Below are 260,538 nucleotides of genomic sequence, written 5' to 3' on the forward strand. Positions count from 1 at the left end.
AAAAGTGCCTTTCGTAAGATTTCTTTCCCATAACCCTCACCCCTTAAACAAATCACCTTCTTTTGCTTACTGTCTGCATTCAGTTTTGTTGACTCATTTGTAAAATTATTCCACTTCCCCTTAATTTAAAAGAAAACCCGTGTCTTCCAACCTGACTTATCAGAAATCAAGTTCTGTTTCCCTTCCAGTCATCCCACTGACTTTGTCTACTTTTTTATCTACATTTTTGTAACATATTTTATCTTTGTTTGACATCTTTAGTTGCCCCAGGAGCCCAGGGCTGGACGGGTACAGCAGGGAGAGTGCATGTCTGTCACATGACCGGGCTGGGATCAGTCCCCAGCAGAGCAGATCTACAAACTGTCCCCTGAGCCCACCAGCAGTGATCCCTGAGCAAGGGAGAAAGAAAGAGAGAGAGAGAGAGAGAAAGGAAAGAAGAAAGAAAGAAAGAAAGAGAGGGAGGGAGGGACGGAGGGAGGGAGGGAGGGAGGGAGGAAGGAAGGAAGAAAGTAGGAAGGAATGAAAAAGAAAGAAAGAAAGAAAGAAAGAAAGAAAGAAAGAAAGAAAGAAAGAAAGAAAGGAGGAAGGAGGAAGGAGGAAGGAAGAAATTAAAGAAAGAAGGGAGGGAGGAAGGAATTAAAGAAAGAAAAAAGAAGGAAAGAAAAAAGAGGGAAGGGAAGAAGGAAGGAAAGATGGAAGAAAGGAAAGAGAAGGAAGAGAGGGAAAGAAAGGAAGGATGGGTCTGGAGCGATAGCACAGCAGGTAGGGCATTTGCCTTGCACGTGGCTGACCCAGGTTCTATTCCCAGCATCCCATAGGGTCCCCTGAGCACCGCCAGGGTTAATTCCTGAGTGCAGAGCCAGGAGTGACCCCTGTGCATCGCCGGGTGTGACCCAAAAGGCAAAAAAAAAAAACCCCAAAAAACCAGAGTCCCAGTTTTTTCCCAAGAACTATGGAGTATATTTTTCTTTCCTCAGAAATATATCGTATCATGTGTATGTGTGTGAGTGAGTCTGTGTAAGTTTGTGTGAGTCTGTATGTGTGTGTGTGTGTGTGTGTGTGTGGTGTCATAGGTGGGTCTCAGACCTCTCCCATTCTCTGCCATGGAGCCCTCCCAGTCCGTGTTATATTAAAACCAAAATTTTACCCCTCCCAGTCCCATGGGCTTTGTCCCGGTAACTTAGCAGTAGAGGGACTGTCCTCCTGTGCTCAATAATTTGTTCGAGTCTGGCCCTCAAAGTCATCCCACAGTTGCCTTAGCTGGAACACTGGCCTGGGGCTGGACCCATACCACAGTGGCCAGCCGCTGTGCCTCACCTGCTTCTAAGCTACTCAGAGAAGCCTGGGGTGGGGGGCTTTGTCTGAGGCAGCTGCACGAAGGTGACCCCAACACCCAACAGGCTGGAGGGCAGAAGGCCCAGCCACTTACCCAGCGGGGTGGAAAGCTGTTTCCTTGACTCAGGGAGTCCATGGGGCGGGCTCTGGACAGCGATGACCAGTGGCTTTTCTGGTAAATGTGTCCACAATGAAGGAAGCTTCCCCCGGACTCCCAAATGGACCCTCCCTGAGACGCTGGCCGTGGGGAGAGGGAAGGGTGGGAAGGGTGGGTTTCTGGAAGCCAGGACCTCTTTTATTTATTTATTTATTTATTTTTTGTTACCTGGCAGGCTACGGAATGTAACCTGCCCACACTGCAGAGTCTGGCAAACTCCCTGTGGCGTATCCAATATGCCAAATACCAGTAGCAATGATGGGTCTCATTCTCCTAACCCTGAAAGAGCCTTGAATATGGCACTTTTTAAAATCTCAGGGCTAGGACGAAGGAGACGTTACTGGGGGCCTGCTCGAGGCAATCGATGAACAACAGGATGATCATGATCGTGATCGTTATGTTTATTTATTGAATCACTGTGGGAAAAGTTACAAAGCTTTCAGGTTTAAGTCTCGGTCATACAATGATCAACCACCTTTCCCTTCACCAGTACTCATTTTTCATCTCCAAGAACCCCAATATACCCCCCTCCCACCCTGCCCAATGCCTGTGAGGCAGATGATTGCTACTTAACTCTCTCTCTACTTTGATTGCATTCATTATTTCGACAAAAGAGGCACCATTCTTGTTGAGAGTTTCCGCTCAACAATCAGAACTGCTGAAAAGGCATTGTGAAGTAATTTGTTTTCTATAGCTGGTTATGAGAACTAAATGATGTCGCGCGATTTTGGAGTTCTGATATTTTACTAATTAAGTCTGGAGGGATTTCTGCCAAGAGCCAGATAATTACGAGATTGGTTTCTTTGCCTCTGGAGCCATGGCCGTGCCAGAGAGCTGCTCATGGGGGGTGGGGGGCAACTTGTGACCTCGGTAGGGCGTGAAGGACGAGCCGGTACCGCCCCCCCTTCCCATGTGGAAGCCAGGACCTCTTATCCATCTTGTCCCATAGAACATTGTGCATTTACTAATTTGTTTTGACTTTTGGGGTCACACCTGGCGATGCCAGGGGCGACTCCCGCATCTGCACTCAGAGTTACTCCTGGTGGGGCTTGTGGGACCCTATGGGATGGTGGGGACTAAACCCGGCCTGACCATGTGCAAGGCAAACGCCCTTCCTGGTGTACCACTGCTCTGGCCCCAGACACTGGGCTTCTAAGAGCAAATCCAAATCTGACACAGGAATAGTTCCTCTAAGCCTGGGGTTTGGTTGGGAAGAGCCACAGGTCAAGGAGAGCATGTGGGGGTCACCTACAGCATGTTGTTGGGGGCACAGGAGAGAGTCTGGGCTTGCAGGCACCCCTTAAAGCAGACTAGGGGGGGTCTCCTGAGGCTGTGGCTTTGCACCTGGCATCTGAGGCTGCCCGCCAGGGTTGTCCAGTATGAACTGAGGCAGCTGGCCGTGTAGAAAGAAACAAACCCGATGATGCAATCTGCCCAGAATACTCGAGTTTCCAGTGAAGGCAGGAAGGACCAGAGTCTTTCCTCCTCCCAACTCTGACCTGAGGTCTGAGGAGGGGTCCCAGAGATGTGCTCCCAAACTCAAAAACGATCAAACCACTGAGTGTGATGTCGGTGCGCACCCCACCCCTACCCCTGCCTGGGCTCATTTGTCAAAGTAACTCAAGCAGCCAGAACTGTAAACGGATGCAATTTATTCTCTCGGGCTTATGCCTGATGTTGGCGGTTCTCTGTGGCAGGAATGCGCCTCAGGGCAGACACAGGGCCCGGCCGGGCACGGTCAGCGGTAGAAGAGTAGCACAGCTGCCTCAGTGATGGCGAGGCTGTTGCTCCAGTCTCTGTGAGTCCCGTGCCCATTCCAGTCGAAGCTGGAGAAGTCTCCGCACTGCCTGGGGTTGGCCTCTGGGAAGAAGCCCCCTCCTCCGATGCAGTGCTGGAAGCAGAGAGGGAACTGAGGGCTTCATGGCCAACCCACAGAGTATGACAGCCCCAGATCTAGCTCCCCTCTCTGGGCTGGGACCCCCAACCCCCAAATCCTTCTCCCCCAAAGACTCTGAAAGCAGCTGCTGCTTCCTGCATCCTTGAAGCCCTCTGCCCCTCGCAGCCCCCGTCAGGACCAGCCTGGAGGCTCCTCCCCAGGGCTCAGCCCCCCTCAACCTCCTGTTTGGGTTCTGACTCAGCTGCTCTCAGCCTCCCCCCGCATGTCTGCACCCAGCTCGGACCCTGACCAGTGCCTGTCCCCCACGAAGGCTCACAACTACCTGAGCACAGTGAGGGACCCTACCCTCACCTGCCCAGGGCCTCCTGTCACTGACACAGGACAGAAGCCGAGTCCCAAAACCATGTGGTCCTTTAGTCTTGGTCACCACCAGTGCCCTGTGTCACACAGTGCTCAGAAGTGCTGATTCGGCAGTTAGTAGCCGCCTCCCCGCCCCCGATGTGGGGTCCCATCCTGTACCTGACACCAACATTCCCTGACCCCTCACGTGACCTGATCTATCACGATATTCCCCACAGCATGGCACACAGGCCCCTGATTCGTCACCAAGGCGACCCCGATCCGGCTGTGCCCACTGGCCTCTGGACATGCCCCGTGGATTGCTCAAAGGTTGTTTCAACGAAGCCCTGCAGCCCGCAGCGATACCCCAAATCTAGCAGAGCGCGCGGTTCCCAGACTCCAAGCCCTCTTCTCCCTGGGCTCTGTTGGTCTCTGATGCATCTCAATGCCAACACAGTCCACCCATGTGGACATCAGGGTGTGCCCTGGCCAGAGTCGGCAGCTCCGTGATTGAGCCCGTGTCTATGCGGGTGAACCATCTGTTTGTGCTCAGACAGGGGACACTAGTGCTTGTGGATTCAGTGACAAACTGACAAATTTGTCCTTGAGGTACTGGATGACCGTCATGGAGTTTTCCTGTTCCTGGAGGTATCACTGCATAAGGGTGTGATGGGCACTGGGGAACTGAGGGAGATCCCAGAGCCAGAGAGGAAGTGGCTGTGAGAACACACACACACATAAACACACTCACACACTCACACACACAGACATACACATACACATAGACATACTCACACACTCACACAACACACACACACTCACAGACATAAAACAGGCATGCATTCATGCACACGCATTCACATTATTTACATACATATTACATATCACAGATATACATGCACATGTGTGCATATGCTGATCACCCAGACTCACGTGTTCCGTGTTGCAGCCGGTAACTCTTATCCCTGCACACAGGGCGTTGGCTGCTCTCTCATTATTAAACACCCGGAATTGGATAAATCCAGCATCAAATTCCCCTGGGAAGGAAGAGCAGAGAAGGGTCTCGCGTCAGTGCAGGGAGCCAAGGAGCCCCTTGACCGAGCAGGGGAACGGGAGCAGCCACGCGGTAGCACCAGCCCGTGGCCCAGCCCTGCCACCCCCACCCACTCCCTGGGAGCCCCCAACATGCCCTGAAATCTCTTTTCCCATTAAAGACTTTGTAGACTATTGTCCTGAAATAGAATGAGAGCTGCTGCCCATTCCTGAAGATGGAAAGTCCACATTAAATTTCCAAGCTGGGAGCAACCCGCACTTCCCAACCCGCGTAGATAGTTCCAGTGGGGCTATTCCCGGTGTGACAGCCTGTCACAGGGGGTGAGTCCATCTGCTCGCAGAGATTTCTCATCACGGTGAGGGTCAGGGGCGCGTTTGCCGAGGCTGCTCTGCTCGGTTCCACGAACCACCGGACAAGGAGGCTTTATCCTCAGCACAAACAGCAAACACTCACGTCGACCGTTGGGCGAGTAGAAGGAGGCGGTTTTCTGGGGATCTCCATAGTCATACTCCACAAGAACGGCGGGGCCGTTGTCGTTCCAGCATCTGCCGATGTTGTACTGGACGGGGTATTTCTGCAGGGGCCACCAGGGTGAGTCAGAGCCGTCGGCCACATGCACGGTGGCTGAGTCTCCCCACACCAGCCCCTGTCCCGGTCTCGCCATCCCCGCTGTCTCCTGAGACACTTCCCTGCCTGGCATAGTCCTTAGGGGAGCAGGAGATAGAAATTATAACAGACAGAGCCGGAGCGATAGCACAGCTAGTAGGGCATTTGCCTTGCATGCGACCGACCCAGGTTCGATCCCCGGCATCCCATATGGTCCCCCAAGCACCGCCAGGAGTAATTCCTGAGTGCAGAGCTAGGAGGAACCCCTGAGCATTGCTGGGTGTGACCCAAAGAAACAAAACAAAAAAAGAAATTATGACAGACAAGGGGGACAGACCCCAGTGACTCCAAGTGACCAGACCCAGAGTTCAAGAATTCCTACCCCAATTATTGGTTCTTGCATCCTGCCAGGAGTACCACGTACCTGGTAGAGGCCAAACAGGTTGTCTCCGAGTCTCCGGAAGAACTGTGAGAAGGTGAAGTACCTCAGCAGGGAGCTGTTCCTCCAGGAGTACAGCGGGGTGTCGTTGGGGACATGCCAGATGCCCAGGTCCTGAGCCTGGATGTCGTAGTAGCCAGGGTTCTGCAAGACCCAAAGAGCCAGTGGTCAGGTGCCCATGGCCACAGCCCGTGCAGACTTGCAGAACACCAGCAGGACAGCTGGTCACAGCATAGCCCCCCCAATCAGCAGACCAGGACCCTGCACACCCCAAATCCCTGAGTCACAGAAGGAGCGGTCACTCTCTGTCCACATGCCTCTGCCCATGCCCAGCCCATCTGCTAAAGCTGGGCCAGCCCGATGCTCCCAGTGCTGGCCCGGCCGGGGCCCACCTTATAGTCGTCGCTGGTGGCTGCCTCTGCAGACCCAAAGGTGTTGTAGTTGGCCCAGTTGTTGTCACCCTTGGGGTAGTCTGCCCGACTGCCCTGCTGGCTGGACCAGCGGTCCCCCGCGGTGCACTTCCCAGCCATGTGGTTCTCATGCACGCTGGCCACCAGCGTCCAGCCGCCTCCATCCATGGTCATGTCACAGAAGGTCTGGTAGACGAGCCCCTGCTTGGTGCGGAGAAGGTACAGGCCATCTGCGGGGACAGTGCAGAGTTCTGGTGTCTGGTCCCAGAATAGGGAGGGAGGAGGTCCAGAACATGGACCGTGCAGAGAAGACAGCCCAAGAAACCCTTCACTGGAAGTGTCCGCAAGGACAGTCCAATGTCCCTCAGTGTCCCCCCCCCCCAGCACTCCAAGTGTCACAGGACAAAGATCCATGTGAAATTCTGCCACATGGGGAACCCCCAGAGCCTCGTGCCCTCAGAATCTCCAGGTTCTAAGCTGATGGGTTCGGATCCTCTGTGTCCACTGTGGCTGGGCGCCTGGGTCAGCTGTGTGCCCTGTGGCTGCCGCATGGCTGAGGGTCAGCTCACCCTCGGCTTCGGGACATTTTTTCTGAATTTCCTTGCAGCTCCGTGGCAGGGACGGGAGGGAGGAGATGCAGTGTTTGCTGGTCTGGGTCATCTGAAGAGTCGGGGTTGATCCTCCTGAAATGGGACATTCTCTGTCTTCGGGGGACCCCAACCCGTCCCCTCCCACCTGCCCAGCTCACTCGTCTCCCTGATCCCATCTGAACAGTAGCCCTGGGTCCACCCCCCTGTTCATTAACTCCCCGACCTGAGGTGCCCTTGAGGAGGCAAAAAGGGGTGTCCAGCGCCCCCCTGACCACAACCTGCTGTCCTGAGCTGATTCCAGAGCAGCTGTGTTCGACAGGACACCCCCATTCTGAATCCTCTGTGCCCTTGTGTACAAGTGGGTAGAACCCCAATGCCTGACCTCACTGTCCATTCTTTTTTTTTTCTTGAGAACTTCACTTTATTTTTTTTATTTTTATTAGTGAAAAATGAGGCACAGTAATAGACTTACAAATTTTTGTGCTTGGGTTTCAATTATACAAAGATCAAATACCCTTCCCTCCACCAGTGCCCATTTCCCACCACCACGGGTCCCAGTATCCCTCCCAACCCCCATCCCCCATCCGACTCTGACTCTGTGGCAGGGCATTCCCTTTTGTTCTCTCTCCCTTTGGGTCATGTGGTTTGCAAGCGAGGCATTGAGTGGCAATCATGTTTGGTCTATAATCTACTTTCAGCATGCTTCTCCCATCCTGGGAGGATCCTCCCAACACCCTTTATTTGGTGCTCCCTTCTCTATCTGAGCTCCCTTTCCTCCTAGAATGTGTGGCTGGCCTCCAAGCCATGGAGCAAAACCCCTGGTACTAATCTCGTCACTGCCCATTCTTGACCATACATCCGCCTTTCCTGAACTCACAAGGTCCACCCAGACTCACCAGCGCCCCCAGCAAAGGTGGCCACAGAGAGGAACAGCAGGCAGAAGTGCAGGGACATGGGCCTCTGAGGGGACAGGACACGGGTCAGTGGCCACCGCGCCCCATAGCTGAGCCAGCAGCCCCCAGGAACCCTCTGGAATCGGGTCCCCAGCCCCACACCCCAAGGGGCAGCTCCTGCTTTGACCCTCACACACCTGAGCTGCCATCTCTGTCCCCCGCAGGCGTGTCCGGTCTGAGCTCCTGGTCACTATGCAGAGGCGCGTCCTTCCTCCCGCACAGCCAAGCGCAGAGTCCTGAGACAGCGCGGGACTGGCCGCCTTTATGGGTGCAGCCCCCCGAGCCTTGCCTCCCGCCCAAGCCCCAGCTCCTCTGATGTCCTTTGAAGTCCCTGGCGGCCGCGAGGGACAAGCTCGGTCACCAGATGCCATCAAAGGGTGTGCAGATAGGTTCCTGCCTGCCGGCACCACCCCTGACACCTGCTCAGTGCTGACCCCTCCTGTCAGGGTAAATATTGCTGCGTGCGACTCTCTTAATTCCTGCAGGGGTGAGGATGTGAGGGTGCCCATGTCCCAGGGGCACTCAGCTTATTCTTGGGGCATTCATCTGCTATCTGGGGATCCCTGAAACCAGGACCCTGTGTGCAAGCCCCCTCCCACCCACGATCTCCCCTGCGGCCCCCATGTCCTGTCGTTCTCTGTGACCTCAGAGCGGGCAGCGGGCGGCAGCCTCTGTTCCCAACGGTCTCTGGACCTTTTCCCACCGTATCAGCCCTGGCAGCCTCCAGGTCTCCATCTGTGTTTGCCCATTTCTCTGCGGTACTCACCATGTTAACTCATTTTTTTTATAATGTAGGAATACTGCTATTTAATCAGCCATTGATTAATCTGATTGAAATGGCCATGAACTCTACATTACTTTTTTTTAAAATTCTATTCTCAATGTTAATTTTATTTTATTATATTGTTATTTCTCCCCTTTTTTTGATTCACCATGAGATGCAGTTACAACGCCTTCATGTTTGTGCTCCGGTCATACAATCATCAAACACCCATCCCTTTACCAGTGCACATTTTTCACCACCAAAATCCCCAGTATTCCCCCCACCCCGACCCCCATTTTAACCCTTCCCCTGCCTGTGTGGCAGACAATTTCCCCCATACTCTCTCTACTTTAGTAACATTCAATATTTCGACACTAGTCTCACCACCGCTCAAACCTACTGAAAAGGCGATTTGTTTTGTATTGATGATTTGTTTTGTATTGCTTGTTATGGGTAGAATATAATGTCCAGGAGATTCTGTGTCGTTCTCTTCCGGGAGCTTTAGTTTATAGTCTCTGGGTCTTGGCCATTGATGAGATTATATGGCACAGGGGGCAGTTTGTGGGTGTGACTGCCAAGCTGCCAGAAAACTGGGGACCTGGGCAGAGGAGTGCCCAGTCCTGATCCAAGCCGGCCTGGAGCTCTCAGTCACGGGTTCCTGCCTACCTCCCTGCTACAGGCCCTAAATGTGTCTTTTGATCTCTTTTGAGATTTATGGGTCTCTTAAATAAGGCCAATAAGTGAGCTTATCTAGCTGAGTTGGAGGTGGTTTGTGGGTGTTTCTCCCACATACCTAACTTTGGCTGTTTAATTTCTTGGTAAACTTGGCCCCGGCGAATGCCCTGCCACAGAGGCAGGGTGGGATGGGGGTTGGGAGAGGAAGGATACTGGGATCATTGGTGGTGGAGAATGGGCACTGGTGAAGGGATGGGTACTCGATCATTGTACAACTGAAACCCAAGCACAAAAGTTTGTAAGTCTACAACTGTACCTCATAGTGTTTCACTAATAAAAATTTTTAAAAAAACTTCACCCCGGATTGTTGGGGTCTAGCCAAAGGCACAGCAGCAATTTTGGGGCGTCTGGAAGTCTGAGGGCACCATCAGTCTGCTGATGCACTCACCCCACAGGTACAGGTTGGCAGCTGGTGGCACCATATCCCCTCTCTTTTCTTTTGAGGGGGGTCACACCTGGAGATATTCAGGGCTTGTTCCTGGTTCTGCACTCAGGAATTATGCCTGGGGGGCCCAGGGTACCCGTTTGGGATGCCGAGAATTGAACTCAGGTGGGCTACGTGCTCCCTCCAACAACACTCCTCTCTCCAGTCCCCACACATTCTTAACTTCTGTATTTTAATTAAGCGCTTGGAATCCAGAAATGGCCCATCCCATTTTCAAACACACAAACATTATTCTCTTAAAAATGGTTGGTTTCTAAAATAGGAGACTAACACCCAAGAATGGCCGAGATTAGTACCAGGAATTTTACTCCATGGCTTGGAGGCCAACCACACATGCTAGGGGAAAAGGCAGCTCAGATAGAGAAGGGAGCACCAAATAAAGGGTGTTGGGAGGATCCTCCCAGGATGGGAGATGCATGCTGAAAGTAGACTATAGACCAAACATGATTGCCACTCAATGCCTCTCTTGCGAAACACAGTACCCAAAAGAAGAGAGAGAGAACAAGGGGGAATGCCCTACCACAGAGGCAGGGTGGGATGGAGGGATGGGGGGTGGGAGGGATACTGGGATCCGTGGTGGTGGGAAATGGGCACTGGTGGAGGGATGGGTATTTGATCATTGTGTAATTGAAACCCAAGCACAAAAATTTGTAAGTCTACAACTGTATCTCATGATGTCTCACTAATAAAAATTTTTTTAAAAAATGGTTGCTTTCTTCCTCAAACATTTGCTGTATACTAGGTGCAATTGGCTAAATTTTACTTTAGCTCATCATTCAAGACTTAATCACTTAATCACTTAACTTCTCGTTAGTCGTCGATTTGCTCGAGCGGGCGCCAGTAACGTCTCCATTTGTCCCTGTCGCGTGCTAGTGTAGCCCAATGGCATCTGTTCGCTCCGGGAACATGAAGGGCCTCAAACTGATCGTTCATGATCTTGACGAAGAAGTCTGACCATCTGGTAGGTGGGCGGCCACGCGGTCTTTTGACATCCCGTGGAATCCAGTCGGTAACAGCTCTAGTCCAGCGCTCGTCTTTAAATCTCATTACGTGGCCAGCCCATCTGATTTTTGACACTTTGGCAAACGAGACAGCGTCCGTGATTCTTGATCATTCAAGACAACTGCAAGTAATGGTCCGATCATATGTATATTACTTTATTTTTACTAAGCATTTTTGCTTCGGGGACTCACACCCATAATGTTCAGGGGTTATTCCTGGCTCCGAATTTAGGAATTACTCCTGGTGAGGCTCAGGGAACCATATGGGATGCAGGGGATCAAACCTGAGTGGACTTCATGCAAGACAAGCTTCGCCCCAACAATTCTTAGTTTAACAGATACCAAGAAAGTGCTTCTGTACTTTATATTCAATAGTACCCATTAAACATACTACTATTGTTACATTTACATGAAATGTTCCAAGAATCTCCTCTCATTTACGAAACTTTTTGGGGGGGTATATAAAAAGAGAAACAAAGTAACGTTAAGCAATTTAGTAACAACGTAAGTTGGTAAGAAATTAGTAACAATTTAGCAATCACTTTCCAACCCTCTAATTGTTTCACAACAACAGCAAACCACACTGACGTTTCAGATACTTCTCTCTCTATTTTATGGCCGTGTTTATTCTGGGGAAGGTTGACTGAGAGCAAAGGCGGGTCGGGCCATACAGTGGGTGACCGTGTCTGTGATGTCCCTTGGACCTTGAGATGACAGGATTCCTTATCATGAACACCCGCCTGCTCCCCAGATCGCGTGATTCAAAGGAGGCTGGACGCACCTCCGGGGTGGACCACGTTGCTGATGGTGGAGGCTGGGGTGAGAGGCAGGTCCGAGGGCAGAGGCTGGGGACCCCCAGGGAATCCTGACTCTCAGTTTCAGCCCGTCTTCCTGGGGTGCGGATGGCGCAGTTGGTAGCTGCCAACGGCCCACTTCTTTGCTTTTGATCTGATTTTTTTTAAGTCAAATATGTTATTTCAGGGGCTGGAGCAATAGCACAGCAGGTAGGGCGTTTGCCTTGCACGCGGCCGACCTGAGTTCGATTCCCAGCATCCCATATGGTCCCCTGAGCACTGCCAGGAGTAATTTCCTGAGTGCAGAGCCAGGAATGACCCCTGTGCATTGCCGGGTATGACCCCCCCCCGCAAAAAAAAGCAAATATGTTATTTCAGAAGTATTCTCCCCCCAGGAGAGTGCTGGGGGGGAGGGAGACAGGTCTGGGGCTGACAACGCAGCAGCCTCTGCGCTTAGTCCTGTGACTGAGGAGGGATTTGAGCAGTGCCATCAGTGGAACAGGATTCTCACGCGTGGGTCATGGCTCCCGGCTTCTTTTTTTAAAAAAAATTTTTTATTTTATAAAGTCATTCACAATATTTCATTACATTTAATATTCAAACATCAATCCCATCACCATTACACCTTCCCACTACCGTATTTCTTTTTTTTTTTTAATTAGTGAAACAGGGCTGGAGGGATAGCATAGTGGTAGGGCATTTGCCTTGTGCGTAGCCAGCCCAGCCAAGCCGGGTTCAATTCCTCCGCCCCTCTCAGAGAGCCTGGCAAGCTACCGAGAGTATCTCGCCCATACGGCAAAGCCTGGCAAGCTACCCGTGATGTATTCAATATGCCAAGCACAGTAACAAGTCTCACGATGGAGATGTTACTGGGCGCACTCGAGCAAATTGATGAACAACAGGAGGACTGTGACCATGATTAGTGAAATACCATAGGTACAGTTGTAGACTTACACACTTTCGTGCTTGGGTTTCAGTTATACAACGATCAAGTATCCATCCCTCCACCAGTGCCCATCACCACCAATGATCCTAGTAGACTCCCACCCCCACACTCCATCCCCCCCCTCCTCTGTGCAGGGCATTCCCTTTTGCTCACTTTTCTTTAGGGTGTTGTAGTTTGTAATGGAGGTTTTGATGAGTGTCCATCACCCACCACCATCTTTCGGGTGCTTCCTTTCCGAACCCAAATCCCTGCCCCAAAGCAGAACTGAAATAATAGTTTTCCCTCTAAAGTTGGTTGCCTCCTACTTTGAATCCCATCAAATGTGTTGCTGTACACTTGGAGTATGGGTTGGCTGTGTCCCAGGAAGTATCATGTGGCCGCATTTGCAGTCGCGTGGTCCAGGAAAAGGTTCACTGGGGAGTGAATCTCAGTTCGAGCATGTGGAAAGTGACCGTGAACATGGCAGTGCATGAGTTCTGGAGGTTTTGGGCTGCTGGGGCTGGGTCCTTCTGGGGCACCCTGGTGAAACAGCCTGGCAAGTGTTCCGGCGGCATGGTTATGGCATGTGCCATGTTACTTCCAGGAGAGAAGGACATGCGATCTGGATGGTGGCTGATGACGAGATTATCTGGAGCCAGCCAGGGGTGTCTTATGGGCTGGGCTGCTGAATTGCTGGAGACAGGGGAATACGGGCAAGGGATCTCCATTCCAGGTCCTGTTGAACGCAGAATTCTCAGTCACAAAGACCCGCAAGTCTCCCAGCTCCTAGGAGCACAGGAGGGTTCTGCAGGTTCCCTGGATGGTGGGACAGGGCTTGGAGAGGAGGGGCCTGTTACCATGGGGACGGGACTCTGAAACCTTAGACTGTGAGCACCATGGAGTGTCCACAGCAACATCCCACAGTGACCAGGTGACAGATGACACAGAATACGGGAGGGAGAAAATTTTGGTTTTAATAGAACGTGACTTAGAGGAGTCCATGGCAGAGAATGTGTGAGGTCTGAGTTCCATCCCAGAAAAACACACAAACACAAACACACACACACAATCCATACAAATAATCACAATCCATGACACTCCTGCTTTTGGTTGGGTTTGGTTTTGTTGCCTTTGAGTCACATTGTCTGCACTCAGGAATCACTCGTGGCAATGCTCAGACCTTAACAGGCTACCAGGGATCAAACCCAAGTCGGTCATTTGCAAGGCAAGAGTCCTACCCTTTGTATCATCTCTCCGGCCCAGAATTAAAATTAAAACCCCCTACACTTCACTTAATGTACAAGATCACAAGACACCAGAGCCAGGATGGATGCAGTTTATTGTCTGGTGCATCTGTTAACAAGCAGAAGCTGGTTCTCTGTGGTCCGGATGCAGCTCAGCAGGGCACGAGGGGGGAGGGGGGCTGGCCCAGTGCGGTCAGCGGTAGAAGAGCAGCACGGCTGCCTCAGTGATGGCGCGGCTGTTGCTCCATTCTCTGTGAGCCGCGTACCCATTCCAGTCGAAGCTGGAGAAGTCCCCGCATTGCTTGGGGGCGGCCTCTGGGAAGAATCCTCCTCCTCCGATGCAGTGCTGGAAGCAGAGAGGGAACTGAGGGTTTCGCAGCCAACCCCAGAGTGTGGAAGCCCACGATCTAGCTCCCCTCTTTGGGCTGGGAGCCCCAACCCCCGAATCCTTCTCCCCACAAGACTCTGGAGGCAGCTGCTACTTCCTGTGTCCTTGAAGCCCTCTGCCCCTCGCAGCCCCCGTCAGGACCAGCCTGGATGCTCCTCCCCAGGGCTCAGCCCCCCTCAACCTCAGCTGCTCTCGGCCTCCCCCTACATGTCTGCACCCATTTTGGGCCAGGCCCAGTGCCCTCCCCCCCACGAAGGCTCACAGTTACCTGAGCACAGTGAGGGACCCTGCCCTTAATTGTGTCGGCTTCTGTCACTGACACAGGACAGCGGCTGAGTCCCAAACACACCCAGTCATTTTAGTCTTGGTCACCACCAGTGCCCCATGTCACACAGTGCCCAGAAGTGCTGATTTAGCAGTTCGCAGGCCCTGGTGTAGGGCCCTATCCCTTACCTGCCACCAACGTTCTCTGACTCCTAAGGCATCCTGGTCTATCACAGTATTCCCCGAGCAAGGCACACAGGCCCCTGCTTCGTCACCAAGGTGGCCCTGATCCGGCTGTGACCACTGGTCTTCTAGACATGCTTAGAGGTTGTTTCAACCAAGCCCTGCAGCCCACAGTGATACCCCAAATCTAGCAGAGCTCGGGCACCTCCACAAACCACCTCCACTCAGACCCTGGGTGGAGCGTGTGGTTCCCTGGCTCCAAGTCCTCTTGCTCCACGGCCCTGTTGCTCTCTGATGCATCTCAGTCCTCCCCTCGGGACATCAGGCTGTGCCCTGACCAGAGCCAACAGCTCTGTGATTGAGCTCGTGTCTAAGAAGGTGAACCATCTGTTTGTGCTCAGACAGGGAACACTAGTGCCTGTAGATTCAGTGACGTGCTGACACATTTGTTCCTAACTGAGGTCCCGGATGGTCACCATAGAGCTTCTCTGTTCCTGGAGGAGTCACTGCATGAAGGTGTGTGATGGGCACTGGGGAACTGAGGGAGATCACGGAGCAAGGGAGGAAGTGGCTGTGAGAACACACACACGAACACACACACACACAAACACACACACACAGGTATAAAACACATGAGCATGCATTCATGAATACACATTCACAGTATTTACATATACACAATATACACAGACAAGCACACATGTACACGTGTACCATTGCAGATCATACAGACTCACGTGTTCTGTGTTGCATCCGGTAACTCTCATCCCCGCACACAGCGCATTGGCTGCTCTCTCATTATTAAACACCCGGAATTGGATAAATCCAGCATCAAATTCTCCTGGGAAGAAAGAGCAGAGAAAGGTCTCGCATCAGTGCAGGGAGCCAAGGAGCCCCTTGACCGAGCAGGGAGATGGGAGCAGCCACGTGGCAGCACCAGCCCGTGGCCCAGCCCTGCCATGCCCACCCGCTCACTGGGAGCCCCCAACACGCCCTGAAATCTCTTTTCCCATTCGAGACTCCATAGATTATTGTCCTGAAAGATCTTTCCTTGTAATAGGACTGAGAGCTGCTGTCCATTCCCTAAGATGGAAAGTCTACATTAAGTTTCTAGGCTCGGAGCAACCCGCACTTCCTAACCCGCGTAGATAGCACCAGTGGGGTTATTCCTCATTTGACAGCCTGTCAAGGGGAGTGAGTCCATCTGCTCGCAGAGATTTCTCATCCCAGTGAGGGTCAGGGGCGCGTTTGTCAAGGCTGCTCTGCTCGGTTCCACGAACCACAGAACATCTAGGCTTTATCCTCAGCATCAACAGCAAACACTCACGTTGACCTTTCGGGGAATAGTAGGAGGCGGTTTTCTGGCGACTCCCATGGTCATAGTTCACAGGAATGGCGGGGCCGTTGTCGGTCCAGCACTTTCCGATGCCATACTGGACGGGGTATCTCTGCAGGAGCCACCAGGGTGAGTCAGAGCCGTCGGCCACATGCACGAGGGGCTAAGTGTCCCCACACCAGTCCCTGTCCCGGTCTCCCCTTTCTGGCTGTCTTTGGAGAGACTTCCCTGCCTGGCTCAGGTCTTAGGGGAGCAGCAGAGATAGAGACAGAGAGACACAGAGAGAGACAGAGATGATTGGAGACAGATACCCTAGACACTCCCGAGGCAAACCCTAGTGACCAGGGACAGAGATGAGTCATTCCTTACCCCAATTAGCGCTCACCCCCCTAAACCCACAAATGCCTCCAGTCGCACCCACATACCTGGTAGAGGCCAAACAGATTGTCTCCGAATCTCTTTAAGAAGCCCGAATAGGTGTAGTACCTCAGTAGAGACCTGCTCCTCCAGGACCTCAGTGGGGTCTTGTTGGGGACATGCCAGATGGCCAGGTCCCCCGCCTGGATGTCGTAGTAGCCGGGGTTCTGCAAACCCCACAGAGCGGTGGTCAGAGGCCCATGCCACACCCCACACAGCCTCATGGAGCCCAGAGCACCAGCAGGAGACCCTGACACAGCACACACCCCCATTAGCAGACCAGGACCCCGCTCGCCCCAGGTCCCTGAGTCACGGAAGGAGTGGTCACTCAGGACACAGAGGTCTCTCTGTCCACGTGCCTCTGCCCGTGCCCAGCCCATCTGCTAAAGCTGAGCCAGCCCGATGCTCCCAGTGCTGGCCCAGCCAGGGCCCACCTTGTAGTCGTCGTTGGTGGCTGCCTCTGGAGACCCAAAGGTAATGTAGTTGGCCCAGCTGTCTTCCCCCTTGGGGTAGTCTCTCCAGTTGCCCAGCTGGCTGGACCAGCGGTCCCCTGTCGTGCACCTCCCAGCCAGGTGGTTCTCATGCACACTGGCCACCAGAGTCCAGCCGCCACCATTTGTTTTCATGTCACAGAAGGTCTGGTAGATGAGCCCATTCTCAGTGTGGAGTATGTACAGGCCATCTGTAGGGGACAGCAGCACGGAGTCCTGGTCACCAACCCAAAATAGGGAGCCCCGGAGGTCCAGCACAGTTGGGCATCCCTTGAGGGGACGTGTGTCCTGGCCCCCATCTCTCTGTTGAGACAGTGCAGAACAGACACTCAAGACAGCCCTCCTGTCCAGCTTTGTCCAGCTTCCCTGACCCCTCAGTTTCCCTCCTTCAGCGTCCTCATGTCCCCAGGTTCCCCGACACTGGACACAACGTCCCCATGGACAGGGACCAGTCTGCTGCAGGGGATCCCCAAAGCCTCCCGGATTTCTGAGCTGCTGGGTTCTGAGGGGATCCCCTCAGAACCTCCCGGATTTCTGAGCTGCTGGGTGCTGGGTCCTCCATGTCCACTGCGGGCTCCCGGGTCAGCCGTGTCCACTGTGGCTGCCGCAGGGCGGAGGGTCAGTCACCTTTGGCTCGGGGATTTTTTTTCAGAATTTCCTTGCAGCTCCGTGGAAAACGCCCGTGCCTGGCCTCGGTCATGTTTGAAGTCAGGGCTGCTCCTGAAAGGGACATTCCCTGTCCATGGGCCCCACCTGCCCCCCGCCTGCCTGCCCAGACCCCCTCCCTGACCTGGAAGCTGACCAGGTCCCCCTTCTCCCTGAATGTCCCTAACCCCGCCTGACACCGCCCGCTACCGCCCAGCTGAGGACTCCAGCCCCGGGGCCCTATGTAGGGGGCATAGAGGTGTCCCGGGCCCCCACTGGTGCAGGTGGGGACGTCTGGACACCCACCCTAGCTGCTCTCTCTGAGCAGATCCTCACCCCCTTAACCACAGTCCGCTCTGGACAACAGGGTCACCCGGACCTGGGTCACCTCTGTGTCCCTCTCCCTCCTGGCACTGTGATTCCTCCCTGCCCTGTCCACCCACTCCTGGGGGCCACCCAGACTCACCTGCACCCCTGGCCAAGGTGGCCACAGCGAGGAACAGCAGGCAGCAGTGCAGGGACATGGGCCTCTGAGGGGACAGGACACGTGTCAGTGGCCCCCGCACCCCACAGCTCAGCCAGCAACTCCCAGGGACCCTCTGGAATAGGGCCCCCCAGTCCCACACCCCAAGGGACAGCTTCTGCTCTGACCCTCACACACCTGAGCTGCCATCTCTGTCCCCTGCAGTCGCGTCCGGTCTAGTTCCTGGTCACCACGCAGAGGTGCGTCCTTCCTCCCGCACGGCCGAGCTGAGAGTCCTGGGACAGCGCGGGCCCGGTCACCTTTATGAGTGCAGCCCCCCAAGCCCTGCCTCCTGGCCAAGCCCTCTGATGTCCTTTGAAGATCCCGGATGAACAAGGGATGAGCTCGGCCACCAGATGCCATCAAAAGGCGCGCGGGAGGGTCCCTGCCTACTGGCACAGCCCTGGCACCTGTTCAGCACTGACCCCTCCTGTCAGGGCAAATATTGCTGCATGCGATTCACTTGATTCTGACAGGGGGGAGGGGAAGGGTGCCCGTGTCCTTGGGGCACTCAGCTTGTTCTTGGGGGCATCTCTCTGAAGACTGGGGGTCCTTGAAACCAGGACCCTCTGTGCAAAGCCTCAACCGACCCACGACCTCCCCTGACACCCCACACCCTTGTTGTTCCCTGTGACTGCAGAGCGGGAAGTGGACGGGAGCCTCTGTTTCCAAGGGTTCCTGGACCTTTTCTCACCATATCAGCCCTGCCAGGCTCCAGGTCTCCATCTGCGTTTCCCGTTTCTCCGCAGTGCTCATCACATTAACTCTTTTTTTTTATAATGTAGGAGTACTTCTATTTATTCAGCCATTGATCAATCTGATTGAAATGTCCATGAACTCCACATTATTTTTTTATTCTATTCTCAATGTTAATTTTATTTATTTATTTATTTATTTGCTTTTTGGGTCACACCTGGCGATGCACAGGGGTTACTCCTGGCTCTGCTCTCAGGAGTTACTCCTGGCGGTGTTCAGGGGACCATACGGGTTGCTGGGAATCGAACCCGGGTCGGCCGCGTGCAAGGCAAATGCCCTCCCCGCTGTGCTTTCTCTCCAGTCCCCAATTTTATTTTATTATATTATTCCCCCCTTTTTTGATTCACTATGAGATGCAGTTACAACGCTTTCCCATTTGTGCTTCAGTTATACAATCATCAAACACCCATCCCTCCAGCAGTGCACACATTTCACCACGAAAATCCCCAGTATTTTCCCCTCCCTATCCCTGTTCCAGGGCTGGAGCGGTAGCACAGCGGGTAGGGCGTCTGCCTTGCACGCAGCCAACATGGCCGACCCGAGTTCGATTCCTCCGCCCCTCTCGGAGAGCCCGGCAAGCTACCGAGAGTATTCGATATGCCAGACACAGTAACAACAAAGTCTCCAATGGAGACGTTACTGGGCCCGCTCGAGCAAATCGATGATCAACAGGGGAGCCTTTACCTTACCTTACAATCCCTGTTCCAACCCTTTCCCTGCTTGTGAGGCAGACAATTTCCCTCATTCTCTCTCTCTCTCTCTCTTTGGTTACATTCAATATTTTGACATCAGTCTTACAACCTCTCAAACCCTCTATAAAGACGATGCTAGATGATTTGTTTTGTATTGCCTGTTATGGATAGAACATAATGTCCAGGAAATTCTGTGTCGTTCTCTTCCGGGTGCTTTAGTTTATAGTCTCTGAGTCTTGGACATTGATGAGATTATATGGCGCAGGGGGCAGTTTGTGGGTGTGACTGCCAAGCTGCCAGAAAACTGGGGACCTGGGCAGAGGAGGCCCAGTCCTGATCCAAGCAGGCTTGGAGATCTCAGTCATGGGTTCCTGCATACCTGAGTTTTCCTGCTGGTTGGCTCTCTATTGAGGTTTATCCCCTCTTGGGTTAGTGTGGAAAGTGGCCATGCACATGGCGGCTGTTGGGTTCTGGAGGTTTTTGGCTGCCAGGGTTCTGTTTAGGGTGGGGAGGGAGACTCAACCCGCCCCCCTCCAAGATGCCCTGGTGCGGGGTCAGGGCACTCTGCAGCACTCTTTTCCAGAAGCTTTAGTTTATGGTCTCTGGGTCTTGGCCGTTGATGAGATTACATGGTGCCAGGGCCAGTTTGTGGGTGTGACTGCCAAGCTGCCAGAAAACTGGAAACCTGGTGGGAGGAGGTCCAGTCCTGGTCCAAGCGGTCCTGGAGCCTCAGTCAAGGGTTCCCACTTACCTCTGAGATACAGGCCCTAAATGCATCTTTTGATCTCTTTTGAGATTTATGGATCTCTTGAAATAAGGCCAATAAAGGAGCTTATATAGCTAAGTTGGAGATGGTTTGTGGGTGTGTCTCCCATGTACCTAACTTCTGGACGTTTGATTTCTTGGTAAACTTGGCCCCGAGCTGTTGGGGTCTAGCCAAAGGCACAGCAGCAATTTTGGGGTGTCTGGAAGTCTGAGGGCGCCATCAGTCTGCTGATGCACTCACCCCACAGGTACAGGTTGGCAGCTGGTGGCACCATATTCCCTCTCTTTTTCTTTTGAGGGGGAGTCACAGCTGGAGATCCTCAGGGCTTGTTCCTGGTTTTGCACTCAGGAATTATGCCTGGAGGGACCCAGGGTACCCGTTTGGGATGCGGAGGATTGAACTCAGGTGGGCTACGTGCTCCCTCCAACAACACTCCTCTCTCCAGTCCCCACACTTTGTTAACTCTGTATTTTAATTAAGCGCTTGGAATCCAGGAAAGGCCCATCCCATTTTCAAACACACAGATTTAATTTTCTTTTAAAAATGGTTGCTTTCCGAGCGGGATAGACACAGAAAGATTGCATTCATCTGGGGAACATAAAGCAACAAAAGGTGAGACTAACACCCAGGAATGGCTGAGATTTGTACCAGGAATTTTGTTCCATGACTTGAAGGCCAGTCACACGTGCTAGGTGAAAAGGAAGCTCAGATAGAGAAGAGAGCACCAAATGAAGGGTGTTGTGAGGATCCTCCCAAGGTGGGAGAAGCATGCTAAAAGTAGTCTATAGACCAAACATGATTGCCACTCAATGCCTCTCTTGCAAAACACAGTACCCAAAAGAAGAGAGAGAGAGAACAAGGGGGAGGGTGGGATGGGGGGATGGGGGGTGGGAGGGATGCTGGGACCCATGGTGGTGGAGGGTGGTCACTGGTGGAGGGATGGGTACTTAATCACTGTATAACTGAAACCCAAGCACAAAAAGTAATAAGTCTATAACTGTACCTCATGGTGTTTCACTAATAAAAAAAATAAAATAAAATAAATATTTTATTTTAAAAAATGGTTGCTTTCCGCCATCTTACAGTATACAGCAACAAAGAAGAAAACCGGCTGGAGGGCCCCACAGCTCCTGGATAAAGCTCCAGGTCCCAAACAGAGCCGATATCACCGGGAGGTCCCAGATGGGGTAGGTGCTGCAACCTGCCTTCTCCAGATGGAATCCTGGTGACCATGAGCTTCTACAAGCATAGCTCTGGCATGCGGGTACCAGGACATTTTTTCTAAACCATGTGGCCTCTTATGCGGCCGTGTGACATCTGCTTATATACAAAGTGATCAATGGAAAGTAAATTATCCAACGTTTCTCCCTGAAAATCAGACTTAACTCTTTTGCAAACCACAACACCCAAAAGGAGAGAGAGAACAGAGGGGAATGCCCTGCCACAGAGGCAGGGTGGGATGGGGGGGATCGGGGGTGGGAGGGATACTGGGATCCGTGGTGGTGGGAAATGGGCACTGGTGGAGGGAGGGGTATTCGAAATTAATTAATTTAAAAACTGTAAAAAAATAAAAAAATAAATGGTTGCTTTCTTCCCCAAACATTTGCTGTATTTCATTTCATTTCATTTCATCATCCTGCTATTCATCGATTGCCTCGGGCAGGCCCCAGTAACGTCTCTTTCATCCTAGCCCTGAGATTATATTCAAGGCTATTTAGGAGAATGAGACCCATCATTGTTACTGGTATTTGGCATATTTGGTACGCCACGGGGAGTTTGCCAGACTCTGCCCTGTGGGCAGGCTACATTCGATAGCCTGCAAGTTTGTCCAAGTATAAAATCCAGATCCCAGAATCGCGCGGCCGCATTCGTGGCCGCGCGACATCTTATCAGAACTTTTTTTAATGACATCTTATTTGCTGTATACTAGGTGCAATTTGCTACATTTTACTTTAGCTCATCATTCAAGACAGCTGCAAATCTGTGTATATGACTTTATTTTTAATAAGCATTTTTGCTTTGGGGGCTCACACCCACAATGTTCAGGGGTTATTTCTGGCTCTGAATTTAGGAATTACTCCTGGTGAGGCTCAGGGAACCATATGGGATGTGGGGATGGAGCCTGAGTGGGGACCTCATGCAAGACAAGCTTGGCCCCAACAATTTCTAATTTAACACATACACATGAAAGTGTTTCTGTACTGGAAATTATTTACTCTCTTGAATCCATTGAACAGACTACTATTGTTACATTCACATGAAATGTTCCAATAATGTCCTCATTCACAAAAATGTAGGTGTTACGTAGGAATAAATGGAAAAAAAGTAACCATTCAGTAATTTTGTAACAATGTAGGTTGGTAAGAATTTAGTAACAATGTAGCCATCTCTTTTTTGCTCTCTAATTGTTTCACCACAGGCAGCAAACCACATTGACCTTTCAGATACTTCTCTCTGTATTTCATGCCCGTGTTTATTCTGGGGAAGATTTGACTAAGAGCAAAGGCGGGGCCGGCCATACGGTGGGTGACCGGTGACCGTGTCTGTGATGTCCCCGGGACTTGAGATGACAGGATTCCTTATCACAGTCACACGCCTGCTTCCCAGACCGCGCGCTTCAAAGAAAGCCAGACACGCTTCTGGGAGGATCACGGTGCTGATGGTGGAGGCTGGGGTGAGAGGCGGGTCCGAGGGCAGAGGCTGGGGACTCCCGGAGGATCCTGACTCTCAGTCTCAGCCTGTCTTCCTGGGCTGCAGATGGCGCAGTTGGTAGCTGCCGACGGCCCAATTCTTTGCTTTTTTATCTGATTTTTATTTAAGTCAATTATTTTATGTCAGAGTTTCCACCAGGAGAGTACAGGGTGGGGGGGTGGGGGGGAGACAGGTCAGGGTCTCATAATGCAACCACCCCTGCACTCAGACCTGCGACCGAGGAGGGATTTGGGGCAGTGCCGTCAGTGGAACAGGATTCTCACACGTGGGTCATGGCTCCTGGCTAATAGGAGCACAGATGGGTGCTGCAGGGTCCCAGGGTGGTGAAGCAGGGCTTGGAGAGGAGGGACATGTTACCATGGGGATGGGACTCTGCAATGTAAGACTGTGAGGAAGTGTCCACAGCGACACCCTGGAGTGACCATTTGACAGGTGACATAGCCCATGGGAGGTAAAATCTTGGTCTTAATAGAACGTGACTGGGAAGAGAATGTGTGAGGTCTGAGTTCTACCCCAGTGAAACACACAAATACAAACACACAAGCACACACATACACAATCTATAAAATAATCACGATCTATGACACGCCAGGTTTTGGGTTTGTGTTGTTTTATTGCCTTTGGGACACATTGTCTGCACTCAGGATTTCAGGAATCACTCCTGGCGGTGCTCAGACATTCACAGGCTTCCAGGGATCAAACCCAAGTGGGCCATTTGCAAGGCAAGTGTCCTATACTTTGTACCATCTCTCTGGCCCAAGATCTAACTTAATACCCCTTACATTTTACTTACTTTGTACAAAATCACAGGACACCTGAGTCAGGGCAGATGCAGTTTATTGTCTTATGCATCTGTTGAGAACATGCAGCAGCTGGTTCTCGGTAGCAGGGATGCAGCTCAGCGTGGACACCAGGAGTGGCCGGTGTGGTCAGCGGTAGAAGAGCAGCACGGCCGCCTCGGTGATGGCGCGGCTACTGCTGCCTCCGGTGTGAGTCCCGTACCCATCCCAGTCGAAGCCAGAGAAGTCCCCGCACTGCCTGGGGTCACCCTGCGGGAAGTAGCCTCCTCCTCCGATGCAGTGCTGGAAGCAGAGAGGGAACTGAGGGTTTTGCAGCCAACCCCAGAGTGTGGCAGCCCCAGATCTAGCTCCCCTCTCTGGGCTGGGACCCCAACTCCCGAATCCTTCTCCCCACAAGACTCTGGAAGCAGCTGCCGCTTCCTGCATCCTTGAAGCCCTCTGCCCCTCGCAGCCCCCGTCAGGACCAGCCTGGAGGCTCCTCCCCAGGGCTCAGCCCCCCTCAACCTCCTGTTGGGGTTCCAGCTCACCTGCTCTCAGCCTCCCCCCGCATGTCTGCACCCAGCTCAGGCCCTGCCCAGTGCCTGCCCCCCACGAAGGCTCACAGCTACCTGAGCACAGTGAGGGACCCTGCCCTCACCTGCCTCATGTCTTCCGTCACTGACACAGGACATTGGTCGAATCCCAAACCCACCCGGTCATTTTAGTCTCTGTTACCTACCGCCAGGGCCCCGTGTCACACAGTGCCCAGAAGTGCTGATTCAGCAGTTCACAGGCCTTGGTGTGGGTCCCTATCCCTTACCTGCCACCAATGTTCCCTGACCACTCAGGCATCCTGATCTATCACGATATTCCCTGAAGCATGGCAAACGGGTTTCTGCTCCATCACCAAGGTGGGCCTGATCCGACTGTGCCCTCTGTCCTCTGGACATGCCTCGTGTATTGCTCAGAGGTTTGTTCAACCGAGCCCTGCAGTCCGCAGCGATACCCCAAATCTAGCAGAGCTCGGACCCCTCTGCCAACCACCTCCCCTCAGACACAGGGCGGCGGGCACAGTTTCCTGGTTCCAAGCCCTCTTTTCCCCTCCGGCCCTGTTGGTCTCTGATGCATCTCGATGCAAGCACAGTCCTCCCATCTGGACATCAGGGTGTGCCCTGGCCAGAGCCGGCAGCTCCGGGATTGAGCTCCTGTCTGTGCAGGTAAAACATCTGTGCTGAGACAGAGGACACTAGTGCCTGTGGTTTCAGTGGCGAGCAGACACATTTGTCCCTAACTGAGGTCCCAGATGACTGTCATGGAGCTTCCCAGTCTCGGAGGAATCACTGAATGAGGGTGTGTGATGGGCACTGGGGAACTAAGGAAGATCCTGGAGCCAGGAAGGAAGTGGCTGTGAGAACACACTCACACACAAACACACTCACACCCAGATAAATACACACACTCACACAGTCACAGACACAAACATACACACACACTCACAGACACAAACACATATACAGAGACACAAACACACAAACACACACTCACACACACTCACACACAGGTCTGAAACACATGAGCATGCATTCATATACATACATTCACAGTATTTGCATATACACACGAATGCACACATACATGCATGTACTTGTGTGCACGTGCTGATCACCCAGACTCACGTGTTCTGTGTTGCATCCAGTAACTCTCATTCCTGCACACAGTGCATTGGCTGCTCTCTCGTTATTAAACACCCGGAATTGGATAAATCCAGCATCAAATTCCTCTGGGGAGAAAGAGCAGAGGAGGGTCTCGCGTCAGTGCAGGGGACCCAGGAGCCCCTTGACCGAGCAGGGAGACGGGAGCAGCCACGTGGCAGCACCAGCCCGTCGCCCAGCCCTGCCACCCCCACCCACTCCCTGGGAGCCCCCAACGTGTCCTGAAATCTCTTTTCCCTTTCAAGACTTTGTAGACTATTGTCCTGAAAGATCTGTCCTTGTGATCATTATTACAAAGAGCTGCTGCCCACTCCTGAAGATGGAAAGTCTACCTTAAGTTTCTAGGCTGGGAGCAACCCGCACTTCCTAACCCGCGTAGATAGTACCAGTGGGGTTATTCCCCGTGTGACAGCCTGTCAAGGGGAGTGAGTCCATCTGCTCGCAGAGATTTCTCATCCCAGTGAGGATCAGGGCCCATTTGGCAAGGTGGCTCTGCTCAATTCCACAGACCACAGGACAAGGAGGCTTTATCCTCAGCACAAACAGCAAATACTCACGTTGACCCAGCGGGGAGTAGTAGGAGGCGGCTTTCTCGGGATCTCCAAAGTCATAGTCCACGAGAACGGCCGGGCCATTGTCAATCCAGCACTTGCCCAGGCCATACTGGACCGGGTATTTCTGCACGAGCCGCCAGGGTGAGTCAGAGCCGTCGGCCACATGCACGAGGGGCTGAGTCTCCCCACACCAGCCCCACTGTCCCAGTCTCCCCTTCCTGCTGTCTCCTGAGACACTTCCCTGCCTGACACAGTCCTTAGGGGAGCAGGAGATAGAAATTATGACAGACAGGGCCAGAGCGATAGCACAGCGGGTAGGGCATTTGCCTTGCACACGACTGACCCGGGTTCAATCCCCAGCATCCCATATGGTCCCCCGAGCACCACCAGGAGTGATTTCTGAGTGCAGAGCCAGGAGTCAGCCCTGAGCATTGCTGGGTGTGACCCAAAAAGCAAAAAAAAAAAAAAAGAAAAGAAATTATGACAGACAAGGGGGACATACCCTAGTGACCCCAAGTGACCAGACCCAGAGCTAAAGAATTCCTACCCCGATTATTGGTTCTTGCATCCTGCCAGGAGTACCACGTACCTGGTAGAGGCCAAACAGGTTGTCTCCGAGTCTCCGGAAGAATTGTGAGAAGGTGAAGTACCTCAGCAGGGAGCTGTTCCTCCAGGAGTACAGCGGGGTGTCGTTGGGGACATGCCAGATGCCCAGGTCCTGAGCCTGGATGTCGTAGTAGCCGGGGTTCTGCAAGACCCAAAGAGCCAGTGGTCAGGTGCCCATGGCCACAGCCCGTGCAGACTTGCAGAACACCAGCAGGACAGCTGGTCACAGCATAGCCCCCCCAATCAGCAGACCAGGACCCTGCACACCCCAAATCCCTGAGTCACAGAAGGAGCGGTCACTCTCTGTCCACATGCCTCTGCCCATGCCCAGCCCATCTGCTAAAGCTGAGCCAGCCCGATGCTCCCAGTGCTGGCCCGGCCGGGGCCCACCTTATAGTCGTCGCTGGTGGCTGCCTCTGCAGACCCAAAGGTGTTGTAGTTGGCCCAGTTGTTGTCACCCTTGGGGTAGCCTGCCCGACTGCCCTGCTGGCTGGACCAGCGGTCCCCCGTGGTGCACTTCCCAGCCATGTGGTTCTCATGCACGCTGGCCACCAGTGTCCAGCCGCCTCCATCCATGGTCATGTCACAGAAGGTCTGGTAGACAAGCCCTTGCTTGGTGCGGAGAAGGTACAGGCCATCTACAGGGACAGTGCAGAGTTTCTGGCACCGGGACCCAGAATAGGGAGGGAGGAGGTCCAGCAAGGTGGGACACATGTCCATGAAAGACCTTCCAGGGTCACGTATGAATGGACATGAGCCCGGGTTCCTGCTCCTTCTGCTGTGGCTGTGCAAAGCAGATAGCAGGAGAGACCCTTCCCTGGAAGTGTCCACGGGGCAGTCTAATGTCCCTCAGTGTCCCCCGGGCTTCCCCAAGGACAGAGACACATTTGCTGCAAGTCTGCCACATGGAGGAATCACCCAAATCCTCATCCCTTCAGAATCTCCTGGATTTTAGAACTGATTGGTCCTTCGTGTCCACAGTGGCTGGGCCCCTGGGTCAGCTGTGTCCACTGTGGCTACCGCATGGCTGAGGGTCAGCTCACCCTCAGCTTCGGGAAACTTCTCCTGAACTTCCTTGCAGCTCTGTGGCAGGGACGAGAGGGAGGAGATACAGTCTTTGCTGGTCTGGGTCATCTGAAGAGTCGGAAGAGTCGGGGTTGATCCTCCTGAAATGGGACATTCTCTGTCTTCAGGGGACCCCAACCTGTCCTTTCCCACCTACCCATCTCACTTGTCTCCATGATCCCATTCAAGCAGGTGAGTTCATCCCCCTATTCATTAACTCCCTGAAATAAGGTGCCCTTGAGGAGGCAAAAAGGGGTGTCCAGGACCCCCTGACCACAACCTGCTGCTCTGAGCTGATTCCAGAGCAGCTGTTTTGGACAGGACACCCCCATTCTGAACTCTCTGTGCCCTTGTGTACAAGTGGGTGGGACCCCAATGTCTGACCTCACTGGCCACTCTTCACCTTTCCTGAACTCCCAGGGTCCACCCAGACTCACCTGCACCCCCGGCCAAGGTGGCCACAGCGAGGAGCAGCAGGCAGCAGTGCAGGGACATGGGCCTCTGAGGGGACAGGACACGAGTCAGTGGGCCCTGTGCTCCACAGCTGAGCCAGCAGCCCCCAGGGACCCTCTGGAATAGGCTCCCCAGCCCCACACTCCGAGGGGCAGCTCCCGCTCTGACCCTCACACACCTGAGCTGCCATCTCTGTCCCCCACAGTCGTGTCCGGTCTGAGCTCCTGGTCACCATGCAGAGGCGCGTCCTTCCTCCCGCACGGCCGAGCTCAGAGTTCTGGGACAGCGCGGGCCTGGCCGCCTTTATGGGTGCAGCCCCCCGAGCTCCGCCTCCCACCCAAGCCCCAGCTCCTCTGATGTCCTTTGAAGGCCCTGGCGGCCGCCAGGGACAAGCTCAGCCACCAGATGCCATCAAAGGGCGCTTGGGAGGGTCCCTGCTTGCTGGCACCGCCCCTGGCACGAGGTCAGCGCTGACCCTCCTGTCAGGGCAAATATTGCTGCGTGCGACTCACTGATTCCTCAGGGCTGAATGTGTGAGGGTGCCTGTGTCCCGGGGGCACTCAGCTTGTTCTTGGGGACGTCTCTGCAGTGCTGGGGGTCCTTGAAACCAGGCCCCTGTGTGCAAAGCGTCATCCCACCACAACCTCCCCATGTCCTGTTGTTTCCTGTGACTTCAGAGCGGGCAGCAGGCGGCAGCCTCTGTTCCCATCAGTTCCTGGACCGTTTCCCTCCGTATCAGCCCTGCCAGGCTCCAGGTCTCCATCTGTGTTTGCCCATTTCTCCACGGTGCTCATTACGTTAACTCTTTATCTTTTTAGGAGTTCACACCCGGAGATCCTCATGGGTTACTCCTAGGTCTGCACTCAGGAATGACCCCTGGCGGGGCCCAGGGTACCGTTTGGGATGCAGAGGATTGAACTCAGGTGACCTTGTGCACCTCCATGTTCTTCTGTCTCCAGCCCACATCATTTTGTTAACTTCTATATCTTAATTAGGTGTTTGGAATCCAGGAAAGGCCCATCCAGTTTTCAAACACAGACATTATTTTCTCTTAAAAATGATCACCAGGGGCTGAAGCAATAGCACAGCACGTAGGGCATTTGCCTTGCATGCAACTGACCTGGGTCCCCCAACACTGCCAGGAGTAATAGGGTCACTGGGTGTGACCCAAAAAGCAAAAATAAAAAAAATGAAATAAAATAAAATCTGGAAAAAAATGTTTTAAATGGTATCCATTTCTCCCCAAACATTTGCTCTACACTAGGTGGAATTTGCCAAATTTTAGTTTCACTTAGCATTCAAAACGTAAAGGCCCTCCCGTTGATCGTCGATTTGCTCGAGCGGGCCCAGTAACGTCTCCATTGAAGACTTTGTTGTTACTGTGTTTGGCATATCGAATACTCTCAAGACAACTGTAAATAATGGTTGAATTGTGTGTATTATTTTATTCTTAAACTTTTTGTCTTCTAGATTAATACCCAAGAATAGCTGAGATCAACACCAGGAGGATTACTCCATAGCTTAGAGGCCAGCCGGGTATTCTAGGGGAAAGGACAGTTCAGATAGAGAAGGGAGCACCAAATGGAGGGTGTTTGGAGGATCATCCCAGGAGGGGAGATGCAGGTTGAAAGTAGACTGGACTGAACATGTTCGCCACTCAATGCCTCTTTTGCTGATCACAACACCCAAAAGGAGAGAGAAAACAAAAGGGAATGCCCTGCCACAGTGGCAGGGGGGATGGGGAGGATGGGGGGGAGGGATATTATCCTGGTGGTGGAAAATGGGCACTGGTGGAGGGATGGGTATTTGATCACGGTATGACCGAGATCCAAGCACAAAAATTTGTAAATCTACAACTGTACCTCATGGTGTTTCACTAATAAAAAATAAATTAAAAAAAAAACTTTTTGTCTTCTTTGGGTCACTCCCCATGATGCTCAGGGGTTGTTCCTGGCTCTGAACTCAGGAATTATGCCTGGTTAGGCTCAGGGGGACTAGGTGGGATGCTGGGGGTTGAACCTGAGTGACCCAGTACAAGGCAAGCTTCACCCCAATGGTTTGTATTTTGTAGATACACAGGAAAGTGCTTCTGTACTGGAAATTATTTACTTCTTCAATTTACTGACCATCCTACAATTGTTAAATTTACATGAAAAGTTCCAATAATTGGGGCTGGAGCGATAGCACAGTGGGTAGGGCGTTTGCCTTGCACACGGCCAACCCAAGTTTGATTCCCAGCATCCCATATGGTCCCCTGAGCACCACCAGCGGTAATTCCTGAGTGCAGAGCCAGGAGAAACCACTGAGCATCTCCAGGTGTGACCCAAAAAGCAAAAAAACAGAAAAAGAAAAGTTCCAATAATCTCCTACTCATTCACAAAATTGTAGGTGTTTGGCAGGTATAAAAGGAGATACAATTGGGGCTGGAGCGATAGCACAGTGGGTAGGGCGTTTGCCTTGCACGTGGCCGACCCAGGTTCAATTCCCAGCATTCCATATGGTCCCCTGAGCACCACCAGGAATAATTCCTGAGTGCATGAGCCAGGAGTAACCCTGTGCAATGCCGGGTGTGACCCAAAAAGCAAAAAAAAAAAGAGAGAGAGAGAGAGAGAAACAATTAAGTAACAATTCAATAATTTAGTAACAATGTGAGTTTGTAGCAATTTAGTAACAATATCTTGGATCCCTTTCCCACTCTCTAATTATTTCACCACAGTCAGCAAACCACACTGACTTTTCAGATACTTCTCTCTCTATTTTATGCCGGTATTTATCCTTCCTAGGGAAGGTTAACTGAGAGCAAGGTGGGTCGGGCCATACGGCAGGTGACCGTGTCTATGATGTCCCCGGGACCCTGAGGTGACAGGATTCCTTATCACGGACACCCGCCTGCTCCCCAGACCGCGTGATTCAAAGGAGGCTGGACACACCTCCGGTGGGGACCACGGTGCTGATGGTGAAGGCTGGGATGAGAGGCAGGTCTGAGGGCAGAGGCTGGGGACCACCGGGGCATCCTGACTCTCAGTCTCAGTCTGTTCTTTGCTTTTGATCTGACTTTTATTTAAGTCAATTATATCATTTCAGAGGTACCACCAGGAGAGTACTGGGGGGACAGGTCTGGGGCTGACAACGCAGCCATCCCTGCACTCAGCCGTGCGACTGAGGAGGGATTTGGGGCAGCTTTGTCAGTGGAACAGAATTCCCAAGCGTGGGTGATGGCTCCCAGCTTCTTCTTTTTTATTTTCATTTTTTATTTTATAAAGTCATTCACAATATTTCATTACATTTAGTATTCAATCCCATCACCATTACACCTTCTCACCACCGTATTTCTTTTCTTTTCTTTTATTAGTGAAACACCGGGGCTGGAGTGATAGCACAGCAGTAGGGCATTTGCCTTGCACGCAGCCAGCCCGGCCGAGCCGGGTTCGATTCCTCCGCCCCTCTCGGAGAGCCTGGCAAGCTACCTGTGATGTATGCGAAACGTCAAACACAGTAGCAACAAGTCTCACGATGGAGACGGTACTGGGCCCGCTTAATCAAATTGATGAAGAATGGGAGGACAGTGACAGTGACAGTGAAACACCATGAGGTACAGATGTAGACTTACACACTTTTGAGCTTGGGTTTCAGTTATACAATGATCGAGTACCCATCCCTCCACCAGTGCCCATTCTTCACCACCAATGATCCTAGTAGACCTCCCACTCCCAAATTCCATCCCCCCAACCCCACCCCGCCTCTGTGCAGGGCATTCCTTTTTTTAAAAAAAATTTTATTAGTGAGACATCATGAGGTACAGTTGTAGACTTACAAATTTTTGTGCTTGGGTTTCAATTACACAGTGATCAAATACCCATCCCTCCACCAGTGCCCATTTCCCACCACCACGGATCCCAGTATCCCTCCCACCCCCCATTCCCCCCATCCCACCCTGCCTCTGTGGCAGGGCATTCCCTTTTGTTCTCTCTCTCCTTTGGGGTGTTGTGGTTTGCAAAAGAGGCAATGAGTGGCAATCATGTTTGGTCTATATTCTACTTTCAGCAAGGGCATTCCCTTTTGCTCACTCCTTTCTTTACGGTATTGTAGTTTGTAATAGAGGTTTTGATGAATGTCCATCACTCACCACCATATTTCGGGTGTTTCCTTTCCGAACCCAAATCCCTGCCCCAAAGCAGAACTGAAATAATAGTTTTCCCTCTAAAGTTGGTTGCCTCCTACTTTGAATCCCATCAAATGTGCTGCTGTACACTTGGAGTATGGGTCGGCTGTGTAACAGGAAGTATCGCGTGGCTGCATTTGCAGCCGTGTGGTCCATGAAAAGGTTCACTGGGGAGTGAGGCTCAGCTTCAGCATGTGGAGAACGGCTGTGAACGTGGCGGTGCATGAGTTCTTTTTTGTTTGTTTTTTTTTGCTTTTGGGGTCACACCCAGCAATACTTAGGTGTTACTCCTGGCTCTGCATTCAGGAATTACTCTTGGCGGTGCTTGGGGGACCACATGGGATGCCGAGTACAAGGCAAATGCCCTACCCTCTGAGCTATCGCTCTGGCCCCGGTGGCCCATGCATTCTGGAGGTTTTGGGCTGCCAGGGCTGGGTCCCTCTGGGGAACCCTGGTGAAACAGCCTGGCATGGGTTCCAGCAGCCTGGTTAAGGCATGTGTTATGTTGCTTCCTTCCTGGAGAGAAGGACATGTAATCTGGATGGTGGCTGATAACAAGATTATCTGGAGCCAGCCAGGGGTGTCTTATGGGCTGGGCTGCTGAATTGCTGGAGACAGGGGGATACGGGCAAAGGATCTCCGTTCCGGGTCCCGCTGAACCCAGAGTTCTCAGTCACAAAGACCCGCAAGTCTCCCGGCTCCTAGGACCACTGGAGGGTGCTGCAGGATCCCTGGGTGGTGATACAGGACTTGGAGAGAAGGGGCCTGTTACCATGGGGACAAGACTCTGCAACCTTAGGCTGTGAGCACCATGGAGTGTCCACAGCGACACCCCAAAGTGACCAGGTGACAGGTGACACAGCACACGGGAGGGAGAAAATTTTGGGTTTAATAGAACGTAGCTTGGAGGGGTCCATGGGAGGGAATGTGTGAGGTCTGAGTTCCATCCCAAGCAAAACACACAAACACAAACACACACACACAATCCATACAAATAATCACAATCCATGACACTCCTGCTTTTGGTTGGGTTTGGTTTTGTTGCCTTTGGGTCACATTGTCTGCACTCAGGAATCACTCGTGGCAATGCTCAGACCTTAACAGGCTACCAGGGATCAAACCCAAGTTGGCCATTTGCAAGGCAAGTTGTCCTACCCTTTGTATCATCTCTCCGGCCCAGAATTAAAATTAAAACCCCCTACACTTCACTTCATGTACAAGATCACAAGACACCAGAGCCAGGATGGATGCAGTTTATTGTCTGGTGCATCTGTTAACAAGCAGAAGCTGGTTCTCTGTGGTCCGGATGCAGCTCAGCAGGGCACGAGGGGGGAGGGGGGCTGGCCCAGTGCGGTCAGCGGTAGAAGAGCAGCACGGTCGCCTCGGTGATGGCGCGGCTGTTGCTGGATCCCTTGTGAGTCCCATACCCGTTCCAGTCGAAGGCGGAGAAGTCCCCGCACTGCTTGGGTTTGGACTCTGGGAAGTAGCCTCCTCCTCCGATGCAGTGCTGGAAGCAGAGAGGGAACTGAGGGTTTTGCAGCCAACCCCAGAGTGTGGCAGCCCCAGATCTAGCTCCCCTCTCTGGGCTGGGACCCCTCAATCCCCGAGTCCTTCTCCCCACAAGACTCTGGAGGCAGCTGCTGCTTCCTGCATCCTTGAAGCCCTCTGCCCCTCGCAGCCCCCATCAGGACCAGCCTGGATGCTCCTCCCCAGGGCTCAGCCCCCCTCAACCTCAGCTGCTCTCAGCCTCCCCCTGCATATCTGCACCCATTTTGGGCCAGGCCCAGTGCCTTCCCCCCACGAAGGCTCACAGCTACCTGAGGACAGTGAGGGACCCTATTCTCACCTGACTTGGGCCTCTGTCACTGACACAGGACAGCAGCTGAGTCCCAAACACACCCAGTCATTTTAGTCTTGGTCACCACCAGTGCCCCATGTCACACAGTGCCCAGAAGTGCTGATTTAGCAGTTCGCAGGCCCTGGTGTGGGGCCCTATCCCTTACCTGCCACCAACGTTCCCTGACTCCTAAGGCATCCTGGTCTATCACAGTATTCCCCGAGCAAGGCACACAGGCCCCTGCTTCGTCATCAAGGCACCCGGATCCAGCTGTGGCCACTGGCCTTCTGGCCATGCCTTGGTATATTGCTCAGAGATTGTGTCAATCAAGCCCTACAGCCCACAGCGATACCCCAAATCTAGCTCGGGCACCTCCGCAAACCACCTCTGCTCAGACCCAGGGTGGAGCGCACGGTTCCCTGGCTCCAAGACCTCTTCCCCCTACCCCCACCCCCGACCCTGTTGCTCTCTGATGCATCTCGGTGTTAGCACAGTCCTCCCATTGGGACATCAGGGTGTGCTGTGGCCAGAGCCAACAGCTCTGTGATTGCAGGTGAACCATCTGTTTGTGCTCAGACAGGGAACACTGGTGCCTGTGGATTCAGTGACATGCTGACACATTTGTTCCTAACTGAGATCCCAGATGGTCACCATAGAGCTTCCCTGTTCCTGGAGGAGTCACTGCATGAAGGTGTGTGATGGGCACTGGAGAACTGAGGAAGATCAAGAAGCAAGGGAGGAAGTGGCTGTGAGAACACACACACACACACACACACACACACACACACACACACTCTCTCACACACAGGTATAAAACACATGAGCATGCATTCATGAATACACATTCACAGTATTTACATATACACAGTATGCACAGACAAGCACACATGGACCATTGTGGATCATACAGACTCACGTGTTCTGTGTTGCATCCAGTAACTCTCATCCCTGCACATAGCGCGTTGGCTGCTCTCTCATTATTAAACACCCGGAATTGGATAAATCCAGCATCAAATTCCCCTGGGAAGGAAGAGCAGAGAAGGGTCTCGCATCAGTGCAGGGAGCCAAGGAGCCCCTTGACTGAAAGGGAGACGGGAGCAGCCACGTGGCAGCACCAGCCCGTGGCCCAACCCCACCACCCCCACCCGCTCCCTGGAAGCCCCCAACGTGCCCTGAAACCTCTATTCCCATTCGAGACTCCATAGATTATTGTCCTGAAAGATCTTTCCTTGTAATAGGACTGAGAGCTGCCGTCCATTCCCTAAGATGGAAAGTCTACCTTAAGTTTCTAGGCTGGGAGCAACCCGCACTTCCTAACCCGTGTAGATAATACCAGCGGGGTTATTCCCCGTGTGACAGCCTGTCAAGGGGAGTGAGTCCATCTGCTCACAGAGATTTCTCATCACGCTGCAGGGAGGAGCGAGAGCAGTTTCCAGACTAGAGACGGGATCAGTGGCGCGTTTGTCACGGCTGCTCTGCTCGGTTCCACGAACCACAGGACAAGGAGGCTTTATCCTCAGCATAAACAGCAAACACTCACTTTGGCCAATAGGGGAGTAGTAGGAGGCGGTTTTCCGGGGACTCCCATAGTCATAGTCCACGGGGATGGCGGGGCCGTTGTCGGTCCAGCACTTTCCGATGCCGTACTGGACGGGGTATCTCTGCAGGAGCCACCAGGGTGAGTCAGAGCCGTCGGCCACATGCACGAGGGGCTGAGTGTCCCCACACCAGTCCCTGTCCCGGTCTCCCCTTTCTGGCTGTCTTTGGAGAGACTTCCCTGCCTGGCTCAGGTCTTAGGGGAGCAGCAGAGAGCGAGAGAAAGAGATAGAGAGAGACCGAGAGAACAGAGAGAGACAGAGAGATGATTGTGGACAAACCCCCTGAACAATCCCGAGGAAAAACTAGTGACCAGGTACAGAGATGACTCATTTCTCACCCTAACCATTGGCACTTGCCCCACTCAACCCACAGAAGCCTCCAGAATTACCCACGTACCTGGTAGAGGCCAAACAGATTGTCACCGAATTTCTTGAAGAAGCCTGACGAGGTGTAGTACCTCAGTAGAGACCTGCTCCTCCAGGAACTCAGAGGGGTCTTGTTGGGGACATGCCAGATGGCCAGGTCCCCCGCCCGAATATCGTAGTAGCCGGGATTCTGCAAACCCCACAGAGCGGTGGTCAGAGGCCCATGGCCACACCCCACACAGCCTCATGGAGCCCAGAGCACCAGCAGGACAGCAGGACACAGCACAGACCCCCCAATCAGCAGACCAGGACCTTGAACACACCAGGTCCCTGAGTCACGGAAGGAGTGGTCACTCAGGACACAGAGGTCTCTCTGTCCACGCGCCTCTGCCTGTGCCCAGCCCATCTGCTAAAACTGAGCCAGCCCAATGCTCCCAGTGCTGGCCCAGCTGGGGCCCACCTTGTAGTCGTCGCTGGTGGCTGCCTCTGCAGACCCAAAGGTATTGTAGTTGGCCCAGTTGTCCTCCCCCTTGGGAGTGTCTTTTCGGTTGCCCTGCTGGCTGGTCCAGCGGTCCCCTGGCGTGCACTTCCCATACATGTTGTTCTCATGCACGCTGGCCACCAGCGTCCAGCCACCGCCATTTGTTTTCATGTCACAGAAGGTCTGGTAGGCTTTCCCTTGCTCAGTGCGGAGTAAGTACAGGCCATCTGCGGGGGACAGTGGCACAGAGTCCTGGTCACTAACCCAAAATAGGGAGCCCTGGAGGTCCAGCATGGTCGGGCGTCACCAGGAGGGGACATGTGCCCCAGCCCCCATACCTCTGCCGAGACAGTTTGGAGCAGACACTCAAGACAGCCCTCCTGGCCAGCTTCCCTGAACACTCAGTATCCCTCCTTCAGGGTCCCTGTGTTCCCCAGGTTCCCTGACACTGAACACAATCAAATTGGGGGACAAATCTGCCCCACGGGGGTCCCCGAGCCTCGTCCCCTCAGAATCTTGCAGATTTCTGAGCTGACTAGTGCTGAGTACTCTGTGTCTACTGTGGCTGCCACAGGGCGAGAGTCAGTTACCTTTGGCTCTAGGATTCTTCTTCAGAATTTCCTTGCAGCTCCGGGGCAATCGTGCGTACATCATCTCGGTCATGCTTGGAGTCGGAGTTGCTCCTGAAAGGGACATTCCCTGTCCATGGGGGCCCCAACTGCCACCCGCTTGCCTGCCCAGCCCCCCTCCCTGCCTTGGCAGCAGCCCTGTCCACCCACTCCTGGGGGCCAGCCAGACTCACCTGCACCCCCGGCTAAGGTGGCCACAGAGAGGAACAGTAGGCAGCAGTGCAGGGACATGGGCCTCTGAGGGGACAGGACACGGGTCAGTGGCCACCGTGCCCCACAGCTGAGCCAGAAGCCCCCAGGGACCCTCTGGAACCGGGTCCCCCAGTCCCACACCCCGAGGGGCAGCTCCCGCTCTGACCCTCACACACCTGAGCTGCCATCTCTGTCCCCCACAGGCGTGTCCGGTCTGAGCTCCTGGTCACCACACAGAGGCGCGTCCTTCCTCCCGCACGGCCGAGCTCAGAGTCCTGGGACAGCACGGGTCCGGCCGCCTTTATGGGTGCAGCCCCCCGAGCCCTGTATCCCGGCCAAGCCCCAGCCCTTCTGATGTCCTTTGAAGGCCCTGGCGGCCGCGAGGACAGAACTCGGCCACCAGATGCCATCTAAAGGGCACGGAGGTGGGTCCCTGCCTGCTGGCACAGTCACTGGCACGAGGTCAACGCTGACTCCTCCTGTCAGGGCAAATATTGCTTCTGTGACTCTTGATTCCTGCAGGGTGGAGGGGGTGAGGGTGTCCATGTCCCAGGGGCACTCAGCTTGTTCTTGGGGGCGACTCTGCAGTGCTGGGGGTCCTTGAAACCAGAATCTTGTGTGTAAGCCTCATCCCACCCACGATCTCTCCTGGGACCCCCATAACCTGTTGTTCCCTGTGACCTCAGAGTGGGCAGCGGGCGGCAGCCTCTGTTCCCAACGGTCCCTGGAACTTTTCCCATCGTTATCAGCCAGGCTCCAGGTCTCCATCTGTGTTTGCCCAATTCTCTGCGGTGCTCATCACATTGACTCTTTGTCTTTTTTGGGGGGTCACCCCAGAACATCTTCAGGGGTTCCTCCAGGTTCTTCACTCAGGAATGACCCCTGGCGGGGCCCAAGGTACCAATTGGGATGCTGAGGATTGAATTCAGGTGGGCCACTTGCACCCGTCACGCTGTTTTATCTCTCCAGCCCACTTCATATTGTTACCTTGTGTATCTTAATTAGGTGTTCAGTATCCAGGAAATTTCCATCCCATTTTCAAACACACAGACATTATTTTCTCTTACAAATGTTCACTAGGGGCTGGAGCGATAGCACAGCGGGGAGGGCGTTTGCCTTGCACGCGGCCGACCCGAGTTCGTTTCCCAGCATCCCATATGGTCTCCTGAGCACCGCCAGGAGTAATTCCTGAGTGCATGAGCCAGGAGTCACCCCTGTGCATTGCCAGGTCTGACCCAAAAAGAAAAACAAATGTTCACAATTTCTCCCAAACATTTGCTCTATACTTGGTAGAGTTTGCTAAATTTCACTTAGCTCATCATTCAAGACAGCTGAGATTAGGGGTCCAATGATGTCTCTATTACCTTATATTTCATAAACTTTTTGGCTGCTTGTAGTCACACCTATGATGCTTAGGGGCTATTCCTGGCTCTGAACTAGGGAATTACACCTGGTGGGGCTCAGGGGACCAGATGGGATGCTGAGTATCAAACCTGAGTGGACCCAGTGCAAGGAAGCTTCCCCTCAGTGGTTTGTATTGTAACAGATACCCAGAAAGTGCTTCTGTACTGGAAATTATTTACTTTTTTAAATTCATTAACGATCCTACAATTGTTACATTTGCATGACATGTTCCCATAATATCCTCATTCACAAAAATGGAGGTGTTAGTTAGGAATAAATGGAAAAAGTAACCATTTAGTAATTTAGTAACAATGTAGGTTGGTAAGAATTTAGTGACAATTTAACGATCTCTTTCAACCTCTCTAATTGTTTCATCACAGTAGGTAGACTATGCCAATGTTTCAGATACTTCTCTCTGTATTTTATGCCCGTGTTTATTCTGGGGAAGTTTGACTGAGAGCCAAGGCGGGTCGGGCCATATGGCGGGTGACCATGTCTGTGATGTCCCCAGGGCCCTGAGGTGACAGGATTCCTTATCATGGACACCCGCCTGCTCCCCAGACCGCGCACTTCAAAGAGGCCAGATGAGCCTCTGGGAGGACCGTGGTGCTGATGGTGGAGGCTGGGGTAAGAGGCAGGTTGAGGGCAGAGGCTGGGGACCACAGGGGACCCTGACTCTCAGTCTCAGCCTGTCTTCTTAGGGTAGCTGCGATGTCCCAACTCTTTGCTGTTGATCTGATTTTTATTTCTGCCAATATTTTATTTCAGAGGTACCACCAGGAGAGTGCTGGGAGACAGATCTGGGGCTGACAACGCAGCCGCCCCTGCACTCACCCCTGCGACTGAGGAGAGATTTGAGCAGCGCCGTCAATGGAACAAGATTCCCAACCATGGGCCATGGCTCCCGGCTTTTTAAAAAATTTTTATATTTTATAAAGTCATTCACAATATTTCATTTACATATAATATTCAAGCGTCAATCCCACCATTTTCACACCTTCCCACCACCATATTTTGGGTGTTTCCTTTCCGAACCCAAATCCCTGCCCCAAAGCAGACTTGAAATAATATTTTTCCCTCTAAAGTTGGTTGCCTCCTACTTTGAATCCCATCAAATGTGCTGCTGTACACTTGGAGTATGGGTTGGCTGTGTCCAGGAAGTATCATGTGGCCGCATTTGCAGCCGTGTAGTCTAGAAAAAAGTTTACTGGGGAGTGAGGCTCAGTTCGAGCATGTGGAGAGCGGCAGTGAGCATGGCAGAGGTTAAGTTCTGGAGCTTTTTTGCTTCCAGGGCTGGGTCCCTCGGGGTGTTGAGGGGTCTCACCAGTTCCCCTCTGGGATACCCTGGTGGAACAGCCTGGCTTGGGTTCCAGCAGCATGGTTATGGCATGTGTCATGTTGTTTCCTTCAGGGAGAGAAGGACATGCGATCTGGATGGTGGCTGATGACGAGATTATCTGGTGCCATCCAGGGGTGCCTTATGGACATGGCTGCTGAATTGCTTGAGACAGGGGGATATGGACAAAGGATCTCCATTCTGGGTCCCATTCAACCCAGAGTTCTCAGTCACAAAGACCCGCAAGACTCCCAGCTTCTAGGAGTACAGGTGGGCACTGCAGGGTGCCTGGGCAGTAGGGCAGGGCTTGGAGAGGAGGGGCCTGTTACCATAGGGACCAGGACTCAGCAACCTTAGGCTGTGAGCACCGTGAAGTGTCCACAATGACACCCCAAAGTGACCAGGTAACAGGTGGCACAGCTCATGGGACGGGGAATAGTTTGGTTTTAATAGAAACGGGGAGGGTCCACAGCAGAGAATGTGTGAGGTCTGAGTTCCATCCCAAGCAAAACACACAAATACAAACACACACACACACACACACACACACGCATACACAATCCACCCAAATAATCATAATCCATGATGCTCCTGCTTTTGGTTTGGTTTGGTTTGGTTTGGTTGCCTTTGGCTCACATTATCTGCATTCAGGATTTCAGGAATCACTCATGGCTGGGGCCAGAGCAATAGCGCAGCAGGGAGGGTGTTTGCCTTGCACGCAGCTGACCTGGGTTCAATCCCCAGCATCCCATAAGGTCCCCCAAGCACCACCAGGGGAAAGTCCCGAGTACAGAGCTAGGAATCACTTGTGGCGATACTCAGCCCTTAACTGGCTGCCAGGGATCAAACCCAAGTTGGCCATTTGTCACGCCAGAAAGATGGCCCAGGATTTAAATTAATACCCCTTAATACTTCATTTAATTTGTACACGATCATAAGACACCAGAGTCAGGCTGAATGCAGTTTATTGTCTGGTGCATCTGTTAACTAGCAGCAGCTGGTTCTCTGTGGCCGGGATGCAGCTTAGCTAGGACACGGGAGGGCTGGCTGGACACCGTCAGCGGTAGAAGAGCAGCACCGTCGCCTCGGTGATGGCCTTGCTGTTGCTGAAATATTCCTGTGTTCCGTAACCATCTGCATCATACGCTGAGAAGTCCCCACACTGATTGGGGTTGGACTCCGGGAAGAAGCCCCCTCCTCCGATGCAGTGCTAGAAGCAGAGAGGGAATTGAGGGCTTCACGGCCACGGCCACGGCCACCAGAGTGAGGCAGCCCCAGGTACTCCCCGTGGCATGGCACACAGGACCCTGAGCAGTCACCAAGGTGGCCCTGGTCTGGCTGTGCCCACTGGCCTCTGGATATGCCTCGTTCTATTGCTCAGAGGTTGTTTTAACCAAGCCCTGGACCTCGAAGTGATACCCCAAATCTAGCAGAGCTTGAAAACCTCCACAAACCATCTCTCCTCAGACCCAGAGTGGAGCACGTGGTTCCCTGGCTCCAAGCCTTCTTCCCCCCCGAACCTGTTGGTCACTGATGCATCTCGGCACCAACACAGTCCTCCCATCTGGACATCAGCTCCCAGATTGAGCTCATGTGTGTACAGGTAAATCATCTATTTGTTCTGAGACAGGGGACACTGGTGCCTGTGGATTCAGTGACACACTGATACATTTGTCCCTAAATGAAGTTATGGATGACTTTCATGGAACTTCCATGTTCCTGGAGAAATCACTGCATGAGGGTGTGTGATGGGCACTGGAGAACTGAGGGAGATCACAGAGCCAGAGAGGTTGTGAGAAACACACGCACACAAACTCATACACACACACATACACACACAACTACACTCAGCACAGGTAGGAAAAACATGAGCCTGCATTCATGAACACACAGTATTAACATACATGCACGTACGCACACACATACATGCATGCACATGTGTGCACGTGCTGATCACCCAGACTCACATGTTCCGTGTTGCATCCGGTAACTCTCATCCCCGGACACAGTGCGTTGGCTGCTCTCTCGTTATTAAACACCCGGAATTGGATAAATCCAGCATCAAATTCATCTGGGGAGGAAGAGCAGAGGAGGGTCTCGCGTCAGTGCAGGGACAAAGAAGCCCCGTTTCCGAGCAGGGAGATGGGAGCAGCCACGCGGCAGCATCAGCTCTTGGCCCAGCCCTGCCACCCCCACCCGCCCCCCGGAGCCCCCAACACGCCCTGAAATCTCTTTTCCCTTTCAAGACTTTGTAGACTATTGTCCTGAAAGATCTGTCCTTGTGATCATTATTACAAAGAGCTGCTGTCCGTTCCTGAAGGTGGAAAGTCCACATTAAGCTTCTAGGCTGGGAGCAACCCGCACTTCCTAACCCGCGTAGATAGTTCCAGTGGGGTTACCCCCCGAGTGACAGCCTGTCACGGGGAGTGAGTCCATCTGCTCGCAGAGATTTCTCATCCCGGTGAGGGTCAGGGGCGCGTTTGTCAAGGCTGCTCTGCTCCGTTCCAAGAACCACAGGACAAGGAGACTTTATCCTCAGCAAACACTCACTTTGACCGGCAGGGGAGTAGTAGGAGGCGGTTTTCTGGGGACTCCCATAGTCATAGTCCACGGGAATGGCGGGGCCGTTGTCGTGCCAACACCTGCCGATGTTGTACTGGACGGGATATTTCTGCAAAAGCCATCAGGGTGAGTCAGAGTCATAAGCCGTGTGCACGAGGGGCTGGGTCTCCACACACCAGCCCCTGTCCCTGTCCCATTCAATCCCCAACATCTCCTGAGACACTGTGCCTGGCTCAGGTCTTAGAATTGCAGCAGAGACAGAGACAGAGGCAGAGACACAGAGAGTGACAGAGAGATGATTGTGGACAAACCCCCTGAACAATCCCGAGGAAAAACTAGTGACCAGGTACAGAGATGACTCATTTCTCACCCTAACCATTGGCACTTGCCCCACTCAACCCACAAAAGCCTCCAGAATTACCCACGTACCTGGTAGAGGCCAAACAGATTGTCACCGAATTTCTTGAAGAAGCCTGACGAGGTGTAGTACCTCAGTAGAGACCTGCTCCTCCAGGAACTCAGAGGGGTCTTGTTGGGGACATGCCAGATGGCCAGGTCCCCCGCCTGGATGTCATAGTAGCCGGGATTCTGCAAGCCCCACAGAGCGGTGGTCAGAGGCTCATGGCCACACCCCGCATAGCCTCATGGAGCCCAGAGCACCAGCAGGACAGCTGGACACTCACAGACCCCCCAATCAGCAGACCAGGACCCCGCACACCCCAGGTCCCTGAGTCATGGAAGGAACGGTCACTCAGCACACAGAGGTCTCTCTGTCCACGTGCCTCTGCCCATGCCCAGCCCATCTGCTAAAGCTGAGCCAGCCCAGTGCTCCCAGTGCTGGCCGGGCCGGGGCCCACCTTGTAGTCGTCGCTGGTGGCCGCCTCTGCAGACCCAAAAGTGTTGTAGTTGGCCCAGGTGTCATCCCCCTTGGGGGTGTCTTCTCGGTTGCCCTGCTGGCTGGACCAGCGGTCCCCTGCCGTGCACCTCCCAGCCATGTTGTTCTCGTGCACACTGGCCACCAGCGTCCAGCCACCGCCGTCCACAGTCATGTCACAGAAGGTCTGGTAGACGAGCCCTTGCTCAGTGCGGAGTAAGTACAGGCCATCTGCAGGGGACAGCAGCATGGAATCCTGGTCACTAATCCAAAACAGGGAGCTCGGGAGGTCTAGCATGGTCAGGCGTCACCTGGAGGGGACATGTGCCCCAGCCCCCAGCCCCCAGCTGGGACAGTGCAGAGCAGACATTCGAGACAGCCCTCCTGGCCAGCTTCCCTGAACCCTCAGTATCCCTCCTTCAGGGTCCCCGTGTCCCCCAGGGTGCCCGACACTGGACACAATGTCCCCGTGTACAGAGACAAATCAGCCCCAGGGGGTCCCCAAAGCCCCCTCAGAATCTCCCGGATTTCTGAGCTGACGGGTGCTGGTCCTTCGTGACCACTGTAACTGGGCTCCTGGGTCAGCCATGTCCACTGTGGCTGCCGCAGGGTGAGGGTCAGTCACCTTCGGCTCCAGGATTCTTCTTCAGAACTTCCTTGCAGCTCCGTGGCAAATGAGTGTGCTTGGTCTCGGTCATGGTTGGAGTCAGGGCTGCTCCTGAAAGGGACATTCAGTGTCTCCAGGGAGCCCCACCTGCCCCCTGCCTGCCTGCCCAATCCTCCTCCCTGCCTTGGTGGCTGCCCTGTCCACCCACTACTGGGTGCAGCCAGACTCACCTGCACCCCCGGCCAAGGTGGCCACAGAGAGGAACAGCAGGCAGCAGTGCAGGGACATGGGCCTCTGAGGGGACAGGACACAGGTCAATGGCCCCTGCGCCCCATAGCTGAGCCAGCAGCCCCCAGGGACCCTCTGGATCCGGGTCCCCCAGTCCCACACCCCGAGGGGCAGCTCCCGCTCTGACCCTCACACACCTGAGCTGCCATCTCTGTCCCCCGCAGGCGTGTCCGGTCTGAGCTCCTGGTCACCACGCAGAGGCGCGTCCTTCCTCCTTCACGGCCGAGCTCAGAGTCCTGGGACAGCGCGGGCCCAGCTGCCTTTACGGGTGCAGTTCCCCAAGCCCCGCCTTCCCGCCAAGCCCCAGCCCCTCTGATATCCTTTGAAGGCATTGGCAGCTGCGAAAATAGAACTCTGATGCCACCAGATGCCATCAAAGGGCACACGGGAGGGTCCCACCTGCCAGCACAGCCCTGGCACCTGGTCAGTGCTGACTCCTCCTGTCAGGGCAAATATTGCCTCTTGTGACTCTCTTGATTCCTTGGCGTGAGGGGGGTGAGGTTGCCCTTGTCCCAGGGCCACTCAGCTTGATCTTGGGTGCGTCTCTCTGCAGTCTGGGGGTCCTTGAAACCAGAACCCTGTGTGCAAAGTCTCACCCCACCCACGACCTCCCCTGGCACCCCCACACCCTGTTGTTCCCTGTGACCTCAGAGCGGGCAGCGGGCGGCAGCCTCTGTTCCCAACGCTCCCTGGAACTTTTCCCACCGTATCAGCCCTGCCAGCCTCTAGGTCTCCATCTGTGTTTGCGTTTTTCTCACATTGACTCTTTTTCTTTTGGGGGGAGCATACCAGGACAGTCTCAGGGGTTCCTCCTGGTTCTGCACACAGGAATGACCCCTGGCGGGCTCCAGGGTACCATTTGAGATGCCGAGGATTGAATTCAGGTGGGTCCTGTGCACCCTCCACACTGTTCTATCTCTCCTACCCACACCATATTGTTACCTTTTGTATCATAATTAGGTGTTCGGTATCCAGGAAAGGCCCATCCCAATTTCAAACACAGAGACATAATTTTCTCTTAAAATGTTCACTTTGCATAGTCCATTCACTTTTCTGCTCCAAGCTGCTGGGTTCTGCATTAAGTCCTTGTGCTTCTGGGGCTGTGGCCGTGCTGGAGAGCCGCTCATGGGGGGCAACTGGTGACCTCGGTAGGGAGTGAAGGACGGACCGGAACGCCCCCCTTCCCATGAGGTTTTAGTCGCCCCCACACCCCCGGCTCATACCTGCTGTCCACAAGGCTCCCATGCGGCCGCCATCCTTCTTTCCAGAGAAGAGAGGGCGAATGGGGCAACACCCTTTCCCCTCCGGCAGACTTGATGGCCTGGATTAACGCATAGTTCGTTCACTTTTCTGCTCCAAGCTGCTGGGTTCTGCATTAAGTCCTTGTTAATCCAGGCCATCATGTCTGTCCGGAGGGGAAAGGGTGTTGCCCCATTCGCCCTCTCCTCTCTGGAAAGAAAGATGGCGGCCGCATGGGAGCCTTGTGGACAGCGGGCATGAGCCGGGGGTGTGGGGGCGACTAAAACCTCATGGGAAGGGGGGCGTTTCGGTCCGCCCTTCGCGCCCTACCAAGGCCACCAGTTGCCCCCATGAGCGGCTCTCTGGCACGGCCGCGACTCCAGAGCACAGAAACCAATTTCTTAACTATCTGACTTTCAGTAGAAATACTTCCAGGGTCAATAAGTAAAATAGCAGAAATCCAAAACCAACATTTAATTCTTGAACCCAGATGTAGAAAGCAAATCACTTCACAATGCTTTTTCAGCATGTCTGATTTGTGGGGGGGGGGGGTAAACTCTAAATAATAGTGGTGAATCTTTTATTGAAACAATGAATCTAATCAAAGCAGATAGAGTGTTAACTAGAATTCATCTGCCCCACAGGGACTGGGAGGGCTGGGGGGTAGGGTTTTATTGGGGTTCTTCATGGTAAAAAATAAGTATTGGTAAAGGGAAATGTGTTTGATATTTGAATGACTGAGACCTAAACCTGAAAGCTTTGTAACCTTTCCCACAGTGATTCAATAAATAAATAAATTTTTTAAAAAAATGTTCACTTTGGGGCTGGAGCAATAGCACAGCGGCTAGGGCATTTGCCTTGCACGCGGTCAACCCGGGTTTGATTCCCAGCATCCCATATGCTCCCCTGAGCACTGCCAGGGGTAATTCCTGAGTGCAGAGCCAGGAGGAACCCCTGTGCATTGCCAGGTGTGACCCAAAAAGCCACAAAAAAATGTTGACTCTTCCTTCCAAAAATTTGCTCTACACTTGGTAGAGTTTGCTAAATTTCACTTTAGTTCATTATTCAAGACAGCTGTGATTAGTGGTTCAATGATGTGTATATTACCTTATATTTCATAAACATTTTGGCTGCTTGTAGTCACACCTATGATGCTTAGGGGCTATTCCTGGCTCTGAACTAGGGAATTACACCTGGTGGGGCTCAGGGGACCAGATGGGATGCTGAGTATCAAACCTGAGTGGACCCAGTGCAAGGAAGCTTCCCCTCAGTGGTTTGTATTGTAACAGATACCCAGAAAGTGCTTCTGTACTGGAAATTATTTACTTTCTTAAATTCATTGACCATCCTACCATTGTTACCTTTACATGAAATTTTCCAATTATGTCCTCATTCACAAAAATTTAGGTGTTAGGCAGGGAATACATAGAAAAAAGTAATCATTTAGTAATTTAGTAACATAACAATGTGGACTGGAGCGATAGCACAGCTGGTAGGGCGTTTGCCTTGCACGCAGCTGATCTGGCCGACCCGGGTTCAATTCCTCCATCTCTCTTGGAGAGCCCAGCAAGCTACCGAGAGTACCCCGCCCGCACGGCAAGCCTGGCAAGCTCCCCGTGACATATTTGATATGCCAAACACAGTAACAAGAAGTCTCACAATGGAGATGTTACTGGGTCCTCTAGAGCAAATCGATGAACAACAGGAGGACAGGACAGGACAGTGCAGTGAAGTAACAATGTAGTTTGGTAAGAATTTAGTAATAATTTAGCGATCTCTTTATGATTCACTAATTGTTTTATCACAATCACCAAAGCACACTGACTGTTTCAGATACTTTTCCCTGTATTTTATGCCCATGTTTATTCTGGGGATGTTTGACTGAGAGCAAAGGCGGGTCAGGCCATACAGCAGGTGAGGCAGGTGAGCGTGTCTGTGATGTCCCCGGGACCCTGAGGTGACAGGATTCCTTATCACGGACACCCGCCTGCTCCCCAGACCGTGGTGTGAGATGATATCTCGTTGTTTTGATCTACATCTCCCTGATGATTAATGATGTAGAACATTTTCTCATGTGCCTTTTTGCCATTCGGATTTCTTCTTTGAGAAAGTTTCTTTTAATTTCGTCGCCCCATTTTTTGATGGGGTTGGATGTTTTCTTCTTGTGGAGTTCAACCAGTACTTTGTATATCCTTGATATCAACCACTTGTCGGATGTGTATTCGGCAAATATCCTTTCCCATTCTGTAGACTGTTCTCTTCCAGGATCTGGATTTTATAGTCTCTGAGTCTTGGCCGCTGACGGGATTACACGGCGCCAGGGGGCCAGTTGGTGGGTGTGACCCCCGCCTACTGGAATTTGGAGGATCTGGGTGGAGGATGCTCAGCCCCGACCCGAGCAGGCTTCGAGGTCTCGGCCCCGGAACCCGCGTGGCTTTGTCCCTCTGCCAGTACCTTCATGTGTGCGGAGAGTGGTCTCAGCATGGTGATGGCTGGTCCTGGAGGTCTTTGGCTGCCGGAGCCCCGGTCGGGGCGGGGAGGAAAGCTCAACCCGCTCCCCTCCAAGGGGGCTCCTGCAAGGAACAGCCAGGCGCGGGGGCAGAAGACTGCACTGTTCTCGTCCGGGAGCTGGATTTTATAGTCTCTGAGTCTTGGCCGTTGATGGGATTACACGGCGCCAGGGGGCCAGGTGGTGGGCGTGACCCCCGCCTACTGGAATTTGGAGGATCTGGGTGGAGGATGCTCGACTCCAATCCTAGTAGACTTGGAGATCTCGGCCCCAGAACCCACGTGGATTTGTCCCTCTGCCAGTACCTTCATGTGTGCGGAGAGTGGTCTCAGCATGGTGATGGCTGGTCCTGGAGGTCTTTGGCTGCCGGAGCCCCGGTCGGGGCGGGGAGGAAAGCTCAACCCGCTCCCCTCCAAGGGCTGTCCTCGCATGGTGTGCTTCTGCGTTGCTTTACCATTGTGACCAGTGTGGTTTAGACCTTCACGCTCACTGTTACTATTCTGCTTGAGATGCAGAATGAATTGAGATGGGCTTAATGAATCATTGGCTAATGTGTTTCTCGTGGTTAAGCTAACCTAGTGAAAGTTCCATGTAAGAGGGTAACCTATGATTCCCATGAGATATGAAGTGGGGGAGTACCTTGCGTTCACATTAGCGGCCGCAGCTCCAGGAAGGGGTCCTGCCACCGGGCGGGTACCTGGATGAATGAGGAGAGGGTGCTCGGAACTTTTCAGCTTTGTTTTCGCAGGTGTGCCTCAATTCCAATCCCCTGCAGACCAAGGGTGAAAACCAGCCCTTCTCAGGGGATCTAGTTAGCCGCACAGGCCCAGGAAGGGGCCCTGCCACCAGGCGGGTTCCTGGATGAATCGACACTCCTGCTTTTGGTTGGGCTTGGTTTTGTTGCCTTTGGATCACATTGTCTGCACTCAGGAATCACTCTAGGCAGTGGTCAGACCTTAATAGGTTACCAGGGATCAAAGCCAAGTTGGCCATTTGCAAGGCAAGTTCTCCTACCCTTTGTATCATCTCTCCAGCCTGGGATAAAAATTAAAACCCCCTACACTTCACTTATTTGTACAAGATCACAAGACACCAGAGCTAGGATGGATGCAATTTATTGTCTGGTTCATCTGTCAAGAAACAGAGTCTGATTTTCTGTGGTCCAGATGCAGTTCAGCAGGGCACGAGGTGATGGTGGGGGATGGTGTGCGGGGAGGGGACTTGTCCAGCACGGTCAACGATAGAAGAGCAGCACGGCCGCCTCGGTGATGGCGCGGCTGTTGCTGGCTATCGTGTGAGTCCCGTACCCACTGCTGTCGAAGCCTGAGAAGTCCCCGCACTGTCTGGGACTGTCTTCCGCGAAGAAGCCTCCTCCTCCGATGCAGTGCTGGAAGCAGAAAAGAAATTGAGGGCTTCACAGCCACTAGAGTGAGGCAGCCCCCGATACTCCCCGTGGCATGGCACACAGGTCCCTGAGCCGTCACCAAGGCGGCCCTGATCTGGCTGTGCCCGCTGGCCCCTGGACATGCCTCGTGTATTGCTCAGAGATTGTTTCAACCAAGCCATGCAGCCCGCAGGGATACCCTAAATCTAGCAGAGCTTGGGCACCTCTGCAAACCACCTCCCCTCAGACCCAGGGTGACGCGTGTGGTTCCCTGGCTCCAAGCCCTCCTCTTCTCCCACCTTGTTGGTCTCTGATGCATCTCAACATCAGCATAGTGTGCCCATCTGGACATCAGGGTGTGCCCTGGCCAGAGCCGGCAGCCCCGTGACTGAGCTCATGTCTGTGCTGGTGAACCGTCTCTTTGTGTTCAGACAGGGGACACTAGTGCCTGTGGATTCAGTAACGCACTGACACATTTTTCCCTAACTGAGGTCCCAGGAGAGTGTCATGGAGCTACCACATTCCTGGAGGAATCACTGCATGAGGGTGTGATGGGCACTGGGGAACTGAGGGAGATCCCGGAGCCAGGGAGGAGGTAGCTGTGAGAATAAACACACATACACACACTCATATAACACACACACACACACACAGGTACGAAACACATAAGCATGCATTCATGAACACACAGTATTAACACATACATGCATGTACACGTGTGCACGTGCTGATCACTCAGACTCACATGTTCCGTGTTGCACCCGGTAACTCTCATCCCCGGACACAGTGCGTTGGCTGCTCTCTCATTATTAAACACCCGGAATTGGATAAATCCAGCATCAAATTCCTCTGGGGAGAAAGAGCAGAGAAGGGTCTCGCGTCAGTGCAGGGGGCCAAGGAGCCCCTTGACCGAGCAGGGAGACGGGAGCAGCCACGTGGCAGCACCAGCCCGTGGCCCACCCTCGCCATGCCCACTCTCTCCCTGGGAGCCCCCAACGTGCCCTGAAATCTCTTTTCCCTTTCAAGACTCCACAGACTATTGCCCTGAAGTAGAACTAAGAGCTGCTGCCCATTCCTGAAGATGGGAAGTCTACATTAAGTTTCTAGGCTCGGAGCAACCGCGTAGATAGTACCAGCGGGGTTATTCCCCGTGTGACAGCCTGTCAAGGGGAGTGAGTCCATCTGCTCTCATAGATTTCTCATCCCGGTGAGGGTCAGGGGCGCGTTTGTCAAGGCTGCTCTGCTCGGTTCCACGAACCACAGGACAAGGAGGCTTTATCCTCAGCACAAACAGCAGACACTCACTCTGACCAAAGGGAGAATAGTAGGAAGCAGTTTTCTCGGGACTCCCATAGTCATATTCCACAGGAACGGCGGGGCCGTTGTCGCGCCAGCATCTGCCGATGTTGTACTCGACGGGATATCTCTGCAGGAGCCACCAGGGTGAGTCAGAGCCGTTGGCGTGCATTTATGAACACACAGTTCCATGAGTGTTCCCCACACCACCCCCTGTCCCTGTCTCCTGAGACACTTCGTGCCTGGCTCAGGTGTTAGGGGAGTTGCAAAGAGAGAGAGAGAGACAGAGACAGAGACAGAGACAGACAGAGACAGACAGAGACAGAGACAGAGAGACAGAGAGATGATGCGGACAGACCCCATAGACACTCTCAAAGCAAACGCTAGTGACAGAGGAAGAGATGTCTCATTCCTCACCCCATTGGCGCTTGCCAACCTCAACCCACAAATGCCTCCAGCCGCACCCACGTACCTGGTAGAGGCCAAAAAGGTTGTGTCCGAATTTCTTGAAGAAGTCTGAGTAGGTGAAGTACCTCAGCAGAGAGCTGTTCCTCCAGGACGTCAGTGGGGTCTTGTTAGGGACATGCCAGATGGCCAGGTCCCCCGCCTGGATGTCATAGTAGCCGGGGTTCTGCAAACCCCACAGAGCGGTGGTCAGGGCCCATGGCCACACACCACATAGCCTCATGGAGCCCAGAGCACCAGCAGGACAGCTGGACACAGCACAGACCCCCAATCAGAGGACCAGGACCCTGATCGCCCCAGGTTCCTGAATGATGGAAGGAGAGGTCACTCAACACACAGAGGTCTCTCTGTCCACATGCCTCTGCCCATGCCCAGCCCATCTGCTAAAGCTGGGCCAGCCCGATGCTCCCAGTGCTGGCCCAGCTGGGGCTCACCTTGTAGTCATCGCTGGTGGCTGCCTCTGGAGACCCAAAGGTGTTGTAGTTGGCCCAGTTGTCATCTCCCCTGGGGGTGTCTGCTCGGTTGCCCTGCTGGCTGGACCAGCGATCCCCTGCCGTGCATTTCCCATACATGTTGTTTTCGTGCACGCTGGCCACCAGAGTCCAGCCGCCACCATTTGTTTCCATGTCACAGAAGGTCTGGTAGACTTTCCCTTGCTCAGTGCGGAGAAAGTACAGGCCATCTGCAGGGGACAACAGATGGGGTGGGTAGGGGCTCAGGACACCTCTATGCCCCCTCACATAGGGTCCTGGTCACCAGCTCAAAATTGGGAGCCCGGGAGATCCAGCCCGGCCAAGCATCCCCTTGAAGGGACATGTGCCCGGGCCCCCATCCCTCTTGGGACAGGGCTGAGCAGACACTTGAGACAGCCCTCCTGGCCAGCTCAGTATTCCTCCTTCAAGGCCCCCGTGTCCCCCAGGTTCCCCGACATTGGACAAAATGTCCCTGAGTACTGGGACACATCTGCCCCAAGGGAGCCTCAAAGCCTTGTCCCCTCAGAATCAGATTTCTGGGCTGACGGGCGCTGGGTCCTCCGTGTCTACTGTGGCTGGGCTCCCGGGTCAGCCGTGTCCACTGTGGCTGCCGCAGGGTGAGGGTCAGTCACCTTCGGCTCCAGGATTCTTCTTCAAAATTTCCTTGCAGCTCCGTGGGCAATGCGTGTGCGTGGTCTCAGTCATGTTTGGAGTCGGGGCTGCTCCTGAAAGGGACATTCCAAATCCATGGGGACCCTCCTGCCCCCTGCCTGCCTGCCCAGCCCCCCTCCTGCCTTGGTGGCTAATCAGGTCCCTGTTCTAGCTTTGTGTCCCTAACTCCTGTCTGCCACCGCCTAGCTGAGGACTCCTAGCCCAGGGACCCTATGTGAGGGGCATAGAGGTGTCCTGGGCCCCTACTGGTGCAGGCGGGGACGTCTGGACACCCACCCCAGATGCTCTCTCTGAGCACTCAGGGCCCAGAGGGGCGGATGCCCCCACCCCTTAATCACAGTCCACTCTGGACAACAGGGTCACCAGGTCCGGGTCACCTCTGCATTCCTCTCCCTCCTAGCACTCTGATCCCTCCATGCCCTGTCCACCCACTCCTGGAGACCACCCAGACTCACCTGCACCCCCGGCCAAGGTGGCCACAGCGAGGAACAGCAGGCAGCAGTGCAGGGACATGGGCCTCTGAGGGGACAGGACACGGGTCAGTGGCCACCGTGACCCACAGCTGAGCCAGAAGCCCCCAGGGACCCTCTGGAACCGGGTCCCCCAGTCCCACACCCCAAGGGGCAGCTCCCGTTCTGACCCTCACACACCTGAGCTGCCATCTCTGTCCCCCACAGGCGTGTCCGGTCTGAGCTCCTGGTCACCACGCAGAGGCGCGTCCTTCCTCCCACACGGCCGAGCTCAGAGTCCTGGGACAGCACGGGTCCGGCCGCCTTTATGGGTGCAGCCCCCCGAGCCCTGTATCCCGGCCAAGCCCCAGCCCTTCTGATGTCCTTTGAAGGCCCTGGCGGCCGCGAGGACAGAACTCGGCCACCAGATGCCATCTAAAGGGCACGGAGGTGGGTCCCTGCCTGCTGGCACAGTCACTGGCACGAGGTCAACGCTGACTCCTCCTGTCAGGGCAAATATTGCTTCTGTGACTCTTGATTCCTGCAGGGTGGAGGGGGTGAGGGTGTCCATGTCCCAGGGACACTCAGCTTGTTCTTGGGGGCGACTCTGCAGTGCTGGGGGTCCTTGAAACCAGAATCCTGTGTGCAAGCCTTATCCCACCCACCACCTCTCCTGGGACCCCCACGCCCTGTTGTTCCCTGTGACCTCAAAGTGGGCTCAGGAGGCAGCCTCTGTTCCCAACGGTCCCTGGACCTTTTCCCACCATATCAGCCCTGCCAATCTCCAGGTCTCCATCTGTGTTTGCTTGTTTCTCCGCGGTGCTCATCATGTTGACTCTTTTTATTTTGTGAGGGATCACACCCAGAATCCTCAAAGGTTCCTCCTGGCTCTGCACTCAGGAATCACTCCTGATGCTGTTCAGAGGACCATCTGGGATGTGGGGAGCAAGCCTGGGTCACCCACAAGCCAGGCAGGCGCCTCTGTCTGTACTGTCTCTCCAACCCCCATCACTTTGTTAACTTCTGTATCGTAATTAGGTGGTTGGAATCCAGAGAAACCCCATCCCATGCTCACACACAGACACAATTTTCCTCTTAAGTAATAGTCGCTGTTCCCAAACATTTGCTGTATACTGGGTGGAATTCGCTGAATTTCCCTTTAGCTCATCATTCAAGAGAGCTGTGATTAATGGCCAATAGCACTGTAGTACTGTCTTCTCATTGTTCATCGATTTGCTCGAGCGGGGACCAGTAACGTCTCACAACAAATTGTGAGACTTGTTGTTACTGTGTTTGGTATATCAAATATGTCATGGGGAGCTTGCCAGGCTTTGCCGTGCAGGCAAGATATTCTTGGTAGCTTGCCGGGCTCTCCGAAAAGGGGCAGAGAAATCAAATTGTGTGTGTGTTTTATTTTATTTTTAATATATTATTGCCTTTTTAGGGTCATAACCCACGATGCTCATGGCTTTTTCCTGGCTTTGCACTCAGGACTTACTCCTCCTGCAGTTCTGGGGACCCGATGGGATGCTGGGGATCGAACCCGGGGTCGACTACTTGCTAGGCAAACACCCTCCCTGCTGGGCTATCGCCCGGGCTACAGGAGTGTGTATTTTAACAGATAAACAGGAAAGTGCTTCTATACTGGAAATTATTTTCTTTCTTAAATTCTTTGAACATCCAACAATTGTTATAATTATATAAAATGTTCCAATAATCTCCTGCTCATTCACAAAAATGGAGGTGTTTGGCAGGGAATAAAAGGAAAAACAATTGTTACAATTAAATAACATTAAGTAACCATTCAGTAATGTAGTAACAATGTAGGTTGGTAAGAATTTAGTAACAATGTAGCGATCTCTTTTTTTCTCTCTAATTGTTTCACCAAGTCAGCAAACCACACTGCCGTTTCAGATACTTCTCTCTGTATTTCATGCCAATGTTTATTCTGGGGAAGATTTTTTTTTTTAATTTATTTATTGAATCACTGTGGGAAAGGTTACAAAGCTTTCAGGTTTATGTCTCAGTCATGCAAATATCAAACACATTTCCCTTTACCAATACTTATTTTTTCCCATGAAGAACCCCAATAAAACCCCACCCCCCACCCCTCCCCGTCCCTGTGAGGCAGATGAATTCTAGTTAACACTCTATCCGCTTTGATTAGATTGTTTCAATAAAAGATTCACCACTATTATTTAGAGTTTACCCCCCCCCCCAAATCAGACATGCTGAAAAAGCATTGTGAAGTGATTTGCTTTCTACAGCTGGGTTCAAGAATTAAATGTTGGTTTTGGATTTCTGCTATTTTACCTATTGACCCTGGAAGTATTTCTACTGAAAGTCAGATAGTTAAGAAATTGGTTTCTGTGTTCTGGAGTCATGGCCGTGCTGGAGAGCCGCTCGTGGGGGGCAACTGGCGGCCTCGGTAGGGCGTGAAGGGCGGAGCGAAACGCCCCCCTTCCCATGTCTGGGGAAGATTTGACTGGGAGCCAAGGCGGGTCAGACCATATGGCGGGTGACCGTGTCTGTGATGTCCCAAGGACCCTGAGGTGACAGGATTCCTTATCACGGAGACCCGCCTGCTCCCCAGACCACACGCTTCAAAGGAGGCCGGACGTGCCTCTGGGAGAATCACAGTGCTGATGGTGGAGTCTGGGGTGAGAAGCAGGTCAGAGGGCAGAGGCTGGGGTCCCTGAGGGATCTTGACTCTCTGTCTCAGCCTGTCTTCCTGGGCTGTGGATGGCACAGTTGGTAGCTGCCGACGGCCCAGTTCTTTGCTTTTTATCTGATAAGCTGGAGTGATAGCACAGTGGTAGGGCGTTTGCCTTGCGCACAGCCAGCCTGGCCGAGCCAGGTTCGATTCCTCCGCCCCTCTCAGAGAGCCTGGCAAGCTACCAAGAGTATTCAATATGCCAAACACAGTAACAACAAGTCTCACAATGGAGATGTTACTGGGCCCGCTAGAGCAAATCAATGAACAACGGGAGGACAGTGTTTGTTTGTTTTGTATTAAGTCAATTATTTTATGTCAGAGTCTTACACCAGGAGAGTACTTGGGGGACAGGTCTGGGGGTGAGAACGAAGCCACCCTGCACTCAGCCCTGTGATTGAGGAGAGATTTGGGGCAATGCCATTAGTGGACCAGGATTCCCACGAGTGGGTCGCGGTCTCCCGGCTTCTAGGAGCACAGGTGGGTGCTGCAGGGTCCCTGGGCGGTGGGGCAGGGCTTGGAGAGGAGGGGACTGTAACCATAGGGATGGGACTCTGCAACATGAGGCAGTGAGGAAGTGTCCACAGTGACACCACACAGAGCCCATGGTGACAGGTGACACAGGGGGTGGAAATCCTGATTTTAATAGAATGGGAAATTTGTAAAAGTATTAGTTAAAACTCTAGTGAGGAATCTTGGCCTATGAATAACTTACTAGTAATATCATTGTGAATGAGGATTGCCATCTAGATTTCTTCAGTGTTAAAGGGAAGAAATCAACCAGACAAAATTAGGCTGTATTTAGGCCCCTGTTTTCACGTTTTTGCGCAAAAACTAAGTTGAAGGTAGTGTGGTTTTCATTCGTTCATGGTGGCGTGTTTCTTGAATATCTTCTTATGTGCTACCACCCAAGATAATTAGCGACCATATAGCTTAATTTCTAGTGGTGAATTTGTGTATTAACTGAAGTTCATATTTCTCACTTGTAAAGTGAGAATAAAAGTATTTTATAGAGATTTTAAAAGTTTGTGTAGGAATGTCTTTAAACTGCACCATAGCATGTGTGTTAAATGCTCGCTGCTATTCTGTAAGATAGTAGCATGATTTTTCTGGCAAGCTGGCTCTATTTTACGCTGTTATCATGCTGGAGTGATAGCACAGCAGTAGGACATTTGCCTTACAAGCGGCCAACATGGCCAACCCGAGTTCGATTCCTCCGCCCCTCTCGGAGAGCCCGGCCAGCTACCGAGAGTATCTCACCCGCACGGCAGAGCCTGGCAAGCTCCCTGTGATGTATTCGATATGCCAAAACACAGTAACAACAAGTCTCATGATGGAGACGTTACTGGGCCCGCTCGAGCAAACCGATGAACAATGGGAGGACTGTGGGTTTTCTGATGCACTGTAAGTAGTTGTAGTAATATCCCAAAGGACTGATCAAAGAAGTAGGTGTGTTTTGAGAACTACTTTGTAGAACATTTTTTAGAAAGTAAAATGAAAAAGCAGATCATTATTTTTTCTGTGCTCTAGATATTTCTTAGCAAGAGGGAAAACTCAGGATAGTCTACATGTAAAAGTTTATTAGGGCAGATGGAATAGATATTACAGCAAAGCAGAGTGATTGCCATGAATGCAGCTGACCCAGGTTTAATAGACAGGAAAGTCCTTAAGCACTGCCATGAGTAATCCCTGAGCAGAGCTTGTGTGTGGCCCAAAAACCTAAATAAATAAAAGTTTACTAGGGTGCCAGGAAATGAGTTTGCAAGTGTGATGTCTTGTGAATTTGTTTCCCTGTGCTACTGCTTAGTGGGATCCTGTCAGCTCTGCAGTTTGAGGCTGGCAATTCAGTTTATGATTCCTGGCACCACAGACGATTTTCAGTCACTCTAAATAGTGTTTGAGCACCACAGTTTTTATGAAAAGCGTGTGCAGGCATTATGGTATGGGGCTGTGACACAAAATCCCTCCCCTCTGGCAAGCAGTGCAACCAGAATGCGTGAAGCACCACAACCGAATGAATGTGACCTCAACAAGCACAGCTGAAAATACCTGTGAGAATCACAGGACTACATCCAAGTGTATACACAACCACTAGTCATGACATTGACAGGAAGGGAGAGGTAGGGGGAAGGGAGTGGAGTTTATTATAGTCAGGTATACTTTTATTTATTTATTTATTTTGCTTTTTTGGGTCACACCTGGCAATGCACAGGGGTTACTCCTGGCTCATGCACTCAAGAATTCCTCCTGGCGGTGCTCGGGGGACCATATGGGGTGCTGGGAATCGAACCCAGGTATGCATTCGATATGCCAAACACAGTAACAACAAAGTCTCATAATGGAGATGTTACTGGGCCTGCTTGAGAAAATCGATGAACAACAGGAAGACAGTGGCTGGGAGGGTCCATGGCAGAGAATGTGTGAGGTCTGAGTTCCATCCAAAGCAAAACACACAAATACACACACACACTCATACACACATACACATCCGCAAACCACACAAATCATCAAGATCTACAACAATCCTGTTTTGTTTTGTTTTTAGTGAAACACCATGAGGTACATTTGTAGACTTACAAATTTTGTGCTTGGGTCTCAATTAGACAATGATCAAACACCCATCCCTCCACCAGTGCCCATTTCCCACCACCACGGATCCCAGTATCCCTCCCAACCCCCATCCCCCCCCCCCCCATCCCACCCTGCCTCTGTGGCAGGGCATTCCCTTTTGTTCTCTCTCTCCTTTTGGGTGCTGTGGTTTGCAAGAGAGGCATTGAGTGGCAATCATATTCGATCTATAGTCTACTTTCAGCTTGCATCTCTCATCCTGGGAGGATCCTCCCAACACCCTTTATTTGGTGCTCCCTTCTCTATCTGAGCTGCCTTTTCCCCTAGCCTGTGCGGCTGGCCTCCAAGACATGGAGTAAACACACTCCTGCTTTTGGCTTTGTTTTGTTTTGTTGCTTTTGGGTCACATTGTCTATAATCAGGAATCACTTCTGGTGGTGCTTAGACCTTAACAGGCCACCAGGGATCACACCCAGTGTTGGCCATTTGCAAGGCAAGTGCCCTGCCCTTTGCACCCAGATATAAATTAATACCCCTTACACGTCACTTAATATGTACAAGATCACAAAGACACAAGAGCCAGGGTGAATGCAATTTATTGTCTTGTGCATCTGTAAACACACAGAAGCTGGTCCTCTTTGGATGGGATGCAGCTGGGCGTGGACACCAGGAGTGGCCAGGCACGGTCAGCGGTAGAAGAGCAGCACGGCCGCCTCGGTGATGGCGCGACTGTTGCTCCAATCTTTGTTAGTTCCGTATCCATTCCAGTCGAAGCTGGAGAAGTCCCCGCACTGCGTGGGGTCGCCCTGCGGGAAGTAGCCCCCTCCTCCGATGCAGTACTAGAAGCAAAGAGAGTATTGATAGCTCCCCTCTCTGGGCTGGGACCCCCCCCACCCCCGAATCCTTCTCCCCACAAGACTCAGGAGGCAGCTGCTGCTTCCTGCGTCCTTGAAGCCCTCTGCCCCTCACAGCTCCCGAAAGGGCCAGCCTGGGTGCTCCTCCCCAGGGCTCAGCCCCCCTCAACCTCAGCTGCTCTCAGCCTCCCCCTGCATGTCTGCACCCAGCTCGGACCCTGCCCATTGCCTGCCCCGCCACGAAGGCTCGCAGCTACCTAGCACAGTGAGGGACCCTTCCCTCACCTGCCCCTGCACTGAGCACCTGTCACTAACACAGGACATTGGTTGAATCCCAAACCTACCCAGTCATTTTAGTCTCTGCCACAGTGCCCTATGTCACACAGTGCCCAGAAGTGCTGATTCAGCATTTCGCAAGCCTCCTGATGTGGGGCCCTATCCCTTACCTGCCAGAAATGTTCCCTTACCCCGCACTCCTCCTGATCGATCATGATATACCCCGCAACATGGCAAACAGGTCCCTGATTTGTCACCAAGGTGGCCCTGATCCAGCTGTGCAAACAGGTCTCTGGACATGCCTTGTTCTGGTGCTCAGAGGTTGTTTCAACCAAGCCCTGCAGCCCCCAGCGATACCCCAAATCGAGAAGAGCTTGGGCACCTCCGCAAACCACCTCCCTTCAGACCCAGCGTGAAGAACGCGGTTCCCTGGCTCCAAGCCCTCTTCTTCCCCGACCCTGTTGGTCTCTGATACATCTCGACACCAACACAGTCCTCCCATCTGGACATCAGTGTGTGCCCTGGCCAGAGCCGGCAGCTCGGGGATTGAGCCAGTGTCTGTGCAGGTGAACCATCTGTTTGTGCTGAGACAGGGGACACGAGTGCCTGTGCATTCAGCGAAGCACTGACACTTTTGTCCCTAACTGAGGTCCCGGATGACTGACATGGAGCTTCCCTGTTCCTGGAGGAATCACTGCATGAGGGTGTGTGATGGGGGGCTGGAGCAATTACACAGCTGGTAGGGCATTTGCCTTGCATGCGGCCGGCCCAGGTTCGATTGCAAGCATCCCATATAGTCCCCTGAGCACCGTCGGGAGTAATTCCTGAGTGCATGAGCCAGGAGGAACCCCTGTACATTGCTGGGTGTGACCCAAAAAGAAGAAAAAAAAGGATGTGTGATGGGCACTGGGGAACTGAGGGAGATCCTGGAGCCAGGAAGGAAGCGGCTGTGAGAGCACACACACACACACACACACACACATTCACTCACACAAACAAACACATAAACACACTCACACACACTCTCACACACACACTACACACACACACATACTCACACACAAACACATACACACACTCACACGCAGATATCAAACACACAAGCATGAATTCATGGACACACATTCACAGTATTTACATACATGTACCCTTAGCATAGACATATATGCATGTACACGTGTGCACATGCTGATCACCCAAACTCACGTGTTCCGTGTTGCATCCGGTAACTCTCATCCCTGCACACAGGGCGTTGGTTGCTTTCTCATTGTTAAACACCCGGAATTGGATATATCCAGCATCAAATTCCTCTGGGAAAAAAGAGCAGAGGAGGGTCTCGCGTCAGTGCAGGGGGCCAAGGAGCCCCTTGACCGAGCAGGGAGATGGGAGCAGCCTCGTAGCAGCACCAGCCCGTGGCCCAGTCCTGCCACCGCCACCCGCTCCCTGGGGACCCTCAACGCGCCCTGAAATCTCTTTTCCCATTCAAGACTCTGTAGATTATTGTCCTGAAAGATCTGTCCTTGTGATAATTATTACAAAGAGCTGCTGTCCGTTCCTGAAGATGGAAAGTCTACATTAAATTGGCTGGGAGCAACCCACACTTCCTAACCCGCGTAGATGGTACCAGCGGGTTTATTCCCCGTGTGACAGCCTGTCAAGGGGGGTGAGTCCATCTGCTCACAGAGATTTCTCATCACGCTGCAGGGAGGAGTGAGAGCAGTTTCCAGACTAGAGACGGGATCAGGGGCGCGTTTGTCACGGCTGCTCTGCTCGGTTCCACGAACCACAGGACAAGGAGGCTTTATCCTCAGCATAAAATGCAAACACTCACTTTGGTTATTGCTGGAGTAGTAGGAGGCAGTTTTCTGGGGACTCCCAACGTCATACTCCACGGGAAAAGCAGGGCCGTTGTCGGTCCAGCACTTTCCGATGCCGTACTGGACGGGGTATTTCTGCAGGAACCACCAGGGTAAGTCAGAGCCGTCGGCCACATGTATGAGGGGCTGAGTCTCCCCACACCAGCCCCATGTCCCTACCCACCCCATCCCCGACGTCTCCTGAGACAATTTTCTGCCTGGCTCAGGTCGTAGGGGAGCAGCAGAGAAAGAGAAAAAGAGACACAGAGACACAGAGACACAGAGAGAGAGAGGGACAGAGATGAGTGTGGACAAACCCCCTGGACAATCCCGAGGAAAACCTTAATGACCGGACACAGAGCCAACTAATTCCTCACCCCAACCATTGGCGCTGCTGCATCCCCTGCAAAATAACGCCTCCAGCTGCACCCACATACCTGGTAGAGGCCAAACAGATTGTCACCGAATTTCCTGAAGAAGCCCGAGTAGGTGAAGTACCTCAGCAGGGAGCTGTTTCTCCAGGAAGTCAGAGGGGAATCGTTGGGGACATGCCAGATGGCCAGGTCCCCTGCTTGGATGTCGTAGTAGCCGGGGTTCTGCAAACCCCACAGAGCGGTGGTCAGAGACCCATGGCTATACCACAGCCTCATGGAGCCCAGAGCACCAGCAAGACAACTGGACACAGCACAGACCCACCAACCAGAGGACCAGGACCCCGCTCGCCCCAGGTCCCTGAGTCATGGAAGGAGAGGTCACTCAACACACAGAGGTCTCTCTGTCCACATGCCTCTGCCCATGCCCAGCCCATCTGCTAAAGCTGGGCCAGCCCGATGCTCCCAGTGCTGGCCGGCCGGGGCTCACCTTGTAGTCGTCGCTGGTGGCTGCCTCTGCAGACCCAAAGGTGTTGAAGTTGGCCCAGTTGTTTTCCCCTTTGGGGGTGTCTTTTCGGTTGCCCTGCTGGCTGGTCCAGCGGTCCCCTGGCGTGCACTTCCCATACATGTTGTTCTCATGCACGCTGGCCACCAGCGTCCAGCCGCCGCCATTTGTTTTCATGTCGCAGAAGGTCTGGTAGGTGAGCCCTTGCTCAGTGCGGAGTAAGTACAGGCCATCTGCAGGGGACAGCAGCACGGAGTCCTGGTCACCAACCCAAAACAGGGAGCCCGGGAGGTCCAGCACGGTTGGGCGTCCCTCGAGGGGATGTGTGCCCCGGGCCCCATCCCACTGCTGAGACAGTGCAGAGCCGATGCTCGAGACCGCCCTCCTGGCCAGCTTCCATGAACCCTCAGTATCTCTCTTTCAGGGTCCCCGTGTCCCCCAGGTTCCCCGACACTGGACACAACATCCCAGTGTACAGGGACAAATCTGCCAAACGGGGGTCCCAAAGCCTCGTCCCCTCAGAATCTCCTATATATCTGAATTGACGGGTGCTGGGTCCTCTGTGTCCACTGTGGCTGGGCTCCCGGGTCAGCCACATCCACTGTGGCTGCCGCAGGGCTGAGAATCAGTCACCTTCGGCTTCTGGATTCTTCTTCTGAATTTCCTTGCAACTCCGCGGCAAATGCTCGTGCCCATTCTCGGGCATGCTTGGAGTCGTGGCTGCTCCTGAAAGGGACATTCTCTGTCCATGGGGGCCCCACCTGCCCCCACCTGCCTGTCCAGCCCCCCTCCCTGCCTTGGCTTCTGCCCTGTCCACCCACTCCTCAGAGCCACCGAGACTCACCTGCACCCAAGGCCAAGGTGGCCACAGAGAGGAACAGCAGGCAGCAGTGCAGGGACATGGGCCTCTGAGGGGACAGGACACGGGTCAGTGGCCACCGCGCCCCACAGCTGAGCCAGCAGCCCCCTGGGACCCTCTGGAATCGGGCCCCCCAGCCCCACACCCCAAGGGGCATCTCCTGCTTTGACCCTCACACACCTGAGCTGCCATCTCTGTCCCCCGCAGGCGTGTCTGGTCTGAGCTCCTGGTCACCACGCAGAGGCGCGCCCTTCCTCCCGCACAGCCGAGCTCAGAGTCCTGGGACAGCGCGGACCTGGCCACCTTTATGGGTGCATCCCCCGAACCCCACCTCCTGGCCAAGCCCTCTGATGTCCTTTGAAGTCCCCGGGGGCCGCGAGGGACAAGCTCGGCCACCAGATGCCATCAAAGGGTGCTCGAGTGGGTCCCTGCCTGCTGGCACAGCCCCTAACACCTGGTCAGCGCTGACCCCTCCTGTCAGGGCAAATACTGCTGTGTTTGACTCACTTGATTCCTGCAGGGGTGAGGGGTGAGGGAGCCCACGTTCTGGGGGCACTCGACTTGTTCTATAGGGCATCTCTCTGCAACCTGGTGACCCCAGAAACCAGGTCCCTGTGTGCAAAACTCGTCCCACCCACGACCTCCCTTGATACCCCCACCCCCTGTCGTACCCTGCGACCTCAGAGCGGGCAGCGGGCGGCAGCCTCTGTTCCCAATGGTCCCTGGACCTTTCCCACCATATCAGCCCTGCCAGGCTCCAGGTCTCCATCTGTGTTTGCCCGTTTCTTTGTGGTGCTCATCGCATTGACTCTTTTTATTTTGAGGTGGATCACACCCAGAGATCCTCAGGGCTTCCTCCTGGCTCTGCACTCAGGAATCATTCCTGGCGCTGTTCAGAGGATCATCTGGGATGTGGGGAGCAAACCTGGGTCCGCCACAAGCCAGGAAGCGCCTCTGTCTATACTGTCTCTCCAACCCCCTCACTTTGTTAACTTCTGTATCGTAATTAGGTGGTTGGAATCCAGAGAAACCCCATCCCATGCTCACACACAGACACAATTTTCCTCTTAAGTAATGGTCCTATTCCTCCCCACACATGTGCTCAAAACTAGGTGGAATTCACCAAATTTTCCTTTAGCTCATTATTCAAGACAGTTGTGATTAACGGCCAAATTGTGTGAGTTTTATTTTACTTTTTAATATATTTTTGCCTTTTTAGGGTCATAACCCACGATGCTCATGGCTTATTCCTGGCTCTGCACACAGGACTTACTCCTCGCGGGGCTCAGGGGACCTTATGGGATGCTGGGGATCGAACCCGGGGTCGACTACATGCTAGGCAAATGCCCTCCCCGCTGTGCTATCGCTTGGACTACCAGAGTGTGTGTTTTAACAGATACACAAGATAGTGCTTCTGTACTGGAAATCATTTTCTTTCTTAAACTCATTGAACACCCAACATTGTTACATTTACATGAAATGTTCCAATAATCTCCTACTATTCACAAAAGATTTAGGTGTTTGGCAGGAAATGGAGCACTGTCTGTAAGCAGAGTCCTCCCTTGTTCATCGATTTGCTTGAGCGGGCCCAGTAAAGTCTCCATTGTGAGACTTGTTGTTACTGTGTTTGGCTTATCGATCGAATGTCACGGGGAACTTGCCAGGCTTTGCCGTGGAGGCGAGATACTCTCCGTAGCTTGCTGGTTCTCTGAGAGGGAGGGAGGAACCGAACTCGGGGCAGCAGTGTCAGCCACACGGTAGCAACGGTAGCACGGTCCTCCCGTTGTTCATCGATTTGCTCGAGCGGGCCCAGTAACATTGTGAGACTTGTTACTGTGTTTGGCATATTGAATACGTCACGGGTAGCTTGCCAGGCTTTGCTGTGGGGGCAAGATACTCTCGGTAGCTTGCTGGGCTCTTCAAGAGGGATGGAGGAATTGAACCCGGCTCGGCCAGGCCGGCTGCGCTCAAGGCAAATGCCCTACCACTGTGCTATCGCTCCAGCCCGCATGCAAGGCAAATGCCCTACCCACTGTGCTAGAGCAGGGAATAAAAGGAAAAGCAATTGTTACAAGTAAATAACAATTAAGTAACCATTCAGTAATTTAGTAACAATGTAGGTTGGTAAGAATTTAGTAACAATGTAGCAATGTCTTTCAGACTATTTGTTTTACCAAAGTCAGCAAACCACACTGCCGTTTCAGATACTTCTCTCTGTATTTTATGTCCGTGTTTATTCTGGGGAAAATTTGACTGAGAGCAAAGGCGGGTCAGGCCATACAGTGGGTGATCGTGTCTGTGATGTCCCCGGGGCCCTTGAGATGACAGGATTCCTTACCACAAACACCCGCCTGCTCCCCCGACTGCGCCCTTCAAAGGAGGCCAGATGCGCCTCTGGGAGGACCACGGTGCTGATGGTGGAGGCTGGGGTGAGAGGCGGGTCCGAGCGCAGAGGCTGGGGACCCCCAGGAAATCCTGACTCTCAGTCTCAGCCTGTCTTCCTGGGTGCAGATGGCACAGGGGGTAGCTGCCGACAGCCCAGTTCTTTGCTTTTTATCTGATTTTTTATTAAGTCAATTATTTTATGTCAGTTACCTCCAGGACAGAACTGGGGGGACAGGTCTGGGGGTGACAATGAAGCCACCCCTGCACTCAGCCCTGCAACTGGGGAGGGTATGGAGCAGTGCCATCCGTGGAACAGGATTCCCATGCGTGGGTCACTGTCTCCCGGCTTCTAGGAGCGCAGGTGGGTGCAGCATGGTCCCTGGCGGTGGGGCAGGGCTATGAGAGGAAGGGCCTGTAACCATGGGAATAGGACTCTGCAACATGAAGCAGTGAGGAAGTGTCCACAGTGACACCGCACAGTGCTCAAGTGATGGGTAACACAGTCTATGGGAGGGGGAAAAATCCTGGTTTTAATAGAACGTGGCTGGGAGGGTCCATGGCAGAGAATGTGTGAGGTCTGAGTTCCATCCAAAGAAAAACACACAAATACAAACACACGCACACACACACACACACACACACACACACACACACACACACAAACCACATAAATAATCACGATCCACAACACTCCTGTTTTTGACTTTGTTTTGTTTTGTTGCTTTGGGTCACATTGTCTATAATCAGAATCGCTCCTAGCGGTGCTCAGATCTTAAAAGGCTACCAGGGATCACACCCAGGTTGGCCATTTGCAAGGCAAGTGCCCTGCCCTTTGTACCCGGATATAAATTAATACCCCTTACACTTCCCTTAATTTGTACAAGATCACAAGACACAAGAGCCAAGGCGAATGCAATTTATTGTCTGGTGCATCTGTTTAACACACAGAAGCTGGTCCTCTTTGGATGGGATGCAGATCAGCGTGGACACCAGGAGTGGTCAGGCACGGTCAGCGGTAGAAGAGCAGCACGGCCGCCTCGGTGATGGCGCGACTGTTGCTGCGTCCAGTGTGAGCCCCGTACCCATCCCAGTCGAAGCTGGAGAAGTCCCCGCACTGCCTGGGGTTGCCCTGGGGGAAGTAGCCCCCTCCGATGCAGTACTAGAAGCAAAGAGAGTATTGAGGACTTCACGGCCCAGATCTGGCTCCCCTCTCTGGGCTGGGATCCCCCAGCCCCGAATCCTTCTCCCCACAAGGCTCAGGAGGGAGCTCCTGCTTCCTACGTCCTTGAAGCCCTCTGCCCCTCGCAGCGCCCAAAAGGGCCAGCCTGGATGCTCCTCCCCAGGGATCAGCCCCCCTCAACCTCCTGTTGGGGTTTGGCTCACCTGCTCCCGGCCTCCCCCTGAATGTCTGCACCCAGCTTAAGCCCTGCCCAGTGCCTGGTCCCCACGAGTGCTCAGAGCTACCTGAGGACAGTGAGGGACCCTATTCTCACCTGACTTGGGCCTCCTGTCACTGACACAGGACAGCGGCCAAGTCCCAAACACAGCCAGTCATTTTAGTCTTGGTCACAACCAGTGCCCCACGTCACACAGTGCCCAGAAGTGCTGATTCAGCAGTCTGCAGGCCCCCGGTGTGTGGCCCTATCCCTTACCTGCCACCAACGTTCCCTGACCCCTCATACATCCTGATCTATCATGATATTCCTCGCAATATGGCAAATGGGTCACTGATCCGTCACCAAGGCAGCCCTGATTCGGGGGTGCCAACTGGCCTTCTGGACAATGTCGTGTATTGCTCAGAGGTTGTTTCAACCAAGCCCTGCAGCCCGCAGCGATACCCCAAATCTAGCAGAGCTCAGGCATCTCTGCAAACTGCCTCCCCTCAGACCCAGGGTGGAGCGCTTGGTTCCTTGTCTCCAAGCCCTCTTCCCCCTGGCCCGGTTAGTCTCTGATGCATCTGGTGCCAACACAGTCCTCCCATCTCGACATCAGGGTGTGCCCTGGCCAGAGCCAGCAGCTCCGGGATTGAGCTCGAGTCTCTGCAGGTAACCCATGTTTGTGCTGAGACAGAAACACTAGTGACCGTGGATTCAGTGATGTGCTGACACTTTTGTCCCTAAATGAGGTCCCAGATAACCGTCATGGAGTTTCCCTGTTCCTGGAGGAATCACTGCAAGAGGATGTGTGATGGGGGGGACTGGAGCAATAGCACAGTGGGGAGGGCGTTTGCCTTGCACGCAGCCGACCCAGGTGTGATTCCCAGAATCCCATATGGTCCCTGAGCATTGCCAAGAGTAATTCCTGAGAACATGAGCCAAGAGCATTGTTGGCTGTGCCCCCCAAAAAAAGAAAAAAAAGGTGTGTGATGGGCACTGGGGAACGAGGGAGATCCCGGAACCAGGAAGGAAGTGGCTGTGAGAGCACACACACACACACACACACACACACACACATTCACTCACACAAACAAACACATAAACACACACTCACACACACTCACACACACACTACCCACACACATACTCACACACAAACACATACACACACTCACACAGAGATATCAAACGCACAAGCATGAATTCATGGACACACATTCACAGTATTTACATACATGTACCCTTAGCATAGACATATATGCATGTACACGTGTGCACGTGCTGATCACCCAAACTCACGTGTTCCGTGTTGCATCCGGTAACTCTCATCCCTGCACACAGGGCGTTGGTTGCTCTCTCATCATTAAACACCCGGAATTGGATAAATCCAGCATCAAATTCCCCTGTGGAGCAGAAAAGGGTCTCACGTCAGTGGAAGGAGCCAAGGAACCCCTTGACTGAGCAGGGAGACGGGAGCAGCCACGCAGTAGCACCAGCCTGTGGCCCAATCCTGCCACCCCCACCCGCCCCCGGGAGCCCCCAATGCACCCTGAAATCTCTTTTCCCATTCAAGACTCCGCAGATTATTGTCCTGCAAGATCTGTCCTTGTAATAGGACTGAGAGCTGCTGTCCGTTCCTGAAGATGAAAAATCTACACTAAGTTTCTAGGCTGGGAGCAACCCGCACTTCCTAACCCGCGTAGATAGCACCAGTGGGGTTATTCCTCGTTTGACAGCCTGTCAAGGGGAGTGAGTCCATCTGCTCGCAGAGATTTCTCATCCCGGTGAGGGTCAGGGGCGCGTTTGTCAAGGCTGCTCTGCTCCGTTCCACGAACTACAGAACATCTAGGCTTTATCCTCAGTATAAACAGCAAACACTCACGTTGGTTATCTCTGGAGTAGTAGGAGGCGGTTTTCTGGGGACTCCCATAGTCATAGTCCACGGGGATGGCGGGGCCATTGTCGGTCCAGCACTTTCCGATGCCATACTGGACGGGGTATCTCTGCAGGAGCCACCAGGGTGAGTCAGAGCCGTCGGCCACATGCACGAGGGGCTGAGTCTCCCCACACCAGCCCCATGTCCCTGTCCCACCCCATCCCTGACATCTCCTGAGACACTTCGTGCCTGGCTCAGATCTTAGGGGAGCAGCAGAGAGAGAGAAAGAGATAGAGAGAGACAGAGAGACACAGAGAGAGACAGAGAGATGATTGTGAACAGACCCCTGGACACTCCTGAGGAAAACCCTAGTGACCGGACACAGAGCTGACTCATTCCTCACCCCAAACATTGGCGTTTGACTCCCCAAAAAAATACCTCCAGCTGCACTCACATACCCGGTAGAGGCCAAACAGATTATGTCCGAATCTCTTCAAGAAGCCCGTGTAGGTGTAGTACCTCAGTAGAGACCTGCTCCTCCAGGAACTCAGAGGGGTATCGTTGGGGACATGCCAGATGGCCAGGTCCGCCGCCTGGATGTTGTAGTAGCCGGGGTTCTGCAAACCCCACAGAGCGGTGGTCAGAGGCTCATGGCCACACCCCACACAGCCTCATGGAGCCCAGAGCACCAGCAGGAGATCCTGACACAGCACAGACCCCTCAATCAGCAGACCAGGACCTCGCACACCCCAGGTCCCTGAGTCTCACTCAGGTCACAGAGGTCTCTCTGTCCACATGCCTCTGCCCATGCCCAGCCCATCTGCTAAAGCGGAGTCAGCCCGATGCTCCCATTGCCGGCCCAGCCGGGGCCCACCTTGTAGTCATCGCTGGTGGCTGCATGTGCAGAGCCAAAGGTGTTGTAGTTGGCCCAGTTGTTGTCCCCTTTGGGGGTGTCTCTTCGGTTGCCCTGCTGGCTGGACCAGCGGTCCCCCACCGTGCACCTCCCATTCATGTTGTTCTCATGAATGCTGGCCACCAGAGTCCAGCCACCGCCATTTGTTTTCATGTCACAGAAGGTCCGGTAGACGACCCCATCCTCAGTGCGGAGTAAGTACAGACCATCTGCAGGGGACAGCAGCACGGAGTCCTGGTCACCAACCCAAAACAGGGAGCCCGGGAGGTCCAGCACGGTTGGGCGTCCCTTGAGGGGATGTGTGCCCCGGGTTCCATCCCACTGCTGAGACAGTGCAGAGCAGATGCTCGAGACAGCCCTCCTGGCCAGCTTCCATGAACCCTCAGTATCTCTCCTTCAGGGTCCCCGTGTCCCCCAGGTTCCCCGAAACTGGACACAACATCCCAGTGTACAGGGACAAATCTGCCACACGGGGGTCCTGAAGCCTCGACCCCTCAGAATCTCCTGTATTTCTGAATTGACGGGTGCTGGGTCCTCTGTGTCCACTGTGACTGGGCTCCCGGGTCAGCCATGTCCACTGTGACTGCTGCAGGGCTGAGAATCAGTCACCTTTGGCTCTGGGATTCTTCTTCTGAATTTCCTTGCAACTCCGCTGCAAATGCTCGTGCCTGGTCTCGGGCATGCTTGGAGTCGTGGCTGCTCCTGAAAGGGACATTCTCTGTCCATGGGGGCCCCACCTGCCCCCACCTGCCTGTCCAGCCCCCCTCCCTGCCTTGGCTTCTGCCCTGTCCACCCACTCCTCAGAGCCACCGAGACTCACCTGCACCCAAGGCCAAGGTGGCCACAGAGAGGAACAGCAGGCAGCAGTGCAGGGACATGGGCCTCTGAGGGGACAGGACACGGGTCAGTGGCCACCGCGCCCCACAGCTGAGCCAGCAGCCCCCTGGGACCCTCTGGAATCGGGCCCCCCAGCCCCAAACCCTGAGGGGCAGCCCCTGCTCTGACCCTCACACACCTGAGCTGCCATCTCTGTCCCCCACAGGCGTGTCCGGTCTGAGCTCCTGGTCACCACGCAGAGGCGCGTCCTTCCTCCCGCACAGCCGAGCTCAGAGTCCTGGGACAGCGCGAATCTGGCCACCTTTATGGGTGCATCCCCCGAACCCCACCTCCTGGCCAAGCCCTCTGATGTCCTTTGAAGTCCCCAGGGGCCGCGAGGGACAAGCTCGGCCACCAGATGCCATCAAAGGGTGCTCGACTGGGTCCCTGCCTGCTGGCACAGCCCCTAACACCTGGTCAGCGCTGACCCCTCCTGTCAGGGCAAATACTGCTGTGTTTGACTCACTTGATTCCTGCAGGGGTGAGGGGTGAGGGAGCCCACGTTCTGGGGGCACTCGACTTGTTCTATAGGGCATCTCTCTGCAACCTGGTGACCCCAGAAACCAGGTCCCTGTGTGCAAAACTCGTCCCACCCACGACCTCCCTTGATACCCCCACCCCCTGTCGTACCCTGCGACCTCAGAGCGGGCAGCGGGCGGCAGCCTCTGTTCCCAATGGTCCCTGGACCTTTCCCACCATATCAGCCCTGCCAGGCTCCAGGTCTCCATCTGTGTTTGCCCGTTTCTTTGTGGTGCTCATCACATTGACTCTTTTTATTTAGAGATGGATCACACCCAGAATCCTCAAAGGTTCCTCCTGGCTCTGCACTCAGGAATCATTCCTGGCGCTGTTCAGAGGATCATCTGGGATGTGGGGAGCAAACCTGGGTCCGCCACAAGCCAGGAAGCGCCTCTGTCTATACTGTCTCTCCAACCCCCTCACTTTGTTAACTTCTGTATCGTAATTAGGTGGTTGGAATCCAGAGAAACCCCATCCCGTGCTCACACACAGACACAATTTTCCTCTTAAGTAATGGTCCTATTCCTCCCCACACCTGTGCTCTATACTAGGTGGAATTCGCTGAATTCCCCTTTGGCTCATCATACAAGACAGCTGTGATTAATGGCCAAATTGTGTGTGTTTTATTTTATTTTTAATATATTTTTGCCTCGGGGCTGGAGAGATGGCATAGAGGGTGGGGCGTTTGCCTTGCGCGCGGCCAACCCAGGTTCGATTCCCAGCATCCCATATGGTCCCCTGAGCACCGCCAGGAGTAACTCCTGAGTGCAGAGCCAGGAGTCACCCCTGTGTATCGCCAGGGGTGACCCAAAAAGCAAATATATATATATATATAATTGCCTTTTCGCAAAAATGTAGGCGTTTGGCAGGGAATAAAAGGAAAAACAGTTGTTACAATTAAGTAACATTAAGTAACCATTCAGTAATTTAGTAACAATGTAGGTTGGTAAGAACTTAGTAACAATGTAGCGATGTCTTAGGACTCTGTTTTACCATAGTCAGCAAACCACACTGACGTTTCATATACTTCTCTGTGTATTTTATGCCCGTGTTTATTCCGGGGAAGTTTAACTGAGAGCAAAGGCGGGTCAGGCCATATGGCAGGTGACTGTGTCTGTGATGTCCCCAGGGCCCTGAGGTGACAAGGTTCCTTATCACGGACACCCACCTGCTCCCCAGACCGCGCGCTTCAAAGGATGCTGGACGCACCTCTGGGAGGACCACGATGCTGATGGTGGAGGCTGGGGTGAGAGGCAGGTTGAGCGCAGAGCTGAGGACCCCCAGGGGACCCTGACTCTCAGTCAGCCTATCTTCCTGGGGTGCGGATGGCGCAGTTGATATCTGCTGATCACCCAATTCTTTGCTTTTGATCTGATTTTAAGTCAATTATTTTATTTCGGAGGTTCTGCCAGGTTAGTACTGGGGGGACAGGTCTGGGGGTGATAACGCCGCTGTCCCTGCACTCAGCCCTGCGACTTAGAAGGGATTTGGGGCAGCACCATCAGTGGAACAGGGTCACAATCTCCCAGCCTCTAGGAGCACAGGTGGGTGCTGCAGGGTCCCTGGGCGGTGGGAGAACCTTGCAGAGTATGGGGCGTGTTACCATGGGAACCAGAACACCCTCCCCCTCAATCCTAGGCTGTGAGCACCAGGAAGTCTTGCCTGGATGTGAGTTCAAAAACTATGGGTGTGCGTGCTTTTGGTGGTCCAAAACCAACTCCCCAGCTGGCCAACGGTGACAGAGGAAGGTTGGAAGGGCCACAGGCTGGTTGCTAATCAGTGACCCTTTATTCTTATCCTCTAAGTGTTAGTTATTAGTGAAGTGTGGAGGTACACATAGGCGGGGTTGAATATTATCACAACAATAAAGAGATGTGGGGGCTGGAGCAGTAACACAGCAGGTGGGGCATTTGCCTTGCATGCGGCCGACCTGGGTTCAATTCCTGGCATCCCATATGGTCACCTGAGCACCGCCAGGAGTAATTCCTGGGTGCGGAGCCAGGAGTAACACCTGTGCATCGCTAGGTGTGACCCAAAAGGCAAAAAATAAATAAATAAATAAATTGGGGCCGGAGTGATAGCACAGCGGGTAGGGCGTTTGCCTTGCACGTGGCTGACCCGGGTTCGATTCCCAGCATCCCATATGGTCCCCCGAGCACCGCCAGGATCAATTCCTGAGTGCATGAGCCAGGAGTAACCCCTGAGCATCGCCGGGTGTGACCCAAAAAGCAATAAATAAATAAATAAATAAATAAATGTGGGGCTGAAGGGATAGTACAGTGGGTAGGGCATTTGCCTTGCATGTGGCCAACCCGGGTTCGATCCCCGGCATCCCATATGGTCTCCCAGCACCACCAGGAGTAATTCCTGAGTGCAGAGCCAGGAGTAACCCCTGAGCATCACTTGGTGTGACCCCAAAAGAAAAAAAATAAACAGATATAAAATACTTCCTTCAGGGGAAGTTCTTCTAGGATTTTCGCTCAGGGACAAGATCTCATTTGGAGGTTCAGTACTCTAGATTAAAAGGAGGTTCGCTCAAGGGTGGGATTCATCTAAAGGTGTATTGCTTTCTGCTGAAAGTAGTCTATGGACCGAACATGATTGCCACCCAATGTCTCTTCTGCAGACCACAGCACCCAAAAGGAGAGAGAGAACAAAAGGGAGTGCCCTGCCACAGAGGCAGGGTGGGATGGGGGTTGGGGGGTGGGAGGGATACTGGGATTGGTGGGGGTGGAGAATGGGCACTGGTGGTGGGATGGGTACTCGATCATTGTATAACTGAAACCCAAGCACAACAACTTGTAAGTCTACAACTGTAAAAAAAAATAAAAGGGGTGGAAATACTTTAAAAGTAAGTCTAATGTGACCTGTGTTAAAAGCATAAATAAATATTCACAAGAAAGATATGAGGACTCCATTCTAAAGAGAAAGAATAAAACATGAGCTTAAGAAAAAAAATAACAGGGGCCGGAGTGATAGCACAGCGGGTAGGGCGTTTGCCTTGCACGCAGCCAACATGGCCGACACAGGTTCGATCCCCAGCATCCCATAGGGTCCCCCGAGCACCGCCAGGAGTGATTCCTGAGTGCAGAGCCAGGAGTAACCCCTGAGCATCGCCGGGTGTGACCCAAAATGCAAAAATAAATGAATAAAAGAACTTGAGGGGTTCAGGCTGATAGCATAGCAGTGACAGTGCTGGCCTTGCACGTGGCCGACCCGGGTTCGATTCCCAGCATCCCATAGGGTCCCCCGAGCACCGCCAGGAGTGATTCCTGAGTGCATGAGCCAGGAGTAACCTCTGAGCATCGCCGGGTGTGACCCAATAAAAGAAAATAATAATAATAATAATAAAGGTGCATTGCTTTCTCCTTCCTTAGCAAGTAATCCATTTATTTCTAGTCATTTTGTATGAACACAGTAAGACGTATGTTAAGCTTAAAGGGTGGCTCTCCTGGGGACATCTCGCTGGGGACATGTCCCAGAGCACAGTCTTCAGACCAGATCAGTCTTTTCTAACCCCAGCAGGGTCCTTCTTCAGTTACTTCTTTTTGGGTCATGACAGAGTTTGTTCCTTGACTGTGCTCTTAATTTATTATACTTCCTGTGACACTCAGCTTGTCCCTTTTCGATGCCAGGGTAGCTTACAACTTGACCTGGGTCCATTCAGGTCCTCACCAGGACCCTCTTTCTGGGGATGTTAGGAAGTAACTGCAACTGAGGCTTAAGTCAATTAAATATGACGAATGCCCAGGAGTAAATATTATTCAGATTCAATTAACTGCCAAGTTACAAAAGCATAGCATCTACTGTCTTCCTGTGTCTATGCAAAAAGGACATTGCTAAACCCTGCAGAGAACATAAAAGAAGGGAAAAGCCATATAGGGTTAATTAGTGCCTGACGGAATTGGGTGTGTGTGTGCCTTCGGAGCACTGTGGTGGGAGTAGTTCAATAAACCTAAGATCCCTGCGGAAGGAGCAAGGACAAACCAATGTTATCCAACACCTAGAGACACCCCACATTGCCTTGGTTATAGGTGACACAGTCCAGAGGAGAGGTAAAATCTTGATTTTAATAGAACATGGCTGGGAGGGGTCCATGGCAGAGAATGTGTGAGGTCTAAGTTCAATCCTTGGTAACACACACACACACAAATACACACACACACACAAAGTCCACACAAATAATCACAATCCACGACACTCCTGCTTTTGTTTTTTTGTTTGTTTTGTGTGTGTGTGTGTGTGTTTGCTTTTTCGGTCACACCCGGCGATACACAGGGGTTCCTCCTGGCTCTGCACTCAGGAATTAGTCCTGGCGGTGCTCAGGGCACCATATGGGATGCTGGGAATCGAACCAGGGTCGGCTACGTGCAAGGCAAATGCCCTTCCCGCTGTGCTATTGCTCCAGCCCCCTTGTTTTGGTTTTGTTTTCTTACTTCCAGTCACGTCGTCTGCACTCAGGATTCACTCCTGGTGGTGTTCAGACCATATGGGGTACCAGGGATCAAACCCAAGTTGGCCATATACAAGGCAAGTGTCCTACCCTTTGTATCATCTCTCCAGCCCAGGATTTAAATTAATACCCCCATGATGCCCCCAGCAGGTCAATCTGTACCTGTGAGGCGAGTGTATCAGCAGCCTGATGGCACCGTCAGGCTTTCAGGTACCCCCAAATTGTTGCTGTGCCTTTGGACAGACCCCAAAAACTTGGGGCAAAGTTTACCAAGAAAGTAAACACCCAAAAGTTAGGTATGTGGGAGACACACCCACAAACCACCTCCGGCTCAGCTATATAATTGGAGGCCTGGCCTCTCTGGTTCCTGATCGAACTGCTTAACGGCCATGATCCCAGAGACTCAGAAACGAATCTCGGAACCCAAAAGCTTTTGGCAGAAGTGCGTCCTGTTCCTGCAGTAGGTTACTGGGGCTGGGCCACTCCAGGTGGGAATAGGTTTCGTGCCTTGGCCTGTTCCCCTTGGTGGCCTGGTGACTGTCATTCTCCAGAGGCCACTGGACAGTCAGGTTTGGGCCTGCAGTGATGAGACACGCGGGGCCTCACCAGATGGGGGTGGAACCGGCCCTTTCCTCCCCATCCCAGCCAGACCTTGAGTCGCCACCTACGAACGGCCTCTCTGGCTCCTGATCAAGCTGATTAATGGCCCTAATCCCAGAGACTCAGAAACAAATCTCGAATCCCAGTGGCTTTTGGCAGAAATGCATCTGGACCGCATACACGGTCATGGCTCCAGAGGCAAAAGGACTTAATCCAGAGCCCGGCAGCTTGCGGCAGAAAAGCGAATGGACCATGCATTAAACTACAGCACCATGCCTCCCCGGGAGGGAAAGGGTGTTGCTCCCTTCCGCCTTTTCTCCCCTCTGGCAGCAAGGTGGCCACTGCCTCAGAGATTATAGGAAAGCCAGGTATGAGCTGGCGGTGACGGGGCAACTCTAGTCTCATGGGAAGGGGGGCAGTACCGGCTCATCCTTCACGCCCTACTGAGGTCCTGAGTTGCCCCCCACGAGTGGTTCTTCGGCACAGCCATAACACCAGATGCACAGAAACCAATCTCGTAATGATCTGGCTCTTTGCAGAAATCCAAAATCATTATATGATTCTCATAACCAGCTATAGAAAACAAAGTATTTCACAATGCCTTTTCAGCAATTCTGATTGTCGAGAGGGAAATTCTAAACAATAATGGTGCATCTTTTGTCGAAATAATGAATGTAATCAATGTAGAGAAAAGTTAAGTAGAAATCATCTGCCTCACAGGCATTGGGAGGGGTGGGAGGGGGGTATTTTGGGGTTCTTGGTGGGGAAAAATGAGAACTGGTGAAGGGAGAGGTGTTTTTTGATCATTGTATGACCGAGACTTAAACCTGAAAGCTTAGGAACTTTTCCCACGGTGATTCAATAAATAAATGTAAGATGAAAAATAAATAAATAAATAAAACTATGAAAAAAAAAAGAGTAAGGTGGAGTTCATGCCCAATTCAATCAGCTAACCAGTGGCTGAATAAATAGCAGTACTCCTACATAAAAAATAATAAAAATAATAAATTAATTAATAGCCCTACACTTCATTTAATTTGTACAAGATCACAAGACACCAGAGCCAGGGTGGATGCGATTTATTGTCTGATGCACCTGTTAACACACAGCAGCTGGTTCTCTGTGGCCGGGACGCAGCTCAGCGAGGACACGGGGGACTGGCCAGGCGCGGTCAGCGGTAGAAGAGCAGCACGGCGGCCTCGGTGATGGCTCGGCTGTTGCTGAAGCCTCGGTGCTTCCCGTATCTGTTCCAGTCGAAGCCGGAGAAGTCCCCGCACTGCCAGGGAGACCACTGGGGGAAGTAGCCCCCTCCTCCGATGCAGTGCTGGGGGCAGGAAGAGTTCCGTGAGGACTTGGCGATGCCCAGCGTGTGCCCCTGAAGCGCAGAGCGCTGGACCCCAGGTGGCAGTGGCCACCTGCTCACTGCCGCCCCCTCTCATCACGACTCTGTCACTGCATGCTGTCCATCACCTTGCCATCACCCTGCCCATCACCTCTGCTGGGTTGGAGGCTTCCTGTTCTTGTGGTAACGGACCCCTGCACCTCTGGCCTGGACATGCCACACACACACACACACACACTCACGCACACACAGCTCTCACATGTGCTCCTAGAAGCTGAGACCGTGATCCACAGGTGTGAACCTCTTTCGCTGGTATCACTGCCTGAAATCCACACACAGCAGGGGCAGGTGTAGGGGTCACTATGTCTCAGGACCCCCGTCTGCCGTCACCCCCAATCCCCATCCATTTCCCTCTCACTCTATGGGGTTCTTTTTTTGGGGGGTGTCACACCCGACATCTCATTATCTAGTTCTTACTCTAGAAAACCTGGCAGGCTACCCAAAATATCCTGCCCACACAGCAGAGTCTGGAAAACTCCCCGTGGCCTATTCAATATTCCATATGCCAATATTCAATATGCCAATATTCAATATTCAATATTCAATATGCCAAAAGCCAGTAAAAATATGCCAAAAGCCAGTAACAATGATGGGTCTCATTCTCCTGACCCTGAAAGAGCCTCGAATGTGGCACTTTTTAAAATCTCAGGGCTGGGACGAAGGAGACGTTACTGGAGCCTGCTCGAGGCAATTGATGAACAACAGGATGACAGTAATACAGTGATACCCGGTGATGCACAGGGGTTACTCCTGGCTCACGCACTCAGGAATTACTCCTGGCGGTGCTCAGGGGACCGTATGGGATGCTGGGAATTGAACCCGGGTTGGCCGCGTGCAAGGCAAATGCCCTACCCGCTGTGCTATCGCTCCAGGCCCTCTATGGGGTTCTCTTGATCCACCCCCACATCCCACCTCTTTGTGGTACTTCTGAAATAAAGGAATTTACTTAGATATACAACAAGTCTCAAAATGGAGATGTTACTGGGCCCGCTGGAGCAAATTGATGAACAACGGGAGGACCGTGACAATGACAGTGACTTAGATACGAACCCAGAGCTTGCAGAGGAAAGAACCTGGCACGCCAACAGTGACAGAAGCTGCGACATTTGCATGCACCAGGCAGGAACTACACATATACACGTGCACGCACGTATGCACACAGAGTCACCACCACGCATGCGCCCAGATACACGCACACACATGTGCTCAGGCTGACTTCCCCACGACTCACGTGTTCCGTGTTGCATCCGGTAACTCTCATCCCCGCACACAGAGCGTTGGTGGCTCTCTCGTTATTAAACACCCGGAATTGGACAAAGCCCGCCTTAAATTCCCCTGGGGAGGAAGAGCAGAGAGAGATCCCAGGAAAATGCAGGAAGTCAAAGAGTTTATTTCACTAGCAGGGAGATAGAAGCAACCATGGAGCCAACGCCGCCCTCCCCTGCTCCCTGGGGACCCCTAACATTCTCCTGCAAGCTCTCTTTCCCCAGCAAAGATTTCTCCTCCGTGGATTATTGTAGCACTGTAGCACTGTCCTCCCATTATTCATCAATTTGCTCGAGCGGGCACCAGTAACGTCTCCATAGTGAGACTTGTTGTTATTGTGTTTGGCATATCGAATACATCACGGGTAGCTTGCCAGGCTCTGCCATGCGGGCGGGATTCTCTTGGTAGCTTGCCGGGCTCTCCGACAAGGGCGGAGGAATCGAACCCGGGTCGGCTGCGTGCAAGGCAAAAACGCCCTACCCACTGTGCTATCGCTCTCCTTCATGGATTACTATAAAGACCCAAACAATCCACTTCCACTTTAAGAAAATAAAAGGACACACAGTACATTGCTATCAGCTGCTTCTGGTTCTAGCTAGTTCCATCCGAACTGAGCCGAGATTCAAAGCTTGGAGTTTGGAGCCAGAGATGGGATGACCTGCCCGGCAGGCAGCTCCCAAAAACCAGCGGAAAACGAAGCTTCAGAGAAGTGGGGGAGACTCAAGTGATGTCCGGGGACCCAGCGGAGCTCCTGAACCCAGGACTGAGCCTGGTTACAGGTGAGACCTCCATGTTCTAGAATGTTGGCGGGTAGGGACGGTGCGTTTGCAGCCAGCTGGTGCGAGAACACAGGAGCTGAAATTTTTGAGTATGAGCTCTTGCAGGGCTGGAGCGATAGCACAGCGGGTAGGGTGTTTGCCTTGCACGTGGCTGACCCGGGTTCGATTCCTCCACCCCTCTCGGAGACCCAGCAAGCTACCGAGAGTATCACGCCCGCACGGCAAAGCCTGGCAAGCTACCCGTGACATATTCAATATCCCAAACACAATAACAACAAGTCTCACGATGGAGACGTTACTGGACCAGCTCCAGCAAATCAATGAACAATGGGAGGACAGTGCTACAGAGCTTCACTGATATCTTCAAAGCGGGGTTTGGACCACTTCGAGGACATGAGCACGTTTGGAGGATGTGCCCAGGTTTCCAAGGTGACCAGTGGGACTAGGACCATCTCCAGGATATCCCGGATACCATCCATGGTTAAATCACATCACCCAGGGGCTGGAGCAACAGCACAGCAGGGAGGGCGTTCACCTTGCGCGTGGCCAACCCAGGTTCGATTCCCAGCATCCCATAGGGTCCCCTGAGCACCGCCAGGAGTAATTACTGAGCACAGAGTCAGGAGGAACCCCTGAGCATTGCTGGGTGTGGCCCAAAAAGAAAAAAAATCATGTCACCCAGACTCAACTGCCCCTGGGCAGCTCCCGTTCTTTGGAGTTAGAACAAAGTGTTTGAAACGTGGGCTGCAGAGGGTCACGGGGCTCCCCCAACAGTGCTCCCTGGCCAATAAACACCAGGAAAGCCTGGTTTAGCACGGCAAGGAGGAGGAAGATAAGTGAACTTCATGGGATCCTCACGACAATCAGATGCACACACTAGAGACAGGCACATGGCACATTGGTAAATGCTAATGGCTGTCGCTCTGCTCAGTTCCACGTCCCCCTGGTTTATTCTCACGTGCACGGGCAGCAAATACTCACGTCGACCACGGGGGGAGTAGTAGGAGGCGGTTTTCTGGGCGTCTCCATAGTCATAGACCACAGGAATGGCGGGGCCGTTGTCATGCCAGCACCTGCCGATGCCATACTTGACGGGGTGTCTCTGCAGAAGCCACCAAGGTGAGTCAGAGTCATCGGTCACATGTACCAGGGACTGAGTCTCCCTACACCAGCCCCTGTCCTGGTCTCCCCTTCCCGCTGTCCCTTGGATACTTCCCCGCCTGGCTCAGTTCTTAGGGGAGCAGCAGAGAGAAATTACGACAGACCAGGGGGACAGACCCCAGTGACCCCGAGTGACCAGGTTCGGAGCTGAACGCTTCCTACTCCAAGTATTGGCTCTTGCATACTGCCAGCAGTACCACGTACCTGGTAGAGGCCAAACAGGTTGTGTCCGAGAGTCTGGAAGAATCCATTGGTGGTGCCGGTACCTCAGTAGAGCGCTGTCTCGCCACCTGTGTTCAGGCGTCCTGTTAGGAACGTGCCAAATGGCCAGGTCCCGTGCATGGATGTCGTAGTAGCCGGGGTTCTGCAAATCACACAGGGTTGTGTTGAGATGCCCCTGACCACAGCCCACACAGCCTCCTTGAGCCCAGAGCACCAGCAGGGCAGCTGGACACAGCACCGACCCCCCAAAAAAAACATCAGGACAGCTCCCCACACACCCCAGGTCTCTGAGTCAAGGCATGAACGGTCACTCAGATATGAAGGTTCTTGTCCACGTGCCTCGTGCCATGCCCAGCCCGGCCGAGGGCCCACCTTGTAGTCGTCGCTGGTGGCTGCCTCTGCAGACCCAAAGGTGTTGTAATTGGACCAGTTTTCGTCCCCTGCGGGGCGCCTTCTTTTGTTGCCTGCTGGCTAGACCAGCGGTCCCCCGCGGTGCACTTCCCAGCCATGTGGTTCTCATGCACGCTGGCCACCAGCGTCCAGCCACCACCATTGGTCCTCATGTCGCAGAAGGTCTCATAGATGACTCTCTTCTTGGTTTGGAGGAAATACAGGCCAGGACCCTCCTAGGGCCACTGTCTGCCCAGGACCCTCCTAGGGCCACTTTTGAGTGGACATGAGGCCCTGGTGCCTGCTCCCTCTGCAGAGGCAGTGTAGAGTAGATGGTCCAAGCAGAGACCCCTCCCTGGAAGTGTCCCCAAAGTGACCACCACGACCTTCCAGACAACGGTTGGCAAAGCCTCATTTCCCGAGAACACCCAAGGTTCCTGAGTCACCCTAATGTCCATGGGATCTGCCTGGCCATAGTGGCTGTATAGTGGGGTTCTGACCTTGGGGTTCCCACTCACTCTTTCTTTTTTCTTTTGTTTGTTTGGTTTGGTTTTTGGGTCACACCCAGCAATGCACAGGGGTTCCTCCTGGCTCTGCACTCAGGAATCACTCCTGGCAGTGCTCGGAGGACCCTATGGGATGCTGGGACTCGAACCCAGATCGGCTTTGTGCAAGGCCTACGCCCTCCCCGCTGTGCTATCGCTCCAGCCCCCACCGCTCACCCTTTGCATTGGGGCAGTTGTCCTTGATTTCCTTGCAGGTCTGAGGCAGCAACGGACTGTGAGAGGAGCAGTTGGTCTCAGGGGGCCACTTCGCGCGGGCAGCTGGGGACGGGAAGAACCTCAGAGCCCTGAGCAGCAAATGCCCTGACCCCTGACCCCCGACCCCACCCAGATCTCCTTCTCCCTGTGTCTCCCTGACCGCATCTGAACAGGCAGCCCCAAGTAGGCCTGGACCTGTCCAACCTGAGGCCCCCATGAGGAAGAACAAAAGGATGTCCCTGGACCCCCGCTGACCCCACCCAGGTGTCCTGAGCTAATCCCGGGGGCCCGGTCACCTCCGTAGTAGCCTCCTTCTGGAATTTCTGACTCCTCTGCCAGGGGCCCTTGCCCTGTCCCCCCACACACAGACTCACCGGTGGCCCCGGTCAAGGAGGCCACCGAGAGGAACAGCAGGCAACAGTGCAGGGACATGAACCTCTGTGGGAACAGGACACCGGTCAGTGGCCCCCAAGCCCCACATCTGAGCCAGCAACCCCCAGGGACCCTCTGGAATCGAGTCCCCCAGCCCCACACCCCAAGGGACAGCTCCCGCTCTGACCCTCAGACACCTGAGCTGCCATCTCTGTCCCCCGCAGGCGTGTCCGGTCTGAGCTCCGGTCACCACACAGAGGCGCGTCCTTCCTCCCGCACGGCCAAGCTCAGAGTCCTGGGACAGCACAGGGCCCGGCCGCCTTTATGGGTGCAGCCCGGCCAAGCCCCAGCTCCTCTGATGTCCTTTGAAGGCCTGGCGGCCGCAAAGAACAAACTTGCCCACCAGATGCCATCAAAGGGCTTAGGGGGGAGGCTGGAGCCATAGCACAGCGGGGAGGGCGTTTGCCTTGCACGCGGCCGACCCGGGTTCGATTCCCAGCATCCCATATGGTCCCCTGAGCACTGCCAGGAATAACTCCTGAGTGCAGAGCCAGGTGTAACTCCTGTGCATAGCTGGGTGTGACCCAAAAAGAAAAAAAAAGGGGGGGGCTTAGGGGGAGTTCCAGCCTGCCGGCACAGCCCCTGGCAGGAACCCCACGTTGCAGCCTTCACAGCTACAACTGCTGTCCAGGGTTCGGGGAAAGCCCAGCGTCGGGCAGCCTCTGTGAGCCCAGGTCACTTCCTTCTCATGGTCAATTTGTTTTTCCCTTTGGTCGTTGCAGTGCTGGTGGCTGAACTCAGTCTCAGACACTGGATGGTCTCCCCTCGGCCACATCAGTGCTCGATTTTCCATGTTTGTGATAGTTTTGGTCATTTCTTGTCTTCTTGTTGAGTTGTTTTGCTTTCTTTGTTTTGGGGGCCCCAATTTGCGGTGCTCAGGGCTGACTCCTCACTCTGTGCTCAGGGGTCACTCCTGGTGGGCTCGGAGGACCCTATGTGGTGCCAGGGGTCAAACTCGGGCCAGACATGAGCAAAGCAAGTGCCCTATACCCACTAAACTATCTTGAAATAAAATACTTGTTTTTTTATTATTGTTATTGTAGCACTGTCCTCCCGTTGTTCATCGATTTGCTCCAGGGGTCCAGTAACGTCTCCATCATGAGACTTGTTGTTACTGTGTTTGGCATATCGAATACATCACGGGGAGCTTGCCAGGCTTTGCTGTGCGGGTGAGATCCTCTCGGTAGCTTGCTGGGCTCTCCGAGAGGGGCGGAGGAATCAAACCCGGCTCGACCAGGCTGGCTGCGCGCAAGGCAAACGCCCTACCGCTGTGCTATCGCTCCAGCCCATTATTGCTGTTGAAAATAAAATTTTAGTGGGAACACATTCTACAGGTATTCCCCAATGTGAAATATTTCTCAAACTACCGTGGTCACATCGGCATAGGGGAAAAAAAGCACCGAGTGACGCTGAAGCAATAGCACAGGAGGGAGGGCGTTTGATTTGCACGCGGCCGACCCGGGTTCGATTCCCAGCATCCCATATGGTCCCCTGAGCACCATCAGGAGTGATTCCTGAGTGCATGAGCCAGGAGTCAGCCCTGAGCATCGCCGGGTGGGACCTAAAAAGAAAAAAAAAACTAAAAAATGAAAATATATAAAAAAAAAATTCCCCCACCCGGGTCTAAGCTATAGGACAGCGGGTAGGGCATTTGCCTTGCACGCGGCCGACCCGGGTTCGATCCCCGGCATCTCATAGGATCCCCCCCAGCATCACCAGGAGTGATTCCTGAGTGCAGAGCCTGGAGGCAGCCCTGAGCATCGCCGGGTGTGACCTAAAAAGGAAAAAAAAGGTACCAAGTATGGGGTTGGAGAGGATTCAGCAGGAAAGACACAGCTGCGTGTGCTCTGAGCACTTTGGGAGGAGCAACCTGGGCTGAGCCCGCCTCTGGCAGCTGCTGACGGGGGGCGGGTCATCTGTGGATCCTGGATGACCATTTGCCAAGGGTCACCGATATCAGCCGACCAGGAAGAAGCGCCCGATCAATTCCCTTGGTTTTCACTTTGTCCTTTGCGACCGAGTCATCCCAGGAGGCTCAGCAGATGATATTTATACACTTTATTTGCAAAGTTTCTGTTCCACTTCAAGGAAATATCTTCCTCTATGAAGCCAGGGGGAAGAAACGGGGGTGGGAGCATTGAGTCTGAGCCCCCCCCCCCAACCCCCCGGCAACACAGACTCAGAGAAAGCATGAACGCTAGTGGCGTGGTTTGGGTGGACCCGCTGGTCTGTGTACTCTGGGGACCCATCCAAGTCCTGCTTCTGGGCAAGCGTGAGGTGCGGATGCCCCAGGAAGTGGAATACACAGCATCTGTCCTGTCTGCAAAAATCAGAGCCACATTTCCAAGCCCGAAGTGTCCCTGCATTGATGACACTTAACTGCTCGCTCTTGGCCAAGCAAAAGGCCCGTGATCTTTCCCGGCCCCTGCGCAGAAGACCAAGACCCCGAACCCACCCCCGGGGGACAGAGGCAGGTAAGAGAGTCAGCGAGGCGGGGGGCTGCCCTCCAGGAATACACTCCCCAAATCTCACCTGTCACCTTCAAGCTTCCTGCCTCTCCTGGGCACAGAGGATAGCACCTTGTTACCCCTTCCTGGTAGGACTGGAAGCCTCTCATTTTGGAGACCCCCAGCCCACCCCACCCTGCCTGCTCTGGAGAAAGGCAGAAGCCCCTTAGGGCTGGGGAATCTGGCTGTGCCCCCCATAGAAGCTTGCTCTGCACAACCTTGCCAATAGCATGTATGCATTCCCAACCTTTTTTTAATTTAATTTTGGCTTTTGGGTCCCACCCGGCGATGCTCAGGGGTTCCTTCTGCTTCTGCACTCAAGAATCACTCCTGGCGGTGCTCGGGGGACCATATGGGATGCCAGGGATCGAACCCGGGTCGACCGCATCCAAGGCCAATGCCTCCCTGCTGAACTGTCTAGTTCTGTGACTCTATTATTGTTATTATTATTATTATTATTATTATTATTTTGGCTTTTGGGGTTCCACCCGGTGATGCTCAGGGGTTCCTCCTGCTTCTACACTCAGGAATCACTCCTGGCAGTGCTTGGGGGACCCTATGGAATGTCGGGGATCGAACCTGAGTCGGCCGTGTGCAAACCAAACAATCACCCTCCCCACTGTGCTATCTATCACTTTGGCCTCCAACTTGTTATTTTTAATTGGGGGAAAAAGGGTTTGCGGCCACACCGAGGTAAAGGCTGGCTCCAAACTCAGGCATTACTACTCATTGCTGTGCTCAGGGGACCATAGGGGATGCTGGGAATCGAACCCATATCAGCCACATGTAAGCGCTATTTTATTTTTCTGTTTTAGAGCTTGTTCTTTTTTTTAATTTTTATTAGTGAAACGCCATGAAGTACAGTTGTAGACTTACAAATTTTTGTGCTTGGGTTTCACTTGTACAATGATCGAGCACTGCCGTATAAGTACCGCGCGCTAACCCATTGCAACCGAGAGTATCTCGCCCGCACGGCAGAACCTGGCAAGCTCCCCGTGACGTACTCGATATGCCAAACACAGTAACAACAAAGTCTCCAGTGGAGACGTTACTGGGCCCGCTCGAGCAAATCGATGATCAACTTTACTTACTTAATGATCGAGTACCCATCCCTCCACCAGTGCCCATTCTCCACCACCACTGATCCCAGTATCCCTCCCACCCCCCCCGCCCCCCCCCCCATCTCACCCTGCCTCTGTGGCAGGGCATTCCCTTTTGTTCTCTCTCTCCTTTTGGGTGTTGTGGTTTGCATAAAAGGCATTGAGTGGCAATCATGTTAGGTCCATAGTCTACTTTCAGCATGCATCACCCATCCTGGGAGGATCCTCCCAACACCCTTTATTTGGTGCTCCCTTCTTTATCTGAGCTGCCTTTTCCCCTAGCGTGTGTGACTGGCCTCCAAGCCATGGAGTGAACCTCCTGGTACTTATCTCGGCTATTCTTGGGTGTTAGTCTCCGATTTTGTTACTTTATGTTCCCCAGATGAATGCACTCTTTCTATGTCTGTCCCTCTCTTTCTGACTCATTTCGCTTAGCATGATACTTTTCACGTAGTACCACTTGTATGTAAATTTCATGACTTCATCTTTTCTACCTACTGCCCTTTTAAACTTGGCGAGTCTGATGGGGAAGGTCCATCTGCCTGACCCTCCCAGTGCCAGTCTCCAAATCCTGTGCATCTAGCGCCACCTGGCGGTCACAGGGGGACCACGGGGGGAACACCTTGGTGAAGGGACTCCACTTGACAATGTTCAGGGAATCGTGGAACTGAACCTGGGTTAGCTGTGTGCCAGGCTAATGCTCTCTGGCTTTCTCCTTTGTTGATAGTTTGAGTTTGCAAGCAGACGAGCCCTCCATCCCCTTGGGCCAGACCAATCCAGACTCACCTTTGAGGTGCTACCCCCAGTCCAAGCCAACCCACAGGCTGTGCGGACAGAAGCACCAGCCCTTTTTTTTTTTTTTTTTAATTTTTATTAGTGAGACACCATGAGGTACAGTTGTAGACTTACAAATTTTGTGCTTGGGTCTCAATTAGACAATGACCAAATACCCATCCGTCCACCAGAGCCCATTTCCCACCACCACGGATCCCAGTATCCCACCCTGCCTCTGTGGCAGGGCATTCCCTTTTGTTCTCTCTCATTCTGGGTGTTGTGGTTTGCAAAAGAGGCACTGAGTGGCAATCATGTTAGGTCTATAGTCTACTCTCAGCATGCTTCTCCCATCCTGGGAGGATCCTCCCAACACCCTTTATTTGGTGCTCCCTTCTCTATCTGAGCTGCCTTTTCCCCTAGCGTGTGTGGCTGGCCTCCAAGCCATGGTCTTTATCTTCCTAAGTAGCATTTCCCGTTTCAGTAGCAGGGGACCCTGAGTTGGTAGCTTGCAGTCTGCTTTACTTAGGAACCCCTTGTGGAAGGGGTGCCCCAATTCTGTTAGGAAATCAGTGCCCTGGGGGGAGAAGCCAGCAAGGATGCTTGCTCCTAGGCTGTTTATTAAATGGAATTTATTATTCTATCCATCTGATGAAATCAAACTGAGGGTATCAATACCAAGGAGGCAGCAAGACAGGCAGTGACAATCTGTCCCTATCATGTCCAGAGGGCAGGGATGAAGTTCTCTGCACTTTGCAAGTGTGTCCCTGGGTTCCATCACACATGGCAAAAAAAAAAAAAAAACTGTAGGTTCTCTCTGGGTTGGAGAGATGCTAAGTGGGCCAATTAGGTGTCCTAATTGCACACAGGACACCTCCGTCTGGTCCTGACATTGCAAGGCACCCACCCAGCCCCCACCAGGAGCCAAAAAAGAAAAAAAGAAAAAAAAAGCTTTCTACCGTCCAGCAGTTTGGAAATGGTCTATGGCATGGGCATGCCTTGGCTGGCTCTGGGAAGAGCTGCACATTTTTTTAATAATTTATTTATTTATTGAATCACTGTGGGAAAAGTTACAAAGCTTTCAGGTTTAGGTCTCGGTCATGCAAACATCAAACACCTTTCCCTTTACCAATGCTTATTTTTTACCACGAAGAACCCCAATAAAACCCCACCCCCCACCCCTCCCAATGCCAGCGAGGCAGATGAATTCTAGTTAACACTCTATCTGCTTTGATTAGATTCATTGTTTCAATAAAAGATGCACCACTATTATTTAGTTTACCACCCCCCCAAATCAGACATGCTGAAAAAGCATTGTGAAGTGATTTGCTTTCTACAGCTGGGTTCAAGAATTAAATGTTGGTTTTAGATTTCCGCTACTTTACTTATTAACCCTGGAAGTATTTCTCCTGAAAGTCAGATAATTAAGAGATTGGTTTCTGTGCTCTGGAGTCATGGCCGTGCCGGAGAGCAGCTCGTGGGGGGCAACTGGTGACCTCGGTAGGGCGTGAAGGATGGACCGGAACGCCCCCCTTCCCATGAGGTTTTAGTCGCCCCCACACCCCCGGCTCATACCTGCCGTCCACAAGGCTCCCATGCGGCCGCCATCTTTCTTTCCAGAGAGGAGAGGGCGAATGGGGCAACACCCTTTCCCCTCCGGACAGACATGATGGCCTGGATTAACGCATAGTCCGTTCACTTTTCTGCTCCAAGCTGCCGGGTTCTGCATTAAGTCCTTGTGCTTCTGGGGCCGTGGCCGTGCTGGAGAGCCGCTCGTGGGGGGCAACTGGTGACCTCGGTAGGGCGTGAAGGACGGACCAGAACGCCCCCCTTCCCATGAGGCTTTAGTCGCCCCCACACCCCCGAGAGCTGCACATTTTTGCCTGGTGGGAACAGGAGCTCTCTCTAATCGAAGAGTCAGGTGGCAGGGGCGGGTCTGGGATGCAGAGTTTGAGGGGGGCTCACTGTCTGCAAAAATAAATAGCCCGTCACCCCATTCCAACAACACACAACAACACACAAGAAAGTTTGACAAACCAAGATTTTTATTTTCAATAAACAGTCACCTAAAGGCACACGCAACCGTACCTGCACACACACTCATGCATGCACACACAGTCACACACACGCACGCAAACACACACACACACACGCTCAGAAAGAATCAGGGCACACGTCCCCAGCATCTGAAGACACATCTTCACTGGGTCTGTCCATGAGCTGCAGCCGAGACCAACGCTGGCCAGAGGTTGAGCTGTGGCTGGTCCCTTTGCCGCCTTCCGCGGGGGGCGTTCCAGAAGGCTGAGAAGCCCAGAGCAGCCCCCGTTTCCCTCCAGACCAGGGCGCGGCCTCCCTGAGACAGGGGGGTCCCGGGTGCCCCTGCTGTATGGGGGGAAGCAGCCGAAGCCCCCAAGGCAGACGTTTGCTAAGCACCCATTACCCCCGCCAGCATTGTGGAGGGCGGGGGTCCACGGGCAGCTCGGTCCCCCATTCCCACGGGGGACAAGTCCACAGTGATGTCAGAAGAGGAAGCGGTATGGGGGGAGGAGGGAGGTGTGACATCCTAGCTAAGGCAGGAAGTGAGACGTCATTGTGCGAAACCAGGCTGCGGGCCAAAGCCCAGTAGCACCTGAGCAGGTGGACAGAGGACGGAGGGCGGAGGCCGCCTCACACCAGGAAGGAAGAAGTTTGCCTGAACTCCCCCTGGGGAGACAAGACAACAAACGCACAGTGGGGACAAGTCCCGCCAGCCCCACCCATCCGCACGCTCCACCCACCTTCACAAGGTTCCACCCATCTGCTCCACCCATCCCCACAAGGCTCCACCCACCTGCATGCCCCGCCCATCCCCACAAGGCCCCGCCCACCTGCAGGCCCCACCCACCTCCACAAGGCTCCACCCATCTGCATGCCCCGCCCATCCCCACAAGGCTCCGCCCACCTGCAGGCCCCACCCACCTCCACAAGGCTCGGCTCACCTCAAGGCTCCACCCACCTGCATGCCCCGCCCATCCCCACAAGGCTCCGCCCACCTGCATGCCACATCCACCTCCACAAGGCTTAGCTCACCTCAAGGCTCCGCCCACCTGCATGCCCCGCCCATCCCCACAAGGCTCCGCCCACCTGCATGCCACATCCACCTCCACAAGGCTTAGCTCACCTCAAGGCTCCACCCACCTGTATGCCCCGCCCATCCCCACAAAGCTCCGCCCACCTCCACATTCCTCTCAACATACTGGCCCCCCAGCTCACCTGGCTGCGGGCCGAGGGCTGGCTGTAGATCACTTTCTTGCCAGGGGTCCTGAGGAAAAGGTCAGAGAGGCGAGACCCTCAGCAAAGCCCCCATACAACTCCCCACCCCCTGCCAGCCCTCAGAGGCCGTTGCTGAGAATGTTCTAGAAGCAGCTCGCAAAGGGATGGATGAAGGAGACGGCTCTGATCCTCCACCTCACTCACCCTTTCTTGGCTCCTGCAAGAGAAGAAAGTGGATGGTGAGGAGTCAGGTATTCCTCCCCCCCCCCCCCCGCCACACCCCCAGGGAGCACAGCCCAGGGAGCACCCCCAAAGCAGGGCGATCAGGAAGTGGAGGCGCTTACGGTCAAAGTAGCCACGGCTGTAGGCGAACCAGACGCCGAAGACCAGCAGCCCCAGGAGGATGAGTGTCACCAGCACGGCGGCCACGATGCCCCCAACGTTCAGCTCCGCTGGGGGACAGACACGGGTCAGGTGCTCTTGAGCCCCACCAAGTCCCCAGAGCCCAGGCCCGGGTGGGAAGCGCGCCTGCGCCCGGCCACTCACCGGCTTCCATGTGCACCACTTCCGACACCATGGGGGACCCCACCCCATTCCGAGCCTCGCAGGAATAGTCCCCCGAGTCGAAGGCCGTCAAGGGGTCGAAGACCTGGAGGCAGAGGCAGGTTGGCTGCTGGCTGGGCCACCAGCTCTGTCCAGGAAGCAGTTCAGCCCGAGCGTGGGACTCGGGACTCCAGGACTCCAACCCCCAGCCAACCAAAAACAACTCGACTTTGAAAACTGGCTCAACTCTCAGCACTACATACTGAGTACTGGCCGGAGTGATCCCTGAGCACCACCAGGAGTGGCTCAACCCCCCTGAAATAAATGCCAATACAGGGGGCTGGAGAGATAGCACAGCGGGGAGGGCGTTTGCCTTGCATGCAGCCGACCCGGGTTCGATTCCCAGCATCCCATAGGGTCCCCTGAGCACGCCAGGAGTAACTCCTGAGTGCAGAGCCAGGAGGAACCCCTGTGCATCACCGGGTGTGACCCAAAAAGCAAGTAAATAAATAAAGAAATTCCAACGCATGGCTGGAGCCATAGTGGGTAGGGTGTTTGCCCTGCACACAGCTGACCCAGGTTATATTCTCATCACCCCATATGGTTCCCCGAGCACCACCAGGAAAAATTCCTGAGAGCAGACCCAAGAGTAGCCCCCGAGCACTGCCAGGGGTGACCCCCTCTATCCCCCCAAATTTTCCCAACACAACAAAGAAAGGTATTCAAAGGAGTTCCGGGGGGTCCGAGAGAACACCCCCTCACGTACCAGCTCCCCCGTCTTCTGATTGAGGGTGTAGGAGGAGTTGCTGAAGGCACGGTTGTGCTTGGGGTCGCTGGGCATGAGGATCCCATCCTTGAACCAGGAGAACTCGGGCGGGGGGGACCCCTCCTTCTCCGAGCAGGTGAACACAGCACGGTTCCCGATGGTGGCGGAGGAGGGCACATGTGCCACGGGCTTGGACGGGGGCACTGGAGGCAGAGACAGTGCTGGGGTGGCGGGCAGGGGGTCCCCACACTCCCTCTGGCAAGCCCCCTGCTCTGGCAGCGGGCCCTGAGTTGGGGCTGGGGGGAGTGGAGGGGGGTGGGGGTACGCACCGAGCACAATCAGCTGGATATTGGCCTCCCCGTACGTGTTGCCGTCCCCGTCGGACACCATGCAGGTGTACATCCCCGAATCTTTCCGGGTGACCTCCGTGAAGGCAATCCCGGAGGTCGTGATGCGGACTCTGTCTTTATAAGAAGCTGTGGGGGCAGAGGGGGAGCGTGCAGTGAGAAGCCAGCAAGGGGTACCCAGAAAACCTCCTGGATCCCAGCGTCCCCCATCCCCCCCAGGGCTGCCGGGGGGCCCATCTCACCTGTGATCTTGTTATTATAGCAGACAAGGCTGGTGACGTCCCCATGGGTGAACTTCCATTCCACGCGTGGAGACGAGTAGCCGGAGTAGGAACAGGTCAGGGTGGCAGCTGTGGATGTTGGGAGGACGTGCAGGGAGGAGAGGACGGGATGGACACAGCCCCCACCACACTCCCAACTCCAGCAGGGGTGAGTCCGCCCAGTCCCTGCCCGACCTCCCAAGACCCCAACTCACTACTATTCTCAGGAACACGGACTTCCGGCTGTGACGTATACACAGAGCCCCGGCACGTGGCCACACAGCCTGGAGGGCACATCAGAGGCAGATGCTGGGGAGACGCCACTCCGTCCCTTCCGGGGAAAGGGGCAGGGGTCCCCCGCTTTCCTCTGTCTTCTCTCTCTGCCTCCCCAACCCCGAATAGGACCTAGATCCCATGTCCCGCCCAAAGCCCAGTTCGTCAATAGGTCCTGCTTTGGAGAAAGTGTCCCCACGAGCCACGGAGTCCCATGTCCAGAGAAAAAAGGGGGAGGCATGAGAACCAGCCCATGGCCCAGAGCCCCACCTTGACCTATGCTGTGGGTACCGCTGCCAGAGATTCCCACACTTAGGCCCCGCCCCCAGATTCCCACACTATGGGCTCCGCCCCCAGATTCCCACACTTAGGACCCGCCCCCAGAGATTCCCACACTTAGGCCCCGCCCCCAGATAATGTCACACTTAGGCCCCGCCCCCAGATTCCCACACTATGGGCTCCGCCCCCAGATTCCTACACCATAGACCCCGCCCCCAGAGATTCCCACACTTAGGCCCCGCCCCCAGATCCCCACACTATAGGCTCCGCCCCCAGATTCCCACACTTAGGACCCGCCCCCAGAGATTCCCACACTTAGGCCCCGCCCCCAGATAATGTCACACTTAGGCCCCGCCCCCAGATTCCCACACTATGGGCTCCGCCCCCAGATTCCTACACCATAGACCCCGCCCCCAGAGATTCCCACACTTAGGCCCCGCCCCCAGATCCCCACACTATAGGCTCCGCCCCCAGATTCCCATACTTAGGCCCCGCCCCCGGAGATTCCCACACTTAGGCCCCGCCCCCAGATAATGTCACACTTAGGCCCCGCCCCCAGATTCCCACACTATAGGCTCCGCCCCCAGATTCCTACACCATAGACCCCGCCCCCAGAGATTCCCACGCTGTAGGCCCCGCCCCAAAATAATCCCAGTTAGGCCCCGCCCCCAGATTCCCACACTATAGGCTCCGCCCCCAGATTCCTACACCATAGACCCCGCCCTCAGAGATTCCCACACTTAGGCCCCGCCCCCATATTCCCACACTATAGGCTCCGCCCCCAGATTCCTACACCATAGACCCCGCCCCCAGAGATTCCCACACTTTTAAGCCCCGCCCCCCAGGTTCCCACACTGCAGGCTCCGCCCCCAGAGTCCCACACTTAGGCCCCGCCCCCAGGTTCCCACACTGTAGGCCCCGCCCCCCGAGTCCCACACTGCAGGCCCCGCCCCCAGAGATTCCCCGCTGCAGGCCACGCCCCTCCAGCTCTCCCACAGTCCCCTCCCAGCCCCAGGTCCCAGGTCCCAGGGGAGCCAGCACCCCAACAAGCATCGTGGCACAGTAATCGGCAACTGACCTGCGACGCGGGCTTGCAGAGCAGCTTCTAATTAAACAAAACCAGTCTGTGACTGGTCAGCTCTTCCTCACACTGACTCCAACTGAGGCCACTGACCCCCGGGGCCAGCCCTACCCTGGCGTGACCCATGATCCCAAAGCCCCAAGCTCGCCTGTGCACGTCCATCCCACAGGGGTCCAGGCCCCCCCCAACCCTCACGGGGTGGACCAGCCCACTGAGACTTTCAGGGCCCAGGGAGTCCGTGTGTGAAATGAGATTTGAACAGGTCCAAACTGAGCAAACGGGAAACCCCACGGGGCAAAAGCCCTGCCTGGCACGGGGCTGACCCGGGTTCGGTCCCGTGCCAGGCATCCCATACGGTCCCCCAGCACCAACAGGAGTGATTCCTGAGTGATTCCAGGAGTCATCATGATTCAAAAGCATCGCCATGCAGGGACACAAGAAGAAGGAAAAAAAAAAAGTCTGAACTCAAGGAGGGAGCAGAAGGGGCTGGAGCGACAGCACAGTGGGGAGGGCGTTTGCCTTGCACGCGGCTGACCCGGGTTCGATTCCCAGCATCTCATATGGTGCCCTGAGCACCGCCAGGAGTGATTCCTGAGTGCAGAGCCAGGAGGAACCCCTGTGCATCGCCGGGTGTGACCCAAAAAGGAAAAAAAAAAAGGGAGCAGAAGAGCTGGGAGGGAATGGGCTGGAGAGACAGTGTCGCCGGCAGGTGCTTGCCTGGCCCCAGGCTCACCAGGGCTCGGTCCCCGAGCCCACCTGAGTCCCTCAGCCTCAGCCCCACGCACTGCATCACGCAGGAGAACAGGCGCTCACACAGAAACAAACTCTCGGCCACTCCCCCAAGCGCCAACCTCCGTGCCCCTCCCTCCGTGGCCCCACCCCAGGGCGACACTCCCTGACTCTCCACAGACAGGAACCGGGCACCCCAGGAGACAGGGCTGGTTTGTTATTCCAGTTCTGGGCAATCAGCTGGGCGGTGTTAGGGACGTTGCACAACAGGGAAGGCGCCTCCCACCGCCGCCTCCCCCCTCCTTCCCGCTGGCCCAGGTCTGTCTGCACAGGGCAGGGCCTGCAGAGGAGAGAGAGGCGCTTCCAGACAAGGAAGCAGGGGCACCCACCAGAGCGCCCCTCTTTCTGCTAAGGGACCCCACCTGCCCGGTCTTCAGGCGTGAGCCCAGCACCAGACCCCAACTCTGGAGGGGTGGCAAAGGGAACACGGGACCCCGAGGTCAAGCCCACCAGCCTCCGACACAGTAGACGACATTTCTAGAACCTTCCCGGGGGGAGCCCAGAAAAAAAGTCATTGTCTCCAGGTGACGGAGCTAACGGGGGCAGAGTGAGGACCCTACCCGGGCCACCAGCTCCTGCCCGCAGCGGGCATGTCTCACATGAGACTTACGTCACGCCCTAACACAGAGGCTGGCACCGTGCCCGACTCCCCAAGGGTGTGAGAGGCAGAGCACAGGCTTCAGAGTTCAAGATTTGCACCACACCTGCCAGCTCATCGCTGGTGTGGCCCACGGCCCTGAACGCTGACCCCGCTGGGCCCTGCCCGACAGGGTGCGGCCCCTGGAAAAATAAACAGGCTAAAATCAACACGAACCCACACAAGCCTCTACGATGCCCTCCAGAGCTGGAGGCAAGTTTGCTTATCACCTCACGCCGTCCGTGCCCCTGCCACAAGAGGGAAGCCCGAGCGCAAAGTTCAGCGGGGAGGGCATTCGCCTGGCACGTGGCTGACTTGGGTTCCGATCCTGGCATCCCACATGGTCCCCCGAGCACCGCCAGGAGATTCCCGAGTGCACAGCATCGCTTTGGGTGGCCCCAAGAGAAAATTAAAATGAGTTTCAACTCAAGGAGGCAGCAGAAGAGGGGCTGGAGCGACAGCACAGCGGGGAGGGCGTTGGTCTTGCACGCGGCCAACCTGGGTTCGATCCCCGGCATGCCATCTGGTCTCCCAAGCTCTGCCAGGAGTAACCCCTGAGCATCGCTGGGGGTGACCCAAAAAGCCAAAAAAAGGAGCTGAAGTGATAGTACAGCAGGGAGGGCATTTGCCTTGCACGCGGCCGACCCGGGTTCGATTCCCAGCATCCCATAGGGTTCCCCGAGCACCGTCAAGGTGGTTCCTGAGTGCATGAGCCAGGAGGAACCCCTGTGCATCGCCAGGTGTGACCCAAAAAGCAAAAAAAAAAAAAAAGAAAGAAAGAAAGAAAGAAAGAAAAAGAACGGAGCAGAAGAGCAGAGTACTGGTAGGCTGATAGGATGCTTGCCTGGCTCCCAGCTCTGCAGGGCTTGGTCCCTGCAACACCCCAGACCAAAAAGAGAGAGTAAAAGCCAGGGAAACCAGGGTGCGGACTGCAGGAGGAAAAACCAAAATAGGACAGAATCGGCATGGAGAAGCAAAAACAAAAGGCGAAGATACAGAGGAAGGAAAGAAAATAAATAACAGGAAACTTCCACAGAGCATCCGGCGGGGAGGGACCAAAGGAGCCATCCATCCCCTGGGCGGGTGATGGAAGGTGAGAGGTGACCGTTGGCCATAGGGGGTCCTGAAGGGGGGGTGGGCGCATTCCCCAGGGAGGCCCCTGAGAGAGAACCCCATTTCCTGGAGCACAGGAGAGGCAGGAAACTCGCACTATGTGATTTATAAAGGACAGGGCTCAGGCGGCGCTGGGGGACACCCCGAGTTGAATCCCTGGCACTGACAGCCCCCAAACCTCCCCGCACACACACCCAAGTGCCACCAGGAACAACTAGAAGTCCCAGAACAGCGCCCGAAAGCAAGCCACGTGAGTGCAGCTGCTGGCCACCGGCTTCCCCGCACGCTGCCATCGGCGAGTTTCTCATTAAATTTTCAGATCGTTGTACAATTGAAAGCCAAGCACAACAATTTGTAAATCTTTAACTGCACCTCATGGTGTTTCTCTAACAAAAATTAAAAAATATATATATATAAATGATGGAGAATGGGCACTGGTGGAGGGATGGGTACTGGATCATTGTATAACTGAAACCCAAGCAGAAAAATTTGTAAGTCTACAACTGAACCTCATGGTGTTTCACTAATAAAAACTTTTAAAAAATCAAATAAATAGGGGCTGGAGCAATAGTACAGCTGGTAGGGCATTTGCCTTGCAAACAACTGACCAGGGTTCGATTCCCAGCATCCCATAGGATCCCCTGAGAACCGCCAGGAGTAACTCCTGAGTGCAGAGCCAGGAGTAACCCCTGTGCATTGCCGGGTGTGACCCAAAAAGAAAAAAAAATCAAATAAATAAAATTTAAAAAGATAAAAAAATTAAAAATAAATAAAAAGTGGGGCTGGAGTGATAGCACAGTGGGGAGGACGTTTGCCTTGCACGAAGCCAACCCGGGTTTGATTCCCAGCAACCCATGGGGTCCCCCGAGCACCGCCAGGAGTGATTCCTGAGTGCAGAGCCAGAAGTAACCCTTGTGCATTGCCGGGTGTGACCCAAAAAGCAAAAAGATAAAAAAATTTTAAAAAGAAATTTTTTTTCAGACACCAGCCGGCAGCAGATGAGACTGGCACGACGCTCCGGAGAGCAGCTCCAAGCTGGATGCAGTTCTGCAAGTCCGAGCGCCGGCCACGCCGCTGGACCACACCACCTGGAGACAAGTACGGAAACTCCATCCGTCCTGGTCCTGCGAGAGCCTCTTCAAATGTCCCTCGCTCCTTGGGGCCCCTCCCCAGACAAACCGCACTTTCACCGACTTCTAGGAACGCGTTCTAGAAGCCTGTGATTTTTTTAAGAAAACAAAACCAAGGGTCAGCCGGGGAACTGTGAGGCAAGGAGAGCACAGTGTGACTTAATAGCACTGTGGTAGTTCTGTCCTCCCGTTGTTCATCGATTTGCTCGAGCGGGCACCAGTAACGACTCCACTGTGAGACTTGTTGTTGCTGTTTTTGGCACATCGAATACGTCACAGGGAGCTTGCTAGGCTCTGCCATGCGAGTGGGATACTCTCAGTAGCTTGCCGGGATCTCCGAGAGGGAGGGAGGAATCGAACCCGGGTCAGCCGCAGGCAAAGAAAACGCCCTACCCGCTGTGCTATCGCTCTAGCCCTGTGACTTAACAGAGGAAGAAAACAGAAATGCACACATGCCCATCTGCACAGGTGATGCAGGGCCCTGGCTTAGGTGCAGGATATTAGAGAAAGGGGGTCGTTTGGAGCCAATGGGGAAGGGGGTAACACAGAGAGAGGGCTAGGGGGTCTGCTCTGCCCCAGATTCTAACCAGCACAGAGTCAGGAGCCCCTGGGCATCTCCAGGTGTGGCCCAGGCACCAAACAAGAAATCGCTTTAAGGGGGCTGGAGCGATAACACAGAGGGTAAGGCGTTGGCTTTGCACGTGGCCGACCCGGGTTCGATCCCCAGCATCCCATAGGGTCCTCCAAGCACCGCCAGGAGTAACTCCTGAGTGCAGAGCCAGGAGTAGCCCCCTGAGCATTGCTGGGTGGGACCCAAAAAGAAAAAAAAAAATCTCTTTAAACTGTTTTGCTGGGGCTGGAGCGATAGCACAGCAGGGAGGGCGTGGGCCTTGCACGCGGCTGCCCCGGGTTCGATTCCCAGCATCCCATAGGGTCCCCTGAGCACCGCCAGGGGTAATTCCTGAGCGCAGAGCCAGGCGTGACCCCTGTGCATTGCCGGGTGTGACCCAAAAAGCAAAATAAATAAATAAATAAACTGTTTTGCTGAGCGCACATGTGCACCGTCCCTCAGGGACGCCCCTCCATGGCCACACAACACAGTTCTCCGAGATCCCGGCCACAAACATTTATTTCCGGAACCCCCTGAGCATCTTCCCACCATCCGACACAGAACATGCAGCATTTCTCAGCGCAGACGTGTTTTCCCAGCTCTATCGCCGCACAAACATGGTCCTTGGAGGATGCGGCATGGCGGCCCTGGACCCCTGGGGACCGGAGAGAGGCCCGGAGAAGCCAGACGGAGCCAAGGGGGCCAGAGAGGGGAAGCGAGGCTGAGCTGATCCGAGAGAGGGCGAAGGCTCCAGGTGACCAGCCAGCCCAGAACACATTCCCACACAGCTGCTCACTGCTTTACTGAGAAACCTTTGTTGAGATTCACAGGGGTAAGGCGGGGTCTGGGGGGGGAGGGGCGGGGGTCTGGCAGTGGCCAAAGCCCGGTCCCATCCCCCAAACCCTGCCAGGAGTGATCCCTGAGCTCATGGCCAGGAGTAAAGCTGTGAGCACTCCCCAAACACAAAAACAAACCGAGTCTTTTTCTCTCTCTCTCTCTCTCTCTCTCTCTCTCTCTCTCTCTCTCTCTCTCTCTCTCTCATTTCCTGTTAATTATTAGAATTGTTTTCGCCAGGACTCGGAATTCTTTTCTAAGGTGGGGAGAGAGAGGCTGCCTCGACTTCCCAGCTCATCCCACTTTCCTCTGCACTGGGGTCTCCCAGGAACCCAAGAACAGGTGGAAGGCACCAGGGGGTCCCTCCACCTCTGCCTTCCCACACCCCACCCCATGGCTGGTTTCACCCTCAGGTGCAGAGCTCAGCACCCAGAAGTCCAGAATTTGGCGGGCTTGGGGATGGGCAGCGGGTCTGGCCAGGCAGTTAACCCTGCCCCCACCTCTCCCGAGGGCTTTACTGCCCCCTGCAGTGGGAGGCGGGGCAGGATGGCACAGGCAGGAAGGAGGGGGGTTTTGCGGGCCCCTCGGTGGGGGTGGGGGTGGCCAGTCCTCCCGGGAGCACTTTCAGAGACTTGGATCTGCTGCCAGAAGGGACAGAAGTTCTATGCAAAGGCTGCGGGATTCCTGCCTCCAGCTCCTGGCTCCGGGGCTGCGGGCTCCCAACTCTGGCTCCCTCTGGTAGCGGAATTTCCAGTCGGACCGGCTGAATTCCTCCCCCTCCCCCGCAGGGAAAGCGGCCAGCCCCGGGCTCTCCAGGCCTGGCACCCAACTTCCGCCAGCTGCTTCCTCCTCCCCCACACAGGAAAACTCACTGACACCAGCCCGGACTTTGGATGCAGCCTGGCTTATGGGGGAGTCCTAGACAATATGACCTGAAGCTCAAGGCTGGAAACCCACCCACCCACCCACACCCCCCCCACCACACACACACACACACACACACACACACACACACACAATCCCAGGGTCTCCCTCTGGAAGGGAAGCTAGTAAGACCAACAGCAGCAGGTGTAAAAAAAAAAAAATTCCAGAGACAAGGACAGGTGAATGTCTGCAGAAAAAATGGGGCAGGGGGTTCAGCAAGCAAAGAGACCCCATGATTGGCGTCCACACCCCCCCATAGAAAGTGGAATTAAGTGGACGTAGCCCCCCCACCCCCCCCAGCGCCATCTGCCGGCAGGGACCTCCCCACACAGAGAAGCCCAGGGAGTTTCGGTGGAAGCGAAAGTGACCAGGACTGGAATTCCAGGGCCCAGTTCCTGGTTCCATCAGTGCCCCGTCACGGGCTTCAGGTTTCCAGGGAAGTTATTTCCTGGGAGTCAATTCACTGGAGAGCAGGGGCGCCGAGGAGAGGGCTCAGAGAGGGAGTGACTCATGGTTACAGCAATTCTAAGTCTAACCCGGAGCCAGGAAGCTAGAAAGAACGTGCCCAGGAAACCAGGCTGCCGCAGACGTGGGGGACGGGGCAGACCCCAGAAACTCCAGTGGTTGAGAGGTCCAGACAGGCTTCAGCCTTTGTTCCCCTTTCTCCAGAGTGGTTAAAAAGCAGTTTCCCCGACGCTGAACGTCTGCGTCACCCACTGACCACTCACCCGCCCCTCCCCACCACCACAAAGACTCGGGGGCGAGGCGGGTGACCCGCATGGCATTCCCACCCAGCTCGGGTGGTCCCTGGGCCTGGTTTCCCGGGTTGGGCCTGGGTCTCCTGACTAGGCCACTCAAGTGGGGGAGGGGGAAATCTCACGCAGGGCAGCCCCTCCTTTCAGGGTCCCTCCTTCCTCATCCGCTGACCCCCCTACCAGGACAGGCTGCACTGCCCCACCCTGGCTGACCCAAAGGCTAATAGCTGGGGTGGTGGCTGCCCGCTAATGACCCCTTCCTGCATGCCTGCAACCATTACCCCGGCTGGCCGGCTCCCCTGGGCAGGGGAGGTCGGGGGTGCATGCGAATCACACCTCCCCACCCGCAGGAATGGCATTTCCAGAGACTTTCCAAATTTTCTAGGGCTCCCATCTCAGACCCTCCCCCCAAATCCAGCCCCCAGCACAGAATATCCGTTATTCAGTTCTTATTGCTGCAAAAGGGTTACTGTGTCTCAAAAGATGGGGGCGGAAGGTGGTTGTGTGGTGGAATTCCCACCTTGCATGCATGAAGGGCCAGGGGATCACTGCCAGAAAAACAAATCCCTATCCCCCCTCAAAATTATATATATATATATATATATATATATATATATATATATATAGTTTCAAAGAGAACTGGTATGAACTTAGCAGTAGATGCCCGGTTCCACCAGGTTACCCTGAGGACAGGTAACCCATCCCCAGCAACAACAACAACAGAAAGAAAGAGGCTGAGAGAGAGGGAAGAAGCAGGGAGAGGAGGAGGAGGAGGGACGGGAAAGAGGAGGAGGGAAGGGGAGGGGGTGGAGGGGCCTTGTGGCCTCGGGTCACTCTGGGCGGCCGGGGGTGCTGAGGGCAGAGCGGGAAAGGGATGAACCAGCGGGTCCGCGTCCATCCCAGGCCCGGGTCCGTCTGCAAAAACCATTTCCCGTCTCCGGGACGTTTCCTTCTCGGGACAATAGTTGGGGGGGGGTGGGGGGGTGGGGGGACAGGACTTGCCCTGGGCTCCGGCCGGCCGAGCTTTGATAAGGGACAAAGGAGAGGTGAGCGCGCCAGGCCAGGCGACTCCACCCTCAGCAGCCGCCAAACAAAGCCCGCGGGAGCCGGAGATTTCCTGCGCCTCCCTGGGGGGGTAGGGGGGTCCCCCGGCCCCCACGCGCGCACGCGGACAGGTGCGCGCCGGCCGGCCGCCAGGAAAAGTTGCTCTCACCAAGGCACGGGCTGCCCTGCAGGGCAGGGGAGGGCGAGGCGGCTTCTGGAAGGATCAGGCCAAGCCAAGGGCAGAGACTCCCCGGGGAGGGGCCCCGGGTCAACGCACTCCGTGCGGGCGGCCGAGTGCGCGCCGAGGCGCTGCGGGTTCCAACCCGATCGCCGGGGACTTTGCTCCCGCCCCCCTAACCCGGGACGCCGGGGACACCCCCGGGAGGGCCAGCGGCCACCTCCGGGAGCCTTCTCCGGGTCCGGCGACGGCGGGGAGAGGCAGAGGGCCGACCCCCGGCGAAGGAGCTGGCCCGGAGGCCGCGCGCGAGGCCCTGCGCCCAGCAGCACGGAAACGTGGGGAGGGGGTCTGGGGGCGCGGGCCAAGCCCTCCCCGTTATTCTCGGGGGTCGCAGGAGGGCCCTGCGCGGGAGGACAGCTAGGGGGGTCCCAGCTCCGCGACTGGGGGGCAGCAGCGCGGAACGGGGTGCGGAAGGGAAGGGGCGAGCCCGGGAACACCCAGACGCGCGCGGGGGTCGCCAAGTCCCGGGGCGCCCCTTCCTCGATCCCGCGGGTCCAGGGCGCGATCGGCCGACTCCTCCCGACCCCCAGAACTCACACAGAACCACCGACGTGAAGAACAGCCACCGCCGCCTCCCGGCTGGCGACCCCGACCCCATGGCGACGAGGACCCCGAGGGAGAGACGCGCCCGCCGCCGCCGCGCCCCGACTGTGCGGTCGCCAGGTGGGGCGCGCGAGGCCACGCCCGTGAGGCCACGCCCCCTGGGTCCGATTGGCTCGGCGCGGTTGGCGGTGGGAACGCCCCCGTCTCCCATTGGCGGAGAGCACGGCCGCCGGGCCCGCCCCCGCGTCCGATTGGCGAAGAGCGCGGCAGCCGGACCGAATGACTCACGCGGCCAGGTGCAACCCCGCCCAGGACCCCCTTGCAGCCGGGCGCCTCCGATTGGCCGCGGGGACTGTCGATCTGCAGGGCTGCTCACCTTCTGCAGGTGAGGCTGTGCGCGGGTCCCGGGGTCCTGGGGACTGCGCGGGGCTGGGGGTCGGGGACCCCGGCCGGGATGAGGCAAGTCCAAGAGCCGCCTTCTTCGCCGTGGGTATGGGACGCGCGAGGGGAACGCAGGTGAGAAGGCAGGGTTTCACCCCCAAACAGCACAGAGGGACCCGGACAGGGGCTTTCGGTGACAGATACAAATGCATTCTTTCTATTTTATTTTATTTTATTTTTTGATGCATTCTTTTATGTTATGCATTCTTTTATTTATGCATTCTTTTATGTTATTGTGCATTTTTTAATTTATGCATGCATTCTTTTATTTTGCCGAGGCGTCACCAAGGAACTCGGGGGTCACTCACGAGTCTCTCACCTGAGTGAGAAATTTAACATCTTAAAGAAAATTAACATCTAGAAAGAGCTGGGCAGAGCAGGAAATCCGGGAGAGCAAAGGGGTGAGGGAACAGGGCATTTCGGGGAGAAGCTCAAATTGGCTTGAAGAACTCTGAGACTCAGGCCCAGAGCACCGCAGGGCCGTTGTGTTTGTTCGTTTTCTCTTCTGAAAAACCTGCTTTTGGGGCTGGAGCAATAGCACAGCGGGTAGGGCGTTTGCCTTGCACTCGGCCAACCCGGGTTCGATTCCCAGCATCCCATATGGTCCCCTGAGCGCCGACAGGAGTGATTCCTGAGTGCAGAGCCAGGAGGAACCCCTGTGCATCGCCAGGTGTGACCCAAAAAGCAAAAATAAAAACCTGCTTCCTGCTTTTGGCATAAGTCTCAGAGGTTCTAAGAGGTTGGGATCTCTCTGTGAAGCGACTCTGCGAGGGTCCCCAAGGTCTTACCCCAGTTGCCCTAGAGTTTTGTGATCAGCATCTCGAGGTAATCTATGAGATAAGACCTGGAAGGTCTCGCCTAGACGTCCTTCCGGCCTCCTTTCGACCTTGTCCCACTGTCTTGCTGATAACCAAATCCCTCCCTTTGGTACCAGCCTTCCTGCAATCTTTCCATCTGCCCAGTCACTAATGCAAATAGAAAATAGGGGTGGTTTTGTTTTTGTTTCGGCTTTGGACCACACCTGGGAGTGCTTGGGAACTTCTGCTCTGAGATCAGGGATGACCCCCAGCGGTGCTTGGGGGGGAGCTTATGGTACTCTAGAATGATCCCAGCCACCCACATGCAAAGTTCTGAGTCCCACTGACTTATCTCCAGAACTTGCAGACTCAGTCTGGTCTCTCGGAGCTGAGGGTGCAGAGAAGGAAAACAGAGTAGGAGAAATCAAGCAGAATTTCACACCAGGAGGATTCGAGACAGAATATCAAGAGATTAGTCTGGGGGAGGGAGGTGATCCAAAAATCACATGCTTTATGTGGGAGTCCTGAGTGCTCTCTCCTGCCATGTCATCCCCTGAACATCACCACGAATGGACAGGAACAAGAAGAAAAAAAAAAAAAAACCTAGTTTCTGGGGCAGTCTGACTTTGGGCAAATGGTTGGGTTCAGCCTGCCTGCATGGTGGCAATTTTCTGGGATTTCCCTGAACAGGAGGATGGGTTGGAGGGCAGGGGACGTAGAGGAGGACGCCTACCTTACAAGCAGCTGACCCAGATTCCATCTCTAGCACCACAGTCGCTTGAGTCCTGCCAGGAGTGATCCCTGAGCACAGAGCCAGGAGTCAGCCCTGCGCAGTGCCAAGTATGGCCCCCAAACCAAAAAAAATAAACTTTAAACAATTGGGAGATGGGGGGGAGGCTGGGCGCTGGAGGTGGAACTCAGGGCCTCCCACACACCAGGTAAATGCCGCGGGGTCTCCCAACCCTGTCCCCGTCCCCACCAATTTAAATACGACCCATCCGCATGTTGGTTTGGTGCTTTATCAGATGCTAGAATTCGGCTAATCTGATCAACGCAGATCAAGCGCTGGCTTATTCAGATGTCCTGTTTCGGGCCTCAGAGGACCCTGGTCAGAGTCACTCATGTCTACTTCCAGGCTTCCCCCCCACACACACCCGCTGCCCATGAGGGCTCAGAACCTGCATGGTGTGAAATTCTGCTTGACTTCTTGTACTTTGCTGTTTCTCTCTTGGTTTCTTGTGCTGTGTTTGTCTGTTGGGTTTTTGCCCTGCGCGAGACTTGCGCTGACTTGTCTTTCTGCCCTTCTTTGATGCCCTCCAAATTCCAACGCTGAGTTAGAGTCTGACGTCTTCCCCACTTGAGGTTCACGAAAGAATTCCTTAAGCACCACCGAAAGAACCTCAGTGGGGGGTTGGAGCCATAACACAGCGGGGAGGGCGTTTGCCTTGCACGCGGCCGACCCGGGTTCGATTCCCAGCATCCCATAGGGTCCCCCGAGCACCGCCAGGAGTAATTCCTGAGTGCAGAGCCAGGAGGAACCCCTGTGCATCACCAGGTGTGACCCAAAAAGAAAAAAGAGAGAAAGAACCTCACTGTGGACTCAGGAGAGCATACGTGGTGCTGGGGGTCAAACCAGGGTTGACCACCTGACTAGGATTTCATTTTTATATTTTTTTAATTTTGGGGATGCCCCAGAAGTGCTTGAGTCTCCTACAGGCTTGAGGTCCATGGGGTGCTGGAGATAGAACATGGGGGGGGGGGGGTCTTCCTCCCCTCCCCCACCCCCAGAGCCTTGGCTCAGCCCTTTGACCGTTGGATATTCGCTCATTAATATGATAAACTGCCCCCTCTTTTTTTTGCTTTTTGAGTCACACCCGGAGATGCACAGGGGTTACTCCTGGCTCCTACACTCAGGAATTAACTCCTGGCAGTGCTCAGGGGACCCTATGGGATGCTGCGAATCAAACCCGGGTCGGCCGTGTGCAAGGCAAACGCCCTACCTGCTGTGCTATCACTCTAGCCCCGAAAACCTGCCCCTTCTGCCTGTCACCAGCTCCCGGCTCCTGCCGCCACCTGCAAGAACATCTATGCCCTTGGATTTCCGTTGTATTGGCTTTCAAACAATAGTCTCAGGCTTCGGGTGCTTTTTTCTGGGAGTCGGGGAAAACCCTCGGATTCCATCTGTGACCGCAGAAGGAGGCGTCCCTAATCCCTGAGGGAGATAAGGGGATTGACAGCTGGAAGAGATACAATGTAACCTGTCTGGTGACATTTGTGAGAACTCTTCCCAACTTTTTCCCAGGCCTCATTTCGCCCTGGGAATCCACAAGAGGGGCAATAAAATGTGTCCATCTGTGTCTGCAGCCCATAAAGAAGGGTCTGAGCAGGGCCGAGGGGGCAGAGCGCCCCTGTGTCCTTCAAGAATTGCTCCATCCCTTTTGGTTTATCTGCCTGGTGCGTTCCCGGCTCCTTCAGCTGGAGGGAGGTCAGCTCAGGCACCGAGAAGTGCAGAATCTTCATTCTTCTCATTCTTGTGAAAGAAAAAAAAAAAGGTACAAGCGTCTGGAAGCAGCTCAGAGCAGGGGCCCTGCTAGAGCGAGTGACCATGGCACCACATCTGGACGAGCGCTGACCCCCAAGAGGCCAGAGCAGCCCTGTGCCCAGGCCACTACTGCCTTGTCAACAGAGGTGACAAGGGCCTATTGTGAATTATCAAGGCAGATAAGATTGAAATGTGAGGGTCTGGAGTGATAGCACAGCAGCGGTAGGGTGTTTTCCCTCCAGGCGGCTGACCGATGGGGGTTCGATTCCCAGCATCCCCTGAGCACCGCCAGGAGTGTGCAGAGCCAGGAATAACCCTTGTGCATTGCTGGGTGTGACCCAAAAAGAAAAAAAAATATTGTTAGTGGGATATTGCTCGGGAGCACGAGATGATTCTGGAAGTCCGGAGAGACCTCAAGAACAGTGAAGTAGGACTCAGCTGCGAAGGAATGAAGTCACTAGGGCCTAGAGGGTGTGCACCAGCCTGGCTGGAGAAGGGGCGCTTGCCCACAAGGCAGGGACACAGGACCTGACGCTGGTGCCTTACTGCCCGGCCGGCCTGCCTGCTCACCGTGGTGGCAGAAGGCCAGGGCATAGGCGGGGACCGCCCATCAAGATGAGGAAACCCGGTTAATGAGGGAGAAAGGAATGTTCTCGGGGCAAGATAAGTCCCAGCACACCTTCCTCAAGTAGGAGAAAGCCAAGGGGACAAGTTAGAAGCTGGGGTGACGGTTTAGCAGGCAGAGGAGATGGTGGGTGTGGTGGTGGCCGGGCGGACATCAGGGTAGAAGTGGCCAGAAAGGAGCCTGGGGGATCTCTGTGCCCATACTGCCCCCTGTGTGGACACTGGGTGATTTTTTTCCTTTTTGGGGGGAGTCACACCCGGTGATGCTCAGGGGTTCCTCCTGGCTCTGCGCTCAGGGATCATTCCTGGCGGTGCTTGGGGGACCCTATGGGATGCCAGGGAACGAATCTGGGTCGGCCACGTGCAAGGCAAACGCCCTCTCCGCTGTGCTATCGTTCCAGCCCTCATTTGGGATTACAGTCAAGCCTAGTCCAAGCTACACAGATGGTCCAGGGATTGAAGTGCTTGCCTTGGCAGGCATATGATGCCCGAGCCCATGTGCTGCTTGCGCCCACGTGGCCGAGCACATGTGGTGCCCGAGCACCTGTGTCGCCCGCATCTCCCCTCTTGAGATGTGGACTTTCATGTTTTTGTGTCTAATGTGAGGATGTGTGTAGGGGCTCTCTCCGCTTGGAGAAGCCCGTGTTCTCTCTTGAGTGTGTTTCTCTCTCTCTCTCTCTCTCTCTCTCTCTCTCTCTCTCTCTCTCTCTTTCTCCCCCCCACCCCTTCCACACCTTAAAAACCCTCCAAATAAAATCTATTTATTTAAAAAATAAATAGGGCTGGAGCAATAACACAGCGGGTAGGGCATTTGCCTTGTACGCGGCCGACCTAGGTTCGATCCCCAGCATACCATATAATCCCCCGAGCACCTCCAGGAGTAATTCCTGAGTGCACGAACCAGGAGTAACTCCTGTGCATTGCCAGGTGAGACCCAAAAAGCAAATAAATAAATAAAGTGCTTGTCTTGGGGCTGGAGCGATAGTACAGTGAGGAGGGCGTTTGCCTTGCATGCGACCGACCCGGGTTTGATTCCCAGCATCTCATAGGGTCCCCTGAGCACCGCCAGGAGTGATTCCTGAGTGCATGAGCCAGGAGTAACCCCTAAGCATTGCCGGGTATGACCCAAAAAGCAAAAAAATATATAATAAATAAAAATAAAGTGCTTGCAGGGGGTAGGGCGTTTGCCTTGCATGCGGCCAACACGGCCGACCCAAGTTCGATTCCTTTGCCCCTCTCAGAGAGCCCGTCAAGATACCGAGAGTATCTTGCCCGCATGGCAAAGCCTGGCAAGCTACCCGTGACGTATTCAATATGCCAAACACAGTAACAAGTCTCACAATGTTACTGGGCCCGCTTGAGCAAATCGATGAACAACGGGAAAACAGTGACAGTGACAAAAATGCAAACTTTATCATTAAGGCCCCATGTAACTGCACACAGTTTAAACTACCTAGATAAGTAGGTATATGACTCCTGACTATAACTGAAAAATCAAATTCTACTACTTAAAAATAAATAAATAAATTAAAAAGGTAAAAGGCCCTCCCGTTGATCGTCTATTTGCTCGAGCGGGCCCAGTAACGTCTCCATTGGAGACTTTGTTGTTACTGTGTCTGGCATATCGAATACTCTCGGTAGCTTGCCGGGCTCTCCGAGAGGGGCGGAGGAATCGAACTCGGGTCGGCCATGTTGGCCGCGTGTAAGGCGAACGCCCTACCCGCTGTGCTATCGCTCCAATAATAAAGTGCTTGCCTTGTGACCCTATGGGTTCCTAGCACCCCAAAGGGGGTCCCTCTTGAGTCTGGCCAGGCATGAGCGCTCAGTGGAGAGCCAAGAGTGAGCCTTGAGCATGCCTGGGTGTGGCCCCCCAACCAAAACAAAAAAAAAAATCAAGATGAGCAAGGAGCTGTGTGTTTTCTTGTAAAAGACCCACGAGAATGGAGATGAGGGCGCTGGAGCGATAGCACAGCGGGGAGGGCATTTGCCTTGCACGCGGCCAACCCAGGTTCGATTCCCAGCATCCCATATGGTCCCCTGAGCACTGCCAGGAGTAACTCCTGAGTGCAGAGCCAGGAGGAACCCCTATGCATCGCCTGGTGTGACCCAAAAAGAAAAAATAAAAGAATGGAGATGAGACCCAAGGCAGATGTTCCTAGTGCCACCTCCCAGGAGTCTCAAGCCCCAGACCCCCTCCCTGCGCTCAGATCCGTGGGCTGTGCCCTGGCCAAGTGCGGCTACAAGGGGTCTGGACTCTCCGGACACTCGGACACCCAGAAGCGTGACCCCACCTCTGCGTAGTCTTCCGTAGAAAGCAGTGTGGGAGAGAAAGTCTGCCAGAACAGGACGGAACCGCCCCGTGACCCACTTACAGGGGACCCGAGAGAGGCCTGGACAAAGCAGGACCTTGGAGAAGGCTGCTGGGCGCCCCGGGTACAAATCGCAGCACTGTGGGGCAGAGCCCACAAAGTCCAGCTGTCCCAAGAGGCCCCATGCCGGGCTTCTGTCCTGGCTCGCAGCCACCCAATAGCTGAACCTCTGGGAGGGCGGGGGTGGCCTGAAGGCAGCGTGGGAATGAAGGACACGGGAGGAGAGCGTGACCAAGCACGTGGGAGAGATTTTTAGGACACTGCCTCCAGGCCCTGGGCTGGAGTGACAGCACAGTGGGTAGGGCGTTTGCTTTGCACACAGGTGACCCGGGTTCAATTCCTCTGTCCTTCTTGGAAAGCCCGGCAAGTATCCCGCCGGCACGGCAGAGCCTGGCCAGCTCCCCGTGGCATATTCGATATGCCAAACACAGTAACAACAAGTCTCACAATGGAGACGTTACTGGTGCCGGCTGGAGCAAACCGATGACCAATGGGATGACAGTGCCTCCAGGCCCGGCTCTACCCTTCCACACAGAAGCCTTTGGCCCAGATGTGCAGCCCACAAGGTTGAGATTCTGGCCGGGAGCTTCCAGAAGGAAAGCACTGTGGGGAGGGGAGGAAGGAGCCCCGTTATGGCCCCCATCAGGTGGGCCCAGCAGAGACGCACGCAGTTCCATGTCTGAATGAGAACGTTTATTGTTGGGCGGTTTGGGGGGCATAGGGGGCTCACACCACTTCCTTCCCAGGTGCCAGGGAGGGTCACCAGCTGCCCACTCCTCTAGCCGCACTCCTGGGCCCACTCTCTATAGGCCCCTGCGTAGTTCCGGGCCCTGCGGAGACAGGGGGTGAGGGACGGGACGGGGGAAGAGTCGGGCGCGCCCCTCCATCCTCCCCTTCACCGGCCAGTACCCGTTGTGGCCCAAGCGCTGGGCCAGCTGCGTGGCCAGGGCACCCCGCTTGCCAATCTGGCAGAAGAAAACCAGGTTCTCCTCCCCCGGCTCCGGCTTCTCGGCGGTGTAGGCAGCGCGGAAGGCTGCGGGTTCCATCTGCAGGGCGGCCTCCAGCTCCGACACTGCGGGTAAGCCGGGGTTCAGGTCCCGGGGCGCACGGGCCCCGCGCCCACCCAGCACCGTGCGCGGCTCCAGGGAGAGCTGGGGGACCCCTCCCCGCTGGAGATCCCCCGCTACAAAGGCCGTTTTCCAGGCCGGACCCCTCCCCACCCCAAAAAAAATCAGCGCCCTCCCCGACTATCAGCACGCGCGCTCAAAGCCATGACCCCCCCTGGCCAAGGCCTGCAGGCCACGCGGGCAGCCCCCAGCCCTACCCGGGATGTTGAGCGCGCCGGGGATGGTGCCAGCCGCCACCTCCTCCCGCGTACGCACGTCGATAAGCCGGACCCGGCCCGTCGCCAGGAGCGCGCGCAGCTCCGGGAGCGCGATCGTGGGCACTGCGGGGCGGCGGGGCGTGAGCGGCGCGGCCCCCGGGACCCCTCCCGCCCCGCGCCCCTGCGTCCCGGAGGGTCACCCGAGCGCCTCCCCGTCTCTCGGTTGGCACCGCCCCTCCCCTGCGCTCCTCCTCCGCCCCGCCCGCCGGCACCTCCCGCGCGTCCCGGGACCCGCGCGCCCCCGCGCCCCCCGCGCCCCGCCGGTACCACCAGTCATGCTGCGCGCGCGCGTGCCAGGAGCGCGACACCTGCCCGGCCGGTCCCCCGCGCGCCCGCAGCGTCGCCCGCACCTGCCCAGCCACCCGGAACCGGAAGACGAGGCCGCCCCGCCCCCGGCGGCCAGCGCTGACCGCCTCCAGGGACCCACAAAAAGGAGACCGGGAGACCACGGTGGCTCTGAACATTTTATCTTAGAAAAAAGAAAGACAGAAAGGAAGGAGGAGAAGCGGCCACCAGGGGCCCCGGCGGGCCCGTCCTCCCGGGCTCCCTGCTTGCTTGCCGGCCCCTCCTGGGCATCGCCCCGCGCCTCGTGGCCAGTCCTGGGATCCCCGGGGCCCCCTGGGCTCCGGGACAGAAGAGGCCGGGAGGCGCCGTCCAGGGCGGCCGGGCCTGGCCGGTGGGCGCCTCCCGTGGCACCGTAGACGGGGCGGGCCGGGCCGCTCCGAGGTGGGGCCGCAGCTGTCCCCGCGCCCTGGGCTCCGCGGCCCCCCTGCAGTTCTCGGGAAGGCCCCGGCCTTCAGTTGCTGTCGTTCTTGATAACCACCTCGACCCCGTGGTGCCGCAGCTGCGCGCGGAGCAGCAGGTTCTTGTTCTTCAGATCCTCCACCTGGGGCGAGGAGGGGCCGGTGAGGGCGCGGCCCCCACCCCACCCTGCGCGCGTGCACGACGCCCCTCTGCCCCCGGCCGGCCCGGAGAGCGGCCAGCCGCGCGCACCTGCTGGCGCAGCACGTCGTTGTCCAGCTGCAGCTGGTCCAGGCCCTGCAGCTCCTCGGAGAGCCGGTGGTTGCTCTGCCGCAGCTCCTGGATATAGTCGCAGGCCTTGGACAGGATGCCCCCTTTGCTCTGCAAGGTCGCGGGTGTCAGCTGGCACTCTCCGGGGAGGCGCACGGGAGAGGGGGGCGACAGGCGCCCTGAGACCCCCGGGATCCCAGGGACTGGGGCGGGTGATCACTCGTTCCTGGTGTCTCCGGACACGCCCCCGGCCTCTGGACACGCCCCAGGTCACTGAACGCGCCCCCAATCCCTGGACACGCCCCCGGTGTCTCTGGACACGTCCCTGGTCTCTGAACATGCCCCCAGCGTCTCAGGACACGCCCCCAGTGTCTCTGGACATGTCCCTGGTCACTGAACACGCCCCCGATCCCTGGACACGCCCCCGGTGTCTCTGGACACGTCCCTGGTCACTGAACACGCCCCCGATCCCTGGACACGCCCCCGGTGTCTCTGGACACGCCCCCGGTGTCTCTGGACACACTCCAGATGTCTCTGGACATGTCCCTGGTCTCTGAACACGCCCCCGATCCCTGGACACGCCCCCAGCGTCTCTGGACACGCCCCCGGTGTCTCTGGACACACTCCAGATGTCTCTGGACATGTCCCTGGTCTCAGAACACGCCCCCCGCATCCCCGGCCCCGCCCCCTTCCCTCTGGACACGCCCACCCCGCCCTCCCCCTCTGGCCCCTCTGGACCGGACCTGGCCGGACTTGGTGCTCTCCATGGAGCAGTCCGGGATGATCTTGGACAGCTGCACTATCCAGTTGTTGATCTTGTCGCGGCGGCGGCGCTCCACTGGGGGACAGACGAGGAGGGGTCCGGGGATTCAGAGGGGGGCCCGCCCCAGGCGCGCCCCCTCCCCGCCCTCCCTGCCCACTGCCCCCTGCCCCCACCTTCGTTGTGCTGCGCCCGGCGCTTCTCGTCCCGCGTGGTCCGCGGCGCCTCCGACTTCCTGGCACCGGCCCCGGGAGGGGAGGGGGGACAGGGGGCAGTGGTGAGAGGCGCTGTGGGCAGTGGCCGGGCCGGCCAGCCGGCTCCCACCCGCTCCCCGCATTGGCTACTCACGGGGAGTAGGGGTGGGTTCGGGGGGCGATGGAGCGCTGGCCGCCCTGCAGCACCTCCTGCGGCGACATCATCACGAAAAACTGGCCTGGGGGAGTGGGGGTCGGGGCCTGGGTGGTCAGGGCTGGGGCTGGCCCCGGTCCAGCCGCCCCGCCCCCCCAGGGTGGACGGGAAGGAGGAGGACGAGGAGGCCCGGGCGGGCTCGGTGCCGCGCGCGCGGCGGGACCCGGGTTCTCACCGGTGCCGGGAGGGGTGGCCTGCCCCAGGAGGGCCTCGGAGCCCTGGGTGGTGACCACCGCCGCCGCGCTCCCCGACGTCGTGCCCCCCGCCCCATCGCCCACGGCGCCGCTGGGAAAGTAAGTGTAGTGCGTCTCGGCCGCGGTCCCCTCCGTGTCCACTGCGTCATCGCTGGTGAACGCCCCCTGGATCACGGCCTGCGGGGGGCCCCGAGAGAAGCCCCCGTGAGGGGCAGCGGGGGAGGGGGGAGCCCTGGGGGCCGCGCCCCCTCCTCCTCCCCCTCCTCCTCGCGGGGTGCCGCACCTGGGTCATGGACTGGGCAGCAGGGTAGCCGCTGATGGCACCAGTGCCCTCCGTCTGGCCGTCCAGCTGCCCCTCCGACACCTGAATCACCCGGTACATCACCTGGGGGGGCGGAGGGACACGGAGGGAGTGCAAAGAGGAGAGAGCTTGAGTCCCTCCCGGCCCCTCCCCAAACAGGGGCCCCCCAGAAGCAGGCCAGCATCCCCCCACCAGGGCTCCCCCGCAGGGCCGGCCCCCCCTTACCTGGCCCCCATTCTCAGTGCGGAAGACGTACTTGACGTTGGGGTCAGGGAAGGTAGCGGCGGACTGGATGCTGGCGATGGCCACGCTGGTGGGGTCCTCCCCTGTCGCCACCGCGCCTGCGCGGCCAGAGACAGGGAAGCGTGGGCTGGCCGTGCAGCCGGGGGGTGGGGGTACTGGACTCCGCGACCTTGCGCGTGCGCGCGCGCGTGTCCATACCCACCTTCCTGGATTTGCACTGTCCCCTCCTCTGCCTCTGCCGTCTTCTGCTGCCTGTGCGGGGCGGATGGGACCAGAGTCAGGGCCGGGAGGGCCCCGCCGGCTCCCCCAAATAGTGTGCGCCCAGGGTGGGGTCAAAGAGCACCCCAGCACTGCCCAAACCTCCAGCTCGCTCACCCCTTCATCGCTCTGCCAGGGGGTGCATCCGCGGAGCAGGTCCTTCTCTGAGAATCTCTGCACCCGCTGCCCCGCGGGCCTGAGTGCCACGTCCTGGTGGAAATTGCGGGGTGGACATCGGGTGAGTGTGGGGGCACCCAGTGGTGCCCCCCTCCCCGCCGCCCGCTCCTCGCCAGGCCTGAGAAAGGACGCAGCGTGCAGGGGGGGAGGCAGGCAGGAGCCCCGGAGGGTCCCCGCTTTGCTGGAAGCTGTTCAGAGCTGCCTGACATCGGGGGGAGGCTGCAACTTGCTCCAGCGACTCAGGAAGAGGCTGTGCACCCCGATATCTGCCGCAGGGTCTGGAAGGGGAACCCTAACATCAAAAACCACGCTGCCCTCCTCCGGGGAACCACCGGGGTGACCCTCTTTGGGGGAGGAGGCGTCTAGACTTATGCCCCCTTCCACCTCTCCCTAGTTTATTCTCCAAGCCTCCTCCAAGGACGACAGCTAGAAAAATGTTTCCTCGATAACGCCCCATCAGTTGCGTCCGGATGAGGAGGAGGAGGAGATGGAAGAGGAGGAGGAGGAGGAGATGGAAGAGGAGGAGGAGGAGGAGGAGATGGAAGAGGAGGAGGAGGAGGTCTGGAAGGCGCAGTCCCCACACCCAGGAATCGCCCCAGTGGCTGGGGCAGGAAGGGCAGAAAAGAATCTGGCCGCTTGTCCAGAAAGCGGAAGATGTAGCCAAAAGAGAGGCCGGCCTGGGAACGCTCCGGTCCAAGGAGGCCGCGGCCCCCGGGCCCCGCGCCCCCCGAGGAAGTGGACCTGCGCGGGGGAGGAGCGGGCCCCTACGGGGAAGAGGACGGCGCGGGGGACCCCTCGGCCCCCCAGCCATCCTGGACCCCGCGCGCGCGCGCCGCGACCGCGAGGGGGGTGCAAGACGCCAGGACCCGGCGCGCAGCTGTCAGCGCCGTGTCACCCGCCGAGGCCGCGACGGATCCGGGCCCGGGGCCTCCGGAAGCGTTTCCTGCCGGCCCGGCCGGGCACGGGGCGACGTGCCCGCGACCCCCGCCCCCGACACCGGCGGGGAACCGTGTCCCCGGGAACGCGGGGGTCGCGCCGCAGCCGCGGGGCGGGGGCGCAGGGTGTCCCGCCGGCCCAGTGCGCAGGATCGCGGGGGGCGGGGGGCGCACGGGCCCAGTTCCCAGGACAGGGGCGCGCGGAGGTTACCCCCAGCTCCGAGGGCCGCGGGGGTCGCGGGAAGCGCGCGCCCCACCCGCAGGAGACACACACAGGGTCGGGATCACGGGGGTCCCCTCAAGATCTCAGGATTGCGGGGGTCTGTTGGCGCGCGGGCCCGGCTCTCAGGAGGGCGGGGTGCAGAGGTATCCCCCAGCTCCGAGGATCTCGGGGTTCAGGGAGGCGCACGGTCCAGTTTTCAGGACAGGAGTCAGGGGGCGCACGGGCCCAATTCCAGGACAGGGGTTCAGGGAGGCGCACGGTCCAGTTCTCAGGATCGGGGGTCAGGGGGCGCACGGGCCCGGCTCTCAGGATCTCGTGGGTCGGGGGGCGCACGTGCCCGGCTCTCAGGATCTCGTGGGTCAGGGGGGCGCACGGCCCGGCTCTCAGGACAGGGGGGCCAGGGGCGCACGGCCCAGCTTTCGGGATAGGGGGTCTGGGGACGCACGGGCCCAGTTCTCAGGATCTCGAGGGTCGGGGGGCGCACGGGCCCGACTCTTCGGATCTCGAGGGTCGGGGGCGCAGGGGCCCGGCTCTCGGGATCGCCGGGGGCTCGGGCCCAGCGCGCAGGAGCGGGGGCCGCGGGGCCGGCCGGGGGGCGCGCAGGAGGCTGTGGACGCCCGGCCCACAAAGGGGCCCGGGATAAAGAGGCCGGCGCGGGCCGCTCCCTGCAAACAAAGGCTCCCGGGGGTCCCCGCGCCCGCCGGCCCCGCCCGCCCGCGCCCCCGCGCGCCCCCGCCCCGCGCACTCACCCGCCCGCGCCCGCCGCCGCCGCCGCCGCGCTCCCCCGACGCTGTCCTGGCTCCCGGGACCCCGGCGCTCCATGGGCCGCCGCTCATGCGCACTGCGCGCCCGCCGCCAGGCCGGAGCCGGGCGGAAGTGCCCGGGGCCCCGCCCCCTCCGGCGTCGCCGCACCCGCTTCCGCCCGCACCCCGTTGAGGCGGCCGCGGGGGTGGGCGTGCCGGGGACGGGCGTCGCCGCGCTCCGCGGGGCCCGGGGGCGGGTGGCGTGAGCGGGGCCAGGCTCACTCCGCCGTCCCGGCCGCCGGCGGGGTCCCGGGGGTCCCGGGGGGACGGTGGGGGCGGCCGGCTCCCCGCTCCGGGAGAGGCGGGCGCCGTGGCGGGCGCCATGTTAACTAAGGGCAGCCCTTGGCGGCTTATGGCGGGCGCCATCTTGACTAAGGGCGGACGCCCCGGGCGCGTCTCCCCGCGGCCGGAGCCGCGTGTTCGAGCCCCCGCGGAGGCCTCGCAGCGCCCACGCTGCCCCGGTGCCCTCCCTCGGGTGCCCTCCCGGAGGTGGAGCCGCGTTTGCAGAAGTGGGAGGGGTGCGGTGTGCAGAGAGACCCTGGTGGGCTGGGTGGACAGTGTCCCAGACTAGCCTGATGTCCAGCTGAGGCGGGGGGGGGTCTGCACGGAGTGGACAGTGCAGCCAGCCTCGCGGTGCCCGCCTGCTCTGCAGCGACTGGGCGCCCGGCGACCTCCCACACCCTCTCCCCCGGTTGCTGGAGGTCCGCGGGCCCCGCCTCTTTGCAGGAAAAAAAAAAAGGAGAAACGGACCTTGGGCTCTGGCCTTGGTGGCGGAAAAGGATTTCATAAGGCAGCGGTGCAGAGGGGTTTCGTGCAGGGAGAAGGAGTCGCAGCAGCTTCTCGTCGAGGTCCAAGAAAGTGCTGGAAGCTGCTGGGCTGGAAGTTTTTTTTGCAAACGCTGCAGCTCTAAGAAAGCGCTTTTGAGATTTTTTTTTTTTTTTTGCTTTTTGGGTCACACCTGGGGATGCACAAGGGTTCCTCCTGGCTCATGCACTCAGGAATGACTCCTGGGGGTGCTTGGGGGACCCTATGGGATGCTGGGACTCGAACCCAGGTTGGCTATGTGCAAGGCAAACGCCCTACCCATTGCGCGATCACTCCAGCCCCGAGATTTTTTTTTTTTTTTTTTTTTTGGTTTTTGGGTCACACCTGGGGATGCACAAGGGTTCCTCCTGGCTCATGCACTCAGGAATGACTCCTGGAGGTGCTTGGGGGACCCTATGGGATGCTGGGACTCGAACCCGGGTCGGCTGTGTGCAAGGCAAACGCCCTACCCATTGTGCTATCACTCCAGTCCCGAGATTTTTTTTTTTTTTTTTAATTTCCTTGCCCGCCCTTCCCAGCTGAGCCTGGGCTGGAACCTGGGACCCCTCCCTCAAAGCTGGTGCCAGAGTCGCCCTGACTCTTGCCCTGAGTTGGCTGGTTGTCTGCTCTTTTCTTCGTAGCAGACACAGCTTTGCTTTGCCTTGTCCTGGGGACCACACCTAAGAGTGCTGGGGGGCCACCCGGCCTTTCACTTCTGTTTTTTGGGGGATTGTTTTTGGTTGGTCCGGGGTCACTCCAGGCTCAGGCTCCAGAGGGCGCTGAGGGTTTGCTACAGGCTCCAAACCACACTCAGCAGTTCAAGCATCTTGTTTATTTGTTGGGTTTGCGGACACACCTGGCAATGCTCCGGGCTCACTCCCGGTGGTGCTCAGGGGACAAAAACGGGGTGCCGGGGCGGGGGGGGGGGCTGAACCCTGCAAAGCAAACTCCCTACCCCACCCCGTGCTACTGCTGCCGCCCAAACTGAGGTCAGGCTAACAGCATGTCCCCGAACCCTAGCTGGTTCTCCGGCCTCGCTCTGCAGGGTGCTGGGTGCTTCTGAATTTTTCACAGCTGTTCCGGGCCCGGCCCCAGCCCCGGCCCCGGCCCCCCCCCTCCAGATCTGCGGTGAATGTTATGCAAATGCGGGTTTCCCTTCCCCATTTCCTGCCCACTCAGAACCAGTTTCAGCTTCTGGCCCCAAGTCTCCGTGGCGCGATCACCCACACAGCACAGCGGCTCCCCTTTCCCCGAGATTCACCTTAAGATGATGGGACTGGGAGTCAGGCCATTTGCTTTGCACGCGCCCAAGCCAGATCCGACCCCCTGCGTCGAGGGCACCGAGCCAGGAGTGAGACCCCAGCACAGGCAGATGCACCCCCAAGAGCAAAGAAAGACTTGGAATAATGGGGCTGGAGCAATAGCACGTCGGGTAGCGCCTTGCACGCGGCCGACCCGAGTTCGATCCCCAGCATCCCACAGGGTCCCCTGAGCACCGCCAGGGGCGATTCCTGAGTGCAGAGCCAGGAGGAACCCCTGAGCATCGCCGGGTGGGACCCCAAAATAACGAATAAATAAATAATGATGAAGCGGGGGTCCAGGCAATAGCACAGCGGGGAGGGCGTTGGCCTGGCACGCAGCCGACCCGGGTTCGATCCCCAGCATCCCATAGGGTCCCCTGAGCACCGCCAGGAGTGATTCCTGGGTGCAGAGCCAGGAATAACCCCTGTGCATTGCCGGGTGTGACCCAAAGACTTGGAATAAACACAGCAACACTCCAGGAGGCTTCCATGTAAAATCATCCACTGTTTATTTCGGGGGCCCCACCCCCCTCTCCCGCAGCCTGTTAGGGGGTCCAGCCCCTGACCATGGGACACCATGAGCCCCATTCCTGGGGGGCCTCCCTCCCTCCCACAGACACTCATAGGTCTCCAGGGAGGGGCTTGCGGGGAGGGCTCCGAGGGGTGGCAGGGACGGGGCTGGACTTCCCCTTCCCGGGCACCCTGTAAAACCCCCAACTTCTGCAGCTCCCGGCCACACCTCCCGGTCACCTCCGTCCCCTCCCGGTGCCTGTCACAGTCCCGCCCCGCCCCCTGCCTGCGCCTGGGTCTCGAAGGCGTAGGACCTGCGTTGAGGCAGCAGGTCGGGGTCGGGGCTGGGGGGCTGGGGGTCTCCAGGGGGCAGACTCAGCCGGCTGCGGGGTCCTGCCCCGTCCTCAGGGAGCACCAGGACGCTCTGGGGCCGGGGACAGTGCCCAGGGGTCTGGCCGCAGGGGCCGGCCCTGGCCGGGAGGCTGCAATCAGAGCGGGCACGCGTCTCTGTCCTCTGGCGGTCTCGGGCCAGGGCCACGGCCGCGTCGAAGGAGAGGCTGGCCCCGTTGCGCCAGCACGCCCGGGGGCCCTGCGGACCCCACGCCTTCTCCCCGTCCAGCCGGCCGGGCCTGGGGCAGGGGCTGGCGGGCGCCACGTGGATCTTGCCGCTCAAAGCCCCGGGCACCTTGGCAAACTGGGGCTTGGGGGGCACCACGGGCACCGAGCGGGCGTGCTGGACCTGCAGGAGGCTGGAAGCCAGGCGCATGCCCACGCCCGCGCCCAGGGACAGGCGGCAGCCCTCGGCCTCGGGGCCCGGCTGCGGACAGCTGGTGGGCTCCTCCTCGTTGGCACCGTCTGCCAGCAGGGGGTCCTGTTCTGGAAGGTTCCCTGGGGCGCCCACATCTCCCTGCGCCTCCCCGTCCCCTCTCCCACGCTCCTCCCTGAGCCCCGGGCCTGATTCTGTTTCTGCATCTCCACCCTTGTCCTCTCCGTCCTCCCTGTCCCCAGCACCCTCCCGGCGGTCACTGCGTCCACCGTTCCTCTGCTCTTCTCTTCCTTCTCCGTCCCCAGGGTCCAGCTGTGCTCTGGACTCCTCGTCTCTGCCCCCTGCAGCCCCCGGAGCCTGCACCAGCCCCCCAGGCTCTGAGTGCTCCCCGCTCCCCCCTGGGTGCTCCCTGATCGCCTCTGGGTGCTCCCCGATCTCCGGATGCTCCCTGCTCTCCCCTAAGTGCTCCCGGATCTCTGGGTGCTCCCCTCTCTCCCCTGGGTGCTCCCCACTCTCCTTTTGGTGCTCACTGCTCTTCTTCAGGTGCTCCCCACTTTTTCCGGGGTGCTCCCCGCTCTCCCCTGGGTGCTCCCCACTCTCCTCTTGGTTCTTCCCGCACTCCTTCGGGTGCTCCCCACTCTCCTTCGGGTGCTCCCCGCTCTCCTTCGGGTGCTCCCCGCTCTCCCCTGGGTGCTCCTCACTCTCCCCTAGGTGCTCCCCACTCTCCTTCGGGTGCTCCCCACTCTCCTTTGGGTGCTCCCCACTCTCCTTCGGGTGCTCCCCGCTCTCCCCTGGGTGCTCCCCGCTCTCCTTCGGGTGCTCCCCGCTCTCTCCTGGATGCTCCCCACTCTCCTTCGGGTGCTCCCCGCTCTCCCCTGGGTGCTCCCCGCTCTCCTTCCGGTGCTCCCCGCTCTCCTTTCGGTGCTCCCCGCTCTCCCCTGGGTGCTCCCTGCTCTCCTTTGGGTGCTCCCCGCTCTCCCCTGGGTGCTCCCCGCTCTCCTTCAGGTGCTCCCCGCTCTCCTTTCGGTGCTCCCCGTTCTCCTTCGAGTGCTCCCCGCTCTCCTTCAGGTGCTCCCCACTCTCCTTCGGGTGCTCCCCGCTCTCCTTCAGGTGCTCCCCGCTCTCCCCTGGGTGCTCCCCGCCTGCCCCCGGCCCCTCAGGCTGCTGCCGGTCCCCCAGCTCCTCCTGAGCACCCTGACGGGGCTCTGCCGGGGGCCCCTCCGTCCTCCCCGCCACCCCCACCTCCGCGTCCCCCTGGCCCGGGTCCCCCCTGTCCTCGGCGCCCCCTCCCTCAGGGCCCGGCCATCCGTGGGGGGCTCCGGGCTGCAGCAGGGGGCTGAGGTCGTCGTAGGCGCTCAGGTAAATGTCCTCCCCGCTCTCCTGCTCCTCCTCCTCCTCCCCGGCCAGGGGGCAGCAGCTGGGGGCCAGGACGAAGGGGGCCTCGTCCAGGAAGAGGTCGTCCAGGGGCGGCTCCACGGAGAACTCCTCCACCTGCGGGCGGGCGGGCGGGCGGGCTCTCAGGACGGGCCCTCGGCCTCCCCCCGCCCCGCCCCTGCAGCCCGGCCCCTCCTGACCTGCGGCCCGGCCACCAGCAGCTCCTCCAGGTAGCCCAGCCCGGGGTCGTCGGGGGAGAAGGCGGCTCCGGGCCCCGCCGCGTCCAGCTCCCCGTCCTCCGCCCCCAGCTCCGAGCTGCTCGAGTCCTCCAGGAAGGAGAAGGTGTCCTGCAGCGCCCGGGACACAGAGTCCTCCAGGGACGGGGCGGCGGGCCGGGCCTCCCCGGGTTCATCTGTGGGAGAGGGAACGTGGCAGGTGGCCTGGCTGCAGGGACCGAGCGGTCAGACGCGGTGTCCTTCCTCCCCCGGGTCCCGCCCCCCAGTGCCCCCAAGTGCCCAGGAACTGGGCAGGGTCCCCCGGGGGGAGCTCGGCCGCGCTGGGGACTCGGGGGCTCAGCGTGATCCCGGGTGGCTTGTCGGCCAGCACTGGAACCCAAGTCCACAGAAGTCTAGCAAGCAGATGCCCCCGCCCCCTGCCACCTCCTCCGGCCTCTGGGGGCCACGTCAGGGCAAAGACCGGCCAGCGCACGTGGGCAGCTGCGGCTTGACCCTCTGAGGATCCTGTACGTGAACTATGGCGGTCAGATGCGGAAGTGGCCAGGCAGAACACAGGGGGCACGTGCTGACGTGCCCACGGCCCATGTGGATTCTATGTCCAGTACCGCCGGGAGTCAGCCCTGAGCACAGAGCCAGAAGTGAGCCCTGAGCACTAAGCCAGGAGTCTGTCCCGGGCACAGAGCTCGAAGCGAGCCATGAACACAAAGCCAGGAGTCAGCCCTGAGCACAGAGCCGGGAGTCAGCCCTGAGCACAGAGCTGGGAGTGAGCCCTGAGCACAGAGCCGGGAGTGAGCCCTGAGCACAGAGCCGGGAGTGAGCCCTGAGCACAGAGCCGGGAGTCAGCCCTGAGCACAGAGCCGGGGAGTGAGCCCTGAGCACAGAGCCAGGAGTGAGACTAAGCACAGAGATAGGAGTGAGCCCCGAGCACTAAGCCAGGAGTCTGTCCCGGGCACAGAGCTCGAAGCGAGCCATGAACACAGAGCCAGGAGTCAGCCCTGAGCACAGAGCCGGGAGTCAGCCCTGAGCACAGAGCCGGGAGTGACCCTGACCCAGGGTGAGCCCTAAAATCTTCCCCAAGAAGTGGGTGCAGAAAGCTCCCTGAGCACTGTGCGGGGAGCTCACCTGGGGGCCCGGCGGCAGGGCTGGGCCGGGTCTGCAGGGCCGGGCACTCGAGGCCCCGGGTGAGGCGGGCCAGGGAGACGTTGGAGATGATGTTGGGAGAGGCGCTGAGGATGGACATGATGTGAGGAGGGACGTTGACTTTGTACGGGTCCGAGATGTGGACGCCCGTGGGACGCTCTGCCCGGCAGACCCCCGTGCGCGGTGCCGCCGCCGCCTCCGGCCCGCCCTCGGCCGTCTCCGGGGACTCGCTCTCCGTGCTCTGGCCCTCGGGGTCTGCTGAGGAGAGACGGGGTTGGGGGTCTGCAAAGCGCCGGGACCTCAGAAGATTCTGGAAGGTGCTTGAGCTGGGGGCGCTGCCCAGCCTGCGAACCGTCCACGGCTCTGGGCCAGGGTCAGCCACCTGGCCCGCAGGTGACCTCTCAGGCGACTTCCCCACTGAAGGTGCATCCCGGAGGGCAGAGGAGGCAGGAGCGATAGCACAGCGGGGAGGGCGTTTGCCTGGCACAGAGTCGACCTGGGTTCAATCCCCGGCATCCCATAGGGTCCCCCGAGCACCGCCAGGAGTGAGCCCCAACAACAGAGCCAGGAGTGACCCTGAGCACAGAGCCAGGAGCCAGTCTTGAACACAAAGCCAGGAATCAGCCCTGAGCACAAAGCGGGGAGTCAGCCCCGAGCACAGAAGTGGGAGTAACCCTGAGCACAGAGCTGGGAGTGAGCCTGGGCACAGAGCCAGGAGTCAGTGTTGAACACAAAGCCAGAAATCAGCCCCGAGCACAAAGCTGGGAGTCAGCCCCGAGCACAGAAGTGGGAGTCAGCCCCGAGCACAGAAGTGGGAGTCAGCCCCGAGCACAGAGCCAGGAGTGACCCTGACCCAGGGTGAGCGCTGAGCACAGCCGGGTGTGCCCTAAAATCCTCCCCAAGAAGTGGGTGCAGTGAGGCTGGAGCGATAGCACAGCGGGGAGGGCGTTTGCCTGGCACGCAGCTGACCCGGGTTCGAGTCCCAGCATCCCATAGGGTCCCCCGAGCACTGCCAGGAGTGAGCCCCAAGAACAGAGCCAGGAGTGACCCTGAGCACAGAGCCAGGAGTCAGTGTTGAACACAAAGCCAGAAATCAGCCCTGAGCACAAAGCTGGGAGTCAGCCCCGAGCACAGAAGTGGGAGTCAGCCCCGAGCACAGAGCCAGGAGTGACCCTGACCCAGGGTGAGCGCTGAGCACAGCCGGGTGTGCCCTAAAATCCTCCCCAAGAAGTGGGTGCAGTGAGGCTGGAGCGATAGCACAGCGGGGAGGGCGTTTGCCTTGCACGCAGCTGACCCGGGTTCGAGTCCCAGAATCCCATAGGGTTCCCCGAGCACCGCTAGGAGTGATCCCTGAGTGCAGAGCCGGGAGTCAGCCCTGAGCACCACCAGGAGTGACCCAAAGGGCAAAAAAAAAAAAGAAAAGAAAAAGTAGGTGCAGGAAGCGCCCAAGGTCTCCCCGAGCACTGTGCTGGGAGCTCACCTGGGGGCCCGGCGGTAGGGCTGGGCCGGGTCTGCAGGGCCGGGCACTCGAGGCCCCGGGTGAGGCGGGCCAGGGAGTCCTTGGAGATGATGTTGGGGGTGGCGCTGAGGATGGACGTGATGTGGGGAGGGACGTTGACTTTGTACGGGTCCGAGATGTGGACGCCCGTGGGACGCTCTGCCCGGCAGACCCCTGTGCGCGGTGCCGACTCTGAGCTGCCGCCCGCGGGTCCCTCGGCGGCCGCCTCCTGCCCGCCCTCGGCCGTCTCCGGGGACTCGCTCTCCGTGCTCTGGGAAGACCCCTGGCCCTCAGGGTCTGCAGAGGAGAGACGGGGGTGGTGGTCTGCAAAGCGCTGGCACCTTGGAAGGTTCTGGAACCCTGGAGCTGGGGGCACTGCCCAGTCTGCGAACCATCCACGGCTCCGGGCCAGGGTCAGCCACCTTCCCCGCAGGTGACCGCCAGTGACTCCCCCATGAAGGTGCACCCCGGAGGGCCGAGGGGGTCAGAGCACAGCGGGGAGGGCGTTTGCCTTGCACGTGGCTGACCTGGGTTCGATCCCCGGCATCCCATGGGATCCCCAAGCACCGCCAAGCCCTTCCTCCTGGGAGGATGGCGGGTCAGGGGTGTCCAGGACAGGGTGGGAGGGGGTCTGGGGGTGTCCAGTGATTCCTGAGTGCAGAGCTGGGAGAGAGCCCTGAGCAAAGAGTCCACTCTGAGCACTGAGTCAGGAGTCCACTCTGAGCACAGAGCCCGGAGTCAGCCCTGAGCGTCGCCGGGTCTGACCCAAAAAGCCAAAACAAACAACCCAAAGACCCAGGAGGGCAGAGTCCACTCACCCTCTCCGACCCCGGCGACGGCCGCCACTGCGCTCAACGAGTCCATGCTCTTGGCGGGCCTCAGTGTCCCCTGCTTGTCCTCTGCAGGAAGAGGCGTGGGTAGGGCCAGGCGGCCCCGGGGGCAGCAGAGCCCCCGCAGCCCCCCGCACTCACCCCTGTCCTCCGTGCCCTGCGGGAGTTTCCGCTTGGTCTCGTGGCCGGAGCGGCCCAGGTTGAAGATGGACCTCCACTTCCTGACCTTCAGGGAGCCCTTCCTCCTGGGGGGACGGGGGGTCAGGGGTGTCCAGGACAGGGTGGGAGGGGGCAGGGGGTGTCCAGGACAGGGTGGGAGGGGGCGGGGGGTGTCCAGGACAGGGTGGGAGGGGGCGGGGGGTGTCCAGGACAGGGTGGGAGGGGGCAGGGGTGTCCAGGACAGGGTGGGAGGGGGCGGGGGGTGTCCAGGACAGGGTGGGAGGGGGCGGGGGGGGGTGTCCAGGACAGGGTGGGAGGGGGCGGGGGGGGGTGTCCAGGACAGGGTGGGAGGGGGCGGGGGGGGTGTCCAGGACAGGGTGGGAGGGGGCGGGGGGGGGGTGTCCAGGACAGGGTGGGAGGGGGCGGGGGGGTGTCCAGGACAGGGTGGGAGGGGGCGGGGGGGGTGTCCAGGACAGGGTGGGAGGGGGCGGGGGGGTGTCCAGGACAGGGTGGGAGGGGGCGGGGGGTGTCCAGGACAGGGTGGGAGGGGGCAGGGGTGTCCAGGACAGGGTGGGAGGGGGCGGGGGGGTGTCCAGGACAGGGTGGGAGGGGGCGGGGGGGTGTCCAGGACAGGGTGGGAGGGGGCGGGGGGGGGTGTCCAGGACAGGGTGGGAGGGGGCGGGGGGGGGTGTCCAGGACAGGGTGGGAGGGGGCGGGGGGGTGTCCAGGACAGGGTGGGAGGGGGCGGGGGGGGTGTCCAGGACAGGGTGGGAGGGGGCGGGGGGGTGTCCAGGACAGGGTGGGAGGGGGCGGGGGGTGTCCAGGACAGGGTGGGAGGGGGCAGGGGTGTCCAGGACAGGGTGAGAGGGGGCAGGGGTGTCCAGGACAGGGTGGGAGGGGGCGGGGGGTGTCCAGGACAGGGTGAGAGGGGGCAGGGGTGTCCAGGACAGGGTGGGAGGGGGCAGGGGGTGTCCAGGGTGGGCTAGAGGCAGGGAATGGTAAGTCGGGGGTCTCCGGGGCAGGAGGGGCGGGGCCGGGACCGGGGTCAGGGTCAGGGGCCGCCCAGCGTCTCACTTGTTCTCCGCGATCTCGATGATGGTGTGGTAGGGCCGGATCTGGGGGGGCCCGTCCCCCGCCTGCAGGCTGCTGGGCAGGTGGTAGGACAGTGACCGGGGCCCGTGGTCCTCCGGGGCGCCAAACGCCAAGGGCCCGGGAAGCGCCCGCCGCCCGCTTTCGGCGTCCGCACCTACAGCACAGAGGGGCCGGGCAGCGGGGACAGTGGCCACAAGGGGGCCCTGGAGAAGGCAAGTGGGGGAACCCGCCGCACCCCTGCCCAGCTCCGCCCACTGCACCCGACTGTCCACAGCATCTCCACGGGGAGGGCGGGCAGGGCACTGACCAGGCAGGGCGGCTCCCCCGAAGAGCTGGTCCACGTGCGTGAGGATGAACTCCACCACGATGGACTGGACCCTCACCTCCATGAAGGCCGCCGTCCCGTTGAACCCCGAGGCCTCGATGTCCTTGGACCTGCGGGGGTGGGGAGGGGAAGCCCCGTCACTCACCCACCCAACACGCCTCGTTGCAAAGGGACCCTCCTCCAGGCAGCCCTCTCGGATGTCCAGCCCACTCAATGCCACCCTGACCCCCGTCTTGGGTTTGCGTTTGTTTTCTGGCTTCGATATGCCAAACACGGTAACAAGGGTCACAGTGGAGACGTTACTGGGTCCTCTCGAGCAAATCGATGAACAACAGGAGGTCAGTGACAGTGACAGTTCTGGTTTTTGGGGCCACACCCAGCGATGCTCAGGGCTGACTCCTGGCTCTGCACTCAGGAATCACTCCTGGCGGTGCTCGGGGGACCCTAGGGGATGCCGTGGATCGAACCCTGACCATACCTTTTTCTTTTCTTTTTTTTCCTTTGTGGATTTTTTTTTTTCACATCCCAGAGAATCTCAGAGGTTCCTCCTGGCTCTGCACTCAGGAATCACTCCTGGCAGTGCTTGGTGGGGGGGAACCCTCTGGGATGCTGGGGCTTGAACCCTGACCCTTCTCGCCCCGACCTTTTTCTTGGTGGGTTTTGTTTGTTTTTTTGCCTTTTTGGGTCCCACCTGGCGATGCTCAGGGCTGACTCCTGGCTCCGCACTCAGGAATCAGTCCAGGCAGTGCTCAGAGGACACTATGGGATGCCAGGAATTGAACCCTGACCATACTTTTTTTCTTTTTGTTTTTCTTTATGGATTTTTTTTTTTGGCTTTTTGGGTCACACCCGGCGATGCTCAAGGGTTCCTACTGGCTCTGCACCCAGGGATCCCTTCTGGTGGTGCTTGGGGGACACTATGGGATGCCGGGGATCGAACCCTGACCCCTCTTCTCTTTTTTTTTCTTTTTCTTTGTGGTTTCTTTTTTCACACCGCGGAGAATCTCAGGGGTTTCTCCTGGCTCTGCACTCAGGAATGCTTGAGGGGTGCAGTGCTTGAGGGGTGGGGGGACCCTCTGGGATGCTGGGGGTCGAACCCTGACCCTCCTCCCCCACACCCTTTTTCTTGGTGGTTTTTTTTTTTTTTTTTGGCTTTTTGGGTCTCACCCCCGCGATGCTCAGGGCTGACTCCTGGCTCCGCACTCAGGAATCACTCCTGGCGGTGCTCGGGGGACCCTATGGGATGCCGGGGATCGAACCCTGGTCCTCTTCGCTGTCGTCCTTCTCCAGCCCCACCCTGATCCTTCGACCCTTCTTGACTCTCCTGTGCTCTGCGTCACCCTCAGCCCCATCCCAAAGCACCTGGCCGGAACGCACGGGACTGTGCGCATTGGATGGGGCGCGCGGGGCGGGACTGGGGGCGCGCGGGACGGGGCGCGCGGCGGGCGGGGCGCGCGCGGGGGCTGTGCTGCTCGCCCCCCACCCACCCCCCGTGCCAGCAGACCCACCTCAGCAGGTTCGGGGCCCACACGATGGCCAGGTTGCGGGCGTGCATGTTGGTCTGCGCGCTGTGCGAGGCCATGCGTACCAGATGGCGCATAAGGTATTCCAGTGTCCTGCGGGGAGGTGGCGTCAGCCCCGGCCCCCCGCCCGCCCGCCCTGGGGTCCCGGGGAAGGGGGAGGGGACCCGCAGCCCCTGCACCTGTGATTGGGCCCCGGGAGCTCGCGCAGCACCTCCGCGATCTTCACCAGCCGCTCGTTCTCCAGCTGCACGGCCACGGCCTCCTGGGGGGCAGCCAGGATTCAGGGACTGAATCCCACGGGCCAGCCCAAGAGCAGGGGGCTGGGCCAGGGGCGTCCAGGTGGGCCAGCACCACCCCCCAGGCCGTGCTTTGGGGACTGGACCGGGCTCTCTCAGCCCTTAGTGCATCCAGAGCCCAGAGAGAGGAAAGTTCTCTTCTGGAAAGGTCTTTCTCCTCCGTGCAGGATGCAGTGCTCCAGGTGACACGGCTGAGGGCCAGGGACCCTCAGGATCAACCCGCTCAGCTTCACCCCAGCACTGTTGGGGGAGGGGGACCCTAAAAATGGCCTTTATTTCTTTATTTGCTTTTGGGTCCCACCCGGCGATGCTCAGGGCTGACTCCCGGCTCTGCACTCAGGGATCACTCCTGGCAGTGCTCGGGGGACCCTATGGGATGCTGGGGATCGAACCCAGGTCGGGCAAGGGGTGTGTGTGTGTGTGTGTGTGTGTGTGTGTCTTTTTTTGGCCACACCCGGCGATGCTCAATGGTGACTCCCGGCTCTGCACTCAGGGATCACTCCTGGCGGTGCTCGGGGGACCCTAGGGGATGCTGGGGATCGAACCCGGGTCGGCCGCGTGCCAGGCAAATGCCCTCCCCACAGGTTTTTCTTCTTTAGTGAGCTGGATCGCTGGGACTCCCACCCAGAGGAGCTCCGGACCTCCCCCACCCCCCAACTCACGGCAAACTTGTCATAGAGGCGGTAGGTTAGCAGGGGGTCGGGCAGCTCCCGGAAGTAAGCCTTGCACAGGGACGACACGCAGTGAATGTCCTGCAGGTAAAGCTCCCGACACAGCTCCGGGCGCCGCTCGGCCTCGAACTCCTGCCTGGGGGGCGTGGGGGGCACAGACTCAGGAGGGGGCACAGTGCAGTGATGGCGGGGGCGGGGTAGTGTGATCACCAAGAGAGCCACATCATTTGGGAGCAATTTTTTGCTTTTGGGGTCACCCCCGGTGATGCTCGGGGCTTCCTCCTGGCTCTGCACTCAGGAATCACTCCTGGCGGGGCTTGGGGGACCCTATGGGATGCTGGGAATCGAACCCGGGTCGGCTGCATACAAGGCAAACACCCTACCCACTGTGCTATCACTCCAGCCCTCTTCCTTCCTTCCTTCCTTCCTTCCTTCCTTCCTTCCTTCTCTTCCTTTTTTCCTTCCTTTTTTCCTTCCTTCCTTCCTTCCTTCTCTTCCTTCTTTCCTTCCTTCCTTCCTTTCTCTCTGTTTCATTCTTTTTCTTTCTTTTGGGTCCCACTTGGTGACGCTTAGGGCTGACTCCTGGCTCTGCTACTCAGGAATCACTCCTGGTGGTGCTCGGGGGACCCTATGGGCTGTGGGTTCGAACCTGGGTTGGCGGCGTGCCAGGTGAACCCCCTCCCCACTGTACTCGGCTCCAGCCCCAAGGCAGGGGGCTCTGGACCCCTCACAGAGGGGGAGGGCTCTGGAGCACTCAGGCAGGGCTGGGGGCTCACGGACCCTCAGACAAGGCAGGGGCTGGGGGTTGTTTGTGTTTTGTTGGTTTGGTTTTATTGGCACTTTGGGTCACCCCGGGCGATGCTCAGGGCTGACTCCTGGCTCTGCACTCAGGAATCATTCCTGGCGGTGCTCGGGGGACCCTAGGGGATGCCGGGGATGGAACTTGGGTTCCTCTCCTGCTGTGCTGTCACTCCAGCCCGAGCTGGGGACTCTTGCAAGCCCCGTAAGTCCTCAGAACCAGGGGACCACTAGGGGGCAATGCCCCACGGGAGCCAAAATGTGAGCTTTGATTTGCAGACCACCCTGTCCCAGCCCCAACTCAGGTTCCTCCAGCTTCGGGGGAGCAGCGCGAGGTGAAGGTTCTGGAATGTGGGCTGGCGGCTGCAAGCTGAACCCCGGCCATGTCTGTCTGTCGGTGGCGACCGTCACGGTCCGTGGATTCTGCACTTTTTTTTCCTTTTAGGGTCACACCCGATGATGCTCAGGGCTGACTCCTGGCTCTGCAGTCAGGAACCACTCCTGGCGGGGCTCGGGGGACCCTAGGGGATGCCGGGGATCGAACCCGGGTCGGCCGCGTGCCAGGCCAACACCCTCCCTGCTGTGCTATCGCTCCAGCCCTTGCACTTTTTTTTTTTTAAGCGTGGGCCATGCTTCCCTTGCCTCCCCTCCCGGAGATGGGGGAGGGGGGCCACCCGTGTCCCCTCCCCACGGCCCAACTCACCGGAGCTTCTGGATGTTGGAAGAGACCCCGGAGAGACGGTAGATGCCGTCCACCACCCCATGCTCCTCCACGAACTCGGCACAGCTCCGTAGCACCTGGGGCACTGGGGGTAACCGAGAGGGGCTGAGCTGATGGGAGCCGGGGGGGGGAGGGACTTGGCAGGGACCCCGCTGGCTGTCCCCAGAACCTCAGCCCACTCTCTCCGCCACCGTTGGGGTCTGCAGGCGCGTGGTAAGCCCCCCGCCCTGTTCCTGGATTAGATGCAAATGCATCTGCTGCTTTTTCTTTTTGGGTCACACCCGGCGATGCACAGGGGCTACTCCTGGCTCTGCGCTCAGGAATTACCCCTGGCGGTGCTCAGGGGACCCTATGGGATGCTGGGAATCGAACCCGGGTCCACTGAGTGCAAGGCAAACGCCCTCCCCGCTGTGCTATTGCTCCAGCCCCTAGAAAATGCGTTTCTAGCCAGGAGGTAGTGTCCCCCCCCCCCCCCGATATGGGACCTGCCGATGGCTGGAAGATGCCCAGCAGAACCCTCCCCTGGGGGTCCTGCCCCCCCCCCCCCCGCACATCCTCCACCCCAGGTTGACATGCGAGAAAGGAAAGATCCAGGGGGCCTGGGGAGGAGAAAAGGGGAAGGAGGTTCTGGGGACACCCAGGCCGGCCCAGAGCAGGAAGTGAGCAGCAGAGCAAAAGGGCCTCACAGCAGCTCGAAGAGGAAATGACAGGTTGGGGGGGTCCTGGGAGGGGGGCCCAGCCCCGCACGGCGTCAGCCCCGGGTTCCATCCAGAGCCGCTTCCCGGCGGGAGGGGCTCCCCCAAGGCCGGTCTGCAGATACCCCCTCCCCACTGCACCCCATCTCAGGGCCAGCCCGGTAGCCGCCACTCCCGCACCTTGGGGGGCCCCCTGCTGCCCCCCTCGACCTCCACCTCGAGCCTCTCTTCCCTTGGCAAAGAACCAGGACACCCAAGGTGGGGGTCCCCCGACTCTGCCCTCCCTGGGGCGCCCTCGGAATCTGGGCACTCCGGCTGCCCCACCCATGCCCCCCCCCCTCGCTCGCCCAGGGGGACCCGCCTGGCGTCTTCCCAGCCCTCCGCTCCCAAGGGCCGGGGTGGGCCCCAGCGCATCGGGCAGCGTGTGCCCTGGGCCCCCACCAAGGCCACACCCAGGACCCCTTCACGGTCCTGGCCCAGGGCCCCCACCCGGGGCCCCTCGCTGTTCCGGCACCAGCCTGGGGGCGCCTCACTGTCCAGGACCCCGCTGGGCCCCTTCTCACCATACAGGACTCCCACCCGGCCCCTCACGTCCAGGGCCCCGCCGGGCTCCTCCATCCGGGACCCCCACCTGGACTCTCCGTTCAAACCCCCCGCCGGGCCCCTCCGTCCAGGCCCTCCGCCCGGCCCCTCCGTCAAACCCCCCGACTGGCCCCTCCGTCCAAATCCCTCACCCGGCCTCTCTGGCTGAGCCCCCGCCTGGCCTCTCCGTCCAAGTCTCCCACCCGGTTCCTCCGTCCGGGCCCCCCGCCCGGCCCCTTCGTCCAAACCCCCCGCCCGGCCCCTCCATCCAGCCCCGCAGCCTCACCGTCCAGACCCCAGAACTGTAAGTGCTCCTGGAGGTCCCGTCCGAACACCCTCTCCTTGGAGTTCTCTTTCTTCTTCCCTTTCTGCCGCGACTTCATGGCCAGCGCTGGGGCCCTGGGCGTCCGCCGCTGCCCCCTCCCCCCGAGAGCTTTGCCCCCGCGGCCCCCTGGGAGCCCAGGCCGGCCCCCCGGGGCAGGGCTGTGACCTGGGGCTGGAGGTGGATGGTCCCGGCCCCCCGGAAGTCCCCCGACGCTGTCTCGTGGCCTGTGCCGGCTCGGCCCAGGAGGGCAGGAAGCTGCTCTGTGCCTCCCGCTTCCTGCCCGAGCATCTCGGCAACCACAGCCCGGGCCGGGCCTGCGTCAGAGTCAGGGCCTGAGCGCCCGTGTGCTTGCAGGTGCCCAGGGCCTGGCCATCAGAGTCCCCCGGCAACTCAGGGCCTGGCCATCAGAGTCCCCCGGCAACTCAGGACCCGGCCGCCCGAGGAAGACCCTTCACGGGGGCAGGTGTGTGGGGGCGGGGGGAGGGCTGCCGTTTCCCGCCACCGGACGGACCCCCAGGTCCTCCCCGACTTGGGCCCGGCATGGGGGCTGTTGAGGGACCCCCCCAGTTCAGACAGGAGGAGACAGACACAGTTTTTCTGTTTATTGAAAAACAGAAGAATATTTATATACAGATATATTACATATATACACAAATGTACACAACCCACACCCCACCCTGGCCATGGAGCGTAGGGGTGCGTCTCCCGCACCCCCCAGGACTGGACCTGCGTGGGGGGGGATCTTCTCCATCCACCCCGCCAGACCCCTGCCTCAGCCATCCGCAGTGACCACCTCCCCGTGGCTAGGGGACAGTGAGGAGTCCAGGCCCTGTGCTCCCGCCCACACCCCCATCCCAGCTCCCAGGCGACACCCCCCCCTCCAGGCTGCCTACGTGTGGGCATCTCGGGGGCCACTTTCTGCGCTGGCCTTGTCCCCTGACGAAGGCAGAAGAAGCCCACTGTCCCCAAACAGAAAGTTGGGGGCCGGGACTGGGGCAGCTCTGCCAGTGGCCAGCAGGGGACAGCAGCGAGCCGACCGCCAGGGCTGGCCCACGCTGGCCCTTGCTGGCCGCCCTCCCTGGCCGGGCCCAGCGACGCCCAGCTATGCCTGCACACCCGGATCCAGCCAGTGGCCCGGCCTCGCCCAGCCTGTGTCCTTAATACTGCTCTGGGCTCAGGAGATAGCTGCCAAGCAGGCCACTGACACACACACGCGCACGCAACACACGCATGGACACGCATGGACACACATGCGCACACACACACACACACACACACGGGGGCTTGGCCAGGGGAACCCGCCCATGGTCCGGCGGGGCCAGCGGCCTGGCGAGAGGGCGTCCCAGAGCAGCGGGCGGCGGGTCAGACCAGGTGCCCGCGCCCGTTGATGTAGATGCCGTTGCCCGTGGGCTTGGCCCGCAGCGTCCCGTTCTCCGGCACAAAGTGACTCATGGCCTGCTTGATGCTCTCGTCCTGCGCGTCCTCGTCCTCGGGCCGGCTGGAGCCGGGCGCCAGCAGCTCCGTCTGCGTCTCGATCTCCCTCACCGTGGTCAGCGTCGAGTAGCTTCGGCCCTCCGGCTCGTCGCTCTGGGGGCCGGGCACAGAGCGGTCAGCGGCGGGGACCGGCGGGCTGGCCGGGGCGGGGCAGGCCGAGCGGGGGCGGGGCGGGAGGGGGCAGCAGAGCCGAGCCGGGCGGGGGCTCACCATCACGGAGCAGCTACTGTTGTCCTTGAGACTATCGGGGTGGCCCTCGGCTCTCAGCCCTACACTCTCCTCCGGCTGCGGGCCCGGACACAGGGGGCAGTTAGGGGGCACCGCCCTGGCTCCGGGCTCCCCCGCCCCCTCCCGGCCCCTCCAGCTCTGCTCTCCTGCCCCCTCCTCCGGGGCGCAGCCGGGATTCCCGCCCCCCGAGGCAGCGTTTCAGAGCAGCCTGGGACGGTGGGGGGGTGGGTGGGGGGTCCCGGGGGTCACAGCGGCGCCCAGCCCGCCCGTACCTGGCTCCGGGGGTCCGAGTGGTGGGAGTGCAGCCTCCGGATGGAGTTCTCCCGCGTCAGGGTCAGCTCCTCCTCACTGGAAAGCACGCGGGTCAGGAGCCCAGGGAGGGCACGTGCACACACACGCGTGGGCGGGGCATGACAGGGAAGCATGTGTGCTCAGGCACACGTGTGAGGAGGTGTTGGTGTGTTTGTGTGGGCAGTGCACGGGGAAGGTACATGGCGGAGGTTATGGGCACACATGCTTATCTGTGCACGTATGTAGAGGCATGTGTCTGTGTGAGGATAGTGCATGTGCTTGTATGTTCATGCATGTGTCTGTATGAGGCTAGCATGTGCTTGTCTGTGCACATATATGCAGGCATGTGTCCGTGTGGCTAATGTGTGCTGATATGTGCATGTGTGCACAGGCATGTGTTGTATGAGGCTAGTGTGTGCTTGTCTGTGCACATATGTGCAGGCATGTGTCTGTATGAGGCTAGCGTGTGCTTATATGTGCATGTATGTTCAGGCATATGTCATATGAGGATAGTGTGTGCTTATATGTGCACATATGTGCAGGCATGTGTCTGTATGAGGCTAGCGTGTGCTTGTCTGTGCACATATGTGCAGGCATGTGTCTGTATGAGGCTAGCGTGTGCGTGTCTGTGCACGTATGTGCAGGCATGTGTGTGAGGCTGCGTGTATTTGCCAGGCATGAGTCCGTGAGTGTGCCCCTGTGAGATGCATGCGTGTGCTCTGCATAGGTACAGCTGTGCATACAGGCGGGTGCAGGCATGGGCACGTGGGCGTGCATGTGTGCAGACATGCATGGGTGTGTGCGTGCCGTAAGCACAGGCAGGGGTGAGGGTGTGTTGGGGAGTGCACGTGTGGGCGTCTGTCCGTGTTCCGTGTGTTGCCGGCACACAGAACGTGCACGGGGCTGTGCATTCACGGGAAAGTGTGTGTGTACACACGTGTCTGCGTGTGTCTGCACACGTGTGTGCGCAGGGGTCCGCCTGCTCTTCCCCCCCGTGCCCCGGCCCCCGTTCCCTCCGCGGGGCCGCGCCCACCCGGGGCCGTCCTCCCGCCGGACTCACAACTTCTGGGTCATCTGCTGGGCCTTGCGGCGGTGGTAGCGGGACATGAGGACGACGACCACCACCAGCAGGCAGAGGAGCAGGGCGGCGATGACGCCCACCACCACCACCGACGCCGACACCAGGTCCACCTGCTTCCCCGGCTCGTCCTGCGGCTCTGCGGGGACGGCGCGGTCAGCGGCCGTGGGGGGCCGCCCACCCCACCCCCCAGGCTCCCGGCTTACCGGCCACGGCCACGGCCACGCGGGCGTCCCTGGAGGAGAGCGTGTTGCTGGCGTGGCAGACGTAGGTGCCGCTGTGCTCCGAGGTCAGTGCCGGGAAGGACAGGGTGGCCCCTTCGGCCCGCACCCCGCTGGGCAGGGGCCCGTCCAGCCTGTGGGGCAGGAGGCTGCTGCTGGGCGTCCGCCGAGCCGGACGGGGCCGCCGCGTCCGCGTGCCCCGACAGCTCCCCCCATGACGTCAGCCGGCCTCCGGCTGTTCCCACGGGGCCACGCCCTCCCCCAGCAGGTCCTGGCAGGGGCCCTGCCCCTGGCCGCCCAGGCTGACCCGGGCACCCACGGGCCTGCGCTGCGGGAAGCACCCAGGCGCCCATGGGCCGCCCGGCTCCGGGCAGACCGACGGCCATGCCCGGGACGCCTTCCCAGAGGCTCCAGCTCAGGACACTTGGAGAGGGAGGGCTGGGGAGGGCAGGGGAGAGGAGGACTCGGGAGAGGGGCAGAGAGCAGGGGAGTGAGGGGAGGGCGGGAGATGCCTGCTTCTGTCCTGACCCTCCACAACACACGCGTGTCCCTGGCTCTCTGCATGCACACACATGCCTGGGCACACAAGGCCACGACATGGCAGTGTCCTGGGGGGTTCCTCTGCCACGTGGGCAGGCGCTGAGTCCAGTCCCTGGTGGCCGTGAGGACGGGCCCTGCCTCCTGACGCCAAAGGCAGGTGGGGACAGTGGAGGGGCCGAGCCCAGAGCTGGCAGGAGCCGGAGCACGGCCAGGGGTGGCCCCAAACCAGCCAGGTGATGAGTGACGGGGAACCGGAGGTTTAGGGACAGGGACACGAGCCTGGCGGTGCAGGCAAGGCTCTGGGTTCCATCCCCGCCACCCTGGGGTGAGCCACAGCCCTGGAGGGGTGATGGAGCAGTATGGCTGGGAACGGCACCCCAATAACAGAAATAAGGGGAGGGGGCCGAAGTGAGAGCACAGCAGGGAGGGCGTTAGCCTGGCACATGGCCAACCCAGGTTCGATCCCTGGAATCCCATAGGGTCAACCAAGCACCCCCAGGAATCATCCCTGAGCACAGAGCCGGGAATGAGCCCCGAGCACTGAGCCAGGAGTGAGCCCCAAGCACAGAGCCAGGAGTCAGCCCTGAGCACAGAGAGCCGGGAGTCAGCCCTGAGCAGAGCACAGAGCCAGGAGTCAGCCCTAAGCAGAGCACAGAGCCGGGAATCAGCCCTAAGCACAGAGCTGGGAATGAGCCCTGAGCACTGAGCCAAGAGTGAGCCCCGAGCACAGAGCCGAGAGTGAGCCCCGAGCACAGAGCCGAGAGTGAGCCCCGAGCACAGAGCCGAGAGTGAGCCCTGAGCACTGAGCCGGGAATGAGCCCCAAGCACTGAGCCAGGAGTGAGCCCCGAGCACAGAGCCAGGAGTCAGCCCCGGAGCACTGAGCTGGGAGTGAGCCCCGAGCACAGAGCCCGGAGTCAGCCCTGAGCACAGAGCCAGGAAACATCCCTGAGCACTGAGCTGGAAGTGAGCCCCGAGCACAGAGCCCGGAGTCAGCCCCGAGCACAGAGCCTGGAGTCAGCCCTGAGCACAGAGCCAGGAGTCATTGCCGGGTGTGACCCGAAAAGCAAAACATTTTAAAAAGCCGGGGAGAGATCAAAGCCTTCTCAACCCCCTTCCCCACGCCGTGCCGTCACCGATGCGTGCATGAACTTCCCTGCCTGCCCGGTGTCCCCTCCCCCCGCCCCGCCCCTGCCCTGCCCGGTAGGGGCCTCACCGGCTCCAGTTGTAGGACGGCGGCGGCTGCCCCTCCGTCAGACACTTAAGCGAGGCTCCTTCTTGGCCCACCTGCCACAGCTTGGGGTCCTCCAAGCCCCGCACGGACACCTCTGCCAGGACTATGGGGGCAGGAGGAGAAGGAGGGGTGATCCCCGGCTCCCACGCCCCCTCGCCCCACGCCCGCCCTCCCGGGAAGCAGCCGTTGCTCTGAGCTCCGCGTCCAGGGGGCTGCGGCCACACCCGGCGCCTGAGTAGCGGCTGTGTCACACTTTCCAGGAACCAAGGCTGCTCGGAGACAAGCTCCTGGCAGGTGACAGGATTCGGGCCGGAAGCTGCCCCCTGCACCTCTGCATGTTTCTGGTGCTGCAGACTCCAAGCTGGTCCCAGGAGACTTTGGGGGCACGGGGGGGGGGGGGGTGAAGCTCTTGCAGGCACACACCCAGGGGCGCAGGGTCTGGGCCGCCCCCCTGCCCGTCCCTCGCCAGAGCCCAGCACTCACAGGCCACCTGGAGGACGTGGGTGATCCGCTGGTCTTGCAGCAGCCCTGGGTGCGACACCACGCACGTGAGTGGCTGCTGGTTCATGCTACGGCTCGGCACCAGGCGGAACTCGGAGGTGACGGCCGCCGAGCGCGAGTGCTTGAAGGACCGGCTGGACGCCGTGCCCCGGACGGCCGTGTCCCAGCTCACGCTGGGCGCCGGGCTGCCTTCGGCCGTGCACGAGGCAGCCAGCGTCAGACCCTGGCCCTCCTCCAGCGCCGGCCCGGGGTTCAGGGAGGGCAGGGGCGGCACTGTGGAGAGGAGAGGAGGAGGAGGGGGGTCACACTGGGCGCCGGGAGGGGCGGGCAGAGCCGGGGGCGGGGGGGGGGGCTGGTCCCTGTCCTACTCTGTGTCCCCACATCACACCGGGAGCGAGGGCGGGTACCGCCACTGCCGCTGAGTATACAGCTGACTTCATAGTTTGGATTCTTTAACCTGCGCCTGGGTCATGTTTAAATCCTGCTTAATGAAGCAATTTAAGGGCTCGGCAGATAGCATCGAGGGATGATGAGGATCAGGGGCATTTAGTAACCTTGCTAAGCACGCGGGACCCCGCGACGCCGCTGTGCAATGCTGGATGTCAGCGACTTGCACCCCTCCAACGCTGGAGGAAGAGGTGGGGTGTGTGAGTGTGGGTGGGGTGGGGGGTGTCCCTGGAGGTCCAGAGAAACCAGGACAAAAAAAAAAAATACAACTGTTGCTTGTTTGAGTTTTTTTTTTTTAATTCCTATGGATGAGGCTGGAGCGATAGTCCAGCGGGGAGGGCGTTTGTCTTGCCTGCGGCCGACCCGGGTTCGATTCCCAGCATCCCACAGGGTCCCCTGAGCACCGCCAGGAGTGATTCCTGAGTGCAGAGCCAGGAGTCAGCCCTGAGCATCGCCGGGTGGAACCCAAAAGAAAAAAAGAAAGTCCATCTTGGGGCTGGAGCAATAGCACAGCGGGGAGGGCGTTTGTCTTGCCTGTGGCCGACCCGGGTTCGATTCCCAGCATCCCATAGGGTCTCCCGAGCACCGCCAGGAGGGATTCCTGAGTGCGTGAGCTAGGAGGAACCCCTGAGCATCGCCGGGTGGGACCCAAAAAAGCATGAAACAATAAATAAGTAAATCCCTGTGGGGGCCACACCCAGTGGCTGCCTGGGCGCTCCGAACCCAGATCTCGGGCCTGGGGCCTCCTGCGTTACTGGGAGGAGCTTGAGCGCTGGGCAGGCAGGAGGCTCGGCTTGGGGGGACCTGGAGAGGCCCCAGGCTGCGCGCCCCCGCATCCCCGCCCCGCGCGCTCCGCACTGCCCGTGCCCAGAACCCAGCCGGCCCCGCACCACGCGCCCTGCACGCCCCCAGCCCTCGCCTCGCCCCGCGCGCCCCGCACTCGCCCGACCCTGCATCCCCTCCCGCGCGCCCCGCACCTGTCCTGCCCCGCGTGCCCCCACTCCCCGGCCCGTATCCCTCCCGTGCGCCACTCACGTACCCCCCGCCCGCGCCGTGCCCTGAGAGCCCCCCAATCCCCGGCCCCGCGTTCCCTCCCGCGCGCCCCCGACTCCCCGGCCCTCACCCCCTCCCGCGCACCCCGCATCTCCTCCTCGCGCGCCCCGCACCCGTCCTGCCCCGCGCGCCCCTCACTCCCCGGCCCGCATCCCTCCCGCGCGTCCCTCACGCCCCCCCCACCACCCTCGCCGTGCCCTGAGCGCCCCCCACTCCCCGGCCCGCATCCCCTCCCGCGTGCCCCGCACCTGTTCTGCCCCGCGCGCCCCGCGCGCCCCGCGCTTGCCCGACCCCGCATTCCCTCCCGCGCGCCCCCGCATCTCCGCCCCGCGCGCCCCGCACTCCCCGGCCCTCAACCCCTGCCGCTCGCCCCGCATCTCCTCCCCGCGCGTCCCGCACCCATCCTGCCCGCGCGCCCCCCTCTCCCCGGCCCGCATCCCTCCCGCGCGCCCCGCATCCCCGGCCCCGTGTCCCCTCCCGCGCGCCCCCCACTCCCCGGCCCTCATCCCCTCCCGCGCGCCCCCCTCTCCCCGGCCCGCATCCCTCCCGCGCGCCCCCCACTCCCCGGCCCTCATCCCCTCCCGCGCGCCCCGCACCCGTCCTGCCCCGCGCGCCCCCCACTCCCCGGCCCGCATCCCTCCCGCGCGCCCCCCTCTCCCTGGCCCGCATCCCTCCCGCGCGCCCCGCATCTCCGGCCCCGCGTCCCCTCCCGCGCGCCCCCCACTCCCCGGCCCTCATCCCCTCCCGCGCGCCCCCCTCTCCCTGGCCCGCATCCCTCCCGCGCGCCCCCCACTCCCCGGCCCTCATCCCCTCCCGCGCGCCCCGCACCCGTCCTGCCCCGCGCGCCCCGCATCCCCGGCCCCGCGTCCCCTCCCGCGCGCCCCTCACGCCCCGACCCTCGTCCCCTCCCGCGCGCCCCGCACGCACCCAGCACTCGCAGCCGCAGGCGCGCCTGGAAGGAGCCCGCGGGGAAGGTGCTGACGCGACACTCGTACTCGCCCTCGTCCGCCTGCACCGCGTTGCGCAGCAGGACGGCGCCGTCCAGGGGGCTGCGTGGGGGCGCCGGCTGCTCCACGCGACCCTCGTAGGCGGCGCCCACGTGCAGCCCGTACTCGGCGTGCAGCAGCGCCAGCTCGCGCGCGCCCTCGTCGGCGTCCAGCCGCGCCCAGGCCACCTGCGCCACCTGCTCGTCGGGGTCCCCTCGGTAGAAGCAGGGCAGCCGGGCGTCCTGGCCCAGCACCGCCGTCACCACGTCCGCCGTCTCCAGCTCGCCCGCGGGGCAGCGGCCTGCAAGGGCGAGAACGGGGCTGGGGGCCACGGCGGGCAGGGCGCGCCCGCGCGGGCCCCGCCTCGGATCCAGACGGCCCGGCCGGGGGTCTTCCTGCCTCCCTCAGAGCCCCCCAGGGCCCCGCAGATGCCCAAGGCGAGGGCTGGGGGCATGGGACGGGGCTGGATGCGCTCTTCCATTTGGCAGATGAGGACAGGGGACCTGATCCCTGGAGGGAGGTGACACACCCCACCAGGTGGGCAGAATCGGGGGAACTCCGGTTTGGGGCCCCGCGGACTGTTTGTGGGTGTCCGTCCACGAGCGTTTTCCTCTCGCGGGGCTGGAGCAACAGCACAGCGGGGAGGGCGTTTGCCTTGCATGCGACCGACCCGGTTCGATTCCCAGCATCCCATAGGGTCCCCCGAGCACCGCCAGGAGTGATTCCTGAGTGCAGAGCCAGGAGGAAGCCCTGAGCATCACCAGGAGTGACCCAAAAAAGCAAGACTGTTTTCCTCGCGTCCAGCACCCCGATCCCTAGGCTTCTTCCGATCACAGGCGGGGTGCCCGGCTCATGCCCGTAGCCCCCAAGGCCCCCAGCGGCCAGCGAGAAACTCAAGGGTCATAGGCGGAGCGAGTGAGGCAGGAAGACCCCCCCAGAGACCCTCCAGACACCCTGCACACGCCTCTGTGCCCCTCAAGAGGGAATTCCGGGGCTGGAACACAACAGGTAGGGCGTTTGCCTTGCACACGGTCGACCCGGGTTCGGTTCCCAGCATCCCATAAGATTCCCCTGAGCACTGCCAGGAGTGATCCCTGAGTGCAGAGCCAGGAGGAACCCCTGGGCATCGCCGGGTGGGACCCAAAAAGAGAAAGAAAAAAAAGAGGGAATTCCAACGTGGGGGTCCCGGGTGCTGAGTGCAGGAAGGGAACAGGGAACGAGGTCAGACTCCCCGGGAAGTCTCGGCAGACAGGCTCAGAGGCTGGCCGGGGCGCGCGGGCGCGGGAAGGGTCTACCCCAGCCCTGGGGAACATTCTTCTCGTGGCTGGGACGTGAGCACCACGGATTCCCAGGGAAGAGGGATCCCATGTGGGAGGGAAAGCATGAGCCAGGGCTCAGGGCAGGACGCAGCAAGTCAGCCGCAGATCAGAGAGGGGCCCGGGACACACGGGTGGGGGTGCAGGACTCCCGGAAAGCCGGAGTCGTGGGGAGCACTTGGGGAGGAGCACGTCCCGGTTCGGGGCGTGGGTGGCGGGAGCTGGGGAGGATGGGACGTGGGGCAGGGGGTGGAGAATCCATCCCTGGAATCAATCCCAGCCCCCTGAACGCGGGAGCCACGCAGAGGGAGAGGGGACAGGCGGGATGGGGGACACGGGGGGGGGGGGGGCAGCACAGGTTCCTCAGGGACAGTGACAACTCAAAGCCGAATGGCCGGTCCTGTGGCGGGCAGCACAGGACGCTGGGGGGGGGGAGGTGGAGGTAGGAGGGTCCAGGCAGGGGACTGGTCAGTTCAAAGTGCAAAGCCCCAGTCTCGAGCACTGGGCATCAAGCACCAAGCACCACAACTCCTTCCTGCGTTAGCAGCTCGGACCCAGGACAGTCCGGGCAGAGCTCCCGGTGGCCATACAGAGGAGGGCGCTCCTAGGGGCCCGGGGGGCAGGGTGGCCGGGCGGGCTGGCTATCTGGGCCCAAAAGGGCGGGCGGTGTTCTGGGGTGCAGCCGGGGGTCCCGGGCCTGCCGGTAAGGCGGGGAGGGAGGCGTCCCGGATCGGAGGCCGCCCAGGACAGGCCCAACTGGCAGTGCCAGATACCAGGGCCCTGACCTGCCCCTCCCGTGGGTCCCTCCCTGCCCAGCCCCAGGCTCACAGGTCCAGCTCCCCGGGCATGCTGGGCGCCAAGTTGTGTCCCCTGGCTTGGGGCCCCGGGGACAGTTTGTGGGTCCCCGTCCAAGAGTGTTTTTTTCCCCCGTTCAGCACCCTGACCCCCAGCTCCCAAGGCTGCCAGCGACCAGTGAGAAACTCAAGGGTCATAGGAGGAGCGAGTGAGACGGGAGGACCCCCCAGGACCCCCCAGATGCCCTGTCCTCCATCATCACCCCTCTGTCTGGGGAGCACACACACTCACACACACACACACAATGCAGACTCACACACACGCAGACACACAGACACATGCAGATACACACACACAGACTCGCACACACACATGCACTCACACACACACAGATTCACACACATGCATACTCACACACACAGAGTCGCACGCGCACACACAGGCACACACACACTCAGACTCACACACACGCAGATTATGCAGACTCACACAGACACGCAGACTCACACAGACACACAGACTCACACACACAGACTCATAGACACACAGACTCACACACAATCACGTAGACTCACGCAAACACACACATGCAGATTCACGCAGACTCACACAGACGCACACACACACGCAGACACAGACTCACAGACGCAGACTCATAGACACACAGACTCACACACAATCACAGACTCACACGCAAACTCACACAGACGCACACAGACTCATTCAGGAATGTACTCATCCACACACGCAGACTCATGCAGACACACACACTCACACATACACACACACAAAGATGCACACAGGTTTTCAGAGACTCACGCATAGACTCACACAGACTCACACACAGAAACACACGCACATACACACACAAGCAAAGCCACGCACAGAGACTCACGCATCCACACGCGCACGCACAAACCCAGGCAGCGTCTCCCACATACTCAGGCCAGGGGCCAGAGTCTGAGCTGCACGGCCCAGGCCTGGGGGGTGGAGGGGCACACGGCCTCCTCTCTGTCCCCCAGCCGGGCCCTCCTGGGGCGTCAGCACCATGACGTCACCCGACTGCCTCACGCTGAGGTCACGGGGCGGGCAGAGGGGCCAGGCGGGCACAGACCCTCAGCGCAGCGCTGCCGGGCGGGCGGGGGGGTGTGACCCTCCCTGGGCCTGGCCCTCCAGCCGCAGGACGCTGGTCAGGAGCCGGGTGATTCAGCCCAGCCGCCGCCGCCGCAGCCACCAGCCACCCCTTGTGCAAGGGGAGAACAGGCCCGACTGGCCCGACAGGATCGGGCCTGGCCTCCCCCACGGGCCTCTGGGCCCTGCCCGGGTACCCCGCCCGCTCCAGACGGCCCCCACCCGGCGGTCGGTCGCAGGGGCAGGAGGGGAACTGAGTCTGGGAGCTTCCTCCTTCGGCGCTGCCCGCGAGGCCCTCCAGGGGGCGTCTGTGAGCAGGTGGGGGCGGCTAGGTCTGGGGTCCGGGGGAGGGACACCAGGGCCCCAGGGCGGGCCTGACGGCTAGTGTGGGTGCCCTTTGGGGAGGTTCTGAACCCAGGAGGACATGTGACCGGGCAATATCAGAGGGCATGTGAACACACGTGATATGGGTGAGACCCACGTGTCAATGTGTGAGGCCCCATGTATGTGAGCTGTGTGATCCGTGTGCGAGATGTGGGTATAAGATCGATGTTGGTGATCTGTGTGATCCATATTCATGACACGTGATCCGTATGTGGTCAGTGTGTGATCTATGTGTGATCCATGTGTGTGATCTATGTGCGATTCACATGTGATCCATGTGTGACACATGATTTGTGTGTGGTCAACATGTGACCCATGTGTGGTCCATGCGTGTGATCCATTTGTGATCCATGTGTGTGATCTATGTGTGGTTCACATGTGATCCATGCATGTGATCCATGTGTGACACGTGACTTGTGTGTGGTCAATGTGTGATCCATGTGTGGTCCATGTGTGTGATCCATGTATGTGGTCTATGTGGTTCTGTGATCTATGCATGTGATCCATTTGTGATCCACGTGATCATACATGTGATCCATGAGTGATCTATGAGTGCAACCCATGTGTATGATCCATGTGTGTAACTCATGCATGTGATCCATTTGTGGTTCATGTATGTGATCTATGTGATCTATGTATGGCCCATGTGTGACCCATGTATTTGATCCATGTGTGATCATGTATGTGTGATCTGTATGAACACTCATACATGAGACCGACATGTGTATGTGTGTTCCACATGTGAAATTCATGTGTGATCCATGTGCAAGATGCGTGTGACCCGTGCATCTTGTGGGAACTGTGTGATCTGAGCCTGTGTGTTTCAGACCCATGTGTCTGAAGTACATCTGAAACACACCATCATGGATAATAGTCCTGTGCATGACCCTTCCATGAGGCCTGTGCAAAGGTCTGAGATTCATGTGTGTGAACGTGGGAGATCTCTGTGCTCTCTGTGCACCTCACGCTCTGCTCCCTGCTGCGTTCCAGTCTAGTCTCTGGCTGTGTCTCTCCGTCTTTCCTCCCTCCTTCCTTTCTTCCTTTTTCTTCCCTTCCTTCCTTCTTTCCTTCCTTCCTTTCTTCCTTCTTCCTCCCTCCCTCCCTCCCTCCCTCCCTCCCTTCCTTCCTTCCTTCCTTCCTTCCTTCTCCTTCCTTCCTTCCTTCCTTCCTTCCTTCCTTTCTTCCTTCTCCTTCCTTCCTTCCTTCCTTCCTTTCTTCCTTCTCCTTCCTTCCTTCCTTCCTTTCTTCCTTCTCCTTCCTTCCTTCCTCCCTTCCTTCCTTCCTCCCTTCCCTCCTTCCTTCCTTCCTTCCTTCCTCCCTCCTTCCCTTCATCCAATCCTTCCTCCCTCCTTCCTCTCTCTCTCCTTCCTTCCTTCCTTCCTTCCTTCTCCTTCCTTCCTTCCTTCCTTCCTCCCTTCCCTCCTTCCTTCCTTCCTTCCTTCCTTTCTTCCTTCTTCCTCCCTCCCTCCCTCCCTTCCTTCCTTCCTTCCTTCCTTCTCCTTCCTTCCTTCCTCCCTTCGTTCCTTCCTTCCTCCTTTCCTTCCTTCCTCCCTTCCCTCCTTCCTTCCTTCCTTCCCTCCCTCCCTCCCTCCCTTCCTTCCTTCCTTCCTTCCTTCCTTTCTTCCTTCTCCTTCCTTCCTTTCTCCTTCCTTCCTCCCCTCCTCCCGTCTTCACTCTGTGTCCCTGGTTGGCTGTGCTGGAGGGGGTGCAGGCGGCTGTCCCTGCCCACCCCCGTGGACACCTAGGGGTGAGGCCACTGTCCGCGGGCGGGCGGGCGACGGGAGACACTCGGGCCGCAAACAAACAGCAGTCTGTGGGCTCCAGCCCCCCCCCCTCCCGGCTCCCCAGCACCTGTGCCCCCCCAAGCAGCCTCCACCAGAAAAACCAGCTCCCAGAGAGCGGGCAGGGTGTCTGGGCGGCTGGGGGAGGGTCCCGTCTGGGTCCCCTTTGTTAAGGCATCCCTCCCGGGGACAGTGGGGATGTGTGGGGGCGTCTGAGGTGAGACCCGGCTGGGGTGGGGGCCCGGTGACGTCACCACGCGTCGAGGGCCCCTCCCCAGGGCCTCTGCACAAGGCAGAGCCCTGAAAACCGGGTGCCCCCCCGGCTTCCCCCCCCCCCCCGGCTTCCCCCCACTGTCCTAAGCCCCCAGCTTAGCCACAGCTTCCCTGCCCGGGCAGGGCGCCCACCGGCAGATTAGCGTCGGGGGTGGGGGGGCGGCGAACAATGGGGGTGGCCGGGCCCAGACAGGGTTCCCAGGTAAGTCCCCTAAACCCCCGGAGCCGAGTCTGAGCCCGCTGAGTCATCGCTCTGTGGGTGGGAGACCCCAAACTCCACTTCTCCCAAACCCCGGGAGGCCGGGGGAGGGGCGGCGAGTCTGGGAAAAGCGAGTCCCGGGCAGCGGGGCCCCCGCGACCCACCCGGGACCCTGGGACCCCAGGCCTCCTCCGGGCAGCCCCACCCACCTCTGCGGGATCACTGCCTCCCACCCCCACCCCTGGGACAGAGGCTGCAGCCGGATCGCCCCGATGCCCAGGGCGGGTCTGAGGTCACGGCCACTTCAGGGCTTTCCCGGCACCCCGGGGATCCCCGCCCCTCTGGCTGGGTCCAGCTCCCGGGTGCAGGGCTGGCCCTCTGCAGAGGGGGCAGAGCACGAGGGGCCTCAGTGAGGGGACCTGGCGGGCGCAGGCCCACTGGGGTGACGGGGGCGTGGCTCCGGGTCCCTGAGGGTGTCAGGGCAAGGGACCGGGCAGGGCTGGGAGGGGGAGGGAGGGGACCTCACCCGGAAACTCATCCCATTACCCAGGAGACAAAGGCGCCTCAGCGGGTGGGGCCCGGCCTGGGGCACTCCCAGCCAGGACTGGGGGTGCTGGTGGCAGCAGGCAGTGGGTCCTCCCCACCCCCCACCCCCCACCCACCGCTGTCCAGGCAGCAGCCTTCAGGGGTACTCAGAGGCCACTCAGAGCTGGAGACGGGGATCAGGGGGTGGACAGGGCCCCACCCAGCCGGACCCTGGGGTGCCGGCGACTTTCTCAGACAAGTCCCCGCAGGGGGCACTGCAGAGATGCTTGGAAGAGCTCTTCTCTGGGAGGGTCCCCTGGGACCCCCCACACCTGGAGGCGAAGGAAGGGGCCGGGAACCCCAACCACACCCCCGTCGTGCACAGGCCCCTGCAGGACCCCCCACGCCTCCTCTCAGAAGCCCCCACAGCACGCTCCGCCTCGGGACTCCCAGACTGACAACGGTGGCTCGGTCTGACTCAGTTTCCCTACCCTTACGTCCGTCCACACGGGGAGCCCTAGGACCAGCCTGTCCCTGTCTGGAGCGGGGACACCTGTTCTTCCTCCTCCACTGGCCCCGAGAGAAGCAGCTGCACCCTCAATCTGGCGGCCGGACCCCCTTTACACCTGCCGCTCCCGGGGGGTCAGGGCGAGCGGGGGGAAGGGGGGGGACAAAGGGGGCCACACCCTCCATGGAGGCACGACACCCACACTGGACTCCACACCCGGCAGCCCAGTGGGCAGGCGGGGGACGCTGCCACCTCCCTCGGGGTTGGGACCGTGGGGCGGGGGGAGACGGACCCCCCAGAGTGTCCGTCTCTCCCTGTGGCCGTCCTGGCTTTGCTCATCCCTCTGCCTGGCCGGCCGCGGGATTGCGGGAGTGTGTCCCCCTGCCCACAGGGGAGGGGGACGGGCGCCCCGCGGAGGGGCGTGAGGGGGCGGGAGGGGTCGCGTCCTACCTGCCAACAGCGCCAGCAGCAGCAGCAAAGGGGCCTCGGGCCCCCACATCTCGGCTCCCAGGGGCCGGGCCATGGGGCGGGCAGCGCTGCCCGGGGTCGCCGGGGGAGCTGGCGCGGCCGGAGGCAGGAGGTGCCGGGCGCTCGGTGGCCCCCCGCGGCTGTGTCCGAGCCCCCTGCCCCGCTGCGCCCGGCCGGCCGCCTGCCGCTGCCCCCTAGAAGTTCGCCCGGGAGCCGCGCTCTCCGGAGCTGCTTCCCACGCCGCCGCGGCCAGCAGGACGGTAGAAACTTGGGAACCTGCTCAGCCGGTCAGAACAGGTGCTGGTCCCGTCCCGGGGGCCGGGCCTGGCACGGAGCAGACGCAGCCGACGCTCAGCTCAGCCGCCGCCCCCACGACGGGCGGGCAGGGCCGGGCGGGTGCTCCAGGCCTCCTGGGTGGGAGGAAGGAGGCAGGACACCGCCTGGCGCCCCCCCACCCCCGGCCCCCGGGGCCACGTGGGGACCAGACCAGAGGCCGCAGCTGGCCGGGCCCCCCTCCAACAGGAGACAGGCGGGGCTGGGGGCTGACCCCGCCCCCCAACGGGAGTCCGGACAGGGCTCCTCCTGCCCCCGTGGTGACCGGCCGTCGAGGCCTCGTGTCCATGCTCTCTGGCCAGCCCTGGCCTTGACTCCTGAGCCCGGGAGGGTCTGCATCCGCGACGGGAGAGGGGACGGGCCCAGTGGAGGCTGGGGGACAGTTGGAGGGACAGAGTTTGGACTCAGTGGGGGCAGAGCCACAGCAGGACACGCGCCTGAGACAGGCAGACGGGACATGGGGCAGGAGGTCGCGGCAGGGGGCCGGGGCAGCGTGGGGGCGTCACTGTCGCTGCCCGGCCAGCTCCATCCTGCTGCTCCATCCTGCTGCCCACGGAGGCCGCCCATCCCCTTCCCCGGGGTCCGGCCCCCGCACCATCACCCCGGGCGCCCCCACCCGCCAGCCTCATTACGGCCGTTCCCTCATTTGTGCGGACTTATCTCTGGAGTTAAATTGTCACTTTTGAAGGAGAGGCCCCGGCGGAAGCCGGCTGGCTGCCAGCGGCCAGGACGTGGCGTGAGGGACTGGGGGCCGGCCCCCGCCTTCCCGAGGGGGTTCCCCTCTGCTCACCCGCTCCGCTCACCCATGCCCACCGAGGGGCCGCCCGAGCCCGGGTCCGACTCGGAGCGTGCAGGTGAGGGTCGCCAACACGGGGACCCGCTCCCTGTACCCGCCTTGCCTCTGCACAGGACGACCGACCGTGGGGACCCCTCCCTCCACGCCCCCGGCCCCCTCCGGGGAACCCCAGCCCCCCGGAGCTCCGTCCCCACCTGTGCCGGGGGTGGGGGTGGGGGGGCCCCACCCCGATGCCGCTTTGAGATCTGCCGTGGCTGGGGCAGGGCCGGGGGGCGGGAGGCGTGGCCTCGGTTATAATTATAATTATCGCACCTGGATGCTATCACAGCCCCTCCGTCTTCCCACGGACTCCCCCTCCCAGGCAGGGAAGTGCCGGGGAAACCGAGGCACGGGGCCCCGCCCCTCCCCTCTGCCCTCCCACGCGCCGCAGGACCCCACCCCAGCCCTGAAGCCCAGGAGCCCCCACCACTGGGAGGGGACCCTGGGGGGCTCAGAGCCTCCAGGGCTGGGGTCCCCCATCTGGTCCCCTAGTCCTGTCTCAAGCTCCACCTGGCCCCAGGAACCCCCTGCCCAGGGACATGGTCTGGCCAGGGGCAGCATCCTTGACTCTGTCTTTCCTTCCTGGTGACCGCTGCCCCCTGTCCCCCACGTCCCCAGTGGCCGGCCAGGTGTGTGGCAGGCATAGAACCCGCACAGGGGCATGTCTTGTGGCATGGTTGGTGCCCCGGAAGGGCTCTGCCCCGGGAAGGCTGGCCGCGGGCACAGCCTGTCCTATCACCGTCCCTGTCTCCTCATCCCTGTCCCTCTCCTTGTCTCTGTCCCTGTCCCCGTCCGTCCTGATGCCTCCTGGCAGCTGTGGCCGTGTGTATGGCGTGTGTCCGGCTGGCCGCGGGCACCGTGAGCTGCAAACTCAGCCAAACCGGTTCTTGTTTGTGTGGACAAGCCTGGCGGTGAGTCAGGGAGGGCCAGGAGGGGTGGGGTGGGGGGAGAGGAAGGGTCGGGGATGGGGGGGACAGGGTGTATAGCAGGAGGAGCCCTGGGGAGGGACTTCCTGGGTGTCCTCCTTAGGGGGCACCCTTGGGTCGCGGCCTCTCGCTCTAGTCTTCAGGGGAAGGTGGCGAGGGCTCGAGTGAGGCCCGGGGCCGGGCTGCACCATCCCTAGGCGTGAGGGGGCCGCATCCGGGTCCAGGGGGCTCCACCTCTCAGGACCTCCTGCTGGACCCTGCTGCCAAGGGTCGGAGGATCCAGGGAGGGCGTGCAGGACTTGGCCTGGCTCTCCTTCCAGCACCAGCCCCCGCCCCTCCTCCTAGATATTTTTTTGGGGGGAGGGCCACACAGGTGATGCTCGGGGGTTCCACCTGGCTCTGCACCCAGGAATGACTTTTTTATTTTTGCTTTTTGGGTCACACCCGGCGATGCTCAGGGGTTACTCCTGGCTCTGCACTCAGGAGTTACTCCTGGCGGTGCTCAGGGGACCATATGGGATGCTGGGAATCGAACCCGGGTCGGCCGCGTGCAAGGCAAACGCCCTCCCCGCTGTGCTCTCTCCAGCCCCCCAGGAATGACTCTTGGAGGTGCTCAGGGGACCCTATGGGATGCCGGGGATCGAACCCGGCATCAGCTGCGTGCAGGCCAGTCCCTCCGTGCTGGACTGTGGCTCCCGCCTCTGCCCGTACCCCCAGATGGGGGCGTTCCGTGCTGACCTCTCCTCCCTGCGGTACGGACGGCAGCTCTGGGGAACCCAAAAGGTCCTCCCGCTTCTTGGCTATAGAAAAAGGCCGAAAAGGGAGGCGGGGTGCAGGCTGAAGAGCCAGACAGCAGCTGGGGACCCGCTGGACGTGGTTGCAAAGACCTCTGTCCCCTCTCCAGGGCAAAGACCAGCCTGACAAGGCCCCGGGCACTGGAGTGCTAGGCAGCTCCGGGGCAGTCGCGTCGTCTCCAGAGGCCGGGGACTGAGGCGAGAGCAGCCTTGGGGACACAGGTCCCGGTGAGTCCTGCCCTCCAGGCTGTTCCCTGGGAGGGGCGGGCACCTGTCCCCTGGCTCCTGCCGTAAGGCACAGAACAGAGGGATAGGGGACGCCGGGGCAGAGGTCAGGTCCACGGTGCCCGGGGCCACCCTGATGCCAGCCGAGGCCCGAAGACCAGCGGCTGGCTTTATTCCGGAGCCCCTGGCCGGAGGGTGCCTGGCGCCCCGCCCCGCTGCACCCCAGCAGGTGTGGCCGGGAGCCGCGGCTCTGCTGCGCCCTAGCGGCCAGTCCCCCAAAACGCTCTGGGAGCGCACGGCCGAGGACAGGTCACCTGCAGCCGCACGCAGTGGGGAACCTGCCTGGTCCAGGGGGCTCCCCGTCCCCGCTGCCCTCCCCGGGGCCACCAGGGCGCCCGCAGCTCCCGGTCACCATCCAGCTCAGCCCGCGGCGGGGGCCCCCTGGAGACACCTCCCGTCTCCATGGTGACGACATCACCCTGGCCAACAGCCTCCAGGTCTCCCGTCCCCATGGCAACAGCCGCAGCATCCCGGGGCGTCGGCGGGTCAGCCGGCCGGCGGCCTCCGGGCGACCGCCCTTTCCGGTGGCCGCGGTCGCGTGTCCATGGAGACGGCGGCGCTTTGCGACCTCGCGTTTGCGCGCGCCACGTCACGCGGGGGGGGCGGTTGCTGGGCCGGCGGGGGCGGGGCCATGGCAGGGGCCCGGGGCTGGACGTGGCGGCCGGTGGCCCGGGACCCGCTGCTGGCGCGGGGCTTCCACTCGTGCACGGAGCTGCAGGGGCGCTTCTACCTGGTGGGGGGGCTCCTGGCGGGAGGCAGCCGGCAGCCCAGCGCGGACACGGTGGTCTTCGACCCGCGGGGGCGCCGCGCGGTGCGGCTGGGCGCGGGGGACGGCCCGGGGCGCAGCCACCACGATGCAGTGGCCGTGGGGGGCCGCTGGCTGTGCGTGGTGGGCGGCTGGGACGGGGCGCACCGCCTGGCCACCGTGGCCGCGCTGGACACGGAGAGCGAGCACTGGGAGGCGTGGGCCGCCGCGCCGGGCGGCTACAGCCCGGCCGGCCTCAGTGGCCACACGTGCACCCGCGTGTCCGAGCGCGAGCTGCGCGTCGTGGGCCGCGAGGGCGGGACGCGCACGCAGCGCCGCTTCGGCAGCGTCTTCACGCTGCGCCTGGACCCCGACGCCCGCGCCTACAGGTTCGAGCCGCGCCCCCCGCGCGCGCCCCGGCCCGACTGTCCCGAACCCCCGCGCGCGCCCCTGCCCGACTGTCCCGAACCCCCGCGCCCCCCAAACCCCCCAGCGCCCCGGCCCGACTCCCCTGCGCCCCTGAGTCCCTGTCCCCGGCCCTACTGTCCCGCGCGCCCTGCGCCCCCGCCGGACCCTCCCGCGTCCCACGCGCCCTGCACCCCGGCTCGGCTCCTCCGCGACCCCCGCGCCCGGACCCGGTTGTCCAGCGCGCCTCGTGCCCCCTCCCCAGCCTCTCCCGCGCCCCCGCGACCCCCAGCCCCAGCCTCTCCCGCGCAGTTACACGGAGGAAAGCTACCGCACGACCTCGCGCTCGGGACACTGCGCCGCGCTGCTGCAGACCCCAGGGCCGCGGCCGGGCCACCAGCTGCTGATCGTGGGGGGCTGCATCTCCCCGGAGTCGGAGGTGGCCGGCCACTGGAGCTGGGGCAAGATTAAGGTAGGTGGGGGGTGGGGGTGGGGGCTGGAGCGATAGCACAGTGGGGAGGGCGTTTGTGAACGCGGCCGATGCGGGTTCGATTCCCAGCATCCCATAGGGTCCCCTGAACACCGCCAGGAGTAATTCCTGACTGCGTGAGCCAGGAGGAACCCCTGAGCATTGCTGAGTGTGACTCCCCCCCCCAAAAAAAACCAGATTAAGGTAGACAAGGGGCGCGCACTGCCCGTCCCAGCTCCGAAAGGTCCTCAACACCGCACCCCCCCTCCCAGCTGGAGCCCCCCGCAGCCCCCTGCTTGACGGAACAGCTGGCCAGGCTGGTGAGCGGCGCGCAGGGCGCCCTGCAGGGCCCGCGGGGCCTCCGGCATCACTCGTGCACCGTGGTGGGGCCCTTCGCCGTCATCTTCGGGGGAGAGACGCTGACCAGGGCTCGAGACACCGTGTGCGATGACCTCTACGTGCTGGACGCCCGTGAGAGACGGAGAGGCGGGCAGGGGGGCGGGGAGGGGGCGCCCCCCGTCGCCTGCCCGGGGGTGGAGCCTGGTCCAGCCCGCATCCCTCCCGCTCCCTGCAGGCCGGGTCCCGCCGTGCTGGTTCCGCTTCCCCTGCGCAGAGCCCGGGATGAAGCGCTTGGGCCACCGGACGTGCCTGTGGGGTGACCAGCTGTACCTGGTGGGCGGCTTCGGGGCCGACGGCAGGACGGCCAGCCCCGAGGTGTGCGTGCTGGACCTGTTCCCCTGACGCTGGGCCCCAGGGGCCCTGCTGACCGACCGCGGGCTCCCCGGGGCGCACCTCTCCGCACGCATCTGCGGCGGTCACCCGCGGCGGTGTCCAGGGGGCCGCCGCGGTTCCTCATTAAAGCTCAGTTTGACAGGCACGTGTGTGAACTTGGGGGGCAGCGCGCGCCCCCCGTTTGTCAGGGTCCCCCCGGCAAGCGCTGACCCAGGCTGGGCCCGCGGGACCCCACGGCCCCGTTGCGCGCCGCGTTCTGGCGCGAGCACAGGCTTGAGTTCAGTGTTCTGACCAAAACATTTAATTAACAAAAAAAAAAATCAAACCAAAAAAAAAAAAAAAAAAAAGAACCACACACACACAGGACAGCAGAGAAGGGAGGAGGAGGCTGAGAGAACCGTGCGGGCGGCCTAGGAGACCAGGACCCCCGCCGAGCCGCCCTTGGGGCCCGGCCCGTCGGGGGGCGCGGGCGCCGCGGGCTTCTCGTCCTCGCCCAGGAGACGGATGTTGTGTTTTTCCCGGAACTCGTTCAGCTCCTTGCCCTTGGCCTGCAGCTGCTGCGTCAGCGTCTCGATGATCTTCTGGATCTGGGGAGGGCAAGTGGGCGGGTGGGCGGCGGCTCCCGCGCGTCTGGGGCCTCCCGCAGCCCCCCGCGCCCCGCGCCCCGGCCCCGCGCGCACCTGCTCCTTGTTGCTCTCCAAGGCGGGCAGCACCTCCTTCACCGTCCGCTCCACCAGGACCCCACCCACCATGCGGTAACACTTCCGCGTCTCGTCCACCTCCTTCAGGGTGTCGATCACCAGGCTGGGGGGTGGGTGGCAGGGGTGAGGGCCGGACAGTCCACGCGCAGGGCGCGCGCCCGTCCCCTCCGTGGTCCCCCGCCTCCGCCTCTCACCTGTGCTCACCCAGCTCCATCTCCAGCTCGGCCGCTTTGGACGCCAGGCCCCGCTGCTCCTGCCGCAGCCGGTTGAAGCCGGCAATGACCTGGGGGGTTGGGGGAGAGGGGCAGTGGGCGCAGGTTCACCCCCCTGGTCCAGCAGCACACGCCTCACACCTCGCCCCCAGGAATGAACCGCGGAGTCCGCCGCTGGGTCAGGGGTGGGAGGGGACAGCCAGGCCCCACGCCAACGGGGCAGGTACCTGGCCCACACTGGGCGTCCACTCCCTGGGCAAGTCCCTGGTGCTGGCCGCAGAGCCGGGTGCCCAGCCCACCCTGCCCAGTTCCCAGACAGCCCCAGAATGGCCCCCGATTACCCACCGCGGGCAGGGAGGCTGGCCCAGTGTCCCACCCCAAATCCCTCCTGTCCAAACCAGCCCCCACGACCACTATGACCCCCCCCCCCACCCGTTCCCATGCCAGGCCAGGCTCGGGGTGGGAACTGGGCACAGTCTGCTCTCCAAGCCCCACAAAACGCCAGGCCAGCGATTTCTTCCCTCGTTTTTGCTAATTACTTGCTTCCTAATTGCATCTCGGTGGTCCAGACCGTAAGCTTTTATTATTTTTTTAGGGGGGGGGTCACAACTGGCAAAGCACAGGGGTTGCTCCTGGCTCTGCACTCAGGAATCACTCCTGGCGGGGCTCGGGGGACCCTATGGGATGCTGGGGATCGAACCTGGGCACTATGTTGTTATCACTCCAGCCCTGACCATGAGCTTTTTTTTTTTCTTTTTCTTTTTCTTTTTGGGTCACACCCGGCGAGATGCACTGAGGTTCCTCCTGGCTCATGCACTCGGGAATTACTCCCGATTAATCACTCCTATTCAAGGGAGAACACAGGCTTGAACAGCAAGCTGATTCTTTTCTTTGAAGAAACTGAGGCTCCTTGAAGTGAACTGTTTCAGCTCACCCAGCTGCCAGGCCCAGCACTGGCTTGCTTCTGACTTTACAACGGTTCTGGAATTGATTGTCTTTTTTCCATTCTTTTTGCTGAAGAATTTTGTTTAAGAATTTTTTAAAGAATTTTGTCTATTATATTTCCCTCTGGGCTGGAGCGATAGCACGGCGGTAGGGCGTTTGCGTGCTCACAGCCGACCTGGCTGATCCAGGTTCGATTCCTCCGCCCCTCTCTCTCGGAGAGCCCGGCAAGCTACCGAGAGTATGTCGCCCGCATGGCAGAGCCTGGCAAGCTCCCCGTGACATATTCGAGATGCCAAACACAGTAACAACGTCTCACAACGGAGACGTTACTGGGCCCGCTCGAGCAAAATCGATGAACAACGGGAGGACAGGGCTACAGTGGTGCTCGGGGGACCCTATGGGATGCTGGGAATCGAACCCGGGTTGGCCGCGTGTAAGGCGAACGCCCTACCCGCTGTCCAGCCCCTGCGACCATGAGCTTTTAATGAACAACAGAGCCTAAGAGATTCTTCCACGTATCTTATGGGTTTGGGGATCACCCCTGGCTGTGGTCAAGGGCCACTCAAGGGTGCCCCGGAGGCAGCTGGCTCAGTTGGGGAAATCTATCCGGGCCGCCTGGTACAGGGCCTGAATCCCAGCACTTTCTCCCCGGGGCGCCAGCAGGCTGGGAGCGGAGAACCCAGAGAGCAGCGGACACGGGCTCCTGACCCTACCCAGTGGTGCTCAGGGGCTACTGCCAGCCCCAGGGAGCACCAAGGATCCCCGAGATCGAATCTTGACCTCCTGCCTGCAGAAGCAGCCAGCCCGGTTCTGCTCTGGCCCAAACCCGTGTCTGTGACTTCGAGGGCCGGTTTTCCCCGCCGCCTGCCAGCCCAGAGAGGCATTCGCTGTTCGGGAGGGTTCCTGCCCCTCCTGGTTCCGTAAGTCCTGCAAAAATCCACCCCTGCTGCCCTCCATGGACCCTCTCTCCTGCCCACACTTGCCTTCCCTTTCCAGGGGCCTTTCCCTGGAACTAACCAACACTGCAAACCCTGGCTAAACTGCGTCCCCCACTCGACACTGCGGCCGGGCCGGGCAGGGCCCAAGCTGACAGCCCCTGGGTGCCCCATCACCGGATCCCGGGCGCTGTCTGAACCAGGGGGGGGGGTCTCCCGTACTCCTATACCCACAGCTCGGGAGCCCCATCTCGGACCTGGAGGTCTCCTTCACCAGGGGGGGGATCTCCTGCACCCAGGGGTCATCCCTACTCCCATGTCCACAGGCTGAGCGCCCCATTCCAAACCTGAGGGTCTCTCGCACCTGGGGGTCTCCTGCACTGGAGGGGGGAGGGGTTTCTGCACCCAGGGGTCTCTCTGCACCTAGAGGATCTCCCCTACACCCATACCCGCAGCCTAGGCGCCCCATCCCCGGACTTCGAGGTCTCCTGCACCTGGAGGTCTCCTGCACCGGGGAATCTTCTGCACCCCGGGGATCTCTTGAGCCCAGGGGTCTCCCTGCACCCTGAAGGGTGTCCTGCAACGGGAGATCTCCTGCACTCGGGGAAGCTCCTGCACGTGGGAGATGTCCTAGCAGGGATGGGGGAGCAGGGGGGTGTCGTCTTCTGCACCCGGTGGGGTCTCCCTGCACCTGGGGTCTCCTGCATACACCCGGGGGAGCTCCTACGCCTGGGGGGGGATCTCGCTGCACGGGTGGGGGGGAGGGGGGTCTCCCTGCACCCTGGATATCTCCTGCACTCGGGGTAGCTCCTGTGCCCGGGGGGGGGGGGGGGGGGGGGGGGGTCCCCCTGCACCTGGGGTCTCCTGCACACACCCGGGGAGTTTCGTGCACCCCGGGGAGCTCCTATGCCTGGGGGGGGGATCTCGCTGCACGGGTGGGGGGAGGGGGGTCTCCCTGCACCCTGGATATCTCCTGCACTCGAAGGAGCTCCTGCACGGGGAGGGGGGTGGTCTTCTGCACCCGGTGGGGTCTCCCTGCACCTGGGGTCTCCTGCATACACCCGGGGGAGCTCCTACGCCTGGGGGGGTCTCCCTGCACCCTGGATATCTCCTGCACTCGGGGGAGCTCCTGTGCCCGGGGGGGGGGGGGGGGGTGTCTCCTGCACGGGGGGGTGTCTTCTGCACCCGGTGGGGTCTCCCTGCACCTGGGGGTTTCCTGCACTCGGGGAAGCTCCTACACCTGGGGGGGGGGGGTCTCGCTACACGGGGGTGGGGTGGGGGGGGAGTGTCTCCCTGCACCCTGGATATCTCCTGCACTCGGGGGAGCTCCTGTGCCCGGAGGGGGGGTCTCCTGCACTGGGGGGGGGGTGTCTTCTGCACCCGGTGGGATCGCCCTGCACCTGGGGGTCTCCTGCACCCGGGAGGTTTCGTGCACCTAGGGAGCTCCTACGCCTGGGGGGGGGGGTCTCGCTACACGGGGGGGGGTGTCTCCCTGCACCCTGGATGTCTCCTGCACTCGGGGGAGCTCCTTGCCCGGGAGGGGTCTCCTGCACCCGGGGGGGGGTCTTCTGCACCCGGTGGGGTCTCCCTGCACCTGGGGGTCTCCTACGCCTGAGGGGTCTCCTGCACCCGGGGGGGTCTCCCGATTTCCATGCCCGCAGCCCCCCGCCCATCCCCCTCCCCGGCCCTCCGCGGCCCGCTCGCCGCATGCGGGGGGCGTGACTCACGGCCCGACGCCGCCCCCCGGGCGAGCGCGCGTCCGAGACGCCCCCGCGGCGTCCGACACGCCCCGGCGCGGGCCCCGGCGATCACCTGCTCGGCCGAGACCCCCGCCCGGCCCGCGCCGCCGCCGCCGCCGCTCTTGCCGGCGCGCCCGCTGCCGTCCGCCATCGCCGCCGCCCGTGGTTTCCGGCCGCCGGCCCGCCCCCCGCGTCACTTCCGGGCGCCCCGCCGGCCCGCCCCTGCGGGCGGCGCACGCCCCGCCCCTTCCGGCGCGCCCGGGCCCCGCCCCTTCCGGCGCGCCCGGGCCCCGCCCCGCGGACAGCGCTCGCCCCGCCTTTTCCGGCGCGCCCGGGCCACGCCCCCCCGCGGGCCGCGCTCGCCCCGCCCCTTCCGGCGTGCGGCTGTCCAGCGGCTCTCGGCGTCCAGCGCGCGGGCTGCGACCGCGGCTCCCCATGTAGGCGCGCCCGGCGGGGTCCGCGGCCGGGCGGGGCCGGGCGGGGCCCCCGCGTGTCCGCGCCTCCCGCGCGCACGCGCGCACGCGCCCCACCCCCACCCGGCCCCGCGGGTGCAGGGCGGGAGCGGGCCGCGGCCGGCGTCCGGCGTCCAGCGCGCTGACCGTCTCCTCCCCGCAGGCTGGGCGGCGGCGTCAGGCCCCCGCACCTGCTCCTGCCCCTGCTGCGGGGCCCCGGACTCCGCCCCCCGCGGCGATCGCCCCTGCGCGCTCCGCCCAGGTAACGGGGTTTCGGGGTGGTGGCCAGCTGCCCCGCGGACGCCCGGGTCGGGGGGCGAGGCCCGGCTGAAGCCCCGAGTCCCGCCGTGCCCTCCCCAGGCCCCGGGCCATGGCCACCCCCGCCGCGGAGCTGCCCCTGGTGGCCGTGTGCCAGGTCACGTCCACGCCGGACAAGCGGCAGAACCTGCAGGCCTGCGCCCGGCTGGTCCGGGAGGCCGCGGGCCTGGGCGCCTGCCTGGCCTTCCTGCCCGAGGCCTTCGACTTCATCGCGCGGAGCCCCGAGGAGACGCTCGGCCTGTCCGAGCCGCTGGACGGGCCGCTGCTGGGGGAGTACGCGCAGCTGGCCAGGTAGGGCGCGGGGGGCGCCCGGGCGGGGCCCCCCCGGGCCCGGCCTGAGCTGCCCGCTCCCCTCCCCCAGGGAGTGTGGACTCTGGCTGTCCTTGGGCGGGTTCCACGAGCGTGGCCCGGACTGGGAGCAGAGTCGCAAGATCTTCAACTGTCACGTGCTCCTGGACAGCCAGGGTGAGCGCCCGGGGCCGCCCGCCCGCGGGGCCCGGCGTGGCCAGGCCCGGCTGCCCAGCGCGAGTGTGTCCTGGCTCTCACGGCAGGGTCGGTGGTGGCCACGTACCGGAAGACTCACCTGTGCGACGTGGAGGTCCCCGGACAAGGTCCGATGCGTGAGAGCAGCTCCACCGTGGCTGGGCCCAGACTCGAGCCCCCCATCAGCACCCCTGCGGGCAAGGTGCGCCGGGCACGGGGACGGGAGGGGCGGAGCTGCCCGGCGCTGGACAGGGCCCGAGCCTGTGGCTTCCCTTGCAGCTCGGGCTAGCCGTGTGCTATGACATGCGTTTCCCGGAGCTGTCTCTGGCCTTGGCTCAGGCCGGGGCAGAAATACTCACCTACCCTTCGGCCTTCGGCTCCGTCACCGGTCCTGCCCACTGGGAGGTAAGGTGGACCAGGGCCTGCTGCCCGGCTGAGGACATTCTCCATCGAGGCCTGCGATGGCCCTGGCAGTGACGACCCCTCCTGCTTGCCAGGTGCTGCTGCGGGCCCGTGCCATCGAGACCCAGTGCTACGTGGTGGCCGCAGCGCAGTGTGGACGCCACCGACGAGAAGCGATCCAGCCACGGCCACAGCATGGTGGTGGACCCCTGGGGCACGGTGGTGGCCAGCTGCTCCGAGGGCCCCGGCCTCTGCCTGGCCCGCATCGACCTGGGCTACGTACACCAGCTGCGCCAACACCTGCCCGTGTTCCAGCACCGCAGGCCTGACCTCTACCGCAGCCTGGCTCAGCGGCCGGCTTAGGACTGGTGCTCTGGTGACGGTGACCAGGGAGGGGGCAGGACCCGGGCACGCCCCCACTCGTGCCAGGGGTGACCCGGGACCCTGCTCGGGGGATGGAAAAACCGAAGTGAGCTCAGATCTGATTTCAGAAAGGTGAATCGGACAGTCACTGTTTTATTTCATGGAAACTGGAGCGCCAGCAGCGCCGTATTGAAAATACACTCGTCACAAAGTCTGTGTCTGGACAGCTCATTGCAGGGGGGGTCGGGGAGCGGGATGGTACCCGGCTGGACTGGGCTCGGCTCCTCCTGGCCTCCTGGTTCACGCGGCCCACCATCCCCCCGTGCGCCCCACTCAAAGTGCGACCCGCAGTGCATTCCCAGGCTCGGGCGCCGGCCGGCAGGAGGGAGGGAAGAGTGGACAGAAGCCCCTTCCCTCCACACTCCGCACGGGAAGCAGGGGTGGACGGGCCGCGGGCAGGTGCCCTGGCCTGGCCCTCCACCGGAGCCTGTGCTCGGCTGGGGGGCCGGTTTGGCAGAGACCCCCCACCACCCCCGCACCACCACCACCAGTGCTTGCCGTGGGCAGGAGACAGCTGAGAGGGCCACGGTGTGTTTTGTAGAAAGTGTGACTGGGGAAGGGGGGGAGTGGACGGCCAGTTTCCAAAACTCGCTTCCGAGCCCGCCTGCCTCCCGCCAGGCTCTGAACGTACTCACAGCCCTTTGGTTTTGCAGAAGCGATCCGAGAGCCCCGGGCCGCCCCTGCAACTGTCCACCACGCCGGGCCGGCCCGCCTCGCCGGCCCCACGCGTGGCTGGTGGCTCGGCGGTGGGTGGCGGCGGCCGGGACCGGGGTGCCCGGGCGCGGGGCTTCCGACGTCTCTCCTTGAAAATAAAAAGGCAGGGGTGTGACTGGCCTGGAGGGAGGGTCCGCGGGGGCCACGGCGGGCGGGTGGCCGGGCCAGGCCAGGCCGGGCCGGGGCAGGCAGGGCCCCCGGCGGGTCACGGCAAGGCCTGAAGCACCAAGTTCCTCAGCAGGTTCTGCCGGCCCAGCTCATAGTCCTCCTCGTCCACGTTCACCAGCAGCTTGATGGCCTCGTGGCCCACGGCCTGCTTGAGCGAGTCCGTGATGAAGACGCCCTTGAGGGCCTCCAGCAGGGAGCCGTTGATGTAGTCGCGCCAGAAGGCGTCGAGGTAGGTGAGCTCGGAGAACTTGATGTCGCAGATGATGGAGCCCAGGTCGCGGGACTTGAGGATGGTGTTGGCCTGGTTGAAGCGCTCGAACTGGCGCTCCAGGGGCTCCTGCTTGTCCGAGAAGACGTTGCCCTGCAGGGCCGCCTCGTGCTGGCAGTACTCGGCGCGCACCCGCAGCCGGATGTCTGCGGGGCGGGGAGCGGGGACGGCCCCGGGCGTGAGCCGGCGGGGCCGTCACGGGCGCGGGGCCCCCCACCCCCGGCGGCCCCCCGATTGCTCACCGCACGTCTGCTTCTCCTTGGGGTCCGGCGTCAGCGACTTGCGGCGCTTGCGGGGGCTCCCCAGGGCCGCCCTGCCGCCGCGGGCCGGGCGCTTGGGGCACATCTGCGGGCCGGAGGCCGAGCAGCACACCACGGGGTAGTGGGCAGGCACTGCGGGTGGACAGCGGGGGCTCAGGCTCAGGGCCGGGGCGTCGTGCGCGGAACCCCCCGCCCTTGCCCCGGCAGCCGCGAGGGGCTCACCTGTTTTTGAGGGCTGGGGAGGCCTCGGCTCCGGCTCACTGAGGGCTCGGGGGGTCACATAGCGGATGGACGTTTCCTCCAGGTACTTGTCCACGAGGTCGGGACACACTGGCGGGGACAACGACGGGGGTTGAGGGGCCCCGCCCCTTTGCCACCAGACCCGCCCCTAGCGCGCTTGGCCCCGCCTCCTCGCCGCCAGACCCTATCAGGACTACCCCAGCGTGCCTGGCCCCGCCCCTTCACTGTCAGACCCGCCCCACACGATTGGCCACGCCCCTCCACAAACAGCCGACCAGGAGCATCCGACCCCGGCCCCAGCACACTCAGTCCCGCCCCCTCACCACCGGGCCCTATCAGGACTGCTCGCTACACATCCGGCCCCACCCCCTCACCGCCAGGCCCTGCTAGGTCCGCCCCCAGCGCACTTGGCCCCGCCCCTCACAAGCAGATTGGCTTATGAAGCACCGGGCCCCGCCCCCTCGCCACCAGAGCCTATTGGGACCATTCCCCTGACTGCCCGGCCCCACCCCCCTCACCGCCAGGCCCTATCAGGACCGTCTCCAGCGCACTTGGCCCTGCCCCTTCACTGTCAGAACCGCCCCCAGCATACTTGGCCCCGCCCCCGCACAAGCAGATTGGCCTATGGAGCACTGGGCCCCGCCCCTCACCACCAGAGCCTATTGGGACCGTCCACCCACCGCAAAGCCCTATCAGGACCACCCCCAGCACATTTGGCCATGCCCCTTCACGGTCAGAACCACCCCCAGCATACTTGGCCCCGCCCCCCGCACAAGCAGATTGGCTTATGGAGCACTGGGCCCCGCCCCCCTTCACCACCAGAGCCTATTGGGACCGTCCGGCCCCACCCCCTCACCGCAAAGCCCCATCAGGACCGCCCCCAGTACATTTGGCCATGCCCTTTCCCGGTCAGAACCACCCCCAGCATACTTGGCCCCGCACAAGCAGATTGGCTTATGGAGCACTGGAACCCGCCCCCTCACCGCAAAGCCCCATCAGGACCGCCCCCAGCATACTTGGCCCCGCCCCCGCACAAGCAGATTGGCTTACGGAGCACTGGGCCCCGCCCCCCTCACCACCAGAGCCTATTGGGACCGTCCCCCTGACCGTCCGGCCCCCACCCCCTCACCGCAAAGCCCCATCAGGACCGCCCCCGGGATACTTGGCCCCGCCCCCACACAAGCAGATTGGCTTACGGAGCACTGGAACCCGCCCCCTCACCGCCAGGCCCTATCAGGACCGCCTCCAGCGCACTTGGCCCTGCCCCTTCCCCGCCAGAACCGCCCCCAGGACACTCGGCCCCGCCCCCTCACCTGCCCGCCGCCGCTTGAGGGTGACGTAGGGCAGCAGGTCGTGGCGCGTGATGATGCGCAGCAGCTGCAGCACCTGCCGGAAGTTGCTCTCGTCGCAGCGGCCCTGGCGCTCCAGCGCCAGCAGGAAGTCCCGCCCGTTGCGGATGAGGCCCCGCTCGTGGTCGTCGATGACGTCCACGAAGAGGAAGGACAGGACGCGCACGTCGCGGTGCGTGAGGTGCGTGCCCACGATGTCGAACATGCGGTGCAGGCTGTAGAGCCCGTGCTCCTGCGCGCCGCGCTCCTCCGGCCACGCCTGGCTGGCCCTCCGCTTCCGGCCCGCCATGCCGGACACTCAGGGCTGCGGCGCCCGGACCCCCGGCGGGGCAGCTGTGGGCCCCGCGCGGCTGCAAGGACACGGACGGGACGGACGGCCCGTGAGCCCCGGGCGCCGCCCCCTGCGCCGCGCTGCCCCCGTCCCGTCCAGTCGGGGCGGCCGTCCACCCCCGCATCCCTGCCGAGTCCCGCGCCCAGCTGCCCCTCCTGTCCACCCCCGCATCCCCGCCGAGTCCCGGGCCCAGCGACACACCGGGGGCAAGAGAAAGGGTCAGAGTGACGAGGGGCCAGCACCCCGCCAGGGATAGCCAGAGCCCACCGCTCAGCCAGCCCCTTCCTGTCCACCCCCGCACTTGCCCACTGCTGGACACTCGGGGTCTGGCCCAAGCGCCTGCCGCACCTGGTCAGGTGCTGCCACTGACCCTCCCAGGTTAACCGACGGCCCCCGATCCCCCCCCTGCTTCCTGCGCACTGGGAGACACCAACGGGCGCTGACCGGGCTCTCAGCCGCTGGGCAGCGTGGACCAGGGACATGAGGCCTGTCAGGACCCCACGGGCCAGAGGAGGGGCAGCCCGGGGGCCCCCAGCAACAGCCCCGCCTGTGTCCGGGCTCCTGCCCACCTGTCCCTCTGGCCAGCTGCTAGCAGAGGGGGCAGGAGCTGAGGGCCGCAGTGCCCCCAGGGCCTCCTTGTGCTGGCCAGGGAGGTGGCCTTGCTCCTGCGGGCCGGATCCTGGCGCCTCCAGGCCGCACCGGGAAGATGCCAAGGAAGTTTTAGCCTGTGGGGGCACTCAGTGTCCCACGAGGCCGGACACTCCTGGTCAGGAGCCAGCAGGTCCCTCACCCCAGAAGCCAGCAGGATGGGAGGGGACAGTGAGGCTGTCCTCAGGGTCGGACCACAGGGCTGGGCACGGGGCAACAGCCCCCCTCGGTCCCCAGCGCTCAGCCCGGAGACGCAGGCTGGCATGTCTCCCGCTTAATTACTGGCTCGGGCACTGCCCGCTCGCTCAGCAGTCCTGCGGGAGGAAGGGGGGTGTCTGGGCCTTGCCACGGCCACTCGGCCGTCCGCAGCAGTGACATGTGGGGGCCACCCGGGACCCCGAAGGACAGGAAGGGGGCCAGCGAGGGCACAGGCCGGACGTCAGAAAGACCCAAGCCACCATGTGCCATGACATCAGGGGGGCCGGTGGGGTCCCCTCTCCGCCCCTCTGATAGGAACCAGCTGCCAGGCCGCTCTGGCCACTGCCCAGCCGCGGCCTCTGCGTCTGTGTGTGTGTGGTGGCCGGGGACAGTCTCAGGACCCTTTCAGGAAGGTCCTAGGGGAAAATGCAGAGCCAGACCCCAGGCTGGCGATTCCAGGGGGCTCCTTGTCCCCTGTGCGCCCCGGAGACCCTAAGAATCGGACCTGGAAGGGATCGGAGTTGGGAAACCGGAGTGGCTCGGACACTCGCGGCCAGCGCCTCGGGGGAGGCCGCACCCGGGCCAGTGTCCACGCCACAGGGCGCTCCTGGTCAACAGCCGCCCAGCTGGGCACGTCCCCCCCCTCCCGCAACACCCGTTTCTGCTCCTGCTTCCGGACGATCGCGATCTCCCGAGGCGCCAGGGCCGGCCCCGGAGGGAGTGGGCAGCGGCGGGCAGCTGACCTCCCCGGGCAGGCGGGGCTCCGAGGGCCCCCAAGGCCAGTGCCAGCGGCGGCGGCCAGCTCCGTCCGGATCTTACCTCTGGAAGGAACTCAATTTCCCGGGGCTCTTCCTAGCGCGGGGGTCCAAGCCGGGCCGCAGAGCAAACACCAAGGGGGCGGGGGGGGGTCGGGGAGCAAGAGTCAGTGTCCACGCTGCGTCCTGAGCGCCCCCCGCCCCCCGCCGGCCGCTCCCCGCCCCCCCACCCCGAGCCCCGAGCGGGCCCTCCGCGTCCCGGCTGCAACAAATCCCGCAGGCCCAGGCCAGTCCGGCCTCGTGCCCGGGACCCCCAGCCCCGACGCGCGCCCCGGCCTCGGGGGTCCCGGCCACCGCGGGGGAGGGGGCCCGCGCGATCCGGCGCTGACACCTCCCCCCGCGCCGGACCCCCGCGCCGAGCCGCCCGCGCCCACCCGGCAGGGCCCAGCCGCGTTCCCGCGGGGCGCCCGGGACCCCCGGCGCGCGCGCCCCGGCCACCGCGCAGGGCCCCGGGGCCGCCACTCCAAAGTCCGGCGCGGCCGCGGCCCGGGCGGCCCCGGCGGCCCCCGGGGCCCCCGCGCCCCCGTCCCGCGCGCCGCCCGCCAAACTTTGCGCCCGCCCGCACTTTCCCCGGGGCCGCGTCCCCCGGGCCGCCCCCCGCGCCGCCCCCCGCGCGCCCCGCGCCGCGGCCGCCCGCGCCCCGCCGGCCGCCCCGCGCGCGCCCCGCCCTCCCGCGCCCCGGCCCGCGCGCCCCCCGCAGCCCTCACCCTCGGCTCAGGCCCGGCGCCGCCGCCCCGCCGGCCTCCCGGCGCCGCATCCGGGCTCCAGCCGCCGCCGCCGCCGCCGCCGCCGCCGCCGCCGCCGCGGGCGTGGGGGAGGGGCGCGGGCGGGGCGGGGCGGCGGCGGCGGCTGCGTCGCGAGCGGCGCCGCCCGGAAGCGCGGCCGGGCCGCGGCGGCGTCGGCCCGTAGCGAGCGCCGGGCGCGGCGGCCATGCCGGGTGCGGGCAGCCTGGCAGCGGCGGGGCGCGGCGCGGGCCGGCTTCACCCCGCCGGCCGGCACGGGCCGCGGCGGCCATCTTGGGTGCGGGCAGCCGGGCAAGGCCGCGGGGGCCGCCGGGAGCCGCGGGGGCCGCCGGGAGCGGACGGCGCCCCGCGCCCCCAGACGGGGCCCCGGCCCGGCGTCCGGCCGGCGCTCCGGGGCCCGGCTTGACCTTTGCCCTGCGCTTCCTGGGGACCCGGGCCGGGCGGGGTGGGGGGTCCGCGCAGGTAAAGGGGGACCCGGGGCGGCGGGAACTGGCATCCGTGCACCCTAGGGATGCGCCCAGGGCCACGGGGCACCCACGCCCCATAGGCGTGGCCGGCCCCGCGCATCCTCAGCCTCCGGGGACCACCGGATCCCTTTCCTGTGAATAGGAGAATCAACGGTCAGCGCTGGGGCCGGAGGGGCCGGCGGGCAGGGGTCCCACCGGGTTTGCGCCCCTGCCCTCTGCACTGTCCGCTCCTCGCTTTGCACCCCTGGGGGACTCGGGTCCAGCAGTGGGACCCGCCTGTGCATCGCGCGAGGGGCCAGGCAGGAGGGTCCCCTTTGAGGGATGCAGGGAGGGCGCAGCGATCCCCCAGCTCACAGCCACCCCACCCCACCCCACCCCAGGTAACGCCAGGGACCCCCAAAGACACGCGTGCTTTTCCTTCCAGAGAAAAAGGAAAGGGACGGAGGCCTGCCCCGGGGCGAGGGAAGCACGGGGCCCGCGGGCTGTGCATTCATCAAGAGCATCCTGGTCTGCAGCACGGAAGAGGAAAGCCCAGCTGCCCCGGACAGGGCAGGCAGGTCAGGTGGTGGACAGGCCGGTGGACAGGCCGGCTGCGTTCCCAGCAGGAGGACGCCCGCGAGGTAAGTTCGGGAAGGGGAGCTCAGTTCCCCCCGCCAGTGGGCCAGATGGCCCTTCTGCAAATCCGCAACGTCTGAAGCTCACGCACTCGGGAGGAAGCAGGTGCAGAAGAATCCGCGTGGCGAAGCTGAAATGGGCCGTGAAAAGCCACCCCAGCCTCCGGGGAGCCTCAGTGTCCCAGGAAACGCGTGGAGGACCACCACCTGCTCTTGACATAACTTGCCTGTGATTCTCGGCCTCTGCCTGGACCTGGTCTCCGGTTGTGTGTTCAGCCGTCCCGGCTTCTCGGCCAACACGCTCTGTGCGATTCCTGTACCGCCTGGTGCCTTGTGTTGTTCAGAAATAACCGCCCTCCCAGTGTGGATAGACCTAAAGGATTTTTATATTTTCGTTTTCCCGGTAGATGCGGGGCCGATTGGGGTGCTTGAGCGTTTTCGGCTACGGGGATTGAGCCTTTAGAAGCGAAACAGCATCCGGGAGCATGAGTTGGCTTTGCTCCGGGACCCCCTCACACACAGGCCTGAGGTCAAGGTTTGGGCCGCACCTGGCCAGTGCTGGGACCCCTGTGCTGCTAAGCACTGGCCCCTTCGTCCTGCGTGTAAAGCTTGCACTACCCTTTGGGCTCTCCAGCCTTTTTTTTTTTTGCTTTTTGGGTCACACCTAGCTGTGCACAGGGGTCACTCTTGGCTCATGACTCAGAGGACCATATGGGATGCTGGGAATCGAACCTGCTTACCTGCTGTTCAATTGCCCCAGCCCCCCCCTTTTTTTTTTCCAATCCCTTTTTCTCACTCGTTCAGTGATTGGGATCCAGCACCTGCGGCTGCAGCGGCCAACCTGGCCAGGCCATCCAGTGGCCGCTGTCGTAGCTTCCAGAGCTCCGGCCCACCTGGGCTGACACTGGGCACAGCACTCCGTCGGCCTGTGTCTTTATGGACGGGGCCCACACCCAGTGGTGGTCAGGGCCGGCTCCCTGTCGTTCTTTGGGGCCTCCTGTCCCAGCGTTCAGCCCCTGGTCATTCTCCAGGCCTCGGGAGAGGTGGCCTGCGGCCTTAGTGACCATGGTCCCCAGCAGGGGGCAGCAGCCAGCCAGCCAGCTGAAGCAGCCCCTGAAGGTTTTGTATCTGATTCAGTGACTCCCCATCAAGTCTCCCCACCCAGGTGGGCCTGGAAACAGCCCAGACACCCCCACAACCAGCGTCAGACCCACCACTGCTGAGCCTGGCTGTGGGAGGCTGGGCTTGCTGGCCCAGTTTGGGGCTGGAGCGATACCACAGCGGGTAGGGCGTTCGCCTTGCACGCAGCTGACCTGGGTTCCATTCCCAGCATCCCAGATGGTCCCCTGAGTAATTCCTGAGTGCAGAGACCGGAGTAACCCCTGTGCATCACCAGGTGTGACCCAAAAACGCAAAAAACGGTGCTCCGGGTGAGGGCGATCACCTGCCAGGGGCTGCCAGAAGTCAGGTGCTTGGAGAGCGCCCACTTCCCATCTCTGGTCCGGAACTCGGAGCTAGGCAGCCCCCTGAGGCTGCCGGTACTGGTGACCTCTGCAGTGTGTGTGACCGGCATCCCGTGACAGACGCTGCACTCTCCACTGGGGACAGGACAGGCCTTCTGAGGTGCCCTGCATGTGACGCGGGGGCGGGAGAGGGGGTGCTCACATGACCCCACACACACACGTTACAGGGACGAGAGCAATTCCAATACACTCAGGTACCTGGGGAAGGTGTGAGTGGGTCGCTGGGTCTGACGGTGAGTGGAATCTGATTCCCAAAGCACTGCAGTGAGAGGTGCAACAGGATGTGTCAGGGCAACCCCATACTGATTGTCTGATTGTCTTTGGGTTGATAAAGGAACCACGAGGTCACGAGGTACTAAATCCTGTGGGGGGAGGGATGGCCCAATGCCAGAGCACCAGCTCTGCACACACCACACACACACACACACACTCACACTCTCACACTCACACTCAGTCTTGCGCAAAAGGATTCAAAGCCACTAGCGTGTGCTGGACCTGAAGTTTAATTCTAACAGGGTGAAGGGGCCTGGACGGGTAGGACAGCTGGGAGGGCGTTTGCCCTGCATGCTGCCGACCCCGGTTCGATCTCCACCAGGAGTGATTCCTGAGTGCAGAGCCAGGAGTCAACCCTGCCCAGCGCCAGGTGTAACCCCCCAAAAAAAAGCCAAAAAAAAATTTTTTTTCTAACGGAGTGTTGCGGCCAGGGTCTGTGCGAGCGATTACAGCCCGTGCACGGGCCCCGGGTGCTTTGCTTTTTCCCTCGGGGTCCGGCGAGCGCCTTAAGACCTGTCCAGCTCCATCGAACGTGGTCCATCCGCTGACCCCTGAAAGTCCAGGCTAGAAGGCCCTCCAAGAGCACCGTGGCCCTGGGAAGGCTCAGCATCCCCTCGCGGGGCTGGACTCGGCTCCCCAGCAGTGCTCAGGGTGCACCGGCTGCCTGAGCGTGGGATGAGGGCGCCCAGCACCCGCCCCAGCCTGACCAGCGGGCCGGCCCCGCCTCGCCCCGCCCCGCCCGCCCGGACTAAAGATGGCGGCGGCCCAGGCGCCGGGCCCCGGTGACGCCACTTCCGGCGGCGCGCCTGCCCGGCCCCAAGATGGCGGACGAGGCCACCCGGCGGCTGGTGTCCGAGATCCCGGTGCTGAGGACCAACGCGGGCCCGCGGGACCGCGAGCTGTGGGTGCAGCGGCTCAAGGAGGAGTACCAGTCCCTCATCCGGGTCAGTGGCCGTGGGCGGCCCCGGGGGAGCTGCCCGCGCGTGCAGGATGCGTCCGGCTGTCCAGGGGCGACGCCCGGGGGCAGGGGGCAGTTGGGGGCAGCGGGGGCAGTTGGGAGCTCCGGGGGCAGCAGAGACCCGGGGCTGCACCCCCGGAGGCCCGGGCAGCGGCGCGGGAGGGTCCAGTTCGCGGGGGGCTGCGCCTCCCCGGAAGGTGACGTGGCGCCGGCTGCACCCAGGCGAGGCGTCGGAGCCCCGAGTCGGGGGCAGCGACCCTCAGTGTCCACCCCCACGGCCAGCAGGCAGGGCCGAGGTGTAGCCGCCTCTGGCGCCTTGCAGGACCCCGACTGCGTGCAGGCCAGCTGGTGGCCCGCCAGCCGCGCCTCTCCCCAAAGCAGTTCCGTGTCCAGCTGGGGCGAGGACACACTCGGACCCTTGGGGTCCAGGTCAGGTGCAAAAAGGAGGGTGCATGGGGAGGCTTGGCCGTGGTGGGAGGGTCACCCAGAGGAAGGGGAGTCAGTCCGATCTGCGAGCACAGCCCCAGCAGATAGGCCGGCAAGTCCAAGCAAGACACGGACTGGCTGGAGAGAGAGGTGGAATCCCGAGAAATGTACCGATAAAGTACTTGGGGGGGTGGGGGGCACACCCTGCGGTGCTCAGGGGCCACACCAGGTTGTGTTTGTAGATGAGACACACACACACACACACACACACACACACAGGATCCTGCGTACAGTATACAGTACTGGTGATGGAACCCAGCTCCCGTAAATGATTTTTTTATTATTGGGGGCAGGGGGCTGAGGTCACACCCTGCAATGCTCAGGGCTGACTCCTGGCTCTGCACTCAGGGATCACTCCTCTCAGTGCTAGGGGGACTCTATGGGATGCCGGGGTTTGAACTCACAAATCACGAATCACGACCATCCTGTTATTCGTCGATTGCCTCGAGCAGGCCCCAGTAACGTCTCCTTCATCCTAGCCCCGAGATTATATTCAAGGCTCTTTAGGAGAATGAGACCCATCATTGTTAACTGGTGTTTGGCATATTGGGGACGCCACGGGGAGTTTGCCAGACTCTGCCGTGTGGGCAGGTTACATTCGGTAGCCTGCCAGTTTGTCCAAAGTAGGAGTGAGATAATAAGATGTCACTTCTGGGACTGGTTTTTATAGTCTCTGAGTCTTAGCCATTGATGGGATTACACAGCTCCAGGGGGCCAGTTGGTGGGTGTGACCCCCGCCTACTGGAATTTGGAGGATCTGGGTGGTGGATGCTCAGCCCCGATCTGAGTAGGCTTGGAGATCTCAGCCCCAGGACCCGCATGCCTTGTTCCTCTGCCGGTACCTTCACGTGTGCGGAGAGTGTTCTCAGCATGGTGGTGGCTGGTTTGAACTCAGGTCGGTCATATGCAAGGCCAATGCCCTCCCCTCTGTGCTATTGCTCCAGCCCCTGTAAAGGATTTTAGTCTGAGCGAGGTCAGTGTGGATTGAGTCCGACAGGGAGGGGAACAGGAATGAGGGGTAGGACATCATCACAGGCCCAGAGCTGGGTCACTAGAGGACATTTGGGGCGGGTGGGCAGTGAGAACATAGGGGAAGGGATTGGGCTTTAGGGGGGTGAGAGTCGGGTTTGGGGCCCGACAGCCAAACCTGCCCCCTGAAACAGGCATGGAGGAGGCTTGGCAGGGAGGTGAAGGTGAGGTGTCTGGGGTTACTCCTGGCAGTGCTCGGGAAGGGGGGGGACATATGGGATTCCAGGAATCAAACCCGGGTCAGCTGCATACAAGGCAGGCCTCCTCCCGCTACGGCTTCAGCCACAAAGCCTTCAGTGTTTGTGGGTATTAGTAGAAACCCAGGAGAGGCTCCAGGCTGAGAAAACGTTTTGCGTGCAGGAGTCCCTGAGTTTAGTCCCTGCACCATGCCTGGTGTCTCCCCCCCCCCCTCAAAAAAAAGAAAAAAAGGCAAATCCGGAATCCTGAGGGTGAGCAGTACATATCTTAAGACGTGTCAGGGGTCTGGAGAGATAGCACAGTGGGGAGGGCGTTTGCCTTGCACGCGGCTGACCCGGGTTCGATTCCCAGCATCCCATATGGTCCCCTGAGCACCACCAGGAGTAACTCCTGAGTGCAGAGCCAGGAGTAACCCCTGTGCATCGCCAGGTGTGACCCAAGAAGCAAAAAGAAAAAAAAAAAAAGATGTGTTGGGGAGGGGGTACTGGAGTGATAATACAGTGGAGAGGGCGTTTGTCTTGCACGCGGCCAACCTGGATCCCATCCCCGGCATCCCATAGGGTCCCCCGAGCACCACCAAGGGTGATTCCTGAGTGCAGAGCCAGGAGTAACCCCTGAGCATCACCGGGTGTGACCCAAAAAAAAATTAAAAAAGAAAAAAGATGCGTCAGGGGCTGCATGCACGCAGCACTAGACGTGGGACGAGTCTCGGGTTCCCTTTGCTAAATCAGGCACGAACCCCAACATTCCCTCTTGGGCTGTGAGCCCCTGTCCTGCTGACGCTGGACTCTGGTCAGAAAAGTGGGGTGCCGTGCCCCTGGAGTAAGCAGTCTCACACTTTTCTTTTGCGGACTGGGGGGCAGCCCTCGGCCCCCTCAGCTCTCTCCAAGGCCTCACTTTCTGCTTTCAGTACGTGGAGAATAACAAGAACGCGGACAACGATTGGTTCCGACTGGAGTCCAACAAGGAAGGGACGAGGTAGGCAGCCCCCACCCCTCCCGGCCATGGGACTCCCTCGGCCCATACTCCCGCCCGGTAGTGGCGGGGTGAGGAAGGGCCGTGGCTCAGACTGAGGCCCGGCCTTCCCCGCAGGTGGTTTGGAAAATGCTGGTACATCCACGACCTCCTCAAGTATGAGTTCGACATCGAGTTTGACGTGAGTCGCACTGAGTGTGTGGCGGGAGGAGGATGCAGAGGGAGTGGTGCCACCGTAGCCGGGATGGGGGGCCTGACCCCTGGCCCCTGCTCTGTCCCCGCGCTGTCGTCACAGCCCTCTCCTCTCTCCAGATCCCCATCACCTACCCCACCACGGCCCCTGAAGTCGCCATCCCGGAGCTGGATGGGAAAACAGCCAAGATGTACAGGTAGGCGAGGGCCAGGGCCCCTTATCCTTGGCAGGAAGCTGCTCCGCCTTGCGGCAGAGGGGAACTAGACCGTGTCCCTCCGCTGCTCCCGCAGGGGCGGCAAGATCTGCCTGACGGATCACTTCAAACCTCTGTGGGCCAGGAACGTGCCCAAATTCGGACTGGCTCACCTCATGGCTCTGGGGGTAAGTACGAGGTACTTGGTGTCTTAAGGGAGGAAGGGGTCGGTAGTTAGACCAGAGACATAATGCAGTGGGTCCGGGAACTTGCATCCCAGATCGTCCAGGTGTGACCCACCGCCCAGAAAAAGTTCACTGCATCTAGTGAATGATCATAATCACTCTGGAAGCCCGTCCTCTGCTGTCCACCCCTCCCTCCTCCTCACAGCCCCCTCCTTCCAGCCCGGAACTCCTTTCTCTGCTTCCCCATGCCGCCCCCTCCCTCCCGTGTCTCACACAGAGCTCTGATGGAGCAAGGAGCAGGGCGTAGACCTGGGGGTAGTGATTCACGGGTCTCCCTCTCCCGGGCACTTTGCAGCTGGGCCCATGGCTGGCCGTGGAAATCCCGGATCTGATTCAGAAAGGCGTCGTTCAGCACAAGGAGAAAAGCAGCCAGTGACCGGCGGATGGAGCCCCAGAGGCAGGAATGACCCAGGCCAAGCATGTGAAGCTGGAGCCGCAGTGGGCCTGGCCGGGAAGGACACGAAATGCCTGGATGCAGGCTTCTGAATGTCTAAATGAGCGCTCGCCGGCGGGGGGCCCCTAACCCTGGCTTTGCTTCTGGATCTTGGAGGCGGCTGATGGGAAGCCGGTCGGAAAGCCTGATGGTTTCCGGAGGTGAACAGCAATTAAAAAAAAAAAAAGGCGCTTCCTCTGGCGGCTGTGGCTCCTTTGGTGGCTGTGGGCGCCGACTCTGGGGGAAGCCCAGGAACAGGAGGGTGTTCGGCTCGGGGCCCTCGGGGACCGGGGACTTAGGCCTGCGAGGCGGGAAGAGCGGCAGCGGCGCCGCGGAGGGGGCGCGGGCAGCCCGCGCGCCCGGCCTGGGCCCACGCGACGCGCCCCGGCAACGGTTCCGAGCGCGCGATGCGCGCGATGCTGCGGCGGCGGCGGCGGCGGCGGTGGTGCTGAAGCTGGGCGCGTTGCCATGGAGCCGGCGGCCGGCGCAGGGGGCGGGCCCGCGCAGGCGCGCGGCGGCCGGGGCGGGGCCGGCGGCGGGCGCGCAGGCGCGCGGCGGGCCGGGAGGCGGGGCCGGCGGCGGGCGCGCAGGCGCGCTGCGGGCCCGTGAAGCCGGCGCCCGGCGGCCGGGCGGGACCAACAAAGATGGCGGCGGCCCCTGCGGCGGGCGAGAGCGGGGCCAGCGCTGCGGCCGGGGCTGCGGCCGCGCCCGCGGGGGCGCTGCCCGGGGGCCGCGGGGGCCGGCCCTGAGCGGACGCCCGGCCCGGCCGGCCTCCGCCGCCGCCGCCTCGCCGGGCTCAGGTAGGGCGGCGCGGCGCGGGGGCCGCGGGCCGGGCGGCGCGGGGCCGGGGGGACGCTGGCCGCCGGCCGCGGGGGACGCCGCCGCCGGACCCCGCAGCCAATCAGCGGGCGCGGCCCCGCTGCCCTCGAGGGGGGCGGACCCGCCGGCGCCCGGCCGCGGGGGTCGCGGCGCCCGCGCCCCGCCGCCGGCCGCTCGCCGCGCGCTGGCCGCCGGGCCCCGGCGCGGCGTGTCCAGGGCGGCGTGTCCGGCGCGGCCGAGCCCGGCGGGCAGGGCCCGGGCCGGCCGCGGGGATGCGCAGGGGCCGCGCGGACGCCCCGCCCGGCGCCGGGATGCCCCGCGCCGGCCCCCAGCTGCCCGCCTCTGCCCGCAGGTCCCGCCCGCGGTGTCCACCATGCCCCAGGCCTCGGAGCACCGCCTGGGCCGGAGCCGGGAGCCACCTGTTAGCGTCCAGCCCCGCGTCGGGGCCAAGCTGGCCTTCGCGCCCCGCGCGCGCAGCCGGGAGCGCCGGACCTCGGCCCCCGGGCCCAGCGCCCTGCTCCGCCCGCTGCCCCCCGAGGACCGGCTGCAGAAGCTGGAGCTGGGCCGGGGCCGCCGGCCGGGCCCCCGGCCCAAGGGGCCGCTGCGGGCCGACCACGGCGTCCCCCTGCCCGCCTCGCCGCCCCCCGCGGGGCCCCTGCCGCTGCCCTCCCGCACCAACCTGGCGCGCTCCAAGTCCGTGAGCAGCGGGGACCTGCGGCCCGTCGGCCTGGCCCTGGGTGGACACCGCGGGGCGGCGGGCGAGCTGAGCGCCGCCCTGAGCCGCCTGGCGCTGCGGCCCGAGCCCCCCGCCCTGCGGCGCAGCACCTCGCTCCGCCGCCTGGGGGGCTTCCCGGGCCCCCCGTCCCTGCTCAGCATCCGGGCCGAGCCCCCCGCGGCCCACGGCGCCTTCCACATGATCGCGGCCCGGCCGGCCGAGGCCTTCTACACGGCGGACAAGATGGTGAGGGGCGGCCCCCGTCCTGGCCCCGTCCTGTCCGGCCGCCGCCCCCCCCATCACCCAGGCTGTCCCCAGTGCCACCCCGGGGACTGCCCGGCCATTTGGAATTCTTCCCGGGGCCCCCAGGGCCTCCCTTTCCCTGCCACCTGGTCCCCCAGGACCTTCCAGTCGCCTAATTGGCCTCCGGGGGCCGGGCAGGGGCGGGCCCAGCGCCTCTGACCCCCAGTGGTTGCCCATTTCAGAGCCCAGCGGGCCGGGGCTGCCCGCAGTCGGGGCCGACCGGGGAGAGGGTGCAGGCAGGGGCCACGGGGGGCGGAGGGGGCCTGGGGGGCAGCAAGGTGGGGGTGGGGGGCAGCTGGGCCACCCACCATGCCGGTGCTCGGGGAGCTGCCCTTGGAGCTGCAGCGCCGCCTGGCCGGGCAGAGGACCCGGTGGGGAGCGGGAGGGACGGCCCTGGCCCCGTCCGTGGTGTACTCGGCCATCGTGGGCCTGCTGCTCCTGGCCAGAGAGGTAGGGCCTGGAGGGCTGCATGGGGACAGCGGCCAGGGGAGCAGCCGGGGGCCACACTGACCTCGTCCCCCCACAGGCCCATCACACGCTGCTCCTGGGCTCGGGCCACGTGGGCCTGCGGAATCTGGGCAACACGGTGAGTGTCCGGAGTGGGGCGGCAGGTGGGCGGTGGACTGGGCAGCAGCGGGCAGCCGCAGTGACCAGCCTGTCCCCCCTGCCCCCAGTGCTTCCTGAACGCCGTCCTGCAGTGTCTCAGCAGTACGCGGCCACTCAGAGACTTCTGTCTGCGCCGAGACTTCCGGCAGGAGGTGCCCGGCGGGGGCCGCGCCCAGGAGCTCACGGAAGGTGGGGGGCGCTGCCTTTCCTTCCCCTTCACCCCATCACCACTTCCTCCCTCTCCTCCGGGGACCGAGGGCTCAGACCCCGACAGACGCTGAGCCTTGCCCGGCCCCCCGCCTTCTCAGCCTTTGCAGATGTGATCGGAGCCCTGTGGCACCCCGACTCCTGCGAGGCTGTGAACCCCACCCGCTTCCGCGCCGTCTTCCAGAAATACGTCCCTTCTTTCTCGGGATACAGGTGGGCACCCCGGGCCGTCCCCCCCCCCACCCCGCTCCCTCACCCGCGGCCGGGCAGGGCGTTCTCACCAGCCACCGCCCGCTCTGTCTGCCTGCAGCCAGCAGGATGCCCAGGAATTCCTCAAGCTGCTCATGGAACGGCTTCACCTTGAGATCAACCGCCGGGGTCGCCGGGCGGCCCCCATCCTGGCCAAGCACCCAGCCTCGGCTCCCCCCCGCCGCGGAGGGGCGCTGGTGGAGGACCCTGAGTTAAGGTGAGGGCAGGGGGGCCCCCATCCCTCCCTCACCCGGCCTCGCCGCCTTCCCGGGGTGCCAGCCGACTCAACCCCTTCTCCATCCCTTCTCCATCAGCGACGACGACCGAGCCAACCTGATGTGGAAACGGTACCTGGAGCGAGAGGACAGCAAGATTGTGGGTACGTGGGGGACGGGCGGCAGGGGCGGGGCGAGGTCAGGGGGGCGCCTGGTGGCCAGCGTGGGGCTCCCTGACCCTCGCCCATCCCCACTCTCCGTCTAGACCTGTTCGTGGGCCAGTTGAAAAGTTGCCTCAAGTGTCAGGCCTGCGGGTACCGGTCCACGACCTTCGAGGTGTTCTGTGACCTCTCCCTCCCTATCCCCAAGGTGAGGGGCCGGCAGGGGCGGGCGGGAGTGTGGGAGGGCCCTGGGGTCTGTGGGGCAGGACTCCTCTCCCGCTGACCACCGTGGCCAGTCTGACGCCCGGGTCCCCCCCAGAAAGGGTTTGCCGGCGGCAAGGTCTCACTGCGGGACTGCTTCAGCCTCTTCACCAAGGAGGAGGAGCTGGAATCCGAGAACGCCCCGGTAGGTGGGCCCGACTGGGGGAGGCTGGGGCACTGGGTGGGCGCAGGGCTGGCCGGCCGGGGTCCACTCACTGGGCCGGGGCCGCAGGTGTGTGACCGGTGTCGGCAGAAGACGCGGAGCACCAAGAAGCTGACGCTGCAACGGTTCCCGCGCATCCTTGTGCTCCGTATCCTGGACCCCTGGACCCCTGGACCCCGCGGGCTTGGCGGGCGCAGGGCGGGTCCCGGACGGGGTGGGCGCGCCGCCCCTGCGTTCCTTAACCCACCCACAGATCTGAACCGGTTCTCGGCCTCTCGGGGCTCCATCAAGAAAAGCTCTGTGGGGGTCGACTTCCCGCTGCAGAGGCTGAGCCTGGGGGACTTCGCGAGTGACCGAGCGGGTGAGGGGGCTGACCGGGAGGAAGGGTGGTGGGCGGCGGTGGGCGCCGCGGCGCTGCCCCCCCTCCCCCCACCGCCCGCACTGCTGACCCCCGCGCTGCCGCCAGGGAGCCCCGTGTACCAGCTGTACGCGCTGTGCAACCACTCGGGCAGTGTCCACTGCGGCCACTACACCGCGCTGTGCCGCTGCCAGACGGGCTGGCACGTGTTCAACGACTCCCGGTGAGCGCCCTCGCTGACCGTCCGCGTAGACCGCCACCCCCGGCCCCCGCAGCCCTCGCTGACCCTCGCCAACCCCCACCCCGGCCCCCACAGCCTCCCCGCAGCCCCCGCTGACCCCTGCAGATGCCACCCGCACCTGACCCACGCAGACCCCCCACCCTGGCCGCCGCAGCCCTCGCCGACCCCGCGGACCCCTCCCAGCCCCGCGGCCTGCCTGGCCCCCACGCCGGGTCCCAGCCAGCCGCCCTGCGTCCCCTCTCCGCAGCGTCTCCCCGGTCAGCGAGAACCAGGTGGCGTCCAGCGAGGGCTACGTGCTGTTCTACCAGCTGATGCAGGAGCCCACGCGGTGCCTGTGACCCCCGGCCCCGGCCCCCGAAGCCCCCCGCTCCCCACTTACCTCAGAGACGTCTATTTTTGTGTCTTTTTAATCGGGGCGGGGGGAGGGGGGTGTAGCTCCCGTTATTTTTTTTATTGACAGGTCCCCGTCCCCCTGGAGGCCCCGTCCCCCTCCCGCGCCCCGGCCCGCCCGGCCCGTGTACAGCCCCCACCCTGCGACCTCACTTTTTGTGAATAAATTTATTAAGAAAAAGCAGCGGCGTCCCGCTTGGCATCTCTGCGGGGCAGGGCCTGGGGTAGGGGCGGCCTGGGGGGAGGCGAGGGCGGCCCCCGCGGGAGAGGAGCCGGACCCCGGCGGGCAAACACGCCGCGTTGCCGGGCGGCCCCGGCTCCCGCAGGCCACGCTGTTGCTAACGCCACGGCGCTGTTTATGGAGCCTCGTCCCCGCGGGCCAGCGCGGCGCCCCTGCTGCCCGCGGCCCCCACCGGGGCCTGGCCGCGCGGGCCCGGGACGCGCCGTCCGGGATGCGCCGTGGCCGCGGCTCGCCCCGCCCCTCCGGGGGTTGCCCCGCCCCGCCGGTCACTAGCCCCGCCCCTCCGCGCATCGCCCCGCCCCTCCAGGGGAAATGCTGGCGCTGGCCCCGCCCATTGAGAGGATCATCCCGCCCCATTGGCCGCCAGCTCCTCTCGGGCGCCCGCCTAGCCGGCCGCTAGCGCCGCCCCTTCATGGATCGCCCCGCCCCTCCAGGGGAACTACTGTTGCTAGCCCCGCCCATTCAGGGGATCATCCCGCCCACCGAGCGCTCGCCCCGCCCCATCGGCCGCCAGCTCCTCCCGGGCGCCCGCCCAGCCGGCCGCTAGCCCCGCCCCTCCTGGGTAGCCCCGCCCCTATAAGCTCTCGTCCCGCCCTGTTGGCCGCTAGCTCCGCCCCAATAGGCCTTCGCTCCGCCCCGCTGGCGGCTATTTCCCCCGCCCCCCCAGGCGCTCGCCCCGCCTCTCCAGGAGGTAGTCCCACCCCCTCCAGGCGCTCGCCCCGCCCCTCCCGACGGAAGTCCCGCCCTTCCAGGGCTCTCATTGGCCAAGGCGATCCGGGGCCTTCCCTCCCCCGCCAATCCCGACCCGGGGAAGATCGCGGCGTGCGGGGGGCGCGGAGACGGGGCGCCGGAGGGGCCTGAAAGGACGGGGGCGGAGCCGCGGCCCCCAGCTCGCGCTCGGCGGGGCCCCGCGCCCCAGGCCCCCCGGCCCCGAGCCTGCGCCGGCCGATAGCCAGGGCGGGCCCTTATCGGGCTCCCCGTGCGCCTTCCGGAACAGGCCGGCGCGGCGCGGGGAGCGCGGGAGCAGCTGCCCATGGGTCGCACGGTGGTCGTGCTGGGCGGGGGCATCAGCGGCCTGGCCACCTGCTACCACCTGAGCCGCGCGCCGCGCCCCCCGAAGGTGAGCCGGGACCCCCGCGCCTGCCGCCCGCCCGCGCCGCCGCCCGCCGCGGCCGCGCGCGATCGCTCAGTGTCCACCCCCCCCGCTGTCCAGGTGGTCCTGCTGGAGGCCAGCGAGCGCGTGGGAGGCTGGATCCGCTCGGTCCGAGGCCCGGGCGGCGCCGTGTTCGAGCTGGGCCCGCGCGGGATCCGGCCGGCGGGGCCCCTGGGAGCGCGGACCCTGCAGCTGGTGCGCGACCCTCGGGACGGGCGGGAGCGGTGGGCAGCGGGGACAGCGGGAGGCCCCCGCGGTGGTCGCCGGGGAGGCGGGACCGGGCGCAGAGCTGGGGCTCCCTTCTCCGCCCCCCTGAGAGCAGGTGTCCGAGCTGGGCCTGGACGCCGAGGTGCTGCCCGTTCGGGGGGACCACCCCGCCGCCCGCAACAGGTTCCTGTACGTGGGGGGCGCCCTGCACCCGCTGCCCTCGGGCCTCAGGTGAGCGTGACCGCCACTCCGGGCACCCCGGCGCCCGCCCCGCCTGGCCCTGGCCCCGGCCGGGCTGACCCTCCCACCCCGCAGGGGCCTGCTGCGCCCGTGCCCGCCCTTCTCCCGCGCGCTGCTCTGGGCCGGGCTCCGGGAACTGTCCGCGCCGCCCAGCGAGGCCCCCGATGAGACCGTGCACAGCTTCACCGAGCGCCGCCTCGGACCCGAGGTGCCCCGCCCACCCACCGTGGCCACTGGGGTGTCCCCGCGCGGGGCGGGAGGGAGGGCGGCTTCTGTCCTGCCCTGGTGGCCCCCGACCACCTCCCCCAGGGCAGTGGGAAGGGGGCAGGCCTCTCAGCGCCGGCGGGGTCCCTGCAGGTGGCCGCCCTGGCCATGGACAGCCTGTGCCGTGGGGTCTTTGCCGGGGACAGCCGGCAGCTCAGCGTCCGGTCCTGCTTTCCCAGCGTGTACCAAGCCGAGCGGACCCACCGCTCCGTGCTCCTGGGGCTGCTGATGAAGGCCGGTGAGGGACCCCGGGAAGGGGGGACAGAGGGACGCGGGGGCTGGGGGTCGTGATGAGGGTCAGGGCCTGCTGACCACCCCTCTTCTCTGCTTCCTCCGTGCAGAGCAGAGCCCCCAGCTCGAGTCCCCGCTGGCCCGCCAGGCACGGGCTGAGCGCTGGAGCCAGTGGTCACTGCGTGGGGGGCTGGACACGCTGCCCCGGGCGCTGGACGCCTACCTGAGTGACCGGGGGGTTCAGATCCTCCGCGGGCAGCCGGTCCGCGCGCTCAGTCTCCAGGCCGGGGGACGCTGGAAGGTGGGTGTCCGGTTCAGGTCCCCTCCCGTGGACTTTCGTTCTTTGTGTTTGCCGTGGCCGCCTGGGGGCGCCAGAGTAATGCCCCTGGCCCTGTACTCAGGTGGCCCTCGGGGACAGCAGCCTGGACGCCGACCACGTGGTCAGCGCTCTCCCGGCAGCAGGTAACGGTAACGGCCCCGCAGACCCTCCCCCCGACGTAGCCCCGGAAAGGCCTGAAGTGGTGGGGGGGAGATGTCCACACAGCTGGTGCCCGCGTCCCCCCTAGACCTCAGCCCGCTGCTGCCTGCCCAGGCAGGGCCCCTCGCTGCCATCCTGGCCACCATCCGCGCCGTGTCGGTGGCCGTGGTGAACCTGCAGTACCGGGATGCCCAGCTGCCCGTGCAGGTACCGCCCTGGAAGGGAGAGGCCGTGGGTCCACCCCTCCCCAATCCTGCCCCCAGCAGCTGTCCCCCTTCCGCAGGGGTTCGGACATCTGGTGCCTTCGTCTGAGGACCCCGGCGTGCTGGGAATCGTGTACGATTCAGTGGCGTTTCCCGAGCAGGACGGGAGCCCCCCTGGGCTGCGCGTGACGGTAGGTGAGGGCCCCCGCTGGGTATCATGGGGCACCAGGGGTGGGGGACCGCTGGTGAGTGCCATGTCCCCGCAGGTGATGCTGGGAGGGTCCTGGATGCCCTCCGGGGGGCCGATGCCCTCCCTGGAGCTGCTCCAGCAGCAGGCCCAGAAGGCCGCCTCCCAGCAGCTGGGGCTCACGGGACCCCCAAGCCACTGTCTGGTGCATCTGCACAGGGTGAGTACGGGGACCCCCCCCCCAGTGCGGGCGTGAGGCTGGGGGCTGGTTGGGGGTGACCCGGCTTTCACGCGCCCTGGTTTTCACAGGACTGCATCCCGCAGTACACCCTGGGCCACTGGCAGAAGCTGGGTAAGTGGGGGGCAGGGGGGATGGGGGGAGGCCAGCACCAGCCCTAGCCCCCCAACGCCCCCTCCCGCCCCTTCTGTTGCAGAAGCCGCGGCTCAGTTCCTGGCCACCCAGAAGCTGCCCCTGAGTCTGGCCGGAGCCTCCTTCCAGGGAGTGGCCGTCAACGAGTGCATAGAGAGTGGACGCCTGGCTGCGGCCCGTGCGCTGGGCAGCCCCCCTGAGCCCTGAGCCCCCCAGCAGTGGAGGGGAGGGCAGGGCGTCAGAAAAATAAACCACAGTGTGCCATGATCCAGCTGCGTGTCCCCCAGTGCGTGCGGCCAGGGGACACGGGGGTCTGCAGGAGGCAGAAAAAAGGGGAGAAGGAGCCAATGATTCTTTATTAGAAAATATATCAAAATCCCGCCCCCAGCCGGCCCCTCCAGGGAGCCCCTCCGGGGCTACCTGGGAACCATAAATAAAATAAATAGATTCGGGGTCCAGGGCCGGCACCCCATGCCCAGCCCAGACAGGCCCTGGGTCCAGCCGTGCTCCGAGCACGGCGCAGGGGACTCCGGGCTCAGCGGCCAGTGGCCAGCGCGGCCCGGTGTCCTTCACAGTCAGCGACCCCGGGACCCAGGCGAGGACTGGTTGCGGGGGGCAGTGGGCAGCGGACCGGGCCGGGCGGGGGGCCGACGGTGCAGCATCTCCTGGCGGAAGGCCTGGGACGAGCCGGGCGGGTAGCGGGGGCCGGCGGGGGAGCGCGGCCGCGGGTCCGAGCCGATGTCGGCCGTGATGTTGGTGTAGAGGGGCCGGCGCTCGCGGCCCAGCAGGCGGTAGGTCAGCGAGTTCATGCCGTCCTGCGTCCAGGAGTGCTGCGTGCGCACCAGGAGGTCGAACCTGCGGGCGAGGCGTGGGGTCACGGCCGCCGGGCCCCCCATCCCCCACCCCCTGCTCCGCACCTGTGCGTGCGGCAGGACCCCGGCTCCTACCTGTGCGGGTTCTCCTCGTTGCCCTTGTCCACCTGGTGCTTCACCATCTTGTAGTGCCCCACGGACGTGGGCGGCCGCGAGATCTTCATCCCGGCCAGGTGCACCCTGCGGCCGGGCCACCCATGAGCAAACGGGATGTGTCACCCACACCCCCCCCGTTTTTTGGTTGTTTTTTTTTCCTTTTTGGGTCACATTCGGCAATGCTCAGGGCTTCCTCCTGACTCTGCACTCAGCAATCACTCCTGGCGGTGCTCGGGGGACCCTATGGGATGCTGGGAATCGAACCCTGGTCGGCCGCGTGCGCGGCAAACACCCTCCCCGCTGTGCTATCGCTCTGGCCCACTTCCTTTTCTTTAATCATTATTTTGGTTTGGGGACCACCCCCTGTGGTGCTCAGGGGTCACTCCTGGCTCTGTGCTCAGAGGACTATATGGGATGCGGGGGTGGGGGTCCACACCTGGGTGGGCAAGGCAAGGGCCCTTCCAGCTGTGCTATCTCTCCAGCCCCCCTTTTTTTTTTTTTTTGCCCTTTGGGTCACATTCAGCGATGCTCAGGGCTGACTCCTGGCTCCGTACTCAGAATCACTCCTGGCAGTGCTCGGGGGACCCTATGGGATGCCGGGGATTGAACCCAGCTCAACCCCACGCGAGGCAAACGCCCTCCCCGCTGTGCTATCACTCCAGCCCCCTATTTTGTTTGTCTTTTTTTTTGGTTTTTTGCTTTTTGGGTCCACCTGGCGATGCTCATGGGGCCATATGGGATGCTGAGAATCGAACCCGGATTGGCTGCGTGCAAGGCAAATGCCCTACCCGCTGTGCTATCATTCCAGCCCCTGTTTGTTTGTTTTTAACTAGAAAAGCAGCCCCGCGCCTCTGGGAGACCAGCAGGAGAGAGGAGGGGCGTGTCTCTCCCCAGTCCCAACCCCAGGCAGGCAGGCGGGCAGCTGGGCAGGGGGGGACTCACCGGGCCGCGATGTCGTCGTCCTCACCCCCCCAGCCCCAGTACTCGTTGGGGAAGCCGTTCATCTTCAGGTACTGGTCGGGGGTCAGCGCCGAGACGCCTCCAAAGTACTGGGGATACGGCAGGCTGCAGGGCAGGGGTCTCCGGTGGGTGCCGGGGAACTCACAACCATGTGTTGTGTGTCCCCCGTCCCACCCCGTGCCCGGACCCGGGACCCGCTCTGACCTGTATCCAAACTTGTTCATGGCCACGGCCACGTGGCGGGGCCCGCGGGGGTCGCACACGTACAGGTTGTGGTCATTCTCGGGCAGCAGGTCCACGTCGTGGAGGAAGAGGCAGTCCCACTGCTCGTCCCGCAGGGCCTCCCGCACCCCCACGTTCAGCAGCTTCGCCCGGTTAAACGTCCCGTTTCCGGCCTGGAGGGGGCGAGAGCGGGCGCTGGGCACGGGGCGGGGGACAGGTGCTGGGGACAGGTGACCAGGTGACGGGGAACAGGTGGGGGGGGGGGCGCGGGACAGGGCAGGGCTCGGCGCGCCCCCTGCCGGCCGCCCCCGGGAGGGCAGGGCACCTGGTGGATGACGTAGATGCCGTAAGCCAGCTGCTGGCGCTGCAGGAAGGGATGCAGGTGGTAGAGGAGGAGGCGCAGGTGGGGCTCCCGGGCGCGGTGCGGCACGATGACGGCCGTGCGCGAGTGCGGCTCGCAGCCCGGGGGGCGGTACCGGCCGCCCGGCTCCACCCGGGGGTTCCGCTCCAGGATCTCGGCCAGGGACGGGATGGGGCTGAAGGACACGAACACGGGTCCCACTGCGGGGGGGGGGGGGGAGGGATGGCGCGGTGAGGGGGCGGCAGGACCCGGCAGCCCGCAGAGTCTGGACACCCCTTTTCCGTGCCTTTTATTAGGTTTTGGGGGCCACAGCCAGGGGTGCTCAGGGTCTCTCCTGGCTCTGTGCTCAGGGCTCACTCCCAGCTCTGTGCTCAGGGTCACTTCCCAGCTCTGTGCTCAGGGTCACTTCCGGCTCTGTGCTCAGGGCTGACTCCCGGCTCTGTGCTCAGGGTCTCTCCTGGCTCTGTGCTCAGGGCTGACTCCTGACTGCTCAGGGCTGACTCCCGGCTCTGTGCTCAGGGTCACTTCCCAGCTCTGTGCTCAGGGTCACTTCCCAGCTCTGTGCTCAGGGTCACTTCCAGCTCTGTGCTCAGGGCTGACTCCCGGCTCTGTGCTCAGGGCTCACTCCCAGCTCTGTGCTCAGGGCTCACTCCCAGCTCTGTGCTCAGGGCTGACTCCTGACTCTGCTCAGGGTCACTTCCCAGCTCTGTGCTCAGGGTCACTTCCCGGCTCTGTGCTCAGGGCTGACTGCCGGCTCTGTGTTCAGGGCTGACTCCTGACTCTGCTCAGGGTCACTTCCCAGCTCTGTGCTCAGGGTCACTTCCGGCTCTGTGCTCAGGGCTGACTCCCGGCTCTGTGCTCAGGGTCTCTCCTGGCTCTGTGCTCAGGGCTGACTCCTGACTCTGCTCAGGGTCACTTCCCGGCTCTGTGCTCAGGGTCACTTCCCGGCTCTGTGCTCAGGGTCACTCCTGGCTCTGTGCCCAGGGGTTATTCTTGACTGTGCTCTGGCCTTACGCCCTGGAGGTGCCGGGCTGGAACACAGGTGCTATCAAAGCGCAAAGCAGGTCCCGTCTCCCTGCCCTCCACCCCAGCGCCCCGGGGCCGGCCCCTCTGCAGCTGGACCCCCAGCAGAATGCCACCTAGCCCGAAGATCAGGCGGGCGCCCGCATGGTGCCCCGTTCGCCCCCCAAGCCGGAACCCGCCCAAACCCCGCCCCAGGCCGGCCGGCCGGACTCACCTAGGAGCGGGGATCGCTCCGGGCAGTCGGGCAGGTCCTGGGGGGCGGGCGGGTCCCTGGAGACCGGAGGGGGCCCCAGCAGCTGGCTGAGGTTGCTGTACACGTCGTGGGGGTGTGCGTAGTCGAAGGTGGGGCCCTGGTCGCGCGCGAAGAGGGCGCTGAGGTTCCGGAAGCCGCCCAGCGACAGGTACATCATGACGGCCAGCTGCGAGCCCACCAGCAGGGCCAGCGTGCAGGGCCGCTCCAGCAGCCTCCGCAGCATCCTGGGGGAGCCCGGCGGGGAGGCGCGATCCCGGGCAGCGGCGGGGACCGGCCGGCACCGGCGGCCGCGGGGGCAGGGCAGGCGCGCGCGGCACGCAGGCCCCGCCCGGTCCCCGGGGCCGCCGCCGCGCTCACCTGCGGGCTTCAGGGGGTCTTCTCCCGGCCGCGGGGGGCTGCGAGGGCTCGCGGAGGGCCGGCGGCGGGCAGCATGCTGCCGCCAGGGGCGCGCGGGGCAGGTCGGGGCCGGGCCTGTCCAGCACCTGTCCCGGGAGCGGAGGACACGCCTGGGGCCGCGGCGGGGCGGCCGGCAGGTGCCGGAGCGCGGCCCCCCGCCCCGCCCCGCCCCGCCCCGCTGGGCGGGATGCCCGGGCGGGCGCGGGCGACCCCCTCACCTGGAGGGCGTGGCCGGCGCCGGGGCGCGCCCGGGGACCCCCGATCGCGCCCCGCGCCCCCGATGCCCGCGCGGCCACCCGGGACCCCCTGCCCGCCCGGCGCGCCTGCAGCCGCGCTCCCCGAGGCCCTGCGTCCCGCTGCGCTCGCCCCCGCGGCCTCCCCGCCCCCCTCGGGCCGCCCTGCCCGCGCCCCGGGCCCCGCACCTGGCCTGGCGCGTCCCGTCGTCACCGCCACCCCGGCAGCCGGGCAGGCACCGCCGCCGCCATCTTGGAAGCGGGCGCCGCGGGGCGGGCCCTGGCGTCACTGAGGGCGGGGCGGGGCCTCGCCTCATTGGGTGGGGCCCGGGGCGGGGCGGGGCTTGTGGCGGGGGGCGGGGCCTGCGCTGGCTCCTGGCCGGGCCTGGCTGTCAGCCGGGTCGACGTCACGGCCCCAAGTCTGCGAGACGCGTGCCCTGGGCCGCCGCTGACCCCCAAACTCGGTGGAAAGCCCCTTCCGCCTTGGCTGTCGCCCCCCGGCGCACCCGCGCGCCCCTCAGTGCCCAGGTGGCTTCCGGCAACTGGATCCGGAGGGGCAAACCCCGCAGCCAGACCGGGATACTTAGTTGCCAGGACGGGATACTTAGTTGCCAGGCCCGGGATACTTAGTAGCCAGGCCGGAATACCTAATTGCCAGGACGGAATACCTAATTGCCAGGCCGGGATACCTAGTTGCCAGGCCGGGATACTTAGTAGCCAGGCCGGAATACCTAATTGCCAGGACGGGATACCTAGTTGCCAGGCCGGGATACTTAGTAGCCAGGCCGGGATACTTAGTAGCCAGACCGGGATACCTAGTTGCCAGGCCGGGATACCTAATCGCCAGGCCGGGATACCTAGTAGCCAGGCCGGGATACCTAATTGCCAGGACGGGATACTTAGTTGCCAGGCCGGGATACCTAGTAGCCAGGCCGGGATACCTAATTGCCAGGACGGGATACCTAGTTGCCAGGCCGGGATACTTAGTAGCCAGGCCGGGATACCTAATTGCCAGGCCGGGATACTTAGTTGCCAGCGCGCTGGGTTTCCGCGGGCCCGAAGGAGCTCAGACTTTGCAAAAGAAACCCGTGAGACCCGGCAGCGTCTGCCTTCGAGTGAGAAGTGCCACCCCCGACCCCCGACCCCCGCCCCCGCCCCCGCCGCCACCACTGTTGGTGCCAACAGGACAAGGCGTGCGCCCGCCTTTAGAGGCCGCCTTTAGATCTGGTGGGCCCAGAATGCGCCCCTTCGCAGGTGCGGGCCCCCAGAGGCTTACTGGACGGATTCGTCGGCCCCTCCTCCTTGGGCTGCCTCCCGTTCCGTTTCCACGGGAGCAAAGAGCCCCCCCAAGAGCCCAGAACCAGCTTCAGAGCACGCCGGCCAGCCCCATCTGTGGCCTGGTGTGTGCTTCCCTGGTCCTTAAGAAATCGAGGAGTTCTTTCTTCAGGGGGGGAGGAGCCCACATGGTGGGGGCAGGGTGCAGACAACCTGGAGCCCCCCCTGCCCCATCCTCTTAGCCCTTTCTCCCCCCCTCCAAGTCTCATGCCCTCATGAGGCAAGTGACCTGCCTGACAAGTACCTTTGTGGGGAGGGAGGTTGCTCCCAGTAATTCCCAGCCTGCAGTGGGTGCTGGGGGTTCCTCAGGCCAGCCTGGTGATGTTTGAGGGGCTATGTGGTCACTGGGGGCTGGAATGATAGCACAGTGGTCGGGCGTTTGCTTTGCACATGGCCGACCCGGTCAACCAGGGTTCAATTCCTCCTCCACCCCTCTTGGAGAGCCCAGCAAGCTACCGAAAGTATCTCGCCCACACAGCAAAGCTCCCCGTGATGTATTTGATATGCCCAACATAGTAACAAGAAGTCTCACAATGGAGACGTTACTGGGCCCGCTCGAGCAAATCGATGAACAACGGGAGGACAGTGCGACAGTGCGACAGTGGTCACTGGGATTCAATCAGGCTCGGATACTTGCAAATCATGCAGTCACCACCCAATATTGCCTCTCTCGGGCCTGTTCGTTAGCTCATCAATCTTTTCTCTCTCTCTCTCTCTCTCTCTCTCTGTGGGGGGGGGGGGTGCAGCGGGAGGGGTTTGGGCCACACCTGGCTGTGCTCCGGGGTTACTCCTGGCTCAGTGCTCAGGGATCACTCCTGCCAGTGTCGAAGGATCATAAGGGGCTGCTGGGGCCCAGGTGGGCCACATGCAAAGCCAGTGCCCTCCCTCCCCGGAGGGGCCGCAGCTCTCACTCCTGAGCAACATGAAACAGTCTGGGCTGAAGGGAACCCGGGGCTGGAGGGCAGAGCTGTGGGAAAGCCAGGAAAAATCACACAGCAGGTGGGGCGCTGCTTTGCGCTTGACCAACCTTTGATCCCTCGTAGGGATCCCCGAACCCCACTCAGAGAGATCCTGGGGCACTGAGCCACTGAGCACGGCTGCATGTGGCCCAGAGCACAGCTAGGTTCAAACCCCCAGCGGGAGTGGGCGGGAGAGAGCCTCTCTTTTTTTTTTGCTTTTTTGGGGTCACACCAAGCGATGCTCAGGGGTTATTCCTGGCTCTACACTCAGGAATTACTCCTGGTGGGGGACCATATGGGATGCCGGGGATTGAACCCAGGTGGGCCGCGTGCAAGGCAAACGCCCTACCCACTGTGCTGTCGCTCCGGCCCCTACCCTCTCTTTTTTAATTTTATTTTAAGGAATCATCGTGCGGGTGAGAGACTCTCCTCTCAGTAGCTTGTAGCTTGCCGGGCTCTCTGACAAGGGCGGAGGAATTGAACCCAGGGTCACCCGGTGGAGTGATAGCACAGGGTAGGGCTTTTGCCTTGAGCCAGGTTTGATTAGATATGGGGAAACACAGTAACAAGTCTCACAATGGAGAAGTTACTGGGCCCTCTGAGCAATGGGAGGACAGTTCTACAGTGATGCAGTTACAGACCGACAAACTTTCATGATTACAGTTTGATGTTCAAGTACCCCTCCCCCCACCAGTGCCCATTCTCCACCACCGGGGGTTCCAGCAACCCTCCGCCACCCCCACCCCTTCCCACCTCCCCTATCCCTTCGTGGTTCCCAGAAGACCTTTGCCCTGCTGCATCACGGCCACACCCTAGACTCATTCCGTACCTGGGACGGCAGCTTCTGTGCTGAAGGGCTGGTTTCCACCCCTACAGTCATCCTGTTCTTCAGAAACCCCAGGGCGCAGCTCAACAGAACTAACCCACCCTGTCCGGATTCCATTGCTCAAGGGAGGGGCACTGGGGCTCCAACTCATGGCCTCACACTTTGGGGTGGGGGGTCACACCCGGCAGTGCCCAGGGCTGACCCCTGGCCCTGCATTCCGTCAGGGGGGTCCCTCCTGGCAGGGTTGGGGAGATGATGGTCCTCCCGTTCCAGGCTCTCTCCAGTCCTCTGGCCTCTCTCCTGAGACTCTGAGTCATCTCCTGCGTCTGTGCCAGCCCCAGAGCCCGCTTCTGGTCATTTCCACACCAGATTGCGGGTTCGAGGCCTCTGACCGCCCAGCGCGCCCCACGCGGAGAAGATGCAGGCTCTGTGGGTTTGGACAAAGGGTTGGGCCACGGGGGACAGCGGGGGTGGTCACCCCAACCCAGGGCGCCTGCAGATGCCTCCCCTTCCTGCAGCCTCTTCCAGCCACAGCCCCTCCCCCTCCTCCCCCTGCCGCCCCTCCCCCCACTGCGGGCAGGTCCGGGGAAGCCGCTTCTCCGGCGCCCTCCTGGTGCTTTCCCCAGCTGTCAGTGCATCCCCTGCTGCCCCTGGTTCCCGCATCCACCGGGCACTGCGCCAGGCAGTGGGGCTGAGACCCAGGGAGCCACAGCCAGAGCCAATGAACCGTTCAGGCGGCCAAGACGAATCCCTAAGCTCCATCCTGCCCGCCCTGCCCAGCGAGACGCAGGCAGGCTTGGTCTGTCAGTCTGGTTTTGAGAAAATGAAATGCAGTCATGAATACTGGACAGAGGTTACAGCGGGGGGGTGGGGGGTGGAAGAGGACAGGAGTTCCCCCCACCTCCACAGCATCCCAGAAATCCCGCCCTCCGCCCCGGGCCCAGGACGGGGCCTGGAGGGATGCCCAGTTCCCGGCTGTAACCGCAGACCTGGCCTCAGCACAGAAAGGGCTGGAGATTGGCAGGCCTCCAGCCCGGCCCCACCGCACACACGCACGCACCCGCGTACATGTGGCCTCGTGGGGTTCCCGCCTCCCTGACCCCGGGCCCTCTGCATGGGGGAGGGGTGCCCCCACCCAGGCTGTGGGGAGATGGCGGCACCCCGAGCCCCCCAGAGGGGACTTCCCCCACCGCACAGAGCGTGAGAACGAGCTGACACTGCATGAGGACCTGAGGCAGTGTGTAGCCTGGAGAATGTTCCAGAAGGCAGTCAGGGCGCAGCCCTTCCCCGAGGCGTGGATACACATCATCAGAGCAGTTTACTTTATTACTGTCCGGGCTTCCTCTTGGCATGAGGAGCACATGCCCCCCCCCCCCCCGCCCCCATGGAGTGACAGACGGACGGGGTAGGTCTCCAAGGTGCCTGGTGCCGGGGTTCCCCCTTTCATGACCTCAGTGGGGTTCTGGGCTGTGCCCAGGGGAGCGTGATGTGCCTCCTTCCTGCCTCCCCGACCCCAAACTCCCCCGGGGAACCCCACTTTGCCTCGGAGGCTCAGCTGTGGGCGTTCTCCGGGCTGGATCCGGGCTTCCCGCGTGCGCACCTTCAGCCCAGGGAACCGAGACGATGAGACGCCCTGCAGCCACCTCTAGTGGCCCTGCCTCAGGCCTGCGTGGGAGTGTCATGGCTCGGGGCTGTCCTCGCTGCAGAGGTGGCTTCCAGGGCAGGCTACCAAACACACGTGGCTGTGGCTGCTGTGGCTGGCCCGGACGGGAGGCCAGGGCCCCGGGGGTGGAGAGCTCGGATGTGCCAGGCCCAGCACAGCTACCAGTCCCCCCCCCCCCGCGCCTGCTCCCCCCCCCCCCCAAGGCACTGGGATGCCCCCGCCTTATTCTGTCTCTCCCTGATGTCCCAGAGCATCCTGGAGCCAGCCAAGCCCGGGCACCTCCCCACGGGCAGGGAAGCCAGTGTGCGGTCCAGGCACTGCCCCCTCCCTGCCGCTGAGCCTGGCCCCTCCCGGAAACGGAGGCTCAACAGGTGAACAGAGCCCGTGTGACACACACACTCGTACACATGAACACATAAGCTCACGCACATGCACACAGACACACTCATACATGTGCACCTACATACACACGTGCACATATACTCATACACGTGCAGACTCATGCACATATATACACTCATACATGTGCACACACATGCATACATACACACACATGTACATACACGCTCAAATGCACACACATGTACACAGACTCATCACATGCACAGACACTCATACACATGCACACAGACACATACATGTGCACATACATGTACACGTGCACAAACACTCATACACGTGCACTGACTCAGCACATGCATATGTACCCACTCATATGTGTGCACACACACGCACACATACACACTCATACACATGTACACATACACAAGCACATGCACACACACTCAAATGCACACACTCACACATGTGCACAGACTCATCACATGCACAGACACTCATACACTTGCACAGATTCATCACATGCACACATACACACTCATACATGTGCACACACACATACATGCACACATGCACACTCATACACATGTACACATATACAAGCACACGCACGCACATATACACACTTAAATGCACACACTCACACACATGCAGATTCATCACATGCACACATACACACTCATACACATGTACACATACACACATTCAAATGCACACTCACACATGTGCACAGACTTATCACATGCACACACTCATACACAAACACACACTCACACACGTGCAGATTCATATACACATGCAGATTCATCACATGCACATATACACACATGCACAATGCACTCCTACACATGCACACATACTCTCATACACAGCACACACACATACACAAGCACATGCACACATACATACACACTCACAGGCACTAACAAGCACACACACACTCACACACATGCATCCACTTATACACTCACTCAGGCAGACACACACATGCACACACGCACGCATGCGTATACACTCACGCTCACACTCCCCCCCTTCTGCCCATCGCCCTGGAGCGCCCCGTGTGTGGCCGGCTCCAAGCCGGGCTCCGTCTCCAGGACCGGCCGCCCCCTCCCCGCTGCCCCGGTGTAAACTGAGGAGAATAAATAGGAAATAAATACGGGCCTGCCCGCCTCCCCGTGGCCAGCGGGGAGCGACCTCCGGGCGGGCCTCCCCGAGCCCAGCGCCTCCGCCGTCGGGGCCGCGGGGGCAGGGCCAGCCCGCCCAGCCCGCGCACAGGGCGCCTCCCGCCCCGCGTCCAGTCCAGTCCGGTGCGGGCCCCGGGTCACTGGGGCCACCGGCGCCGTCGCAGCGCCTCCAGGATCAGCGCCTTGCGCGCCAGCCAGTCGGGGCGCTCGGGGCGCGGGGGCGCGGGGGGCGGGCGCGGCGCGAAGAAGCTGAAACGCAGGCGCGCGCCGCGGGGGTCTCCGGCCTGCAGCGCCTGCAGCGTCAGCGGCTCGGCCAGCGGCCCGCGGCCGGCCAGCGTCTCGGGGGTCGCGGCCGCCCCGCTGTAGCGCAGCCGCGCCGGCCCGGGCAGCGGCACGTCGGCGGGCCCGGGCTGCAGCGCCGACGCGCCGTTGAGCGCGTACGAGCCGTCGGGCCGCCGCAGCGCCAGGAAGACCCCGCGGGGCCCCGGGCCGCCCTGCAGCCGCACCAGCACGTGGGTGGCCCCCGCGGGCAGCGTCACCACGTCCGTGTAGCCGGGCCTGCGGGGAGCGGGGGAGAGGGGGAGAGGGGCCGTGAGCGAGCTTGGCCGCGGGATTCCCGGTGCGCCCCTGCCCCAGGCCGGGGTCCCCTTTGCGTGCCAGGGGTCCCTTCTGCGTCCCTACCTCTGATGGGGGGGTCCCCTCTGCGTTCCAGGCCCCCCTGCGTTCCAGGTCCCCTCTGCGTGCCAGGGGTCCCTTCTGCGTCCCTACCTCTGATGGGGGGGTCCCCTCTGCGTTCCAGGCCCCCCTGCGTTCCAGGTCCCCTCTGCGTGCCAGGGGTCCCTTCTGCGTCCCTACCTCTGATGGGGGGGGTCCCCTCTGCGTTCCAGGCCCCCCTGCGTTCCAGGTCCCCTCTCCGTGCCAGGGGTCCCTTCTGCGTCCCTACCTCTGATGGTGGGGGGTCCCCTCTGCGTTCCAGACCCCTCTGCGTTCCAGGTCCCCTCTGCGTGCCAGGGGTCCCTTCTGCGTCCCTACCTCTGATGGGGGGGTCCCCTCTGCGTTCCAGGTCCCCTCTGCATGCCAGGGGTCCCTTCTGCGTCCCTACCTCTGATGGGGGGGTCCCCTCTGCGTTCCAGGCCCCCCTGCGTTCCAGGTCCCCTCTCCGTGCCAGGGGTTCCTTCTGCGTCCCTACCTCTGATGGGGGGGTCCCCTCTGCGTTCCAGGTCCCCTCTGCGTGCCAGGGGTCCCTTCTGCGTCCCTACCTCTGATGGGGGGGTCCCCTCTGCGTTCCAGGCCCCTCTGCGTTCCAGGTCCCCTCTGCGTGCCAGGGGTCCCTTCTGCGTCCCTACCTCTGATGGGGGGGGTCCCCTCTGCGTTCCAGGCCCCCCTGCGTTCCAGGTCCCCTCTGCGTGCCAGGGGTCCCTTCTGCGTCCCTACCTCTGATGGGGGGGTCCCCTCTGCGTTCCAGGACCCCCTGCGTTCCAGGTCCCCTCTGCGTGCCAGGGGTCCCTTCTGCGTCCCTACCTCTGATGGGGGGGGTCCCCTCTGCGTTCCAGGCCCCCCTGCGTTCCAGGTCCCCTCTGCGTGCCAGGGGTCCCTTCTGCGTCCCTACCTCTGATGGGGGGGGTCCCCTCTGCGTTCCAGGCCCCCCCTGCGTTCCAGGTCCCCTCTGCGTGCCAGGGGTCCCTTCTGCGTCCCTACCTCTGATGGGGGGGTCCCCTCTGCGTTCCAGGCCCCCCTGCGTTCCAGGTCCCCTCTGCGTGCCAGGGGTCCCTTCTGCGTCCCTACCTCTGATGGGGGGGTCCCCTCTGCGTTCCAGGCCCCCCTGCGTTCCAGGTCCCCTCTGCGTGCCAGGGGTCCCTTCTGCGTCCCTACCTCTGATGGGGGGGTCCCCTCTGCGTTCCAGGCCCCCCTGCGTTCCAGGTCCCCTCTGCGTGCCAGGGGTCCCTTCTGCGTCCCTACCTCTGATGGGGGGGTCCCCTCTGCGTTCCAGGCCCCTCTGCGTTCCAGGTCCCCTCTGCGTGCCAGGGGTCCCTTCTGCGTCCCTACCTCTGATGGGGGGGTCCCCTCTGCGTTCCAGGCACCCCTGCGTTCCAGGTCCCCTCTCCGTGCCAGGGGTCCCTTCTGCGTCCCTACCTCTGATGGGGGGGTCCCCTCTGCGTTCCAGGTCCCCTCTGCGTGCCAGGGGTCCCTTCTGCGTCCCTACCTCTGATGGGGGGGTCCCCTCTGCGTTCCAGGCCCCCCTGCGTTCCAGGTCCCCTCTGCGTGCCAGGGGTCCCTTCTGCGTCCCTACCTCTGATGGGGGGGTCCCCTCTGCGTTCCAGGCCCCCCTGCGTTCCAGGTCCCCTCTGCGTGCCAGGGGTCCCTTCTGCGTCCCTACCTCTGATGGGGGGAGGTCCCCTCTGCGTTCCAGGCCCCTCTGCGTTCCAGGTCCCCTCTGCGTGCCAGGGGTCCCTTCTGCGTCCCTACCTCTGATGGGGGGGGTCCCCTCTGCGTTCCAGGCCTCCCTGCGTTCCAGGTCCCCTCTGCGTGCCAGGGGTCCCTTCTGCGTCCCTACCTCTGATGGGGGGGTCCCCTCTGCGTTCCAGGTCCCCTCTGCATGCCAGGGGTCCCTTCTGCGTCCCTACCTCTGATGGGGGGGGTCCCCTCTGCGTTCCAGGCCCCCCTGCGTTCCAGGTCCCCTCTGCGTGCCAGGGGTCCCTTCTGCATCCCTACCTCTGATGGGGGGGTCCCCTCTGCGTTCCAGGTCCCCTCTGCGTGCCAGGGGTCCCTTCTGCGTCCCTATCTCTGATGGGGGGGGTCCCCTCTGCGTTCCAGGCCCCTCTGCATCCCTACCCCAATGTGGGGTTCCTCTGCTTCCCAGGGGTCCCCTCTGGTCCCTGCCCCCGGCGCGGGGTTCCCGCGGTGCCCCAGCACCCAGCACCCAGCCCCCAGCGCAAGGCACCTGAACTTGCGGAAGGAACCCGCGTGCTTGGTGCAGCCCGAGCCGTCGCCGCCGCACACCATGCACTTGTCGAACTTCTTCCTGGAGCCGATGACGCGGTCACAGCCCGCGTGGATGCAGCGGCCCTGCACGCACACGGACGCACTCTCGGGGGAGCAGGGCGTGCCGTCCACCACCTGGGGACCAGAGCGCGGAGCTGCCCGAGGGGTCCCGGAAGTGGGGGCGCGCGGGGGGAGGCTGGGCCGCAGCATCGGGGTCATGCCCAGGGCCGCCAGGACGCTCCGAGGCCAGCCCGGTGCGCGCTCTGGACACGCGCGCGGGGGAGCCAGGGGGAGTGGCAGTTCCGCCGACGGGCGCTAGAGGGCAGCAGCCCCCGGATCCGCCGGGAACGGGGGCCACAGGCTTAAACTCCGAATTCATTCTCTGGGGCTGGGTACCGCGGAGTGGACGCGGGACGCCCTTGCCAGGGTCTGGGCTGGTTTTCCTTTTTCTTTTTTTCTTTTTTTTGCTTTTTGGGTCACACCCGGCGATGCTCAGGGGTTCCTCCTGGCTCTGCACTCAGGAGTTACCCCTGGCGATGCTCAGGGGACCCTATGGGATGCTGGGAATCGAACCCGGGTCGTTTGCAAGGCAAACGCCCTACCCGCTGTGCTGTCTCACCAGCCTCTGGGCTGGTTTTCTAAGCAGTCGGGATAGGTGAGCGCCGGGAGGACAGATGAGTGGGTGGGGACAGGTGGGAGGGCGGAAGGAAGGACGGTGACCAGGAAGGAGGACAGTGACCAGGTGGGAGGATAGTGACTAGGAGAGAAGACAGTCAGAGGAGGAAGGACGGAAGGACAGTGATCAGGAGGGAGGACAGTGACCAGAAGGGAGGGCAGTGACCAGGAGAGAAGGCAGTGGGCAAGAGGGAGGGCAGTGGGCAGGAGGGGGAGCAGGTAACAAGGCAGGAGGACAGACATGCAGGGGGCAGGCAGGTGGACAGATGGCGGCGGCCTCTGTCTCAGCTCCCACATGCAGGGCCGGCGCTGGCGCTCACCCGGGGCTGCAGCACGTAGTAGTAGCCCAGGGCCCGCGCCTGGCAGGTCAGCTTGCACTGGTCCCGGGGCGCCACACCGGTGTAGCGGGGCACCCAGTCCATGGGCCCCGGGAAGCTCTTGAACAGGTCGCTGCGCAGGTTGTAGGCGGCGCACTGCTCCTCGCGGAAGGTCAGGGCTGCGGGAGGGACAGTCAGGGCCGGCCCGCGCCGCCCCCAGCCCGGCCCCGAGCCCCCCGCACGCACGCACGCACGCAGTGCCCCTCACCTGAGCCCGAGGGGCAGTCCTGTGTGTGGCAGGACCGGAAGCGGGTGCGACGACCCTCACAGTATTTGCCCCCGTTGCGGGGCACCGGCCTCGTGCAGTCCCGGGAGGAGAACTGGACGCCACCCCCGCAGGTCCGCGAGCAGTCGCCCCAGGGGCCCCAGGAGCCCCAGCCTCCCGCCTGCGGGATCTGCAGAGCGCGGGAGGAGGAGGGGCTGTCAATCTCCTGGGCGGCCCCGCCCACCACGACTCCGCCCCGCCCACCACCCTGCTTTGACCACGCCCACACCCCCTGGAGCTTAGCCTACATCCACCCTGGCCCCGCCCACCCCTGATCCCACACTGCCCCGCCTTGACCACGCCCACCCCCGTCCTGGCCCCGCCCACCCCGATCCCGCCCCGCTTTGACCACGCCCACCCCCGTCTTGGCCCCGCCCACCCCTGATCCCACGCCGCCCCGCCTTGACCACGCCCACCCCCTGTCCTGGCCCCGCCCACCCCTGATTCCACCCCGCCCCGCCTTGACCACACCCACCCCTGGCCCCACACACCGCCCCGCCTTGACCACGCCCACCCCTGTCCTGGCCCCGCCCACCCCTGATCTCACACCACCCCGCCTTGACCACGCCCACCCCTGTCCTGGCCCCGCCCACCCCTGATCCCACTCCGCCCCGCCTTGACCACGCCCACCCCTGTCCTGGCCCCCGCCCACCCCTGATCCCCACCGCCCCGCCTTGACCACGCCCACACCTGTCCTGGCCCCGCCCGTCACACGCACGCGCGCGCACACACGCACACACACACACACACACACACACACACACACACACACACACACTCTGCTGGTACCTTGAAGTCTTGGAGCTGGTGACCCTGCAGGCAGCGCCCCCCCATGCAGGCCTGGTTCGGCCCGCAGGGGGTGCCGTCGGCCCAGGGCGAGTGCTTGGTCTGGCACATGGCCTGCCCGTTGATGTGTCCCGAGCACCAGAGGGCAGCACAGGGCGGCGGCAGCTGCGGGCAGTGGTGGGAGTCAGGCCCGAAGGTCAGCTGGCACTGCCGGTCAGCGCTGTAGTCCTTGCCCGGGAAGGTCGCGGGCAGGTGCAGGGGCGCCTCGGGCTTGTCGAGGAGGCAGTGGCCTGGGGAGGGCGGGTGGGGTCAGCCAGTGAGGGCCTTTGAGTGGCGCAGAACCGGACACACGCGCACACACACACACATACGCACACGGGGCTGCCCCCAGCTCGCCGTCCCTCCACACAGGAGACCAGGCTGGGGAGGTGACCCAGAGCACAGCCTCTCCTCCACCCCTACCCACAGCCAGCAGCACAGGCCGCCCTCCAGTAGCCACGGGGTGGGCAGCCCTGATCCCTCAGGGGACCAGCCCACCTCCCAGGAGGAAGTGGGACCACCCACCCCCACACACCGGATACACAGGAAGTGGGAGGGAGGGTGGTTTGGGCCCGCAGGTGTGAGAAAGGGGCGGAGGGGGGCAGGCGGCAGCTCACCATAGCCGTTGTCCAGGAAGTCGGTGACAAAGCGGGCACTGCAGGGCGACCAGGGCTCCTCGGGGTCCACATGGGCCATCACTGGGGCCATGACGTGGCGGGAGGCACCCCCGGGCCCATTGAGCGCGAGACAGGGCTTGGAGTTGTCATGCAGCATGTTGAAGACGTGGCCTGGGCACAGAAGCCTGGCTAGGGTCCACTTCCTCCAGGGCACTTACCCCACCCACCCTGGCCCCGTCCCCTTCCCTGTGGTCAGTGCGACAGCCCTGGTTCATGTGAGGAGTAGCCAGTGGGGTCCGACAACACGCACGCAGACACCTCGGCCCCTACATGCAGGAACAGGCATGCATACGCCCCTTACACGCCTTTACATGCATGAACACATGCACAGACTCAGCCCCGACATACATGCTCACACATGCACACATGCACACAGCAGCTCTTACATGTATACTAACATGCAAACACGCGCACGCACACCAGCTTCTACACACATGCTCATAGCTACAGACACCACACCAGCTCCTACCCACCGCAGCACGCCCCTCACGCAATTCTACCCCCAGCTCCAGGCGCACCAACTCCTCCCCTCACACAGTTCCCTCCCAGCTCGGCCCCTCAATCGGCCCCACCCACGGTCACGCCCCACGCAAGCCACGCCTCCTATAAGCCACGCCCTGTCAAAAGCCACGCCCCCTAACACCTCAGTCCATTGCCAGGCCCTAATAAAACCACGCCCACCACAAAAGCTCTGCCCAATTTAGCCACGCCCCTCAGCTCCACGCCTGCTGCCCCTCACTCTGCTCCACTCCATAGCCACACCTCCAGCACAGACACACCCCGATAAGGCCACGCCCCCAAAAGACACACCCCGATAAGGCCACGCCCCCTGACTTAGCCACACCCCCAGCACAGCCAAGGCCCTCAATTGGCTCCTTCCCAGCTGTCCTTCACTTAGCTACGCCCCTAAGAGCCCCGCCCCGCAGAAGCCCCGCCCCCATTTAGCCCAGGCCCAGGCGGCCATGCCCCTCACCCAGCCAGGCCTCCAGCAAGCCACACCCAATAAGGCCACGCCCCCAAAAGGCCCTCCCTGGCTTAGCCACGCCCCCAGCACAGTCACAGCCCTCAATTGGCTCCTTCCCAGCGCTCCTTCGCTTAGCCACGCCCCTAAGATCCCTGTCCTAAAAGCCCCGCCCCGGCTTAGCCCAGGCCCAGGCGGCCACGCCCCTCACCCAGCCAGGCCGCCAGCACAGCCGCACTCCTATAAGGCCACGCCCCAAAAAGTCCCTCCCCCAGCACAGCCCTGGCCCTCAATTGGCTCCTTCCCAGCTGTCCTTCACTTAGCCACGCCCCTAAAAGCCTTGCCCCGCAGAAGCCCCGCCCTGGCTTAGCCCAGGCGGCCACGCCTCTTGCCCAGCCACGCCTCCAGCACAGCCACATCCAATAAGGCCACGCCCCAAAATGTCCCGCCCCAAGCACAGCCACGGCCCTCAATTGGCTCCTTCCCAGCTGTCCTTCACTTAGCCACGCCCCTCAAAGCCTTGCCCCGCAGAAGCCCCGCCTCGGCTTAGCCCAGGCGGCCACGCCCCTCGCCCAGCCACGCCTCCAGCACAGCCACATCCAATAAGGCCACGCCCCAAAATGTCCCGCCCCAAGCACAGCCCTGGCCCTCAATTGGCTCCTTCCCAGCTGTCCTTCACTTAGCCACGCCCCTCAAAGCCTTGCCCTGCAGAAGCCCCGCCCCGGCTTAGCCCAGGCGGCCACGCCCCTCGCCCAGCCACGCCTCCAGCACAGCCACACTCCTATAAGGCCACGCCCCCAAAAGTCCCTCCCCCAGCACAGCCCTGGCCCTCAATTGGCTCCTTCCCAGCTGTCCTTCACTTAGCCACGCCCCTAAGAGCCCCGCCCCGCAAAAAGCCCCGCCCCGACTTAGCCCAGACCCAGGCGGCCACGCCCCTCACCCAGCTCGTGGGCAGCCGTGAAGGCCGACTGCAGCCCGTCGTCCTCCACCACGGCGCAGCTCCGAGCCGGGTCGCACACGGTGCCCACGTCAGCCATGCCCAGGGTGTCACAGGTGGACGCCCCGCACAGGTCCTGGGGGGGGGCGCAGGCAGGCCTGAGCGGCGCCGCGGGACGGCGGGGGCCCCCCAGGCCCGTGCCCCCCACGCCAGTGTCCCCCTCCCACCTGCCGCGTGAACAGGATGGCCGTGTCGAAGTGGTCGGGGTCGGAGTCGTTGGCGGTGTTGAGGCCCCGCTGCCAGGCGCAGAAGCTGCGCAGAGTCTGGGCCGCGCTGGGCCCCACCTGGGGGCCCTCCTCGCCGGGGCCCAGCACCACCAGGCGGGTGACCACCAGGCTGACCGGGTTGCGGATGGTCGGGTGCGTGAAGGCCTTCGCGGCGGCCGCCAGCACGGTCAGCAGGTACCGCTTCAGGCCGGCCCCGTGGAACGCGGTCATCTTGGCATCCGCCACCACCAGGGTCTCCACGAACCGGCTCAGGGACGCGAACCGCTGCGGGGAGAGAGTGTCCCCTGGGTGCGCTGCCCGGCGGGGCCAGCGCTGCCTGTGCCAGTGCCCGCAGGAGCCGGTCCGTCAGGTCAGCAGCTGCAGGCTGGCCCGGCACGGAGGGGGTGCGGGACACCGTCTGGTCTGGATTAAGCTGGAACAACGGGGCGGGCTGGTGGGAAGGGGGCAGGGAGAGGGGAGGAGACCGCGGGCGGAGGGGGGCAGGGGTGCGTGGAGGGGGGACTCCTTCCTGGCCAAGATGGCCCAGCCCTGCTCGGTCCTGCTCGCTGGGTTCCCTGGTGCGGGGACGTCCCCGGCTCTTAGTCCCCTCGGGAGCCCTCCCCGGGCTGGGGTCCAGCGGCGGGATCGGGGGAGGGCAGGGCAGCCAGGTGGTGGGAAGAGGGGGTGCAGGCATCGGGCCAGGGGATGGGGTGCAGCGGGTGGGTGGGGCCGTCGCCGCGTGGCAGAGGGCGCTGCCTACCTTGGCCCTTCGGGGTCCGGGGCTGGGGGGCCCGGGGGGGCCCTTGACGTTGCACATGGGCCCTTGGTCGCTGGTCGGCCGCCTCCGGCGCAGGACGTGAGCGCCGGGCCCCCCGGCCGAGTTGGGGGCGCCCCCTTCCAGGGGCTGGAGGTGCAGCTCTGCCCCCCGGTACTGCAGCACCCCCAGGAGGGCCCGGCCATCCCAGTGCAGGGAGGCCACGGACTCGGGGTCACCGTTGACGGTGCCCGTGAGGTAGGTCCCGGGTTCGGCACCGCCCAGGGGAGCGGGCACCCGGCCCAGGTACTGCACCGTCAGGCCCTCGGCCCGCACGGCCGCGTCCTGCTCCAGCTCCAGCAGCAGCGGCTCCCCGAAGGCCGGCAGGAGGCAGCGCAGCCGGGCAGGGGCGCCCCGACCCGGCCACACGCTGCCGTTGAGCGCCCGGGGGAACACGACCTCCTCCTCGGGGGCCGAGGGGCCCGAGAGCCGGGCGAGGGGCAGGGCAGCCGCCAGCAGCGGCAGCCACCGGGGCGCGGGACACGGGGACATGGGCCGGGGCTGTGCCGACACCCGCCCAGGGGACGTCTGCAGCCGGGAGGGAGGCAGGCGGGGGGCTGCCGGCCGGGCTGGGGGCTCCCGGGGGGGCGTGGAGGAAAGTCAGGCTCGGGGCTGGCTCTCACGGCCCCTCCTGGAGATCTGGGGGTCTCCCCGGTCCCCCCTGAGCCCCTCTGGACACTCTTCGGCTCTGACTGTGCCCCAGCTCCTCGGGCCCCCCGTTGTGCCTTTGTCTGTCTGCCTCCTCCCGGCCGGATCTGTGCGTCTGTCCCGGGGTCTGTGGGTCTGTGGGTCTCCTGGCCTCTGCCCCCCGCCAGCGCTTTTAAACCCGCCGAGCTGCGACCATTGGCAGAGCGCTGAGCCATTCAGCCCCGGCCGACTCACTCTCGGCTTTCCTGTCCGTCCCCCCCCACGCGGGGGAGGGGAGAGGGGGGACCCAGCCGGCAGCCGGAGGGATGCGAGGCAGCGGGCCAACCCCTGACGAAGCCTTTTCCCAAATCCCGCAGTTGGCGCTGGTGGGGAGGAAGTCGGGGAGAGGGCCCGGCCGCCCACACAGAGGACCACGGTCCCCTGGGCTTTCTGCCCCCACCGTCCGTGTCTCCCATTTCTCAGGCTGTCCAGGCTGCCCTCTGCACCCCCCGAAGCCGGCCACTGGGTCCCAGAGACAAGGCAGGGGGGAGGGAGGCGAGTGAGCGGGTGGGCACGGGTAAAGAAGCTTCTGGAAGGGAGAAGCTGCGGGAGGTCAGGGTGGGACCCCGCAGCTGGAGGGGTCAGGAAGGGATGCAGGGAAGACCAGAGAGTCCCCCTGGATCCAAGGCCCCTTCTTCCCCTCTGCTCCCGGCTGGCGCTTGCAAGAGCTCTTCTACCCACCCCCCTCGGACCCTGCTCCCCACTTCCTGACCCCTTGAGCCGCTGGCCTGACTCCCAGAAGCTTCCCCCGGGCTCTTGACCCTGCTGGGGGGTGGTCCAGACCCGTCCACCACCCCCCACGCAGCAGCTCAGCGCAAGGGCTGCCTAGAGGACGTGCCCCCACCCCACCCCGGCCCCACCCCTTCTGGCCCTGGAACCCACTTTCCTGGAAGGGCTGGTAATCTCCCAGTCCTGGGCCCCCTTGGGGAGCAGCAGAGGAGGAAACCCAAGGGTACCGGGGCCACAGGAAGCAGCCCATCCCGAAAGGGAGGAAGCCCGGGTTCCAGGATTCGGACAGACGTGGGGTGGCCCTTGGAACAAGCCAAGGGGTGAAGAGTGGGGGCCGCCCTCTTCCCCAGGAAGGAGAGTGCCCTTCCCTCTCCCCTCCGGGGGACCCCCCTGCCCTGCCCCATCTCTTCCCACTCGGCCTGGTCACCTCCGGGCCCATCACATCCGCCCAGACAAGTCCTGCCAGCTGAGGTCATTCTTCCCCGAGTCCCCCGCTCCCTCCCACCCTGCCCCCATCCTAGGTGGAGGGGCTGTGGGAGGCCAAGGCTGGGGGACAGCGGGACCAGGAAGAGCCGTCACCGAGTGCCAGTCCAGCCCTGTCCACCCGCAGCAGAGGAAGGAACAATGGGGTTGACTAAGCAAGAGACAAAGAACCTCAGACTGGCAGTTGGGTGTGTGTGTGTGGGGGGGGGGGGTTGTCACAAAAGCTGCAGTGTTCCAAGACCCCGTCTCCCTACCGCCCCCAGAGTGGGTGAGAGCAATCCCAGGCAGCCCCCCGCAGGCACCCCCACGGCTCCTGGAGCTGGGAGCTTCTCTGCTGCTCCCCAGAATGCAGCCAGTCCCCCCAGAGACACTGGGGGGACCCTTCACATGGGTCCAGACAGACACCCATCACATGGCTTTGCTCTTTCGGCTTCAAACCCCCTAACTTGGATCTGCAGGCCCCACCCTGCCACCCTGGGGTGGGTCGAGTGCCAGGGCCCCCCGGGGTACCCATGGCAAGAAGGCCCCGCTGGGCAGGGCTTTGGGGGCCAGGTGGTGGCTGGAGACCCCTCCAGGTCACTGCATGGGGAATGAGTCGGGGGGAGGGAAGCCGGGTGCAGCCGAGGGTCCTCCCCGCATCTGGGACCACCCAGCAGCGGCTCCCACCCGGGTGGCCTTGGCACCCCGCTGCTTTAGGCGGTCGGGGTTTGGCGGGAACCAGCAGGGACCCACCCAGCCTCGCGGGCCCTTTCCCTAATGCGTGTCGTTCTCCGCTGCCCCGGACTTTCGGGACCCCCGAGCGTGGGCGGCACTGGGAGGCAAAGGGGGTCATTGCCAGGGTCCAGGTGGTGACCCCGGCGGGGCGCCAGCGCGGGCTGCCACGGTCCCTCCCGCTGCCGACCCACGTGGGGCGCGCGCGCGTGCGCGCATGCGCGCGGTGGGCGGGGCCTCGCCGCCTCCGGCCCGGAAGTCGTTGCCGGCGCTGGCTGCCAGCTTCCAAGATGGCGGCGGCGCGGCAGCCGGGAGCCGCGTGAAGCCGTGGGGGCGGCACTTCCGCCCGGCTCTCCTTCCGCTGTCCGCGGCGGCATCATGGCGGCGCTGAGGGCGCTGAGCGCGCTGCGGGCGTTGCGGGCCCCGGCGGGGCTCGGTCTGCGGAACGTGCCCAGCAGGTGAGGCCCGGGACCCTCGGGGGGCGGCTCGGGGCCCCCGCGGGCCTGGGGAGGGGCGCCGGGACGTGCACGGCTGCTCGCCCGCTGCCCCTGAGCCTGCAGCCCCCCGGGCCCGCATCCCTGAAGCCCCCCAGGCCTGCAGCCCCCCAGCCCGCAGCCCTGCAACCCTGCAACCCTGCAGCCCTGCAGCCCCCCAGACCTGCAACCCTGCAGCCCCCCAGCTCCCCAGACCTGCAAACCGCCCCCAGTCCCCCAAGCCTGAAGCCCCCCGGCCCCGCCCAGCGCCCCCCTTGGCCCCGCCCAGCGCCCCCCCTGGCCCAGGGGGCTCAGCCGGTCCCGCCCGGGCTGCAGTGGGTGGGTCGGGGTCTGCTGCCCCTGAGAGCGGCCGATGGTCTCTGCAGCCGCCCGCCCATCAGTCACTGCCGGGCTGCTGCGAGCCTTGGGTGGGTGCACCCCCCACCCCGGTGGTGATGCAGTTAAGGGGTTGGCACGACTTGGGGACCACACCCCGCCCCCCTGCCCCCTGCCCCGGGCCCAGCGCTGGGCTGGCGCGCGGTCTTGGGTCTCCTTCTCCTCTTCCTGCTGTTGGTGACCTTGAATGAGCTGCACCTGGAATGGGGAGGGAACAGAGGTGGGGGGGAGGGGGGCAGGGTGCGTGGGGGAGGGTCACCGTTCCACATTCCACACACCTCCTCTTTGCATGTCCTGGAGTGGACAGTGGACGGTGAAGTGGGCCCCCCCCCCCCATAAGACCTGGGAGCCACCCAGGTGCCGGCTTGTCCTGCCAAAGTTGCACCAACTGCCCCCAAGAAGCCCGTTAGTGCTCATGCGGCCCCCCCAAGCCCGGCCCCCAGCCCTGTCTTCAACCCCCCCCCCAGGGGCGCACGGCAATGGCAGCCCGACGAGGAGTGGGCGCAGCAGTTTGGGGGAGCTGTCATGTTCCCCAGCAAGGAGACAGCCCACTGGAAGCCCCCACCTTGGAACGGTGAGTCCCGGCCTCCCCGCTGTGGTGTGATGGAGGGGACGGAGCAGCAGAGGACAGAGGGGGGTTCCCCCTGGACGGGCCCTTCAGTGGGATGAGCTGGCAATGTCCTGGGAGCCCCTGAGCACAGCCACTTGTCCCCTCCAGGAAAAAAAAAAGGAAGAAAAGGAGAATTCCCACACTTTTTTTTTATTGGGGGGAGGTCCCACCTTGCAATGCTCAGGGGTCACTCCTGGCTCTGCACTCAGGAATCTCTCCTGGTGGTGCTCAGGGGAGCATATGGGATGCTGGGGACTGAACCCGGGTCTGTGGCGTGCTGTCCTATCCACCAGCCCAATTCCCACGCTCTCACTGCAGCCGGGAGCAGGTGGTGGTGGGTGCAGACCCCTGTCCCCCCTTGAGAAGCAACACCCACTTTGCACCTGGACTCGGTGCTTGGGTTGGGGTCATACCCGCGGCGCCCAGGGTCCTTGCTCTGCGCTCGGCGATCACTCCTGGCCGATGCTTCCTGGGCCGAGCTGTCAGGCCTCAGGTTCCCCCGGAGTATAGGGATGATGATGTCATTCGTGTGGGGCCCGTGTGGGACCCTGGGGACCGAGCCCAGGTGGCCGCCGTGCTATGGCTCCGGCCCCTTCCTTTGGACTTTTTAAATATTTTTGGAACCACACCTAGAGGTGCTCAGGGTTTACTCCTGGTTCTGTCCTGGGGGCCAGTAGGGGATCCATCCCGGGTCGGCGGCTTCAGCCCCCTGCCCTGTCTCAGGCTCCCATTTCAAGTTCTTGCTCCCCAAGGCCGCTTGTGTCTGTCCCATCAGCGTGAGTGACCACCCCTTCCCCGGCCCCTGTGCCAGGCTCTCTACATGGGCCCATGCACGGCCTCAGAGCAGAGGGGGCATGTCCTGACAGGTGGGGGGCAGTGGGGAGGGGTTGCAGCCCCCGGAGCCGAGCTGCTCCCAGCTCGGTGCTTGCCGGGGGCGGGGGGTGGTGGTGGCTTATTCCTCCAGCCTCAGTTTCCCCAGGAGCACAGGCGGACTGAAGTGCTTCTGTGAGGAGGGTGAAGTGAGGTTGAGAAAGGTGTCTGTGCGTGTGTATGTGCACGTGTACATATGTACACGTGTGCATGTGTGTGCTGTGCACATATGTATACGTGTGTGTGCACACGTGTACACGTGTGCACAGGTACGTGTATATGTGTGTACATATGCGTATGTGTGCATGCATGTGTACGTATGCATGTGTGTACATGCACAGTGTGCATATGTGTGCATGTGTATGTATGTATGCGTGTGTGCACCATGTACATGTGTGTGCATGTGTACTCACATGTACACACGTATTTGTGCGCACATGTGTGAGCGTGTGTACGTATGTATACATGTGTGTGCACCGTGTACATACGTGTATGTGCATGTGTGAGCTAGTGTATGTGCATGTGTGTATGTATGCGTGTGTGCACCACGTACATGTGTGTGTGCATGTGTACTCACATGTACACATGTATGTGTGCGCACATGTGTGAGCGTGTATACGTATGTATACATGTGTGTGCACCGTGTACATATGTGTATGTGCATATGTGAGCTAGTGTGTGTGCGTGTGTGTGTATGTGCACCATGTACATGTGTGTGCATGTGTACTCACATGTACACACGTATGTGTGAGCGTGTGTACGTATGTATACATGTGTGTGCACCGTGTACATATGTGTGTGTGTGTGCGTGAGCGCGTGTGTGTGCGTGTGCCGGCCCATCTCGTGCCTCTGGTGCTAAGGGTCGTGGTGGCTGAGGCTCGCGCCTGCGGGCTCTGACCTGTCCCGCCCCTCAGACGTCGACCCCCCGAAGGACACGTTCGTGTCGAACCTGACCCTGAACTTCGGGCCCCAGCACCCGGCGGCGCACGGGGTCCTGCGGCTGGTGATGGAGCTGAGCGGCGAGATGGTGCGCAAGTGCGACCCCCACATCGGGCTGCTGCACCGCGGCACCGAGAAGCTCATCGAGTACAAGACCTACCTGCAGGTGGGCCCCCCGCGACCTGCCTTCGACCTCCGGCCGGCCCTCCGGGGGCCGCGCTTTCCCGTCCTGGGGCACCCTCGGACGTCAGGGCGCTGGCCCTGGCAGCGGGGACCGAGGAGCGACGTCATCGGCTGGGACGCAGCCGTCCCTGTCCCCACAGCTGCCTGGTGTCTGGGAAGCGCGTGAGTCAGGGCGGGAGCCCGGGCTGGCCCCTGGGGACGTACGTGACCCCCGGAGGACACGGCACTCGGGCCCTGCGTCACGGCCCCAGGGTGACGGGGGAGCTGCCGCCCGCTCCCTGCCTCCTTCCTGGAAGCGGATGCAGGGGCCAGCCTGCGGCTGACCCTGGGCATGAGGCAGGGGACGGGGGGACTCCCTGGGCAGGCCGTTAACCAGCCCCATCTGCGCCGAACCCCGCGGCTGGCACCAGTGTCCTGGTCCTGCAGGCCAGATGGCCCGTTTCCGGAGTCCTGCGGGCCAGCTGCTGCCCACGGCCCAGGCACACGCGGGATGGGCTGTGTCCAAGGCAGGACACTGTCCTGGCTGCTGAGGGCTGGGACCGGGGTGTTCAGGCCTCTGGCCGCCCCCTGAGGCTCCTGCCCCCCCCCCCCCCGCCAGGCGCTCCCCTACTTCGACCGGCTGGACTACGTGTCCATGATGTGTAACGAGCAGGCCTACTCCCTGGCCGTGGAGAAGCTGCTGAACATCCGGCCCCCGCCCCGGGCGCAGTGGATCCGAGGTACAACCCCTGCCCGTGTCCCCCTGCCCCCCACTCCCCCACCCCAGACCCGCTCCTGCAGCCCCCCCCCCCCCACACACACCCTCCCACCTCGCCTCTGCAGTGCTGTTTGGAGAAATCACCCGCATCCTAAACCACATCATGGCCGTGACCACGCACGCCCTGGACATCGGGGCCATGACCCCCTTCTTCTGGATGTTCGAGGAGAGGGAGAAGGTAGGAGCTGGGGACCCCGGGTGGGGGGTAGGGGGGGTGCTTCCGGGTCTTAGGATCCCGCCACTCACTGCCGCTGTGTCTTGTGCAGATGTTTGAGTTCTACGAGCGCGTGTCCGGGGCGCGGATGCACGCGGCCTACGTGAGGCCAGGAGGGGTGCACCAGGTGAGCACAGCCGCCCTTCTCTGTGAGGACCCCCAGCTCCCACCCCCACTCTCTACTGCTGGCTCAGCCTCCCCCTCTCCCCCCTCCTCAGGACCTGCCACTCGGGCTCATGGACGACATCTACGAGTTTTCCAAGAACTTCTCCCTCCGGATCGACGAGGTGGAGGAGGTGAGTGGGGGACCCCGCGGGAGGGCCCCTCCCCCGCCGCCACATCCCACCCGCCCCCCCTCCCATCCACTCCCGTGTCCCCGTCGCCAGATGCTGACCAACAACCGGATCTGGCGGAACCGGACTGTGGACATCGGGGTGGTGACCGCCGAGGATGCGCTCAACTATGGCTTCAGGTGGGGGGGAAGGCGGCGGTCCCCGGGGGCAGGGGTGGTCCTTGGGGGTGTCCCGTGTTGGGTGACCCCCGTGTTCTTGCCCCTCCCCCCCAGCGGGGTGATGCTGAGGGGCTCTGGCATCCAGTGGGACCTGCGGAAGACGCAGCCCTACGACGTGTATGACCAGGTGGAGTTCGACGTGCCCATTGGCTCCAACGGGGACTGCTATGACCGGTGGGTGCGCTGGGCCTCGGGACGGCAGCTGCGGTGGGGGGGGCAGGGACCCCGCCACCGAGCCCCCCGTGGCCCTGAGCCCTGCACCCCTGCCTCCCGCACCCCACAGGTACCTCTGCCGGGTGGAGGAGATGCGGCAGTCTCTGCGCATCATCGAGCAGTGCCTCAACAAGATGCCGCCTGGGGAGATCAAGGTGGACGACGCCAAAGTGTCGCCCCCGAAGCGGGCGGAGATGAAGGTCAGCCAGGGTCGTGAGGAGGGGTCGCAGGGAGGTGCCGCCCCCGCCCTGCTGACCCCCTTCTCCCCCTCCCCCGCAGTCGTCCATGGAGTCGCTGATCCACCACTTCAAGCTGTACACTGAGGGCTACCAGGTGCCCCCCGGGGCCACCTACACAGCCATCGAGGCCCCCAAGGTGAGGGTGGGCGGGCGGGGGCAGCCCCAAGCGGTGCGGGGCGGGTAGAGGAGGGTGGGAGGTTGGAAGTCACGGGCCGCCACTTCCTCGCAGGGAGAGTTTGGGGTGTACCTGGTGTCCGATGGCAGTAGCCGCCCCTACCGCTGCAAGATCAAGGCGCCCGGCTTTGCGCACCTGGTAAGAGCCAGACCTGCAACCCTCCTGCCCGCCTGCAACCCTTCCCCTAGGCCACTCCCACCGCCTTGCATCGGGCCACGCCCCTCTGCTAGGCCACGCCCCTCCACCGTGTTCTCTCACTCTCAGGCCACGCCCCCACCACAGCTTCAGCCCAAGGCCTCTCCTCTAGGCCACGCCCCTCGCTGGGCCACACCCCTCCACCTTATCATCTCCCTCCCAGGCCCCGCCCCCACCACAGCTTCAGCCCAAGGCCTCTTCTCCAGGCCACGCCCCTCTATGGGGCCGTGCCCCTCATTGCCCTCAAGCCAAGCCTCCTTGAGGCCACGCCCATCATCTGAATACAAGGCCACGCCCCATCCACAAGCCACTCCCACCATCTGCCCCTCTGGTCATGCCCCTCATTGCCCTCAAGCCAAGCCTCCTTGAGGCCACACCCCCTGATCTGAATATAAGGCCACGCCCCTCCCACAAGCCACTCCCGCCATCTGCCCCTCTGGTCATGCCCCTCATTGCCCTCAAGCCTAGCCTCCTCGAGGCCACGCCCCCTGGTCTGAATACAAGGCCACGCCCCTCCCACAAAGCCACTCCTACCATCTTCCCCTCATTGCCCCCAAGTCAAGCCTCCTTGAGGCCACGCCCCCTGATCTGAATATAAGACCACTCCCCTCCCACAAAGCCACCCCCACCATCTTCCCCTCATTGCCCCCAAGTCAAGCCTCCTTGAGGCCACGCCCCCTGATCTGAATACAAGACCACGCCCCTCCCACAAAGCCACTCCCACCATCTTCCCCTCATTGCCCCCAAGTCAAGCCTCCTTGAGGTCACGCCCCCTGATCTGAATACAAGGCCACGCCCCTCCCACAAGCCACGCCCACCATCTGCCCTCTGGTCATGCCCCTCACCAAGGCCACGACCCTGCCCAGCCCCACCGTCCTCTCTTCCCTTCTTCCTGCAGGCCGGCCTGGACAAGATGTCTCAGGGACACATGCTGGCTGATGTGGTCGCCATCATAGGTACGTCCTGCCCGGCCCTCCGTGTCCCTGATGTCCGGTGGGAGCCAGGTGGGGGTGCCCAGCAGCCCTTGGACACAGCCATGCACCTTGGTGGCTGGTGGCCGGCCCATCCTGGGTAACTCTTCTCCGCTCCCCTCCCCTCACTCTCACTCTCCCTCTCCCCCCTTGCCTGACCAGGAACCCAGGACATCGTGTTTGGGGAGGTGGACCGGTGAGCGTCGGCGAGCCTGACCCTGCCCACGGCAGCCTCCTGTGGATGTAGGGGTGGGCGCCGGGGCGCGGGGCCTCACCCCCAAGAGAGCTGTATAAGATGTATAAAATAGCCGCCAGCGGCCCCCAGCCCGCCCTCCCGTGTGCGTCTGAGTCCGTCCGTTCTCCCGAGCCGGCCCAGGGAGTCTTGGGCCGAGTCTTGGGCCCAGGGAGGCAGGAGGCCGCCTGCTTCCCCATTTTCTCTTCTCTCCTTCTCTCTTAGAGGACACTATCTGTCCACTTCCCCCTCGTCCTTTCCACTTCTCCATGAGCCGTTGTTTCCTCTTTGCCGACTTCCGCTGCCCAGGCCTCGCTGCCCACTCGGATCCCGGGTCCACCGCGGACCCAGCCGAGCTCAGGGCTCTCGAGGGACGAGGCGTCACCTGTGGGGCCCGCCTGGGCAGCGGGTCACATGGCCCTTCCCGCGGGGCCGTCCCCTACCCGGGGTGCCAGCTCGTGCCCAGCCGTCCTCCCGGCGCTGGCCCTTCCGGGAGCCGCCCGGCCCGGGTGCAGGAAGAAGCAGGGGTGGGGGGGGCTGGGAGGCGTGACAGGAAGGGGGAGCTCTGTGGTCAGGGAGCCCGAGAGGGAGCCGGCAGCTGCTCCGAGCCACCACCGCTGTCTGTTCGCGGCCTGGCCCGGCCCTGCCCAAGATGCATCCCGCTGGCCTCCTGCTCCTACTCCTGCTGGTGGACAGGGCAGGTGAGCGGCTCCGGGGGGCGGCGGGGGAGGCTGCCCGGGCCCGGCCCTCCGCCCAGCCTGGACTCCAGAGCTCGGCCCTTGCCGTCTTGCTCCTGAGACGCAGTGTTTGAGCCGGGCGGGGGGTCAGCGGCCCGGGAGACCCCAGAACCGTCAGGTCCAGACACGTTCGCGCCGCATCGTGGAGGGGGCGAGCGGGTGGGAAGCGGGTTTCCAGCTGGCTTGGGGGGGTGTGTGTGTGTGAGCGCGTGTGTACGCATGAAGCGGGTTTCTAGCTGGCTTGGGGTGTGTGTGTGTGCGTGTGTGCTCACGAAGCGAGTTTCCAGCTGGCTTGGGGGGTGTGTGTGTGTGTGTTCGCACGTGCGCATGAAGCAGGTTTACAGCTGGCTTGGTGTGTCTGTGTGTGTGTGTTCCCGCGCGCACAAAGCGGGTTTCCAGCTGGCTTAGGGTGTGTGTGTGTGTGTCTTCGCGTGCGCACACAAAGCGGGTTTCCAGCTGGCTTGGGGTGTGTGTGTGTGTGTGTGTGTGTGTGTATTCGTGCACATGCATGAAGCGGGTTTCCAGCTGGCTTGAGGTGTGTGTGTGTGTGTGTGTGTGTGTACGTGCGCACACGAAGCGGGTTTTCAGCTGGCTTGGGGTGTGTGTGTGTGTGTGTGTGTGTGTGTGTGTGCGCGCATGAAGCAGGTTTCCAGCTGGCTTGGTGTGTGTGTGTGTGTGTGTGTGTTCCCGTGCGCACAAAGCGGGTTTCCAGCTGGCTTGGGGTGTGTGTGTGTGTGTGTGTGTGTGTGTGTGTGTGTGTGTTCGTGCTCACGCACGAAGCGGGTTTCCAGCTGGCTTGGGGTGTGTGTGTGTGTGTGTGTGTGTGTGTGTTCGTGCTCACGCACGAAGCAGGTTTCCAGCTGGCTTGGGGTGTGTGTGTGTGTGTGTGTACGTGCACGCATGAAGCAGGTTTCCAGCTGGCTCGGGGTGTGTGTGTGTGTAAAGCAGGTTTCCAGCTGGCTTGGGGTGTGTGTGTGTGTGTGTGTGTGTATGTGTTCGCGCGCACGAAGCGGGTTTTCATCTGGCTTGGGGTGTGTGTGTGTGTGTGTGTGTGTGTTCGCGCGCGCACAAAGCAGGTTTCCAGCTGGCTTGGGGTATGTGTGTGTGTGTGTGTGTTTGTGCGCACGAAGCGGGTTTTCATCTGGCTTGGTGTGTGTGTGTGTGTGTGTGTGTGTGTTCGCGCACGCGCACAAAGCGGGTTTCCAGCTGGCTTGGGGGGTGTGTGTGTGTGTGTTTGCGCGCACGAAGCGGGTTTTCATCTGGCTTGGGGTGTGTGTGTGTGTGTGTGTGTGTGTGTTCGCGCGCGCGCACAAAGCGGGTTTCCAGCTGGCTTGGGGTGTGTGTGTATGTGTGTGTGTTTGCGCGCACGAAGCGGGTTTTCATCTGGCTTGGTGTGTGTGTGTGTGAGTGTGTGTGTGTGTGTTCGCGCGCGCGCACAAAGCGGGTTTCCAGTTGGCTTGGGGTGTGTGTGTGCGCATGAAGGCCGCAGCCAGTGGTGGGGTGGGGGCACCCAGCAGGGGTGGGGGTACAACCCTCAGAGTCCCCCTGTCCCCTGGGGTGGGTTCGTGGCCTTCTAGAGCCGTCCACGAAGACAGGGCCGTCCCCCCACATATCGGAGGGGCCGAGCGGGACGGGGCCGGACAAGTGACCGCGTCCCACTGCTGACAGCCCCCCAGAATGAAGCCAGGCCACGCCGCCATCTCACTAGGGGCTCAGCGGCGCGCCCCACAGGCTGGGGGGGAGAGAGGGTGCAGCTGGAGGGGTGTGAGGGCCCAGGAACTAGGAAACAGAAAGCGAGAGAGAGAACCAGAGATGGGGGAGAGGGAGGGAGGGAGGCTCTTCCCGCGCGGCCGCTGATCTCTGTGCTCCTGGCAACCCCCGTGTTCCCCGACTCCTGTTTCATCACCGGCTTGACGCTTCCTCAGGGTGGTTTTCAGACTTGTGCAATAGCATGAGTGAGCGTGGGGAGACACTTCTCCTCGCCAGGATGACAGAGACCCTCAAGGAGGTGCTTTGTGTGGGCGAGGGGGGGGGGGCAAGGGCAGGGCCAGGTTTGGGCCTCATTGGCTGAGCTCAGGGCTTACTCCTGTCTCTGTGCTCATTGATCATTCATGGTGGGTTCAGGGCACACATGGGGTGCTGGGAATCGAATCTTGGGGGGACACGTGTAAGGCAAGCACTTTGAACCCCTACACCGTGGCAATAGGCGTTTGTTGAATTTTGGGTTCTTTTGTGGGGGAGACACCAGAGCTTGCTCCTGGCTGGATCACTCCTGGCAGGGTTCAAGGGATCGATCTGGGGGCGTTAAATGTGGGTTGGATGTGTACAAGGCAAACAGCCTACCTACTCTATAGCAAAAAAACAAAAAATGGGGGCTGGAGTGATAGCATAGTAGGGAGGGCGTTTGCCTTGCACACGACAGACCTGGATTCAATTCCCAGCATCCCATATGGTGCCCTGAGCACCGCCAGGAGTAATTCCTGAGTGCGAAGCCAGGAGTAACCCCTGAGCATCGCCAGATGTGATCAAAACAACAACAGCAACAAAACTCCCTGAGGGTTTTGGGCCTTTTTTTGGGGGGTCACAGGGCTTACTCCTGGCTCTGCCTTCTAGGGGCACTGCTGGTGGGCTCTGGGGGCCCATGTGGGATGCTGGGGATTAAACCCTTGGACCGCAAACAAGACTAGCGGCCTCCCCGCTGGGCTGTCTCCAGGCCCCGCTGAGTTTTACCTGCAGGGAAGCCCCTGAGGAGGCGGAAGGTCCCCATCTGCCGGGGGTCCCGGGCAGGGGGCTGCACTGGGGGCTGTGGGAGTGGAGAGCGGACACCAGAGTTGGCGGCTGGCCCCCTGCCCGGCACGTCCTTCCTGTCCAGCGCCGCTGCGGTCACAGGACTGTGCAGACACATGTGGTTTGGGCGTTTGAGAGCAGCGCTGCCTCCCCTCCCCCCACAGCGGGCTGAGGTTGTGGTATCCGCCGCGAGGACACGCAGGGGACAAGGCCCCCAGGACCCCGAGGTGGGGGTAGGGCAGAGACCTCCTCTTGGAAGAGGGAGACCTCAGGACCTGCCCCGGAGGTGCCCGGTCACTGTCCCCTCCGGTCGCTGTCCCCTCCGGTCACTGTCCCCTCCGGTCGCTGTCCCCTCCGGTCGCTGTCCCCTCCGGTCACTGTCCCCTCCGTGGGGAGCCGGGCGCCCCCGCTGACCCCTGAGCCCAGCACTCTCTGTGCCCAGAGGCCCTGGCTGAACCCCAGCTCTGCTACATCCTGGATGGCATCCTCTTCCTCTACGGCCTGGTCCTCACCCTGCTCTACTGCCGGCTCAAGGTGAGGCCCCTGGGAGGGGCGCCCCCGTGGGAACGGGGTGGTCCCGGGTGCAGCAGCCTCACGCAAGCTCCCCCTCCCCAGATCCAGGTGCGGAAAGCGGCAGCCCCGACCAGCTCCTTCGAGGTTGGTACCCAGCTGGGGGCGGGGCCAGGTGGTGGGCGGGGCCTCGTCATTTGCATACCCCAGAGGCCCCGCCCCCTGCGCACCTGTCTCTGTGTGTGTGTGTGTGTGTGTGTGTGTGTGTGTGTGTGCGCGCGCGCGCGCGCCCAGATGTGCAGCGGTATACACCCATGTGGGTCCGCGCCCCAGAGGATCCCGGGGTGCCCATGAGCCACAGGACTGCCCCCCACCTCCAGTCCTGCGTGGGGAACCCCGGGGCCCGGTGGGACAGGTCCCTAATGCTCTGTCTCTGTTTTCCCCTCCCCCCCCAGAAATCCGAAGGCATTTACACGGTGAGTGGATTGGCTGTCCCCAGGAGGCGGGCACAGGAGGGCAGCACTTCCTGTGACCTTCAGGAGGGTGGGGGGCCGAGCCCGTGTCAGGGGCCGTCCTGAGTGTCCTCCAACCTCTCTCTCCCCCCCCACACCCAGGGCCTGAACACGCAGAACCAGGAGACTTACGAGACCCTGAAGCATGAGAAGCCCTCCCAGTGACCCCCGGATGGCCCCCCGTAATTCACCGTACCCCCCATTCATTAACCCTGGCTCTTGAACCCACTCCCCGCCCCGTCCCCAGCCCTCCAGCCCGGCAAGGCCACTAATAAAGGTTTAGGGAAACCTCTGTGACCCCAACCTGCTGCTGACCAGTCCCCAGTGGACCTCTGAGCCGGGAGCCCGGGGCGGGACAGGGGCGCAGGGAGTCTGGTTTTGGCCTGACCAGGGTGGGCGCAAGGTGGGACTCGCCACCAGGACCCCAGACATGGAGGGGCCAGAAGGCAGTGTGGGGAGGGGGGCTGACGTCTGGCAGAGGGTTTTGTGGGAGCCGGTTTCAGGGGCCCTGGTGGGTGAGCGGGGTCCGGAGGGGACGCAGCTCTGCCCAGCGTATGAGCGGGGGCCCCGGGACCCCATCACTGCACATCAGCAGAGCCATCGTCCAGCTTCCCAGCAAGAGAGGGAGCTCCCAGCATCACTGCCCACCCCCCTCGAACTGACCCCAGGAGTCTTGGTGTGAGAGACACAGTGAGAGAGAGGCCCCCTGGGAGGGAGCCCGGTGACCCCTCCCCAGAAACCGCACCAACGACCCCTCTGATGTTTATTGTAGAAAACAAGGGCTGAGGGGGCGGTTTCCGGGGGGGCTCCGGGCCTCTCACTAGGCGGCCGACTGGGGTTTGCGGTCCAGCAAGGTGCTGAAGAGGCTGAGCAGGTCTGTTCTCGCCTTCTCCACTAGGGGCGCCAGCTGCTCCTGCGTCTTCTCCCAGTAGGCCCTGGAACCGGGCAGGGGGTCAGGGCCAGTCCCCAGCCCACCCCATCCCATCCCCTCCACGCCAGGGAAGGGGACACTGCACCAGTGCCCGCTACCCCCTGTCCATCACGTGCAGGGCAGAGTGGGGAAGGGGCTCTCGACAGCCGGAGGGGGGGGGTGCCCTGCCCCTGGCACTCACCTGGCCTGGTTGGGCAGCTCCGGGGCCCCCACGCGCTCCATTAGCTCCTTGCCATAGCTGGACATGCTCTGCAGGTACTGAGTCACTAGCCCCTCCAGCTGGGCCGGCTCCGGGGCCTGTCGCCGAACCACAGCGCCTGGGTTGGGGGGCGCACACACTCGCCTTAGCGGGCCCTGGCGGCCCTCCGCGCCCACCTGCCCCCAAATCTCCGTCTGTCCGTCCATCCATCACAGGGTCTGGCTGGACTGCAGAGCAGGGAAGGGCCCCTGGGCAGAGGGCACAGAGGCTGATGCAGAACTGGGCCTCCCTGCGCCCCGGAAACCCCTCACACTCACCTTCCAGGCTGCAGACCGTGATCAGCAGAACAGCCGCCGTGAAGAGCTTCATGGTGGTGCCGGGGAAGGGCCTGGACACCAGGGAGCACAGGCCAGGTGGCTCAGGCCCCTCTGCCCCCTGTCCACGCCAGCCCAGCCCCTCCCTTGCCAGTACCCCGCCCCCACCCGCCTCCAGCACCCGTACCTGGCCGAGAACCCTTACCTGTCCGAGCTCCAGCGCTGTGCTGGGAGGCAGAGGTTTTATACCTGCGTTTCTCCACCCCCTCGGGCCCCAAGGACACTGAGGGGCCCAGTGGGGCAGAGGCCAGCCGGGAGTAAACAGGACAGGGCAAGCACACAGACGTGGACACGGGCTGTTGTTGTGGGCCCCGCATGCTAGACCCTGCATGGAAATGCGGGTTCGTCGTGTCTGGGGTTCTGTGTCGGTGTGGGGGTGAACCCACTTTGTACACACACCCCCACTCCCAACTTCCCCCAGCCCTGAGGCTGTCCCTGAGGCCGTCAGACACAGAACCCCAACAAGCACCCCCGTCCCAGTGTCACGAGTTGGCAGCGAGGGGACACGGGGTGGGAATGGAAAGGAAAAAGCAGCCCAGGGCAGGGGAGGGGGGCAGGGGGCCCCGAGTTAATGTGTCAGGACGGTAGCTTGAGGGAGAAAACAGAACAGAGCTGGGTCGCCAGCGCTGCACGGAGTGGACACGCGGGCTTCCCCCCGGGGGGTTAAAGGTTGAAGGCCCCTGGTCACCCGATGGCCTTATCAGAGGAGGCTACTGACCGACCTCCCCGGTACAATGACCCCTGCGTGGACTTTGGGCCGAAACCAGTGAAACAGCTACCAGAAGTCTTGGTTCCCCCCGCCCCCACTGAGGCCAAGGTGGGGTCCAGGGCCAGAGCCCCTCTGCGGGCCTTTGATTCCCTGGCAGCACTGGGTGGACGCGGCTGGCCTGCAGGTGGGGTGCACAGCCCAGATCTGACTTGCTAGCACTGCCTGGGGCGAGGCCAGAGGGGGCTGCTATGACTGTCACGCTTCCTCCTGTACCCCAAAACTCCAAGCCCTTTCCCACTGCACCCCAAAACTCCACGCCCCTTCCCATTGCACCCCAGGGGGACGGGTGTCTGTCCAGGAGGGCTGGTTCTGCCAGAGCCACTAGTCTGCTTGGTTTGGGTTTGGGGGTCGCACCCGGCGGTGCTCAGGGATTGCTCCTGGTGGTGCTCCTTGCAGCGTGGGGGGTAGGGGGGTAGAGCCAAGCTTCCTGCCCAGGCAGGTGGAGTAGCTGGGAGGGTCCCTCGGGGGCCACAGGAAGCAGGGATCCCAAGCAGACTTAGAAGTAAGACCCCGTTGGCTGACGCCCACCGGAGCCGTGGCCTGGCAGCTCCCCTCGGGGTCCGCAAGCCCCAGGAGCCGCCCGACCTTGGGGAGCAGTGCCTGGTGCTCAGGGGTGAGTCCCGCAGGTCGTCCCGCCCCCCGTCCACAGGGCTTGCAGCTCTATGGACGACATACCTGCCACTCCTACGTCCCCTCGCCTCCCATTGGTCTCTGGGCGGCCGGGCCTCTTTCCCGTTCGCCCATTGGGCGGCGCCCAGGTGGGGCGGGCCGTGCCTCGGAGCCCCGGCTCCCTTGCCCGCTTCTAAGATGGCGCCCGCGGCCACGCCGAGGGCGCCGCGTGAAGCCGCAGCGCTGCCCTCACTCAAGATGGCTGCCCCCATCAAGATGACCGGGGTGTGCCGGGGGGAAAGGGGCCGCGCGGCGATCTGAGAGGTACGGGGGGCGGCCAGCGGTCAGCCTGGCCTCGGGAGCTCGGGCTGCAGCGGAGGGAGCGGGGGCGGCAGGGGTGCGGGGCGCCGGGGCTCGAGCGCGCGGCCGGGCGGGCGGGGTCGCTGACAGGTGGGGGGAGCGGGCTGGGACGGGCGGGGGCCGGGACTCAGTTTCCCCCCCGCCCCGGGCCCTGTCCCCCCGCCTTCCCGCTGCAGGTCGGGCCATGTGGAAGTTTCTGGGCCGGGGGATCCGGATGCGGGGGGCCGGGGCCCGAGGGGCCCAGAGGAAGCAGTAGCGTCCAGCCCCCGGCCAGCCCCGGCCCCTGCCCCGACATGGGGAACACGCTGGGCCTGGCACCCATGGGGGCTTTGCCGCGCCGGAGCCCCCGCCGCGAGGAGCCGCTGCCCAACCCCGGGAGCTTCGACGAGCTGCACCGGCTGTGCAAAGGTGACAGCTGGGCGCGTGGGTGCAGCGCGCGGGGGTCCCGGCTGGGGCTGGGGGTGGGGAGGGGGGACGCGGGCTGGGCTCCCAGCCTGCAGCTGGACATCCGGTGCCCCTGCAAGTGGGGCGTTGCCCGGCCCGCTGCAGCGCTGGCTGGGGGCTGGGGGTGGGGTAGGTAAGGGGACACTCGTGTCTCGGGCACCCGCTCACCTCGGTGCCCCCTTGCCCCCCAGATGTGTTTCCCGCCCAGATGGAGGGGGTGAAGCTGGTGGTCAACAAGGTCCTGAGCAGCCACTTCCAGGTGCTCCTGCCACCCCCCTCTCCGCACCCCTGCACCCTCTGCTCCCTTCCCCTCTGCTGCGACTCTGGAGGGGATGGGGAGGGGGGATGCCCTCTCTGCATGCTGGGCACGGAGCCCCGGGCCTGCCACTCACTGCCCTCTCCGCAGGTGTCGCACACGGTGCACATGAGTGCCCTGGGCCTGCCAGGGTACCACCTCCACGCGGCCTATGCGGGGGACTGGCAGCTGAGCCCCACAGAGGTGAGGCTGCCCACCTGAGCGCCCCCTCACCCCAGAAAGGGTCCAGGACACCCTGCCGCCTTTGCCCCGATGTCCGCACTGGGGGGCGCTGGGCGCTGCACCTGGCCCGAGCCATCCCAGGTGCCACCCAGCCCGCCCTGTCGCCCTGTCCCCTACAGGTGTTCCCCACGGTGGTGGGCGACGTGGACAGCAGCGGCAGCCTCAACGCGCAGGTCCTGCTCCTGCTGGCCGAGCGGCTCCGGGCCAAGGCCGTCTTCCAGGTGACCCGGCTGCCCTGGGGACCCCCCTCCCCTGCACAGTGAGGGCAAAGTGGGGGACGAATTCATCCACTCCTGCCCTCCTGCCCCCAGACCCAGCAGGCCAAGTTCCTGACGTGGCAGTTCGACGGCGAGTACCGGGGGGACGACTACACGGCCACGCTGACCCTGGGGAACCCCGACCTCATCGGGGAGTCCGGTGAGGCTGCTCACTGCACGTGACCTCCCCTCCTGCCCTCCACTGGTTGCATTTTGGGGAGTGGGATCGGGTGGAACCCAGAGGGCACCTCCCAGCCCTCTGTCCTGCTCCCCTGGCCCCAGTCTTGTGGCCGGAGTGGGGTGGGGCGAGGGTCTCTGGAGCAAGGCTTGGGCGGGGCGGGCCTGGGCGGTGACACCCCCTGACCCCTGTCTCCCCCATGCAGTGATCATGGTGGCTCACTTCCTGCAGAGCCTCACGCAGCGGCTGGTGCTGGGGGGGGAGCTGGTGTACCACCGGCGGCCCGGCGAGGAGGGGGCCATCCTGACCCTGGCGGGGAAGTACTCGGGTAGGCGCCCTGGATGAGGAGGTGGGGTGGGGGTGTTGGTGGGAGTGGGGATGGGGGGCTGCAGGGCCTGTGCTCCAGACTAACAGTCCTTGCTTCTCTGGCCTCCACAGCTGTGCACTGGGTAGCCACACTGAACGTGGGGTCCGGGGGCGCCCACGCGAGTTACTACCACAGGGCCAATGAGCAGGTGAGAAGACAGGGGCCCCTGCCCCCAGTGCAGACCACGCCCCTGGCGGAGACCACGCCCCCGACATAGACCACGCCCCCAAGCCTGGACCACGGGGCCCAGACTCCACCCAGGCCCCAGGAGGGCCACGCCCCAGGATGAGACCACGCCCACACCCATACCACGCCCTGGGTGTGACCACGCCCCCATCCTGAGACCACGCCCACACCCAATCAGCTCAGGGATATGACCACGCCCAGATCGAGATTTTGCCCATATCTGTGCCATGCCCTGGGTGTGACCACGCCCCCACACTGAAACCACGCCCACATTCATGCCACGTTCTGTGTGACCACGCCCCCACACTGAGACCACGCCCACACCCAATCAGCTCAGGGATATGACCACGCCCAGATCGAGATTTTGCCCATATCTGTGCCATGCCCTGGGTGTGACCACGCTGCCACACTGAAACCACGCCCATACCCACGCCACGCCCTGGATGTGACCACGCCCCCACACCGAGACCACGCCCACACCCAATCAGCGCAGGGATATGACCACGCCCAGTTCGAGATTTTGCCCATATCTGTGCCATGCCCTGGGTGTGACCACGCCCCCACACTGAAACCACGCCCCCGTCCACGCCACGCCCCGGGTGTGACTACGCCCTCACGCTGAGACCACGCCCACACCCAATCAGCTCGGGGATATGACCACGCTCAGATTGAGACTTCACCCATATCTGTGCCATGCCCTGGGTGTGACCACGCCCCCACACTGAAACCACGCCCCCGTCCACGCCACGCCCTGGGTGAGACCACGCCCTCACGCTGAGACCACGCCCACACCCAGTCAGCTCAGGGATATGACCACGCCCAGATCGAGATTTTGCCCTTATCTGTGCCATGTCCTGGGTGTGACCACGCCCTCACACTGAAACCACGCCCCGTCCACGCCACGCCCCGGGTGTGACCACGCCCTCACGCTGAGACCACGCCCACACCCAATCAGCTCAGGGATATGACCACGCCCAGATTGAGACTTCACCCATATCTGTGCCATGCCCTGGGTGTGACCACGCCCCCACATTGAAACCACGCCCACACTCACGCCACGTTCTGGTGTGGCCACGCCCCCACACTGAGACCACGCCCACACCCATACCACGCCCCGTGTGACCACGCCCATGCACTGAGACCACGCCCACGCCCAATTAGCCCAGGGACATGACCACGCTCAGATTGAGACTTCACCCGTATCCGTGCATTGCCCCGGGTGTGGCCACGCCCCCAACTCTGGGAAGGCCACGCCCTGTATCCTGGCCACGCCCCCAGGCTTCATCCCGGGAGCCCCGGGGCCTGTAGGTGAGGCCACTGCTGCTCTCCAGGTGCAGGTGGGCGTGGAGTTTGAGGCCAACACCAGGCTGCAGGACACTACCTTCTCCTTCGGCTACCACCTGACGCTGCCGCAGGCCAACATGGTGTTCAGAGGTGAGGGCGCTGGGCGGGTGGCACCCGGAGGGACCCCCCCCACGCACGCTCCCCGACCCCCGGCCTGCCCCACACCGCGTCTCGGCCCGCAGGCGTGGTGGACAGTAACTGGTGCGTGGGCGCCGTCCTGGAGAAGAAGCTGCCACCGCTGCCCGTCACGCTGGCCCTGGGCGCCTTCCTCAGCCACTGGCGACACCGGTTTCACTGCGGCTTCGGCATCACCGTGGGCTGAGCTGGCCGCCGCCGCCCCTGGCAGTGCCAGGGGCCAGGACTTGCCCCTCAGGGCCCACCCGAGGGGAGCCCCCCTTGAGAGCCCAGCAGCAGAGTGCGGGACCGGTGGGCACCCCCAAACCGGAGCCACCTCCGTGGGGAGCCGGCCTTGCTCTGCAGCTCCGTACCAGGGATCCGGGACGAGGCGGGCGTCCAGCTCTGTCCCCCACCCACACCTCCGCGCCCCCCTTCCCTCTGCATCCCGTGGATCAAAGCTCCTAGCTCTTGTGCCCGAGCAGAGAGTGGGCCGGGGACCAGCGCCCCATCCCGAGCTCCCGGCGGCCGGGAAAGAAGGGCTAAGTCTCTGACCTCCGACAGTGGGGTCCGCCCACCCCAGGACACTCCGCTTCCGGCCGGCCTGAGGCCTCCTCCCGCCCCCCGTGCCTGTCCGAGCTGCAGAGACGGGCCCAGCCCTCCTCCCCGTCCTCCTCCCCTCTCCTCGCCCCGACGCATGAAGAGGCAGTTACTGCTTTCACATTTCATTGCCACCGCCCCCCCTCCCGGGGGGAGCCGTGGTGCCCGTCCCCGGCTCAGGGTGCCCCTCGCAGGCCGGGCATCAGCTGCAGATCTCCTGAAGCAATGGCATCATGGCCAAGAAGCCCTGTAGGTGCTGGATCTGGTGCCCGATCGCGCTGTTGATACTGCGGAGCTCAGCCAGGAGGCCCAGCAGCTTAGCATACAGGACCCTGTGCAAAGCAGAGCCACGGGGCTCAGGGAGGCGGCCGTGCCCACCTGCCCATTGCCGCCGCCTCCCCCCAGCCCTCCCCGGGCAACCCTGCAGAAAGCCCTGGACCAGGGAGGCGGCACACCAGCCGCCTGGCGGGCTCTGTGAGTCTGGCCTAGAAGGTTCTAGAAGGTGGCTCGAAAAGGTTCGTGATCCGAGCTCCCGGCTCTGGTCAAGCCGGCTCTCCTGGAGGTAGGGCTAGCCTAGCGGCTCTCGCAAAGCTGCCTCAGGGCTGAGGGCACAGGGGAAGGGCTCAGGGGGGCAGCCGGACAGAACAGGCAGGTGCTGGCCACAGGCTCAGGCCCCCGGGCAGAGAGAAGGCAGGAGCCAGCTGCCACTTTGACGTCCACCGAATAAAGTCTGGAAAAACTGAGCCCCAGTGGGGTGCGGTGTGGATGCCGGAGGATCCCCTGAACCCTTCCCGTACCGGGTCCTGGGCACGGACTGCTGGCTCCTGATGTAACTCTGTAGGGTCAGCGCCACGTCCTCCTGCAGCCGGTCTATGTGGTCCCTCCCGGTGACCCCCGGCCGGTCTGCAGGTCAGGGAGCCAGAGAGGTGGGCTGGGGCCGCTGCCGGGCGAGGATGGGCGGGCATGCGCGCGCGTGGGAACGGAGGCAGGGACTCACCGGGAGAAAAGAGGGCCACGGTGGCCAGCAGCAGGTACTCCGCCTTCTGCAGCTGCAGGGCCCGCAGTGCCCGGTGGAAGCGCAGCAGCAGGTCCAGGAAGTCCTCCTGGAAGCCCACTGCAGGGAGAGCGGGGGTTAGGGGCGCGCCCCTGCGCGCGCGCCCCTGCGCGCGCGCCCCAGGACGCACCGGGCACCCACGGCCGCGCGCGCTCACCGTGCACCGCGTCCTCCCTGGAATAGCGGAGCTCCCCGCACAGAAAGTGGCGGCTCTGGGGGCAGAAGGTGTCGTTGAGCACGATGTGGTACATCTCCAGGGCCGCGCCCTTGAGCAGGGAGATCTGGTCCTCCATGGGCAGCGACCTGGGGCGGAAGCGACGGGTTGGGGGGGGTGCTGGACCAGAGCGCGCCCCTGCTTTTTCACACCCGGCTTTGCACAGGGGTTACTCCTGGCTCATGCACTCAGGAATTACTTCTGGCGGTGCTTGGGGGACCAGGTGGGATGCTGGGAATCGAACCCGGGTCAGCCGCGTGCAAGGCAAACGCCCTACCCGCTGTGCTGTTGCTCCAGCCCCTTTTTTTGTTTTTTGGGTCACACCCGGCGATGCACAGGGGTCACTCCTGGCTGTGCAGTCAGGAATTATCCCTGGCGGTGCTCAGGGGACCCTATGGGATGCTGGGAATCGAACCTGGGAACCTGGGTGTGCCCCGTGCAAGGCAAACGCCCTACCCGCTGTGCTATCACTCCAGCCCCGCGCCCCTGCTTTTGGGGGTCACCCCCCCAAGTCCGCGGGGGTCTCACGCACCGGAACAGGGGCAGGTCCTTGGAGAACTTGATGATCTGCTCCAACATGAAGGTGCTGATGTCCGCGAAATGCGTTAGCAGCGGCAGCACCGGCCCTGGTGGGGACCCTGGCGGACAGTGCTTGAACAGGTGCGCCGGGGGCTGCGAGGTGGACACTAGGACTCAGCACCCCGGTGGGCGCAGCCCCCTGCCCCGCTCGCCTCCCGATCCCCCCCACCCCGCGCTCACCCTGAACTGGGTCAGGCGCTCGAACATCGGCTCCACGTGCCTCGCGTGTGCCCCCAGCAGCGTCTCCACCAGTGCCTTCTGCTCCTTGCTCAGACGCTGGGCCCTCCGCTCCGCCTGCCTGGCCCTCCGCAGTGCCAGGGCCTCAGCGGACAGGATCACTGCCCCGCGCGGCCCAGATGCCCGTTAGTGGGGGCCAGAGGCAGGGAGGAGGGGGCTCACCCGGGTACAGGGCCACTGGGGGCGGGCACAGGGAGGGGTCACCGGATCACTGCCCCGCGCGGCCCAGATGCCCGTTAGTGGGGGCCAGAGGCAGGGAGGAGGGGGCTTACCCAGGTACAGGGTCCCTGGGGGGTGGACACAGGGAGGGGTCACCGTGGGACAGAGGATGGGGGCAGGGAGGCTGGGAGGAGGTGTTTTGTGTTCTGTTTCCTCTGTGGGTTCTTGACTGTGGGCGCTGCACCCAGCGATGCCATGGGGAGGGCACGCAGATGGGGTCAGGGTGCAAGCTGGGGCCTCGGCAAGGCAGGACGGGCACCTCAGACGGGTCCCCTCCCTGCTCAGCCCCTACGCAGTCTGTGGGTGCACCCCACCCAAAGCAACAAGGCATGCATGCATGCGGGCACAGAGAGAGAGAGAGACTGGGAGAGGGACAGAGGGGGAGGGGAAAGGGTGGGGGGTCCCCAGCAGACTACATGGGCTGCGACGGGAGGCCAAGGGCAGGATGTCAACTTGATTTCTTTGTTTTTGCTTTTTGGGTCCGGCAGTGCTCAGGGCTGACTCCCGGCTCTGTGCTCAGGAATCACTCCTGGCGGTGTTTGGGGGACCCTGTGGGACGCCAGGGATCGAACCCGGGTTGTGCCAGGCCAATGCCCTCCCCGCTGTGCTATGGCTCCGGCCCAGGAGTCAGACTAGAACCGGGTCTGGGCGCTGGTCCCAGCTGGCTGAGAGAGATGGGCAGGGCGGGGGGGGGGAGGCAGGGACAGGGCAGGACGTGCCTGGGCACCTGGACGGTGGGGGCCAACTCACTGTCCTTCCTCATGCCCACTGCCAGGCACTTGCGCAGGCGGCAGGCCGGGCAGTGACGCCTCTGGGCCCGGTTGAGCTCACAGTGTCCAGCGAAGGGGCAGTGGAGGGGGGCGCCTCTGTGCACGGTGCGTCTGCAGGAGGGGACAGAGCTGGGCCCCAGGTCCCCCTGCCCACCCCCGGCAGCAGGCGGCCCTGTGTTTTATTTTTTTATTTTTTATTTTTTTGCTTTTTGGGTCCCGCCTGGCAATGCCCAGGGGTTCCTCCTGGCTCTGCACTCAGGAATCACTCCTGGTGGTGCTCAGGGGATCATGTGGGATACTGGGAATTGAACCCGGGTTGGCCGCGTGCAAGGGAAACGCCCTCCCTGCTGTGCTATCGCTCCAGCCCCCCGACCCTGTGCTTTATCTAAACCAAGGGCTCTGGGTTCGGTCAGCGCCATCCCAAGGACGCAGAATGCGGGCAGGGGGTTGGAAAGGGGGGTCCGCCCCAGAGGGGGGCACGCTCACCTGAAGAAACCTTTGCAGCCCTCACAGGTGAGCGCGTGGAAGTGGTAGCCCGTGGCCCGGTCCCCACACACGGCACACTTCCGGGGTTCCTCCTCCCCGCTCCCGGCCATGGCTGCCTGCAGGGGGGCGGGGCTAGCAGTCAGGGGGACCCCCTTCTGCAGAGACCCTTGTCACCTGCAGGCCGGTGTCTGGCAGCCTAGCACGTCCTCCTGCTCCTCGGAGCCCTCCCCCTGCAGTCAGACACCCCCCCCCCTCGTGCCGTGCCTTTGTGGTGTCTGCAGTGACCCCCTCACCCCTAACTCCCCTCAATCCACCCAAGTCAGCGTGGGTGCCCCCATGCCCTGACCCTCCCCCCCCTTGGTACCTGGACAGCAGGGGACAGCAGTCTGCGAGCCCTCCTGTGGAGCCCTCGTCCCTACGTTGGCCATAGACTCTGGACCCAGGGCAAAGGCAGGGCGCAGGGGAGGAGGGCGGGTGTTGCCAACATAGCCGTGGTTGGTGGCACAGAGGGAAGCCCAGTGGTGGGGACCTGGTGACTCAAAGCTGCAGACACTGGCTGAGTGGGGTTTGTTTTTTATCACCCCAACTGGGCCAGTCCTGGCACCAGTCGGCCCCTGCTGGGCGCCTCAGAACATGGGGAGGGCGGGGCTGGAGCAATAGCACAGCGGGGAGGGCGTTTGTCTTGCACATAGCCGACCCGGGTTCGATTCCCAGCATCCCACAGGGTCCCCCGAGCACCGCCAGGAGTAATTCCTGAGTGCATGAACCAGGAGTCAGCCCTGTGCATCTCCGGGTGTGACCCAAAAAGAACATGGGCAGAGCAAGACCTGGAGAGAATCTGCTTCCTGGCCTTAAGGGCGCCTTAGCTCACCGAGGTGACCAGGCTAAGCCCGTGGTCTGGGACTGGGGGTGTGGCAGCCCCCACATCCCCGAGAATCTCTGTGTCTCCATGTTCTCATGGCTGGACGCCTGCCCTCAGCCCCCTTCCTGGCTTGCAGTGTCAGGCACCTGGGCACCACCCCTGGGCTGTGTCATAGGGCAGAGGATACAACCCAGAGAAACCAAATATTCTGGTTTAAAAAAATGGGTCATGGGGCTGGAGCAATAGCACAGCGGGGAGGGCATTGGCCTGGCACAACCCGGGTTCGATCCCCGGCGTCCCACAGGGTCCCCCGAGCACCGCCTGAGTGATTCCTGAGTGCATGAACCAGGAGTAACTTCTGTGCATCGCTGGGTGTGACCCCCCCCCAAAAAAAAGCAAAAATAAATAAATAAATAAATAATGGGTTGGTGGGGCTGGAATGATAGCACAGCGGGTAGGGCATTTGCCTTGCACGTGATGGACCAGGGTTCAATTCCCAGCATCCCATAGGGTCCCCCAAGCACTGCCAGGAGTGATTCCTGAGTGCAGAGACAGGAGTAACCCCAGAGCATTGCCCAAAAATTAAAAAAAAAAAATTTAAAATAGAATTGGGTCAAGGAAGGCCGGATTGATAGTACAGCGGCGAGGGTATTTGCCTGGCATGTGGCTGACCCACATTCAATTCCCGGCATCCCATAGGGTCCCCTGAGCACCTGCCAGGAGTGATTCCTGAGTGCAAGAGCCAGGAGTCAGCCCTGAGCATCGCTGGGTGGGACCCAAAAAGAAAAAAAGCCAAACATGTCTAGTGGTTGAAGAGAGCGCAGTGGGGAGGGCACTAGCCAGGTTTGATCCCTGGTATCACCAGGAGTGATCCCTGAGTGCAGAGCCAGGACGAACCCCTGTGCATCGTTGGATCCCAAAATTAAAAAAAAAGATCAAGGCTAATCCCTCACATACCTTTCTCTCCCCACACCCTCCCCCTGCAGCCCCTACATGTCCCCTGCTGCTGGGCTGTTGTGCTGTCCCCTGGCCCGGCCAGGCGTGTCCACTGGCCAGTCCCACGTCATCCCAGCCACTCCTGCTCCAGGCCAGCGAGTGGCCAAGGCTTAGCATTCTGCCCGGGTTTCTCTGCACCTGCACACGCCAGCCACCTCTGCGGCTCGTTCCCCAAAAGGACGTCCCCAGATATCTGGCTGCTGTCCCCAGCTCCGGCATCTCCTCCTGGGCGCCAAGCTGCTGGCCTCCCCTGACCTCACACGCCCGGCCCTGGCTCTCCGTGTGCCAAGCTTCCAGAGTGCCCCGAATAGGCCGTGCTGGACACTCAGAACATCTGCCCTTGGGCTGGCTGCAGGCACCAGCTGCAAGCACAGAGGCCCCGTGTTACGTCCACCCCGGAGGGCCTTGTCCACTCCAGGCAGCAATGGGAGGGTGGGATGGTCCCTGGGGCAGGGGCCGTGCCGAGCAAGATCTGATTCCAAATTCACAGCTGCCTACTGGAGTTTTCAATCTTTTTTTTTTTCCCCCCTTTTTTTTGTTTTTTGGGTCACACCCGGCGATGCACAGGGATTACTCCTGGCTCTGCACTCAGGATTTATTCCTGGCAGAGTAATTACTCCCATATGCTCGAGGGGCCATATGGGATGCTGGGAATCGAACCCAGGTTGGCCATGTGCAAGGCAAACGCCCTCCTTGCCGTATAATATTGCTCCAGCCCCTTTAATCTTCTTCTATTGAAGAATGCAGTAGGGGGGCTGGAGTGATAGCACAGTGGGTAGGTCGTTTACCTTTCACACAGCCGACCCGGGTTCGATCTCCAGCATCCCATAGAGTCCCCTGAGCACCACCAGGAGTAATTTCTGAGTGCATGAACCAGAAGTAACTTCTGTGCATCGCCCAGTATGACCCAAAAAGCAAAAGAGAAAAAGGGAAAAAAAAATGCGGTAGGGGCTGGAGCCATGCTACAGCAGGGAGGGTGCTTGAGATGCATGTAGCAGACCCTGGTTCAGTCCCCAGCACCCCAAAACGTTCCTCCTAGCCCACCAGGAGCGATCACTCTGAGCGTGCAGACCCTGAGGAGTACGCCCCGAGCACTGCCAAGCATGGCCCCTTAACAAGAACACACGATATGTGTGTCTAGTGTATGCATGCGTCTCTGTATGGAGACATACTGGGCTTTGCCATACGAGACATGTGCTCTGCCCTGCCATGCTGGCATCGGCACTTCCTGTTGAAGCTGCACTTCCTGTCTGGCCTGCCCAGTCCTGTCCAGACCCCGTCCCCAGACCTGGCATTGATTCTCCAAGTCTCTCTTTTTTTTTCTTTTTGGATCACACTCGGCGATGCAACAGGGGTTCCTCCTGGCTCTGCACTCAGGACTTACTCCTGGCGGTGCTCAGGGGACCATATGAGATGCTGGGAATCGAACCCGGGTCGGCCGCATGCAAGGCAAACGCCCTCCCCGCTTTGCTATTGCTCCAGACCCTCTAAGTCTCTTAACTTGGCTGACCCTCCAGTGGTCACCTGTCACCTGTGGTCACCTGTCACCTGTGGTCACCTGTCACCTGTGGTCAGCCTGTGATCTGCTGGAAACAGACCCAAAAAGGGTGACAGAGGGGGGTCTCCAAGTTCCCCTCTTTGCGCCTGCTGGGAGATGAGCCCCCCCCCCTCCAATGTTGCAAAGACTAGACAGAACCTGGCTGCCTGGGGGAACGGGAATTCTTGTCATCTGGGCTAAGGAAGTTAGGGAAGATTCTAGATCTTTTCCCTGCTAATTGACTTGCATTGAAGAGGTGCGGTGCGGTGCAGGGGGGGGATGGGGAGGGTAGGAGTTTGCCTCCTTAGAAACTGGTCTCTCTGGCAACCCTGATTGCTGAATGCCTCCTGCAGAGATAGCGGCTCCGCAGGGGGGGTAGAAGCCAGGGACTCTCTTTCCATTCCTGACCTCCCAGGAGAGGTCTAGCTAGAGAAATGACCTGCATTCTTTTTTTTTTTGGGGGGGGGGTCACACAGGAGTTACTCCTGGCTCAGGAATCACTTCTGGCAGTGCTCGGGGGACCCTATGGGATGCAGGGAATCGAACCCGGGTCGGCCGCGTGCAAGGCAAATGCCCTCCCCGCTGTGCTATCGCTCCAGCCCCCATGACCTGCATTCTTCCCTGAACGGGGTTGCCCAGACATCTCAAGGGGCTGAGTTATTACTATTTGTCTGGTTTGGGGGTCACACCCTGCCGGGCTAGGGTGGTGGGGGGCTGACGTCTGGCTCTTGGCTCAGGACTCTGGGGACCTTACGTGCCGCCAGGGATGGGACCTGGGTCCATCCATCATCTTGCAAATGCCCTTTCTGCTGTCTTGTGTTTCCCTCTGTGAGTTATTATTAGGATGAACTGAACAAAAGGAAGTCACAGCTGAAGTCGTTTGCCTCCGGGAGTTGGAGTTCAACCCCAGGCAGCCTATATGGCCCCCCAACCCCCGGAACCCCTACCCAGCGTGCTCAGAGCCAGGGGGAGTACAGACTGAGCACCACCAGGTGTAACCCAGACACAAACAGAATAAAAGTGGACACAGCAAGGCTGGAGATGTAGGTCAGAGTAGAGAAGTCGCCTGCCAGCTCAGCCTTGCCTCTGGACGTGGGTTTTTTTCTTTTTTTCTTTTTTCTTTTTGGTTCCCACCCGGCGATGCTCAGGGCTGACTCCCGGCTCTGCACTCAGGAATCGCTCCTGGCAGTGCTCGGGGGACCCTATGGGATGCTGGGAATCGAACCCGGGTCGGCCGCATGCAAGGCCAACGCCCTCCCCGCTGTGCTATTGCTCCAGCCCCTGTGTTTTTTTTTTTCTTGATTTAATATTAGTTAAATTAGTGGGTCTCAACTGGGCTAGGGGCTCACTCCTGCCTCTGCACTCAGGAATTAGTCCTGGCGGTGCTGGGGGACCCTATGGGATGCCAGGGATTGACTCCGGGTGGGAGCACCCTCCCTGTTGTAACAAAAAAATTAAATGTCCAGCACCGGGGCCTGGAGAGATAGCACAGCTGGTAGGGCGTTTGCCTGCACGCGGCCGACCCGGGTTCGATTCCCAGCATCCCATAAGGTCCCTGCCAGGAGTGAGTCCAGGAGGAACCCTTGTGCATCGCCAGGTGTTCCTCAAAAATAGAAAAAAAAAATTCCCAGCACCAGATTTATTTTTTTTTTCTTTCCTGGCCACACCTGGCGGTTCCAGGGACTGTCCCCTTTGCTCCAGGGACCCTGAGGGGTGCCCGGGATTGCAGCGTGCAAGCCGGGAGCTCCCCCCACTGCCAGCCAGGCGTTCGCAGATGCTCCCGCTGCTCGCCCCCCGCCGGGCCCGGGCTCGGCTCGCCCCCTCTCCCCTTCCCCAGCGCTCAGCCCCCTCCGGGCCGCGCTCCCCAGCGCCTTCCCTAGTTTGGAAATGCAGCAGCCTCCGCGCGCGCTCCCATTGGCTGCCGCGCGCCGTCACTCCGCGGCGTCCCGCGCTCCCATTGGCCGCGCGGGAGGCGGGGCCGGGCCGGGCTATAAAGGGCGGGTCCGGCGCGCGCGGAGCGCCAGTGCCAGGCCAGGGTGCCAGCCGGAGCGGGCACCGAGCCTGGGCGCCAGCGCTGCTGCCCCCTCGCCGGCCAGGCCGCCCGGAGCCCCCCGCCTGGGCCTGCCCTGCAGCTGCCGCCGCGATGAGCGAGGTGAGGGCCCCTGCCCAGCGCTGCCCAGCGCTGCCCAGCGCTGCCCTGCGCTGCCCTGCGCTGCCCTGCGCTGCCCTGCCCTGCGCTGCCCAGCGCTGCCCAGCGCTGCCCGGGCCAAGCGGGGGTCCCCGGGCGCTTGGGGGGACGGGGGGTCGCTCATTGGGACCTGGTGCTCCTCCCTCCTCTGTCCCTCCTCCCCCCAGGGGTCCACCCCGCGCCCCCTGGTTTGCAACTCGCACCCCCTCCCACCCCCGCTTGGCCCCCTTTGGGTCAGGACCTACAGGAGGGACCTTCCTGGTGGCCCCGAGCCCCGGCCAGGGCGCAGTGTCCCCTCCCGCCCCAGGTCTCAGCTGGCTGGCCCGGCTGGAAGGGAGTGACCCCCAGTAGCCCTTCAGCTGCGTGCTTCCTTCCATCTGTCCGGAGCATGTAGGTGGGGCCCAGAGCCCACTTGGAGTGGGGGGCTGTGTGGGTGGACACTACCAGGAGACCCTCTCTGCAGACCACCCCCCTTCCTGGGACCTCCCCTATAGGCAGGCTGTTTGCAGAGCTCTGCACCCGCGGGCGAGTGAACCAACCTCTCTGGGCCCCCTTCTCTGCAGCGTGGATGGTGGACGGGCCCTCCGGCGTCAAGTGTTGCTTTGCCCTTCCTGAGGGTATTCCGGGGAGCCCACCACCCCTGTCTTGGCACCGTCCCCCCTTCCCCGGAGTGAGGGGTCAGACCTTCATGCCTGGGAACCCTGCCACCTCCTCCCAGAAGCCCTCACCTGGGGCTCGGCCAGCACCACCTGCTGTGCTGGCCAGCGTTGCCGTGTCCCCTATCCTGACCCTGGGAAGCCCAGCCCAGCGGTGGGGGGCTGCAGGGGGCGGGAGTCCCACCCAGCTGTCCCTTTCAGCGAGGATCTGAGTGGGCACCCCCCGGGGCCAGCCCTCAGCGTCCCCTCGGACGTGTCTGGGTTGGAAAGTTGCGATTCCAGCCGTGTCCCCCCCCCCCCCCCCCGTGGTCCCCTGGGAGTCCGATTCTTGCAGGAAAGCTCAGGATCCCGAGGAGGAGGAGGGTGGCACAGGGGACGTCAGAGCCCAAGGCGGGACCCTCTGGGGTGGGAGGGAGTGGCCAGGGAACTGGCCCTCTCCCCCTTGCTGCTGGCGACTGGCCCTGCGGGTCCCCGCAGGGGTGGGGGGGCGGCCCCAGGCGGGAGTCTGTCCTGCAAAGCTGCTAACTGACCGGTTCGCAGAGTCCACCGCCCGCTGGCCCGCCCGCAGCCTGGCAGACGAGCATCCCTAAGAGGAGCTGCCGGCGTCTGCCCCGCTCGGCCCGCCTGTCGCCCGTCTCCAGGCACAGCCCCAGGGGTCTCTGCCCTCCCCACCCCGGGGACCCCAGGACCAGCCTGTTTACTTCCCCTCGGAAAAGCGTGATGAGGATGGAATCGGAAGTGTTGCCGGGAGCCGGCCCGCAGGGAGAGAGGAGAGGGAGCTCCAAGGGCTTCCTCCCTCCCGGCTGGCCCCGGGCACCCCTCCCCGGGGTCTCTGCGCCCGCCTGGGGTACGGTACGGCCCCCCCACCCCGACTTATGTAAGAGCCCCCCCCCACCGCTGGCTGAACTTGGTGCATCAGAGAAACGGCACCAGCCCGGGTGGGGTCCTGGGAGGGTTCCAGTTCGCCTGTGCCCCAGGCTGGCCCCCAGGCCGGTCCTCAGCCCTGCGGCAGATCGGAGAGCCGCGGCCGGCTGCGTTCCTCGTCCCGGGTCCGGGCCCGGGCGGCTGGAAGGCAGCGGAGCGGCTCAGCGTGGGGAGCCCCAGCCTACGCACACACAAACACACACAGACACAATCACACACACACACAGACACACACTAACTTACAGACACACTCACGCTCACACACTTACACAGACACACACTCGCACACATACAGACACACACATACACACATACACACACTCACACACACACACTCACACACACATTCACACAGACACTCACACAGACACACATACTCTCACCTCACACACACACAACACACACACTTACACAGACACACACTCACACAGACACACACTCACACATACAGAGACACACACATACACACACTCACACAGACACACTCACACACAGACACACACTCACACAGACACACATGCTCTCACACAGACACACTCACAGACACTCACACAGACACACTCACACAGACACACACATACACACACTCGCACATACACACTTACACAGACACACTCACAGACACTCACACAGACACACATACTCTCACCTCACACACACACCCAACACACACACAGACACACACACATACACAAGACACACTCACACACAGACACACACAGACACATACTCAGACACATTCACACAGACACACACAGACACACAGAGACACAGAGACACACTCACACATACACACACTCACACAGACACACTCACACATAGACACACACTCACACAGACACACATGCTCTCACACTCACACATTCACACAGACACACACATACACACACTCACACACACAGACACAAACACAGACACACACACTCAGGCTGTGCTACTTAGAGTTTCTCACCGCACCTCTCTGATCTTCTGGGTGTTTGTGTGGGGGGGGGTTGTCACCCCACGGGTCTGGCCTTGGGCTTCAAGAGCTCTCCTGGTGTGGCGCAGCTGGGGGTCCCCGCTTTGCTCCCCACCTAGGGGGCGGGGGAGGGTCCCCTTCGCTACCCAGAGGTGGCACCTCCGGCCAGGCTGGAGGAGGAGCCCGGGGTGTGTCCGGGCCCTTTTATTCTTCTTAGTTTGGGTGTTGGTTTGGGGGCGCCCCCTCCGGTGGGTGGCCCAGGGTGACTCTGGGCTCTGTGCTCCCTGGGGGGCAGGGAGGACCTGCTCTCTGCTGCCCAGCAGTGTCCACTAACCCTGGACGAGCGGCCAGGAGGGCGTTGCCTTCACAAGGGCCTCTGAGGGAGGGGGGTTCTTCGTGTCGCCGGTTCTGGGTTTGGAGGCTCTCGGGGGCGGCTGTGCTCGGTTGTGCTCAGGGGTCACTCCTGCCGGTGCTGGGGAGGGGGCAGTGTCGGGGGTCGAGCCGGTGGGCTGTGTGCAAGTCAGCCCCTTCCCGTTGCTTCTGTGTAGCCGCAGAATTTGATTTTTCTTTTTTTGGCTGTCTGGGTCCCACCCGGCGATGCTCAGGGCTTCCTCCTGGCTTTGCACTCAGGAATCACTCCTGGCGGTGCTCGGGGGACCCTGTGGGATGCCGGGGATCGAACCCGGGTCGGCCGCATGCCAGGCAAACACCCTTCCCGTTGTGCTATCACTCAGACCCCAGAACTTGATTTTTTAATTTTTTATTATTATTTTTTTTCCTTTTTGGGTCACATTCGGCAATGCTCAGGGCTTCCTTCTGGCTCTGCACTCAGGAATCACTCCTGGTGGTGCTCAGGGGACCCTATGGGATGCCAGGGATCGAACCCGGGTCTGCCGCGTGCCAGGCAAATGCTCTACCCGCTGTGCTATCGCTCCGGCCCCAGATCTTGATTCTTTTTTTTGTTTTGTTTTGCTTTTTTGGGTCCCACCCAGCGATGCTCAGGGCCGACTCCTGGCTCTGCACTCAGGAATCCCTCCTGGCAGTGCTCGGGGGACCCTAGGGGATGCTGGTGATCGAACCCGGATCGGCCGCGTGCCAGGCAAACGCCCTCCCCGCTGTGCTATCACTCCAGCCCCCCAGAACTTGATTCTTGAACCTTGAACCTGGCTGTCCCTTTCTTTGCCCCTTGGCGGGTGGGCACTGCCAGTCTGCCAGTGGTGCTGAGGGGCTGCTCGTGGGGGATACTGAGTCCTGAGTCACCCGCCCGCCTCCTCTGCTCCCCCCCTCCGAGCTGCTTTATCTCCAAGGCGCTGGAGCTGGAGAGAGGGGGGCTCGCCCTGTATCGTGCGGGGGGGGGGGGGGGTGGCTTCCAGCTGCAGCTGAGCGTGTTCTGCGTGGGAGGGAAGCACCGCGGGGAGGGCACTGGCACCCACGTGGGCATTGCCTCTGCCACCTGCCCGCGGGGCTCCGTGCTCTGAGGGAGCCGGTGGGGGCAGCAGAGGCACGGTGGGGGGTGGGGGGAAGGCACCCCCTCTCCCTTCTGCCTCTTGGCTGCGTTTCCAAAGCGCGTCTCCATCTCCGGAGTCACAGTGACCCTGAAGCGACAGATCCGACTTGCTTGAGCCCAGTTCCCTCTTCTTCAAGAGCAAAGACCCCCTCCCCACGCCCCGGCTGTCCCCCAGGGGAAGCCCCAACAGGCAGAGTCTGGAGGGGCAGCTGAGACCCTTGGCTGGGAGGAGGGTCAGCACTGCGGGCACCGCGGAACCTGAGGGGCAGGGCCGGGGGGATGAGGTGATAGAGAAAGAGGGACGGGAGAGGGAGAGGAACTTGCTAGAACCCTGGTCCAGTGTTCTGGTTTAGTTACTAGAGTTTTCTGTTTGGTTGGTTGGGTGGGTTTTGGTATTTGGGTCACACCTGTGATGCTCAGGGCTGGCTCCCGGCTCTGTGCTCAGGGCTGACTCCTGGCTCTGTGCTCGGGGCTCACTCCTGGCCCTGTGCTCACGATTGACTCCTGGCTCTGTGCTCAGGGCTCACTCCTGGCCCTGTGCTCACGATTGACTCCTGGCTCTGTGCTCGGGGCTCACTCCTGGCTCTGTGCTCAGGGCTCACTCCTGGCTCTGTGCTCGGGGCTCACTCCTGGCTCTGTGCTCAGGGCTCACTCCTGGCTCTGTGCTCGGGGCTCACTCCTGGCCCTGTGCTCACGATTGACTCCTGGCTCTGTGCTCGGGGCTCACTCCTGGCCCTGTGCTCACGATTGACTCCTGGCTCTGTGCTCGGGGCTCACTCCTGGCCCTGTGCTCACGATTGACTCCTGGCTCTGTGCTCGGGGCTCACTCCTGGCCCTGTGCTCACGATTGACTCCTGGCTCTGTGCTCAGGGCTCCTTCCTGGCTGCGCTCAGGGGTCACTGTTGCCAGCTTGGGATGCCAGGGATCAAATGAACCCAGGTCAGCCGTGGGCAAGGCAAGCGCCCTGCCTGTTATACTATCACTCTGACCCAGTATTCTTGTTTTAAAGATGAGGAAGTAGGCCCGAGAAATAGGACAGGGCCAACCCTGGTTCAATCCTCAGCGCTGCATATGATTCCATAAGCACCGCCAGGAGTCAGCCCCGAGCACAGAGCAGGGCGTGAGCCCTGAGCACAGAGCCAGGAGTGAGCCCTGAGCACAGAGCCGGGAGTGAGCCCTGAGCACAGAGCCAGGAGTGAGCCCTGAGCACAGAGCCAGGAGTGAGCCCTGAGCACAGAGCCAGGAGTCAGCCCTGAGCACAGAGCCAGGAGTCAGCCCTGAGCACAGAGCCGGGAGTGAGCCCTGAGCACAGAGCCAGGAGTCAGCCCTGAGCACAGAGCCAGGAGTCAGCCCTGAGCACAGAGCCAGGAGTCAGGCTGAACACAGAGCCGGAAGTGACCCCAAATCAAACAAAAAAACTGTGAGGAAAATGAGCTCAGAAGAAGCTAGACCGTAGAAGAAGCTAGACTGTCCTTAAGCACCTCGCTGTCACACTGACCACTGGACACGACTGGGCTGACCTGCGCCCAGTGCAGGGCTTGGACCCACCCTCCCTCCCTCTCAGCCCCGCTCCAGCCTGTCCAGAACTCCAGGGGCGGATTTTATTTATGTATTTATTTTATTTTATGTTGGGGTCCCACCCAGCGATGCCCAGGGGTTCCCTCTGGCTCTGCACTCAGGAATCCCTCCTGGCGGTGCTCGGGGGACCCTATGGGATGCCGGGGATCGAACCCGGGTTGGCCGCGTGCCAGGCCAACGCCCTCCCCGCTGTGCTATCGCTCCAGCCCCCGATTTTTACTTCTATTTCTTCTTTCATTTTCTCTTCGGGTTTGGAGGCCCCCCGGGGCACTGCTCAGGGTGTCTCCTGGCTCCCTGCTCTGGATCGGCTCCCTGGCCGGGCTGGAGGGACCCTCGGGGTCCCGGGGACAGGGCCAGGTCTCTGTTGCTCTCCTGCCTGCCAGCCTTGGCTTCAGGAAGACATCGCAGGTCGTCCAGCACCCTGGGGCTACTGGGCTCTCTGGCCCCTCCCTGGCTCTACTGCCCCCTCACGGCCTGGAACCCCCCCTGGGGACCCCCCAGGGCTACCCTTCACTGCGCCCCCACGCTGCCGGCTCTCGCCTGCCCACGCGGGGTGCGGCTGAGCAGGCCTGCAGGCTGGGGGCACCCAATGGTTTATTTTGGAACCCTGGCGCCCTGGGTGGGCAGATGATGGGGATAAGGCAGGAGAGACGGACCTCCCTCCTCCTCCTCCCTCCCTCCCCCTGCCCCCGGGGGCGGGTCTCCCCCCTCATCCTGGCAGCCTGAAGGTGCCACAAATAGCCACTCTGGGTAGCTGGGGGGGGGGTGCCTTGAGTCACTGGGACAAGCTGCAGGACAGAGCTGGCCGCGTCCTGCCCTTCTGGGACTTGGGGTGAGGGTCTAGGAAGGGAGAGGAAGGGCGTGGGCACCCCAGTGCTGCCCAGGGGATGCCCACTCTGAGCTGTCCAGGGGGGACACCCCCAGCTCTGCTCTGCCCTTGAGCGTGACCTTGAGGGCACAGAGACGCCCCAAGCCACCTGGAGTCCAGCTAGGGCCAGTGGACGCCCCAGCAGTGACCTGCCCCTCCTCCCAGGCTGCCTGACTCAGGGTCTCTGCAGCCCTGAGGGTCCTTTTGTTTTCTCTGACATGAGGGGCCCAGCCAGGGGACCCCCCCAGGTTCCGTGAGCTGAACTGTGGTACACGCAGAGAGTGGGTGGGGGGGGGCGGGTAGGGGTGAGGCCACCCGGGTCAGCACAGATTCCCTATTGGCTCCCGACAGCTGCGGGGACCCCCAGCCCCTCCTCTGGCAGTTGCTGTGGTAACGGCTTGGAGGAAAGACAGAGAGAAGTAGGGGGGCCCCCCAGCAGCCAGCCCGGGGGCTTGGGGTGCAGAGGGGCTGCCCGCGGGGGCAGGACTGATCCAGTGTTGGCATTTTGTTTGTTTCCTGGGCCCGGGCCAGGCAGTGCCCAGGGCGTCCCCCTGGGGCCATGCTCAGGGATTCTCCCCGGTGGGTTGGGGGGCCCGGTGGGATGGTGGGATGGGACCCGGGTCAGCCACGTGCCAGGCAAACATCTTAGTTCAGATGCTGCGACCCCAGAGCCTCATCTTTGAGAAAGAATTTGAGGGGTGGGGGCTGCCTTCAAGTCCTTGTTCTCCCTTGAATGCCCCTCCCCCTCCCTCCCTCCCTCCCTCTCTCTCTCTCCTTCTCTCTTTCCCTTTCTCTCTCTCTTTTTTTTCTTTTTGGGTCCCACCCGGTGATGCTCAGGGGTTCCTCCTGGCTCTGCTATCAGGAATCACTCCTGGCGGTGCTCGGGGGGCCCTATGGGATGCTGGGAATCGAACCCGGGTCGGCCACGTGGAAGGCAAGCCCCCTCCCCGCTGTGCTATCACTCCAGCCTCTCCCTTTCTCTTTTTTTCTCTCTCTCCCTCCCTCTCTCCATCTCCCTCCTTCCCTCCCTCCCTCCTCCCTCCCTCCCTCCTCTCTCTCTCTCTCTCTCTCTCTCTCTCATTTTTTTCTAAGTTTATTTATTTTTCCTTCGGGTGTGGGGGCCATTCCCAGCGGTGCTCCGGGCTTCCTCCCGGCTCTGCCTGCTGTAATACCCTCCTGGCGGTGCTCAGGGGGCCTAAATAGGACCAGACCGAATGCTGGGAATCGAACCCGGGTCTGCTGCCTGCAGGCAGGCGCCCTCCCAGCCTGTCCTGTCTCTGGTCCCCCAAACCCCTTCCCCACTGTGAGCTCCGGGATTGGGGCAGAGAATCCTTGCAAGACACTGCAACCTCTCCTCTGTGTGTGTGTGTGTGTGTGTGTGTCTCTGTGTGTGTGTGTGTGTGTGTGTGTGTGTGTGTGTGTGACTTGCCCCGGGAGGCTGGGGGGCCGCCGTGCCCCTCCCCCTGCACTCACAGGCCCAGGATGCTGGCTGCCCCACTGCCCCGGGAGCCGCGGCCCCCAGAGGACCACAAAGGAAACAAGTCATACCCTCTCGAGGGCGCTGGCGTCAGTGGAACCTGGCACGGGGTCCCTGGGGGCCTTGCAGGCTGGCCAGGAAGGCAGCGGCCTTTGGGGACAGGCTGCTGCGTGGTGGGGACACGGAGGTCCAATTCGGGGTTCACCCCCCACCCTGCAGGGCAGGGACTGACATGGAGCTCCGAGGCCCGCCCCTGCCTCCTGGGCTGGCGTGGGGGGTTGTTCTGTGAAGAGGGGGACTCAAGAGCCTGCAGCCCCCCGGCGTCCGCCTCTTCTGAGCACCCCAAACAGCTCCACCTGGGTACAGTGGGGAGGGCATTTGCCTGGCATGCGCCGACCCGGGTTCGATTCCCAGCATCCCATAGGGTCCCCCGAGCACCGCCAGGAGGGATCCCTGAGTGCAGAGCCGGGAGTCAGCCCTGAGCATCGCTGGGTGTGACGCAAAAAGCAAGAAAAAAAAGAAAAGGAAAGAAATACGCAGCAGCTAGGGAACAGCTATTTTGGGAACTGGGGGGCGGGAGGTGGTCACTGTGTGAGCTGCCTCTTCCAGCCCAGTGAAGCCGGGAGCCAGGGTCAGAGGTCAGAGGTGAAGGGGTGACCTGTCCGGACTCAGGTTCCCCTGCCAGAGGGTGTTGAGGGAGGCGTGTCGGGGAGATTGTCAAAACTGGGGCCCAGAGGGTTGGAGCGACAGCACAGTGGGGAGGGCGTTTGCCCGGCACGCGGCCGATCCGGGTTCGATTCCCAGCATCCCATAGGGTCCCCCGAACACTGCCAGGAGTGATTCCTGAGTGCAGAGCCAGGAGGAACCCCTGTGCGTCGCCAGGTGAGACCCAAAAAGAAAAAAAAGGGGGGTGTCCAGTGCCCATGCAGGGGAGTGTCTGAAAAACACCCCAGCTCAGGGGTCAGGCCAGGAGGTCAGCACCGCTCCTAGCTTAGGGCCTGTCACTGACCTCTCCTCACATTCCGCACCTTGCCTGACCTTGGTGGGGTGGCCATGACCTTGAGTGACCTTGGGCTCCTATGACCTCCGTAGCCATGACCCTGAGCAACCATAGATGCGTGTGACCTTGGGGCCCCTGTGGCCTGCTTGGCCTCCTGCCCTGGTGTGTGCTGGTCCCCCTGACCTCGCCCGCTTTGCGGAAAGTTCTAGAAACCAGGCACCCAAGAGGGAGCTACTGTGCCCACGAGCGTCTCACCCGGACTCTCTCTTCCAGCTCAGCACCAAGACAGCCCCGGCTACCAACCAGGCCCCCGGCCCAGAGGAGAAGGGTGAGTATCGGGCAGGGGGCTTGAGGGGCACTGGGTGGACGCCCCAAGGTGGGGTCTGGGGTGCATGTGGGCATGGTCCTGGCTCCACTGGGCCCAGATGGCCCAAAACTGCTGGACATGGAACCGTCTGCCTCGGTTGGCCCAAATATCATTAGTGTTGGGGCTGGAGCAATAGCACAGTGGGTAGGGCCGTTTGCCTTGCACACGGCCGACCCGGGTTCGATTCCCAGCATCCCATAGGGTCCCCCGAGCACCGCCAGGAGTGATTCCTGCGTGCAGAGCCAGGAGGAACCCCTGAGCATCGCTGGGTGTGACCCAAAAAGAAAAAGAAATATCATTAGTGTTGACCCCAGGAAGCTTGCTCGGGAATACCCCCAAGAGGAAGCAAAGAAGGGGCATTTCCGGTCACCTCTGGGCACTCTGGTCTGCAGGGAAGGCCGGAGGCAGCAAGAAGGAGGAGGAGGAGGAGATCGACATCGACCTCACGGCCCCCGAGACCGAGAAGGCGGCTTTGGCCATCCAGGGCAAGTTCCGGCGCTTCCAGCAGAGGAAAAAGGAGCCCAGCTCCTAGGGGCCCGGCCGCACCCCCCATCCCTGCGCCTCCTGCCTTCTCCCTCCGCAGCAGAACCCGGGCCAGGTGGGGAGGGAACGGTTTCTCCCAGCTGGGACCCGCCCCTGCCTCCCCCAGACCACAGATGGCCTAAGGAGGAGGAGGGAAGGGGGGCTGGGGGGGCCGCGTGACTCTTCTCCAGAAATGTTCTCCCTGGGGTCAAGACCGACGGAATTGGGGCCAGTCAGGCCGGTCGGCTCCGTGTCCGGCAGTCTGGGGTCATTGGGTCCAGTGGCACCAGGATCAAGCCAGGGGCCCAGGGACACGCCCACAAGCACCCGGGCTCTCACCCCACCCCCCCTCCCTTGAGCCGCGACTCTCTGGGGGCCCCCCCCCCCGAAATCCCTACAGCTTTCACACTAGTGCATGCCAGTAGGTGAGTCCCAGGAAGGGGCAGAGTCGGTCCCTGGGGAGGGACACGCGGCCACGAGCAGAGGGAAATGGGCCCCGGCGGGGACAGGGGAGGGGGCTCGAAGACTCAGCTCGTGAGGGGGGTTCTCGGGGTGCCGCCGACCTGCCTGCGACCGACCTCTCTTCCCCCCACCCACCCCTCGAGGCCATGCACGCACGCGGGGCTGTAGCCGCAGCCGCCCCTCCCCCCGCCCCCCCCACTGCAGGGCAGAGCGGAGTAGCCGCGCGCGGAGGGACCAGCGCATGTCGTGATGCTGAGAATAAAAGCCGTCTGGTGTGACCCGCCCCTCGGGTGCCTCTGCTCCTGTGTCGCGCACACATGCTCGCCGGGGTTGGCTGTTGAGTCCCGTGGAGAGACACACACACACACTCACTCACACACCCCCCTTCTCCTGATGTTGGCTGTTGAGTCCCATGGACACACACACACACCTTCTGTTGAGTCACATGTGTACACACACACACACACGCACCTTCTCCTGGATGTTGGCTGTTGAGTCCCATGGAGACACACACACACACATACACACACACACCTCCTGATGTTGGCTGTTGGGTCCCATGGAGACACACACACACATACACACACACACCTCCTGATGTTGGCTGTTGAGTCCCATGGAGACACACACACACACATACACACACACAACTCCTGATGTTGGCTGTTGAGTCCCATGGAGACACACACACACACATACACACACACACCTCCTGATGTTGGCTGTTGACTCCCATGGAGACACACACACACACACACCTCCTGATGTTGGCTGTTGAGTCCCATGGAGACACACACACACACATACACACACACAACTCCTGATGTTGGCTGTTGAGTCCCATGGAGACACACACACACATACACACACACACCTCCTGATGTTGGCTGTTGACTCCCATGGAGACACACACACACCTTCTTCTGTTGTTGGCTGTTGAGTCCCATGGAGACACACACACACACACACACATACACACACACACCTCCTGATGTTGGCTGTTGAGTCCCATGGAGACACACACACACACACACACACACACCTCCTGATGTTGGCTGTTGAGTCCCATGGAGACACACACACACACATACACACACACAACTCCTGATGTTGGCTGTTGAGTCCCATGGAGACACACACACCTCCTGTTGTTGGCTGTTGAGTCTCATGGAGACACACACACACACATACACACACACACCTCCTGATGTTGGCTGTTGACTCCCATGGAGACACACACACACCTTCTTCTGTTGTTGGCTGTTGAGTCCCATGGAGACACACACACACACACACATACACACACACACCTCCTGATGTTGGCTGTTGAGTCCCATGGAGACACACACACACACACACACACACACCTCCTGATGTTGGCTGTTGAGTCCCATGGAGACACACACACACCTTCTGTTGTTGGCTGTTGAGTCCCATGGAGATACACACACACACACATACTCACACACACACTTCCTGATGTTGACTATTGAGTCCCATGGAGACACACACACGCTTTCTCCTGTTGTTGGCTGTTGAGTCCCATGGAGACACACACACACACACACACACACACGCCCTCCCCAGACCTCGGCTGCCCTGAGCACGGGGCACAGGTTCCCCGAGGCACCTTCGCTGTGCTGGGCCAGAACCCAGGGTGGATGCCGGCACCCAGGGACCCTCCAGGCTCCCTTTCCCAGAAACCTCCCAAACCCCCAGCTTCCTCCCACCCGGACCCGGACCGAGGCGGGGCCAGGCTGGGGATTTTCCCCAGGAAACCAGCCGTGAGCCAGGAACTTCTGCAAATGTCAGTGTTTATTAAACATTCAGGGATTGGGGAAGAAATATACAGAATCTAGAAAAACCCAAAGGCTCCTGGCGCCCCTGCCCGAGACCCGCGCCCCCTCCTCAGCCGCCGGCTGTCAGGACCCCCATCTCTCTCTCCTTCCCCGTGACCTTGAGTCCCAGGACAGTGCTCCAAAGGGTGCAGCTGAGGGTGGGGCGAGGGTGCTCTGCTGGGCCGGCTGGGGGTCGGGGGCGGCATGACGTCATGGGTGCTCAGTCATGGGACGGAGTCCACCTAAAGGACCCCTAAAGAAAGCAGCTCTGGGCCACCGGGTGTTAGGCGGGGGGCGGGCTGACCGGGGAGCCAGCAGGGAGGTGGGCTGGGGAGGGGGTGTCTCAAGGTCCCTTTCTTTGGTCCTGGAGGGACAGGCACCAAACACGCAGTCCTTGGGGTGGGGGGCCTGGCCGCGGGGAGGGAGGGGCGGGCAGGGGGAGGAAGCACCTCGAAGGGGGGCAGGACAGGACAGGACAGGACAGGACGGGGCGTCCCTCGGGCAGGGCTGGGGCGCTCACGAGGCCGAGTCCCGCCCCATCATGTTCTTCAGGGCGTTCTTGAGGCTCGTCCTGCTGGGCGACTTGACGGCCGGTCGCAGCGCGGCGTCCGGCTCATCCTTGCGGAGTTCCAGCTCGATGACCACCACCCGCGCGCCCCGGGCGGGCTTGGCCGCGCCCCGCGCCCCGGCCCGGCCCCATAACCGCTATTTCTTGTCCTTGCGCGAGTCCCCCAGGCCCCTGGACTTCTTGTCGCTGCCCTTGGAGCTTCTGCTGTGGTCCAGCATGGCATAGAGGACCGGCGTCTGCGGGAGTGGACAGTGAGGGTCCCCCGCGCAGGGGAACTGCCTGGCCGGCGCGCGCCCCGCGCCCCGCGCCCAGGGTCCGCCCCTGGCCCCCTCCCGCCCCCCTAGCCCGCCCCTGGCCTCGCCCCCAGTCCGCCCACCTGCCGGCCACGCTTGGAGTCCTTGGAGGATTTGTGCAGCCGACCCTTCTCCATGGCACTGCGGGATGGGGGAGAGGCTCGCGGTGGACACAGTTCTCCAAGGCGCGCGCACCCAGGAGCGGGGTTTGAGGGTGCCGGGACCGCTCCCTCGGGCCCCCCAGCCGGGATGGGAGCGAGGGGCCGGGTCTGGGGGTCCCCGGGGCGCCTACCTGAGGCGCCTCTGCAGCGCCGCCTGTCTGCGCAGCCAGCAGTAACGCACCAGGTAATAGAGCAGCAAGAGGAGCAGCACCAACCCCAGGACGCCCCCGATCACGGCGCCCAGCACCACCCCGTACCTCGTGGGCACTAGGGGGGAGATGGGCGTGAGCGCGGGGACGCGGGATGGACCCCCCGCAGCCCCCCGCTGTCCCCTCTCCCGCGCCCCGCGCGCGCGCGCGCGCATCCCGCGTGCGCCCCTGCGCCCTGGCACCTTTTTCAAAGACGTAGAGTTTGACCTGGGAGGTCTTGCCCACGATGTCGGGCGGGTTCTTGACGTCGCAGGTGAAGGTGCCGTTGTCGCTGTAGTCCAGGTTGTGGATGATGATGGAGCCATCCTTCCAGCGGGGGTCGCCCACCCACTGGATGCGCTCCTTGAAGGCGCCCACCTCGTCGATGTACGGCTGGCCCTTGGCATAGTGGAAGATCTAGAACGGGGGGGAACAGAGGGACCGAGGGCGGGCGTGGGGGTGCGGGTGGGACCACCACAGGACCCCTCTGTGGCCAGCCCAGGTCCAGCCCAGCTCAGAAAGCGTCACCAGGGACTCGTTTTGGGGACCTGCCCCGCCATCAGCCGCCACCACTCACCGAGATGGCATCCCGGCCGCCCTCGGGCTGGTAGCGCCAGGTGAAAGAGATGTCGTCGGACACCCACTCGCTGGACCAGAAGGAGCAGTGCAGGGTCACCCGGGAGCCCACAGCCCCGTACACCACTCGGTCCGTGTACACCACAATGGCTCCAGCCGGGCTCAGGGCTGCGAAGGGAGGGAGGGAGGGAGGGAGGGAGAGGAGAGAGAGGAGTGCCACACAGGTCAGGGCCACCGCCAGAGGGACAGCGACACCGGTGACCCTGCCCAGAGTCAGGAGTCCCCCCCAGCCCTGGTTCCCTTGTCTGGACTCACTTCCAGACTGAAGGAACCACAGTTTCCTGCAAATGTCCCCGCGACCCAGGGGCAGGGAGACTCCTCCAGGAACCTTTGTTCCTTCACTGGTTACACCGTACTCCAGGCAGGGCTGGGCAGTGTCCAGGGGACCCTGCGGAGTCCCCCATGCAAAATAGCCTTCACCCCTTTGAGTGTCTCCCCCAAAACTCCTCCCGCCTCGAACCATCGCTGGTGATGCTCAGGGCTGACTCCTGGCTCTGCACTTTGGAGTCACTCCTGGCAGGGGGACAAAATGGAGTGGTCGCGTGTAAAGCAAGTGTTCTCCCCTCCTGGCCCCTGGATTCTTGCTCACCCCCTCCCAGGTACGACCCCGCCTTTAGCTTCATGTCAAAGCTTTGCCAAGTGACACTCGGGTAAAGGAGACTAAGTGTTTGCTTAGAAGAGCAGAGAGCTTCCCTTTGCAGTTATTTTATTTTATTTTGCTTTTTGGGTCACACCCGGAGATGCTCAGGGCTTATTCCCGGCTCTGCACTCAGGAATCACTCCTGGCGGTGCTCGGGGGGGACCCTATGGGATGCTGGGAATCGAACCCAGGTCGGCCGCGTGCAAGGCAAACGCCCTCCCCGCTGTGCTATCGCTCCAGTTTTGGTTTCTTAAAACACGAGGGACAGGAAGGAGCACAGTGGGTAAGGCGCTTCCCTTGCACGTGACTGACCTGGGGTTGGTTCCCGGCATCCCATAGGGTCCCCTGAGCACCACCAGGGATGTCTGAGAGCAGAGCTAGGAGTTACCCCTGAGCACTGTCAGGTGTGGCCCCAAACAAAAAAAGAAAAACAAACAGTGCTATATTTTCCCTTCCTTTTTGTTTTCCGGACACACCTAGCATTGCCCAGAAGCTGCTCCTGGCTTGGTGCCTAGGGGTCCCTCCCAGCAGTGCTAACGGGGACGATATGGTCCCCGCAAGCAAAGCCTGCACCCAGCCTGCTGAATTTCTCCAGGATTTTTTTTTGGGGGGGGGTGTCACATCTGGCAATGCTCAGGACTCACTTTTGGCTCTGCACTCAGGAATCACTCCTGGTGGTGCTCAGGGGACCCTCTGGGATGCCAGGGATCGAACCCGGAAACCTGGATTGGCCGCATGCAAGGCAAATGCCCTCCCTGCTGTGCTATGGCTCTGGCCCCCTCTCCAGTTTTATCTTGTACTCTCCTGGCTTAAATAAGAATAGAAATGGGGCCGGCAGGGCAAACAGTATAGCAGGAAGTTGCTTCCCTTGCATATGGCCAGCCGACCCGGGTTTGAATCCTGGCACCCTAAATGGCCCCTGAGCCCTGTCAGAAGTGATCCCCAGGGTGGGGAGGGGGCCGGAGCGATAGCACAGCGGGGAGGGCGTTTGCCTTGCACGCGGCTGATCAGGGTTCGATCCCCGGCATCCCATAGGGTCCCCTGAGCACTGCCAGGAGTAATTCCTGAGTGCAAAGCCAGGAGTCACCCCTGTGCATTGCCGGGTGTGACCCAAAAAAAAGCAAAACAAAACAAAACAACCTGGAAGTGATCCCTAAGCATAAAGCAAGGAGTAAGCCTGGAGCACCCCACCAGGTGGTGTGTGTGTGTGTGTGTGTGTGTGTGTGTGTGTGTGTGTGTGTGGAGGCCTTCCAGAAGATTCTAAGCAGCAATCTCATCTCCTGGTCCCATGTGACAAACTCAGGCTTCTTGTAGGACAGGAAAACGACCAGTGGCCACATTTCCTTTCCCCATACTGCCTTTCCTGTCCAGCTGCCCTGCTGTGCCCCCACTCACCACCAGCAAGCCGGCCCTGGCCTGGGGGCCAGGAGGGGGTCACTGAGGGGCCGGGCAGGCCCCCAAGCCAGGGGGCTCCCTGCTCTGGCCCGATGCCACCCCCCACTCACCCACACTGAGGCCATTCCAGGGAGGCTGCGTGGGGGTGACTGTGACCCCATTGTTCACAGGATGGGGAGGGCAAACAGAGATCTATTGTCGAGCTCATGCCCCCCGCCCCCCCCGCCCCACTGCAGCCTGGGGCCCCCTCACATTCCTGGGGGCCCCAAGTGCTCCCCAGAAGGCTGGAGCGGCCGCTGTCCCCTGCTTCCTCCTCATAGCCCTCAGCCCTCTGCTCCTTCCACCCCTGCAGTCTCCTGGCCCCATTTCCCTGAGTCTACAACCCCCCGACCTCCTTTCCCCCCACTCTGCTGTCTAGAGGGGTCTAGAATCTTCATTTAGGGATCAGCTGCTGATGACAGAAGTGCATGTCCCCAAAGTACCCCCTTTTGACACTGCTGCATCACGGGGGTCTCCAGGGGATCTTGGGAAGGAGATGCTCCTTAAACCCTGCTCTGATCTGCGCCCTAGCCCCCCTCCCGGGGCCCCCCAGGGAAGGAAGGGACCCCTCTAAGAAGGAAGATGAGGGGCCGCAGCCAGAGTCCAGCCAGAAGGGCACTTGTCTTGCACGCGGCCAACCCAAGTTCCATCCCCGGCAGCCCGGGTGGCCCCCTGAGCCCTGCCAGGAGTGATTCGCTGAATTCAGAGCCAGGAGTCAGCCCTGAGCACTGCTGGGTGTGGCCCCTCAAACAAAAGCAACCCTCCCCCTGGACAAAGAAGGAAGATGATGACCTGGTTCCAAGATGCTGAGAGCCACCCCACCCCGCCCCGTCCCGGGAATGGGGCTCAGAGGGATGCCAGAGTTGGGACCCTTGGGGCCAGAGCAATAGCATAGCGAGTAGGGCGTTTGCCTTGCACGCGGCCAACGTGGGTTCGATCCCCGGCATCCCATATGGTCCCCCCAAGCACTGCCAGGAGTAGTAATTCCTGAGTGCAGAGCCAGGAGGAACCTCTGAGCCTCACTGGGTGTGACCCCCCCAAAATAAAAAAGAGTTGGGACCCCTTCCTGGGATTCCTTCCTTGCATCCCTCTTTTTTTTTCTTCTTCTTTTGCTTTTTTGGGCCACTGCACTCAGGAATGACTCCTGGCGGTGCTCAGGGGACCACATGGGATGCTGGGAATCGAACCCGGGTCGGCCACGTGCAAGGCAAACGCCCTCCCTGCCGTGCTATGGCTCCAGCCCCCTAGCTGTTCTCTTGGGGGCTGCCGAGGTGGGCAGCGCTGGGGGGCGATGCAGAGGGAGCGGCCACAGGGCCCTGTGCCTTCACCCCCCTCGCTGGCATGACCCTGGCATGTTCTCGGCTTTCAGCGGGGCCTGACTCCTGCAGCTGTCCCCCTCCAAGTGGGCAGGTGGCCGCCGAGAGGGGCACCCCTGAGCCCGACTCACCCAGACAGCAGAAGACCAGGACAGCCAGGACGGGGCTGGGAGCGGACGCCGGGGCCCCGGGAGCCATGGTGGGGGGCAGGGCTGGAGCAGCGGTGGGCTGGGAGAGTGGGGGGCCTGGAGCTGAGTGGGGTGTCCTGGAACCCGCTTAAATCCCCGGGGCCCGCGGCCCGAGGGGGCTGGCCTCAGCCAGGAGCCAATTGCCTGCTGGTATGTGCGGTTGGTTGAGAGGTGGCGGGGGGCAGGGGGGCATTGTGCCCAGCGGGGAGGGCCGGCGGGGGCACATACCACCCCAACACAGACGGCTTTGTGTGCGCCAACCTCCCCCTGCCCAGGGGCTGGAATGTTGGGGGACAGCGAGGGAGAGGACAGAAAAAGGAACACAGGCCCACTTCTGAGGGGAGAGAGGGGGGAAACCTGGAACGGGGTGGGGGTCTGGCCACGGACAAGCCTCCTCCCCAGGGCCCCCGGGACCCCAGGAGCCAGCTACAGGCCTCCCCCTAGATTTGGGGAGCCCTTGAGGCTGAGACTAGCCCAGGCCCCGTCCCAGGCCAGCTGGGATGCCTGGCGGGGAAGTGGGGGGCATTTTCCCATCTCCCTACTTCGTGGCTGAGCCTCCCAGATGGGTGCTTTCCTCCACCAGAGAGAGCTCAGTGGGTGCCTCATTGAGGGGGGGGGCTTGGTCTCTGGTGCACACAGTCCCCTGAGCACCATTGGGGGTGACCCTGAACGCAGAGCCAGGGGAAGCCTCTGAACACCACCAGCTGTACCTTCCAAAAACTCAGGCGAGAGGCTGGAGAGATAGCACAGCGGGTAGGGCGTTTGCCTTGCACGCGGCCGACCCGGGTTCGATTCCCAGCATCCCATATGGTCCCCTGAGCACCGCCAGGAGTAATTCCTGGGTGCATGAGCCAGGAGTAACCCCTGAGCATCGCCGGGTGTGACAAAAAAGCAAAAAAAAAAAGTCAAGTGAGAAGTTTCCCATTTTTTTCTCCGTATCCAGGTATACCCAATACCCAGCTCCCACAGGTGGACTCTGTGGGTTTGGGGCAGCGCCCAGGAGCACTGTCTCATGTGCCAACTACATGCCCAGCATGGAGTGGACAGAGAAAGGAGAAAATGCAGCTCCTTGAGCTCAGGGTTAGGACCTAGTCCGGGAGGCAGAGTGATCGGAGGACAAAGACCAACAAACTATCTCTCTGACCTCAACTGTTGTACTTTACTGTTATTTTTTGGGGAGGGAGCAGGCATCACGCCCAGCGATGCTCAGGACTTCCTCCTGCCTCTGCACTCAGGAATCACTCTCTCGGCAGTGCTCCGGGGACTATATGGGATGCTGGGGATCGAACTCCAACTGGCCACGTGCAAGTCAAAGACCCTCCCCGCCGTGCTGTCACTTGGGCCCCTCAATGTTGCATTTTCATCCAATTCTCCGATGATTTAACTCTTCTCTAGAGAAAAGTTGGGTTTGGTTTACGACCCATTCTCGACCTTGCTTGGCTGAGCTTCTTGGAGCTGAGCAGGGAGCCACGTTGCAAAACCCTTTCTCTCTCTCTCTCTCTCTCTCTCTCTCTCTCTCTCTCTCTCTCTCCCTGGAAGAGAGGGTCGGGCTGGCTGCGAGGGCAGGGAGGATGCCTTCCTAATTCCAAAGTCAGCGCCAAGAAGCGCTTTCTTTGTCATGCATGATAGAAATGCAAAGTAGTGTTTTCATTTGATGCAGGAATAAGTGAAACTGTGCTATTTATAAATCCCGAAAGAAGCGCAGGAGATCTAAATAGAAATAAGATCTGAATATTAATGCAACGGAATGCATTTTAATGTGGAAGAGGGGGGCTGTTCTGAGTGTCGCCTTCACCAAACTCCCCCCTTCCCCCCCAAGACAGGCTGGGAAACTTTTGCCCTCTTTCCAGTAGTCCCTTCTTCACGTGCCTTTTTCCTCCCATAAATCCGAAGTGCAGTTGAGCACTGTGCTTAGGGTCCTGAAAGCTGTGTGTATAAATATACATATCCATAAATCAAAGCGAACTCCCCACGCCCACTGCGGCTTCTTGGGGCTGTGGGTGACACCCACGGCCATGCATAAAGAACAAGGGACCTTGTCTTTGGCTGGTGGGCGTCCAGCTCCCGCTGGGGCCCGAGCCCGGGCTGGGGGGCGTGGGGGTGGGCTTGGGGGGTTAGTCACGGGGGCTCATGGGCCGGGGGGCCCTGCTCCTGCAGCCTAGTCTCCACTGGGGGCTTCGGTCGTGTTATCCCGTGTTATAAGGAGCCCAGCGCGCCCGTTCCCAGGGGGGCTCCTGCCTCATCTCCCGGCGAGGGGGGCGTCGGCCGTCGGGGGTGCAGGGTCTGGCATTTCTCAAGACACACTGGACTGACACGGTAGAGGGACCCAGGGTGCCCAGAGGCGCAGCTGCCCCGGAGGACGCGAGAAAAGGGCCACGCAGAGAGACAGGAGCAACGCAAAAGGAGCAGGAGCAGTGCAGAAGCAGCCGGCGGGCGGAGACCTTTTAAAGGGCCGCGCGCGGTCACGTGACGGACCGCCCGCCCTGGAGGAGGCGGGGCGCCGACGTCACTTCCGCCCGGCCGGACCCCAAGATGGCTGCGCTCCTGCTGAGGTGACTTTAGCGCGGGGCTGGGGTCGGGGCCCGCGGCCGCCCCGCCGCGTCGCGTCGGCGGCCTGTGCCCCGCGCCCGGGCGATGCGGGGGGGCGCTCGGGGCCGCGCCGAGGACAGCGGACTTGCTGTCTGGGACCCCAGTTTCGGGGTCCTCCTGGGTGTGAGGGGGGTTGGGCCGGGCCGCGGCACTAACGGGCCGCAGGGGGTGGGGCCGGGCCTTGGGGGCGGGGCCTGATCCTGGGGGCGGAGCGTTTGCCGGGGATGGGGTTTGGTCTTTCTTTGGGGCGGGGCTTGTGTCTTGGGGGCGGGGCCAGGACAGGGCTCGGGGCATGGATTGGACCTGGGGGCGGGGCCTGGACGGACTCAAGGTGGGGCTTGTACAGGGCTCCGGGTGGGGATTGGACCTGGGGGCGGGGCCTGAGTATGGGGGCGGAGCTTTTGCCGGGGGTGGGGTTTGGTCTTTCTTTGGGGCGGGGCTTGTGTCTTGGGGGCGGGGCCAGGACCGGGCTCGGGGCATGGATTGGACCTGGGGGCGGGGCCAGGACGGACTCAAGGTGGGGGCTTGGACGGGGCTCCGGGTGGGGATGGGACCTGGGGGCGGGGCCTGAGCACGGGGGCGGAGTTTTTGCCGGGGGTGGGTTTTGGCCTGTGTTTGGGGCGGGGCTTGGATCTGGGGGCGGGGCTAAGATCGGGCCCGGGGCATGGATTGGACCTGGGGGCGGGGCCTGAGTATGGGGGCGGAGCTTTTGCCGGGGGTGGGTTTTGGCCTGTGTTCGGGGCGGGGCTTGTGTATTGGGGGCGGGGCCAAGACCGAGCCCGGGGCATGGATTGGGCCGGGGGGTGGGGCTTGAGTATGGGGGCGGAGCTTTTGCCGGGGGTGGGTTTTGGCCTGTGTTCGGGGCGGGGCCAAGGCCGGGCCCGGGGCATGGATTGGACCTGGGGGCGGGGTCAGGACAGGGCTCGGGGCATGGATTGGACCTGGGGATGGGGCCTGGATGGACTCAAGGTGGGGCTTGGACAGGGCTCCGGGTGTGGATTGGACCTGGGGGCGGGGCTTGAGCCTGGGGGCGGAGCTTTTGCTGGGGGTCGGGTTTGGCTTGTGTTCGGGGCGGGGCCAGGGCCGGGCTCCGGGCTTGGATTGGGCCTGGGGGCGGGGCCTATTCTGGGCGGGGCTTGGGCCTGGGGGTGGAGCCTGGGCTCTCCCCTCGCTCCCCCCTGCACCCCGCTTCCCTCCAATCCCCCCAGTCGTGAGCTCTGCAGCCGAGGCCGCTGAGTGGAACCGGGAGCCTGGACGTCACCCAGCGCTGGCTGCGTTTCCTGCCGGGCCCTATTTTTGGCATCTCTTTGTTATGGAAAATTGAACCTGGGGCTGCTGGTTGCTGCGCCCATCCCTGTCCCCTGGGCTCCCCCGCCCGCCCCGCAAGCCTCTCAGCTCGGGGTTGCAGAAATAGAGACTGCTCTGTTTAGCTTTGCCCCGTGCTGCTGCTGGGCCTCCAGCGGCCCCTGTCCCTGTGCCAGGCCACCCCCCCAAAAAAATAACGGAATGCCTCTGGATTCTTGCAGAAGCCTTGCTGCTGTATTGCAGATTGCGGGTTGGGGCGCTCCGTGCAGGTCCCTTGGAATCCTTCCCTTCCTCCCAGACGCTTTATTTCCCATCAGTGTTTAGAAACGGGGGGTTGGGGTGGGGGGATGGGCGTGTCCACACGGACTGGACTCTGGGCTCAGGGCGACTCCCGGGGGCCAAGGTTGGATGAAGCGGCCGCCTTCTGCATTAGTGGCAAAGTGCAAAGTTCTCGCAAGAACTTCCTTTTCCCCCCATTGGTTGGTGACCCTGGGCGGTGCACTGCGCTCTTAGGCTTGGCTCTGGGCTCTCGGGAATCACCGAATCAGACAGGGACCAGTGGGGTGCTAGGGATAATAATTGGGCGAGCCACATGCAAGGCAGGCGCCCTGCCGGCTGCATTGTTGTCTTGACCCGCTGAAAGCAGGGAATTTTATTTGCCAGTTTATTTTTTCTGGGTCAACCCAGCGATGCTCAGGGGTTCCTCCTGGCTCTGCGCTCAGGAGTGGCTCCTGGCAGTGCTCGGGGGACCCTGTGGGATGCCGGGGATCGGACCCAGGTTGGCCCTGTGCAAGGCAAACGCCCTCCCCGCTGTGCTGTCGCTCTGGCCCAAAAGAAGGAATTTAATTTATTTTTTATATTTTTATTTTTTTGCTTTTTGGGTCACACCCAGCGATGCTCAGGGGTTATTCCTGGCTCTGCACTCAGGAATTGCCCCTGGCGGTGCTCGGGGGACCATATGGGATGCTGGGAATCGAACCCGGGTCGGCCGCGTGCAAGGCAAACGCCCTCCCCGCTGTGCTATCGCTCCAGCCCAAAAGAAGGAATTTTAGAAAGTGTCCCTGTCCATTGAAGTCCAGCTCAGCGGAGGGACTAGCCACTAGCAGCGTGGCCACTGCACTTTGGGAAAGGACCATCCAAGAAGTCCCAGCGTCACGGGAACATGGTCCCGGTGGCCTCACGGATTCTGTTTGTCTCGGAAGGTCCTGGGCATTGGATCCACGGTCGGGGCTAAGAATCGTAACCGTGTGGCCTGCAGGAGAGGGACCTGGGGGTCCCCTCTCGCACGTGTCTCACAGAGGTGGTTCGAGGTCAGAGTCCCCAGGCTCTGGGGTTTGTGCACGGCTTTGTGCCAGCTGCCCAGGGCCTCGGGTCCCCCCGGGACCGCCTTGCTGGCCCAGTGTGACCTGCCAAAGCCGAGGTGGAGATGGGCCCAGAGCTGAGAACAGCTGCCCATTCCTCGAGGCAGACTCCAGAGGTGAATGTCACCTTGGTCTGAGAAGCATGCGCAGCTCTGGGTCCCCACCCCGGGGTGTCTGAGGCCCCCCAGGGCTGGGGCAGAGCTGCCATGACCCCACCCCCCCTCCAGCCTACCAGTCGGGCCCGCCTGGTGTGGTCTCCCTAGCCCCACTCGATGCCGTGTCCCCCACGGCCCTGGTCGGGACATGCCTGGTTCAGGCCCTTAGTGGGGAGACGGGGTCAGGATCCTGCCACGGAACCAGTAACTGTGGGCAGCCGGGGACGGCCACCCCGAGGGGTATTGGCCATTGGAGGTGAGTGTCAATGTGGCTGGGGGCTGAGGTCCCTGACGCTGTGGGTGGTGGCGGTGGGGAGTGGGTAAGGGCCCTTGGAGGGGGGCAGGCGTTGGCGAGGCTGTGGCTGGTGCAGGGGACCTGGGTGCCTTATTTCCTCTGCGGGACGCGGCTCTTCAGAGAACGCGCCCTGGTCCGTTTTCCCGTGGTGTTCTCCCGACACCCACCCATACGTCGGGGGCTGTCTCGGACGCTCCCCCCCTCCATTCGGGGATCGAACCCGGGGCCCCTCCAGCTCTCTCTGGGGCCTTTCTGCCCAGTCCTGAATGGAAACGCTGGTCTGCAGCCCAGTGGGCAGGGCACCTGCCGTGCGCGGGGCTCGCTGGGTTTGACCTCCTGCAGCCCCCAGGAGGGACCCTGAGTGCAGAACCAGGATCAAGCCGGAGCAGAAGGGGGCTTAGTACAGAGGAGAGGGCTCAGCCGGGCACTCCTCAGTGCCCCTTACATCTGAGCCTCACCAGGAGTGACCACTGGGCGAAGAGCCAGGAGCGACCCCTGGGCACAGCCAGGTGTGGCCCAAAGGCAGAACTGAACAGAAGCACCTCAGAACTGGCCAGTCTCCAGCGTGGAGGGAATCGGGAGCCCAGAGGCACGGTGGGACTGCTCCGTTCCCAGTACCTACAAGCAGTGCCCGGCGTGCAGGGTCAGGAGTGACCCCCGAGCGTCGCCGGGTGTGGCCTGGAAACTCGTGTCCCGGAGCCGTGCAAGGACTGGTTGCTCTGGGGGGGGGGGGACGCAGGAGCCTGTGACCGTAGCGGGGGGCCGGCCCTGCTGGTGACCAGGCCCGGCCGGCTGGGTGGCGGCGTCCGGGCTGTGCAGTGAGCGCCCGGCTTTGTCCGGGAACAATAGGGGCCGGCTGAGCCGCTTAAATTCCAGCCCACCTCGGGCAGGAATGCCCCTTCCCACGCCGGCCGGGGGCGGGCACCCTCTGTTCACCTCTTGTCTCCAGGGCGAGGAGGTGGGGGGCTCTGCTGCTTCCCTGGGGGGCCCCAGCAAAGGAGAGAGGACCGTCCCCTAACTCCCACTGCTGGGGTATCCTGGGTCCCCTGATGCCCAGAGTGCTGGGCTGCCCGTGACTCCGACCTCCTGGTGGAGTTAGGTCCCAGCACTGTGTGTTCGGGGCCTTGGGAACCTCTTGCCGTGTTGCGTTTGGGGTGGGGGCATTGGGCCACTCCCGGCTGTCCTCGGGGATCCCTCCCGGCTCTGCTCAGGCCACCGCGTGTGGTGCTGGGGTTGAATCCAGGCCGGCCTGCCCCAGACCTGCAACTCTGGAGAGAACCTCCTCAGAGGCCCTACCTAGAAATGCAGAAATCACGCACCCGGCTTGCTCAGTTGATCGAGCGGGAGACGCTTACTCTCAGGGTCGTGGGTTCGAGCCCTCCCCCGCCCCCGTTGGGCGTGACTTTTGGCTTCTCAGCGTCGCGGCGACTAGCTCGGTCAGTCCACCCTTCCTCCGTCGAAACACGGAACCGAGTCTTGCCCGCACGCAGGCGATGCCGAATTCGGTGGTGGTCGGCCGGGAACGGACCCCCCAACCCCCTTGCTCTGTCTTGCAGGCACGTTGGCCACCACTGCCTGCGAGCCCACGTGGGGCCCCGGCTCTGCGTCCAAAAGTGAGTGTCCGTCCTGCTGGCGGGGGACACGAGGGTCCTGGGCGCCCGGTGGGGGAAACGGTGGTGTTTGAGACCCTGGATGGGGACCCCTGGGGTGGGGGCCATGGGAACGCTCATCCCGCAAGCCTGCCTCCCCATCTCCCCTCGGACGCGCCCCTCACCCTCCAACCCCCCTGCACGCCCTCTAGTGCGGCGGCCCTGGGCACCACGGCCAAGGAGGAGATGGAGCGTTTCTGGCGGAAGAACACGGGCTCCAACCGGCCGCTGTCCCCCCACATCACCATCTACAGGTAGGCCCGAGAGCCCCGTCCCTCTGTCCCCCTGTCCCCCTGTCCCTCTGTCCCCCTGTCCCCCTGTCCCTCTGTCCCCCTGTCCCACGCTGGGGCAGGAAGGATGGTGCTTGGTCCCCCGGTCACCACCAGGAGTGACCTCCGAGACGGGTGGTCTCCTGCCGGCCGGCGGGGCCTGGGATGCTGCGTGTCCAGGCACGCGTGCTTGGTGCCTCTGTGTCCCCGCGGGGGGCAGCCCTGGCCCCTCCGCTGCTGCAGCCCTGGCCTGGGCCCCGGCTTGGCTTCCTGCCAGCGGCCCCCACACATGCCACGGGCTGCCCATTGTTTGGCGGCCGGATTCCAGGGATGGTTCTGACGGCCGAGGGCCTGCCACGCGCCGGCCGCATCTCCCGCCTTCCCAGGATGCCGGGCTGGGGCAGGGGCTGTCCTCGGCAGGTGGCCCGGGCATTGGGGCTGTCGGGGGCCCTGTCCTGCCTAGCGGGCCGGCGCCCAGGATAGTGACCCTGCCCAGGGGTCCTCGTGTTGGGTCCGTTCCCTGCTGTCCTGTGCACGGCGAGATGGGGAGTTGTTGATGTCCATCTGCCAACTGTCCACTGAGTGGCCCCTTCACTTGCAGGCCACCATCGGGTCTGTCTGAGGGCCGGCCTCCTCAGTGTGCATGGCCCCCCGGGTCCCCTTTGCCCCCTGAGTATGGGCGGACGCTCGGGGGCCCACTCCCACCTCCCGGTGGGGCGTCTCTCTGGGCTCGCAGGCCCCTGCAGGACCCCCATTCTCTGGATTGGGGTGGGGGGAGGGGCTCGGTGTGGAGTCCCGGGTGACCAGAGCTGGACGTGGGCGCCGCTGGCCGCATCCCTCTCCCCGGGGAGCCTGTCCCCTCGTCCCCGCGTGCCCGCCCCTGGGGCCGACGCCTGGTCGCCGTGCTGGGCCTGCGTCCTGCCCCGCGGCCTCTGAAGGCCCCTTTGTGCTCCCGGCATGTGCCGGCCTCAGCGCCTTCTCCAATGCCGCCTTTGTGCGCTGCCCTTTGCCGCTGCCCCGAGTGGGCCCCTGCGCTGCGCCCGCCCCTCCCGCCGCCTCTGCCTCTACCTGCCTCGTTGTCGGTCCCCTGGGACCCTTCCGGCCGCCCCCCGCAAGGCCAGCAGGGCTGGGGATGGGCTGGGGGCGGCCCCCAGATGGGCACGTGAGGTCCCTGCCCCCTCACTCTCTGTGTCCCTGCAGCTGGTCCTTGCCCATGATGATGTCCATCTGTCACCGCGGCACCGGCGTGGCCCTGAGCGCAGGTACGAGCGAGCGCGCGTGGGCCGATCCGCGTGAGCGCATGCGCAGACCCCACCGCCTGGCCCGCGCGCTGACCGACCCGCTCGTCCCCGCAGGCGTCTCGCTGTTCGGCCTCTCGGCCCTGGTGGTCCCCGGGAGCTTCGAGTCCCACCTGGAGCTGGTCAGATCCCTGTACCTGGGCCCGGCCCTGATCCACAGCGCCAAGTTCGCCCTGGCCTTCCCGCTCATGTACCACACCTGGAACGGCGTCAGGCACCTGGTGAGTGTGCTCCCGCGTGCGTGTGTGCCTATGTGTGCGTGTGTGTGTGCATGTGTGTGTGCGTGCACGCGTGCATCACCCGGTAAGCTCCCTCCCACGTGCCTGCATGCCTACGGCGGGGCTGGTGGGCGGAGGCGTCCCCTCCCCGCCTGGACCTGTCGCTGGCCCTGCTTCCCTGGACACGACGGGGAGGAGGGGCGCGGGGGTCCTCGGCCCGAGGACCAAGGGCCTGTGTCCTTCCTTTGCAGATGTGGGACCTGGGGAAGGGTCTGAAGATCCCGCAGCTCTACCAGTCCGGAGTGGCCGTGCTGGTCCTCACCGTGCTCACCTCCGCGGGGCTGGCGGCCCTGTGAGGGGCTGTGTCCCCCGGGACCCCGCAGGCCCCCTCCCCGCCCCACAGCCCCCGCTTGTCTCTCGCCTTCGTCCCGGCCGCCGGTTCCGTCCTTCCCCGGACAGCGGGTGACGGCAACGCTGGAGCAGGCGTGGGGCCTGGGGTTTGAGCCTGGGTCCGCCGCCCCCATCGCGTGCACACAAGAGCCGCAGGGGGACCCCAACGGGACTGGGCGCCGGGGGCCGGGCAGGTTGCTTGTTGGGCAGAGGAAGACGCAGAACACTATCTATCACCGACTATTCCAGATTCTTCTTCCGCTTGAAAAAAATGAGCCTCCTTGCTAATCCACGTCACATGACGCCTTCTCGATAGCCGAATTAAAATACTAATTTGTCTTGGAGTGTTGGGTGTGGAGGAAGGACGGGCAGGGTGGCCGCGGGGGCCTGGGGCATGCAGGCGGATGGACACCCCAGCACTGACCCGACACCTCGCACTGGCTGGTGCTGTGCGAAGGTCCCGGACTGTGGCACCAGCAGATAAGGGCCCAGCGGTCTGGATGGGGAGGAGGGAGGGGAGGAGGGAGGCAGGGCTGGCATCTTCCTTTGCAGCCTTGTCCCCTGACCTGGTGTGGAGTCCCAGGTGACCAGAGCTGGACATGGGTGCCTCTGGTTGCATCTGGGTGGGCCAGAGGCACCAGATGCCTGGCTGTGGGCCTCCAGCTGTTTCTCGGCCTTAGGGCTGGAGTGATAGCCCAGCGGGTAAGGCCTTACAAGCGGCCAACATGGTCAACCTGAGCTCGATTCCTCCGCCCTTCTCGGAGAGCCCAGCAAGCTACCGAGTGTATCTCACCCGCACGGCAAAGCCTGGCAAGTTACCCGTGACGTATTCAATATGCCAAACACAGCAACAATTGTCACAATGGAGACGTTACTGGGCCCGCTCGAGCAAATCGATGAACAACGGGAGGACAGTGACAGTGACTCTGTGGCCCCTTGCCATGGCCACCCCACATCAGGGAGCAAAATGCCCGCGTGTCCCCACCTCGTTCCTGCAATCATTAGGATTCAAAGGAAGACGTTTATTCCTTGGTGCCCTTCCTCACTGGGCACTGGCCCCTCGTGAGCCCGCTGGACTGCAGGCCAACTTCTCTGGACTCTTGGATGCCGCTGTCCCAGTTCTCGCGGCCTGGGGTTTGGGGTCCACAGGGTTGGGGCTGCAGGGGGTGTTGGGTGGGGAGCAGGTGGGGAGGGGTGAGTGGACTGAGGTCGCTGGCCCCGGGGTGTGGCCAGCGGAAGGGTGTCTGCTCTGGGGCGAGTCCGGAGAGACGGAGCCTGCGTCCTGGGAGCCGGGGGTCACTTTGGGCTGCAGGGCCAGCAGTTCTGAAGTCTTGGAGGGAGACCCTGGCTGCTTCTGGGCCGTGTCACCCTCTGGCGGCTCTCGCAGCTGTCGGGGTGCAGAGGGGGCCTGAGCTCCCCAGTCCACGGCACCACCTTCCCTGGGGTGGGGGGTGTCCTCTGGCTCTGGGGGCCTCAGCAAGTCGAGGCACTGTGTGTCCACCTACCTTGCCCACAACCTCGGGGTACAGCCCATTGCACGCACGGAGGAAGTCGGGGTTCGCCTGGATCCACTTGGTGAGGTTGGCAGCGCCCGCCGCGGAGCGCCCAGTCAGGTTCACCCGCGCAGGGGGCACCTTGAGAGGCATCTGCCAGGTGCCCATGAAGGAGCCCCAGGGGCTGGCCTGGAGGGAAGAGTGGCCTGCGGGCAGCGCCCCTCGTGTCCCTTCCTGCCGTGGCTGCGGGATGGGGCCGCAAGCCCAATGTCCCGTCCCCCTGCTGTCCTCCCTGGGCGCCCCACTTTTCTTCATCCCTTTCTCCCGGGCAGTTAGGCAGACCCCCCGCTGGCAGGGGTGGCCTTGGGAGGCTCACCTGGGAGCGGGGCACGGAGGGCAGCAGGTGGCCGCGGTTGTCGGCGATGATCTGCGTGTAGCCTTCGTGGGCAGCCACTCTCTGGGGAGAGAAGTGACGGTGCGCGAGGGGCGAGCAGGGGCCCCGGGAGCTGGGTGGGGGCGGGCCGGGGTGCGGGGGGATGTTGGGGCGCGGCGGGACGCACCCACCTCCTTCGTCGGCCGCGCGGGGGACCAGTTCTGCAGCTGCACGGGCCGGTACGCCTTCTCGTACTGCGGGAGGAGAGAGGGGCTCAGGGCACGCCCCCTCCCCCTGCCTGCCCCCAGGACCCAGGGAGAGGAACGCTTTCGGCTCCCGACGGCAGTGCCCACGCCCCCGGGTGGGCCCGAGTTTGCCCCTGCGCGCGCCACGCCGCCCAGAGATGGGGAAGAGGCGCACCTGGTTGGCGCTGTAGTTTGCAGCCATGGTCCAGGCTTCCCGCTGTTTACAGGCGTTGCTAGGCAACCGGAGCCGGCGGGCGCCCTGGCCACGCCCCGCGCCGCTGGCCACGCCCACAAAGTCTGATCTGGCCACGCCCTACGACGCTGACCACGCCCCTGGGCTTTGTTTCTGCCCTCCAGTCTCTCGCCACGCCCATAAGTCTGAGCTAGCCACGCCCCTACCACACTGACCACGCCCATAAGTCTGATCTAGCCACGCCCCGACGACGCTGACCACGCCCATGGCTTTGTCTCCGCCCTCCAGCCTCTCGCCACACCCATAAGTCTGATCTAGCCACGCCCCTACGACGCTGACCACGCCCCTGGGCTTTGTCCCCGCCCTCCAGCCTCTCGCCACGCCCATAAGTCTGATCTAGCCACGCCCCTACGACGCTGACCACGCCCCTGGGCTTTGTCCCCGCCCTCCAGCCTCTCGCCACGCCCATAAGTCTGGTCTAGCCACGCCCCTGCCACTCTGGCCTGGTTCTGGGACCCCTGTGACTCTCGCTATGACCTTGGGCTTTGTCCCCGCCCCCAGGCTTCTCTGGTCACGCCCCCACGACTCTAGCCACTCCTCTGGGCTTTGTTCCCGCCTCAAGCATCTGGCCACGCCCACAATTCTGGTATAGCCACGCCCCTGGGTTTCTGGCCACGCCTGCAAGTCTGGTCTGGCCCTTGCCCCTGAGCCTCTGGCCGCGCCCCCTAG

General features: G+C 61.5%; 30 protein-coding genes and 1 pseudogene across 34 annotated transcripts; 9 read left to right on the forward strand and 22 right to left on the reverse strand.

Annotated features, from left to right (window-relative positions):
• Window positions 1–3,230: 3,230 nt before the first annotated feature.
• On the reverse strand, window positions 3,231–8,404 carry LOC130045091 (intelectin-1a-like). Its single transcript, XM_056137816.1, has 8 exons — window positions 8,384–8,404; window positions 7,724–7,787; window positions 6,807–6,920; window positions 6,220–6,467; window positions 5,813–5,971; window positions 5,236–5,356; window positions 4,662–4,765; window positions 3,231–3,383 (listed from the first exon to the last, which is right to left on the reverse strand). The coding sequence occupies exons 1-8, from the start codon at window positions 8,402–8,404 to the stop codon at window positions 3,231–3,233; spliced, it is 984 nt and encodes a 327-aa protein (XP_055993791.1).
• Window positions 8,405–13,880: 5,476 nt separating this feature from the next.
• LOC130045092 (intelectin-1a-like) lies at window positions 13,881–18,084 on the reverse strand. Its single transcript, XM_056137817.1, has 8 exons — window positions 18,073–18,084; window positions 17,878–17,941; window positions 17,394–17,486; window positions 16,710–16,957; window positions 16,284–16,442; window positions 15,850–15,970; window positions 15,260–15,363; window positions 13,881–14,033 (listed from the first exon to the last, which is right to left on the reverse strand). Exons 1-8 carry the CDS (start codon window positions 18,082–18,084, stop codon window positions 13,881–13,883), a joined length of 954 nt encoding a protein of 317 aa, XP_055993792.1.
• A 5,705-nt stretch (window positions 18,085–23,789) lies between these two features.
• On the reverse strand, window positions 23,790–28,071 carry LOC130045093 (intelectin-1-like). The gene is made up of 7 exons (XM_056137818.1): window positions 28,014–28,071; window positions 27,555–27,677; window positions 26,902–27,149; window positions 26,495–26,653; window positions 25,909–26,029; window positions 25,316–25,419; window positions 23,790–23,942 (listed from the first exon to the last, which is right to left on the reverse strand). The coding sequence occupies exons 1-7, from the start codon at window positions 28,069–28,071 to the stop codon at window positions 23,790–23,792; spliced, it is 966 nt and encodes a 321-aa protein (XP_055993793.1).
• A 5,474-nt stretch (window positions 28,072–33,545) lies between these two features.
• Window positions 33,546–39,590, reverse strand: LOC130045094 (intelectin-1a-like). Its single transcript, XM_056137819.1, has 9 exons — window positions 39,533–39,590; window positions 39,262–39,320; window positions 37,276–37,339; window positions 37,064–37,156; window positions 36,453–36,700; window positions 36,024–36,182; window positions 35,569–35,689; window positions 34,945–35,048; window positions 33,546–33,698 (listed from the first exon to the last, which is right to left on the reverse strand). The coding sequence occupies exons 1-9, from the start codon at window positions 39,588–39,590 to the stop codon at window positions 33,546–33,548; spliced, it is 1,059 nt and encodes a 352-aa protein (XP_055993794.1).
• A 1,492-nt stretch (window positions 39,591–41,082) lies between these two features.
• On the reverse strand, window positions 41,083–44,183 carry LOC130045121 (intelectin-1b-like). The gene is made up of 6 exons (XM_056137846.1): window positions 44,096–44,183; window positions 43,454–43,701; window positions 43,026–43,184; window positions 42,585–42,705; window positions 42,002–42,105; window positions 41,083–41,244 (listed from the first exon to the last, which is right to left on the reverse strand). Exons 1-6 carry the CDS (start codon window positions 44,166–44,168, stop codon window positions 41,092–41,094), a joined length of 858 nt encoding a protein of 285 aa, XP_055993821.1. The 5' UTR covers window positions 44,169–44,183; the 3' UTR covers window positions 41,083–41,091.
• Window positions 44,184–49,266: 5,083 nt separating this feature from the next.
• LOC130045117 (intelectin-2-like) lies at window positions 49,267–53,125 on the reverse strand. Its single transcript, XM_056137841.1, has 8 exons — window positions 53,054–53,125; window positions 52,859–52,922; window positions 52,364–52,456; window positions 51,693–51,940; window positions 51,266–51,424; window positions 50,803–50,923; window positions 50,243–50,346; window positions 49,267–49,500 (listed from the first exon to the last, which is right to left on the reverse strand). The coding sequence occupies exons 1-8, from the start codon at window positions 53,063–53,065 to the stop codon at window positions 49,348–49,350; spliced, it is 954 nt and encodes a 317-aa protein (XP_055993816.1). The 5' UTR covers window positions 53,066–53,125; the 3' UTR covers window positions 49,267–49,347.
• Window positions 53,126–58,819: 5,694 nt separating this feature from the next.
• On the reverse strand, window positions 58,820–63,046 carry LOC130045095 (intelectin-1a-like). Its single transcript, XM_056137820.1, has 8 exons — window positions 63,035–63,046; window positions 62,840–62,903; window positions 62,629–62,721; window positions 61,981–62,228; window positions 61,557–61,715; window positions 61,095–61,215; window positions 60,470–60,573; window positions 58,820–58,972 (listed from the first exon to the last, which is right to left on the reverse strand). Exons 1-8 carry the CDS (start codon window positions 63,044–63,046, stop codon window positions 58,820–58,822), a joined length of 954 nt encoding a protein of 317 aa, XP_055993795.1.
• Window positions 63,047–66,248: 3,202 nt separating this feature from the next.
• LOC130045096 (intelectin-1a-like) lies at window positions 66,249–75,388 on the reverse strand. The gene is made up of 9 exons (XM_056137821.1): window positions 75,383–75,388; window positions 72,009–72,113; window positions 70,225–70,288; window positions 70,014–70,106; window positions 69,366–69,613; window positions 68,950–69,108; window positions 68,498–68,618; window positions 67,915–68,018; window positions 66,249–66,398 (listed from the first exon to the last, which is right to left on the reverse strand). Exons 1-9 carry the CDS (start codon window positions 75,386–75,388, stop codon window positions 66,249–66,251), a joined length of 1,050 nt encoding a protein of 349 aa, XP_055993796.1.
• A 1,635-nt stretch (window positions 75,389–77,023) lies between these two features.
• Window positions 77,024–84,882, reverse strand: LOC130045098 (intelectin-1-like; annotated as a pseudogene).
• A 3,796-nt stretch (window positions 84,883–88,678) lies between these two features.
• F11R (F11 receptor) lies at window positions 88,679–102,156 on the reverse strand. The gene is made up of 10 exons (XM_056137844.1): window positions 102,056–102,156; window positions 92,027–92,095; window positions 91,794–91,901; window positions 91,534–91,680; window positions 91,205–91,407; window positions 90,442–90,544; window positions 90,240–90,347; window positions 90,100–90,112; window positions 89,896–89,944; window positions 88,679–89,346 (listed from the first exon to the last, which is right to left on the reverse strand). The coding sequence occupies exons 1-10, from the start codon at window positions 102,114–102,116 to the stop codon at window positions 89,311–89,313; spliced, it is 897 nt and encodes a 298-aa protein (XP_055993819.1). The 5' UTR covers window positions 102,117–102,156; the 3' UTR covers window positions 88,679–89,310.
• A 7,356-nt stretch (window positions 102,157–109,512) lies between these two features.
• Window positions 109,513–110,601, reverse strand: TSTD1 (thiosulfate sulfurtransferase like domain containing 1). Of its 2 annotated transcripts, XM_056137848.1 has the most exons (4): window positions 110,486–110,601; window positions 110,159–110,281; window positions 109,744–109,906; window positions 109,513–109,664 (listed from the first exon to the last, which is right to left on the reverse strand). In XM_056137848.1, the coding sequence occupies exons 1-4, from the start codon at window positions 110,493–110,495 to the stop codon at window positions 109,613–109,615; spliced, it is 348 nt and encodes a 115-aa protein (XP_055993823.1). In that variant the 5' UTR covers window positions 110,496–110,601; the 3' UTR covers window positions 109,513–109,612. The 2 variants fall into 2 exon arrangements, with proteins under 2 accessions (XP_055993823.1, XP_055993822.1); XM_056137847.1 differs by having other exon boundaries at window positions 109,513–109,906.
• Window positions 110,602–110,669: 68 nt separating this feature from the next.
• USF1 (upstream transcription factor 1) lies at window positions 110,670–115,610 on the reverse strand. Of its 2 annotated transcripts, XM_056137842.1 has the most exons (11): window positions 115,478–115,610; window positions 113,511–113,603; window positions 113,338–113,387; window positions 113,118–113,233; window positions 112,875–112,976; window positions 112,573–112,768; window positions 112,338–112,422; window positions 112,166–112,224; window positions 111,973–112,067; window positions 111,212–111,340; window positions 110,670–111,104 (listed from the first exon to the last, which is right to left on the reverse strand). In XM_056137842.1, exons 2-11 carry the CDS (start codon window positions 113,516–113,518, stop codon window positions 111,015–111,017), a joined length of 930 nt encoding a protein of 309 aa, XP_055993817.1. In that variant the 5' UTR covers window positions 113,519–113,603; window positions 115,478–115,610; the 3' UTR covers window positions 110,670–111,014. The 2 variants fall into 2 exon arrangements, with proteins under 2 accessions (XP_055993817.1, XP_055993818.1); XM_056137843.1 differs by lacking the exons at window positions 113,511–113,603; window positions 115,478–115,610 and having other exon boundaries at window positions 113,149–113,233; window positions 113,338–113,388.
• A 2,649-nt stretch (window positions 115,611–118,259) lies between these two features.
• Window positions 118,260–131,235, reverse strand: ARHGAP30 (Rho GTPase activating protein 30). Its single transcript, XM_056137822.1, has 13 exons — window positions 131,139–131,235; window positions 129,558–129,660; window positions 128,048–128,192; window positions 127,269–127,351; window positions 127,075–127,182; window positions 125,549–125,676; window positions 125,224–125,395; window positions 124,132–124,235; window positions 123,979–124,059; window positions 123,143–123,457; window positions 121,645–121,920; window positions 120,487–120,698; window positions 118,260–120,403 (listed from the first exon to the last, which is right to left on the reverse strand). Exons 1-13 carry the CDS (start codon window positions 131,233–131,235, stop codon window positions 118,409–118,411), a joined length of 3,819 nt encoding a protein of 1,272 aa, XP_055993797.1. The 3' UTR covers window positions 118,260–118,408.
• Window positions 131,236–132,270: 1,035 nt separating this feature from the next.
• NECTIN4 (nectin cell adhesion molecule 4) lies at window positions 132,271–146,683 on the reverse strand. The gene is made up of 10 exons (XM_056137840.1): window positions 146,619–146,683; window positions 140,020–140,033; window positions 139,190–139,549; window positions 136,745–137,035; window positions 136,244–136,364; window positions 134,475–134,623; window positions 134,251–134,407; window positions 133,172–133,247; window positions 132,882–132,956; window positions 132,271–132,764 (listed from the first exon to the last, which is right to left on the reverse strand). Exons 1-10 carry the CDS (start codon window positions 146,681–146,683, stop codon window positions 132,540–132,542), a joined length of 1,533 nt encoding a protein of 510 aa, XP_055993815.1. The 3' UTR covers window positions 132,271–132,539.
• Window positions 146,684–150,279: 3,596 nt separating this feature from the next.
• KLHDC9 (kelch domain containing 9) lies at window positions 150,280–152,183 on the forward strand. Its single transcript, XM_056137765.1, has 4 exons — window positions 150,280–150,935; window positions 151,264–151,423; window positions 151,693–151,891; window positions 151,995–152,183. The coding sequence occupies exons 1-4, from the start codon at window positions 150,346–150,348 to the stop codon at window positions 152,159–152,161; spliced, it is 1,116 nt and encodes a 371-aa protein (XP_055993740.1). The 5' UTR covers window positions 150,280–150,345; the 3' UTR covers window positions 152,162–152,183.
• PFDN2 (prefoldin subunit 2) lies at window positions 151,893–156,906 on the reverse strand. Its single transcript, XM_056137767.1, has 5 exons — window positions 156,758–156,906; window positions 153,048–153,136; window positions 152,833–152,956; window positions 152,556–152,739; window positions 151,893–151,916 (listed from the first exon to the last, which is right to left on the reverse strand). The coding sequence occupies exons 1-4, from the start codon at window positions 156,833–156,835 to the stop codon at window positions 152,563–152,565; spliced, it is 468 nt and encodes a 155-aa protein (XP_055993742.1). The 5' UTR covers window positions 156,836–156,906; the 3' UTR covers window positions 151,893–151,916; window positions 152,556–152,562.
• A 135-nt stretch (window positions 156,907–157,041) lies between these two features.
• NIT1 (nitrilase 1) lies at window positions 157,042–158,916 on the forward strand. The gene is given in 8 exon segments (XM_056137831.1): window positions 157,042–157,121; window positions 157,300–157,398; window positions 157,497–157,745; window positions 157,816–157,919; window positions 158,006–158,139; window positions 158,217–158,342; window positions 158,435–158,506; window positions 158,508–158,916. Coding segments are annotated over 8 exon segments (981 nt in total). The 5' UTR covers window positions 157,042–157,119; the 3' UTR covers window positions 158,703–158,916.
• DEDD (death effector domain containing) lies at window positions 158,844–164,573 on the reverse strand. Its single transcript, XM_056137832.1, has 6 exons — window positions 164,461–164,573; window positions 163,758–163,790; window positions 161,726–162,111; window positions 160,395–160,502; window positions 160,155–160,304; window positions 158,844–160,058 (listed from the first exon to the last, which is right to left on the reverse strand). Exons 3-6 carry the CDS (start codon window positions 162,048–162,050, stop codon window positions 159,682–159,684), a joined length of 960 nt encoding a protein of 319 aa, XP_055993807.1. The 5' UTR covers window positions 162,051–162,111; window positions 163,758–163,790; window positions 164,461–164,573; the 3' UTR covers window positions 158,844–159,681.
• A 3,575-nt stretch (window positions 164,574–168,148) lies between these two features.
• On the forward strand, window positions 168,149–172,270 carry UFC1 (ubiquitin-fold modifier conjugating enzyme 1). Its single transcript, XM_056137790.1, has 6 exons — window positions 168,149–168,317; window positions 170,955–171,022; window positions 171,137–171,200; window positions 171,332–171,408; window positions 171,503–171,593; window positions 171,946–172,270. The coding sequence occupies exons 1-6, from the start codon at window positions 168,195–168,197 to the stop codon at window positions 172,024–172,026; spliced, it is 504 nt and encodes a 167-aa protein (XP_055993765.1). The 5' UTR covers window positions 168,149–168,194; the 3' UTR covers window positions 172,027–172,270.
• Window positions 172,271–173,218: 948 nt separating this feature from the next.
• USP21 (ubiquitin specific peptidase 21) lies at window positions 173,219–176,953 on the forward strand. The gene is made up of 12 exons (XM_056137792.1): window positions 173,219–173,863; window positions 174,447–174,506; window positions 174,595–174,715; window positions 174,835–174,946; window positions 175,044–175,199; window positions 175,297–175,361; window positions 175,463–175,566; window positions 175,678–175,764; window positions 175,852–175,930; window positions 176,036–176,143; window positions 176,249–176,363; window positions 176,629–176,953. The coding sequence occupies exons 1-12, from the start codon at window positions 173,276–173,278 to the stop codon at window positions 176,717–176,719; spliced, it is 1,686 nt and encodes a 561-aa protein (XP_055993767.1). The 5' UTR covers window positions 173,219–173,275; the 3' UTR covers window positions 176,720–176,953.
• Window positions 176,954–177,859: 906 nt separating this feature from the next.
• Window positions 177,860–180,573, forward strand: PPOX (protoporphyrinogen oxidase). Of its 2 annotated transcripts, none has more exons than XM_056137793.1 (12): window positions 177,860–178,132; window positions 178,226–178,360; window positions 178,488–178,603; window positions 178,688–178,820; window positions 178,970–179,114; window positions 179,218–179,408; window positions 179,509–179,569; window positions 179,674–179,792; window positions 179,869–179,979; window positions 180,055–180,195; window positions 180,285–180,327; window positions 180,410–180,573. In XM_056137793.1, exons 1-12 carry the CDS (start codon window positions 178,046–178,048, stop codon window positions 180,550–180,552), a joined length of 1,425 nt encoding a protein of 474 aa, XP_055993768.1. In that variant the 5' UTR covers window positions 177,860–178,045; the 3' UTR covers window positions 180,553–180,573. The 2 variants fall into 2 exon arrangements, with proteins under 2 accessions (XP_055993768.1, XP_055993769.1); XM_056137794.1 differs by having other exon boundaries at window positions 178,125–178,132; window positions 178,556–178,603.
• Window positions 180,574–180,905: 332 nt separating this feature from the next.
• Window positions 180,906–184,614, reverse strand: B4GALT3 (beta-1,4-galactosyltransferase 3). The gene is made up of 6 exons (XM_056137796.1): window positions 184,094–184,614; window positions 182,821–183,056; window positions 182,478–182,668; window positions 182,256–182,378; window positions 181,293–181,397; window positions 180,906–181,200 (listed from the first exon to the last, which is right to left on the reverse strand). Exons 1-6 carry the CDS (start codon window positions 184,353–184,355, stop codon window positions 180,921–180,923), a joined length of 1,197 nt encoding a protein of 398 aa, XP_055993771.1. The 5' UTR covers window positions 184,356–184,614; the 3' UTR covers window positions 180,906–180,920.
• A 6,309-nt stretch (window positions 184,615–190,923) lies between these two features.
• On the reverse strand, window positions 190,924–200,341 carry ADAMTS4 (ADAM metallopeptidase with thrombospondin type 1 motif 4). Its single transcript, XM_056137823.1, has 9 exons — window positions 199,796–200,341; window positions 198,997–199,320; window positions 198,773–198,905; window positions 196,812–196,982; window positions 196,159–196,445; window positions 195,313–195,499; window positions 195,048–195,223; window positions 194,012–194,187; window positions 190,924–191,628 (listed from the first exon to the last, which is right to left on the reverse strand). The coding sequence occupies exons 1-9, from the start codon at window positions 200,339–200,341 to the stop codon at window positions 191,208–191,210; spliced, it is 2,421 nt and encodes an 806-aa protein (XP_055993798.1). The 3' UTR covers window positions 190,924–191,207.
• Window positions 200,342–202,759: 2,418 nt separating this feature from the next.
• NDUFS2 (NADH:ubiquinone oxidoreductase core subunit S2) lies at window positions 202,760–209,536 on the forward strand. Its single transcript, XM_056137795.1, has 14 exons — window positions 202,760–202,917; window positions 203,796–203,902; window positions 205,723–205,913; window positions 206,529–206,649; window positions 206,753–206,865; window positions 206,954–207,028; window positions 207,120–207,197; window positions 207,288–207,373; window positions 207,467–207,586; window positions 207,696–207,825; window positions 207,905–208,000; window positions 208,094–208,177; window positions 209,133–209,190; window positions 209,368–209,536. The coding sequence occupies exons 1-14, from the start codon at window positions 202,838–202,840 to the stop codon at window positions 209,403–209,405; spliced, it is 1,377 nt and encodes a 458-aa protein (XP_055993770.1). The 5' UTR covers window positions 202,760–202,837; the 3' UTR covers window positions 209,406–209,536.
• A 130-nt stretch (window positions 209,537–209,666) lies between these two features.
• FCER1G (Fc epsilon receptor Ig) lies at window positions 209,667–214,260 on the forward strand. The gene is made up of 5 exons (XM_056137806.1): window positions 209,667–210,138; window positions 213,404–213,495; window positions 213,577–213,618; window positions 213,927–213,947; window positions 214,086–214,260. Exons 1-5 carry the CDS (start codon window positions 210,090–210,092, stop codon window positions 214,146–214,148), a joined length of 267 nt encoding a protein of 88 aa, XP_055993781.1. The 5' UTR covers window positions 209,667–210,089; the 3' UTR covers window positions 214,149–214,260.
• Window positions 214,261–214,733: 473 nt separating this feature from the next.
• APOA2 (apolipoprotein A2) lies at window positions 214,734–215,642 on the reverse strand. Its single transcript, XM_056137805.1, has 4 exons — window positions 215,615–215,642; window positions 215,431–215,501; window positions 215,096–215,231; window positions 214,734–214,918 (listed from the first exon to the last, which is right to left on the reverse strand). Exons 2-4 carry the CDS (start codon window positions 215,480–215,482, stop codon window positions 214,804–214,806), a joined length of 303 nt encoding a protein of 100 aa, XP_055993780.1. The 5' UTR covers window positions 215,483–215,501; window positions 215,615–215,642; the 3' UTR covers window positions 214,734–214,803.
• Window positions 215,643–217,049: 1,407 nt separating this feature from the next.
• TOMM40L (translocase of outer mitochondrial membrane 40 like) lies at window positions 217,050–221,996 on the forward strand. Its single transcript, XM_056137799.1, has 10 exons — window positions 217,050–217,189; window positions 217,402–217,633; window positions 217,861–217,928; window positions 218,076–218,168; window positions 218,327–218,428; window positions 218,519–218,624; window positions 218,848–218,970; window positions 219,081–219,157; window positions 220,527–220,629; window positions 220,722–221,996. Exons 2-10 carry the CDS (start codon window positions 217,519–217,521, stop codon window positions 220,859–220,861), a joined length of 927 nt encoding a protein of 308 aa, XP_055993774.1. The 5' UTR covers window positions 217,050–217,189; window positions 217,402–217,518; the 3' UTR covers window positions 220,862–221,996.
• On the reverse strand, window positions 221,338–225,256 carry NR1I3 (nuclear receptor subfamily 1 group I member 3). 2 transcript variants are annotated; one of them, XM_056137798.1, is made up of 9 exons: window positions 225,177–225,220; window positions 224,813–224,924; window positions 224,307–224,437; window positions 223,281–223,438; window positions 223,054–223,193; window positions 222,465–222,610; window positions 222,251–222,367; window positions 222,051–222,156; window positions 221,338–221,585 (listed from the first exon to the last, which is right to left on the reverse strand). In XM_056137798.1, the coding sequence occupies exons 2-9, from the start codon at window positions 224,920–224,922 to the stop codon at window positions 221,456–221,458; spliced, it is 1,038 nt and encodes a 345-aa protein (XP_055993773.1). In that variant the 5' UTR covers window positions 224,923–224,924; window positions 225,177–225,220; the 3' UTR covers window positions 221,338–221,455. The 2 variants fall into 2 exon arrangements, with proteins under 2 accessions (XP_055993773.1, XP_055993772.1); XM_056137797.1 differs by having other exon boundaries at window positions 221,339–221,585; window positions 224,813–224,928; window positions 225,177–225,256.
• Window positions 225,257–243,031: 17,775 nt separating this feature from the next.
• Window positions 243,032–248,028, reverse strand: MPZ (myelin protein zero). Its single transcript, XM_056137802.1, has 6 exons — window positions 247,920–248,028; window positions 244,340–244,506; window positions 243,966–244,179; window positions 243,706–243,841; window positions 243,497–243,554; window positions 243,032–243,356 (listed from the first exon to the last, which is right to left on the reverse strand). The coding sequence occupies exons 1-6, from the start codon at window positions 247,984–247,986 to the stop codon at window positions 243,258–243,260; spliced, it is 741 nt and encodes a 246-aa protein (XP_055993777.1). The 5' UTR covers window positions 247,987–248,028; the 3' UTR covers window positions 243,032–243,257.
• A 2,443-nt stretch (window positions 248,029–250,471) lies between these two features.
• SDHC (succinate dehydrogenase complex subunit C) lies at window positions 250,472–257,849 on the forward strand. The gene is made up of 6 exons (XM_056137804.1): window positions 250,472–250,528; window positions 255,238–255,294; window positions 255,483–255,584; window positions 256,800–256,861; window positions 256,955–257,118; window positions 257,367–257,849. Exons 1-6 carry the CDS (start codon window positions 250,509–250,511, stop codon window positions 257,469–257,471), a joined length of 510 nt encoding a protein of 169 aa, XP_055993779.1. The 5' UTR covers window positions 250,472–250,508; the 3' UTR covers window positions 257,472–257,849.
• A 698-nt stretch (window positions 257,850–258,547) lies between these two features.
• Window positions 258,548–259,827, reverse strand: CFAP126 (cilia and flagella associated protein 126). Its single transcript, XM_056137825.1, has 5 exons — window positions 259,792–259,827; window positions 259,563–259,625; window positions 259,375–259,455; window positions 259,011–259,187; window positions 258,548–258,883 (listed from the first exon to the last, which is right to left on the reverse strand). Exons 1-5 carry the CDS (start codon window positions 259,816–259,818, stop codon window positions 258,548–258,550), a joined length of 684 nt encoding a protein of 227 aa, XP_055993800.1. The 5' UTR covers window positions 259,819–259,827.
• Window positions 259,828–260,538: the final 711 nt, after the last annotated feature.

The sequence above is a fragment of the Sorex fumeus genome, unplaced genomic scaffold, assembly GCF_029834395.1.
Source record: "Sorex fumeus unplaced genomic scaffold, SorFum_2.1 ptg000127l, whole genome shotgun sequence".
NCBI lineage: Eukaryota > Metazoa > Chordata > Mammalia > Eulipotyphla > Soricidae > Sorex > Sorex fumeus.

What these genes read in the sequence shown, in the direction of transcription:
- LOC130045091 (XM_056137816.1), bottom strand. Translation starts at nt 8,404, where the DNA reads ATGGGGGCCGCAGGGGAGATC. An exon ending in CCACCAGCGACGACTATAAG is followed by an intron (nt 5,972 to 6,219) that starts GTGGGCCCCGGC and finishes TGGGTCTTGCAG; the next exon opens with AACCCTGGCTACTACGACAT. An exon ending in CTACTCGCCCAACGGTCGAC is followed by an intron (nt 4,766 to 5,235) that starts GTGAGTGTTTGC and finishes CTTCCTTCCCAG; the next exon opens with GGGAATTTGATGCTGGATTT.
- LOC130045092 (XM_056137817.1), bottom strand. An exon ending in AAAAAATCCCCGAGCCAAAG is followed by an intron (nt 16,958 to 17,393) that starts GTGACTGACCCT and finishes TGTCCCCTACAG; the next exon opens with ATGGCCTGTACATACTCCAC. An exon ending in CCACCAACGACGACTACAAG is followed by an intron (nt 16,443 to 16,709) that starts GTGGGCCCTGGC and finishes TGGGGTTTGCAG; the next exon opens with AACCCCGGCTACTACGACAT.
- LOC130045093 (XM_056137818.1), bottom strand. Translation starts at nt 28,071, where the DNA reads ATGTCCCTGCACTGCTGCCTGCTGCTCCTCGCTGTGGCCACCTTGGCC. An exon ending in CACCTTGGCCGGGGGTGCAG is followed by an intron (nt 27,678 to 28,013) that starts GTGAGTCTGGGT and finishes GTCCCATTTCAG; the next exon opens with GAGGATCAACCCCGACTCTT. An exon ending in GAAGTTTCCCGAAGCTGAGG is followed by an intron (nt 27,150 to 27,554) that starts GTGAGCTGACCC and finishes CTGTCCCTGTAG; the next exon opens with ATGGCCTGTACCTTCTCCGC.
- LOC130045094 (XM_056137819.1), bottom strand. Translation starts at nt 39,590, where the DNA reads ATGGTTGGGAATCTTGTTCCATTGACGGCGCTGCTCAAATCTCTCCTC. An exon ending in CCACCAGCGACGACTACAAG is followed by an intron (nt 36,183 to 36,452) that starts GTGGGCCCCAGC and finishes TGGGGTTTGCAG; the next exon opens with AATCCCGGCTACTACGATAT. An exon ending in ATCTGTTTGGCCTCTACCAG is followed by an intron (nt 35,690 to 36,023) that starts GTACGTGGGTAA and finishes TGGCTCCTGCAG; the next exon opens with AGATACCCCGTCCAGTACGG.
- LOC130045121 (XM_056137846.1), bottom strand. Translation starts at nt 44,168, where the DNA reads ATGACCGAGACCAAGCACACTCATTTGCCACGGAGCTGCAAGGAAGTT. An exon ending in GAAGAATCCTGGAGCCGAAG is followed by an intron (nt 43,702 to 44,095) that starts GTGACTGACCCT and finishes TGTCCCCTGCAG; the next exon opens with ATGGCCTGTACTTACTCCGC. An exon ending in CTACTCCCCTGCCGGTCAAA is followed by an intron (nt 42,106 to 42,584) that starts GTGAGTGTTTGC and finishes CTTCCTCCCCAG; the next exon opens with ATGAATTTGATGCTGGATTT.
- LOC130045117 (XM_056137841.1), bottom strand. An exon ending in CCACCAGCGATGACTACAAG is followed by an intron (nt 51,425 to 51,692) that starts GTGAGCCCCAGC and finishes TGGGGTTTGCAG; the next exon opens with AACCCCGGCTACTATGACAT. An exon ending in ACCTTTTTGGCCTCTACCAG is followed by an intron (nt 50,924 to 51,265) that starts GTACGTGGGTGC and finishes TGGCTCCTGCAG; the next exon opens with AGATATCCCGTCGAGTACAA.
- LOC130045095 (XM_056137820.1), bottom strand. An exon ending in CACCTTGGCCTTGGGTGCAG is followed by an intron (nt 62,722 to 62,839) that starts GTGAGTCTCGGT and finishes TGTCCCTTTCAG; the next exon opens with GAGCAGCCACGACTCCAAGC. An exon ending in ATCTGTTTGGCCTCTACCAG is followed by an intron (nt 61,216 to 61,556) that starts GTATGTGGGTGC and finishes TGGTTCCTGCAG; the next exon opens with AAATACCCCGTCCAGTACGG.
- LOC130045096 (XM_056137821.1), bottom strand. An exon ending in GCATCGTGGTCCTCCCAGAG is followed by an intron (nt 70,289 to 72,008) that starts GTGCGTCCAGCA and finishes CTGTCCCCTCAG; the next exon opens with AGGCCCATGTCCCTGCACTG. An exon ending in CCGGATGCAACACGGAACAC is followed by an intron (nt 66,399 to 67,914) that starts GTGAGTTTGGGT and finishes CTTTGCTTCTAG; the next exon opens with TACTGCATCGGAGGGGGCTA.
- F11R (XM_056137844.1), bottom strand. Translation starts at nt 102,116, where the DNA reads ATGGGGTCGGGGTCGCCAGCCGGGAGGCGGCGGTGGCTGTTCTTCACG. An exon ending in AGTGGTGCACATGGAAGCCG is followed by an intron (nt 90,348 to 90,441) that starts GTGAGTGGCCGG and finishes TCTGTCCCCCAG; the next exon opens with CGGAGCTGAACGTTGGGGGC. An exon ending in AGCCCTCGGCCCGCAGCCAG is followed by an intron (nt 89,347 to 89,895) that starts GTGAGCTGGGGG and finishes TTGTCTCCCCAG; the next exon opens with GGGGAGTTCAGGCAAACTTC.
- TSTD1 (XM_056137847.1), bottom strand. An exon ending in CGGCGCGCTCAACATCCCGG is followed by an intron (nt 109,907 to 110,158) that starts GTAGGGCTGGGG and finishes GCTTACCCGCAG; the next exon opens with TGTCGGAGCTGGAGGCCGCC.
- USF1 (XM_056137842.1), bottom strand. An exon ending in GGCCACCCCTCCCGGCACCG is followed by an intron (nt 112,423 to 112,572) that starts GTGAGAACCCGG and finishes CCACTCCCCCAG; the next exon opens with GCCAGTTTTTCGTGATGATG. An exon ending in AGAGCACCAAGTCCGGCCAG is followed by an intron (nt 111,341 to 111,972) that starts GTCCGGTCCAGA and finishes GCGACCTTGCAG; the next exon opens with AGCAAAGGGGGCATCCTGTC.
- ARHGAP30 (XM_056137822.1), bottom strand. Translation starts at nt 131,235, where the DNA reads ATGAAGTCGCGGCAGAAAGGGAAGAAGAAAGAGAACTCCAAGGAGAGG. An exon ending in GCAGGGCACGGAGGACAGGG is followed by an intron (nt 124,060 to 124,131) that starts GTGAGTGCGGGG and finishes CTCTTCCTGCAG; the next exon opens with AGGACAAGCAGGGGACACTG. An exon ending in CCCTGCCGCCGGGCCCCCAG is followed by an intron (nt 120,699 to 121,644) that starts GTGAGCTCCCCG and finishes CCTCTCCCACAG; the next exon opens with ATGAACCCGGGGAGGCCCGG.
- NECTIN4 (XM_056137840.1), bottom strand. Translation starts at nt 146,683, where the DNA reads ATGGCCCGGCCCCTGGGAGCCGAGATGTGGGGGCCCGAGGCCCCTTTG. An exon ending in CGTGGCCGTGGCCGTGGCCG is followed by an intron (nt 134,408 to 134,474) that starts GTAAGCCGGGAG and finishes CCGTCCCCGCAG; the next exon opens with AGCCGCAGGACGAGCCGGGG. An exon ending in CAGCAGATGACCCAGAAGTT is followed by an intron (nt 133,248 to 134,250) that starts GTGAGTCCGGCG and finishes CGTGCTTTCCAG; the next exon opens with TGAGGAGGAGCTGACCCTGA.
- KLHDC9 (XM_056137765.1), top strand. Translation starts at nt 150,346, where the DNA reads ATGGAGACGGCGGCGCTTTGCGACCTCGCGTTTGCGCGCGCCACGTCA. An exon ending in GGAGCTGGGGCAAGATTAAG is followed by an intron (nt 151,424 to 151,692) that starts GTAGGTGGGGGG and finishes CCCCCCTCCCAG; the next exon opens with CTGGAGCCCCCCGCAGCCCC. An exon ending in CCTCTACGTGCTGGACGCCC is followed by an intron (nt 151,892 to 151,994) that starts GTGAGAGACGGA and finishes CGCTCCCTGCAG; the next exon opens with GCCGGGTCCCGCCGTGCTGG.
- PFDN2 (XM_056137767.1), bottom strand. Translation starts at nt 156,835, where the DNA reads ATGGCGGACGGCAGCGGGCGCGCCGGCAAGAGCGGCGGCGGCGGCGGC. An exon ending in ATGGAGCTGGGTGAGCACAG is followed by an intron (nt 152,957 to 153,047) that starts GTGAGAGGCGGA and finishes CCCACCCCCCAG; the next exon opens with CCTGGTGATCGACACCCTGA. An exon ending in TGGAGAGCAACAAGGAGCAG is followed by an intron (nt 152,740 to 152,832) that starts GTGCGCGCGGGG and finishes TGCCCTCCCCAG; the next exon opens with ATCCAGAAGATCATCGAGAC.
- DEDD (XM_056137832.1), bottom strand. Translation starts at nt 162,050, where the DNA reads ATGGCGGGCCGGAAGCGGAGGGCCAGCCAGGCGTGGCCGGAGGAGCGC. An exon ending in TCCCCAGCCCTCAAAAACAG is followed by an intron (nt 160,305 to 160,394) that starts GTGAGCCCCTCG and finishes GTCCACCCGCAG; the next exon opens with TGCCTGCCCACTACCCCGTG. An exon ending in CAAGGAGAAGCAGACGTGCG is followed by an intron (nt 160,059 to 160,154) that starts GTGAGCAATCGG and finishes CCCGCCCCGCAG; the next exon opens with ACATCCGGCTGCGGGTGCGC.
- UFC1 (XM_056137790.1), top strand. Translation starts at nt 168,195, where the DNA reads ATGGCGGACGAGGCCACCCGGCGGCTGGTGTCCGAGATCCCGGTGCTG. An exon ending in AGTACCAGTCCCTCATCCGG is followed by an intron (nt 168,318 to 170,954) that starts GTCAGTGGCCGT and finishes TTCTGCTTTCAG; the next exon opens with TACGTGGAGAATAACAAGAA. An exon ending in AGTTCGACATCGAGTTTGAC is followed by an intron (nt 171,201 to 171,331) that starts GTGAGTCGCACT and finishes TCCTCTCTCCAG; the next exon opens with ATCCCCATCACCTACCCCAC.
- USP21 (XM_056137792.1), top strand. Translation starts at nt 173,276, where the DNA reads ATGCCCCAGGCCTCGGAGCACCGCCTGGGCCGGAGCCGGGAGCCACCT. An exon ending in CCCGCGCATCCTTGTGCTCC is followed by an intron (nt 175,931 to 176,035) that starts GTATCCTGGACC and finishes ACCCACCCACAG; the next exon opens with ATCTGAACCGGTTCTCGGCC. An exon ending in CACGTGTTCAACGACTCCCG is followed by an intron (nt 176,364 to 176,628) that starts GTGAGCGCCCTC and finishes CCCTCTCCGCAG; the next exon opens with CGTCTCCCCGGTCAGCGAGA.
- PPOX (XM_056137793.1), top strand. Translation starts at nt 178,046, where the DNA reads ATGGGTCGCACGGTGGTCGTGCTGGGCGGGGGCATCAGCGGCCTGGCC. An exon ending in GAGCGCGGACCCTGCAGCTG is followed by an intron (nt 178,361 to 178,487) that starts GTGCGCGACCCT and finishes CCCTGAGAGCAG; the next exon opens with GTGTCCGAGCTGGGCCTGGA. An exon ending in GGGCCACTGGCAGAAGCTGG is followed by an intron (nt 180,328 to 180,409) that starts GTAAGTGGGGGG and finishes CTTCTGTTGCAG; the next exon opens with AAGCCGCGGCTCAGTTCCTG.
- B4GALT3 (XM_056137796.1), bottom strand. Translation starts at nt 184,355, where the DNA reads ATGCTGCGGAGGCTGCTGGAGCGGCCCTGCACGCTGGCCCTGCTGGTG. An exon ending in GCATCTACGTCATCCACCAG is followed by an intron (nt 182,669 to 182,820) that starts GTGCCCTGCCCT and finishes CGCCCCCTCCAG; the next exon opens with GCCGGAAACGGGACGTTTAA. An exon ending in ATGAACAAGTTTGGATACAG is followed by an intron (nt 182,379 to 182,477) that starts GTCAGAGCGGGT and finishes CCTGCCCTGCAG; the next exon opens with CCTGCCGTATCCCCAGTACT.
- ADAMTS4 (XM_056137823.1), bottom strand. Translation starts at nt 200,341, where the DNA reads ATGTCCCCGTGTCCCGCGCCCCGGTGGCTGCCGCTGCTGGCGGCTGCC. An exon ending in CCGGACCCCGAAGGGCCAAG is followed by an intron (nt 199,321 to 199,795) that starts GTAGGCAGCGCC and finishes CTCTCCCCGCAG; the next exon opens with CGGTTCGCGTCCCTGAGCCG. An exon ending in ACCAGCTCCAAGACTTCAAG is followed by an intron (nt 195,500 to 196,158) that starts GTACCAGCAGAG and finishes CGCGCTCTGCAG; the next exon opens with ATCCCGCAGGCGGGAGGCTG.
- NDUFS2 (XM_056137795.1), top strand. Translation starts at nt 202,838, where the DNA reads ATGGCGGCGCTGAGGGCGCTGAGCGCGCTGCGGGCGTTGCGGGCCCCG. An exon ending in AGTACAAGACCTACCTGCAG is followed by an intron (nt 205,914 to 206,528) that starts GTGGGCCCCCCG and finishes CCCCCCCGCCAG; the next exon opens with GCGCTCCCCTACTTCGACCG. An exon ending in GGATCGACGAGGTGGAGGAG is followed by an intron (nt 207,198 to 207,287) that starts GTGAGTGGGGGA and finishes CCCCGTCGCCAG; the next exon opens with ATGCTGACCAACAACCGGAT.
- FCER1G (XM_056137806.1), top strand. Translation starts at nt 210,090, where the DNA reads ATGCATCCCGCTGGCCTCCTGCTCCTACTCCTGCTGGTGGACAGGGCA. An exon ending in TGCTCTACTGCCGGCTCAAG is followed by an intron (nt 213,496 to 213,576) that starts GTGAGGCCCCTG and finishes CCCCCTCCCCAG; the next exon opens with ATCCAGGTGCGGAAAGCGGC. An exon ending in AATCCGAAGGCATTTACACG is followed by an intron (nt 213,948 to 214,085) that starts GTGAGTGGATTG and finishes CCCCACACCCAG; the next exon opens with GGCCTGAACACGCAGAACCA.
- APOA2 (XM_056137805.1), bottom strand. Translation starts at nt 215,482, where the DNA reads ATGAAGCTCTTCACGGCGGCTGTTCTGCTGATCACGGTCTGCAGCCTG. An exon ending in CACGGTCTGCAGCCTGGAAG is followed by an intron (nt 215,232 to 215,430) that starts GTGAGTGTGAGG and finishes CCCCCAACCCAG; the next exon opens with GCGCTGTGGTTCGGCGACAG. An exon ending in GAGCTGCCCAACCAGGCCAG is followed by an intron (nt 214,919 to 215,095) that starts GTGAGTGCCAGG and finishes GCCCGGTTCCAG; the next exon opens with GGCCTACTGGGAGAAGACGC.
- TOMM40L (XM_056137799.1), top strand. Translation starts at nt 217,519, where the DNA reads ATGGGGAACACGCTGGGCCTGGCACCCATGGGGGCTTTGCCGCGCCGG. An exon ending in GGCAGCTGAGCCCCACAGAG is followed by an intron (nt 218,169 to 218,326) that starts GTGAGGCTGCCC and finishes TGTCCCCTACAG; the next exon opens with GTGTTCCCCACGGTGGTGGG. An exon ending in CGACCTCATCGGGGAGTCCG is followed by an intron (nt 218,625 to 218,847) that starts GTGAGGCTGCTC and finishes TCCCCCATGCAG; the next exon opens with TGATCATGGTGGCTCACTTC.
- NR1I3 (XM_056137798.1), bottom strand. Translation starts at nt 224,922, where the DNA reads ATGGCCGGGAGCGGGGAGGAGGAACCCCGGAAGTGTGCCGTGTGTGGG. An exon ending in CGTGGCCCTCTTTTCTCCCG is followed by an intron (nt 222,157 to 222,250) that starts GTGAGTCCCTGC and finishes CCTGACCTGCAG; the next exon opens with ACCGGCCGGGGGTCACCGGG. An exon ending in CAGTCCGTGCCCAGGACCCG is followed by an intron (nt 221,586 to 222,050) that starts GTACGGGAAGGG and finishes TGCTTTGCACAG; the next exon opens with GGTCCTGTATGCTAAGCTGC.
- MPZ (XM_056137802.1), bottom strand. Translation starts at nt 247,986, where the DNA reads ATGGCTCCCGGGGCCCCGGCGTCCGCTCCCAGCCCCGTCCTGGCTGTC. An exon ending in CCTGGTCTTCTGCTGTCTGG is followed by an intron (nt 244,507 to 247,919) that starts GTGAGTCGGGCT and finishes CTCCCTTCGCAG; the next exon opens with CCCTGAGCCCGGCTGGAGCC. An exon ending in ACTCTACGTCTTTGAAAAAG is followed by an intron (nt 243,842 to 243,965) that starts GTGCCAGGGCGC and finishes TCTCCCCCCTAG; the next exon opens with TGCCCACGAGGTACGGGGTG.
- SDHC (XM_056137804.1), top strand. Translation starts at nt 250,509, where the DNA reads ATGGCTGCGCTCCTGCTGAG. An exon ending in ATGGCTGCGCTCCTGCTGAG is followed by an intron (nt 250,529 to 255,237) that starts GTGACTTTAGCG and finishes TCTGTCTTGCAG; the next exon opens with GCACGTTGGCCACCACTGCC. An exon ending in CGGCGTGGCCCTGAGCGCAG is followed by an intron (nt 256,862 to 256,954) that starts GTACGAGCGAGC and finishes TCGTCCCCGCAG; the next exon opens with GCGTCTCGCTGTTCGGCCTC.
- CFAP126 (XM_056137825.1), bottom strand. Translation starts at nt 259,818, where the DNA reads ATGGCTGCAAACTACAGCGCCAACCAG. An exon ending in CAAACTACAGCGCCAACCAG is followed by an intron (nt 259,626 to 259,791) that starts GTGCGCCTCTTC and finishes CTCCTCCCGCAG; the next exon opens with TACGAGAAGGCGTACCGGCC. An exon ending in CCGCGCGGCCGACGAAGGAG is followed by an intron (nt 259,456 to 259,562) that starts GTGGGTGCGTCC and finishes TTCTCTCCCCAG; the next exon opens with AGAGTGGCTGCCCACGAAGG.